The sequence below is a fragment of the Sturnira hondurensis genome, unplaced genomic scaffold, assembly GCF_014824575.4.
Source record: "Sturnira hondurensis isolate 20B ecotype Veracruz unplaced genomic scaffold, ASM1482457v3 Scaffold0004474, whole genome shotgun sequence".
Classification (NCBI taxonomy): Eukaryota; Metazoa; Chordata; class Mammalia; order Chiroptera; family Phyllostomidae; genus Sturnira; species Sturnira hondurensis.
In genome coordinates this window covers 7406753-7695110 of record NW_028077105.1, presented here as the reverse complement: position 1 = coordinate 7695110, position 288358 = coordinate 7406753, and the positions used below count along the sequence as shown (strand labels likewise).

The 288358-nt window shown below is 40.3% G+C and overlaps 2 protein-coding genes across 18 annotated transcripts; one reads left to right on the top strand and one right to left on the bottom strand.

The window, feature by feature from the left end:
• Positions 1-55856: 55856 nt before the first annotated feature.
• SMLR1 (small leucine rich protein 1) lies at positions 55857-75434 on the top strand. The gene is made up of 3 exons (XM_037045873.1): positions 55857-55913; positions 66413-66653; positions 74294-75434. The coding sequence occupies exons 1-3, from the start codon at positions 55857-55859 to the stop codon at positions 74371-74373; spliced, it is 378 nt and encodes a 125-aa protein (XP_036901768.1). The 3' UTR covers positions 74374-75434.
• A 3786-nt stretch (positions 75435-79220) lies between these two features.
• Positions 79221-281805, bottom strand: EPB41L2 (erythrocyte membrane protein band 4.1 like 2). 17 transcript variants are annotated; one of them, XM_037045741.1, is made up of 23 exons: positions 281676-281805; positions 195178-195662; positions 194027-194239; positions 165107-165211; positions 146667-146709; positions 142699-142774; positions 139206-139424; positions 133048-133135; positions 128930-129082; positions 128274-128371; positions 123178-123350; positions 118548-118714; positions 114108-114170; positions 112077-112223; positions 110707-110808; positions 107124-107291; positions 105504-105557; positions 104740-105303; positions 102804-102926; positions 100487-100585; positions 99339-99419; positions 95151-95261; positions 79221-80283 (listed from the first exon to the last, which is right to left on the bottom strand). In XM_037045741.1, the coding sequence occupies exons 2-22, from the start codon at positions 195646-195648 to the stop codon at positions 95157-95159; spliced, it is 3312 nt and encodes a 1103-aa protein (XP_036901636.1). In that variant the 5' UTR covers positions 195649-195662; positions 281676-281805; the 3' UTR covers positions 79221-80283; positions 95151-95156. The 17 variants fall into 17 exon arrangements, with proteins under 17 accessions (XP_036901636.1, XP_036901638.1, XP_036901637.1 ...); XM_037045743.1 differs by lacking the exon at positions 281676-281805 and adding an exon at positions 281321-281421; XM_037045742.1 differs by lacking the exon at positions 281676-281805 and adding an exon at positions 238197-238220.
• Positions 281806-288358: the final 6553 nt, after the last annotated feature.

Here is a 288358-nt window from a genome sequence, read left to right as displayed (position 1 = left end):
TCTCAAGAAAAAGAATACTATCTCTTAGTTCACCGTTTTTCTTGAGCTACCTGGTAATGCTGCACCCCAGAATGCAGAGCCCTCTCCGTCCCACAGTTACCTGGCACATCCTTCCACGTGTGCTCATCTTACACTCGAAATTTCTTATCAACCATCTCCAAAGACATTCATAAAAGCCATAGATTTTACTCTCCAAAGCTGTCCCTGTATAAAACTTATATACCACAAATCTAATCATCTTTTCAGAGTCTAACACCACATACTTGCAAACTGATTTGAAATCTTGATATGCAAAAAAATCTTTACAAAGATATATCAGTGGTTTATTTTTACTTGTTTCCTATAAAATGTAAGGAAACTATTCATCTTGTGTGGAGCTGCTGGTTTTTAAGTAGAAACTAAATACCTGCCTATATTTTATTTTTGTGCTGCATTAAATTCTTAGGATAGTGAAAAGGAATAAAATGTTGATAAGAAATCAGTATTTCATTCTATTCACTACTTTCATAGTGAAGGGCAACCTTATCTACACTTGAGATTACAGGTCTGACTTCTAAATTATTTATTTTCTTTCCTTTGTTTACTATAAAGAAAAAGCTGCCCTGGCTGGTGTGGCTCAGTGGATTGAGTGCGGGCCTATGAACCACACAATCATGATTTGATTTCCAGTCAGGGCACATGCCTGGGTTGCAGGCCAGTTCCCAGCAGGGGACTCACGAGAGGCAACCATACATTGATATTTCTCTCCCTCTCTCCTTCCCTTCCCCTCTAAAAGATAAATAAATTTAAAATTTTTTTTAGAATTTTTTAATTTTAATTTTAATTTTTTTATTTATATTTATCTTTAGAGGGGAAGGGAAGGAGAGAGGGAGAGAAATATCTAAATTGAAAGAAGAGCTCTCAAGAAAAAGAATACTATCTCTTAGTTCACCATTTTTCTTGAACTACCTGGTAATGCTCCACCCCAGAATGCAGAGCCCTCTCCGTTCCACAGTTACCTGGCACACCCTGCCTATATTTTATTTTGAGAGAAGATGTTTAATAATAACTAAATTTAGCTATATTTCACCTCTATAGTTTTCAATATAATGTGGTAGATTGCACTAATGGCCCAAATTCTTCATTCCTTTGTACAGCTACCCCCTTTGCCATGAGATTGAAATTCTACAATAATGTATATTTTCCAGCCCCTTGATCCCAAGTTCAGCCATGTGACTTGCCAATATACAAAGTATGCCAAAGGTCTCATTGTTTTTACTTGCTCTCTTGAGTTTCTGTCATCATTGAGAAAGGGACCGTCTAGGCTAACCTATGTTCTCAGTAGGAGGATAAAGGACGCATGAAATAGAGCTTCTCCAGGTTAGATGCTATAACCAAACCCATCTTGGAACAGAGTCATCAGCCAACACCCACAGATACATAAGCAGACCCAGCCAAGGTCAGCCAAGCCCAGTCAACTCACAAGCATGTAAGCTACAACAATACATGATTATTATAAGCCACTGTGCTTTAAGATGGTTGGCTACACAAGATAATTAAGTCATACATACATAATGTTACTTCCTCTCATATTTTCCACTTGAAAACTGAAGAGAGTCACATACACAAAGGATTTCCTGATCAACACAGAAGTAATTTTCATAATCACCCAGCATTTCTGTTGTATAATTATAAACATTGAACAATTTCTTTAAGCATTAACAATATCATATTACATTGATCAAGTCTCTGGCTTAGTTAAATACAAGAAATATTGACTGAGCCACCAACATAATTATCTGTCAGGGTCTGGGAATATTGATGAACAGTTCTGCACTATGTTCATCATTTATCAAGGGCCTGGAGATACCAAGACAAAGAGCCAGGGTGTCAGCCAAGTCCCCATCATCTCCCTTATTATATCCACATAAATTTGTGGAGAGGCTTCTAGCAAAAGCCCCAAAACTACATGCTGAGTCAACAGTTTTCTCTACTCCTAATCTACTCCCGAATCCAGATGTGATTAGTTCAGTTTCTTATATTGGAAACACTCTCCACATTTGTTTGTAAAGCACTTCCACATTTTTAAAAAAACAAGTTTTACACGGGGCTTCAAAGATTCTGATACTACTCGATATTCAAAGACTTTAGACAAATACAAAAATGAATTGAAAAGCAGGGATCCCTTAAATCCTAGAAGGAAACTCAGGGGGGAAAAATCAGTGTACTTTTATATTAAAAGTGTTCAGATTGGACTTTTTTTCAGCTAAGAATAAATTTGGACTAAGTGTCTACTTTCTTCATAATTGCTGGGAGTTTTTCCGTCCTAATTTCCCCTGAGGGCTGTGAGTTCGATATGTAACAAGGGAGGAACTGATGTTACTCCGGAGGCTGTGCAGTGATTTGAGTGAACTAATATGAAAGATAATTCTTCTAAAAAGTCTTCTCTGCTCATTTTCTGCACAGAATGTGTAAATAAGCTTTTTATACTTGGAATCCCCAGTAATTGCATCAGTGAGGCACTGTAATCTGATCACTCCTTCATCCTCCCTTGCAGAGAGGCCTTGCAAATATTTTTCTTTCTGGTAAAATGTTCTTTATCCAAATCTACCCAAATCCAAGAGTTTTCTGAAGTTTTTTATTAGTTTTTACTTATATTATTTTGTCTCCTTAAGAGAAAAGGTATGGGTGATTATTTTGAAAGGGAAATATAAATAAAATAATGATAATAAGTGGTTTATGTACTTAACGTGTTTAAACTCATTTATATAGGGGAGACAAATGGTAATGGAAGGAGACTTGACTTAAGGTGGTAAACACACAATACAATATATAGATGATGTGTTAGAGAATTATACACCTGAAACTATATAATTTTATCAACCAATGTCACCCCAATACACCTAATAATAAAAAAATGATTAAAAGGACAAACTCACTCATTTCTCATACCTTTATAACATAGGTGCTTTATTATCCTCATTTATGGAAAAGGAGAATGGTTCAGCAAGTTGCCCAAGGTCACAAAGGTCCTTTGTGGCAGAACCAGAATTTACAAGCAAGAAATTTGCCTTTAGAGTTTTTGCTTAAAAGACTAGGCTAAACCCTGCCCCTCTCTCTCTCCCCAAAAGGCTGCCTGAACCCCTCCCTACTACACACCTTTTTTTGTACTCAGATCAGCTCACTAATGCATAACAAAAACACGGGGGCAAGGCCAGGAAGAACCTTTCATGCACCAAGCACTGTGGGCTGGGCACCGGATGCGCTCTGTAAACAAGGCAGAGTATTCGCCTTCCTTGGGCTTATTGTCTAGTGGAAAAAAGCAACTCAGCAAATAAGTAGTAAAGATAAAATGTAAAGAATATGAAGTTGTCTAAGGATTAGAAAATTAGAAAAAAACCTCCCAGAGAAAGCAACACTGAAAATTAGATCTGAAAAAGGAAGAGGAAAAAGCTAAAAGCTACAGAAAACATGGTTGGCAAAGGCCAGCAATAAGAGATCCTGAACAGTGGGCATTCCTGGCATTACTGCCTTGTATGGAGAGACGGCAAAAGGACAAGAAGTGAGCTCAACGGGTCAGAACTTATATTGAAGATGACAATATTATGGAAGAGTTCAAGGGATTCACGTGGTTAATCTACATTTTTAAACATAATAGTGAGAGACACACCTGGGGCTAGTGGGCCTGTGGGCCTGTACTCACCAGGTGAGAAGAGTCCCTATCATCCGTCTCCCTCCTCACAGTCATATGAACGTGTGAAGAGTCTTCCAGCAACGCCCTCAAACTCTCAGTGACAGTTTTGCTTGCTCTTGTCCCTCACTTCTTAAAAACTTCCTGCCTTGCGGAAGGCCCCCAGGCTCCATCCCGTTTCCTTTCTCTCTTCACCCTTCATTCTACTCCCGTGGGCTTCAGGCCCTTCCCACCACCAAAACCACTCTTGTCAAAGGCAGTGGTAGTCTCAGTGCCACCAATCCAAGAGTCACTTCTCCATGGTCATCAACCAATTTTCTCAGCAAAAGCCCACACTTGGGGCAATACCCTTCTCTGCAAGCACTTCATGCTTTGGCTTCTGTGACGGCTCCAGCCGCACATTTTCACTCTGCCTCCACCAGCTTCTCCTTCGGGGCACCCTCTGCTGGCTTCCCTTCTTTGCTAGGCTCAAACTCTGATTGTTGGCATGCCCAGGACTCTGCCGGCTTCTTTTCTCATCTCATTATAGACCAGCAGCTTGAAATGTCATCTAGGTGACATCCAACTGAACATCTCCAACCCTGACATACCCCATGACATACTCATTTACACTGAGTACAGACAGGACTGCTGAACTCATGCATGACAATGGGGATAAAAAATTCCCATGAATTTTTTATTCCCACATGACAGTGGGAGTAAAAAATCTATAGTGTTGCATTGTGCCTATATCTGTAACTTCCCCAGAGAAGCCTATGTTAATTTCACAGGTCCTTCCTTGTACAGATTAACGGGGTGATAGAGACCAAGGAAAAGTCTATTGTACTAAAATAGCATTGGGAAGCTCAAAAACAGTCGCATAATGCTGGATGCTCTTTTAAACTTTAGAATTTGATCACAATGCATAGCTCTTCTTATCAGAAGATAGAAGGCAGATAAATTGACTAGTGATACTGACTTGATTTTTTTCCTATTATTTGCTCTTTGATTCTAATGAATGCTTTCCACATTCATTTCTTAATTCATCCTTTATTAAAATGAATGAGAAGGATTTCTTCTATTTTGAAATACAATAAAAACTTTAGGTTTCGTGCCCCTAATTTCTCAGAGGTCTTCTGCAACCTTAGTTTTGAGTCTAAGAACTGTGTTTAATTTACATTGCCATTAAATGTAATTTAATAGCATTTACAAATGCCTTAAAATTTACAAATGCCATTAAAGCCACAAGTGACCACCACTGGCCCTTGCCAAGCTTCCTTACTAATTTCACACTCTTCTCTACCTAGTATAAAGTTAAATGTTAGAAATTCTGGCTTTTAATAACAAATTTTGCTTTGGGATTGTGATTTTCTTCCATTCTTGCACCCACTGTGATGATCCAACAATATACCTTTTCTTATTGCCACCTTTTTTTAAAATACCACAACTTCTTTTTTAAGATTTTATTTATTTATCTTTAGAGGGGAAGGGAAGGAAGAAAGGAGAGAAATATCAATGTATGGTTGCTTCTTGTGAGTCCCCTGCTGGGAATTGGCCTGCAATTCCAGGCATGTGCCCTGACTGGGAATCGAACTGCAATCGTGTGGTTCGCAGGCCCACGCTCAATCCACTGAGCTACACCAGCCAGGGTTATTGACACCTTTTTAATAGCCATGCTATTATTACCTCCCTCCTTCATGTGGCCTTGGACTGCAGATCAACAAAAGAGGCTGGAGTTAGACAGAGACCTAATTTCTAATCTTTGCTGTGCTGCCAACCAGCTGTGTGAGCTTAGTGTACAGAATTACACATTTTTTTAAGTAAAGCAACTGAGATCCTTGGTGTTAAATGCCTTGCCCAATTAGGAAACACTAAAGGAAAAATATAAATCGAAGACATTTTCATCCTATTTCATAAACCAATCCACCGTGGCTTTTATTTGCATATTTCTTAAGAAATAAAATCTTCCTGATTCCAAAATGCAGGCAAAATCTCATTCTCCAAATTTAACAAATGAGTGAGTTCCAAACTCCTCTACTGCTGGACCTTGCAACAAAAATCTCCTCCCCTGAGATCTCTCCACTGCAACCCTGGAGTCTAGTCCGAGAGTTTAAGGGGGCTGCACACTTGCTAATGAAGAACCCTTTTTCTGCCCATAGGTCATCTTAGCTAATAAGAGTTCCTGGACAACGCATTTTGTTTGAATGCTGCTCAAGATTAAAGGTGCTGATCACTTGGGCACCTGATCAAGCAAGTGTACTTGAGTGCCATGGACACAGCTTCAACTTCTAGCACAAGTGTCCCCTGTCTCAGCATCTGTTATAGTTCCCCAGTAGAGTAGCCTCCGTTCCCTCCTGCTCTGACCTCACTTCTTCAGATTCTGAAGGAAAATTGACACTGTCTTTGAGAGACAGGCAGACATTAATAGCACATTTGGCCTAGACAGGGTAAGGCTGCCACTGAACAATTCCTCCCAGCTCCCTGTAGTCCCTTGTCCCTGCTCCTTTTCCCCTTCCAGAGCAAAGCCCTCCTTCCCCGTCTTCTGAAACCCAGTCAGGGTTATGCTGCATCTGGCTTCCCTTGGACCTTCCCACCAATTATATCAAATTGTCATTCTTTCTACACTCCCCACTGATGAAAACTCATAATTAAATTCTCTGAATCTCAGCTAGATGGTAGAAAGAAAGTAATTTAATTATATTGACCCATACCATTCATTCATTCAACTTTCACTTCTTGCATTTAAGTTGTTATTGAATGGTACAATGATACAAAGATGAGTGCAAATATCTGCAAACTAAGATATATTTATACATATCTTAATATATATAACTTTTAGATATAACTTTTAGAGTCACCCAACTGTCAAAAATTTTGTCAACCCAAATGATGTTCAGTTGGCAAAAGTTTAAACTCCGGCATGTAGAGGCAATGGAAGGAGGAACAGACCTAATGGTAAAAAAGTCAAATTTACCTGAATCCTACCCTTTAGGCTACTCTTCCTATGCCTATAAAGACTCAGGGAGAATGGAGAAAAAATGTGTTCATAAATCAATCCCTTTTCCAACAGGGATTAGAGTTTCATTAAATTCTATTCAACCCATTATGTATTTTGCTGATGTAACTCAGGGGACATCCCTAGAATCAATGATAGGGGGTAAGGGGGCCAACACAGATGGTTTAGAGGAAATGAATTCTTTGTATGGCAGGAACCGGATCATTCTCATCTCTGTGTTCCCAGCAAAGCCTGGCAGAAAGCACTGTGTAAAATTAATCACGGATCATTGTTTCTCTACTGGAATAACTAGTTAGTAAAAATCAGTTATAGAAGAGTCCTTTCTGACCTCCATACCACAGGCCACACTGGGCCCAAGTACAATGCTTTTGCTCCCAAGTGCAGTGAGGCAACTGTCATTACCGTGGGACAGGGACCTTCTGCCTTATGGTCTTTTAGGTTCTTCCTTGTGTCAGTTACCAACAGCCTCATCAAAAAGCATACAGTCCATGGCACCTGGGGCCTGGAGCAAGTTCAGCCTCTCCCCAGGTTCCTTCCCATTTATTCAGCAGCCCCCACATTAATCCGGGCTTGTCCTGTAAAAACGATTTTCACTGATGTGGAAGTTTCTTGCAGCTCAGTCATGACTGCAAACATGATACATTTTATTGTAAGTTATAGTTGAGTACAACACTCAGAACGCGTTTCACGTTTTCTCAGTCTGGTTATGTATTGATTATCCATCACTATTTTTTAATTTCAAGGTGATATTTGTTAGAGCCAACTTAGAATGTCATATCTCCTTTTTAGAGAATAATCTAAAAAGCAGCAGTAATGACATTTCAGAGGTAGAAACTGTCATAAAAGAAGTGTTTTTTAGAAGACAAAACAGAAATAAGTGTGCTGTTTAAGAACAAATGTTATGGTGATGTCTAAACGTTTGGATCAGCACTTGGCACCGTCCATCAACAAATGAACGGATCTAAAACTTCTGAACAGAGGCTAGGAAAATGCAATTGCAGTGATGCCAAATATAGTTACTCTTATATTTTTAGACAATACTGTTTTAAATTTCACTTGTGTGTATCTACATCTACTCATGAGCTGCCAGATTCCATTACAACAGCAATTAACTGAGACACAGAATTTCTGTATTACAATAAGCAAAATAAGGTATTGGCCTTTTCCTCTTATGTCTTTTATTTTATAATGACCTTTTACTTTTGAATAGAAAATGGCCTAACAAAAAGCATCCCTTTTAGTCAAAGTAAAAGGTTCGCACATTAAGTTATTTTGGTAATGCTGGAGAGGAAATGCATCCCTAAAATATAATACATATTCTGATTGCAGATTTTGAGTCTGAACTTTTGAACAGGTGGCACTGCCTGAGTGACAGACGGTCAAATTCAAGAGGAGTAGCTCCTGGGGGTGGGGTGGGTGAGGCTGGTGCAGTCTCTGACAGCTTTAAGAGTGATAGAGATACCCAAATGGTTACAACAGAGCCCAAAATCACCAGGGCCTGGCTATGTGGTTTCCAGGTCCTTTTTTCTACTTTTTTAAAAAAATATTTGTTTGTTTGTTTATTTTCCATCACCATTTACCCCCCATGCTCTCCAACCTCTCCCCCTCCCCATGATTGTCACACTGTTGTTCATGGCCATTCACTCTCTCTTTTTTTTAAGATTTTGCTCGATCCTTTCACCCCTCCACCATCCCCAGAGCTTTCCAGCTCCTTTTTCCTTTGCAGTATGTTGATAAACACAAACATTCTGAACTTCAGAACCTGCACTCTGAACTCACCATCTCAAAGAACTGGGACAGGGGGTCACGTGTCAAACCACTCGCTGCAGCGTTGAGGAAAGGAAAGATTTGCGGTGGGTTTCCTTCCAAAGTGACCTGGCTTTCTTAGGTGTGCGCTTTTGTAAAGTGGATTAAAGACCTATCAATTACAATATAATTTCAAGATTTCATAATCAAAAGAGAGACTAGAGTAAGGTTAATAACCTGTTACTTTTAGGCATAAATAAAATCTTATAAATATTTTAAAGATCCCCTTCTCCCCTCTAACCAGTATTAACTATTACAACTCAGAATAGCTCAGGAGGAAATTTTGCTTGAGACACATGGTGTACCAACTACAGAAGAGATAAGGTTGGGGAAAGCCTGTCCATGCACAAACGACAACAATCAATCAATCGGCGAAAGACTATTCAACTAAATACTTTGCTTGGTGGTGCTATAAAGCTGTTCACTACTAAATACACTTCAAAACTAGTAAGCCCTCCAGGGGATGTGCATTCCATATGGAAGATTAGAGAACCAACTTACAAGATAAATTGAGAAAACAGAAAAGCTCGGTAATGCTTATTTAGTTTCACCAGGCCTGGGTATCTCACCCAAAGAATAAAGGTTTTAGTGCCTATTCTATGGGATCATTGAGAAAATTACATCAGATGAATGTCTATAAAGCCCTAGAACAATATCTGGCACTTAAATGCAACCGTGGCTGATGTCCTGCTGCGGGTGTCCTTCATGCAGCGACTGCCCTGAGGAGAAGGGACAAGAAAGTTCTGTTTTAGACGTGACTGGATTTGACGGATAAGAAATCCAAGAAAATGGGAATAAACTCTGGTGTGTTCTAAGGTCCTTCTTGAAGAGAGAGCAGGGGGAGGAAGAGCCGAGGAGATGCTGCTCGGACTTCCTTCTAGGGCTGCCCTTGGGAGAGAGCAGGGGCCCGGGCTGAGGAGGATTAATCAGGGATTCAGGGCAGAAGGAGTTGCTTATTAAGTCTCTCTTCACAATGACATATTTCTGCTTGTTATCTCAGAAAGCGAAAGGCCTAAAAGAAGAAAAACAAGACAGATCTACTCCTAACTAGCACCTCTCAAACCCAACCCTTCCACATTTCCCTTGAGGTAAGCCCAAAACAAGCAGGTGGGGAAGCGGACTGAGCCTCTGTTCTTTCCAGTTTCTCTCCCGTCACACCCTTTTCCATCGCCCCGTTTTACCCAGGAAATCTCCCCTCTCCCCTTACTCTAATCCCCAGGTCTTTGAACTCAAAACTGGCTCATCGTTATCTCAGTCCCTGTTATCAGATGCCTCAGAAAGGGGAAAATTGGGGGTGCAGGTTTTCAATTACATGAGGGAAAAAGAACACTTTTACCTCTACCATCTTGGGTTCTTTACCCGGGGCCTTGAAAAATTAGACCGATGAAAGACAGAGCATCAGAAGAAAAGGCATATGCATTTTATCTGATGTTAATTTTTACAGGATCTGGGGGCCTACCTAGGAAAGAAGTGAAGACCCAAAGGAGCAATAGGCCTGAGTCTACATACCATTTTTAACAAAGAGCAATAATTGCGGGGGTGTGACAAGGCAAAGAAAAAGTGTTTTTAGGCTCTCAGGGCTTCAAATTATGGAAAGTTAAATGAGTATAGGGAAGACTAATGGAAGGTAAGGGCGACACTAGCGAAGTTGCTTGTGCAGACCCGCTGGTGCCAACTCCCCCGCTGCGTTGCGGCCATGACACAACCCCAGAGGAGGGGAGCCATGCAGTTCTTATTTCTCAGGAGTTGCTGGGTTTGGTCAGATTAGGATAGCTCCAGGGAAGGCTTCTTTTCGCTTCTGTTGAATCTCAAATGTTTTCAACAGAAAATAATCCTTATGCCAAAGTGGTATATTTTGGGGTTGCATATTCTGAGCCCATTCAATTACAATGACATATATATAAGACCAAACATTGAAACTTTTAAACTTAACTGCCTGGTCCAAGCTCACTCAGCTGGTACTCCATATCCCATAGGAAAAGAATAGTAAGATGGTCACAAAGGTACTATTTTTACTATGGTTATTTAATAGTCTCTGGGGACATAACTTTACAAGGAGCTTCTACCTGACATTCTACTAATAAAATCTGAACTAGAGAGTACATGTAACTACCCTGGACTGACTGTTAATGGTGCCAAGCATTTCGGCTTTGTGTGCCTATAACCACATCGGCGCATGGCGTACAGGTAAGCTGTGCTGAAATTTTAGAGAACCGGAATGTGTTGTATTTATTAATCTTACTTTATTTGTCAAAATAATAATGTAATTTCTATTTTTTTCATGATCTTAAATACACCTGTAATTCCAAAGTTATTTCTTTAAGGATATTCCTAAAACAAATAATAATGATCATTTTTGGCATCAAATATAACCTTAGGAAATTATCTCTTGTGCTTAACTTCTCACAGAAAAATGCAGAAACTATCGTTTTTTATGATACAAAAGACCACATAAATTCTCAGTAATTTGGGGTTCAAGTTCAAGTTCATTTCAAAACGAAATGCCTTTTGCTTTGTAAAATGCTTATTGTAAGTTTCCTGCCAAGGTTACTGCATGTTGATGGTTAGTCCACGTGTCTTTCTGCATTCTTTCAAACACCACCACCATTTCTCTAGTATCCTGTCACTTTAACACACTGGGTTAAATCCAAACTGCAAGTTACTATGACAACAGAGATGACTGTGGCTGCTTACACCACTATGCTCCTCTGTAAATCACACGTTGAAGGATAATTTTTCTAACAAAGCATTGTTAAAATTGCTTCAAAGTTACAGCAATTATTTTTAAATTATAAACATCAGAGTAGAGAGAAAAGCAAATTTAGTAACTCTAGACCAGGATTACAATAATGATACCTGCAGACAGATCCAGTTTTAATGGGTACTGCCAGTCACACTCCACACGCGTTGCTGCTGGTTCTGGGCAGGGCAATGCAGGCACCTCATTTAAACCAGGTTTATAGAATGGGCAAGCTGTCCACACCGCTTTTGCCTTCCATTTAAACGTATGTTCATACTGTGATTTTTAATATGCTGCCATGAAAGTGGCCTCTTCGGTAGAACTAAGATGAATGTATCTTATTTTCTACTATTAATTCAATTTCACTTATTAAAATTGTATCGTCCTTACATTGCCATGTATGCTCCCCACCAGTCTCACATACACATGTAACTGCTGGTCCCTCCTGAGACTGCCACCAGGCAGGGCTGCGGTCATCTCACAGTTCAGCACGGGCTAGAAGATCTTCTGAATCTCACACGTGTCATTGTGGAGGGGCCTCGGTCCCTCACAAGTTGTTGGCCAGTGGCCACTTCAGCTCCTCCCCAGTGGGTTTCCCCACAAGACAGCTCATACTGTGGAAGCTGGCTCCCCAAGGGCAAGTGTTCCCAAGGGAGCGGTGGGGTGGGGAGAGCGTCACGCCAAGACGGAAATCTCCGTCTTTTTATGATCTGAACTTAGAAGTAACAGTTCGTCACTTTTCCACACTCTATTCAATTAAGTTCTACCTTTTGAAAGCAGGAGTATCAAAGACTTTGTGGACATATTTTTAAAACCACACAGCAGATCTATGTAAAATGTTAACCGGTATTACTCTTCTGACATTTTTACCTAATCTACTGTGGCTAGAGAATACTTGAGGACTTTAATTTGGCTTTGTTGTTCTCTTGTATGCTCCTTTTTCTCTTTCCACCATGTAGCTGGTTGACAACTCCTTGCCTCTGGAAATGGATGTGGCTTAGACAATATAGAACTGGCCTACATGGCTTCCCAGCTTTTCCTTTGCAAAAGCCCACTCCCTCAGACAAACGAAGTATTCATAGACACTAAGAAGGGGAGAGTTACATGTGGGTACAAACAAAATATTCAGGGGGAGAGTATAAGAGGGAAAAATAAAAGAAGGGAAGGCTCTGGGAAATGATGGGACCTGCACCTGCCTCTCTGACCCACCTTGGAGGCCATGAGATGTCAGAGACAGGTATACCTCTGGTTTATCTGGAAGGTGGAATACAGATTGCCTCAGAAGATCCCCATAGCTCTGGTGAGACTGAGGAAGCTGAAAGATATGCCTGATTCAAAGGGCCAAGCAGACTGGTGCAGGGACATGCATGAAAAATGACCAAGTTCACTCCTCCATGGACTGTCACTTCTTGTCCCTGTACAGGAGCCCCCCTTATCCTTGGGGGATGCACTTCAAGACCACCAGCAGACATCTGAAAACTGTGGGTGGTAGCAAACCCTATCTACACTATGTTCTTTCCTATATATACATACCTATGATTAAGTTTAATTTATACATTAGGCACAGTAAGAGATAAACAACAAACTAGAACAATTAAAATACAGTAATATACTGTAATAAAAGTTGTGTGACAGTACTCTCTCTCAAAATACCTTTTTGTGCTATACTCCCCCTCTTCTGTGATGATGTGAAATGATGCAATGGCCACATGGTGAGATGAAGTGAGGTGAATGGTGCAGGCATTGTGACATAGTGCGAGGCTGCCGTTGACCTTCTGACCATGTGTAACAAGCTTTCTCATACTTTGTGGCCTCTCTTTGGCATATCAAAATTGCCAGCAACACTACTCTTGCACTTTGGGGCCATCATTGAGTAAAATAAGAGTTACTTGAACATAAGCACAGCAATACCACTACAGCAGCTGGATCTGATAACAAAGATGGCGGTTTCTATGTGACTGATGGGCGGGGAGTGTATATAGCGTGGATACGCTGCATAAAGAAATGATGCACATCCCCAGCAGGACAGAGCAGATTTCAGGGGATTTTGTTACACTATTCACAACAGCAAGCAATTTAAAACTTAAGAATTGTTTATTTCTGCAATTTCCCTCAATATTTTTTAACCATGGTTGATCACAAGAAACTAAGCAGCAGAAAGCAAAACCACTCAATAGGATTTAAAACACACAGCCTGGAGGATAGCCCAGGGAACTGAACGCCTACAGTCAAAAAGTAAGTTATAGAAATTTAAAAAATGCTAATTCCTGCCCTGGCTGGTGTGGCTCAGTGGATTGAGTGCTGACCTGCAAACCAAAGAGTCAACCAGTTCAATCCCCAGTCTAGGGTACAGGCCTGGGTTGCAGACCAGGTCCCTAGTAGGGGATGCTTGAGTGACAACCGCACTTGGATGTTTCTCTCCCTCTTTTTCTCTCTCCCTTCCCCTCTCTAAAAATAAATAAACAAAACCTTTAAGAAATGCTAATTCCTTCACATGTGAATTGTGACTAAGACCCAGTAGCTACGCTCCTGCAGTTCGGAGCCCTGGCCAAGTCTGGTGCCAGGAACTTCACGTGAATGGTCTCAGCTGATCTTCATTGCAACCGCCAACCAGATTCTAAGACTCAACCCAACTTCATACAGCTGGTAAGAGGCAGCACCGGGATTCAACTCTGTCCTTGATTCCAAGAACTGCACCTTAACATAAAATCAGACAGAGACTAGGCACATAATAAATGCTTATTAAATATATAGCATTCACCCATGGGGACTTCTGAAGGCCACAGGGGATGTCCAGTAAAAGTGACCTTGCCCAAACATAGAGGGAGACGAGCTCTTGCTCTAGAGCAGTGAGCACATGCGTGACAATGTGTGAGTGTCCATCAGTCTCCCCATTAGACCGATGCACTCAGGAGGGCAGCCTGGACGCTGTCTAACTAACTCTCTACCCTTGGCAACCAGCATAGTTGGAGTTAGGTGCTCAAAACAATTTGTTGCTATTACCTCTCAATATTATCACTTTATAATTCATCAAATGTCCTATTGTGCCTTTGAAGAGCAGGGGGAAAGAGGCTAAATAGTAATGTGTGTTTATGTACAGGGGTTTACTATTTCTGAGTCATTGCTCATTGACATATGAACACAAACCATAAAAACACATTGTTTTCTAGCATTTCGCCAACTGGAAATTGCTATTACCACTTTTAATTCTGATATTTGACTTCCTAGAACCCATCTTACTAGACAGGTTTTGGTAAAATAGAAATTAACCACAACCAAACTTTAGTTACACATTTTTATTGTTATGGCCTTGTTTTATTTCAAAGAGAAAAATCTCAAATCTTTCTCATACACACACATCTAATTACACACTCACACACACACACACACACACACAGCCTGCAAAGATATTTTTTTTCAATTTTCTCCGATTACAAAAGTAAATGTAAAGGTCAAAATTTTTTTAAGTTTAGAAAAGTCCGGAAAGAGGGAAACTTCCTATAGTCATCCAGAGAGAGATGCTTCTACTGTCACCGAACAGACTGGATCCCATCCACGTGTCACCATGGTGTATGACCCAGCCATCAATGCTGAAAGGAGCAGGTCTTTATTCACAACATTCCAACTTTGAGAGAGCTTAGAGCACCTCAGCTTGGAGGCGTCCTTTCCCATGAGACCCAGCACTTCCCATGCTCTCCACCAGGCTACCAGCCAAAAGCATCCTCCAAAGTTAATCGTGTTCTTATCGGGTCTTAATCCTGCAGCACAGACAGTTCTCCAGTCCCCCTGGGAGGGCCCACAGTCACCATCCTCACACAGCAGCTCTCTCCCTCAGGATCTGGGATACATGGCCATCAGCCTCCCTACAATAGTCCAGAAAAGCATGTGAGATGTTACTCTGGGTCATGGTGAAGCTCAGGAAAGGCACAGGTCTTAAAAGTCCAGGTAAAATCCAGGTGTGGCAGGACAAGATCTTGCAAGGACTTCCTTGGCAGGTCTGGAGTCAGCTGGCGCAGGCACGATCACAGCAGCCGCATCTCCTTTCTTATTAGTCCAGGCCTTGTGGCCTCCTTCCTCACTATTAACTACATAGGTGCTCGCTTCTCCTTTCTCACTGCTCTCTTTCAAACTCCATTGTCAACTCGCCTTCTCCTTCCCAAATCTTGTGACAAAGAGAAAGAGTAGGAGACAGAGCTTCATGGTTGCTACACCATCCCTCCCTCATGGCTCTCCTACTCCCCTCCAAGCCATGTGGCACACACCCCTTGCTACAGACAGCACACCTCCTCCCTCAGTACCTCAAGGCGAAGAGAGCCAGGGTTGCCACGCCTAGTCTAAATCCTGGCCAGAGCTTCCTGCGCAACCCCATTGCCAACGCCTCCCACAGTGAGCTACATCTGCTCCTTCCCCATATCCTCTGTCCTCCTCTGGCTGCCATTATTAGTCCGGGCAGGCGTAGTAGCCCAGGGACGCAGAGTGAAGCACCTCCATGCTCTCCCCTCAGGTGCAGAAAGCCCCAGGCTACACCCAGGTTAAAAAGGGTCTATCTCCCTGGTTGCACGGCCTCAACATAACTATTAAGCTAGTCAAATATCAATAGATACGCAAAATCTCTCAATCTCCATGCTCCCTTCTCCCATCTCCTAAACCAGGCTGGCAGGGGTTTTCCCCTTTGAACCCTGTTACACTGCCTTTTTCCTAAACTAGTTAAAATGATACAGTGTATACAATTCTGTATCCTAATTAGCATCACAACATATGTTTACTTCCTTCATTAAAATCTCTTCATATATAAGTTAGCAAACCAAGGAGGTTAATCAGGCTTGAAACAAACAAAATAATTTCTTGACTTACACGTATTTAGCCAGGAAACAAAATAAATGTGAATACTCTGATTTCCAGAGCATGCAGGGACATTTTTATATGCAGTCAATTGCATTTGCTTCTTTTTAACTCAATTAAGTGTTTACTAAATGCCTACTATATGAGAGGTAATAAGAAAACAGTTTGTAAGATGCTGCTCCGAACCTCGAGGAGCTGAAAATTTAGTTGAAAAGGCAAAATTTTAATGCACCAAACACCTAAATAATAACACAAAGCAATGTATAATGGGGAATCCAGAGGAGCTGGGCACATTACAGTGGCCGTGAGACTTTGGGGGTAAAGGATTTAACAAGGTTTGAGTGGAGGGCAAATGTGCGTGGCTCTCATCCCACAAATGTGTAATTACAGGCAAAACCACAAACCACCTTCGTAGGCTCTGTGTCCGCCTAGCCCCGTACTGCAGAGCGGCAGTTCCCTGGTTCCTTTACCCGACTGCAGGCGGTGGGGCAGAAGAATCAGTGCTGCCCTGCAGCAGGTGACGACTTCAGGGATGGCTGCGATAGCAGATTAGCTTTTAGTTTCTTCTCAGTTCTCTTCCCTACATTAATTGTCACAGGCAAATTACACATGCAGAGCTGGATTGTAATAAACAAACAGCAAAACCATGCCTTCGTGATTGAAAATACACAGAAAGATAAGCAGCTGCTATGGATTCCATGTATACCCATTGACTAATCCCAAGGTTTAACCACTAATTTAAACATGTGGTACATTCTGAGCTCACAATAATTTTAGATCTTTTTTTAAAACATGAAAAACGCATTTCCAATGTGTTTAAAATAGCAAAACAGTTTTTTTAAATTCAAAAATTAATGTAGAAGCTTTAAACTATGAAATGAATATTTCAGGATGAGAACTGAAAAAACCTGGCTTGAGCAGACAACTGTAACTGACCGTTAACTGTGATAGTTATTGTCACATTAAACTGAAACCACATCACATAGAAGCAGAAGCAACACACACTCATGAATTATCGTTTTGTCTTCGGCTCTCGTGAAATGTCGGAGTCAGATGTTGGGCGTAGGACACAAGAAGAGCTATCAGCAATGTTTATAATCCCTGTCTAATATGCATAAGATTTTCCTTGCTTCACATCTTTACAAAGTGTAATTTCCATGATGTTAAAAGTATTTTACACCGTGACCTTTATCATCAAGTCTCAGCCTTTGCAAATGAAAAATTATGCCATTTTGTAATGTCTGAAGCTGCAACATGAACACAATAGTAATGAATCTTGTTTCAAATCATTGAGTGAGTATCACAGATTTCCTTTACACAGTCTCGCCCCCGAAAAGACACAGCACTGGAATACCAAGATCACCCGGAGACACAGTGGCCCAAGAGCCAACTGTAACTTAGATTTCATTGATGGCATTTATCTATTTTTAACGACGTAAATGTTCAGTCTTTTTATCTTAGAAGGACTAATGAAATAGATATCTGAATGGTTAGGGAAAGTGACTCTCAGAACTTGACTAGACCATTGGTTCTGACGTGAGCAACACCACCATTAAACCCAGGGTGCTGTCCCCTAGCTTCTGTCCACACCCGGTAAGAAGTTGCAACTCCTTGATGCAACAGGACATAAAGCAGAAAAGACAAATTATTTTTTTACAGAAAATGCTATTCTTATAAAACTCGAGAGTACAGCATGGCTTTAGGGAACATATTCACCCATACCATAAAATATTTATTGTTTTATTTCTATTTACAGTTAGAATTTTATAGAGTATAAGACACTACAGAATAAACCACCTGGTGCCCAACTAGGTATAATAAAACAGGAAGAAGCAGAGAGGTGACATATTAGGACTGTTTTGTCATGCTGTGTATGTCATAAGAGAGCAAGGACAGCTTTAATTACTACTCATTTGAATTTCTGATAGATATTATGGAAAAATTTAAATCTTGTTATTTTACTTTGGCAGCTTGACAATGGGCTCATTTGCAATCCTTTGAGGGAATTGCAAATTTCCCCTGCTTTGACTTGGAGTGAGGTGGTGTTATTCATATAAGATTATGTGCTGGAATTCAGGGCTGAACACGAGTCAAAATATATTTTTAACCCATCAGAAGCCTAAGTCATGATTTTTAATATTGGGAAGAAATAGCACAGGATAAAAAATCGGTAATTTGCTTATAAAAATTCAAACATGGTCCAACACTGATATTTACAACTTTTGAAATCTAAATCTTATTACCGGAATAGTTTCATGAAACTATAAGATAAATGCTCTTATACTGACTCATTCCAAATATCTAACATTCCTTTGACTAATGTTCTGAGTGGTGTAGTTTTGTAACAAACAAAAAAACTAAGCTTTTTCAATCTTAGATTGTAAATCCACAAACACGGGAAATTTTCCTTTCTTTGCTTTACCTCCATCCAAGTTCTCAGTTCAATGCCAAGAGCGATGTGTTGCTGACGGAACTGTTTCTCAGAAGTAGGTGAGAGATGGGGCCTGCGCCAAGTTCAAGGGGAAAGAAGGGTGAAAAATTCAAAGATGTGTTTTGTGTATGCTCTGAGAACAGTGAAGCCTGTCATTCATACAAGAGATTTAAAACTTCCAAGTTGTGTTTCAGAATTTTCACAGACGCATAGCAAAAGAGCCTTGATTGAATATTTATAAAGCATGGATATTAATCTTAAGGGGAAAATATTCAAAGGAAATTATGTTTTAGATTTTTTTTCCAAAGTGCAAATTCACCTTTTCCTGGCTTTTATGCCCATGAAAGGTCCTTTGCATATCAACACCCAATTCTTTTCTCAAAAGTCCACAAAGCATAATTTCACAGGATGATAAAAGTAATTAGTAAATTTAGGACGATCATGTTCCCACCTTGAAGTTGTGGGATCCTAAGGAAGTCAGCCCATTAAACCCAAGACCAGTGGAAGAACAAGCTTGACACCTAAATACGTGTTGGAACAAGATATTCATTTTAACTTCATCACCACCCACCCTAGTTTCTAGACACATCCCAATGTGGTTAACTATCTGCATATGCTGCCAGCATTCAAGAAGAAGTATGTATTGGTTCATTACTTCTGTTCATTTCCTCTTCGGAGTCTCTGTCTCGGAGGATTTCCAGCTCACATGGGAAGGCAACGCTAAGAAAGTGCTGACCTTCCCTTCTCAATAAATAACTGAAAAGCAAGCACAGATGAAGTTTAAAATGTTTTCCTTATTCAGACATTAATATTCTCCCTCATGATTAATTTAAAATATGCAAAGTTTAAATTCAATCTGCCAGCTTGGAAATTTGTTGTAGATTTAATGTACTTTATTTTACTTTGGTGATAAAGGGGGATTTGATGTAACAGAAGTAGTTATTGTCACCTCGTTTCTTTGATATGGTAGATACTGTGCCCTTGAAAATTTAGGACTTCTGCCAAGATGGAGGCATAGGTGGAAACACTGTGCCTTCTCCCACAGCCAAGTTTGAATACAACAAAGGTTTGGAGAACAAGGACACACCCAAAGACCAGAAAATTGAATTATACGGAAGTCCGACAACTACGAACCGTTCAACAGGGGATGGTAAGAGGGGCGGAGCCAGCAGCGGAGCTGGGCCAGGCAGGACAGATCCCCTGACCTAGGCGCAGGCAGCCCGGACCCAGTCAGGGTGTGGGGCAGACTGACCACGGTCACACATTCTTGCACAGTGAGACGGACGCAAGGGGAGAACCCAGTGGTGAAGGGCTGACGGCGGTGGCACACTCGCGTGCAGTGGAACAAAACTCGTGGGCCTGGTGATCGTGGTGGCTGCGGCGCCAGTGGGGGCCGCGGCGACAGGTGGCAGATGGGACGCTATTGTTCCTCGTTGACCCCGCCCCCACATACAACGTCACAACCCAGCAACTTAGTTGCCCTGCACTAGTGAACACTTTAGGGCTCTGATCCTGCTACGGAACAGGCACGAACAGCCCAAAAGATGGCACAAGAAGAACTTAAAGTCCCAGAGCCGATAACTCTCAGGGACCGAGAAATTGCCAGCCTCTCAGAAGCACAATTCAAGACACTATTTATCAGGATGCTCACAGAACTGGTTGATTATAGTTACAAATTAGAGGAACATATGAAGGCTAAACTAATTGAAATGAAGGGAGATGTCCAGGAAACCAATAGCAATGGAAAGGAAACTGGGACTCAAATCAATAGAATGGACCAGAAGGAAGAACAAAACATCCCACCAGAAAGGAATGAAGAAATGAGAATTCAAAAAAATGAGGAGAGGCTTAGGAACCTCCAGGACATCTTTAAACGTTCCAACATCCGAATTATAGGGGTACCAGAAGGGGGAAAGAAACAGCCACGAGTGGAAAACGTATTTGAACAAATAATAAAGGAGAACTTCCCCAGTCTGGCAAAGGAAATAGACTTCCAGGAAATCCAGGAAGCTCAGAGAGTGCCAAAGAAGTTGGACCCAAGAAGGAACACACCAAGGCACATCATAATTACATTAGCCAAGACCAAAATGAAGGAGAGAATCCTAGAAGCAGCAAGGGATAAGGGGACAGTCACCTACAAAGGAGTACCCATCAGACTGTCAGCGGATTTCTCAAAAGAGACCTTACAGGCAAGAAGGGGCTGGAAAGAAGTATTCCAAGTCATGAAATCCAAAGACCTACAGCCAAGATTGCTTTATCCAGCAAAACTTTCATTTAGAATGGAAGGACAGATAAAGTGCTTCTCAGATAAGGTCAAGTTCAAGGAGTTCATCATCACCAAGCCCTTATTATATGAAATGCTAAAGGGACTTATATAAGAAAGAGATGATGAAAAATATGAACAGTGAAAGGACAGCAAACACACAGTTATTAACAACCACACCTAAAATAAAAGCAAACCAAGAGGACAGCTAGATCAGGAGTGGAACCATAGAAATGAAGAACACATGGAGGGTTAGAAACAGGGGGGTGGGAGGGGGAGAAGAGGGGAGAAAGCACAGAAAATAGCATAGATGGTAGGCAGAAAATAGATAGGGGGAGGGCGAGAATAGTGGGGGAAATATAGAATCTAAAGAACTTGAGACACGTGGTTATAAACTAAGGGGGGAGAAGGGTGGGGGAGGGGGTGTGCGGGTGGAGGGGATTGAAGGGGGGGAATAGAACAACTGTAATGGTATCATCAATAAAATGTATTTTAAAAGAAAATTTAGCCCTCCTTGTCTCTCTAACTCCTGACCCTGGCAATGTCCTTGATTGGCATCCTTTCTTCTCACTGGATGGCAGTCTCAGTGGAAGACTTCAACGCTGTGGAATACTGGAGTCAATTATTTGATATTTGTATGGACACTCATTCCTCAGCAACCCAGACCCACAAAACGATTTCCCCAATATTCAGTCACAGCTGCGAGCCAAGGGAAGCATGCGTCCTCTCTAATGAGGGTATTTCCTCTCTGATGTGGATCTGTGGTAAAAACAGAAACAGAAACCAACGCAACGGCCACTGGGCCCCTACAGGAATGCAAACACAGCACTAATAAAATTGGGTTACTATTTATTAAACCAGCCATTGCTCTACCCCCTTTGCTGGAGTGAAACACTGTAATCCACACAGCATAACAAAGAACCTATTCTTATCTCCATTCCACGTGTGAGGAGAGCAAGGGACTGAACGGTTAGGTAATCTGTTCGAGCGCAGGCAGCTAATAAGACAGCAGTAGGTTTTGCCTCTGACCCCATGCTCTGAACAGATACTGGGTACACTACTGCTGGGGGGATTTGAGAGTGGGACAATTTCAGTTGAGGGTAACAGTTAATAAGCTTATTAGTTAACGCATGTACAGAGCTGTTGTCTCAGGAAGTGAAGGTAAGGCCCACCCTGAATCCAGAAGACCATAAGCAGTCCGACCTTTGTGCTCTAGACGAGATCATAAGCAATCAAGATGGCATCCGAGTCATTGTGTTCCAGGGAGAGACGTCCTGTTGCCCAGGGCACATGAAAATCCCCCAGGACGTGGGACCCAGGACCCAGATAGAATGTCGTGGGTCAACAGATGAAAGACGGTAGGGAAATTGCCAGACGGCAGCCCTCATGGGTTAACCTCTTTCCTGAATTCCAAATCTCTTACCTACACTTTTTTTACCCCTTAAATTCCAAAAACCTTACCTACATATTCTCCTCCTTATAAAAAAGTCTGGCTTGAAAGGAACTATAACAGTCTGTTAGGGTACGTAACCTTCTGTCTTCTCAGCTCGCTGGCCATCTAAGTAGAGTGCCCATAAAGATTCAATCCCCGTCTCTGCTTATTGGATCTGGTAGTGACCAGCAGGACAAACACCAGCTTTTCTGGTTTTAGTACTTTTCTATGACTGGCCTATACAAAGATATTTTTTAAAATGTAAGTCATATATTGTTCATGTTTCCCAAGCCCCAAAGAGGACACATGCTTGGTTAAGTGATTTTTCTTGATTTCTGGGTTTGCTTGAATAAAAATTAATTTACATATATGCTTAAAACCGTAAACATTAACTTGCTCGGTTATATGATTAATGAATCACCTTAACTTGAAAAGAATCAGGTCACATGAAAAGTCAGAATGTTTGGTTGCCAGAGTCACAATGAAGGCATAAATTTGTAAGTTAAAATGAATGGCAGCAACACAGCCCTATATTTTCTTCACCAATGACTTTCTTCTTTTTTTCTGAGACAAAAAAATAAGTCAGGCGTGTTATCAGTGGGCATGTGTATGTTTAAATCAGCTCCACACACAAGTACCCTTTCCATTGGGCTCCATCAAGTGTTAGCCTCTTCATGGCCAGTCATTTACTTTGCTCTTGGTTGTCCCTTAGTGGCTCCAATTCTTAGTCCCTGCAGGGTGGGTGACAGAACCACTTTGAGATAAAGGGTACAAAGGGCTCAGGTGGCACCGACTTCTACGAAGCTTCAGTTATTATCAATGTTGTCATTTTCATTATTTAGTAATGCTTCTCTCCAGAGGAACTCTTGGCTTTGTCTGCCCCCTCTGTCTCTGTCCTTGCTTCTCCTGGTGTGTGTACCTCGCACTCCCTTTCTCTGAGGGGTTGTTCTCAGCTCCTCCAGGGGCTTGGCGAGCTGTCAGTCACAGGGCCTGTCCATGCTGGTTACAAGGATGGACCGAGCCTCATGATGATCAGAGACTTACCTGGAATCCCAGACTGAAAGTGAAGCAAAGTTCTCCTTTGACTTAGAATTAAAAGCTGTAAGAATGCAACCTCAGATCCATCTAGGATCACATTCATGGGAGACACCTGTGAAGGAGCCGGAAAAGCTTGATGCCATTCACAGGCAGCTAAGCCAAGGAAAAATACACCAGAGTCCAGCTCGCCCCTCATCCTTCCAGGCCCAGTAATCGTGAATGTCCTATCGACATGCAGTTTTCAGAAACTTGCAACTGAAAAACTCCCAAGGGACTATGTTACTCCTTTATTCACTCCTCCTCCATGCATTATTCATCAGCTGTCTACCATTTGTTAGATTTAAAAGGGAATTGGACATCCTTTTCTCAATATTTATGAGAATCTGATCAGTTATGTTTCAGAGGAAACTTACAATTCGAGGTCTGTTTGAATTTTTTTAAGGTCTTCGTCTTTAGGGGTGGTTGATGACCCTCTGAATCAGGGCTCTGAGCCTCGGCTCCACACTGAAGATAGAACACTGGGGGCCTGGCTGCCTCATCCCTCCATTCTTAAATGTCTGAGTCCACGAGTAATTCATATCATTTTTTAGAATACAGGAAGTACTGGAAAGCACAAATAAAAAAATAAAAACCATCCATAGACCAACTGTCAAGAAGTAACCTCTGTTAATACATTGGCCTGTTTCCAGTAAGACTTCATTTCATGAACAAATTCATGGGTCTGTATGTCGAAATTAATTTGACCCATCAAGATACCCTTATTCATTTTTCCCCTTCTGTCACAAGTAAATTAGAGAGCTGTTTAGGGGTGTAATAAAGATGCATCTTCTAGATAATCAGAGGAGCTGTGCCGTCTCACTAGGGGCACAAACTCTGCCTCACTGACAACTGTCCGTGGTCAATCAATTGTGTGCAGCAGGAGACCATTAGACAAGCTGCCTGCAGTTGCCACTCGAGTGGTTAATCACAAAACAGAAGACTCGTGTGAGAAACTGTCCAGCCTGGTAGACCAAAGAGGAGGCAGCAGAAATCTGGGGCATCTAAGTTTGAGGCTTAACAAGAGTTCCACCCTCTTCTTCCACATGCAAAGAACATCAATGGATCCTTGAGTTTGCTCATAAATGAATTCTATCACAAACTGATCCATTCATTCTCTCACAGAATTTAAGGTCACCCGGTCCTGTCTAGATGCTTTGGTAAACTCCACAATCTGGCTATCGGAAGTGAAATGCAATTCCATGGAAAGATTGTGGCAACGCTGGAGCATCTGATCTGGGAAACAGAAAGCCTCCGGGTTTTCTGAGGGGCAGCAGGCACCCCTGGCCACCCTTCAGAGCGGCATCCTGCGAGGCAAGCTGCAAGCCACCACCATTGCCACTGAGAAGCATGAATCCATTCCATCTCCAGATTCATGCGTCATTTTTTTTCAAGGTTGAAATTTGCAGAGACGGTACCCACCAGATCAAACTAAGTCACATGCAGCTCCTTAGTGGTGAGATGCAGGGAGGTGGAGAAACCGACTCCTTACCTTTCAAAGGAGAGAGGCATTTCCACCCAGACTGTGTACAACTGGAGACTTCACAAAATGGAGAGTGATGGGCAAGCCGGGAGGAGTAATAAATATCAAACAGTGAAAAAAAATTACAGATGTCCACTACAGTACCCATTTAGGGCCACAAATTTTTTCCTGCCTAACACAAACCAATTATCCCTAACAGAACTAAGAACATTCTCACTCTCTACCAAAAAGGAAACACCTAAATTAAGTAGTAACTGTGTACTATCTCTTACTCCAATACTTCCAGTTCATGTACACCTTTCCCCATAGCTGCAACATGTGGCCTAAGTATTAATATAACCACAAATAATTTACCCTATAAAGAAGGTGAAAGGAGAAAAAAAGCAATATTAGTTAAAATATATATCTACACTCAATAGAGTAGAAAGTCAAATACGGTTGAAATTATAGTCCTTATTTTTGCAAATAATTATAAAGCTATTGCTGATATTTAATGTTCAATGTTGGAAGCATCCCCTCATCAGTTTTGATTTTCCTTCTCCTTGGCACATTCCGTGCTCCCTTGGCTTCAGTCAGCACAGGTGGTTGGGAGTTCTTTCTTTTGCTGAGTTACCCACAATTAATGAACCTAGGAGCTGAGCCCCTGCACCTACACTATATGCACGAGGCTGCGTTGCGAGGAGCGCGGCTGAATAAGGCTCCCGATTTCACATCGGTTTGATCCATGCTCTGCCCTGTCACCATTGAGATCAAAACTCCGTTTTTCTCTGATAGCCAAGACCTCTTTTAAATCCTACAACACAGTGGGCTCTTTTTATTCTGTAGTCTTGGCACATGATGAGACTGAAATCGCCAAAGGTCATGTGGCCCCCAGTTCACAAACATCATTGCTGTGTACAAATCGGAAGGAAGCATTCCTACGCTCAGGCTAAGGCATGGGAACCAGCTAAACCCAGCAAGCAGGAATTAGAAGTAAAAAAAAAGAAAGAAAATAGAAGGCGAATAGATTATTAGGAATAACGATTCTTTAGTTTGCAGACATGTGTGGGGGCAGTGGCTGATTTGCATATACTGATGAGGCCATGCCCACTCTCAGGCTGATGACACACTTCCGGTGACTTGCTTCTCCTTCTGGTCGCTGAGTAACTCTCCAGCTGATGAAATACTGACTTCCGGTTGCACCATTGACACACCCCTCTCGCAGACTCCTGTGACCCAAATGAATGAACTAGAAAGAAGGAAGCATCACAATTAAGAAACCACACAGGACAAAAAATAAACTTTAAAAATTAAATCGTTTATTGAGCTGTAGATTTTTAGTAAGGTACCATGTGCCTTACTAAAGGGAGGTAATTATATGCTCTTTTGTCATTTTGAGTAAGCTCAGAATAATCAGTTGAGGTGAAATCATTAGTAAATTGAATCTCTGGGCTCCACTGTTTGAACTTTTCAGCCTTCAGCTCCCAGTAGATTTCAATGGTGACATGACCAGTTGAATACTGAGTAATGAAAGCTTTGACTGGAGCTGGAGAGAAGGAAGTGGACGGCTTTCCTGGAACAGTGTTTTTCGGCGGTATTTGGTGATGGGCAACGGCATCCCAATCTCCCCATGTCAGGGGTGGGAGGAAAGTGGCCATCTCTGTCGGGAATCTTTGCCCACATGGGGCCTTTTTCCACCCATACTTGCCAGGGCTGAACTCCCATATACAGCGGCACCTCTTTTGTGGGTTTATTAGTTGTGTTTTTTTGACTGGATGGCATTTTCCTGGTGAATATGGCAGCATACAGACTTGTAGCTGTATGGGTCCAGCTTTCATTCTCATGGGTCTGATGAGCTGTAGTAGCCATCATGATGCTCTGCATAATTAGACTCTTACCTAGAATAGTTTTGTCTGCTTTGTTACAGTGATTGGTCATGCCACTAGGGCCTGTCCTAGCGTAACTTTTATCATCATTAATATAGTATTCGGCTGCACCATCTGCTGACATATCAGGCTGATTGTTTTTGCTGGAGGAAAATCCCTGCATTCTTTGCCAAGGTCCTGGTTCATAATTGGTGTATTTGTCCATATTGAGTTTTAGTCAGTTTGATTACTTCAGTACTGCCAACAGATGTAGTTTTGCTAAAAAAGTAAAGATACTGATCAACTAAAGGATTAGATCGAGGGGTGATTTTCTGATTGTGGCTGAAGCAAGAGTGGAGTGGCAAGGCCTCAAAGTGATATTCAAAGCTGCGATTGTTGCCTGTGCATAGCATTTGACTTGGAAAGTATTCTAAGCAATAAAAAGCCGATCTGGGAGTGGCTATGTGTTTCCCCCATTATGGTAAAGTAATGTGCAGTACCCATTTGAGGCAGCGTAAATACACCATCTGGAAAAGGAGGCCTACAGCCATCCATTGTATTGCCAATGACATAGGGCAGTTGGCATGAGTCATCAGAAAAAATCTGAATGGTTGAAGTTATGTTGTTTGCAATCGTCTTCATGCCTGCAGCCTCTGTGACCTCCTTAACCTGTATGTTAACTTGGAAGATTTTGCCATGGCAACTTTTTTTTTTAATTTTATTTATTTATCTTTAGAGAGGAAAGGAAGGAGAGAAACATCAATGTATGGTTGCCTCTCGTGAGTCCCCTGCTGGGAACTGGCCCACAACCCAGGCATGTGCCCCGACTGGGAATCGAACCACGATAGTGTGGTTCGCAGGCCCGCGCTCAACCCACTGAGCTACACCAGCCAGGGCACCATGGCAACTTTTTGAATGGAGGCCCCAGTAGTTGAGTTGTTGCCAGTCCCTTGGACTCCAATGGCACTGGAATCTGTTGAAGTCAAGGTATGCCCATGCACGGCTGTACCCATGGCAGGTGGGCATTTCATTAGTCTCTGCTTTGATTTGTTTATAAAGATTGCTTTCACAGGAAGGAAGGACCCATGTGTGCAGATAGAACGGGTGGTGACCACGCTTCCCTTCCATTATGAATCACAATGACGGTTTCCAGAGGACGCTCCCACTCCTCTGCCTCCTTCACTTGTGGTGGCAACATCTCCAGCTTTCCCTGTTGCCATTTCTTATGTGCAGTTGACTTGTGCTTCAGGTGTGCCAGTGCTGAGGGGTGTCCGTCCAAGTAGGTCTCTGGCCTTGCCAGTTTCATCGGCAACGTTAGGGCATTTTGCCTTTGGGGGCCCCATGTCCACAAGTCCTATAGGACTCAGTGGCCACTTTTTGGCCTGGAAAATACCAGAAGCTAGTGTGTCCCCAAAGGATGTATTGTTCTTTATAGTTCTAGAAACACTTATTCTGCTTGGTTGAGAGTTAGGTAAGGGTTTTTACCTTCTTTCAAGCGTTTGTCATATGCAAAGTCGCATGCTCTGGCTGCCTCATCTGCTTTATTGACCAGGTTGCCCTTATCAAGACTGTTGAAAGGATCTAGGTACATATAGCCGGGGAGGACAAGGCCTCTTGCAGAGTCTTTAACTCCTCCTCCTGACTGAGGCACTGAAGGATTTGCTGCTATTGGTTGGCTTTAGGGGCTGGGGCTCCAGGTTTAAGATTACACCAAGTGGCTGCTGCTTTTTCATACCATTCTTCAAAGGCATCTATAAAACTGGCTATGATATAAGTTATAATTACCATTTATTATTTAAAACCACCATCATCAGGGATGTCAAATTCAGTAGGTTCCAAAGGATAACAATCATACCCTTCAAATCTATGACGTGCATACACTTATAATACTCCCATGGTTGTCTGTTAGATAACATGGCTCCCCCACTTTAGGAACACTAAATCTTTATGTCTGCAATTGTCATTGCATTCAGGAGCTTGGACAGGGCTTACCAAAGCAGGAAGCAAACAGTCCAGCGGAGCTGGGGGCATGAGAGCAATGTCTCCATCCTCAGCCTCCTCTGGAATGTTTTCGCTAACTTTCACTGGGTCATTTGCATGTTCTTCATCACTAAAGATAGCTCCATCTTTAACTGGGCTAGGGGGTGGGGCCCAGGAGTTTGGGACTCTGCATACCTATATCTGGAGGATGACACATTGGGGACTTTCCAACTCTATTTTTAGCTGAGGGAGGGCGATTCACAATGGAGTCAGGAATAATGTATTCATTTGTACCAGGGGGTACCTCCAATACAGGAGTGATAGGCATGGGACAACCATCCCCCCACTGAAAAAATTCCATAATTTCCCATTTAGATATCTTTCCAAAACCAGGCTGCAATTTTATATTAAACCTAAATAGAAACAGTCTCCCCTCAAGAAGCTGCTTGTGCTCAAAAGTGGTGCTGTTGCCATGTTCTACTAAACACATAGTGTCACTTGTTATGGTTACAGGCGTGGTTTCTGTTTGTATAGATACCTTATATTTGTGATCAGCCTGGATGGCAGACCCTCCGAATATGGCTTTCGCAAACTCCACAACTTTATTAGTCATCCTACCCTCCTCTCACCAAGTTACCATTAGGTCCACACAGTCGTTACAGGAAAGTCTGCATTAGTCCAGTTAACGCAGCCATGGAAAGGCCCAGCATAGGCAGTAGCCTGTGTAATGTTGGTCTTTCCCCATTTGTTGAACTCTTGATGTGCCCACTGCACCAAAGTGTTCACAGCCATCAGAGGACTGTATTTGCTCACTNAAACACATAGTGTCACTTGTTATGGTTACAGGCGTGGTTTCTGTTTGTATAGATACCTTATATTTGTGATCAGCCTGGATGGCAGACCCTCCGAATATGGCTTTCGCAAACTCCACAACTTTATTAGTCATCCTACCCTCCTCTCACCAAGTTACCATTAGGTTCACACAGTCGTTACAGGAAAGTCTGCATTAGTCCAGTTAACGCAGCCATGGAAAGGCCCAGCATAGGCAGTAGCCTGTGTAATGTTGGTATTTCCCCATTTGTTGAACTCTTGATGTGCCCACTGCACCAAAGTGTTCACAGCCATCAGAGGACTGTATTTGCTCGCTGCAAGCAGCTGAAACACTTTGTTTTAGGTGATGTTTCCTGTGCCCCCCCGCCCCCAACACACATACACAGCAGCTTTCTGACGACTTGGTCAGAAGCATTTCTGCTCGGCCTTCTCCAGTGCCACCTCCATCTGCCAGGATGTACTTTTCAATGATTCTGTTGAGAATTACAGGAGCCTTAAGGACAGGGACAGAGGGCTGCACAGTGAGGTCTTTGTGCCACTCCTACACGACAGCAGTCCTCCAGTCAGCATTTGAAGCCGCAGGGCTAAAGGTTGGGATGTTGGTCCAGGCCCAGTGGGCCTCAGGCTGTTTCTTCCCCAGCAGATGAAACACCAAATATGGCACATCAACAGATTTACTGAAATCACCTGGTTTAGTTTTAGTGGCAGTTAACCAGTCTGGAATTTGAGGACAGACACCTCCATAGATGTCTCTCTTGAGAGCTTATTTTATTTGCTTCAGGGGACAGCGGGAAACAGAAGACCTCCCAGCCCCAGGCTCCAACAATGAAGACCAAAGTTCTCACTGCCGTCCTCCAGCTGATACAAGGGCAGAGCTCCTTGGCCAGCCAGGCAGCCCCAGTTCCGCAGTGCCACACTGCAGGTCACACCGCCAATGCTGTCACCTGGAGATTCACTGCTTAGATGGCCCAAACCGCTTCCTCGGGCAGTGGTGTAAGGACGGTAGCATCCAGCCATTGCAGCAAGTGGTCATAAATACTTTCTAAATGTTGCCCCATGTCAGACAAATGACTGCTTTGTAGAATTGTCCACACAACTCCTCAGCCACAGCAGCTCCATATTTAAAAATGCGGCCAACCATATGATTACAGTCTTCCCTCCTGGTGAGACACCATCCATCAGTCATGCCCATACATACCCCACAGATACTTTCCCATAAAATCAACAAAGCCCTGAATTCTTATGATGGGTGAACCTTTTTATCCAAGAAGTGACTTTGTAATTTGAGCTCAAGTTCTGTTGAAATTTAAACTCATTATTTCTCTGAACAAAGCAAAGTGTAAAGCAGGTAGGGAGCTTAGAGAATAGGTGTCTTCTTTCAAGAAGACCTTTTTCCTCAGGCAAAAGAATTGAAGAGTCTTGAAGCAAGAGAACAATTTTGTCAGAGCAGGGAGGGGAGACAGTTCCTTGGGGAAATAAAAACTGCGTTTCAGCTGGGGATTCCGGTAACTCAGACATGCATCCTCTCTTGGACCTCATCCCACCGCCCAGGGGCCTACTCTGCTCTGACCAATGACTGCATTTCCATGGAAATGACACATAGTGCAAAATTTATTCCATGGATGTAATTTGGCACCGTGTAGGATCAAAATCTGCTTCGGAGTTTAAGCTGTTGCAGCCTTAGAGTTGCAAGATAATAAATTCCTTCATCATGTTTATAGAACATCCTTGAATTTCATTCCATAGCTTAAACTGAAAAATGGAGCTTTGAGTTTTGTTATTCTCAGGCTTTACACTATTCAGTCTTATCAGAAGCAGCCACCCATCAATTTTTCATTCCTTTCATGCTATTTTTGTGGTGGTAACAACGTGGTCTGCCAGAACCTTGTCCTCAGTGGATCCTCAGTCACGGATATCCATAGGCAGTCATTTCGTTCACTGCCTTATCACCGCAAGCCATGGAGTATTAGATTACCATCCCAGGAAAAAAACAGGACGTTCAATCCTTCTACACTATCTCAGACTGAGAACCAATCTTCAATTCCCTCATGTTTTCTCGAAGGTCTGTTACCTAAATCTTCACTTCCTGGAACAAATTTCTGGGTAGTTTATTAAGATACTGTGTAGATTAAAATCCTGGCTCTGCTATCTGTCAACTCTGTGAATCTGAGCAACCTCAGTGCACTTCAGTTTTCTTCCACTGGAAGGAAATCAGGACAACAGTGCCTATCCCAACGGCTGTCCTGAAGAGAGGAAGTTAATACATGGAAACACTTAGAACAGCACTTGGCACATTGAATGGGTTCAATAATTGTTAGCTCTTAGTTATGAAAATAGTAGTAATTGTTATTGCTATAATAATTGTAATCAGCCAAAATTTTAATATATGAGTGAAAGATATCAGATCTGGAGGTCACAGAAAGAAGAGAATTTTTTTGGAATATGTAATGTCACAGAATGGCTAGGAGGTAAGAAGACCAGACTTGGGAAACACAAAGGGGCCCCTGAGGTCCTGGTGGCTGGGTTGCTGTGGTCCTAACCTGGACTAGGCAGTGGGACATCTGGTCCCCCCACCGCCACCACTGCTACTGTGAAAGACAGTAACCAACCAACCAACCAACTCCATGTCCTTCTGTCAAGATCGAAGTTCCTGGAGAAAGCACGCAACTGCTAAGCCTGAACAAGCTGAAACTGAGTGGACTTGGATGCCTTTTCCAGGGTGACCAACTGTTTCAGTTTGCTTGAGACTGTAGAGTTCCCAGAATTTTGGATTTTCCATGTAAAACTAGGAGAGTCCTGGACAAGCCAGGGTGACTTGGTCAGCCAGTCTTGGAAACCTGGTCACAGCCAGAAAGGAACTTCTACTAGAGCGGCTGGTGCTTCAAATGCAGTGATGCAACGGCAGCCCCTGGTGTACAACCCCGGACTGTGCACATTTTCATGCACGGCACAAGCTCTGGAAGTTCTTGTACAATACATGGAGGAAGAGGGAGCTGACATTTGATTTGTGCCAGACAGTTTTGCTCAACTTGGCAGGTGAAGACTTTCAGTTGAATTAGAAAAATCAAGAAATTCTTGAATAACCAATGGTATAGAGAAGTTCCTGTCTCTTCAAATAATAATATTAACAACTATCTTTTGAGCATTTGGTATATGTTAATCACAATACTAGGTATTCATACGCATTACTGCAATTAATTCTCACAACAACCTTATGGGAGACTACTATAAGTATCACAATTCACAGCTGAAGAAATTGAGGTTCAGAAAACCTATGAAATTTGCTCAGATCTACACTGCCAGATGTTAAGTGATGGCCTCTGAGTCAAAGATGACTCTCTTAACGATTCACTGAAGTGTACGTCCTTATTTATAGAGTTAAACAGATGTTGACAGTTACAAAATTTGTGGCAAATATACACAAGAGGGTTTTTTTGTCTTTCATTTCTAGTAATGTTCATAATTCACTGTTTCATCATTGTTAAATGTATTTAATGAGAGAAAACACCTGCACTCTTACAGAATAATTGCTGACATCAAGAAGGTGAATTCGCTTATTGGGACTTCTTAGCTGTGGCATAAACAGTTTTTCTTCCTCAGAAATTTAATGTCAATACACACCAAAAGGATGGCAATTCAGAAGCAACCTGAGGATGGTTACAGTTACATTCTAAAATTGTTGTTGTTGTTGTTTTATTTTAGCCTTTTCATCATCTTCCTATCTTAGAAGTTTTAGATCTCCCAAGGATGGGTCCTATCCAGCTCTCAGTAATGCCCCCTCCAAATAAACAGGGCTGAGTCATACAAGAGAGGGCGAAGAAGTTGAGAACACGACAGAAAAAATAAGGCACCAGACCAAACAGCCTTAGCCAATGAACCAGGTGATCTCTGCCTAAATTCCCATGACAAGGACTGGTGTTTAAGGCAGCCACGAAGATGCAGTACTCACATCCTGTTTGCAAGAATCTGTTGTGGGGAGCACAGTGACTGACAGCCTCCAGCTGCCGCCTCTTCCAGTTGCCCAGTGCCCTGCAGGAGCACTGGCTACCCCAGGAGCACCCCAATACCAAGCATGGTTGGAGTACTAGAGCCAAGCCACTCCTGCACAATGTGGGACTTGCCCAAAGGCCCACCTTTGCCCAGGGACTCCCCATTATTAGCCTGACCCGAACAGTCTAAGAGCTGCTCAGTCAACTCTTCCTCCCAAGTCCTCCTTCCCTTTTCTTTTCACAAGTGTGAGACCCACATTGTGTCTGAAACAAAACTGTTTATTAGAAATATAATGTGAGCCATATATATAATTTCAAATTTGAAAATAGTCATATTAAACAAGTAGAAAGAAAGTTGGAATACATTCTTATGATGCGCACATACATTTAATGATATATTTATTCCCAAATATTATTTCGACATATGGTCAATATTTTCAAAATTGTTAAGAAGGGATCTTACATTCTGATATGTGAGAGGGAGGAGTTTTTTGGGTTTGGTTTTTTGTTTGTTTGCTTCCTGATACTGTTTAGAAGTCCGGGAAGCATTTTACATAACCCACCCCAACTTAGCCCCGGTGCAGATTCAGCAGTGCCGTGTGGCTGGTGGCCACCCTACTGAGCAAGAGCCCGAGGCGCTTCTTGCCTAGTCCTGCTCTTTCATATTCCCCAGACACTGTCTTCCAAAACCCTCCGCATGTCCAGCCCTAGCTGAGCATCTGCCTCTCAGAGGACGGTCCGCATAACTGTCTCTGGTCCAAACACAGTTATCAGAGGAAGATTCTTAAAGAAACATTGTCACTACATAACTCTCCTGTTCAAAATCCTTCAGAGGCCACCCTTATTTAAGTAAAAACCTCTCCACTTGGTTTCCAGTGGCCTCCACAACATCATTACCCTTTACCGAATCGGTTGTACTTGGAGCCCTCCCACGCCCACCTCCCTCTAACCCCATCAGGCTCCCCACCGTCCTTCAAACCAACCAAGCTTCTTCATGCCTTCAATGGCTTACATTGTTCCTACCTCCTTGAGTGCTGTTTGTTTCTGTTGAACTTATTTGAGACTAATTTTAAAGAATCAATACTAATATTACCTGTCTGCCTATCCATACATTTAATATTTAAAAATTATATCTGGATACCACTAGCATAGTCATTTATAAAGTAATATCTGTAATTCTCAGAAGACAAACTAAAGTAATGTTCACTTTAATATTTATTTAACTTTGGACATATTTGCTCAATAGACAATAAACACTGAGGCAAACACAAAGAAGTAGAATCTATACTTTCTGTTTTCAAAGTGTCATGGTCAATTTTATGTATCAATTGGCTGAGCCAATGGTACCCAATTGTTTGGTCAAACCTTAGTCTGGATGTTGCTATTAAGAAATTGTTTAGATGTGATTATAATTTATAATCTGTTAACTTTACATAAAGCAGCTTACCCTCCAGAATGTGACTCTCTTGCTATCAGTTTCAGGCTGTAAGAACAGTAATGGAAAGTATTCTGCTTTGAGGTTTCAGTACAGAAATTCGGCTTGCATTTCCAGCCTGTTGGTCTGCCCTCCAGATTTCAGACCCAAGGCTCCATCAACTCTCACCCGCATCTCCAGCCACCCAGTCTGCCCCACAGACTTCAGGCTTGCCAACTCCCACAGCGCTCTCCAAACCAATTCCTTAAAACAGATCTCTGTTTGTTTGTATACAACCTTTTCTGTTTCTCTGGAGAGCCTAAGCTGATACACAAGGGGTTTCCTTTCTGTTGTGAACATGGAAACTTGAAAAGTTAAATGACATTAGAAGACAGCAGTATGTTGCCAAAATAAATCATTAATTTGTAACTGTCAAGTTTATGCTACAGAAACTACATGTCCAGGTGTTTGGAAAAAAGATAAATTATAAGGAAATAGTGTTATCATGAAAGCCCAATTACTCAAGCACTTTGGTGTTTAAACTTTAAACTATCTAAAATTATAAAACAAATTTGTCAACATCCCAAACCCACCCTTTAAAAAAAGCACATCCCACATTTGGTCGGTTTTGGCTTTTTGTAAAGTATGTTTCTGCTGATATAGAATAGAAAGCATGACCTAGTTAAACTCAGGCAAAACTAATCTTGCAAGTTGATCAAAAAACTGCTTTGCAAAAATTCTCTTTCTAAAATGCCTTGGGAATACCTTAGTTGGAGTTTAAAAGATCCCAATATATATCAGAACAGAATACTGTGGCTTTTCCAACTCATTAAAGAAAAAGAACTGTGTCATTTGCTTCATTAGAGAGGCAGTTTTATTTTGACATGGCATTTTTAAAAGGCTAAATTGTTTCATTTTTCGTGTTTTACCCTACTTTTCGCCACACCCGCACCCTCTTACACAAAACAATTCTGAATTAGGCAAACTCAGCTTTCTCTCCCTTTTCACCATAGCTGACATCCATGAGGTTGTATTCCTCAATCATAATCAATTGATGGAATATACAACCCAGAAGAAAGATGAATTATAAAGCAAATATTTTTGTGTAAAAAGCTTTAATGTCTGAAAAAGAACTGTCATACAAATTATACAAAGAACTCTTAAAACTCAACAATAAGAAAACAAACAACCCAATTGAAAAATGCACAAAAAAGCTGAACTGAAACTCAACAAAGAAGATATACAGATGGCAAACGAGCACATGGAAAGATGTTCCACATCGTTTGTCATTAGGGAAATGCAAATAGAAACAGAATTAGCTACCAATACACACCCAGTACAATGGCCAAAATGCAGAACATTAATAACACCACATACTGGCAAGGATATGGAGCATGAGGAGCTCCCATTCATTGTTGCTGGGAATGCAAATCGGTATAGCCCCTTCGGAAGACCTGTTGGTAGTGTCTTGCAAAACTAACGTGTTCTTACCATTCAACCCATCAACCATCCTCTTTGGTATCTACCCAAATTAATTGAAACCATATGCCCCCGCAAAAACCTACACACAGATGTTTACAGCAGCTTTACTCACAATTGCCAAAACTTGGAAGCAACCAAGATGCCCTTCATTACGTGAATGGGAAAACGGTGGTACATCCAGACCATGGCATATTATTAAGTGATTAAAAAGAAATGAATATAAAACCATTAAAAGACAGGAAGGAAACCAATGTACAAAGTGTAGGAAACCAACCTGAAAATGCTGTATACTGTGTGATTCCATCTACATGACATCTGGAGAAGGCAAAACTATGGAGACCATACAAAGGTTAATGGTCATGAGGTGCTATTAGGGAGGGAGGGATGAACAGGCAGAGCACAGAGATTTTCAGGGTAGTGAGGCCATTCTGTATGACACTATGATGTGAATAGTGTCCTTATACATTTATAGTATGTGTCCAAGGACACTCTCGCAGAATCATCAGAATAATGTTAGACCACATATATATGGGCACCTTATGGCTCAGCAAGGTTGACACATAAAATTAACCACCACGTCTCCTTCTAACCCAGGTCTTGAGCAATCACATCCCTTTGTTTCGTTGAAGTTCCCTTCCACTCAGTGCCGTCCTGCAAGGTTTTGGAGGCGTCCGCACCTTCCTGAGAATAAGGATGACAGCATCTCTGCTGTCATGGAAACTATGCCTTTTGCCACTAAGAAAAAAATGTAATGGAGCTATAAAGGCAAATGTTTATTTGTTGAATGGCATATTTAGAATTCAAAGTTTCCACCTGATGAAACAAAAGGCTCTGTTTTAGTAGGAATTCACAGGCCAAGGCCCTTCTCCTGTATCCTGAGTTCTGAAAGCAAGTACCACTTTGTAATCAACTTTCTTTTCCACCAGAATATCCTTTAAAGAAGACTCTAGGTTTGAGGAGTAAATTGGCTGATGCAATGCAATTAAAAAATAGCAGTTTGTCTTTTGATTAGCATGACCATTTATCTTCCAAACCAGCAGGCTTTGAGACCCAGGAGTGATTTTAAAATAATTAAGAGGTGTTCATTGGTCCATAGGCTCCAAAAAGGAAAAGAGGAAATATAATCACCCAAGGTTTAGGTGCCAATGCTATTTGAAATGTTGGTTGACATGGAGCTGTATATTTGAAAGAAATGCTGGGTGTTTAGTGCCTGCCTATATAGCCTGGCCCCTGAATACCTGGTGTCTGTGAGAATTAGACTACAGCCAACTGGCCCTAAGAAAGAGGGAGCTGATGTCATTCTCTATGGAACAGCCTTAGGCAGCAGGATACATGCTCATTTGGTCATTCTGTCATTACATCTGCTTAGGCTTGTTCACAGGAGTGTCTTCTCCCTCTACTCTTGCGAGAAAGAAGCCAGTTTCCTTAATACCTGCAGGCTTTGAGAAGTATTCTCTTCAAGCTTCTCCATCATCAGCGTGCACCAAAACTTGTTTAGAATGGTGAGAAAGTATAACCTTGATTTTTGTCCTCTAGCCAGAAATCCTTTTCTTTCTTTCCCATTGAAAATCAGAAAACAAGAGGCAGTAGAGGAGGTATCAGGGCTTTACCCATATTTTCTGAGTCCCTGTCTTTATGTAAATACATTTCTCATTTAGAGAGAGAAGAATCTACTTCTAGGGCCCACTTAGCCTTTGAAAAAATCAACCAGATGGAATTTAGATATAAAATGTAAAATTATCAGCTTATTTTAAAACTACAACTATGGGAATGCATCCATTCATTCAGTAGACATTTGTTGGGCACCAATGTAGCACAAAATGTTGTAACTGGCATCTAGAAAGTGAAAGAAAACTGGATCACGAATACCAAGGAGTAGCACGTTCCAGAAAGAGGAAACAACTGGACAAAAGAATGACTGGCCTATCTTAAAAACAAGAAGAGTCAGAGTAGCCAGGAGAAGGAGAGAGAACTGAGTGGTCTACAAGATTCTCTGTCAATAATCTGGAGTTGAAGCCTAAGAGAAACTAAGACTGGGAGTCATATAAGCAAAATAATTAACTACCCAACATGCTTCATTCCTTTAGATCTGTCTTAGGACTGTTCGATCACCAGAGAGCATAGCCCCAGGATCACACTATCTCAGCTTCTCATAGGTGGCTATCACCAACTCTAGAACAAATTCTAAGACATCCTGTGTGACCGTTTTCTTAGTCCTGTCATGTCACGTGGACATAGCAATATCTCCAGAGGTGGAAATCACAAAGAAAGCAAACATATTAATTCTAGGACATCAGAAAATGGTATTAGAGGATTAAATATTATATTGTTAATTAAGTAATATCAAAAAAAGACCTTGCCTGCCCCTCCCAAAAAACCCTCAGTATATGCCCTTGTGAGCTCTGGGGTAGAAAGAAGTAGAAAATGAGAGAAAAAAAAGATCCTCTAGTGGACCAGCATCAATTCCTGCATCAGTATCAGGGCCTTAACTAAGGAAATTATGTCATTTAGGAAGCAAGAGGGGAAGAGGAAAAAGCTGGTTCACTGTCTGTTTGCCTTGGGTCAGTCTTTCCACTGTAGGTGAAGAGACCCCAGTGTTAAATAAAAGCTGTTCCTGGAGGCACGTTGCTAATGACATTAAAGCTGACTCTGGATCTCGCCCAACTCATTGAGCTAGAGAAGCTGGGAAGCTCTTTTTACATTTTCATTTGTTGCTTAGCATTTTCAAACAGTCAAGCAAATTTTAAGATGAGAAATTATTGACCCCATAATTCCACCATTTTAACGTTTTTTTATTCTTTTCTGTCTTTATTTCTAGTCTTTTTGCATATGCTCGCTTATACGTAGAATCATTGTAATAATTTTATAGGTAGAATCTTGTGCTTTGATAAAGTTTCTGGAGAGAAGGAGAAAGTTGAAGCAGGTTAGACTATTTGGATAGAATGCGATTCTGGCTTTAAAATGTTCACAACAGGATGATAACTCTGCCTTCTGCACATCTGGGCTATGAGCATATGGTTCTCACTTTTATCAGCAATGCAGACTTCATGCAGATCAAGTACTTGTCAGGGAAATGGCCTGGATCCAAAAGCTCCCCCGATATGCAGTATGACAAAGTCAAATGGACAAGCAAACTGCCTATTCTTTTAGATTTCCCAGACTCTATCATGACATTGTTAGATCAACAGAAAGTGCAATTCCAGAATGACACTATCTCAGCTTTTCAATTTCACGTTGTATTCTTTGTAGAGCGTCCATACTGGAAGATTTCATGCAAGGGGCATCCTTGTCCACATTTCACTGGGAACTACATTTACCTATGAAAAAACACTCATACTGTCAATATACTGTCAGGTTTCGTTTCAGAAAAATGTTGCTTTCTGCAGAGCCTTTTCATATGCTTCCTTTATGTAAAAATTAAACTATATAGTGAGGATGTGGTAATCCAGTGTTCCCTGCAGTATGGCTTATCTGCTTGGAGAGTCAGATTCATTTGTGACCCATTATAGCAAACATTTCACCTCAGATTATCTGTTACCATCTCTTCCTGTTCTTTTAAATAGTTTTCATTTTCATCACTAATATCCCACTGTGTTTGCTTTTACAAACCACATTAGATTCTCTATAACACATATAATATGTATCCAAAAAAGTGGTACATATTCAAAGGAGTAGTTCAGGGAATCAGGACAATTCTGTGGACCAAAGGGGCCAAGCCTTTAGTGACTTCACTATAACTTTCTGATTAGAGAAAAGAGGATATTTCTTCAGGAATAGTGCTTAAACAAATACAGTGAAGAAATTCTCTTTCTAGCAGTGAATTCATGCCTGACCACAGTAAAGGATGATTGGTCGGGGAAACAGTGGAGCATGAAGTTGGAAAGACATTAAGGTCAATCCGTAGAGTGCTTTGAACATCAAGTTCATGAGTTTAATTCCCATTCTGTAAGTAATTTTTGAACAGGAAAGAGGCTGATGAAATTGCCTCAATAATTATGACCAAGATGGCACCATCAATAAATCCATGTCCCTCTGGGGGACACATCATTTGTTGTGTGGGACGGTGAGAGCTTGCTTTACACATTAAATTTTAAGTCGCAGCAGGATGTCTTGGTGAAAATGCCCAATCAATTGTGAGATAGGCATCTGGAGCTTGATATCAATGTCAGAGAGACAGATTTGGAAATTATCTGCATAGGGGAGCACTGGAGAAGCAATGAGAGGAGATAAGTGTTCTGGGCTCTTTCTCCTTCAACAGATATTTAAAATAACCCCAGAGAGCTGTAACATCCAAAAAGAAAAAGATTACACCCTCCTGTTTTAGAGGGCATGGGGGACAACGAGGCACTTGGATGTCCTCACAATTAAGCTTCCTCTTAGTCCAACAAATAGAGTAAATTTAGTGTTAGTTGCTTCATTACTAGGATTAGAGAGATCATGAATTTTTTGTCAAGGTGATATTAAATAATGAAGCTGAGACACTGAAAACGAAGGAAATGTATGCTATCTATAGACTGAGAAAAACAAATTCTGTAGGGAAAACAAAAGAGCAGTACTGCCAACTCAGCTGGAAAAAAACGAATAGGAGGCAGTGCCTCAAGGTTGTTCGGTGACACCCTTGTATTGCAAGTATTACCCAATGTCAAGAGAAATAAGCTCACACTGTAAGAAAGCACAGCCCCTCTGTTAAATCACTAGAGAAAATAGGAGGAAAGGGGAAAATAAAGGTAATACTGATGCCTTTATAGCGAAGGTAAGACCTTTGGGATATGGGACTCAGACACATTATAAATGAGCAATGTAAGTTCAATTCAAAAATAGCCTGGCGTTAATGGTATAATGTCAGGACTGGTTAGCCTGAAATTGGCTGGGTGTAGAAAAGAATGGTGCAGAATGGGAAGTTCAATGTGACCTATGGAGAGATGAATATTAGAATGTGGGGATGAAGCTATAAAAAGTAGAACTGGAAATTCAGGGCCAAGGAGTTTGGGCTCCACCTGGAAGGTAATGGAATTTACCAGAAATTCGTAAGGAAAGAGAACAGATTCCTGCTTATGTTGGAAAAAAGGACTCCAGCACAGGAGCACGCAACTGCTAGGTGTGGGTTGGAGACTTGAAGAGTGAGGCCAGTGACAGGCTTCCGCAGTAAAGTCAAGTGCGACTGAGGGCCTGGGCTAAGGAAGCTGCTGGGGAGGATGGGTGGTGCAGGAAGAGGGATACTGACCATTGGTTTTCAGTAGAGTCGGGAACTTTAGAAAGCAATTCTGTATTAACATGCCGCCTTTTAACCACCATCCCTCTTCTTTCCTTATGCCTTTTTATAAATCAGTCTACCAGGCAATACAGCTTTCTTAGGTAAGGAGTAATAAGCAATGCCACCTCACTTAGCAAATTAAAATACAGACTCTGCAGGGTTTGTTTTAGAGCTCGGGGAAGGGTGCTAAGGCATGGACTCCTGATGCTGTCGTCCTCCATTTCTTCTTCCCTTTGAGAGTTTCTCTTTTGGTTGTCATGTTCCCCGCACATAGGTCTCAGAGGATGTGGAGAGTACCTTTAAACTCTGATTAAACCTGAACAAAGCTGTTGCCATGCTTCCTTCTAGCACGGCCAAGATTGCTCTGACAATTGAGATTCAAACAAAAAAGCTTGAGGGCGACACCAGATCTTCTAAGCTCAGCCCCTGTGGCAAGTTTCAGGTCTCACCACAAATGTATGGGAAAACTTGAGTGTTTGTGAACACATATAGAACTCCGTTAAGTTCAAATCCTGACTCTCCTAAAAAGTTGCATAACCTTAGCCAGGTCCTCAAGAGGCCCTTCTAAGTCAGTAATACCCGACTCAAAGAGGAGTGCAGATAGTTTAGACATAACATTTGAAACACAACTGACTTATATGCGTGGACATGCATATCAGTTAGTAATTTAATTTGGCTGTTAGCAAACACACACTAAGGCTTATTCTTCTTCAGAAAATAAATCCAGGGTAGGCAGTCCAAGGCAGTCACCTCCAGAAGCTTTTAGGAACCCAAAGCCTCCTATTTTCAATCCTTAAAGTCACTACATAGTCAAGATGGCTGCTGGGAAAAGTGAAGGAAGAATATCTCTCTCCCTTCTAGGGATCCTTCCAGAAGTAAGTTACATTTTTTAAAATTTTATTTATTTATCTTTAGAAAGAAAGAGAAGGAGAGAAATATCAATGTATGGTTGCTTCTGGTGCATCCCCTGCTGGGAACTGGCCCCTGCTGGCAACTGGCCTACAACCCAGGCATGTGCCCTGACCAGGAATTGAACCGAAGTCTTTTGGTTTGCAGGCCTGTGCTCAATCCACTGAGCTACACCAGCCAGGGCTGTAAGTTACATTTTTATCTCAGTAACCAGAACTTAGTCACAGGACCTTACCTAACTGTGAAGTACACTGGAAAAATCTAGTTTTTCAGTTGGGTACACTGCCCTGAGTTCTTGTACCAACAACAACAACAAAAAAGCAGGGATAGGGAGAATTGACAGCTGGTGAGTAATTAACACAGTCTGCTACAATTCTTACAAAATTTTAGTCCTCTCTCTTTCAATGTAAAAAACATTCCATATAGAATATATTACACTGTTTTTATTGATCAGTGACATAATAAATGGCCATGAAGAATATTTCTGAATCTCTTAAGATATTATTGATATTTCATCCAGAATGTTCGATGTTCCCTGGCTTCAGCAGTAAAGTTGTGCCAGGACAAAAATCCATCTGTCCTAATTCAAAGAGATTTGGTTTGTTTTTGCCTCTATTAGATGAGAGCTGTATTTTTTATTTTGTCATATTTTGCTTTGGTTTGCCATTTTGCACTCAATTTTAGCACAAACCTCCATCTACACTCCAGATATAATCATCTCTAATCATTTCTTAATTGGCTCTTTTACTTGTACTCTTATTTTAACGATTCTTACTGCATTTGCACTTCAAATTCTTTTGAAAGTTTAAAGAGGCTGAAATAAATAAATCTGAAGATTGAGTGCTTGTTCAAAATATTTCTTTGATTATTCTTCAGCTCCAGTGCTTAAGTAATTAATGGAGAAGTTGAGAAATTTAGCTTCTAAGGCACTGAATACAAAGAATTACCATTAAGCTAAAGCCAATGATGCCTTAATATATGGTAACACAGTAAAATTTTTTATTTGTTTCAAATATGGTGCTACTGAGCAGCCAACAAAATATACTGAAATCCATTCTAAGTCACATTAAAGCCTTACACAAATTTCCAAAACTAGAATTGATTGTTGCCAAATGCTTTTAAGGAACTAAATCTCATATGGCAAGAGACAGGAATTGCAACATGACTGCATTTAATAAAATGGACGTTGAGAGAGGAAAAAGATCACAAGAGAAGTGCAAAACTCTCAGGATAAAAAGCAGAATGTGGCCTGTGATGCTGTTTAGAGGACAACATTACTGAAAAGTTGACAGATAAAGATTAGTCAGTGCTTTAAAAAAAAGCAGACTTATAAAATTCATCTAGTTAGGACAAGTGAAGACATTTCATTCTTTTTCCTTTTCTTAGCTGCCCACTGTCAGAGAGAATGTATTAGGAGGTGGAAAAATTAGCTGAGGCCAAAGAATGAGTTCGGATCATCTTCAAGTGGAAAGAAAGGCAACTTTTAAAATGAACCTGCTGTCCTTTCTTTTCACCTTACATATCTAACCTGATTACCCAAGAGACACTCCAGCTCCCTGTCGTCTCGGGACCAACACTCGTGTCCTCACCGACCTCCAGCTGAGCCATTCACGTCTTCAATGTGCATGTACATCCCGGCTTTCTTGTCTTCCCTCATCGCCTTCCTTCCCCAGGATGTCTTCATGTAGCTACGTATCGACCGTCCTTTAAAGAGCGGCTAGATCTCTGCATCTCTTCTTGCTACTGCTCTCACTATAATCCTTCCCCTTAATCCTCCTGTACTCAGGCTCTGCTGTACAATATTGCACGTCCACAGACTAGTAGCTTTGGAGGTTCTTTTGCATATTTTGGCCTTAGAACTAGAGGAGAAGTCACCTGGGACAGAAAGTACATTCCATGTCGGACGACCTAACTGTGCCTGATGCAATGTTAGCACAGACAGTGGTAGATATAGACAGGACAGAATAGAACCCAATATCTGTATGCGTGCTTCCTCCCTCTTCTCTTTGCATGACATTTAATACATGCAATTACTAACTCTCTCCCAAGAACAGTCTACCACTGGTACCTGACCATCTTTTTATTTTCTTGGTGATTCTCCTCCTTGAGGAGCAAGGCAGGAGGGAAAGGAGAGAAGTGAGTGGAAGCGTTTGAATTCCAAAGACTGAATTGGTTTTGCTGGAAAGGACTTTGCCCTTGATATCTCAAAAATATCTTCTGCCTCATTCTGTTACAATCACGTGGCCATTTTATTTGGTATTTTCTAGGAAGTCTAGGGATTTATTGCATTTTATGCCCTTTCTTTCCTTCTATCACTCAATAAGTATTGATTAAGCATCTACTACCATACCTCCTAGGAATTGTCCTACATACTCGGAATACAGCATTGATTAACACAGGCAAGCCCTGATGGTGGATTGAATAGTGGCCTTTCAAAAGATTTGTCCATCTGGAACCTAATCAGGGTTCAGCAGAAGTAAGGCCTGCTTGAGTGTGGTTGGTATGGTAATAATATAAATGAAATAATTTATAGCTTTAATTTGAACATTTCACCTAAGATGTTATATGGTGTGTTTGAGTGTGATATTGTTATGTTACAGAATTACGTGCTTATGATGTTTTAATAAAAGGTTTTGTAACTAAAGGGGGGCATTATTTGTGCCAGGCCTTGTACATTCGATCTTATTTGGAAAAGGGGTCTTTGCAGAGGTAATCGGGTGCTGTTCCCCGAGATAAGACCATCCTGAACTAGGATGGGCCCTACACCCGGCGCTAAGTCTTTAGAAGAGAAGGGAAAAGAGAAACACCGACACAGGGAAGAAACACGGGGGGGAAAGTCCACACAAAGACGGAGATCAGAATGATGCACCTATGGCCCACGCAGGGACAGGATCACAGGCAGTCCCCAGAACGCGCAGGAGGCAGTCGGGACTGGCCCTGGAGCTTTCAGGGGGACCGCTTGCTGCCTGCGCCTTGACTTCCGACGCTCCTCGTAATGGATGGAGAAGCATCAAGAAAAAGGCTCTTCCCTCATGTTCCTATTGTCTCACTTCCTTCATGGTTCAAGTTTACTGTGATTCCTAACTTAATTATCACAGATATTGGCTGTTGCCTACAGAAGGTTTGTCATTTTATTTCCGCACAACGACCACGAGTAGTTCCCCCCCCACCCCCCCCACCCCCGTTTCACACACACAATCTAGGAAGACTGCGCCTCAAGGAACAGCAGGGCTTGCCAGAACTCTGACAGGAAAATGGCACTAACACATTTATTAAGGGCGAAGGAATAAAGCCTATTCATAAATCAAAGGAAGCTAATTTTAAAATGTCACCCTGGGAAGGAGGGGGAGCCAAGATGAATGGCTGTTCGGTGGACATGGGGTTGGGGTCCCCTGGGCGCCCAGCCAAAGGCCCGAGTGTTCTGGCATTGTCAGCAGGAGACGGGGAAACCGGGCTCAGGGAACACGTTTCACTTTTGAATGGGACAGCGAGATAAAAATGAAACTGAAACATTAAGGGAAAAGAGGGGAATTTCTCTTTATTCTGAAAAACGATTCAGCAGCACAACCTGGCAAGAAAACAAGGTGGCCCAGAAGGTTTTCCAACCCAGTCGGCCTTTGAAACTGTTGGTCGGTGTTTCTGAGAGATGGGGACGCCCTGCTGGCCCGAGTGGGGCCACTGGGCAAGGAGAAGCCTCTCACGAGTGCTAGCACCCACCTTGGACCAGAAACCTTTCATGCAGTTTTCGTCTTCCAAGAAAATAAAGATCTCTAGTCTCTGGAACAACATGATTGCAAGACAGCAAACTCCTGAGTCAGAGCAGGATGCACAGCAGGGGGCCTCCTGCAGGGACAGTCACCCAGGTGTCCTGCAGGGGACACTTCCTTCACACCTACAGAGCCTACGTTTCCAAACGGGCTTAACGGTCTCAGGGTAACACATTTTGCATCCAATTATAAAAAAATGAGTCCTGGGGATATCATGTACAGCGTGGTGACTGTAGTTAATAATACTGTATTGACTATTTGAAAGTTGCTAAGAGAGATCTTTAAAGTTCTCATCACAAGAAAAAAAGTTCGNTATTGTTATGTTACAGAATTACGTGCTTATGATGTTTTAATAAAAGGTTTTGTAACTAAAGGGGGGCATTATTTGTGCCAGGCCTTGTACATTCGATCTTATTTGGAAAAGGGGTCTTTGCAGAGGTAATCGGGTGCTGTTCCCCGAGATAAGACCATCCTGAACTAGGATGGGCCCTACACCCGGCGCTAAGTCTTTAGAAGAGAAGGGAAAAGAGAAACACCGACACAGGGAAGAAACACGGGGGAAAAGGCCACACAAAGACGGAGATCAGAATGATGCACCTACGGCCCACGCAGGGACAGGATCACAGGCAGTCCCCAGAACGCGCAGGAGGCAGTCGGGACTGGCCCTGGAGCTTTCAGGGGGACCACTTGCTGCCTGCGCCTTGACTTCCGACGCTCCTCGTAATGGATGGAGAAGCATCAAGAAAAAGGCTCTTCCCTCATGTTCCTATTGTCTCACTTCCTTCATGGTTCAAGTTTACTGTGATTCCTAACTTAATTATCACAGATATTGGCTGTTGCCTACAGAAGGTTTGTCATTTTATTTCCGCACAACGACCACGAGTAGTTCCCCCCCCACCCCCCCCACCCCCGTTTCACACACACAATCTAGGAAGACTGCGCCTCAAGGAACAGCAGGGCTTGCCAGAACTCTGACAGGAAAATGGCACTAACACATTTATTAAGGGTGAAGGAATAAAGCCCATTCATAAATCAAAGGAAGCTAATTTTAAAATGTCACCCTGGGAAGGAGGGGGAGCCAAGATGAATGGCTGTTCGGTGGACATGGGGTTGGGGTCCCCTGGGCGCCCAGCCAAAGGCCCGAGTGTTCTGGCATTGTCAGCAGGAGACAGGGAAACCGGGCTCAGGGAACACGTTTCACTTTTGAATGGGACAGCGAGATAAAAATGAAACTGAAACATTAAGGGAAAAGAGGGGAATTTCTCTTTATTCTGAAAAACGATTCAGCAGCACAACCTGGCAAGAAAACAAGGTGGCCCAGAAGGTTTTCCAACCCAGTCGGCCTTTGAAACTGTTGGTCGGTGTTTCTGAGAGATGGGGACGCCCTGCTGGCCCGAGTGGGGCCACTGGGCAAGGAGAAGCCTCTCACGAGTGCTAGCACCCACCTTGGACCAGAAACCTTTCATGCAGTTTTCGTCTTCCAAGAAAATAAAGATCTCTAGTCTCTGGAACAACATGATTGCAAGACAGCAAACTCCTGAGTCAGAGCAGGATGCACAGCAGGGGGCCTCCTGCAGGGACAGTCACCCAGGTGTCCTACAGGTGACACTTCCTTCACCCCTACAGAGCCTACGTTTCCAAACGGGCTTAACGGTCTCAGGGTAACACATTTTGCATCCAATTATAAAAAAATGAGTCCTGGGGATATCATGTACAGCGTGGTGACTGTAGTTAATAATACTGTATTGACTATTTGAAAGTTGCTAAGAGAGAACTTTAAAGTTCTCATCACAAGAAAAAAAGTTCGTAACTGTGTGTGGTGATAGATGTTAACTAGACTTATCCTGGTGAGCATTTTGCAAAAAAAAAAAATGTCAAATCATGCACACCTGAAGCTAATATAATGTTATAGGAGGTATGCCAATTATTTTTCAAAATGTTTTTTTAAAGAAGATACTATCTTTAAAATTTTTAAAGTAGGTCCCTATGAATGTTCCACCCTCTCGGAAAAGGGGACATTGTACTCCACTTTTATCCGATCTATTACCCTGTAACTGTGAACAATACAAAATGGACCAATTCCCATAAATACAGAGGCTTTGAAACAAAAGGTCCTGGCAGTTGTCTCAGACAATGCCATCGTTTTACTGCGGAAACGGAGATGGCTAGACATCGTACGTCTCTGTCAACTGGATGGTGTTTTTGAGAGAGGAATTTCCAAGCTTCTAAGGAAGTCAAAGGGCTAGAAACCCTGCTTAGTTTGTTTGTGCTCCTGTTAAAATTGGTTCCGTTCCCAACAGGGGCAGTCGCCACCCAGCTCCAGGAGGCTTCATTCATGCTGCAGCCCAGAGCCTGGCCCCTCCCAGAGGCGTGCGGTGCAGAGTCTGGGCAGAGGCACTCACCGGTCCTTTCCGATGTCCCTTTAGTGATCAGTCTTGGGTTAGGTAAAAGGCACGCACTGGCTTCCAGTGTAGATTTTAAAATGACGTGCTTTGGCTTTGTTCTTTCAGAAGCTCGTTACGTGCAAAGTTAGACTGAAACCAAGTCAAAAGAGCTGTTCAAAAGACACTGCCTTTGTAGGAGAGAGAAAAACTACCCTTCTAGGTTCTTGGGCTGGGGCCTTAGAAATTAAACCGACCAAAAGACACTTACAAGAGAAAAACCGTTTATTCGCACATGCAGCAAATGTACATACAGGAGAAACTCAGGAGTAACTCACAGGGGTGGTTAGAACCTGGGGATTTTGCAGTGTTGACAAAAAACTGGGAATTTGTAGAGAAGTGTCAAGACAAATCAAATGAAGTTTAGGCTTTCAGTGTCAGAGAACTGGAAAGGTAGGTGCTTGGAGGAAAACTAACGGAAGATAAGAGTTATTTTGGTAAGGTTTGTTATGTAGTCCTCTCCCTTCTTTCCTGGGCTGACAAGTGTCTAGAGATGTCTTCCCGGATTAAGAATCTAAGAGCTGTCCTCCTGTTTCTGGCATGGGACAGTAGGTCACCTTTACAAGTGCAAATCAATGTCTGGCTGTTAGGCAAATAAGAGAAAGAGATTTTTTTGAAATCTGCTGTTTCTCAATTGTTTTCAGTTCAAAATAATTTATGCCAAGTGGTATATGTGGAGTGGCATTCTCTGATCTCTTCATCATTTGCCAGCTGAACCGCTGAGAACCATGGTGAAGAGGAGATTTGTCCACAGGCAGAAACGCTCTCCTCCATTCCTTCCACGATCCCTGTTCTGACTGTCGCCCTGCGGCACTGGGTTCTACAGCATACATAGCTACTTCGCTAGCCCCCTATTCTGGCTCGCTTTTCCTTGCTTTTCCCATTTTACTAACACTAAATTGTAGTCCCCTGTAATCACCTTCTTGTTTGTGTCCCCATGACTTTGCTCATATTGTTTCCTCTGCTTCGAACGCTCTTCGCCTCATTCATTGCCTGGCCAATTTGCAGGTGTCTTTTGGGACAAAGATTAGATCTGATCTTTCAGAAAATCTTCTCAATCATCTTCTTTTCAGTCTACTGGCTATGAGAAGTGACCCTCATTGAAGTTAAAAATACTCTGCCTATTAAAATTTCTTGTTTCCTTCTATTAAATTGTAAGTTTCTTCAAACCATAGTTATAAGAGTTGGGGAGATCAGTAAATACATGATGACTTTATACCTTGCTCCTGGTATAGCTTCTCTGCCCAAGCAATTGGGAAATTATTCCTTAGATAACACTCCCCATTTGGCTACAGTCACTGACATTCCAGAATTGCAGTTGTTACTACTCAGGACATTTCCAGTAGGTTATTACATCATCTGATCATTGTTTATAGGCATTGAATTTACATATCATGACTCACTCCCTGACATCCTAAAAGCTATAGGCCTGAGACTCCGGGGCCATTCACACAATCCATTTTGGGCTGTGAAAAGCTAAATATTTAAAGTATCTGGGAATAAAGTTAGCCTTGCTTATGTGTATGGTCAGCCATTGCTTGCCTGTCTTGGGTGACTGCAATGTAATAATGACTGAATCCTAAACAACCATATCAGAGATAAATATTTGACATTTATAGTTTTTAGTTATATTTTAATATATTTTATGATTTATGCTATTATAATTTTCCTAATTTTCCCCTTTGCCTCACTGTACCCTGTAACCCCCCTTCCCTCCAGCATTGCCCCCACGTAGCTCATATCCGTGGGTCATGCATGTAAGTTCTTTGGCTACTCATTTTCTATACTGTTCTTAGCATTCCCCTGTCTATTCTGTACAGACCAATTTGTACTTTTTAATCCCTGCACCTTCTGTGTCTCCCCCTCCTGCCCCCTGACAGATAACTGTCCAAATGATCTCCATATCTATGATTCTGTTTCTGTTCTGCTTGTTTGCTTAGTTATTTTAGATTCAAGTGTTGATAGCTGTGAATTTATTGCCATTTTAATGTTCATAGTTTGATCCACTTTTTTAAAATAAGTCCCTTTGACTTTTCATATAATAATCACTTGGTGATGATGAACTTCTTTAGCGCTACCTTATCTGGGAAGTACTTTATCTGCCCTCCCATTCTAAATGATAGCTTTGCTGGATAGAGTAATCCTGGTTGTATGTTCTTGCTTTTCATCACTTTGAAAACTTCTTGCCAGTCCCTTTTAACCTGCAGAATTGCTTTTGAAAAATCACCTGACAGTCTTATGGGAACTCCTTTGTAGGTAATTGTCTACTTTTCTCTTGCTGCTTTTAAGATTCTCTCTTTATCTTTAATCTTTGGCACTTAATTACGTTGTGTCTTAGAGTGGGTCTCTTTGCATCCATCTTGTTTGGGACTCTCTGTGCTTCCTGAACTTGGTCTATTTCCTTCACCAAATTAGGAAAGTTTTCTTTCATTATTTCCTCAAATTAAGTTTTCATTTCCTTGCTCTTTCTTTTCTCTTTCTAGCATCCCCATGGTTCAAATGTTGGTATGTTTGAAGTGATCCCAAAGGCTCCTTAACCTATCCTTTGTTTTTTTGATATGTTTTCCTTCTTGCTCTTCTAATTGAATGTTTTCTTTTTCTTTCTTATGTTCCAAATAATTGATTTGATTCTCAGCTTCATCTGCTCCCATCTTAGTTCCCTGTAAAGTTTTCATTTCACCTAATGTTACCTTCACTTCTGCCTAGGTATTTTTTATGCTGTTGATGTACCCAATGAGTTCCTTGAGCATCCTAATCATCAGTGTTTTGAACTCTGCATCTGATAGATTACTTATCTCCATTTTGTTTAGTTCTTTTTCTGGAGCTTTGTTCTGTTACTTCATTTAGATCCGATTTCTTTGTTTCTCCATTTTGGCAGCCTACCTGTGTTTGTTTCTGTGTATTTGGTAGAGCCGGGTCTGTTGTGGGCCCTTAAAGGGGAAACTCTGGGGAATTCTGCAGTTTCTTCTGCTGCCTCAACCCCCATTGGGTTTCACAGCCAGGAGTTGTGAGGACTTATCTTTCTGGCACTGGAACCCTAGGCTGGGTTGTCTGGTATGGGGCTGGGGATCCCTTGCTCCCGAGGTGTCACTCCCAATTTTTATCCACCACACGTGCGGCGGGGGTGGGGGGACTGCCTGTTCCATGTCTCCACATCTCCATCCATCTCCATGCATTTCTGCATCTTTGTCCCTCCTACTCATGTGGATGAAGGTGACTTCTTGAATTCCTTGGTTTTCTGATGATTTGGGGTAATAGTTGTTTCGTAGTTTAGTTGTAATCTTTGCTGTGACTGTGTGAGAAGGCAAACCGTGTTCACCTATGCCTCCATCTTGAACAGAGTTTGACAACTAAAGTATTTAAATCATCAAGAATCAAAGTGTGACCTTTCAGTTTATGGGACAATACTCCAACCAACCAAGCCACACCAGCCAGAGAGAATTAGATGGCCTTAAAAGTCTCTTCAAGAGCATTGTGACCCTAGACATAGCTTCCAAGTTAACCATGAACACGTTATTTACATTTCTTGTTCTATTTGTAATTGTGATGGCTCCTTTCTCCTTTACAACATCCTTTCAGAAAATGCTATATGCCTGCTTACAGATGATTTTTCACTGGGAACACTTAAGGTGAGCTGTTTCCATAGAGTACCTAGAGAGTTGCAATTCTCTCATCAGTGAATTGAATTTAGACATCATGGCCTCCAAAGAGTTAATTTTCTCCAGCAGATACAGATGTATGGAAACTTTCAACAATGCAACTAGCACTTACTGACTCAAAGACTGATCCTTTCCCATTTTATATCTATTATGTCTCAAATTTGTTCCATTCAACAAGCATTTTTTTTTTCAGGAATGATGGTGTGCTAGGCATTGTGCAAGGCACCATACCCTTGGTCCACAGCCTGTATTTGGTTTGCATCATATTTGCAAAGTATAAATGTGAATTGACTTCCTGAATGTAAATAAACATCCAGATAGTCAGAGAAACTAAGATTTAAAATGCTTTTTGTCAAATGCACAATTATCATGGAGTAGCCTCAAGAGCCTAAGAGTCCAACAATCTGAGATCAATACTCAGGTCACAGTGGACCATAGGCTTTCTGCAACGTTCCCTAATCTACCAGGATCACCAGCCATGACACCTCTATTCCCTACACATTACTTGAACTGTGTACTACACAAGGTGTGTGTACCTGAAAGAATCTCAACACATAGTCCTGGCCTTCACGGATTCGTGACATTGGGGAGAATTCTTCGTCTCATCAAACCTTGGCTCTGCTGAAGGTCAGCAAGCCATGAAGGATGACAGAAGTAAGACCCACATGCTGTGGTCTGCAGAGAGAAGATGTGCAACCACTATGAAGAACACCTTGGAAGGAGACAGGAGAGGAATTGGCAAGCAAGCTTGGAATGTTGATGACTCTGCAACAACAAAAGGTCAAAATGCTTCAAATAAATATCTGCTTAGGGGATCCCCAATGCCTTTACCCCAGTCAGTCTATATTCTAGGAGTTGTGGATTTTTGCACTTGAACAGGATGTGTCCAGACCCCATAAATTATTATAGAGGAGCTGGTGCCATATTAACTTCATTCCACCTGAAACAGAAAGTGACTAATTCCTGCTACTCATTCAGGAAGAAAACATTTGTACACTCAAATTTGTAATATCGATATTTAATGCCTCATTTTAAAACAGTTAGATCAGGAAAAACTCACGTTACTTATTTAGTATACTATTGACAAAGAAAACAAGAGGGAGAGACCATATTGGGGGAGGTTAAAGAAAATTGAGAAAAAGAAAAATGTGTCAAATATTTAAGAACAGCATACCAGCAGTTTTTCCATAAAAGAGTCCAGCTCTGGCCATTACAAAGCCACACGACAGCAGTTACAGTTGTGTAGCTGTCAAATCTCATTAGTCTGGACTTCAGCAAGTAGAAGAAATAAAATCAATTTTCAGCACTGGTGTGAATAACACAGTATGTAATTTTATCTGCACTGTAACAAAGAACCTAATAAGCTGTTCTTCAGCCAGGAAGCCTTTAAGGAAGACAAGTTGTTAGTGAGGAGAATTAAATTATGCTGTTGTTTGCTGTCTTCTTATTGACAAACCATGATCATTATTCATTAGTCTCTTTCTGGTCATGGCCCCTGATACAATATTTATAAAAGCAGAGAGTTTTGCATATATGCCATACTTTTTCCTTTGAGCTGTGAAATGGTTTTGGCTTTGAAGAAGGCGTTATTGAACTCATCATATGTATGGAACTAAGATAGGTGTTACCTCAAAGGAAACACACGTTTTTCTAAAGAAATTGCATATGGAAATATAAGAAATAATTTTCAGTGTGAGGGAGAATGAGAAAAGGTGAGAAAAAATGGAAAGGAAAAAAAGAAGGGGAAAATAGAGTCTTCTGTTAAAGTTAAGATCATCAAGACGTAAACACTTTTTTCTCTTGGATTTTAATATATCAACCTTTCTAATTCACTTCACTCATGTTAATGGCTGTCTTGAAGTGCCAAATTCAACTGGAGACACATTAAGGAAAAATCAGAAGGCACTAAGTAATTAGTAGTAGCCTTACAGGTGCTGTTCCCCACCTACATTTGGGGGAGGGGAGACTTTCCCGGAGCCAGGGAGTTGAATGGGGCAGCGGCTAACATACTGAACAGTAGGGAGATTTAATTGCCAGTCCGGAATCCATTCCTAACAGCCTGTCTGATCTTTACCTTGCACTGATCCCTGTTTTCACCTTTATATAATTGAACTTCTGAGACAGCCTCGAACCAGCCTCCCCAGTTCCAATCCTTTCTCTGCTCACAGTCATCAGCGTGCTGCTGCCAGAGTTATCTCTCCATAACACGCACCTGCCTGCGCGGCTGCCGGGATTAAAACATCTGCTGCCTCCTCCGAACAGAGAAGATGAGATCCAGCTCCCTAGCAGGCCCGGCAGGCCCAGGGCTATCCAACACAACCAACCTTTCCATCCCCACCCGCCCTCGCGCCACCCTGTGTACTCATTTTCCCTGAACAGGCCACACTCCGGATGTCACATATGCCATTTCCGCCACCTGGACCCCATTTGCTCCTCTCCCACATCCCCATTGTAACATCACAGTCACCTCAAGGTCCTTTCAAGCCCTGGATTTCCTTGGGAAAGCCTTCTTCAGGCTTTCAGACTAATGTAGCTTCTTGTCTTAATACGTAGGTTTTCCTATTTCGTTCGTTCCAGCGAACGGCCCAACACATCTGGAGGGGATCACATTGAAAAAACAGGCTGTTATTCACAGGTTCCCAGAGGAGGAGACAGGTCAGGCCACACGGGCAGCACCAGGGTCAGCCTGGAAGCAGATGGAGTGAGAGGAAAGTGGGGCAAGAGCCTTTATTGTGGTTCCTGCAGGCAAAGCAAGGCAAGAAAATGTAAGCAGAGCTGGGATTGGTTAGTCTGAATAATTTCAGCAGGCTCTGGGTCCTGGGGACTCTCTCATTGTCTGGTACCTGGCCCTGGATGGATTAGGGTGGAGGAATATCTGCTTGAGTGTGAACACCCAGTAGAAGAGGTGGTGGGGTGTAGGGGCTCTGGGCCCGTTCGTTTACCCACGAAGGTGTGCTCCCTGGTGGGCAGGTGGTTTATTCTCTCCAGGACCTGGGTGCTCTGGAAAAAGCAGTCCTTCCAGAGCCAGCAAGGCCTCAGGATATCAAAGCCCCAGGATCGCAGAAAATAAAAAGACATTAACACAGTCCTCCCTACCACAGTTTGTGCAAAACCGTTGTCACATTTTGTATTTAAATTATTTGCTCCTCATGAACACAGATCTCACCTTGGAGCCCGGATGCACAAAGATCTAAATGTAAAAAAGAAAAGAGAAAAATAAAGGCAGATTGTCCCGGACCAAGAACAAGAGGTGAGCATTTTCCATAATCTCCTAACGGTGAATTTCCCAGATCATACAGTTTAAAGCGATGACTTTGCTCTTGGAGTATTTGTATTCAGGGTTCGGACAGTCAGCCGCTGGAAGGCCAATGCAGGCCCCACAGTACCTGCCAGCTTCCCAGATAAGCACTTCTCTAGCCTATAGGCCAGGCCCTCCATCGCTTGTGTGAGCTAAGCAGCACCTTATTCTATTAGTTCTTCAGTACAGATGAAAACCATCACAACAGCAGACATAATGTTCTTCCCTTACATAGTTCACTCGCCCTCCGGGATGCGTATCTGTTTGCCCACATTCAGCTTGAATAAGGACACCAAGCCAGGAGAGAAGGTGAGACAGAGACTCTTATTTTTCTGTGAAGATATTCCCCCTTTAAAAAACAAAAGGGAAAAATATACAAAAATAATTGCAGAATAGATGTATCTTAATACCGTTGATCGTCGCCGGTTAACTAAGAGCCCCAGAGAGCGGCCTGCACCTCTGATGAGGCCCCTCTGGAGGAGAGCACTGTCCAAGAAATGAGGTGTGAGGGCTCAGGCACGCAGCAGGCCACCGATGCTGGCCTTAACCAAAACTAAAGAAGGAAGGGGCAAAGGGGGGAAACGAAACAGAACCAGGCCCAGTGGGTGGAAAAACAAAGGAACACATGCGCTGATGAATGAGGTCATTCATTTCATAGCAGCATTCATTCACTGTGATTTTCAGCTAGAAAAACCGCACTCAAGCCTAAGTGAAACCCATTACTTCCATCCAGCAAAATCTATAACCGAAACATTCACTGACTCCTTTCTGCCCATTACAACACCCTCCTCTTTTTTTACTCATTGATTTCTTTCTTAGAGAGAAAGAAACACCAACTTCATTGTTTTACTTATTGACTCATTCATTGGCACAACATCCTCCTCTTGAGATCAAATGGAATCATTTAAGGATTGCTTTAAATGAGACGATGTAGGTGAAGCATCTAACATGATGAAGAGCGTTGGAGCTATTCAGTAAATGTCAGGGTTTCATTTCCTTCCCTGCACACCCTTCGAGAAGTAGCTCCAACGTAATCAAGTACGTGGTCGCTGAGTAAGCAATACACTTATCCCACCAAAATTAAATTTCATGGTTGGTGAGAAATTGCAGATCACAGAGTAATTAGTTCACAGAGGGACTCAGTGTGTGGTCCTTTCTTACCCTGGCACTTTCTGGCTTTGTCTGGGACTCTTCTCACTGACAGCTGACAGACTCTGCCTTTCTCTTTGTGGCCAGAAGCTAAGCTGGGGGCATGTTCATCCATTTGGCAAATGTGATGTTTCCTTTGTGTCTTGGCCAACCCAAACATGCCATTAACAAAAGACATCAGCCAAAGATTTTCAGCACCCTGGCTCCTGTCCCAAAGGTCCCCTCACCCCTGCCTTAATATGTGGGTTATGGAAAAGAAACATCATTTTCTATTTTTGATTTCCTTGAGCTTTTTTCCCCCACCAGAGTAACCATGCAGCTGAGATTTACGTGACTGTAGAGAAGTCCTTCTTAACTTTTTCTCTCCAACATAGTTTCATAATTAGTACTCATGTGTCTCGTACTTAGTGGAGGATATTAAGTCTTTTGACCTCCAGGAAATATGCCAAATTGTACAGAAACAAACAACTCTCCTATAAGAAAAGAGGTTATCACAGAGCCAATCTATCAGGCTGTGCAGAGGCGCTCTGTGCAGGTGGGTTTCCTGCTTCATGAGGAGAGTGGGTTTATAATCCAGCCCTTGCTCTGTTTGACAAGCAATTCTCAAAGGTGTGATTCCTAATTTGTGCAAAGGCAGCATATCTGACAAAGTGACCCTGGTCATGTCAACATTAATGTAAATACAAAGAATTGAGTAAACATATGAAGCCAGTCATTATTTAGCCAAATAGATTATGCCAGTAATAATATCGATTAATGTTTGCATTTTCTTCCATATTATCCCCTATGGAAATTCATTTCCCAGTAAATTTATTTCTTTATTTATTTGAAAAATAATGTAATCTAATAAAGATCCCTGGACTTAAAAGCTGAAATGATATAAATATCAAGATTCATCAAAATCTTGCCCTGGCTGGTGTAGCTCAGTGGATCGAGCACGGGCCTGCAAAGCAAAGGATCGCAGTTTGATTCCCAGTCAGGGCACATGCCTGGGTTGCAGGCCAGTTCCCAGCAGGGAATGCACGAAAGGCAACCATACATTGATGTTTCTCTTCCTCTCCCTTCCCCTCTAAAGATAAATAAATAAATTTATAAAAAAAATTCATCAAAATCAAACAATTTTATTTTTAAAGCATAAATGCCTAAAGGTAGACAGATACTACCAAATTCTTCTTCCTAAAGGAAAAAATCAATTATGAAAAATAATTAGAGATGTGAAATGAGTTCAAGTATCACTGTAAATAATAGAATGCAAACTCTGGGTTTATATCCCTAGCCCATTCAACTGACTCATGGAGACTCTGAAAACATACTCTAACATAATATATTTTTAATTGGACAGGAAACATCTTTGTCCACAGAACATTTTCAAGCATTAAGCTCCAAAATGATTTGCCCAAATATAGTAACTACTAAGTGCAAATACTCTACTCAGTAATAGGAAAGACAAGAAGATATTAAAGAAACAAGCCCCCCATTCCAAGGACTAAAATTTTACATTGAAACACAGTTGAAAACGCTAATAATGCTGTCATAGAGGTACACGTGTGTTGCAAGGAGAATGGGTAGGAAGGAAAAAGGATGGTTCCTAAGGTGTCAAAGAAAGTTTTTGTGACATGTGAGCTGGACCTGAAGATGAGACTAAGGAGAGTTAACTTCTTAAACTCCAATCTCTGCAGTCACAACATGCTCAGGAAACGATAGCCTTTGTGTTGCAAGCTGGGGTAAACTGGGGAGGCTGACTCCTGCTTGGGCAAGGGCTCCCACTTGGACCAGCTGTCCACAGGGATAGAGTGGTCTGTGACTCACTCAGTGTGTCTGGAGGGCGTTTTCATCATACCAGAGTACCATGGAACACATATTGGCAAGTTCTATAGAGTGTTGAGAGTGAATTGGTAATCTTAACCTCTGCAACACATTATAATCACCTGAGAGCTTTCCAAAAAATATAGATGCCATTTATTTGTTTATTTTTTAATCATTTTTTATCTTTCAGTTACAGTTGACATACAATATTATATTAGTTTTAGGTGTACACCCCAGTGATTAGACATAACTTACTAAGTAATCATACTGATAAACCTCATACCCAGTTGGCACCATACATATTAGAACATTATTGACTCTATTCCCTATGCTGTACTTTACACCTCCATGACTATTCTATTTAAGTCAGAACCTCTGGGAAAGCAGCCTGAGCATGGGTATGTTTTAGGAGCTTTCAAATAAGCCTAATGTTGAGATAGGTTAAGAACCACTAATCAAAACTCCCGTTCTCTTATCACAACAAAACTGACTGAACCACATAGCAAATTTCAGAAACTAATAATAACAACAATAATAAACTGGTATATAATTGAATACTAAATAATATCTACCTCTGTTTCTAGCCATGAAGGAGTAAAAGGGTCCTGAATTACTTTCCCACTGTAAATAACTAGAAAACTCAATAAAACATAAAACAAAACTATTTTAGTCATTGGACTATGATTCTTAAGAGTAGGGTAGAAGTTAAGGCAAGTCCTACCATTACCCAAGATTTCTGCCAGACAACCTCCAGACTGCAGGACAGAGAAGGGTAATCCAAACAGAACCTGAGAATCATGCTGAGTTTAGGATTGAGAAGCTGGAGATTGGAGAGAATCAGGCAGCTAGAATCGGCAGGGCAGAGTCCCCCAAAGAAGAAAGCAAAGTAGGGAAATGGTTCCAAAACTCTGCATAGGGCCACCTTGAGTCTAATACAAACCTGTGTATGCAAGATTGAAACCTCTAGAAACTACACAGAATAGTTTCCAAGGAAATGCAATATACAAAATTATTAAATTTCCAGGGAAAAAAAGAGCAAATCTTCATGACCTTGGGGTAGGTACAGACTTCTTCAATGAATACAAAAGTTGTGAACCATGAAAGGAAAAAGTAAGTGGGACTTTATTAACAATTTTAAACATAAGCTCCCTGAAAGGCATTATTAAGAAAATTAAAAGACAAACCACCAAATGGGAGAAATTATTTGCGATACAAATATCTGATAAAGGATGCAGAACTCTATAAGAAGCCAATCCAATTACAAAAATAGGCAAAAAAATTAAACACTTTACAAAAATAGGTACATGAATGGCCAAGGAAAAAATGCTCAACATCATTAGTCATCAGGTGCATTCATTATGCCCATTTTTTCTAAATGTTGGGTGTTCTCACATGTTGGGTTTTGCTAACCCTTATGGCAGCCATCCCCCTGACCTATTCACCTTGCCATACCTGCATACTAATAAAACCTATGTTTTTAAAACACAAGGAATTCAAACTAAATGCACAATAAAACACCACTACATACCCACTAACATGGGTAAAATTTCTAAGAGATGACAATACCAGGTGCTGGCAAGAATGCAGAACAACTGGAACGTTCCCCATGCATTGCCGCTGAGCTTGTCAAACAGTATAATCATTCCGAAAGGTTGTTTGATAGTTTTCTCAAAAGTTAAACATGCATTTACCATGAAGCCTCGACAATCCTACACCTAAGCATTTCCTCAAGAGGAATGAAAACGTAGGTACACACAAAGACTTGTACCCAAATCTACTCATAATAGATAAAAACAAGAAATCAAATGTCCATTAACTGGTGACTAGATAAACAAATTATGGCGTATTTATTCAGAGTGGATGTGGAGTGAAACACTACTCACCAACAAAGAGGAATTAGTTCCTGAAAAATGCAACAACATGAATCAGTTATGCTAAGAAAAAAGTCAGACACAAAAGCATACAAATAGTAAGATTTCATATCTATGAAACTCTAGAAAAGGTCACTTTTAATCTACATTGACAGAAAGAATACCAGAGGTTGCCCAGTGCTGGGGGTGGGAAAGTTTGGGGAAAGGTATAAAACAATGGGGGGCGGGCGGTGCTGACAGTATCCTTGAAATAAAATAAAATTTATGTCAGTCTTATTTATTATTCCTTATTGATAATGAGGCCATATATCTGATTATTCTGAAAATAGGATGAAAAGGAAACATAATTCTTGGAAGCAATTACTGAGACCAGATGGTTTTAGGAATTAAGACAATACAAATTTTATTATTTTATATGTCTGGAAACAGCTTTATCTCTGCGTACTTTGTATTATTATGTATCTATAAAAGTACTACTTTATAGCAGTTGCTGTACTTCACAATTCTTTTTTACATAGTTTAACTGTGACAGCTGACATACAGGCTCTGTTACATATCCATCCCAACTCTGAAAACAGGAGCCTTTTTCTCACCAGCTCCAACACAAAAAACGTGTGCCAGGTCAGGAATCCAGTATCTGGAAGGATGTCTGCCCTGTTCCCCACGAGGAGGGCTGGAACTCTGAGCAGCTGGACGGATGCCCATGAAAAGAATGTTCCCCTCTTTGCTTCTTGGTCGGGGCAGTGGGGAAGATAAAATAAGACTGCCAGATGGCTACAGCTCATTACTGCCTGGCAGCGTGCAGGGTGAAATGAGAGTAAATTAATCAGCATTCAGGAGGAATGAATGGCAAGGGGCGATGTGCATTGATGCTATTTTAGCACAAGTCAAATTAAACCTGCAGAACTGACAACATGCATTTATCTCCCTGTTGCCTCCAGCAGCCGTGTAAATGATCTCCTGGTTTCTTTATACAAACAGCTGTTATTTTCCTGTTACCACTTTGGCAAAAAGTTCTAGAAATGTCCTGGTAAAGAGGTTACCTCGAGTGATTAATACAGACTTGCCCATTATACTGACTTCCCTAATGAAAGAACTTAAAGTACATTTTAGCAGTGAGTCTCCAAGTCACCGCTGGTGGACAGAATGCAGCGTTCTTGCAAAGCAGTAGTCAGATCCGCCAGTTACCTGCAAACACACAGCCTTAAATGAGCGTGATGGGTTTGTTCTTGGGATGTTGTAAAAATCACAAGGGTTTTTTTTTTTTCATTTTTTGTTTGTCTTTTTTCCAGAAGGGAAATGGAAATAAAAGAGTGGTTATTTTAAAAGAGTTCTGATATATATATTTCCAAGGTCTGCCATAAGTCTGTATAATGGTGCTTCACTGAATTATCTCCCCCAAGACATGTATTTAGGAATAATACTATGTTGCAATGGAAGGCTGACTCCCACCTTAAAATAGTGAAATCCATTGATGATACCTGGTTTATCTTCCATTCCTGCTTAGTGACAGCTCATCCCTGACCCGCTGCATGGTCTGTGGTACCACATTCACAGACCATGAACGTGGCCATCTGGTGAGTGCTCTCCTGTGTATGTGTGGAGGGGTGCGGGCTCATTAAATTAAAAATGCCTCCCAGGGCCCCCAAACAGCCAGAGAGTCTGATGAGAGAGGAGGGTCAGTATCCTCCTAAAATTATGGCCAGAAGCAGGAATTGGAGAGTTTAGAAACCACAGAGTGGTCTACAAGTCACTCTGGGACTCTTCCCAGGCTCTATGCTTCTTCAAAATTTCTACTCTTACTCAGCAACAGATTCGGGTTTTGTAGGTCTGAAACTCATGCATTTAGGTGGGCAGGAGAGGCCCTCCTTCAGAGAGAAGAATACAAAATTGCAAACACTAAATTCTGAATGAAAGTGAATACTTGGATAGGCTGAGAAAAATTATTAACAAATTTAAAAGCTCACACACTAAGTCTTTCACATTCTGGAGCTTCTGTCAATCCCTCTGTTTTTAATTTTGGCCTCCCCCTGGGAAATTTCATTCTCATCGTCTCTGAATTTGTGTGTAATCAATAACTTTGAAAGCACAAAACTAATTTAAAATTAAGACATTGAAAGGGGCATAAAATGCATTTTTTAAATGCCACTATATTACACTGCACTAAACAACCACTTAGTGAAGTTTCTCTTCCTCTACTTCTACCACAGCGCCCTCTGCACCTGTCTCACCGTCCCCAAACAATGTTTGATAAAGGCAGTGGACGCAGGGTGTCACAGACTGTGCTGCGGGCACATTTCCCTGGCCTGTGGCCAGTGTCATCAGGTTCCTAGATGGATGTGTCTCAGAAGTGTGCTTTCATATTTTCATTTCACTTTCTCCTTTTCTTAGTATGCTCTAGCCATAATGGATCTCCTTACACATCTTCCGTCAAGCCAGAAAAATATTCCCATTTCAGGAATTTAGTCCTTTCTGTTCCCTCTGCCTAGAACTCTGTTCCTCTACATAAGCACACAGCCCCTCTTTCACTTCACTGAAGTCTCCTCTCAGAAAAATCGTGTGTCCTCATGGCCTGAATTGTGGCCCCCACCCCTGTCTGGAATTCATATGTTGAGTCTCTAACCCCCAATGTGACTGACTGGATTTATGATGGGACCTGTAAAACAGTAATTATAATTAAGGTTAAAAGAGGTCATAGGGTGGCACCCTAACCCCATACAGTTAGTCATATTTTTTTATTGAATGAGCACCTTATAAACCACCACTGCCACATGATTTCAGAGTCCCCATTTCTGCACTGACTGTCATACTGGTGCCAAGTGAGGCCACTTTAATTGACATGCCCTAGGGAGCCGAGTTCAGTGGGACGGTTAACGAGAGGCAGAAGAGGATGGGCTTTCCTGCTCCAAAGGCTCCCACTAGAGGAAGGCAGTGCCACACTGACGTTGTAAGCGGTGCTGCATTTCAGCAAAACGCCAACAGCCTCGTGAAGTCAACGCACTTTGTTTGAAACCTGTTAGTTTCGTTTGCCTTTTATTTCGTATACTGGCTTTGTAGCTGCGTGTGTTTTGATAGGACAGGTATCAGTCAATGGCACCTTGGCACTTTGCCACTGACGGACTGAGGACTTTCACTGTTCCGTGTCATGTCATTAGAATGAGTCACACTTCATGGCTCAGTCAGACGACTGTGGAATCCAAACCAGAGGCCCGATGGGGTGGGTAGCATTGAAACCTCCAATAGGCCACAACTATCTGAGGAAGCCTTTTGCCTGGCTGTCACTAGGAACATTCCATAGGTGGTCTAAGGCTAATACTCAAGGAATTTCACTCCCAGATATTAACATCCACAGTCACTTGTGCCTTAAATCATCATGCAAATCAATAAAGGGAGCCTTCATTATTAAGGAAATCAATAGGGGAGTTTAATTCCTAATGCAATATGTCTGTCTATTTTCATGGGTGTATATTTTCCAATGATATGAATGATAATTCCCACACATGGGAGAGAGCCAGGCGAAGAAGTTGCTGTCTTTGTGGTAGCAAATTGCACATTCTCTATGGACCCCCACCCTGAAATTCGGTAAATCAAATGTATTACCAGCGTTCTAACACTCATCTTTCTATAGTTTCTGTGCCTGCAGAGCAGAACCCCAAGCCCCCAGTTTGGATTGGGATAAGGGCCTTTATTGCTAAAAGTTCTCAAGCTCAGGAGGATGTTTTAATAAATTCTGATATTTAATCTTTTAGAAGTTCCCAGCAATGTAGCATTTTTTATAAAGAAAAACCTTAATACCAGTATCATTGGTGACATCAACTTGTCTCTGTATGATTATTCACCAAGGACTATTCATGTCATCTGAGCAGACTGCCTGTCCCCTTCCTCCCCTTCCCTCTGCCAGCCCCTTTCTCGACGCTTTATATCTTGCTCTCATGTTGAGACAACCTATTCAGGTCTCTTTTCTTTTCAGTCCATTTTCTCAAGCGCGAGTGCTCGTGAACCAGGTCAGATCATGCACTTCCACGAACAAAGTCCATTGATGGTCTTTCTTGTTCAGATAGTGGAGTCTTCAGCAGAGCATTCGCAGAGCACTCACGAGTCTACACGCCTTGAGGCTACTCCACTTCCACCTCTTGAGATACTCCCTGGCCTGAACCCCATCTCACTGAGTCACTCTCAGTTCTTCCCTGTCCCCCCAAACCACGTCCAACCCTACTGTCTGTCACACCCCAGTTTAAGGAGGGCGTCCCTCAGCACCTCATGCTCAGGCTCAGCTCACATCCTGTTTTTCTCAACTTCAGCCCAATTTCATAACTGGAATTAATTAGTCTCTACTCAGGGCTCCCATTGCATTCGTTGCTATGTCAGTCTGGGAGCTCACATTACTATCAGGTGTATGTTTGCTGGTTCCCCTCACTTACCTTTGTCTAGGCTTGCTGAATGGAATGAAACAGAAAGAAAGAACATGACAAACAGTCTGCCTCACAGCTGCCTGACATCTCCCTGGTAATGTCACCTGGTCATGGAAGTGTCGTGTGGATTGACACTTTACAAATCAGCATCCTGTTCAAGCAGAAAAAGCCCCGGAGAGGCTGCTCACTGGAGGGCACACAGGAGGGATAGCAGCACACCGCTCCGGGATTTGTGGAGTTTGAGAAGGGAAGCAAAGAAAGTACAAATGCCTCGTCTCGGTTACTTTAAATGCCATCCTCAAATTAAGATGTCTCTTTCCTGAGAGGAAGCTGTTTATTAGCTTCTGCTCAGAAATGCCAGCCAAGCATCTCTAAGACCCTCCCCATCCTTATTATTGTATAATTAAGGGACCCACTTCACAGCTGGGACTGAGACTGCACGGCCACGCAAAATCCTTCCTGAAAGGACTCGGGAGGCACTGCCAGCAGCAAGTTCGTGTTGGACTGTCTGCCACTCACCAACGCCACTGCCCAGTGGGGATAGGAGAGGGGGTTAGAACATAAGAGGCAGGAACCCAGGAGGGTAGCTGCCAATTTCCCTCCCCCCACAAATGTTACAATTTTTCCCAGAAATCCTTTCAATTCTTGCAGTTGATTTTAGCTTAATAGATAAGCATCTTTGAAAATTTTTTGCTGAAACAGTCAGTGAGAATGTAACGTACTCAACAAGTTAATAGTTTCTTACCCTTTCTTTTCCCAGCAGCTTTACAGTTACCACACAGCCCACACCGTTACCAGTTAGGGCCCGCCTTCTGCTGTAGATGGTGGGCCCCAGGAGGGTGCAAGCAGAAGTGAGCTGAGAACACAACTCCCAATGCGGGAAGCGAACCCTCGTGCATCAAGGGGAGGAGGAGGGGCCATGTTACCACCTACCCTGTCATTACCACTTGTGGCCATTGTCATGTGGCCTGTGCCTATCTCCTCTCAGAGCACAGGACCATGACTTCCTCTCCTTTCATGCCCAGCGTCTAGTCAAGAAGTTGTGTTCTAGTAGAAGTACATGTCTGTTTTATAAGTGAATACACGAGTGCACCTCTCAGAAAAGCATTCAGAGCAAGACATGCAAAGAAGAGCTCTTACATATGGAGAAAATACTGTTTTTCTTTACCTGAGATTAGTTGTATCAACGAAGTATGAAGGAAAATTCACTTTCTCTAGACAAAGAAATTTTCACTCACTGATAGGTTCACACGGCTACTAAGTCATTTTAACTCCAAAATTTAAAAAAGGCAGAAAAAATTCATCCTACTCCAAGGATTATAGGGATGCACGCATACAAAACGGTGAGGTTTGCTTGAAGTCAGGTACTTTTCACTCCAGATAAACTGAATACAAAGAAATCCAGGCCTCCTGCTGTCGTCTCCAACCTGCCAGATAAACACTCCCCAGAATGAAGTGGAAGAATCACCTTTGAATTCCTCAACACTGTGCAGCTGAGTTACAGAGTAACCTGCCAGCCATCCTCTCAGAGTCCATGGGACTGTTTAAATAGAGCAAAGTCCACTGAAAGTGCCACCGAGATGGACTGAGCAAAGGCCAGACTCCCAGAAGAAAACAGGAGCGGAGTGAGCAACCGCGTCCCCAGTGCACACCTCACTGGTCCGGACGGGCTGTGGGGCTGGCGATGAGCCCCGTGCTGCCCTCATTCCTGAGGGAGCTCCCGGGCTGGTTCCTGCTTTCCGGGGTCTTCCTGCCCGTGGCTTTGCTCCTGCTCCTTCTCATTGCCTACTTCAGGATCAAACTGATGGAGGGTAAGTAGACCACACAAGGCAGGGGTTGGATGTCCTTTCCCAGGGCACAATTTTGCAACAAGCCAACGGGAGGCCAGTGTTTTCTGGGAGGCCTGGAGCAACACATCTTTTTGATTTGTATGTTCTTAAGAAAAACTCTCTCAAGATATCATCACTGGTGAATGGGGCAAAGTTTAATCCTTTCCGGGTGTGATCACGTCCAGGCTCTTAAAGGCCTCCTGGTACAGGGGTGTAGGGTGGGGGAGTGGCCCTTAATGGCAGCCTCTCACAGTCAGACTACCAATCAGCAGTTTCAGTGTGTGATTTGCTTGTCTCTGTCTCTCAGGGAGACAGACTCACAAACACTAAAAGGTTTTTCATGTTCTGCTTTCTCTCTGTGAGAGGAGTGCGTGCCTGTGAGTATGTGCACACACTTCTTTCTCAGCCACTGAACTTCCAATGAAACATGCCACACCCGGCAGTGTCTGGCAACACGCCAAGCCCTAATAGAGATCTGATGCTTGGTGTCAACTTTCCATGAGGCTGTAGACTTAAGGCAGGAGAGGAAAAACCCAAAACCAATCAACCAAACAAACAAAAACAAACCTCAGGAAACTTAGAGCTATTTAGACATGGGCCGTTGGGTCCTAAATTGAAACTGTTTACTTGGCTGTAAAATTAAAACTAATAAAACAGGACTGTAACTTGAGAGACTGCCTGTTAATAGTGTGCCCAGCAAAAAATGGATCAATGTCATGGACATTAATAGTATCTTACTGAGATCAATAAAAACAGTAATATTTCTTAAGTTAGATGGTATCATAGTAAGGCACTAAATAAAACAAGTTTAAAAACCCTTTCTCTCCCACAAACGCTTAGCAAGTCCAAGCAATGCCTTCGTGGATAGTGTTATGTAAACAGATGTTCAGAATTCTGAATGTGGTCGCATGTGCTCTATCGAAGAGACATACGAATGAGGACATTCATTTTTATGGGATTTAGAACATACAAAATCCTAGAGGACAGAGAGTGCATTATGGAATCGTTAAGTTTTCGACCATTGTGTGCTCAAATTTCTCCCAGACTTTCATTTTTTGTGTCTCGTTTTTATGAACAGCTCTTATTGCGTGCTGCCCAGCCATGGTCCACCTTGCTCTACAGCGTTTGCGTGATAAATCGTTTTCTTTATTAAGTCCGTTTATCCTCCACTGCCCCAAGACCAGCTTGCAGGATGTTCTGCCACTCAGGCATTCATTACCACTGAGCCATGGAAAAGAGCCTCTGAAAAAAAGAAAATTAAAAACCCCCAAACTCCTAAATAACAGAGCCCCTCCAGAGTCTTCTGAGTAGGTTTAGTTCCTAGCTGCTGCAAACGTTTCCATTTTGAAGGTCTTTTAAAGCTGTTAAAACAGTCATTGTTAATCACAAGCATGCCAGGCTCCCACTGCTACTGAGCACCTGTGGAGCCGTGATAGGACACTGACATCACAGTCAGGGACTTGCATAGCTCATGTCACTCCCAAGTGTCATCTCTAGCTGCCTCTTTGGTCAGATAAAATTTTAGTACATCAAAAATGTGCTAAGCACTAAACGAGGCGAACAACAGGCCGAGAAAACCTCCCGAGTCCCAGCCTCTTACTGGCCTCTACTTATTAGTTATTGTAGGTCAGATCAGTGGGACATCTGGTATTTGGGACAAACTGCAAAAAAAAAGCATGAACTTTGGTTTTATAGCTTTATCCCTATGTAACATTTAGGGGAAATCATCTGTAGTGTGCAAAATTTAAATGGGGCTATGGGATTTTACTCTTTTAGATAATTCTGAGGTACAAGCATATCAATCACATTCCTTCAGAATGCCCTGGAAAAGTGAACTTGCCCTTGAGAGTGTGCCCAGCGTCCCAGGGGCTGATGCTGGAGAAAACGCAGGCAGGGCGCTGCTCCCAGGCTCAGGCCCAGAGTTGCCCGGTGTGCACGTCCCCGTGATCACTGCACGGTGACACCCTTTCACCTTCAACATCAACACATCCTTGCTGTGTAAGTTGTCTAGAATCAGGTCTCAAGACAAAAAGAATCACCTCCACTTTGTAGCTCAATCCAACTGGAACTGCTTCTGAAGCATGTGCGGGAAGGAAGCAGACAGCCTCACAGACCTGCTCTCTCTCCACATTTTCTTCACTCCTCCTTATTCTAAATTCTTCTAGGTGACTGAGCTTTTCTTGACTTCTACACTTGCTGAATTACGGGTCCGACCTACGCATCTTGAAGCCTCCATTTTTTGCAATATAGCATCTAACCCAGGAAGGTCAGCCTCACGTGGTGAGGGCGAAAGCTCTCTGGGTGGGACCCTTTCACCAACTTTGAGGCTGGCTCCAAATCTGCATTATACTTCTGGATAGGAAGAGTTCTCACTCCTTCGTTCATTCAACAAATATTTAAGAATCCATTGCACCATAAACCAGGGATTGTCTTAGATAGTGGGATAGATTTTTTCCTACAGGCTCAGAGAGCTGAATGAAAGAAAACAAACTCAGTTCTTGAAAACCACAAAAGGTATCTGGCGAAATCACTAGATGCTGAAGGAGAGATGCTGCAGAGCTCACGCTTCTGGCCTCATCGGATGTCTGGTCAAAGGGCTGCAAGAACCACCCGCCCTTTCTCCCTAGGACTTGTCTCAAAGTTAGAGTTGCACACTCCCACCAGAGGCAGGATCTTCTAAACAGCTAAGGCATGCCCCCCACAACAGGAGCCCCCCCCATTCTGTGGTTCTTCTCCGCTGGCTCTCACTGAAGTGGGCCTGGCCTTCCGGACACCAGGTAAGAAGTACAGGGGGTGAGTGCAGGCTTGAAAGGAGCTCACAGCCGTCTGTGCACCAGCCACTTGCTGTACTGGGGTCCCCCTTGGAAGTTTATTGCTGGGAAGAACACTGATGACTCTTAGCACTCCATCACTAGTGGCCTGCCCACGAGCCACCTGTGAAGTCTCCCGAGACAGGACTGCCCGGCTGACTGGACTTACAGTCTTCCCTGCTGTCAGTGTTCAGCCTGTTGAGACTGGTTCCCAAGCAAGGCAGGGTGGAGAGACTGGAGTCCTGGGCGCTCTCCCTTAGTTACCCGGCCAGGGGGGAGCAGTTGAGGGGCAGGCGCACTATGTTACCATCTGAGGAATTCACTATTCAAACATCCTTTGCTTATTTTCTGCCTGCTACCCCATCCCAACTGGCATCTGGGCAACCTTTTTTTTGCAGCAATTCTTGATTAAGTTTTACAGCATTAGCGAATAACCTTGGACTCAGCAGGTTTTCACTTTTTTGTAGACCTGGTCCCTTTTAATTCCAAATTCTCCTGTCTTCTTAAAGCTCTAAAAACATACAGCTTTAAAAAATATAGTTCTTTTTGTACTCACTTTCCTAAGGGAATGTAGTAATACCTTCTCTCCAGTTTGAGGACAAATGAGATCTCTTGGCCCCAAATAAAATATCACCAGTGTGTGTCTCTATTTAGCAGCTCCCATTTAAAAACTGTAAACAGATGGTCTAATGTCATATCATTAATCTTCCAACCAGGATTATGGCAAGTGTAATCATTCCTATTTTGTTCCCGTAAAGAAAAGGACATTGACAGATTAACTGTTGTGTTCACAGACCCCCAGAGTCCTGCATTCTGAAACAGAGAATTGGTCTGCCTGGCCCCAGTCCATCAGGCAGGAGAGGCATTTTACGATGTGATGGAAAGCATGTGGAGATATTGTAATTATTCAACATTAATCCCTACACTGCCAACCTTTGGAGGTAATGGTGCACGTAAATTTAATTAGTATGTACAGAACATCAATTTTCTCAAAAAGGAAGAAAGTTATCTAACATCCTGCACTATTCAATCTGTCAATGGCCTTGAGGAGTAGCTCTTGAGGTGGAGGTCTGAGTCTTGAACTTCCCATTGCCAAACCCTTCCTCGACCTTGCTGTGGGCACTCCATGTCTGGCAGGGTGGAACTTTGGAGTGCCTCACCTCCCCAAATGCCGAGATTCCTAAACCTCTATTTTCAAGTGCCACTTTTTGTCCTCAAAATACCATAATTCTGAGCAAGAACAAATTGCTCTAGAAAATAACCAACATTGCCAAAACTATTCTTATTTTTTAAAAATGTGTCTATTGAATGCCTGAAAGCTTTTGTATGGCATTAGGTCAAAATAAGGTCAGGTAAGTGACCAGGTCCTGGCCTTCTGCAGCTACCATTCTCCGACAGACAACCCAAGTATTGAAAATGTGCAGTGTGGCCAGACCTCCCTCACTGAACTTCATACATATACACACTTAGTAGTCAGCAATCACAGTATTGGAAAAAACCAGAATAATTAAGGATTGGCAGAGTGAAATGGTTAACAGCTCAGACTACGAGTCGAACCAAATGGGGTTTGCCTTCTGGATCTCTGACAGTGTCCGCTCAACCTCTTGAGGTTTGCTTCTTCATCCATAAGCTAGGAACAGCAGCAGGGTGTAGCTACAGGGTGCTGTGGGGAGATGTGAGGTGACACGTACGAGGTTCTTCACGGTGCCTGCTCTGAACAATGTTCAGCCATTATTACCCCTGCTGGTTTATCAATTCCAAGAAGGAAGTGTCTGTCATGATAATAATGTATCATTAAAATTGTCTTGCAATAATTAACCAAATTTCCCAAGGTCACTCACCTAGAAAATGGTAGTCAAGATTTGAACCCTGGCTAGCTGGCTCCTGAGCTGGCCCTCTCAGCCAATGCACCACCCTGAGAGTATTGAACATGGACTAGGGGTTCCATAGATGTCTGTTGAATGAATGAATCCTTTTTTTTTAAATTTTATTTATTTTTAGAGGGGAAGGGAAGGAGAGAGGGAGAGAAATATCAGTGTATGGTTGCCTCTGCCAGAAACACACAATGTACTGTGTGTCCCCTGCCAGGAACTGTCCTGCAACCTAGGTATGTGCCCTGACTGGGAATCGAACTGCGATCCTCTGGTTTGCAGGCCCCCGCTCAATCCACTGAGCTACACCAGGCAGGGCTTGAATGAATCCTTTTGACCCAGACCAATAAACTCACCACCAATAAGAAAGGCAACTGGGGGCGGGGATGGGGAAGGGGGAGAACTTACAGACATAGATAGCAGTGTCATAATTGTGGGGGTGTGGGGAGGGGCAAAGGTCGAAGAGCTATAGAAGGGATACATGGTGATGGAAAATACATAAATAAATAAATCCAAAAAAAAGGCAGCTAGGAGAATTTGAAACAAGGTAATAATTTTACAAAAAAGTTTTAAGAGGATTGATCAATCTCGTTCTATAACAAGAGTAATTATAATTACTGATGGTAGTGATTCTTTGCTATAATGACAAAGCCCTGGGTCAAGAAGATCACATTTTTCCCCCAAAGGGAAAAAATGGTTATTGGTAGAATTTTCCACAGTAACAAACAGGGGGTCACCTGCCTACTCTCACGTGTCTAACCTCTCTCTGTAACCACTGGAGGTGCACTGAAATAAAATCGTAGCCACATTGCAAGCTCTCTCAGGATAAATGTCCCCCCTGCTTTTCTGCCTTATGCCTAGCACAAACTGTTTACTGGGGAGAGAACTCATTGTCAATTGATGAGCTTCCGCTTGGTCTCTCCTTTTCGCTCTCCGCTCTTAGGGTTCTCTTCCTTCGATTTCAACACTCAGGTCAGCCATTTTCAGCTCTACAGTTTGCATCTAGTTCCTCATTCAAAGCACTGGTCATGTAGTTTAGCTTTTAAAATTAAAAGGAAATAAATTACTCATATTCCAACAAGTTTATATAATCTAAGCCAGGGGTGTCAGATTCATTTTCACCTGGGGCCACGTCAGCCTTGCGGTTGCCTTCAAAAGACAGAATGTAATTTAGTACTGTATAAATGTAACTACTTCTTAACAGTTAAGCAGGAGCTCGGTGCTGCCACTGGGAAGAACAAGGTGGAGGGCTGGATTTGGCCCTCGGGCCTTGTGTTTGCCATCTGTGACCTAAGCCATGGGCCATCTCAAGCAACACCTCTGGATTAGCAATACTCTATCTGGAAGGGCCATGTAACTGAGTGGTTGACGGTGTGAACCGTGGAGTCAGATTGTCTGGGATGGAATCCTGAATCCGCCAGTTTCTGTGATCCTGAGCAAACTGCTCCTCCTTGACTTCTCTCCACCTCCGTTTGTCATCTGTAAGATGTAACAACGGTGACTACGACAAAATGCCATTGCAAGAATTAACTAAGGGCCCTGGTTGGTCTAGCTCAGTGGATTTAGTGCAGGCCTGTGAACCAAACAATCATGGTTCGATTCCCGGTCAGAGCACATGCCTGGGTTACAGGCCAGTTCCCAGTGGAGGACGCAAAAGAGGCAACCATACGTTGATGTTTGTGTCCCTCTCTCCTACCCTTTCCTCTAAAGATAAATAAAATCTTTAAAAAAAAAGAATTAACTAAGGAATGCAAGGGGTTTCACATAATAACTGCTCAACAAATATTAGCTATTAGACCCTGAGGCTCACATAGCCCAGTTTGTCACCACTGATGCATGGGTACCTTCTCCAGACAAAGATGACAATTGGTGCAGGCTTCAAAAAAATCCCTGCCCTGGGGCACCTGGCATGTGCAGTGCCTGGCAGGGACAAATTGCTTGGATTTGACATGGGAGCCAAAAGGAACATGTTCAGGTTCAATTGTATAAACATGTGTTATCTTCCATGAGACTGCAAACCCCTGGTCTCTGGCTTGAATAGTTTGTGAGTTATAATTCTGAAAATAAATCTTTTAAGAATAGAAAAGCAGGTTTACTTGTGGTGGTGGTAGGGTGGTTGTTTGTTTTGATATACTAGACCTCAAGGGATGCTTACAGGGATCTCAGGAAACATCTCAGAGCTGAAGATCAAATCTGCTGCTGCCGAGAGGTAACAGTTCACGCCACAGAACAGAGAACTCAGGAAGGTGGACACAGCAAAAGCACAGGGAGGGGAATGGCTGGGACGTGGCAGGGAGACTCGTGTCAAATGCTGCAGAGGAAGAGAACCGGGGACTGGAAAGTGCCACTAGATTTAGTGTAATTAGAATATAATTGGTAAGTTTTAAAGATTTTAGTGGGAGTAGCTTTCACTGAAGTCACGTTTTAAGCAGTTAAATAGTGTGTTAATGGTAAAAATTTGAAACTGTCCGTTTTCAGTAAAAGATGCCCAAAGGTAAAGGAAGAGTAATTTGACATATCTACGGACTGCAAAGGCCCAGACACATTTGGGGTGAGGGGAGGAACAGAGGCAGAAAACCGATCTTACTCATTTCTATTTCCCTGGCTCCTGGTCCAGAGACCAGCCTAATAAATGCTTATTGAATATGAGGACCTTAATAAATTTAATCCACACTTAATCTACTACATATAAAACATACTTAGCATGTAACAACTTTTTATTACAATGGTTATTTGTCCCCTCCACCCAGCACCATTCTTTACAAAGCGTTTGTATGTCTTTGGAAATGATTGAGGAGGTCAGCAGAGTTCCTGCCGAGTGACTTGCCCAGAAGATCTGGACTTCTGTACCTTGCTGGGGCCACAAGTATAGAAATGCCAGACAGTAACCACTGTGACACTCAGCTGTTTCCAAAGTACTAACTGATGTTCTTCCTTTCAGTCAAAGAAGAACTGTCCCAGACCCCTGATCACCGACACAAGTGCAAAGCTGGCTCTTCCCTGTACCAGCGTAAGAAATGAACGTGACCCATGGGGACCGATCCTTGGCTTGAGTGCACTGAACCTCTGCTCAGAGTAATGGGCATCCACTTGGCTTGCAACAGTTCGTAAACAAGAGCCACATCAAGATGCTCGTTCTGAACCATATCTTAAAGTGGCAACTATTATCCAAGACTTCTTTGAGACTCAGCTTAAATAGCAGTTCTTCAGAGAGCCCCAAGATTGTAAGATTTTCTTGGATGTGCTCTATACATTGGACACACTGTAACTTACTTTTATAGGACTATGTCCACTCTGAAGGGCAGATTTTAAAAATAAAATCCTCAAACATCAACATCACCTAATCCTGAGGAAGCCCACATTATTTTAGAAGAAACTGGTAGAAATCAATCAGACGGCAGAAGGCGAATGGCCCGAGCCCCACGCATTTCCTGTGAGAGGGCTGACACCTCTTCCTCCTGCATTTCCGCAGCTCTTGACACTTTCGTAAGCATCATTCTGGCCCTGCCTTTGCTTCTCCCCTTCTCCCAGTAGCTTTCACCACCACATCACCAGGTCACTGAACGAGTGCCGTCTCTGGACACTGAGTATGGCGCACCCACGCATGACGCTTTCAGCATGACGTGACTTGGAAATTCTGGCAGTTCGGTATTGGCAAAAGAAGAGCAGAATAGTCATCTAACTCATGAGAGTATAATTCAAGACTTTGCCTTTAAAGCCCAAACACCAGGGAGCTATTTCTAAATGAGGAAGGAATTCAACATTTTCCTGGCAGAATCCTCTCTCAGTGAGAGCCCCAAACAGCCAACATAGAAAACTTAAATATTTAACTCAAAGTGGTAGTTAAAATAGTGATTACTATTTTCCTAGTTAACATGAACAAAAGATGCTTAACACGTTCTAAGTGTCAGTCTGCTTTTATCCCAATATTTGTATATGAGTCTAACAGGCTACTAGAATGATGAACTTTAGAAAACATAATAAATTTGTTCACCTGTAAGAATGCACCGATTTCCATCATGACATACAATCATATAAAAGATCACATGGATAATTTAAAAAAAGCAGGAGTCCACCACCAATGCTGGATATTTTCTGCTTCTTCCTCCAACCCTCAAATTCTCCATATCCAAGGTTTCTCTCTGCACTTCCTGAAAAATACAAAACGTCCCCCTCTGACTGAAGGCTCCCAGTCCTACATTTTAGTGCCTTTGCTCACAATGAAACGTGTGCCTCTGCTCGCAGACTGGGGTGATTTAGAATAGCAGTACTCGTACCATATGGAAGAACAGTATTCTTTCAGTTCTGGGAGGGATCTCTTTTTAGCCTCTGGTGGAAATCAGCTAGTGTAAAAATGTTCTTTGGAACAGAAGGTGTGAAAGGATGCATCGTATTTCCAGCTGCCAGCCAAACCCACGGTTCGGTCACTAGCATTTGTTCACCTTCTGGAGACGAGCACTGCGGAAGCCTGACTTTTGGCTTCATGGATACCATCTCGGCCTTTCCTGCTGTGGTGGAAATACACGAGATCTAAACACCCATGTTATCGGTGATAAGCATAACCAACTAACTTAAAGTAAGACCTATCTCTTTTGCTGCTGTTGAATGGAATGGGAGAAATTTCCAGTGAAATCATGAATAGGGCTGTGAATGTTTTTCTTTGTAGACAGGAACAGAAGCACGTTAGTTGCCCCATGGAGCGACCAAGTCCAAGGGTTTCACCACAATCTGCTTGCAGGCGCTGCTACTCAATTTGCCAGCGCACAGCCAAGTGGCTGCATGGCCTTCACTCTTCAGCGCCCACAGTCCAGTTAATGAACAACGGGGTCCAGCTTGGACTGCTTTGGATCGTCATCGCGGCCGCCACCTCCACCAGGCCAACAGTCTTCCTACCTTATCTTACATTACCCTTCATTTTAACCAGGGGCCAAAAATGCTCTCACAACCCTAAATGGCCTTTCATTTCCTAATCGTACTTCCCAACAGTTCCTAACCTTATTTCTAATGTGAGACTTTCAATAAAACACATTTTGTTATGTTGTCCTTTAGTCAATGAAAATTTACTGAAGAATTTTTTGAAACAGAGCTAACCGAAAGTTACAAATATCATCTTCCCATCTCTCCCATTAAGAGCGTTAGCAATTTGGAAATCTGATCCCAGGAAACTGCAAACCCACGACCTCGCCTTCACATCCTGATCTGTACAAGCAGGTAAAAAAAATGAGGAAGGGCACACATTATGTTCCCTGAAATATTATGTGTAACCCTTTAAAAAAAATAAAAATGGGCCCTGGCTGGTGTGGCTCAGTGGATTGAGTACCAGCCTGCAAAGCAAGGGGTCACTGGTTCGAATCCCAGTCAGGGCACATGCCTAGGTTGCGGGCCAGGTCCATAATAGCGGGCACAGGAGAGGCAACCCACATTGCCATTTCTCTCCCTCTCTTTCTCCCTCCCTTCCTCTCTAGAAAGATAAATAGATAAAATCCTTAAAAAGTAAAAGTAAAGACTTAGAATTAATCTAACCAGGGAACAGACTCTACTAGGGTCTAGATAGCACTGAGTAGCAATTGGAAAATCGAGAACAGATAAACACTGCTGTACGCCAAGGATGAAATTTTGAGTTCTTGAAATTTTGAGTTCTCTCACAAAACTGTGTCTCAGAAACCAGTTCAATTTTATGGTTTGTTTTCAGAACCAAATGCCCTCCCAATCCTTGCTTTCTGATTTTATAGTCCGCGTGGCACTAAGAAGAGACCTCTGAGGGTATCAGAGTTTGTACAGTGGCATGCACACAGGCAAATGAGTGATAGAAAGTAAACAAAAAAATTGTATCCAAGACACCTGAATCACCCCCAGATGGGGAATTTTAAAACACTGTCTACTTTTTATACATTGCAAATCCACATTCCAGACCCAGATGATGAGCAAAGGTTCTTAACCTTTAATTAATACATACTTTTGAAAAAAGCCAGAAATCATCTTTTACCTCTAGGAAAAATGCATATAATCATAATTTTGGAAAAGCTTAGCCCCTCGAAATCCATTCAGGAGTCTCTGGTTAGGATGTCTGCAGCCAGAGTCTCAAGAAAAGGTTTGGCTCTCACACCAGCCTCCCTAGCTGCCTCCAGCCTTGACACTGCAGGGCTCAGCAAGGTCAGTCCTCCCTAACAGGCTTCCCCAGTAACCTCCTAACAGTGCAGAATTCTGTCATGGAAAGGCCTCAGAAGAACAGCTCAGATGGTGATTCTCTCCCGTGACTTTGCCCTTGGTGGATTAACTCATGCACAATATTATTACTCAGAATGACTACCACTTTGTTGGGGGCACTTTTGGAGTGATGGTGGAAAATTCATTGCCATTTGCTGCGCTCCACACAGGATTGCCATGAGAATCATGTAAAACAACACGCACTTGTAAAACCCCATGCAGCTGAAGGGGATCATTGCGCATCACCTCCAAACTGTTGCTTTTGATGGACGATACACAGCTAGCACCTGACGTCGCGCCTCAGTGACCTTCACCTCCTTTCTCATTCTATTATTCAGGGTTTGGAAAGTCTGGTTTATAAAGATTGTAACATCCTGAGAAATATTTTGTTAGAAATGCAAAATATATCAAAGCCAACCCTGCTGCTCTAATAATAGGTGATGCTATCAACATTGTCCCCCACAGGTGTTCTGAGGTCACTGGGACCCCCGCCCTTGCTGTCTGAGCTGAATCAGGCTGAGCCCTAAGCGAACACTGCATCTCCTTGCCCACAGGCACTGCTGTGGGCACACCTCCTATCACTGCCATTGTCTTTAGAAGCATGGGAGGATATGTTCTCAAAAACTCCCACAAGATCAACCTTGGCTTTAAAAATGAATGTTATATACATAAGCTTTCTGATGAAAAATATATTTACAGAACCACACTTGGTTCTATACTATTTCTAAGTCCTGGCTTGCTGAACTAGGCTTCTTCAGAGAGGAGGAGTTTTGTAACTGTTCTAGAGAGCGAGAGAAAGATCCTTCAAAGGTGAGAGAGAAGTCAGTGGACACAGATCCCAAAGGCAGCAGTCACACGCACTGTATCTAACACCTCAGTTTAAATGACACGGGGCAGGAATTCTCCAGAACATTTTCAATGGAATGTTCCCATTGGTCATTTGCTGTGTAATGGTTTTAATGTTTAAAGGAAAAGTCAGCACTTAATCTGGTGGCGAAAGCGTCACAATGCACCATCCCGATTAGCCAGACACAGCCCTCGGCACAGCCCATTCTGCCTAACACCATAAGGCCCCCGGGAAAGCAAAGCAAAATGTGAAACAGAGAAGCAGGCTTCAGGTGATACAGCTAAGTATTTCCTAAATCCAAACAAAAAAATACAGCCCCCCCCCAAAAAAAAACAAAACAACCAAGTGAGATCATCCCTTGGAGGATTGGTAACAGCTGTGGGTGCCTATGAAGCAAAGCTGGAGGAGTCTGCCACTCCAGACACTAGATTTACGGACTTCCAGCACTGCCCCGGCTGTGTGAAATCGGTGGTGTTCACAGCAGCATCAAATTATCAAAGATCTGAATGACAGATTTTCAGAGTGCTACATCCCACAAGATAATAGGACTTCTCACTGAAAATATCACCTAAATTTATTTTTTAAACCCTTATAAAAAGAGAAATGACAAGGTTAGAGAATAAACCGACTTTATTTTATAACAGTATTACAGAAAGCAAAATATCATTTAATACAACTTGAAGCTGCTATAATCTAATCTGGCGTCATAACTATACATAGGGTCAAAAGCAAAGGACAACATGTTCAATACCGTTAATACGTCCCTATCAGGTCTCCGGTGTCAGCTTCAACTGGTCTCGCTTTAAGTGTCAGAACACCGCCACATCCCCCACCTACTCCCCCCAACCCCCGCAGTGTCCTCAAACCTGCGAGGACCGTCAAACTCTCCGACAGACACAGACCTGCCCAGTGACAAAAGGTCAGTCTTACGCGGAGACAAGGAGGTTTAATACAGAGCAAGTGTCCTACCCAAACGTTCCGACAGTGGGAAGTATTGGAATAAGGGTGTGTTACAGAAGAAAGCACTAAGGTTTAAGCTGCCTGAATATTTTAGTAGAAGGGAAGACATCGCCTTCTCTGTCCCCCTCCTGGCCCTGGAATGCTGCCGAAGAGCGAAGAGCACGCGTCTGGGAAGCGCTGGCCCTGTGGGGCGACGGGCCTCTGAGCACAGTGGGCGGTCAGCGGGCTTCCTCCTAATTCTCCAGTCTGGAGAGTCTCCGACTTTCTACCAGCAGTAAAAAGTCGCAGGACTGGAAAGTCAAAAAGGGTGCAATATAAAAAATATCCCCAGGGAATTGCTCAAACATTAGAAAATTGTCGAGATGTAAGAAATGCTTTTAATCTGTATTAATATTTTCTCGTACAGTATATTTACTGCGATCTGAAAACTGTCAATATGTACGGGAGTTCAGCGGGAACTCAGCGGGAAGAAGCTGGAAGAAGGAGAGCCACTACCTAATCAGTCACCGAGTTTCCTTTCCGCACAACAGCACCTGTTCAAGCGAACAGCACCTCGCCAGCTGGGGCTGGCTTTGTTCACTATCATTGGATCAAAAACGAGTCATAAAGAGCAGGTAGTTGTACACAAAGTAAACAGGAGAGAAAACAAAACTCTAATTTAAAAAAAAAAGAAAAGGAAAAGAACCAAGCCATATTTAGAAGTGGTTATAAAACAAAAGGATGTATTAAAATGCGAGGGAACGGTGCAGACCAGAGCTGTAATAAGGTAAGGTGTGGTGCTGGCATTTCAATTCTTCAGGCTTCTGGTCGTCGTCACCAGTCGTAGTGGAATTCGCTGGAGTAGTGGTGTGGTTTGATCTGAAATGGTCAAAACTCTTCAGGTTCACAAAGCCGAATGTGGTTTGATAAATGACTTTCTACAAGGAAAAAAGAGACAAGGCTTAATTAAATATTCCAAAGTCAGAGGCTTGAAAGAAAAATGTAAGTAACATTCATCAAATTCCAAACCAAACAACAGTTACTGACTAGTTCTGTAGAACTGAAAAAATAATGTGTTTACCGGAAGACGCACACGAGACCCAGCTCCACCCTTGAGACGGAGCACATCTTGAGGACTGACAAGCACACTAGAAACAATTCGCAAGTAAGAAGAAACCAAAACAGAGGAAATGATAAAGACAGAGATCCATTCACATAGTAAAAAAAGAGAAACCAAATAGGTTTCAAAGGTAGAGTCAAGGGAGGAAGAAAAACAAAGTCAGTGCTGACTCCCGTGAAACGAGCAGAAAGGGCACTCCAGGTGAGGAGCAGAGAACGAGGCCAGAGGCCTGGAAGCGGGGCCGAGCGTGGCATGAAGACAGGCGCACAGAGGCCTGGGCCGGGATGAATGGGAGGGGCAGGACGGCGAAGAAACAGACGTTCCTGAAGCCGAGTAACGGCATGCATGCGGAGTAACTGAAGGCAAGGTAAAATATGAAGTATATCGTTTAACATCAGAATGAGAAGTATGGTCTTGATCTGATGGATGAAGAATGAATTCAGAAAGAACGCTAAATAAAAAGACCAAAAGTCAATCTACTGCAATGATCCAGAGGAACGGGTGAGAGGCAGCGTTGACAGGTCAGAGGGCTGCGGGGTGGCAGGTTCACGTGGGGCCTGACCAGCCCGGGAGAAGAGGAGGCCGTGAGTTGTCTCTGAATGAGAAAGGGTTTAAGAAGATAACTTTCATTTTGTATTTCAGCTGGATTGGAAGTTCTGGCAAAAGGTAGGTGAGTATAGAGGATGGTAGACAGTGGTAATTAAGGTCCTTTCCAAGGCACACAGGTCCCAAATTAAGTCTTGTTTTAATGAAGAAACCTCCTCACCATTTATATTTATCACAGATATTATTATAACCTCTTGATTATTCAGGACAGACTGATTAATCAAATTCATTTTCCCCCACCCTGTTGTCTGCTCTAGGCTGTTTCATTACTCATTAGTACTTCTGCTTGATTCTCGGCAGGGGGCGAAAATCAATGGAGAAAACACAGTCCTCTATTTCTAGGTTGGTAATTATGAAAAGAAATGTGGGGGTGGTGAGGAGGGAATGGACAAAACTACCAATCAAACTGGACTTGGAAGTTATCTGTGACCTTCAGTCACACTACCTAGCGATCTATTCTTCTTCTTTACTGCCTGTTAGCTCTGTGCTCTTTGCTTAGCAAACACACATTGTTTGCGGAACACAACTGCCACTTTGTCTGGCTTAAGCTATAGAAAATGAACCTCTGATATTACGGTGCCAGGAAGCCTACAGGCTGGACGAGGTTTAGGATTCTAGTCTCCATTGCCTTGGGGCTCCTTGTCACTTTATTTCACTGAATCTGTTTTCATCCAAAATTAAAATTTCAATTTGTAAAATAAAGGTAAAATTAAACCTGTTTAAAAGTCATTAGCAGACAAGCAGGAATCTAGGAGTGTGTTGGAATTGAATGAAAGATCTTGACGTCAAAAAGCTTCAACACTGATTGAAATACATTCTGAGAAAAACACATAGTTATCCATATACAGCCCAATATCATTTACTTTCACTTATTCACAAACCACTGGGAAGTAAATAAACGCTTTCTGATAATAAGTATTAAAGTGATAATGTGTCCTTTGTATTCCAAATAAGGTTTCAGAATCAAAGAAAATTTCACTTATTGTAATTTTAATGTTAAATGCATTTTTTCCTTGTTCTCTAAAAAACAGTAAATCAAGTATAACTCTGAGTTAATGAGATATTCAGTGTTTCAGAACAGCCAGTTCCCTATTGTTCCAGATGAACAAAGAGTAACTTACCCTATGAAGTTTTTTTATTTATACATCCACCTATCTTTCTTTTTTACTGCTTTTTACACTTGGACACATATAAAAACATATTCCCTACTAGCAAGTATCTAACTTTTGAGCTGAGAAGGAGCAAAGATAAAGATGAAATAGCACTAGCCATCGTTTTTTCCCTTTCTCTTTTTTAAAAATTTTAATTGTTGTTCAAGTACGGTTTTCTGTCTTTTACTCCCACCCCAGCCCACCCCCAAGCCCTCCCCCCTCCCTCCCATTTCTACCCTCCCCCCTAGTTTTTGCCCGTGTGTCTTTTATACTTGTTCCTGTAAGCCCTTAGCACTAGCCACCTTAATTTGCGGTGTTTTGTCATGTACCTATGGGAAAAAATATCTGGCCATTCTCGACAGACTACATTTTGGGTCTAAACGATTCATCACGTATCCCAACCCCAGTGAAAATCCGGCACTCGCTCTTCATGCACGAGCCGTACAGGTTCGGGAACTCATTCTTTTTTTTAAAGCCCAAATTCCACCTCACATTCACAGAAATCTTAATATCTTCATATACATTGACAGGCATTAATTACTGGTATTAACTCAACTCGCTTCCACTTTTGACAACATCGTAACACTCACACCTGGAGTTCGGATAAGATCATAGCTATTAAGTACATGATTATACACACACTGTATGTTAAAAGTTTGGCCTAACAAAACCCTGAAGCACCATTTTCAGGCTTCAGTGTCCCAACCTTAGACTATACAATGTCAGTGAACATTTCTAACCGCTACAGCGACATTCCATAGACTGTGTCCTCCTCTGCTGGCCAGTGTGAGAATAGGTTTGACACACGTGTGAGTAAAAGGCTGTTTCATCCAATCACAGGTCTCATCCTATGTTCAAACTCTTCAAGGACACATGCCCGTTACCTGCTTTGCTTTATGGCCTTACTATGGGCCCAGAGTGTTCTCATAGTTCTCTTTCTCAGGGTGCCATAATGAGCAATGGGGAGCCAGTCAAGTTCAAGCACCGAAGCTCTGTGCCTCACCTGAAAAGCACAACCTGGGTCTTCAGAGAAAAGGGGCCCGCCCACATCGTGGTCTCAGTCATGAGTGTGCTCTACTCTAGCAATTGACTCAGTAAGTTGCAAAGGTGCCCTTTTAAGAAAGCATTTAACACAAACCATTGGAAACATTTCACTGCTTTTTAGCAGTAAAGATTCCCACAGGAGAGTCGCAGTAAAAAATGTCAGACTGTGGTTTTTACACAAAATAATTAAAACAATACAAGAAAATAGAGCATTTCTTCAGATTAACAAAGATTCAATTACTAAGGACTGCAACATAAGCAAACATTACAAAACTACAAATAAGATATTTAGGTAAGGCACAATGCAACTAATTCTTAAATAAAAACCAGGCCCATGCACTTAAATGTAAGTTCAGTTTTAAATAGTTAATGAATTTCAGGTATCTCTAATGCTAACCTTTTATTTTATTCTTTCTTGGTTTTCTTTTCTTTTTTTTTTTTAAGATTTTATTTATTTATATTAGAGGGTAGGGAAGGAGAGAGAGAGAGAGAGAGAAATATCAATGTATGGTTGCCTCTCATTTGCCCCCTGCTGGGAACCGGGAACTGGCCTGCAACCCAGGAATGTGCCCTGACTGGGAATCGAACCTCGATCATGTGGTTCATAGGCCCGCACTCAATCCACTGAGCTACACCAGCCAGGGCTCTTTCTTGGTTTTCAATCTGCATATATGGTTTCAATTTTGAAACAGAATTTCCATTGTAAAACTGTAAAAATCCCAGAACCACAAATGCAAGTATGATAAATTTCTATCTGGTCAATCCAGGAAATAGACAATTCTTACAATGGTGGTGTTACCACTAATAATTAAGACCCACAAAGTCCTCAAAGTGCAGTCAGTCATCCTTGGAAGTGGCCAAGACTGTTTCTGGCAATCATGACGCCAAAGCTACTTCATAATCATGCTAAGACATCATCCTTTTCAGGGTGTTGACACTTTCACCAGTAGCACAAGGATGGTGAGTGAACCCTTTGGCACCTTAGCTCAGGTCAAGGCACAAAACAAACTGTCTTTGCCCTCCGGGCTCTCGCAGTGAAATAGAAAGAAAGCCAGTCTCACTTAGTAAGGACGCTGTTCTTACGTCTCACCGCCCGCGGCCGTGCCTCGCCCTTCTGCGCGGTGAAGTGGGGAGCACGCATGAAACAGGGCACTGCCCACGGAGGAGCGGCGGGTGTCCAGACGACGCCCATCTGTGCAAATGTTAGAATTGTGAGTTAAAGAAGCCACTTTTCCCATAAAATACCTTTTTCCTTGAGAGAATTATTGACAAACTGTGCTGTTCAATTTGGATATTTGGCAGGCCTTTTCCTGAAAATGAAGTGAGACTGTGACTTCACGGGAAACAACAAACAGCGACTCATTGCCAATGATTAAACTCAAGTTTTCAGATAAAAATTAGAATTTTGGAAAATTATCTTTTGGCCACTGTGAGCTTCCTATAGCCCCCCCAATATTTAAAATCTCTTCTGATGAGACCAGTAGCAACCACTGATCTTTCTACCATCAATTCATCTGCCTTTTCCAAGATGTCATATAGTTGAAATCATACAGTAATGTAGCCTCTTCAGACTAAGCAAGTATGTTTAGCTTAACACATATTTTAAAAACTGATTTATAATATGGTAAATTTCAGTTTGTGACATATAATGTGGTGAATCCCAAACGACGCAATTCACATAAAAGCAGCTCAGTCGTTTGCAGGAACGTAAAGTGGTCCCCAGGCCACGAAGCTCCAGTACCGCTTATGTTGAATCTGCTCATCGCCAACCTATTGCTGTTTCCTTCTCTCACAGATATTTATGTGTGTCGGCTACATACGGAGGGGAAAATTGAACCTTGTGTGTTTCCCCTTTTTGTGCACATGACACTCACCATCTACACGACAAATAATTTGGCCAAGTGGGTTTGCCTGAACATACTAACGCCATTTTGGTACCACTCTCCCCTCCCCAGGCTCCCGTGTGGGCCCTTTGAGACCCCGACTCAGAGTTTGGTCTTTCAGGACAGGCTGGGAGCCCCGATCTCTGTCCCCTCTGAATGCCAACTACACTGGGCTTGACAACATACACACTAACACAATTTTACTTCAAAGACAAAAACTCAGTTCAAAGTTTGCTGAATAACAAGTCACTTAAGTATTTCTGCTTTGGTGAAAGCCTATTTTGAGATGCTTTCCCAAAATTTCCATTTTTTAAAAAAATGCATGTCTTTGCACAGCTGAGGTTGCCTCCTGTTCTGAGGAGGCTCCAGGAAGAGCCGTGCCCTTCCTGTTCACTCCGTGATGGCCCGAGCTCCCTCTCTGTGTGTGTTGAAACCAGTTAAAATGCCTTTCCTGTGAGAAAAGGGGGAGCTACCAGTGATTTCTTCAGGACAATTAAATGGATTTTCTTTAAAGCTATCAGGAACTTTTCTACAGAATCTTTATGCCGGACACATTCAAATCACTCTCCTTAAAGAATAACTACCATGTAGCAATTTTAGAATACCCTGTCAATTTTACCTCATTTTGAACCATGACTTTTATAAAATATGGTTTGACCCATTCACTTAGCTTTATATCATAGCTGTAACCTCAAAAACATTTTGTACATGTTAAATGTTTCTAAAATGAGTCGTGTTTCAAGTACATGGTTGGGAGTTTGTTATTTGAAAGAATCCGATCACAGATTCTTGGGCAAAACAATACTTAGCATGGATTCAAACTGACTGAGGGTCAGCTCTGGCAGTGCCAGTCACCCCCTGTGTGACCTGGGCAAGGGACAGAGCTCTCCAGGCCTCAGTGTCCTCATCGACGTCACAGATGATGGCAAGAACTAATTCAGATAATAAATGGCCAAGTTTTCAAATAATGCTGGGCACAGCATGGGCACTCACTCAAAAAATGTTAGCTAATATTCTTTTAATAGATTCCTATACATGGTTTCACTCTTGGTTTTGCTTTCAAATGAAATTCAATTTGACTCTAAAAGATAGAGATGTCCAGTTCAGTTTCTCCATGAGTAATGCCTGAGTCAATATAACGGTTTCATCTCATCTAGCATGGTTTCAATCAATCTTGCATCACTACTGATGAATACATCTCACTGAAGGACAGTGCTCTTCGCAGACTCAAACACTTTATGCAGAAGAGCTGCAGAGCTAAGTCTGAACTAAGGTGCTAACCTGGAATGTAATACCCTCTGCAACTTGCTTTTGACAAATCCTTCCAGGTCTGCTGGGAATTTAACACAAAGCTACAATGTAGGGATTGCTCTTCCTGATATCCATTCTACTGGTTTTCTACGTGGGCTTCCCTGTCTCTCCATCATTCAAACCCTCTCCAGTCATCATTCATCAGAGCGCTCCTCCCTGATCTGCCACTCAGAGACAGTTTCTCCTGTTCACTTTCATAGCCCTTTATCCAGGTTTCTCTTGAAAAGTACACTTTTTTACCCCGTATACCATCTGCATACGTGTTCTTATTCTTTTGTCTTTTTATACCAACCATAACAGTCCCTTGAACATGCAGGTCCACAAAATATATTAATGAATCCATGAATTAAAGTAATCTAATCTTCAAGGCAAGACAAAAACAGAGGCTTGGGGAGAGAAAAAAACTGAACTGCACTGTTTCTAGGAAGAAAGTACCACTGCCTGTCTTCTCCATTACTTTCATCTCCCAATTTAAGGGGAAAAACTTTTTTTTCCTGTTCTCTTTTCTTGAATAACTACATCTATGAAAAATCCCAAAAGGACTCTTACTTCTCAAGGAAAAAAAAAGTTTTTCCCTAATGTCTGAAGCATTTCTAAGAGAAGTTATTATTTGGCCCGAAAGCTACAGTCAGGTCTTCTAGGTTCACATCTTGTGGGAGCTTGCTATGAAAGCATTCCACAAACTCTTAACGCTTCTTTTAAATGAGAAATGCACTACGGTTAAGATTGTACTTAATATACTGTATTCTAAGCTTAGCCTTTATAAATCTCAGGTTCACAAGATAAGTAGAGTTGAGAAGACATTTCTCTGTACCATCAAATAAAAGTTGCATTTAAAAAACAGTAACATAATCTTCACCTTTTAGAAAACCATCTTTGAAGCATTTATAAACAGAACCTGCTAAGTTTTCACTTAAAATTTTCCTTATAGAAAGGCAGTAACAATCAAAAGAATTCCTCTCTAGACTCAACTCTCTGACATAGCAGTCTACCTCGTTTTCTTACACCTCCAAAACCCAGTGTGCTGTTTTCGTAGTTGAAGTACATCCCCGCTTGGCACAGGCACGTTTCAAACTCCCGACGCCCACACTGGGTCCTGGCTACCAACTCTGACCAGAACAGGTCTCCATTCCCACTTGCTCTAATGCTAACAACTATTTTGACACGTGAGAGTTAAATAAACGTAGGGCTAACGTGTCCTTGGAATGTAATCCTCAGGAGTTATCTTAAAAATACACACGTACAGAAACACACACACTTATTAACTAGTTGCCATAGCAAAATTCCCTCCTACGGCCACACAAAAATGTCTATGTTCAAAAAATGGCATCTGGGACGTCCAACATTAGAGAAGTTCTTGAGATAAATGAAATTATACTGGGCTCCATGTATTTTGTGATTCTCCAGTATAACTGACTATGTCAAGTTAATCTCTAGAATTCTTTCTCCCCATTAAAAAGGGTGGGGTGAGAGAAGATGCTCTACCTGTACTTCTAAATTAAATATTCTTTAAAATGTCCATACTCTTAAATATGCCCTAGACTGGGATATAATAAGGGAATAACCGGTACCTCATCCACCTGAGAGACTGGGAGGGTAACAAGTGAGCTAGGAGACCAGGTGCTAAGGACCGCAACGTAAAAAAGGTTGGTGACCGGGAGGCCCCTCCCTGTGCGAGGGCAGAAGCCCCTGCTCGGCCGGAAGTCAAGAGAAAGCAGGCTCAGTGTTGGCAGAGCTCCCGATGTTCCCCAAATGGCTGGGTATCTTCCCATCTTAGGCATTATTAATTCAAATTCTTAAAAAAACTGCTTTGGCCCTGGCTGGTGTAGCTCAGTGGATTGAGCGCGGGCCTGCAAACAAGAGGATCGAGGTTCAATTCCCAGTCAGGGCACATGCCTGGGTTGCAGGCCAGTTCCCTGCAGGCCAACTCCCAGGAGGGGATGCACAAAAGGCAACCATACATTGATATTTCTCTCCCTCTCTCCTTCCCTTCTAAAGATAAATAAGTAAATACAATCTTTTAAAAAAAACTTAAAAAAAACTGCTTTGGCTGAAAAAGAAAACTCTAGATATGACTTGCATGCATGTCTTTCATTTGTAGATTTTTGTCTTGCCCATCTTTCCCCTTATTGGTGACATTTTTAAGCATCAACATGAATAAAAAACTGGGGAAAATACGCAGCACTTGTATGGGATTAATAACCTTAAACCTGTAAGAGATAAACGATAACAAACACCTAAATAGAAAAACACACAGACACAAACTGGCAATTCAAAGATATATGGGTTGTGTAGGTGTTTCTGTGTGTATTTCAACTGCACTAGCAATGAACAAAATACAATTTAAAAATGAAGGGGAAATACTCTTTCCACATGAGATTAGGAAAGATTTTTTAAAATTATACAATCTTCAGCATGGGCAAGGGCTTGGGGGAACAGGGCTACTCAAACTGCCAGTGGGAATATGACTTTGAGAACCTTTAAGAAAGACATTTAGCAATATGTCAAAATCCTTGGTGGCACACCAGGTCTGATTGTAGACAATATTTGCCCTAGAGAAACAATGAAATTAATACACAGAATGTAAACATAACTATAATTTGTGAAAACTGAGGAATAATCTAAATAGGGGTTAAGGGACCATCATGCACCCATTCAAAATGCTGTTGAAAAATGATGGGGTAATGACAAGGAAAGGTATCTACAATGTACTGGTTTTTTCAAAAGTATTTTATTTATTTATTTTTAGAGAGAGGGGACGGGAAGGAGAAAGAGTCAGAGAGAAACACCAGTATATGGTTGCCTCTCGTGTGTCCCCTGCTGGGAACTGGCCCGCAACCCAGGCATGTGCCCTGACTGGGAATCCAACTGACGACCTTTGGTTCACATGTCCATGCTCAATCCACTGAGCTACACCAGCCAGGGCTACAATGCACTGTGAAGTGAAGAAAAAGAGCAAGCCAAACAACAGAATCTAGTCTCATGATATATAAACTGAGGTGTGAGTGTGTGTGTGTGTGTGTGTGTTCATATCTAATTGTACAGTGAAAAGGAATGATCTCTACGAGCAAGGGAATTAATTGGTCACTTTTGTTTTCTCTGGTCTTTTCCTTAAAAAAAAAAAATAAATAAAACCTCTGTTTTCTTATTACCAGGGGGAAAAAAACAAACAAAGATAGGTTGGTAATGATCTGATCTGAGGGCAAACCCCGGGGGTTAGTGAGCAGCAGGCGCTACGCCTCCACGGAAGCAGTGGCGTTGGGTCCTCTTTCGACGAGGGTAGTTCAAATACACTGCAACCCACTCACTGGCAGCAGCCGCCAGATTTATTCAAACTGAACATTCCACAGCATTCCAGAGTGAAAACTGGCTATGCTTAAAACTCACTAAATCCAAAATGGCTTTTGATTTCTATGGACAAGGAGTCCTCATTTGAGGTTTGACTGAACCAAAAACTAAGTTGTAATAAAACGCTCACTTTAGGAATACAACACACCTGCAGACCTCCTGAACTGAAAACAGTCACCAAGAGGCCATAGGCTTGTGTTCCTCTTCCGAAAACAGGGTGGTGCCCACCAGGGCCCCTGTGTAAATGAGTAGCTTACCATTAGCTAGAGCTCGGCTCGGCCAACAGGGTTTTCTCCCGTTAAGTCAGTCAGATAGCTGGTGCTAATTTCCTATTTGGCTTGTGAGTTCATCTTGAAGCTCTGAACAGCACCCTGACTTTGAAATGTTGGTTTGAACACATTATTATCTTTAAAAACTGGTGTTCATAAATGCACAGTAGCACAGAAAGCAACGCCACTAATTTAGTCAGGTATTTACTGTGGCTCGGGGACTGGGACTCGGTGTGTGTAAGAGCATCTGAGGAACGATGGATTTGCCAGGTTTTCAGTGATCACAGCACGCGTTCGGGGGCTCTGCGAAGCCCACTGAGATGCTCTCCATCTTCTGAGATGAAGGCGGGCAGAGCGGACAGAAAAGCCAAAGGCCCTGTTACTGTTTTCCAGCTTCTTGAAAGCACTCTCCATGGAAAATCCCTTTTGCCTCAACCTGTTACAGGGCTTTGTCACTACTTCTTGACTGAAGTAGCTCTGACAAAGCCCCCTCGTTGTTCCAACAATTTCAGAGGACACAGTCACTAGATTTCTTTGCTGTGTTTAGCACTCGATCACTCTTTCCTTGAAGTCATCCTCTCTCACTGTTTTCCTGACACCCTTTCTCCCTGTTTTCTTCCTACCTCTGGCTTCTCCTCTTCTGTGCCCTCTGCTTGCCAAGTCTCAACCAACACTCCGACCTGGTCTTGGGTGACACCACTGAAACCAAAGGCTTCATCAGCAGATGACACATTCAGACGACCTTCAACTCTCCGCCTCCCCATCCAAGCCTGTACTGCTCTCTCTCCCTCAACTCTCAGCTGCCTCCTGTACCTCATCATGAGAGACATTTTGCAAAGTCACATCTTTGAGATAGAGACTTTGTTTTTACTTAACTCTTAAGGCCAAAAAAATTCATGGCTGACTATATGTTACAAAAAGTTCTTACAACCTGTGTTGAAACAGACCCCTCTGTAAATTAATTCTCACCAACAGTTTACGGGTGGCAGAAGTGAGATGGAGAAGGGAAGTACCCTAGCCAGGCCCCACAACTAGAGAGTAGAGCCGAACCCCAAATCTGCTATGCTCCACTTTATGCTCCACTATCTGGTAACTTTCCAGTTACCTAAGTATTGTGTGTGCAAAAGATGGGGCCTTATAGACGCCCTTTCAGGCTTCCTCCATAACTCCTATGACAGTTGGTTTCTCCTATAAAACTGTCCTATAAAGTACAGTACCATATAGGTTTCTCCTATAAAGTACCATAGAACAAAAAGTACACTTTTAAGACATGGCAGAGGACTGACGATAACACACATGACATGAAAAATAAGGCACATATTCTGTGACTAATTACAGGTACCACTATTGATTCATTTGCTCAACCTACAAACCTGGCGTTATCTGCAGTTCTCCCCTGCTCATCTACATACTCAATTTACTAACGTGCATACCGTCATGCAGTCACCCAGTCACAAACCTTCACCTACTTACCACCTCTCAAGTACAGGAGGAATACCCTCAGCTTTTCAGGATAAAGTTTAGTCTCTTCAGCTCAGCTTACAAGACTCTATGATGGGGCCCCTGCCTCCCCTCATGTCCTCTCATGTCCCCTCACTCTCCTACAAGTGATTCTGCAATCCCAGGACACCTGATTTTGCACTGCTCCTAGAGTGTCAAGTTCATAGCACCATGTCCTGCCTGGAATGTCCCCTTGCACACCTTTCTTCAGAGCTAACTCCTACACCTTGATGCTCAAGAGAGACGCCCCATTCTGATTTAGAGACCTCGCTTTTTGTTCCCACTAAGCTCAGCTGAGAACATATAAAACTTGAAACTACCCTGGTACCACTGATCTACTGCCTATGCATGTGACCCTTCTTGATTTGAAATCTCCACAGTCAAACAGTAAAAGGTATCTAATGGGCACCCCATTTAGAGCTGTATAATGAGCAAATCAACGAACAAAGTGAGTGAGTGGCTGAGAGGCTGCTCACTGCTTTCAGATGAAAAGGAGGTGGTGTTCGCTTTTTTACCCGGCATCAATGAGTGCTTCTGGAGCCGAAGAGCTCGCAGAGACAACTGAAGCAGAGTCATGAGCTCCCCCTGCTGGGGCTCATTCTTTCCGAGGCTACACAGACCACACCACCAGCCTGCACACCTCTCCCTCCTAATCAGGACTGCCTGGAACACCATCCCAGTGGCAACAGGTCAGTGACACTTTGTGTCCATTTGAGGGCTCATAAATATGCATTTATGAGAAACTGACAAGACAGACTAGTCCATAAGGGGACAAAAAGAAAAGGTTACAAAGATTTAGTGAGGCGCTCCTCTGAAGTCTGCATTTCCTGGTTCACGGCATCTGAATTTGGCTCCTCTGCCCCATGGCTGGCCAACACCCAGCTGAGAGCGCAGACGTGGGAGGCTCGGTCCACTGCAGACTGCCCTCAGACCACCTCGCTGTCTGCTCCACCCCCACCCCCACCGCCACTCCCAACTTTCAATGCTCCATCAGGGCTTGAACTACTCCAAAGGGGGAGGTGAGGTCAGAAGGAGAGCTTTCCACATCTGAAAGGGGGAGCCAGGCCAGACACACAGCTGTTTACGCTTTTCTGACGTTCGGACTCTGTCCTGGGGCTGCTCTTTGCCTGGCCCACCTGCTGCCCCTGTGCAACCCTGGGAGGCAGCCAGAGGGCAGCTGAAACAGTAGAAACGCACTCTTCTCTGCCCGGACCAGAACCAGCAAAGGAAGTTGTTTGGAAACAGGCTGCAACTGGTGAGGGGTGGGGTAGGGGATGGGATGCTAAAATGACTTGTGACAATGAGGTAACTCCTATTCCTTAAGATTTCAGCTCAAACTTTGTTTCTCAAGTAATAGGTTAAATAATAGCTCAAGTATGTATTTTGTTTCTTCTACCAATTTTGACAACTTGCATTCTCAATGCCCAGCCCTTCTATAGCACATTTTAGCATTCAAATGTTTTTTGAATGAATGAATACATTTTTCCAAATTAATCTAGTTTGCTCACCTTATATGTGAATGTATACTTTAGCTTCCCAAATATGTTTAACAAGGTTGCTTAAAAAGATGACATCAGAGATAAGCAGACTTCAAAGGCCGTGTGTGTGTGTGTGTGTGTGTCCAATGCAAAAACGCACGTAAGATGCCAGGGATAACTGGTACAACAAAATCACTTTAAAATGTATGAACATGCTACAAACGAAGGTGGGGTGTTGGTAATATTCACAGTGGTCACTACTGATTCATAGAGTTCAGAGCAGAAATACCCAGTGTTTCTTAATTTCTCACTCATTATCTGATTCTACCCTTATAAGTCCTATGAGTTAAGTAAGAAAGGTAGATTGAACCATCCCCACTGACTTGCCCAATGTCACATAGTTTGAGATCTGGCAAGACTAAAACATCGTGATTTTTGACAGATTCAAATCTATCAAACTGGCAAAATGAAAAAGTCAGAGAGAAGGCTGTGCAACAGCTGGACCCCCCACTTCCTGTGCTGAAAAAGCACTTGGCCTTGCCACAAGGTGTGTGATGTGTGTTTTGTGACCAGCCACCCCTGTGGGGCATTTATCTATTACTGATCAATGAATGGGTCATTTTAAAAACAAGAAAGCAATCTTAATACACATGCCGGGTGATAAAATCTGCTTTTTTAAATTTGAATACATATGTCATCATGAACATTTACAATCTCATTGAGAATTCTTCAGCACAACTTTCAACAGCTGTAGTTAGTCATCACATAACAACGGCAGCAGAAGGTGCAAGCAACCCCCACTGTAGTACAGATAAAAATGCGGTACAGACGTGTATAGTTAAATCTTTGTACCCATCTCTGTGTATTTAAGTTCTCAAAAGTGGTATAAATGATAGACATGTTTAATGTAGATTTTTGCCAAATTGTGCTCCAAAAAGTATTACTACTTTATACAGCAGCACATGAATATATGTTTCCTCCTTCAACCTCCCCAACACTGGCTAAAAACAAACTTTGCCAGATTTACAAGTGAAAACTTGCGCATCAAATTCTTAATTGACGCAGGTTTACGCAACAGTGCATAAACCCATGTTTTTGTTAATGTTCACTTGGCTTCTATGTGGTTTGTTTGCTTAATCCTTGGCCCATTTTTCTACTTAAGTGTTTAAATTTTTTGATGACATATAAGCATTCTTGCTATGTTCAGGCTATTAATCCTCCCTCTGCTGGGCATATTCAATGTTGTCGTTTACCTTTTACTTTTGATTTTGTTGATTTGATTAAAGTTTTACATTTTTATATAGTCAAAGAAATCATTTCCTTCTATGGTTCATTCTCAGATATATCATTATTAATGTCTACATTACAAGGATTTAACTCATCTTTCCCTTTGTGACCCCTGCAATAAAATCCCTCATCTAAATGAAGGCAGTAGCACCTTCCTCAAAGGGTCATTGTGACCGTTAATTAGGGTAACGGTACCAGCGTGCTGTTAAGTAGTAAAGCACCCTGCAAAGTCAATTACTGGCAGCTATTAACACACGGCAGTCATTCACACCATACGCCCGTTGGTGGAGAGTTTATGACTCCATGCAGGTAATCTGAGCAGATGTACTTGGGGATACCACTGTTAAAAACTCAAATGGGGGCCCTGGCTGGTGTAGCTCAGTGGATTGAGCGAGGGCCTGCGAACCAGACAGTCGCGGTTCAATTCCCAGTCAGGGCACATGCCTGGGTTGCAGGCCGGTTCCCTGCAGGCCAACTCCCAGCAGGGGACGCACGAAAGGCAACCATACATTGATGTTTCTCTCCCTCTCTCCTTCCCCTCTAAAGATAAAGAAAGAAAAGGAAGGAAGGAAGGACAGAAGGAAGGAAGGAAGGAAGGAAGGAAGGAAGGAAGGAAGGAAGGAAGGAAGGAAGGAAGGAAGGAAGGAAAGAAAGAAACGGTATCCCCAAAAGGCATATCTAAAAAAAAAAACTCAAATGGGACTACAGGAGACAGACACTGTGACATGGAAGTCCATTCCACATCCCTCAGCAGGTTCAGAGCACGAAATAGTCACAAGAAGGCACTGGACAACAGGGGCGCTCTTACCTTAACTTAGTCTTCCCCTTCCTCCAGCTCAGTCTCTTTGTGCACCACCACTCTCGTGACCGACATGTCAGGGTGCTGCTCTCTGGCCTCCCTGATGGCCTGCGCCAGCGCCTGCCAGGGTCAGGAGAGAGCACTGTCAGTGGAGGAATAAGCTCCTTCTCAGGACGCAAAACACAAGCGTACGGATCACTTGGGATTCCACCTCGAGCTATGAGGGTTTTACTGCTTTCTTTTGAGGAAGCAGGAAGATCTGAATGGGCTCACTGTTCACTTCTGAGAATGCTTCTCACTTCCCCAAGTCCCCACTTCTCCAGTCTATTTGTAGATAATATATGGAAGATATTATCTATTTTTAAATAATAATGTGGAAGAAATAAGCTGGCTCTGAATCCCAGCTGTGCCCTCACCACGAGACTTGGGGAGAACGGATCTCCCCTGAGTATTTGCACCTATAACTCAAGCCTAATGTGTAGGTTGCACAGGTCATGTTAAGGCTTGTTTTAAGAATGGAAGGGGTGACGTACAGCAGCCAGCCCAGTGCCTGCCCTGCATACTCAAGTCACACTTGCTGCTGCCCCATTGCCTGAAACCCTAAGGGTGCATAACAAAGCCTCACTCACCCCTGCCCTCTTGGGCTCTCAAGTAACTGTTTGAGTAACATGTTCACTGAACTAAAATGTTGCAGTAAAAATATCTATAAACATCAAAGGCAAAGAACAACTAAAACTGCAGCAAAGACGCTGACACACAATGGGCAGGCTAATCTTCAGGTCAGAAAGTACAGATCCGTATTTTACAGCTGAGCACTGAAGGCACCAGTCCATGGGTCCTCCCCAAGGCCACCCTGCTGAGGGGCTGCAGGGCAGCAGCGGGACCCCGGGTGTCCTTCTGCTGCTGCTTCTCTTGTCTGGACCAGGCTGTGAACAGCCACAAGGCCTCTCCGCCTTCTATCAGAACGTGCACGGGTATGTGAGCACTGCAGAAGTGGAAAGACTGCGGAAGAGTGGGAAGATCCTGTTTTTCAGAGGGGAAAGATGTTTAACAAGGTCTTGGAAAAAGTAAAAGAAACACCACAGAACAACACTCGAAATGTAGGCTGTATCTCTAAGACACAAAAGGAACTCTCCTGGGCCAGAGAGCACCCTAACTCATAGGGAAAATTCACATCTCAAAAGAGCAGCAGTTTCCCCTGATGCTGCCACCTGCCTAAGAGGACGACAGCACTTCTTGTGCGGAACGTAGTTTCTGTCAGCTGCCAGGTTACCGAGCAAGACCCTGGGCCTCATTCCGCACACACAAAACGGCACAACTACAAACAGAAACTTTTACATCAAAAATCTTTTGCAACAGAAGCTTGGAAAACACTTGGCGGGCGCTCAGATTTGTACTAGGGGACCTGTATCACGACAAGAGAGAAGCCAGGCGAGGGAATAGCTTCCAATTTGAGGAAGAGCACAGCGTTTGCTGGGTGGGGAGAGCAGGAGGACTGGTGGGCAAGACTGGAGTGGGGAGAAGAGCAGGGCCCCTGTCTCAGAGAAGGGCAGAAAGTGCTCCGGTATATGGGCTCCAGTGGGGACCGGAGCGTGGCTCTTACATTTATGCATATGGAGGAAGGAGGGAGACTGGATGATTAACACTGCCTACCCCATGCGGGTCTGTGGAATCCAAATTGGGAAGGACAAGCTCTGACAGGAGCCAAATGTAGCTACAGGCAACTTATCAGATCCTTCTGAGTTTACATTCACTCCAAAGATCTAGCTACATGAAAGCAGTGTAACTGTTAAAGCAAAAACATAAATGATGCTCATGGGAAAGTAACACATGTGAAACATGCTTTAACTAGAAAAGCAGAGAACCCCCCAAATTGCTATAATCATCTATGAACATAGTAAAAATCAGTCTGCCATTCTGCGACATCAGTGCACAAAATTAAGTAACTTAAATGTTAACTTATGACAATAGGAGACTGTGAGGAAATATATCCTATTGCCCAACTGAGAAGTTATTTGATTAGAACTGGGTTTTGCTTTGTGCCCTTCAGCTGACAGCTGTCCGAGGAGCAAGGGCCACACCGTCCCCGCCTCCCAGGGAAGAGATGCGAGCATCGGCGCTGGCACAGGGCGAAGCAGCGCGAAGCAAGGCTCTGTGAAAGCTCGCCACTTGAATTTGCTAGCACGAAACAGACTCCATTTTTTCCTGTCTTGCTTAGATGAGGGGATTCCTTCCAAGCTCAGACTCTTTTAATTATAGGCAAGGAGCTAAAAAAAGTGTCAGTGATATTACAGACACTACCTGATCAACATCAAGTTTGGGGCAGAGAGGTGACATCCCTCCTTTAATTTTAAATAGTTCCATCATCTCATTACAGGTTTTAAAGGGCAAGTGAACTCATCATGAGCTTCTAATGATAAGTGTACCAAAAGCCACCATCAAATTTATTCTTTAAAAAAGTTTATGCCATCTTACAATTAGACGTAAGAAAGTTATGTAAAAGTTACACCTCTGTTCTTGTTATCCGGATGTCTGACTTTGGTGTTCATGTGAAGCACGATGTCACACAATGGGACGTGTGCCTTTGCGACAACAGTGAGGAATGCGCGCTACCTGTGTACTTAGATTTCATACTGTGTTTTTACCAACTGGTCTTTCAGAAGCAGTATGGCCCGAATTTGAGTTTTCAGTTAAAAACAGGCCCAAACACAAAAGACTGCACATAGAATAAAACCTGAGGGTAATCATAAGGGGGAAATTGGCATTTGAAAGCTGGGAAGGGCCTCGATTCAGAGAAGAGAGAGGGTAAAGGAAACAATGGCTGTGAGAAGACCCCAAATTTCATTTCCACCACGTCGAAGGAATGTGGACTCCTGCCTAGAACACTGTAGGACTTCAACACATGCTCGTCGAGCGAGGGTCCTACAGCAAAAAAAGCAAAAATGCCTTTGCTCTGACTTCAGGTCATAAGAACTCAAGATTGTACCAAGTGAACAGAAGCCAGAAAATCCTCCGCATGGGGAACTGGAGGCTTGGTTTTCAAGTAGGCAATTTACTTTCCAGTGATGAAAGAGGCCCGTGTACTTGTCAATCCCTAGGAATCTGTGCCCTCAGGTCAAAATACAGAGACAGGGTAACCCTTTAACTTCTAATAACCCAAGGAAATAAAAGCAGCACATACGAAGCCTAGAAGTAAAATCAAGCTTAGGGAGATTTAAAAATACAGTAATTTTTCTTGAAGGCACAGTGTTTCTATTTTGGTCATATATAGTGCATCCTTCGGAAATGAGAAATTCTGTTCTCTAAAATTCTCTTGCCCGAGTTTAATATTGGGCTCAAAGCTGGGTAAGAAACATTTGTCCCTGCCCTCCAGCTGCGGGGGTCAGCTGAACATTTCTTTCCCTTTTCTTCGAGATTTCCTTTCCTTTCTTAAAGGAAAAACAGCTTGGCCCCCTTTAAAGTTGAGTTAAAATCACTCAAGAAAATAAAACAAACACTTATCACGTGGGACAGCCATCCAAAATTAAAACTGCTCTCCAAGGCTCCAGCCGTTCCATCCATCGCCTACTTTTAAAGGTGTGCATTATGCTCGACATTAGAATGGAAGCACAACTCCTTCAAAGTTTTTTTCTGAATACAGCTGAATTTTCACTCTGAGAGAGATCGTAAACTACCTTTCCCTACACAGAGTAATAGCAATAATTAATGGTAAACAGACCAACTTTTCTAATGCTCTAAAAAGTGTTTAAGCTCCTAAAAATTGGCATAAGTCAAAGTTAGTGGCTTTCCTTATTTTTTGAAATATCATTAAACCACCATTCGCTTTTTAGTAACTGAAGACTTTCCTTAAATCAGGCCCACATGAATACCCAATGGCTAGGAATACCCAGGAATCCTCCCCAAAGGGTTTCCCACTGGCTTTCTGTGCACTTTGGGTCAAAGTATCCTATGACCCAAAGTGCACAGAAAGTCAGTGGGAAATAAGAAGCAATCAGTATTTTATGGCGATTCAGTGTTAGGGAGGCTGAAAGGACAGCTTGCGTCCAGGCTCTGAAGTGCCTTCGTGCCATGCTTAGGAAGGGGATTCAACCCGGAGGCTCTGAGAGAAGGGGCGAGATGTATTTTACGGGGCAGATGACAGGTGCAAAACTTAGAAAATAAACAGTCAACTTCAGAACCAGAACCTCAGGTCTTTACCTGGTCATGATCGATATCTGCATCTCCTGTGATCACGATGCGTTTCTCAATTCTTGTTTCAGATATTCCACCTTTTATAGTCTGAAGGTCATAAAGAAAAGAGGGCGGGAACAGTAATCACTAAAGCATGTCCACACACACTCGGAGAAGACAGAGATGGTGCACACCTAGCTCTTCTGATCATTGCAAGGCGATGCACATTGAGTGGGGAAAACTGAGGTTTTGGAAGCTTTCCTTATTTTTAAGCTCAACGGAGAATCCTGTGGTTAAAGTTGTAGCATCCGTTTAAGTATTTTTCAACTGAAAGCAACCTTAAACTAATTTATCAAGATACAGGTGACATCAAAGGAAAATAGCTGCCATTTAATCCACATGGTTCTACCACTGGGACATTCTGTTACACCTCCCTGAGTTTCTTCATTCCCAATGGGTCCATTTTTAAAAGAAGAAAGGAGAAGAAATAATGATTTGGTTTACATAAAGTTACAAGGAATTCTAACAATTTTAGTATCTTCTTTAGGCTTGGCAAACTTTGATGTTATCATTTTGTCTGCTTAATTCTTGATATGGAAAATAAGGCTGGAGTTAGAAATCTGAAGACTGTAGCAAGAGAATCACTGAGAGCACTTCTTAAAACACACCCAGGGTTTCAGCAGATCCAGAGTGGGGCCCAGTCTTCACACTCCCAGACCAGAGACCACCCCTTCGGAATCACTGGTCATCGGGTGTTAAACATTTAGACAATGACCTGGAAATACACCCCAAGTCAGCATACTAGAATCTTAAATCCTTGAGGGAAAATTTACATTATTTTAAGACAGGAATTGAAATTTTTGAATAATTGTCATTCACTTTGTACTTACTAAGCCTGTGCTTCCAGTTTTATTAAATTCTTTCTTTTCCTGTAGTTGTCTTAAATACAGTTATTCATAAGACATTTTTACCCCCTTGTACTTTACACAAAATTGCAATTTGATTTAAATCATTTGTCAATGGAGTCCGATATCTTCCATACTTAAAATGTCCACATTTTTATCCCACTGGCGCTGTCTGTGTGTAACTTGAAGTGCATATAGGAGCAATTCAGAAGAGATCCCCTTTGCAATTTTGTACCATCCTCTCTCTGAGATCCCCCTGGATTGCTTTACCTTGGTGATGTGTGTGGTGGTGGTTGTCGACATGGAGTCAGACGTGATGGTCTGGGCGGTCAGTAACGTGCCTGAGTCACCAGCAGCCCCGCCATCAACCTTTGGATAGTTGGGGAAAATACAAAGCAATGCTTAACTTCCATTATATTGTCTTAGAAGACCCCTCCCCCCTGAATATGCACCATTTAGCATCTTTGCAGCTGGCAGAAGATACTGTCTGCCTTTTCGTGTTTACAGTGGTAACTTAGTGACCAGGAGAATGGCTGGCATTTAAATGAAGTAAAAGCAAAGGTTAAACGAACATGCAGAGGCAAACCCCAGACATGGGAGGGAGAAAAGAGTGGAAGTAGGAGGTGGGACTGAAAGCTATCAGGAGGTCAAGACAAAATTTGATTCAAGCCAATTGAAGAAGCTTGAAAAAGAAGGTAGAAACCCAGGCAGGGAAGTTTCCACAGTGACAGTGACCAGAGGTTCTGGCTTTGTTGTTTACACACAGGTGGGTAAAAATAGAACGTTTTCTCAGATTACTAAGCAACGGAACCTAACTAGGGTAGGATAAACTAGCATGGTTTGCTTATCTCTAATACATTTTTCAGTAACCTTTTTTTCTGTAGTAGTTTGTGTTGTGAATATGTATACATATATATAAAGATACATATTTCAATATGTATCTTTTTATTTAGATGCAAGTATGTATGCATGTGCTGTCTCTATCCTGTGCAGTTATCTAAATAGGTTTTAACTTGTTTGCTTTGATACTAGAAAATGTAGAATTCTAGAGTTTATTGAGCAAATAAAGCTGATTAATAGTTTTACTTTACATTAAAATCATAAACTAAATGTTAGTTTATGTTAAGATTGCCAAATATATATATTTGCCTCCTGTTTCCTAACACAAGAAAATAACTAGAAGGTCCAGAGCCTTTATTATTGCAAATTAAGAGTAAATCTCTCTCAAGAGTGGTTCATGCAATGTATTTTTTTCACTTTTTAATCCTCACCCAAGAACATATATTTATTGATTTTAGAGGGGGAGGAAGAGGGAGAGAGAAAAACAGAAACATCAATGTGAAAGAGAAACACAGGTCGGTTGCCTCCTGTGTGCACTCCGACTGGGGATCGAACCCACAACCTAGGTGTGTGCCCTGCAATGTATTTCCTTAGGAGGGCATTTATCACCATAGAAGCAGACGAGTACATGCTCTCCCACCACACCATTCATCAAAAACCTGTTTGTGCTCATGTGGGATTTATGCACATTTAAGATAGCACATCTAAAATAGTCTAGAGGAATGTTTCACACAAACGCGCGTTAAATTTTTTAAAGATAGTCTATTCCTTTTTAAAATATTTTATTTATTTATTTTTTAGAGAGAGGGAAAGGGAAGGAGGAAGAGTGGGAGAGAAACATCAATGTGTGGTTGCCTCTCATGTGTCCCCTACTGGGAACTGGCCTGCAACCCAGGCATGTGCACTGAACGGGAATTGAACCGGAGACCCTTTGCTTCACAGGCCCATGCTCAATCCACTGAGCTACACCAGCCAGGTGCGTTAAATGTTTTAAAAAATATTTCAAGAGGATAATAATCTGCCATCCCTCACCATGGGCAATCTTACCAAAAACATTAAATTCCCCAGTTGAGAAAATAGTTGTACAAATTTCTAAACAGTTCCACTTTGAAATCATAAATACTTTCTTTTCTTCCATTACCCTTAAGGTTAGATATCCTAATGCTTATTTCAAATCTTTACAGAATCAATGTCTGAATACCTAAAACCAAACACACAAGTTTAATTATTTAGACACACAGTATCCCATTTACGTAAGAATAATGAGGATGTATGTCTTTTTTGAAGGAGAAGCACAAATGTGTGTGTGCACATGTGTGTATACTGGCAAGCAAGAGTGAGTTGACAGGATCTGTCTGCATGGGACGGGGATTGGGAATGCCTAAATCCTACTTATCCACATATGACATCATATCCAATAAACTCTAAGATAATCTGGTTCCCAAATGTACATCAACACTCCTGGATACATCAAGTCAGAAATGGCTTATGACAACATGAACAAGACTGGGAGTGCCTGTCCTCAGTGATCGTGTGTACGCTTCCCCCTATAATCGCTGGGTCACCAATATGAATACAGTTCTCTGTCTGAATCTAAGAAGTGTAACAAGTTACACTGCTGAAGGACAATTATGAAATGGAGATATAAAAAGCTGTATCAAAGTCAGAAACACTAGACTAGGAGAAGACAGAATGGAAAGAGAAACAAAGTTATAAAGAACTCAGTCCAAATCGAGAGCTTCCGTACCTGTGGAGACTCATACGTGATGGTTTTGGTCTCGGTTTGGACGATAGGGACTTCCTTGGTGCAGATCTCCATCCTTTGTGAGGCGTCGGAAAGCGTCACCATCTCTGTCTTCACCACGGGTGGCTGAGGTGAGAAGGAAAGGAAAATGAGCTCTAGAGGCGATGAAGTAAACGCATTAATGGAACCTTCAAGAGTAATTGGAATAAATATGTATATTCAAACACACACTCATACACAAAAGAAGAGAGTAAAAATACAAAAAAGATACCAAAGAAAAACACTTTCATTCATATATATATATGAAAATAATAAGCTAACCTGATGGCTCCATAAATTAACATATGCTTCAAATTATGATGGTCTCAAATTACCTATCAAGCCTGGTATATAGTGATAAAAAACAAAACAAAACTTTAGCTTTGGGCAACTGATGACAAAAACAGAAAGAAGCGTGTGAAGTGGTTTGCCTTGACTTTTCCTGCAGTTTAAAGAACCACGTGGTTTGTGTGAAGGCTCATGGCCTTTAATCAATACAGCATCCAGGTTAGGCTAAGTTTTGCTCTTTCTTCTTGCTCTGCGGACAAGGAGACCTTATTTTCAGAAGGATCATCTTCGAGTATAACTGTTTTCAATTACACTTGTCTAAACCTTGCAGTGTTTCCTCTGTGCTACATTAGTCAAACTGTTCTATCTAGAATTAGTCCACCAATATTGCATTACAGCTTTGAACAATTAAAAACATTAGATACGTTCACAGCCTGTTAATATTGTAGTCACCTGAGCACGGATGTTTAATACAGCGTCAGACTAATTACCACTACCAAAATACTACAGTGCTTTGAGAGAAAATTCCCAACTGTAATGTATGGTAAATGTGCAAAATAGCAGTTCAGAGTGTTGCAAGGCTCTTGCAAATGCATTCTCTGCAGAGAAGCAGGAAGTTTAAAGTAACATAATAAAAATCCATTTAACTATTTTAAGACAAAGTCACTTCAAGATTCTCCAGCTCATCAAAGGGAGCAAATATGGATACCTCCTACATTATGGTCACCGGATTTTAGAATCAAGACATATTTGGAAGTAAGCCCTCCCTCAACAAAACTTGAACTTCCAATTCAGAGACGCTGCACCTAGAGACCAAGACTTAATCTAAGGGGAGTGAGGAAAGTTCTCCTTCTTGAAGAGAAAAAATGAAAAGACTGACATCCAATGTAGATATGATCCAAACACATGATCGAGTTGTAAATAATCCAGAACTGAGGACGGGACAGAATGAGAAGAGTAAACTCCTATTAAGCACCCCTAGCTTCTGGCTGTCTAAAAGGAAAGCAAAGTGTTCAACCAAACCATATAGTCCTTGGAATATAAAAGCGGAAATCGCAGTGGCATTCAGGAAACAGTTTCTATCACTGCTGGATGCTGAGTTCAGAGCGCCATGGGAATTGGGGCCCGCTGCCGTTTCCAAAATTCTCAAGTTGAAGAGACAATGAGCCAAGCAGTCAAATCCAGTCACAGCAGCAGCAGCACATGCACTCACACCGACCGTTTCTCAACCACACACATACAACTTTCTAATTAAACCAACGAAAAAGGTATGAAGCATTGAGGAAGCAGTGCAACTCAGGATAAAAAGTTGAAAGCATCCAAAACATGCAAAGAAAAATTCAGATGTGAAATAAGAATGAAAAATGATTTGGTGCTGCAGGCAAGTTTACTGGATCAGGTGATGCAGTGCAGTAAGGAAGCTAGCAACCTTGACCCGAACTGGCAGAAAATCTACAAAGCAGTGCCTTCCCCTTCCTCCCGTGAGAGATCAAAATCAGAGTCTTGCTGAAAAAGCCGAGGGAAGAATCGGGAGGACAGGAGAAGAAAGGCAGGTGTTCTCCACCTGAGAAATAGCTCCAGAGTTTAGCTCCCGCTTGAGTCTCCCATTTACCTCTGAACAACAAATAATTTGTGGCATAACATCAATGTCAACATGAGACAACTCTCCGTTAACTTTATGCTGCTCGTCCTCTGTGTCTTCGCTCATGACTTGCTTAAGGGCGCCTTCGTGTACACTCTTCTCTGCAGATACCTTTGGGGCAACTACATTCTCCTGGGCCACTGTCTCTACTGTGCTCACACTGGCACCTGCTTGTTTGCCTGGGCTGGCCTCTGGCACTGGTTGCTCCCTCTCTACTACCTTGGCTGCTCCGCCGGCCTCTTCCTCCACCTCTTCTTCGTACTCCTCCTGCTCTTCCTGAATGGTGCCCTCGGTCACTCGGTGGTGGGGCCGGTATTCTCCCCCATCTTCCTCCTCGCTCTCGCTGCTGCTGCTGCTCTCAGAAGACAGGGAGGTGGAGTCTTTCTGCGTCAGAGGCTCCACCTTACGGCTCTCCCCAGGACCACTCCCAGGTGATATCTCTTTACCGTTCATTTCTTCTGTGATTACTCTTTCGTCTTTCCCAACCTCTGCCTGCTTCTTCTCCTCCACTACATTCAGAGTCTCATGTGAACTCTGCACAGAAAAGAAGTGGATGAGGGAAAACAAAAATACATGAATAAATAAAAAACGACGGAAATCCAAATTAACTGATGGTATGTTCATGTCATGGAGGAAAACAAAGATGATTATGATGGCTGACTGAAAGGGAAGCAGGGAGAACGTGAGGGGGTCAGAGCGTCAGGCAATGGTGTTAACATGGAAAAGGGGAGAACCTTAACAGCATCACTGGCTCCAGTGCAAGGCCCTTCTGACTCAGGAGCGCGTTTCTGTGAAACAAAAAGCAACCGAGGACACAAAATCAATAACGTTTTACCTCGACACCCACCAAAGCACACACATCTGACACTGTGAAGACAGAACAGCAAGAATCGACATCTACAAAAACCTTTGCTCAAGGTCACATAAAAGCCAATCAAGACAAATGCAAAAAGCTTACAAAAGGAAACAAAAAGGCAAAACAGTCAGCATCGTCCCAAAGAAATGAAGTGCTTTCATTATTATAGTTATACCTAGGATCTCTACTTCTACAGTTGAAAAGATAGGTAAAAAACTGAAATTATACCAAAGCTTACTGATTACTTTGAAGTATAAATTTTAAAACTTATAACACCTATTCCATAAACAATTTTGATCTTAATTTGACTATAAAGCCTGCCTAAAACCCTGATTCCTAGACGAAAATAGTATTAATAAGATGGAACCTTTGTTTTATGCTGGCTCATAAAAAAAAAAAAAAAACACTAATTGGCAAAATTATAGTTGGTCTCAGACTAACCACTAATATAAAAATATTGTTGTTCCAGGCCCTGGCTGGTGTAGCTCAGTGGATTGAGCGCAGGCCTGCGAACCAAAGGATCGCGGTTCGATTCCCAGTCAGGGCACATGCCTGGGTTGCAGGCCAGTTCCCAGCAGAGGATGCATGAGAGGCAACCATACATTGATATTTCTCTCCCTCTCCCCTTCCCTTCCCCTCTAAAGACAAATAAATAAAATCCTAAAAATAAATAAATAAATAGAAATATTGTTGTTCCAAAAAATGGCTACTGCCTGGTTAAGCTGTATAACAGATTAGTAAAAAGGGTACTGTTTCATTTGGGTATATGTCAGTGATGACCTCCAATGCTTCCTCTTAGAATTTAGCTCTTCCACTAGCATCTTTGGAAACTGGAACGAACTAACCTTGTTATTTACGATGCTCACCCCTGCCACCCCACCCCTGCAGACGTCTACTTGTTGGGAGTGAACTCACTCTAGATAAGCAGTGCACTACCTAAATGTCCATTATGATGACAGGGTAGTGGGTTCTTATTATTACTTAACTTCAAATTGTTGGATGGGTTCTGTTCAAGCTCAGGGAATTCCTTAGGTTTATTTTAAAAAATGAAAGCAACTATTGCACTGAGTATGGCAGGCATCTCAAATTTTTCCATTTTTAAATGATAAGCCAACAAAAGATGCCCAAAAGACATTAAGGTTCTAAATACTTTTAATTCTGCAGAGTGTCCTTAGCTTCTATACTTGGTAGAGGGTTTCCCTCCGCATAACAACTCCAATGCTGGGCTTAGATGCTTCTCTGAATTTAGACAGGCTTTTTTTTTTCTTTTGTGGAGGGCATGGTGTTGGGGGGGGGGGCAGAACACCTAAAAGAAGGAGAACATCCAACTTGCATGCTTTCCTTTGTTCAAATTCAGTCATTATTTCATGAATGTTTCTCCCAGGAAGAATTAATTTCACCAATGTAAGCACTTACAAGAAAGGTTTCTGAATATTTGAAAAATAAAAATCACTCTTCATGTGGCTTTTAAAAACAGGGGAAACAAAGTAAAATGCACCTCAGGCAACTGTGAGAAGGACGAGGAAGAAAGCATTTCAGAAGGAGCATGAGAGTTCACAACAGTGCCCTCTGCTGTCCAAGTGGTGGCTGAAGTGAAGGTGGCTTTCGTGCTAGCGGAAAAGCCCTTTGCACTAAACAAAATTGATGTTATCTCCTCTTCTAGGCTCTAGAGAGGTCAGAAAAGGAAGAGCAAAGGATTAACAATAAGTTGGAACAGACAGCAGTGACCTAGTGAAAGAAAGGAAAAGTTACGCAAGAAAGAATCGCAGAACAGCATAAACTGAAAGAAAGGTGAGGCTTCTGCAAGACTCTGCAGCAGGCGAATGTGGCAGTTTGCCTGAATGCCAGCTTTCCACCCGGCTTGAGAATCTTTGATAGCTCTACCTACGAAAACCAGATAAGATTCTTGATTGGTCACTAAAGCTTTAATCACAAACTGAGTGTGACCTCCCCGCCCATTGACACTGTTTTGTATATTCCTGAGGCAGCGCTTCAGTGTGAGCCTCTTCCTGCACAGAACGGCCTCTCCAGTAGGCCCCGCACTTGAAACACTCCTGCGTCACAGCTTGGGTAACCCTATCCTCCTGTCTCCAGTGCCCTTCCCACTTTTTTCATCTGTCTGACGTACACCTGATATTTTATATTTTGTGCATGCCCTCCCCCGACCATTCCAGCTTCTAGGATCTCTTCCCTTTTCCACATTACTTCGCACACAAGTGATCTGATACCAGCCCACAGGAATTCCCGCAGACATGCTAAATACGCCATGGAATGAAGAAATGGTACTTTTTTCAATGAGAGACAGGTCAAGAAAAAGGAAGGCACACTCAAGAGGTGAAAACCCAGTGACCAATGTTAAAGTCATCTGTCCCTGAAAAACCATTATGGCAAATTTAATCTTCACATTTCTGGCCCTTAAGCAATGGTCCCTAACCTGCCTGAAGGCACAACAGGATAACTGAGGACTGTGTCGGGTACCTGAAATGCCGAGAGCAAAGAGTCACTGTGAAGCGCCCACTCAGACAAGTGTGCAAAAACCCTTCCTAATAAACCCCACTGCTCTTTGGGCTTGATGACAGACGAGTGAATGAGTCAGTGAGTGAACGACATTTTGGGATGCCCCTTTTGACACAGTACACTAGGAGGAGAAAGGAAGACTGGGCACATAAGCATTTGCAATACTCATGAAGAAAAAAAAGGACTAATTCATTTTAATTATAATCTCCATACTTCCACCATCCCTAGGGGCTGAGTTAGTGGACAGGGTGTCCTTCCCAGTAAGAGACAACTAGGGAGTTTAAGTAAGTGCCATGAATTTAATTATTCCACAAAATATCTTTAAAAGTACTTTAAAACTGTAGTCTATGTAATCTCTACTAGACTCATGAGAGACTATTTTATACGAGTTTAAGTATATCATAATTCTCACAATACATAAGAGGATACACGACAGAGTAATTAGCCTATTGAAAACTAAATGATTTGGTCTCCAATTTTCTGCTCTACTCTTAAAATTGTTCATATTCAAACTGAAGCCATTTTGAACATTCAATGTATTAACTTTTAAACATGAAACTAGTACTTTTTAAAATCTATAGAACACATATTACTGAAACTTGTAAAATTTGATCAAAGTACACTCGTGCACAATTGTTTTTTTCACATTTCACTAAGGATTACAATTTAAAGATAATCAAAAACCTGCCAAATCAGCAGCAAAATGAAGATGGAGTGAAGAAATTTGTAAGACACCCGGTTACCAGTCAAAACACTGCAGCAGACTGAACTGCTCACACACCTTGAACTAATAATACTGAAAATTTGGGGGGGGGGAAGATACACTGCAAGCAATAAATCGATGTTTGTTGTGAGAATGAAGGAATGGATAATTGCAGTTACAACAGTCTATACATATTGTTGGAGAGGAGGAAAACAAGAAAAAAGCAGTAACTTCAAACACAGATAAACCACAAACTTCACAGTGGGTAAGTTCCCAGTTTAAATTTCATGTAATAATCACTTTCATGTAATGGGAACTTGCACAGCATCGTAGTTTATATTGTACCTTCCTAAACCATGACATCCAGGAAAACGGTATTTTAAACATCTTACATCTTCAACAGGATTCCAAGGTTTCCTAGTACAAAAACTACACGACACCACTTCAAATCGAACCAATCTAGCATCTGACTTGCTTCTGCAGGTTAAACTTTGGAAAGTACACACTGTTTTAAATCACGTGATATTAAAGTCCACAGGTCACAGAACTTAACTGGCTTTAGACTTCACACTAACATTTAAGCACATAAGCACGGCACTTGGCCCAGGTTTCTCCCCCTGCAGCATTCTAGAAGTATTCCACCTCAACTACACCTCCAACTCCTCCAGGACGAGACTTCACCTTCCGTTTATTTTGCCTCCTTCTCCTCCCTGCCGTACCCTATGACACTACTCTCTGCTCGTTTACAAAACCACTCTCCTGAGGGAGGAAAGCACGTTACTGACTTGCGCTCTCATTCGCATCCTGTGTGTTCCATTCCTCGTCTGGGAGCAGAGGGATCCTCTGAGCCCAGCTGAAAACGCCCCCGCGGCTCCCCATGGCTCCCGTCACCAAATGCCAACACGTCAACCTGGTCTTTAAGACCTGACAGGATCTCGGGTCTGACCTCCATGGTTTTTCCTAGGCCCTTGTCATCTGGCCTCTCGGTTCCTTAAAGTAGTTCCTGCCTTGGGCTGTTGCATTTGCCCTTCCCTGTCCAGGGAAAAATCCTCACGCTACCTCCTTCTCATGAAGGTCTCCACTTAAACACCAACTCTTCCTGACCACATCGGGAAAACAGCCTTCCCAACCACCTTCTCACAAACACTGTATTGCCTCTTTAGTACCAACTTCTTCGGTACCCCACATTCTCTAATTACTAATTCACGTGTCTACTGTCTTTCTCCCCCAACAGACTCGAGGCTCTGTAATCCCGGGAATTTAGTGGATGACCAGCTGGCTAAGCAAAACCAGGAGAAACAGAAGAATAAGAATGCAAAAGCAACAGAAAGCTAACTTCTTAGCAGTGCCAGATAGTTCACATATGCAGAAGCGCAGAGAGAGATCCAAAGGGTTGCTACGGTGCACCAAAATCTTTTTTTCTATTAAAAAATCTTAAAAATGAAAATCCAAAAGGTTTCCAAATATCATTAGTAAACTAATAACCCAAATTGCACATAATTTGTTATTTTAACACCGCCACAGTGTGCACAGCGTTGTACACACAGTGCATTTTCACATGAAACCATGGTTTACCAACTGCCAGCCACACATATCAAAATGGGGGGAGGGGCCACTTCTTAATTCAGTTGAGATGCCTGCATTTCAAATTGTGAATTTTCAAATGAAGTTCTTCTGTAGTATCTCACCTAATGATCCTCTGTTTCTATACATGGAGAGTTAACATTTGAAATGCTCAAAAAGTACTTTTTAAAAAGTTTAGATCGATTCATAAGAAAAAAAGAATATCTTATGGCTGTGAAGAGAAATAAAAGGAAAAGAGGAAAAAGCAAGAGTAGTTCCGAGGATGCGAGGTGAACACCTTGTCTGCCTCCTGGGCTTTTTCTTCAACTGTCCGTGTTGCCGCCATCTGATGCTTCTCCTTCACGGATAAAATATCCTTGAAAAGATGGTCTCCTTTTCTCTATTGTTTTAAACAATAGACATAATCAACAAATAAGACAAGTACTTCACCTCGACAGCAACACAAACATAAAACTGTGCGGTCAGCGGAACACACCGGATGAAGCGGCACACACAGGGGCCAAAATCAGACACTGCTTCTCCAGAAAACGTAACACTCTAGAGTCAACTGCTGAGACACTTCCGGAAATCTAAAAATATGAATTTAAGTTGTATCCAACTTCGTAAGACCCTACCATGGTGTTCTAAATGTTGGTATTTTCAGAAGTTGTTGTCTCTGTTCAGCAATTACTTTGTTCATCTGCCCTCGAAGAGCTACTTTTCTTTCACGGACACAAACTTAGAAATTTAAAGCGACTAACAGCTTTGCTTTTTGAGAAAAGGTTAATAAAAAAGCATGAGACTAAATTAAATGTGTACTATTTGGCAACACTCAAGCCAGTCTAGATGATGAACTTCAGGAGAAGTGAGAGCTAAGGAAAGGGGAAAAGATGAAATGGTAGGTTAACACCTTCATACACTTTTTAAACCATATTAAATAAGGCATAATCACTGTCTCCTCCAGTGTGATAAATGAACCAGTGGAAGTTCTTGGTTGATAACAGAGATGTTGAGGTCATTAGAAAAGAACAGATATAGATGGGAATAAATGGAGACACACTTTGAAAACATATTCTAAAGGCAAAACGTATATTGATGGGAAGAAGTAATTAATCATGAAAAGAAAAAGAATGTTCTGGTTGACAATGTTTTTCTACATTTCATTACCAGGAAGATCCAGTATTAAGGTGTATGATAAAACATTTTGCAAGTGTTCAACAGGGCTCATCAGTCTTCAAAGTAAAGTTTAACACATTTTCCTCATAGTAATTACCTTAAACCATTCTAAATATGGTCTACATTAATTATTTAATGGCTAAGTAAACTTTCTTATTTCAGAAGTCAGGATCTGAAAAGCTTATTAAAACCACATAATGTCAGTTTCTACATCATCTTCTATAAAAATTCAACGCCACTAATTTACATGAGTTAAATAGTTATTCTGAAACTATTTCAAAAATATTTTGAAACTCATACAATTTACTTAAGAACTAGGTCAATATGTATTACACTGTTAATAAACATTTAGTATTTTAAAAAATCGTTAGCAATTACAATTTTAAAAAACTGGGAACATTTGTAGCTTCTGGGAATCAACAACAGAGATTAGCAACCTGAGTTTTACTGACAAGCTGGATACATATAGCCAACAAAGAGCTAGTCACATACCCCTTGTGTCTGTAGGGACAGAGGTGTGATACGTCGTTTTTCCCATTCATTAGGGCGCGGCTCGGGTGTGGATTCCATAAAATTGCGCTTGAGTTCACTAATGCTAGCCTGGTGTTTCAGTATGTCCTCCTGGGCCTTATCCAGGTCCTAGCAATGTGTAACGTAATAGGCGGGAGGAGGGATCCAAAAGGAAAAAAATCCAGTAGGACAAAAATAAAATCAAAAAGTAAAACCAAAAAATAAGACAAAACAAACTTATGATTAAAAATAACATAGTAAAGCAAGAAAAATGCCAAGTCTCAAAAGCCATATTATCACCTATGAATAACCTTAGTGATTCCTCAAAATTTGAAAATAAAGCCAATGACCCATTGTTTTTGATTCACATTTTAAAGTATTCTAATGTCTTGTATGTTTAGAATTTTTTAAGGTATAACTTTTTACATTATTAGAAGGAAGTCACAGAACTAATATTCAAAATGGTTAATAACCTTGCTTTCCTATAGTTGGGTTTCAAAGGTGGCCTACGCCTTTGTTCTTGTAGATTCACCTTTCTGATTAGGGCTACTCCTAAAGTTGCCCTCTGTGAACACATTAAATCAAGTAAAAGGAGGAAGGTGAACGCAGACCCGCACTAGGCCTGACGGGAAAGCCCATCCAGTACCATCCACCCAAAAAAGGGGCTGGGGCAGGTATTGACTTTTTCAGGAAATTCCAGCGGTGGCTTCCATAGGCTGCTTGTATTGACCTCTCTATAAAATCAGGGAACCCCATACTGGTTTCCTGTACTTCCCAGGCACAAACGTGGGGCCCAGTGCTCCACTTAGCAAATGGTCCTTATACAGACAAAAACACAAGGAAAATTACCATGTTGATTTTCACTGGAGTAGGCTCTGATGGATGGTGGGATTTAAACATTGGCCCTGATAACGAGTGTTTGTGGGAATTACAGCTAATTATTGTTCCGGAAATGGTTTTAACTGAATTTTAAATATATTCTTACATTTTAAAAATCCTAAGGGCCACCTGTTGATTGTAGCTTTCATCCCACTCCCCGAGGAACAGGTCATGCATCTGATGAAATTAGATATTCCACATTCATGCACAAGCATAGTTGCTCATCTATGAGCTTCTACAGCCATTTGCAAAAACTCATGAAAATCTAAAAATCTTTGCATGGCACGGAGAAATGACTGTGGCTTGAGATCAGGCACATTTCTTGTATTTGTTCAAAGCAATGTTATATTTTACACTTTAGAGCAGTTTAGTAAGTTATGCAAAAATACATTTCCAACAATTATCAAAGCTGCCAAAAGCAACCAACATGATTAGTCAGATTACTCAGAATTGCAGTTCGCCACTAAATAGATTGCCATGTACTACCCTAAAATAAGGAGGAAAAAAAAGTTCTCGTGTGACACGGGGAATATAATTTACATGCCTAATTGGGTGGCTAGGTTTTCTTTTTTTCCCCTCCTTTCTTTCATTTATATTTTTCTTCTTAATCAAAACAATTCCATTAATGAACACACTTTCGAACAGAATACTTTAAGTGGATCACATTTCTAATTGCATTGATTTTAGTGCTACCAAAACACCGCCAAAAAAATGTTGTGGACAGAAATCAAGAGTGAGATGATTTAATGCCCAACCAACAAGTATCTGTTCTCGTCAATGTATATAAAGGACGGGATCATGTTACTTCAGATTCCATGCCCTAGAGATAGCCCATTAAGGAGAGAATAAGTTTACTTATTAGAGCTTCAAGGTTAATGGATAAAAACTTTACTCATTGGCTGAAATAAAATTTTTTCCCAGTTGTCACTTTGAGAACTTCTAGTTGACATAGTCCTACCTAAGCCATTTTAAAAGAACAAAATTGGACTGGTAACATGCACTCCCAACTTGAATTTTCCCCATGCATTTCATGCGCTGTGCTTGAAAAAAGTGGCCGGCCAGCCTGTGAGTGACCTCCCATCCACAGCAGCCTGGCAGCCATCAGGACAGTTGTTTTCTTAAATTTATACAAACCTCCAACATTAAATTGCTATGTCTGACATAAATATTATCCCCTTCTACTCTCAAGGAATTTTTCTGTGAAATTAAATCACACACAGAGGGGGAAAAAGCAAATAAACATAAGTGTATGAATCAGCAAGCACCAGAAACAACCCTGACTTGGACAGTCTAAGACATTAAAAGTAATAAAAATCTTAAGAACCTAAAGCCACAACAAGCAAAACTCACAAATAAACCCTGAAAGTGCATCACCCCCCACACAATACAAGTGGCAGGCAGCAACCACTAGGTTTGAACTTTGCAAAAAAAATATCCACCTCCTCCAGCTGTGTTTCCTCTTCTTCCATCTTCACCTGAAAAGTCATATAGCAAATGGCCAGAATGCAGAAGTATTAATGGAAACTGTAGCATTGGTGCAAAGAAGCTGTATTTGAACTTCAGTGGGGAACCAGCATTACCAACCTTATCACGGGGCCCTCAGAAGATGCAGAATCTTAAGCCACTTTGGTCTCTCTTCACCTACAATGTTGTATGGATGATAGAAACGATCCTTTGCAAAGGTGAAATGGAGAATGAAAGCTTCACTCTTTCTCAGCCCCTAGATTTTATGCACTGCTTTTGAATATATATATATATATATATTTTTTTTTTCCACTCAGGAATGAAAATAGGAGAGTGTAAAAATGGCATGATCCAATCTGTTCTCATTTGAAATGTCTAAATGAACTAATGATGAGGGCAAAGTACAATGATGTAAAATTTGGCTTTCACTTTATGTCACGGACAAATGTTCATTGTATTATTCAGTTTTTTAACATTTCTTTCCTTAGGGGAAATTGGTCTACTTTGCTACATTCATGTTAAAATGTTAGGTATTTAAAAACACTCATTGAAATACAGCCACTTTTCCTTCAAAAAATTCTTTAAACAGGAATCATTTTCCATAGTTGGACAATTCCAAGCATCTAACATCTGAAAAGGATAAATTTGTAAATTTAAAACTAGCTAAACAGTGATGACTAGACTCAAGGATAGGAATGGCAAGAAAGAAAATTCCTGATTCTGATACTAAGAGAAAACAGTTTAACCTTTACACATTAGTGGATAGCAGGAACATGGATCGTATTTTTTTCCTTTACAAAAATGATAGTGTCAAATCTGAGAGTTCAAAATGCTCTTTAAAAAAAAACCCTTTTGAGCATTTTTGAAAAATTAGCAAGAAGCCACAGTATCATTTTATCAAAAATGAGACACAGCCAACTCAATAATCTGTTAAGAATTATCTTGCAATTCTTTAGTCAACAATGAATTCTCTAAAGTGTCCACCTTTGACATGGGCAGGTAACCTTTAAGAATCATGGTTTCTCCCATAAGGCCTAAGCATACAGAACATTATCTTCACACTTTTCTTCTGATTTGCTCTAAATTTTGTGACTTACTCTTTGTATTGATAGTAACCTCAGGATACTGAAAAACACTAAGTCACCAGACCACATTTAGCAGAACAATCAAAAACATAACGCACATTAGCACTGACTGACTAGTAGTACAGCAATAGCCCTATAAAGAGGTAAAAATCGTCAAGCCAGGCATCTAATTTTAAATAAAAGAACATTTAGAGGCCCAGCCATAGGGCTATATATTTTAAATTTTCAAAAAGCCTTGTTTCATTTTTCATGTACATTTGGTAAAGAAAAAACCAACAGAATAGTATCTTCCTTACAAGTTACCTGATGGTAACTCTGTCATACAGTTACATGATTTAGAGTTTAAAAAACACCACCTGAAATTCATCTTGTCTCCAAATGCTACAATAATAGGGAGACAAGGAATTTCTGAGATCAGACCTACATGTCAGAAGTAAAAGTATAAAGATGCATCCTCATAAATTCAAGAAAAACAAGCTTGGCTTTTTAACAAAAGAAATAATAATAAGGAGTTCTAATAATATACATCAATTACAGTGATGTCTACTGCATTCTAAGTTCTTTATTTAGACCCAGCAAGGTCTATAGATATTTATAAAATAACCCTATAACTTTGCTTTCAACTTAGAATGTGTGCACCTGATCAATGGGTGTTAATGAAAGGGAAGTTGCTTACGTTTGCTTCTCATGCACTGAAATGCTATATGTGTGAACATGTACAGCTCAGAGTATATGGAGAGTAATCAGTGGTGAAGTTTATGCACATGTTTACACTCTACATCAGGAAGGGTACACGATGAAGTGTAGTTTTGTTGACTGCACAAACTGAAGATTATGTAGGAGTACCAAGAACTGCGTCCTCTTCCTCTGTTCTGTCATTCAGGTTACAGTCATAAGACACATTAAAAGAAGTGGCTTTAGCCTCCAGATAGCAGAGGCATAGAGCCAGAGGAAGGGAAAAGGTGAGGGAAAAGGGCACTGACTGAGAAGCAGAGAGAAGTAGCCCAAAGATGAGGACGAGGGACGGAAGGAATGAGGGGGAGGTGATAGGAACATAGTGCTGGAGGTCGGCGGGGAGGAAGGAGACCCAGACCTTGGGGAGGCTGGGGAAAGCAAGATACCCATCGTCATCGAGGAGTGAGGGGAAGCCGGATGGCAAGCACTTGCAGAAACTGAAGGAAAAGTACCCAAACTCATCATCCTCGTGGTCAGCCTCTTTTAGAGGCATCTCGTGCGTGGGAGGACAGTCAATCTGAGAAGGGGCTATAACAGGGTCCAAGACAGAATCAAGGCCAGCGACTTCCCAGTCTCCCTGCTCTGATGCTTCCCCTGTGGAAAGGACCTCTAAGCTGTCTAATGTGACCTGGTCGGCCTCCCCAAAGGGGTCTTCCTCCGAAATGTCTGAAAGCAAGTCCAGTTCAGGGACTGGCAACAAGTTTGGGGGAAGAAATGAAACGTGGCGGATGAATGGTGACGGTGGGCATATGAAAACAGGCTGCTCTCGGCACTATCCATGATTGAACGGGAAATTACACAACACATGCATTCAAAGGAGAGATGAAGGCGAAGGAGAGAAAGAAGAGAAGAAATGGGTAGTTAGTGAACAGTTTTACTCAGAAGTAGAGATTGTATTAATACAGTGGAGTTAGAAAATGAATCGAATGATCATTTTTAAAGAGGAAAACTTTTATCACATGAATTGTACAGGTATATATTAATTTAATTATTGTTTTCTGACTGGTTGCAAATAGAGCCAGTGAAACTCAAATAGCATCACTACTTTTAAACCAGGTTGCGGACAGACATTCAAATCATTAGCAAAAAAGGCCAACACACTCAGTCTTTTGCTGAAGATAAGCAGAATTTCCTTTGGAAGTTAAAAGAACTTTAACGAATAACTGGATGTCTGAAATTAACCAGAAGAGCTGGAGCAGAGCCTTTGAATCGCTGGGCTCTCCTGTCTCAGACACCAGCGGTCCCTCTCCTGGGCGCCTCATCAGCGTGATGGTAAAAGATTCAGACGACTTTTCAGCAATTAAAGAAAACCTCATTGGACACAATTTCCATTATTTTTAACTCCATAATTTTCGAGCACATAATTTTTAAAATATAATACTAGTCAATTCTTTAACAAAGGTGTGCAGGTGATTTGATAGCGTGAGTCCCCAGGGTCCCCACACCCTCCTCTAGGCTGAGTATTAGAGGCTGTCAAATTCCTAAGGCAGCTACCGCACCTAGCCGGTTCTTCACGAATTAATTCATGAGGTACTCTTTGGAATTTTCAAAGTTAAAATTCAAAAAATATTATAAATTTACAGAATGATTTCATTCTTTGGGGGGTTGCTCAGTGAATATATAAAAAAGATATATGAAGAACTCAAAGCCTCCTCAAATCAATCTCTAAGTGACTTGACTTGTCCGAGGTAACATGAAATAACAGTGACAAATCTGAAAACACAGGGCAGGGTACCTCTCCACTCACTACGGATGAGCACCAAGTAAGGCCAAAAGCAACCCGCCTTCTTCTCACTGTTCACAAAACAATTACCCTTTGCTTAACAATTTCTTCTTCATTTGTCATAGATTATTAATGAAAATAGTATTTTTCACAAAGAGCATCTTTGTTCATTCCAAAAAATTTAAGTCATCATAATTAAAATAATGAAACAGGTTATACTTTGAAACTTACTTGTAAAAAACAAACATAAATTTCAAAACATCATACCTTTTATCATTTAGGAATTTAAATGATTATACAAAGAGTAAAAAAGGTCAATAAATTACTTACTTGCATTAATATAATTTATGTTGAAATATTTTGCTTTGAACACCAACCAGATAAAGGTTAGAGACCCTGTCCAAACCAGCAAGAGCCTATACGTATCTGAGAACTGGAAAATTATGTCAACAGAGAACATACATTGACTGATTTTTAAATAATATTTGAGTTCTGAAGTAACGAATGGAGCAGGTGGCCTCTAGTCTAAGCACACATTTGAAGACACACACCACTAATTTACCGTACCTTTCCTTCAATGAGCTGCACGTGTGGGGCTTTGGTGGGGCTTCTGGCGTCCCTCCTGCCACCCCCATCCTGCACGGCGGCAGTGCTGACAGCTCCGGGGCCGTAGGCTGAAACCTCCCCAGCAGGAAAATCCTTCCTAAGACTTTGGTCGGCGTCACCAATTAGAGCTAGTGAAGAACCATCGTTTGGATTGCGTTAGGACGTTCACGTGGTCAAACGTTACAAAACTCACCCCCTTTACGCCGATGAACAGGCAGCGTGGAGACAATAGGAACGCTGTTCGAGCTCTGAAAATGCCAAATACCTAATAAACTCTTCTTTAAACTTTCCCCAAACTCTAAAAGGATTGTGCATTTTAACCCACCAAACCACGCCAGGCTTTCAAAGCAGGATTTTGAAGAATATACACACTGATCACGGAATTAGCCAGTAGAAGGAGCTCTAAGACCAGCCGAAGCACGAGAGTCAAAGCAGGAGTCAGAATTACAATGTGAGCATTATTTTAATTCTCTGGGGTTTCTTTGGTCTTTCCTGAGCTTATTTCTGAATCAGTTTCTGAAACAAATAATTATCTATTTATTAAAATGATTTGCTTCTATAAGTTTAAAGAATTCTCCCATAGATGAATCTTTAATCTGAATGCCATTTAAAATTGTGACAAGACAGTAAAGGTAGATTTCAGGGAAATAACTTCTATATTTATGTTTAATAGTTTTCATTTTTCTAACCTCTCTCCGGAATGCTTCAACAAGACCCATCAGTAAATCTCATACATAGACACCCTCCCACTCAGGAAACGTGGCCATCATGTGATCGCTTCATCTCTTCCACAGATGGGCAGGAGCCGAGTTGGAATTTGCGTCCTATGGCAGATCAACCCGCAATGACCTCAGATCTCAACAAGGTAAAGTGAGTAGCAGCTGGCAAAGCCTCTGTCCATCTCCAGTTTCTCCCTCAAACCACAGGAACGGCCACAGAGATCATTTCACTCGTGTGAAAGGTGTTTGACTGGTTCCATGGCCCCTGAGAAGCCCAGAAACTACAAAGGCTGCTACGCTGCAAGCTCTTGGAGCCAGGCGGGAAGGGGGTGGGGGTGCGGGGGCAGGGAGAGACTGTGTGTGATCCACCACACTGAACTGGGAGGCATCAAGCACTTCAATCCATGTTTTACAAGTAACCCGTTACTCACACCCTTTACATGCCCTGACTAAAACTTCCCTCTTCTCCAGTCTTACCTTTCCTGACCTCCCTCATATCTGCACCAGTTACTCAAGCCAGAAACCTCCAAGTCTCTTCCTTCACCCCGCAACACCAGCACAGCCAACTGAGTGTTGGGATCTACTTCTCAATGTGGTCAGTTCTTCCATCTCTACTTTAGCAATCCAGTCCTCTTAGGCCTTTCGTATTCTTTAGGTACTCATACTTTTGAAAACTCACTGAACGCTATATAATGAACTCACATCTTACATCAAGTATAACTATTTTTCAGGTTTTTTTTTAACTTTTGAGAAGATTTTCATAATTTTCTCTTGGAAAGTATATACAGTTCTGAGTAACTCTTTCAAGCACCCTTATACATACTCAGAAGTTAATGCCAAATGGGAAAAAACTGACCTAGAAATGGTTTCGGATAGAATGTCAAAATTTTAAAGAATTTCAAATTTAAAGTTACACAATGGTGTTGAGAAAATCTTGACTTTGCATACTTCTAAACACTTATTAATTTCAGTTTCCGGGATTTTTTTGCTCAATTTTTGCACTTTGAAGGAAATAATTCTTTTCAGGTCTTAAACACTTACAGAACCCTGACAAGCTTGTATGCCCCAGGCACTGAACTTACGGAGTCGAATGGCTAAAAAACCTACTATATCCCCCAACGCAAGACCATTACTCCCAACTGGACTATTCCCAGCTAGTCTGCCTGACTCCTCTCTTGTCCTTCCTAATCATTTTCAACGTTGCAAAGTTATTTTTTATAAAAAGATAACACTGTGTACATATGTGCTTGCACAAGTGTGTACATATACACACACGCAAACTTTCAGCAGTTTCCTACAGCACCTAAAATAAAAACCATATCCCTGACCATGGCCTACAAGGCCCTGCATGACCTGCCCCCAGCCTACCTCTCCCCTTCACTTACTAAGTTCCAACTACATATGCCTTCCTTCCACACTGGAACGTACCAAGCTCTCCTTAGTCGTAACATTTCAGACCTGCTCCTCCTTCTGCCTGCAATGTTTTATCGCCTGCTATACTCATGGCTGCCTCCTTCTCGTCTTTCAGATCTCAGCTGAAATGGTTCTTGCTCAGACAGGTCTGGGCTGCCAGATGACCCAGTCTAACTAGTGTCCCTGCTTATTGCATCTTCCACTGTCATGAAATCACTGCTTCCCCTGCTCTCAAATGCACCTCGGTTATCTAAAGGACTGATCTGCCTCCTTTTTGGTCTGATTTTGCAATATCAGAATCTCACTCTTCCAAAACAGCTATTTTAGATTTACTTTTATTTTGATATTTGATTTTAGACATCATATTGATTTTTACGTTCTATGTAATCACTAGAAGATTTAATTTGTTAAACCTTAAAGTGAGGACTATTTATACATATATCTACAGTAACCTAGCCTAACTAAACTAAACATGAAAAATAAAATAGAACACACATCCACAACAACAAAAAATGGTATATTAATGTGGAGTGGTGGCAAAAAATAAAGCTCAGTACCAGGCTGTAGCCCAGCTTTGCTTCAAGGAGGGAAAAAAAGGAGAATATAAGCCCTAACCAAATAGTTCACTAGCTGTCTGGTCCCACATTGGCATGAAAAGCCTTCTATTTTCCTCTATAACACAATAATCCTTTTGATGACTTGCCCATCTGATGAATTACAGTGTCCAAAACACAAAAGGAAAAATAATGGATTACTGTGCCATGTTTGTTGCTTTTACTTGTAAAAATCATTGTTTTCAGATACAAACCTATTATAACCCTCTGCACTGTCTGCCCGTTTAAGATGGTGGGTTTCCTTGAGCATAGCTGATGTGCCTCAGAGAAATTGCAGCGGTTTACTTTTCGTTATAAACGCTAGAATCCGCAATATAAATTATAAAGTCTCATAGATTAAAGCAAAGGCTGAAACAGACAGTGTTCCAGAAGGAGGAATGATTTCTCCCAGGGCACTAAACAACACTGACTGCTTTTATTTGGCACCTACATAGATTCTTTTTAACGAGAGGCAGAGCTTGTGAAATATTTACATAAGTGGGCACATTTTCCACATTTACTTGAAAAATGTTCAGTCGCCAAATCAGCTAAAAGTTACACTGACAGCTATCTTACATTAATATTTCACTTAATTTAAATGACAACGTTGGAAGTGTGGACACTCATCTGAATAAGTTTACGATCGTCTTGGACATTTTGGGGGGGGGGGTATAAAACTACACCAAAGATTCTCCAGAAGCAGGATTTATTAGCTGTGTATCAAAATGCCCACCAACAAATCCTGAGACACATCCCCACATGAGTATGCCTGGATATAAAGGTATCTCTTTTCCAAGTTCATTCCAGGAAAATAGATCAAGGCCCAGGGGTGTGGGCCTTCACTAATGAGAGAACATTTTTATCTATCAGCATATCCAGTCTGTTTTAGCTAATTATTTAAAATACAAGTTGTTTAAATTCATATTTAAAAAAGATATCAGTAATAACAAACCACCAAAACAGGTTTTTGCTGATAATACTAGTAGAATAGAATTTTCAAATTTTATATTATTGTTTTTGTATATGTTTTGAGATTAATTAACAAAAATGTTGTTAAACTAATTCTTCTGGTAGAAAGTCATCCCCACCAATTATCTTCTTTTGGGTAGAAAAAAATTAATTCCTTCATAAAGTATTCTAATATAAAATTAACCTTAGTTCTAGAAAACCTGCTACTAAATGAAAATTAGGGCAATAAGATACTGCTTCCATGAAAGGAAGCAACATCAATTTATTTCCATGTATAACTTACATAAAACTACAAATATGTAGCTAATTAGAATTCCAATAGGAAAAATATATAAATTTATATATATCTCCCCTTGGCTGAAGGAACAAACTAATATATTTCCTTTCTTTTTGTTAAAACACTGTGTTTAAACTAATCCTTTGAAGCTATGAATGGTTTCTCATATGTTGGAACGCCTTTGTAAGTTTCTGTCAGTGTCTCCAAACTCATAAAAATTTGAATGTTTTAAGTTCCTTTGAATAAAAGCTCAGATGTTACCACAACAAAAACCCTTGGAATTACACTTTTGTCCAAAAAAATTAAGCCACATAAAATACATCATAATTAAGTCAGACCAATAAAAACATGTTTATTCAACATCTTATCAGTGAGAACTTAGTTAATATTTCTGTCTACCAGTAATACCCCCCCCAAAAAAGAAACCTTAAGTTTCAGAATGACAACTTCCAAACACTACCAAATTTTCTTGTGAAAATAAGAACTAGAACTTTATGTACTCAGAAAAATGGCTATCCCTCTAGGGTATTTCTGGGGGCCTTATCAACCAAATGGACATTTTCCGATCCCCCTGAATTAGAAAGATTAATAAAATCCAAAGCTATCATAAATGTGTTTACCTCCATCTAGAATCTTGGAGACCCGCTTACTAGATGTGCGCTCAAAGTGTGGCGCTGGCCTGTCAATGAGGGTGCTTGCCTGGCGCGTCTGGGCTTGGGTGCGGCCGCTGTAGCGGAATTTGGACCCCAAGGTCAGGAACTTGGCCTTTGGTGGCTGCTCTGGAGACACAAGCCTACAGTGGGGAGAAAAAGGAACAAAATTAGAATTTACAGATTCTTTATTCATTTTCAAACTATCTGATTTTATTAAGCATGAGTATTCAATCTAAAAAAAAAAGGATGACTAAACTAATGAAAAAGAACATTACTTAATACATGAGACCTTGATGATAGTGATAAATAAATCCATATTCATGAATATATGAATAATATGTTTTCCTCAACCTGAGCAACAGTGCAGCTGTTCTCAGTATTAAAGGTTATTTATTTGTATTAGCTTAAATTGTTTAGATAAGCACATATGTCTGAATTCTTGCTCCTAGCTGAAGTGCCAAGTGGCAATCCATTACCATTAGTAATTCTTAATATTTACGTCTACTTCTCCTGGGAAAGAACATCTAACTCAGGAAGGTATTCCATCAAGCGATGCTTTCCCATGAAAAGCGCAACACGCGGTGGATCTGCAGAGATGACTAACACCCTCTCTTGCTAGTTCTGCCGGTTAAACCTACGTTCATAATGAATAAAGTTCAACTTAATGTCAAATACTTCCATGTATGCAAAGACATGTTTTTAGTAAATAAGCAATCTTATCTGGAATACAATGGAAATTTCCTCACTTTCATCGTTGGACCAAGAGTTGGCAAAACATCTTTTTTTTTTTAGTTTTTTTTTAAAGATTTTATTTATTTATCTTTAGAGGGGAAGAGAAGGAGAGAGGGAGAGAAATATCAGTGTATGGTTGCCTCTCGTGGGTCCCCTGCTGGGAACCGGTCCGCAACCCAGGCATGTGCCCTGACTGGGAATCGAACCATGATCATCTGGTTCGCAGGCCCGTGCTCAATCCACTGAGCTACACCAGCCAGGGCACAAAACATCTTAACAACAACAGCAACAGAAATCTCAGAGCTCTTGTAGTTTATGAAACAAGAAGGCTTTAGATGACAATTCCATCTAAACGTCGGAAAACGCTACCAAAATCTTTCCTATCATTTTCCAAATAAAAGTGATTTCTTTAAGAATTCGTTACCATTTCAAGTATTTCTAGACCTTCTGCCCAACTTTTTAAAATCTTATGCTGCTTAATAAGCAATGAAAAAAGACTAGGCAAGGTAAAGCTACATGTAATAATACAAGAGGTGATCCTCCATTTACTAAGGATCTCAGGAGTATTAACTGCCTGCAAAAAAAAAGTGTTAAAATTAAACTAATGAAAGAAGAACTAAAACACTCTGGCTCTCTTGGCTTTAATCTATTCCTGTAGGGTGGGAGAAGTGTTTCTTAAAACCTGCCATTTTTGGCCAATAGAATTTGAAAATATATTATGTCAGAATGCAAAAGAGCATTAATTTAATGCTCATTAACCAGAGCATTTTAATTTTATTTCAAATTGAGATAAAATACTCTCTTGCCTGACTGGCACTGGGACCACATACACAAAATATTAGCTTACAGATTAATTTTCTGATGACAAAAAGAAATCCTTAAGTAATTAATTTCAATTAAATAGAAAACACACATCAAAACAAAAATAAAGGATGACTTGACCACAGACATTTATTACAGCTAAAAAAAGTTTAGCTGTAATTTAAGCTGTGATTTAAGTCAATGGTAATATAAATAAATTTTCTAAGAAAATGTAGATAAATCAACAAAATATTTTAATACTATCACTTCAAGATCACGTGATTTTCTCTTGGTATTATTTTCATTTTCCACATCAGACACTATCTTCATATGAATAACATCAAAACCACTACAAGGCATCTATCATTTCACTTTTGCAAATTTAAAAGCTATGATAAGGGACTAATCATCAGTGTTAAAAGCCTCAAGCAAGATAATTGAGTAATGATGTGTAACAAAGAAATTCAACTTTTACATATTTTACCACTTAAGAAGTATATGAGCATTTTAATTTTATAAAAATTCTGTAATTACAAATGTTATTAATGTTCATCTATGAAAAGTGAACATTTTAAGAAAACCCGCATATTAATTACTAAATCAATCATACATTTAACGAGTGCCACGGGTTTCCAGGAAAGCTCTCCACAAAGTGGCTGATGACACTGATTGACTCGGGATCGCTCTGGATTTACAATGCCAGGTTTAAATGGTAGTTTGCTGTCAAGCTAGATAACCTCATGTGAATCTTGTTTACCCACCATCACGAACCTCCCCTCCCCTCCAAAAAGCACTGAGTAAATACCAGGAAGCACATTAGCTGCAATTTCAGTCGGGAAGTCAAGCACAGCAGATACACTCTGGGAGCCCCACGGCCTGGGTCTGAATCCCATCAGCACTTGTTAACCATCTCAAGGACGAAGGGCATATTCCTCACCCTCCCTGCTCCTCAGTTGCTCCACATGGAAAGGGAAGATACTGCACCTGCCCTCTGAGATGTGTCATGAGGATTGACAAAATCATCGTGTACAGCACTTAGGACGGTGATGGACTCTATTAAAAGCCCAGGCAAGCTTTAATAGCAGCTTTGTTATGTTCCTGTTCCACCAATGTTAGTCTAGCTAAGTGGCTGTCAATCAATTCAAAGATCTGCTTAGAGCTTCAATCTGAAAACTATTTTATTTTTCTAATCTTTTGCACCTTTTGATAAACTAAAACAGAACAAAATTCACTGACTTTTGTCAAAGCATTCTGCAGGCAAATTATGATTGGCCCTTTCTGTGTTACATACATGTTTGATACCATTTGTGAGCAAAGTTATACAAGATTTTAAGATACAAAAATGTTTTTATTAATAATTATCTTAGGAGTTTATAGGAGGAAACTGATATAAAATGATGGCAGGACCTAAGACTCTGCAGAGCTCCCAGACATCTCAGAAATGCCTAGAAGAATACAAGAGGGAGGACAGTGCAGGGGTGAAGAGTGTGGGCTTTAGAAGCCGAACACCAGGTCTCCGCCTCTGCTTGGTGCCGGCCTCCGGGCTCTGCAGCGGGCACCGGGCTTTGAGAGGCAGCTACCACATGGGGGTGAGGAGTAAACGAGAGGGGGCTATGCAAAGCAATTAGTTCTCTGTCTGACAACAGTACATGCTTAATAATTGGTAGCGCTTGTCATTTCTAAAATGATTATTGCTTTTACCACTTCTCGGCCTTTTGGCTGAGATCAAGTGTCAAATGGTTATTGCTTTTATTATTGCTATTGAACAGGGAAGCTGGCTGTCTGTGCTTCCTGGACCTGTGTTGTTTCACTCATAAATGTTACCTCCTAGCTGTATGCGAGGCAGGCTTGTGTCATCTTAGGAGAAAGTTTCCATGGCTACCAAGAGAAACTGCAAACGTTTCAAAGGTTTATATGATCGGGGTAATCAAGCCAGATGGATTCAGGTACACTTTATCAGCTGCACTTTTCCTCTGAAATGAGTATATCGGGGCAGGCTTGGAAACAGATAAAAGCACACAGTGGCACCCAACTAAGAACGATGAGAATAATGATGCTAGTGATGATGACAAACGGTATTATATACCAGAGGTTCTAAGATTGTTTCACATGTGTTATCTCGTTTGCTTTTTAAACCAACCCAGTAAAGTAGATTCAATTGTTATTACCATCACATGAAGGATGAAAGTGAGACTCGGAAGAGAGAAGTAACTTACCCACAGTCATACACCTGCTATGTGGAGAAACAGGGTGAGACCCTAACAGTCCAGAGCAAAAGCCTTAAAGGTGAAAGGTCTAGATACACTGCCATACATAGCACAGTGATAGGAAGCTGAGGAAGGAGATAATGAAGGCCAGCAAAGTGCTCTTTGCCAAGAATAGTAATGTAAGAAATATGCCTTTGAACAAAAACACGAAAAGAGACAGGAAATAGTGTAATGAAAGCTAGAAGGTTTAAGGAGATCTTCTCTTCTTATGGTTTTCAAGGGAGCAAGATATACACATGTTTATTGTCCAAAGAGGAAGTCAAAGGCACCCACTAGAAAGAAAGTAGGAAATTCACAAAGCACAGTCCTATGTGAGACATGAAATGAGGGCAAAGGTAGAGGACCGACTACTTTTTCCTTGAGACAGGAGAAAGAAAAAATGAATGGAGAGAGGAGACTGATGCTTAATTACAATCAGAAAGAGGAGAAGGTGCATGGAACCAACAGTGCTCCCAACCCCCAGCTTCAGTCAGAGTATCACACAGTGGAGGGCATCTGAGCAGAGAGGCAGGGATACTGAGGGGCTTGGGACAGCCGTGAATATTTGGAATGTGAAAGAAAGCCAAAGGATCGATTACCTTGTAGCACTAAGGACCTGGCTGATATAACTGATCTGTCTGGAATAGCACGAACCCACAGAGTTGTGATTTTCTCTGATACAGAATGTGTGTGCATGCGTAAAAAAAAGAACGGGCGTGTGTATCAGGACAGCTGTGCTATTTAAGGTGGCCTTTGGCAGCACAGGTACAGAAAGGGAGAGGTCAGGACACAGGACAAATCTAGGACCAGCTGACTGGCGAGTGGATGTGCAAAAAGGGCAGGGTCCTGAGGAGGCCAGAACACTCCTGATAAAGTAGCAGAGGGGCAGACCAAAGGGGTCGGGCTGCTTTAGGAACGAAGCTAAGCAGGAGGGCGGCGATAAGAACTGCTGACTGAGACCTTAGACGAGTGACGGGGAAAGAAGAACAGCAGCCAGGTTAGGGCAGTGTGGTGGTGGAGGAGGGAAAGGCGGCGGCAGTCAGAAAGTGGAGGTCTGGGCCCCTGCAGAGGCAGAGAGTTTGGAGTGATGACAAGCCATGGCCCAGGCAACAGAAATGGGCATGAGGGTGGGCTTTGCAGGGAGGGAGGTCTGACACTGAGGCAAGCGGAGCGCCGAAACAGAGGGTGCTGCTGCGTCTGTTGCGCTCTCAACGGCCACCTCCCAGTATGGAGAAGGCACCAAGGGCTATTGTAACTAATTGTAAGCTGCGTTCTGTCGGTTACCTGTAAAAAGTATGATGCTCCACGCACACTTTCCATAGCCTCTTTGCAGCCCGGTGGTTCGGCAGTTTGAATCCAATGGTGCTCTCAAACTGTTCCAGCTAGAATAAATCCATAAAGTAAATCAGCATATTTCCTCACGAGTTATTAGAAGCTACTAAACAACATGAATTCTGGTTTTCTCTAAAAAGTAATTCTTCTTGAAAAAAATGAGTATATCTAATGTAATTATACAACATGAAGAGTTCATGGACTTCAACACTAGTTTCTATGAAAAGTACGTATACAATCACTGACATAGAGCAACTATCCTTCAGTGTCCACTAAAACTTACTTTAAGACCTTCCTGTTGATCTCTACCACACAGTTGATTCAAAAATAAACACGACACAAAACAAAACAAAAAAGCCCCCAAATTGTGCAGGTACTTACTACTTTTCCTGTTCTGTGAAAGTGTGGCTGTTGCTTGTTTTTTCGCAATAAGAATATACGTATATGCTGGTTTATCACTGAGAACCCTGACCTTTTTTCACCACGAAGCAATACAGAATAGTTCATTTTCTCAAATCCAGTGGAAAAGAATTCAGTTAGCTCATAGCCATCAAGGAGAACACTACCAAAACCTGATCAGAGAGGCCGATGGCTTGTAACATGCTTACCTCTGCTGGCCTAACTTTAATGTAGAAGTTACTGCGCTTATAGGAAATTTTCAAGATTTTTGGCCAAGCAAAACGATTGATTCTCAGTCTGTCTTTGTAAATGAGGAGCCCATTAGCACACACGCCCAGCTTGATGTCCACGCCTTCTGAGTCCTGCCAAGCATAAGCCATTTGACCAGAGTTAGAGTTGTGAAGGGTATACGATGCAAAGCTCATTTGCCCCTCAAACCATGACCAGGGATACCAATTTAACAGGTTTGTACTTAAAGTTCAGTGACAGTACACAAGCTAATAAAAAACACAGAACACATTGTAAATCTAGTCATCTGCAGGGATCAGATTTGTTTGCCAAAGATGACAAAACATGACAACAGGATACAACATTCTTCTAAACACATAATTCATGTTCTCAGCCTCAGCTCTAACAGCTAATGGGGAAGAAAGGAAACACAACACAATTTAGGTATCCTGAAGAGAGAGATAAAATCTGTTTTCCAAGAGGCTATTCCAGCCCTCGAGGATAGTTTGTTGGCCTAAAGGATGTTCAGCCTTTTACGTTAGGCAAATTTATATCAGATGGAGTATTCCAACTAACAGCTAAAGTTATGCCTATATTCTGCAAAACACCAATCCCTTACAGGAAATTCTCTTCTAGGCTGATAATGTTAAAATCTCTGGATTCTTTCAAGCAGTTCTTCGCTAACTCAGATTGCTGACATCCAGTTCCCACATAGCATTCCTTTGGCTGGTGTAATTCAAAGACCCGCAAGCTCTTCTTGAACTTATTAATGTTGTTTTCCTTCTCCAGCATTTTAATTTGGAATAGATGACAACTTAGAATAATCACGAACCTGAAAGATTTTAACCTATCCAATATGTTTACAGACAAAAGTAAAAAAACTGGCTCCTCACATTTTTTAAGTAGTGTTGAAAATATAATATACACAATATTCAAAAATACACAAACCATTGTTTATCTTTAAGGAACTGAAACTCATTCAAAATATATAAAATTGAAGAATATTATTAGAGACACTAACATTTTCAGAAATCATTAACAGAACAAATTATCAAAAAAACATACCAAAACAAACACTACGTTTAGTCTATGTCTGAATTCAATAAAAGCACAACATTTCGACTGTCTTGTTATTGAGAACAATTTAACACAATTTGTATTAGTTTTTAAAAAATAAAAGCACAGTGCTAGGTAACTGATGCCAAATGCTTTAGGTGCTTATATGTGAGCAATTCATATGTATAAATAAAATTCTATTAGGTAATCTGAGGAGGTTTGAAACTCTAATCGATAAGGTACTTTATTCACCAGTTTCCTGGCAGCCACGATTCTCTCTAGGAACAGAGTAAAAGGCGGGGGTGAATCAGGCACAGGTGCCCAAGAACTTGGCACCAAACACAAATGGCGTGTTTGCCAAAAACATCACTGGCCACGGCCACAGGAAGCTGGCTGGAAGATTTCCCAAGACAGCATGTTCTCACCACAAGTCAGGAGGCAACCCTCACTTGAAACACTGAACAAAGCCATCTCTAGTCTGGAGCAATCTTTAGATAGGACACTGAAGCTGTTTTATCTAACTTAAAAAGAAACAAATCTGGATCCAAGTAAATCAGTTGATTCTCAGTTGTTCCACACATTGTTTTAAAATTATCAGCATTTGTATGACTAGAAATTACAGATAAAGGATAAGAACTGAAAGGGAAAAAAACATGCCTTAGTTCTCCATATTTGACTTCTGACATTCAACAACAAAGTCAGGAAACAAACTACCAAAAGGAGAGCATCTTTTCTGCCTTGCTCACTGTCTCAGGAAGCTGCCCCACATGGGTATCTACAGGAGCCCATGCCCACGGATGACCGAAGGGTTCAGCCTATGGGAAGTTCTCAAATAAGATCAGAGAGAGGAAAGAGAGAAAGCTGGGTGGGGGGTCGAGGTGTTTAATACCCAGATTCCCCCCCTGCATGGTTGCCGTCTGGCTGGCTGGGTCCTTGACAATGACAGCTCCTCTCAAGACATCCCTCTGCACAGTTTGGAACCACTCTGTGCCCACGCCCTTCGGATGCAGAGGGGGCTGCCGTCATCCTGCCTCAGAAGTATCACTACTTCTGTGGTTTCCCTGTGCCTTTGTCAAGAGACCTTTTATTCAACACCCTCCAATTTGGCCTAATGTGTGGGTCACTAAGAACTCTTCTGATAATAAAATATTAATTAAAAAATTAAATATAATTGAGACAAAGAAAATGTATCAAGGCACAAAAAACTACATAAATTTTTTAATTGCTATAGATATTCTTTCAAATGAGCTACAAATATCTCACTTATCAAATAGCCGAGTCCATCAAATGATAGAAGAAATAAATGAATAAACATTACTTTGAATTTTTGACCACAGAGGAATAACTTTAATTATATTTATAATAGAACTGGCAACTTTTTTACTTTTCTAAGACTCAATTACAAAATCAATAATCTTGAAACCTTCCAGTATTGCCACTAAAGAGTGGGTTTCTAACTAGGGACCAACAAAGGGGCAGATGCAGGGTTTGCGTGTGGCAGGTGCCATCGGTTTGGAGGGGGGGATGTGCTCCACACCTGCCCTCTCCTCCCCCTTTACCCGTTTCTCAGCCGGCCCGGCCACCACCACCGCCACCACACAGAGAAAGGCTCGGCAAGGCACTCAAGGGTTTGGAGACGTTTTACCTCCAAGTGATGCAGCATAAGACATCGGGCAGATGGGACACAGCTTTACACTATGTGGCTTGAGGCAAGTCACTTGCTGCACTCTGTTGCATGTAGTTTCATAAAATAAAAACATTCAAATCTTAAATAAGATGGTATATGTGAAAATACTTTTAAAAATTAAAGGGACACAGCACTTGCCAGTTAAAAGATGCTGCTGCCAGAGACCATTTGCTAACATGGAAAGTGTTTATAAAAGCAAGTTTAAAAAAAAAAAACCTCACAAAATGTGGCATAATCCCATTTTTTAAAATGTGTGAAGATTCAACTGCTCAAAAGATTGTTTTTTAAAACAAGAAAATGCATCAAAATATTAGCAGTGATTGTTTCACATGGTTGAAAGTGGCTGTTCTTTTCTTCTGTTTGCCTCTATTTTCTATGATGAACGTGTATCACTTTTGTGGTGATGAAAAATATTTAAAGATTAAAGGAAACTGCTGAAGAAGAAGAGAGCACTTTGCAAATATGAAGCACTACGAACACAAAAGCAAGCAGTATGAATCCAAGGCCTGGGGAGGAAGGACATCTTCGGGTGGGGGGCTTTCCCGGAGACTTCACAGACCATCGAATCTGGCTCCTACGCTACATCCAGGGACTGGCAGGGGCTCTTCCGAGCAGACTAGCGCACGTTCCCTTGGCACGTCAGGATGACTATGGGCGTGTCCTTCAGAACCAAACCCACCTTACCTTTTGCCCTCCCTGACTCTCCCCACTAAGTGATCATCCAAACGAGGATCATGAAGAAGGTGATGTTTGTTACTAGCATCCTCCCAACCCAATCACCTATCTTCTTTTGGTTCAGTCTCTTCCCACCTCTCCAACTAGACCGAAGGTGCTGCGTCACCTGGAGCCTGGGCCAGCCTACTTTATCATGTAAGAGGAATAAAACAGACCAATAGGAAGAAACACAAATGGAGATCTCCACCTGAGAGCTTTCTGGACAGTGGTCGATGACCGTGCTGCTTTCTCCTGTCCTTGTGGCTAAGGTCGGCTCTCTGTTCCCAAGACAGAGGCAGGAGAGGGAGTTGGAACAGAGGCAGCATTAGGCATAGCAAAAGCCGGGACACAGAACAAACCAAGATGAAGGATCAAGAAGGCTCACTTAGTGAGTCTTAGGGTAAGTACATATAAAGGGTATTTATTAAAAATATTGGGGAAAGGAGAAAAAAGTAGGGGGCAGGATAATTGGACCCTCCCACAACCATAAATCCAACTAACCACAAAGAAATATCACAGAGGCCCTCGGATGATGGTGAGAAGCTTTGGTGAAAGGTAGCCAGGCTATTCTGCCACCGGAGCCCTCTCCAAACGTCAGTCAGGAAACTGGAAAGAGGCCACCTCCCCATTACATTGCCTTACCTTGGCATGGTGTAGGTCCACACCATACATGGAAAGTCTCTTTGCATTTTCTAAGAACTGAGAATCAGCTTGTGCTGGAGATAAGCCCCTAAGAATTAAAAGAAACAATGTTATCTTGCTGGTGGAGGCAAAGAAAATGTGTGCAAGATGGGAAAAAGGGGTGTATGAGCTTCGAGAGTTTGGGTGAAGGGAGTAAGTAACATAGACAAACTTGCAGACAAGTAAGAAAAAGGTAAGAAGGTTCAACTCTCAATCTCGTCTTAAGATCCTCTAATACCAACCTGTTTATAACAAGCAGATGCACATCCACCCTACCCTTTTTATCTCAAAAAGTCGCTTTCAATTTTTAAAATTATTCTTGTTCAATTACAGTTGTCTGCGCTTACTCCCCACTACTCCCCTGACACCCCAGACCCCATCTCCTTTCTCCCTTGCTTCTATCCTCCCCCTTGGTTTTGTCCATGTGTCCTTTATAGTTGTTTTTGAAAACCCTTCCCCCTTTTCCTCCATTATCCTCTCCCACCTCCCATCTGGTTACTGTCAGTTTGTTCTTTTTTCAATGTCTCTGGTTACATTTTGCTTCGTTTGTTTTGTTGATTAGGTTCCACTTACACCTGAAATCATATGTTATTTGTCTTTCATTACCTGGATTATTTCACCTAGCATAATGCTCTTCAGTTCCATCCACACTGTCAAGAAGGGTAGGAGCTCCTTCTTTCCTTCTGCTACGTAGTATTCCATTGTGTAAACTTATTCCACTGTGTAAACATACCATAGTTTTTTGATCCATTCACTTACTGATGGGCACTTAGGTTGCTTCCAGCACTTGGCTAGTGTAAACTGTGCTGCTATGAACACTGGGGTGAATAGGTTCTTCTGGATTGATTCTTCAGGGTTCTTAGTATATAATCCTAGCAATGGTATTGCTGGGTCAAAAGGCAGTTCCATATATAGCTTTCTGAGGAAATTCTATACTGTTTTCCACAGTGGCTGCACCAGTCTGCATTCCCACCAAATGTGTACTAGGTTCCCCTTTTCTCCACAGCCTCTCCAACATTTGTTGTTTGTTGATTAGTTTATAATGGTTGTTCTGACTGGTGTGAAGTGGTGTCTCATTGTTGTTTTAATTTGCATCTGATGGCTAGTGATGCTGAGCATTTTTCCATATATCTCTGGACCCTCTGTATGTCCTCCTTGGAGAAGTGTCTGTTCAGGTCCTTTGCCCATTTTTTTTAAATGGGCAAAGGACCTGAACAGACACTACTCAATTTTTTTCCAGTGGGGAAAAAAGCCCTAGCAATAATGGGTACAACATAACTCTAACAACGACAAAAAATAATAAAATGAAAAAAAATTTAAGGTTTTATCTTTCTGAAAGAAACAAATTCTTAGTGCCTAATTTTATTTCACTCAGACTGATCATAATAAAGATCATTTGCATTTGATTTTTACATCCGTGGCAAAGGATACATATCACATTCCATCCATACTGCAATTATTTCCTTTCCCATCTATATTCCCAACTAAACAAATTTTAAGCTCCTATAAAGCAGGACCATGTCCCATGAATCAAGGCACATATTGTCCAAGGCACTTCAGAATCTGATATTTCAAATTCAAATTATAGTATATATCTCTTGACATGTATAAAAATACAAAAGTAGTCGACTCTAAATAAAAACATTTAAATACGTCATTTATCAAATTAAAAATACTTAAATACTTAAAGTCAAATACTGTATTTGTTTTTTATTTTTTACTTATCTTACTGAATTAATTGGGGTGACTTTGGTTAATAAAATTACATAGGTTTCACGTTTACAATTCTATAATACATAATTTGTATATGGTACCATGTGTTTGCCACCCCAAGTTAAGTTTCCTTCCATCACCATTTATACCCCACACCCTCTCTTACCTCCCACCCCCACTTTTCCTCTGTTAATCATCATACTATTGTTTGTGCCTATGAGTTCTATTTCATTTTGATTTTTGCTTAATCCATTCACCTTTTTCACCCAGCTCCCCAATCCTCCCCCTTTCTAACAGCTGTCAGCCTATTTTCTGTCTATGAGTCTGTTTCTATTTTGTGTTAGTTCGGTTTGTTCATTACTCCACATATGAGTGAAATCATATGGTATTTGTCTTTCTGTGACTGCCTTACTTCACACTTAGCAAAATACTCTCCAGGTCGATCCATGCCATTGCAAAAGGTCAAATTTCCTTCTTTTTTATGGCTGAATAGTATTTCATTGCATAAATGTAGCACAGCTTTTTCAACACTCATCTACTGATGAACACTTGGACTGCTTCCACATCTTGGCAATTGTAAATAATGCTACAATGAACACAGGCTGGACATATCCTTTTGAATTAGTGTTTCAGGTTTCATTGAAACCTAGAAGTGGTTTCAATGAAACCACTTCTATATTCCTAGAAGTGGAATAACTGGGTCATAAGGCAGTTAACTTTTAATTTTTTTAAATAAACTTTTTAAAAATTTTATTTATTTATCTTTAGAGGAGAAGGGAAGGAGAGAGGGAGAGAAATATCAATGTACGGTTGCCTCTCATGCGTCCCCTACTAGGAACTGGATTGCAACCCAGGCATGTGCCCTGACTGGGAATCGAACCGTGATCCTTTAGTTTGTTGGCCCTTGCTCAATCCACTGAGCTACACCAGCCAGGGCTACTTTTAACTTTTTGAAGTAACTCCATACAGTTTTTCACAGTTGCTGTACCAATCTACATTCCCATCAACAAATAGTACATGAGGGTTGCCCTTTCTCCACATCCTCAATACCTGTTTGTGGATTTTTTGAGGATAGCCACTCTTACAGGTGTGAGATGATATCTCATTGTGGTTTTAATTTGCATCTCTCTAATGATTAGTGATCTGGAGCATCTTTTCATACATATATTATCCACCTGTGTGTCCTCTTTGGAGAAGTGTTCATTCAGTTCCTTTGCTCATTTTATAATTGGATTATTTTTTAGGTGTTGAGTTTTATAAGTTCTTTACAATTTTTAGATATTAACTCTTTACCAAATGCATCATTGGTGAATATGTTGTCCCATTCAATGGACTGTCTTTTCCTTTTGTTGATGGTTTTCTTTGCTCTGTAAAAACTTTTTAGCTCATGTAGTCCCACCTATTTGTTTTTTTAACCCCCTGCCCAAGGAGATATATCAGAAGGAATATGGCTATGAGACATTGCTGAGATTTTATTGCCTACTTTTCTTATACGATTTTTATGGTTTTGGACCTAATATTTACATTTTTAATCCATTTTGAGTTTATTCTTATGTGTGCTGTAAGAAGGTGGTCTATTTTTTTGTTTGCACATATCTGTTCAATTTTCCCAACATCATTTACTGAATATACTACCTTTACCCCACTATGTTTTTGCCTCCTTTGTCAAATATTAACTGACCATAAAGGCATGGGCTTAATTCTGGGCTCTCTATTCTGTTCCATTGATCTAAATGTGTTTATAAGCTAGTACCATGGTGTTTTGCTTCCTATGGCCTCGTAGTATAGTTTGATAACAGGTAGCGTGACATCTCCAATTTTGTTCCTCTGTCTCAAGATAGCTGTGGCTATTCAGCATCTTTTGTGGTTCCATATAAATTTTTGGAATATTTGTTCTAGTTCTGTGAAATGTGCCATTGGTATCTTGATATGAATTGTATTGAATCTATAGATTGCTTTGGGTAGTATGGACATTTTAATGATTTAATTCTTCCCATCCATGAACACAGTATATGCTTCTACTTATTGGTATCGTCTTCAATATCTTTCTTCATTGCCATAATTTTCCGAGTACAGGTCTTTTACATCTTTGGTAAAATTTATGTCTAGGTTGTTTTTTTTCCCTGAAGCAATTGTGAATGAGACTGCTTTCTTAGTTTCCCTTTCTGATAGTTTATTATTGATGTATAAAAAAGCAACAGATACATGGATATTTATGTCGTATCCTGCTACTTTACTGAATTCAGTTATCAGTTCTAGTAGTTCTTTGGTGGAATCTACCAAGTTCTCTACATGTAGTATCATCTCATCTGCAAATACTGAGTTTTCCTTCTTCCTTTCCAATTTGGATGCCTTTTATCTCTTCTTGTCTGATGGCTGTGGCTAGTGCTTCCAGTACTATATTGAGTAAGAGTGGTGAAAGTGGACATCCCTGTCTTGTTCCGAATCTTAAGGGAAATGCTTGTAGTTTTCACCCATTGAGTATGATGTTGACAGTGGGTTTGTCATATTCGGCCTTTACTACATTGAGGTATATACCCTCTATTCCTCTACCACATTGCTAAGAGTTTTTATCATAAATGGGTTCTGGATTTTATCAAATGTGTCTTCTGCATCTATGGATATAATCATATAGTTTTTATCATTTTGCTTATGTGGTGTATCACATTTATTGATTTTAAGATATTGTACCAGACTTGCATCCCAAGAATTAAGTCCCACTTGATCACAGTGTGTGGCCTTTTTAAAGTACTGCTGAATTGCTTTGCTATTATTTCATTGAGGATTTTAGCATTTATCTTCATTAGGGAAATTGGCCTATAACTTTCTTTCTAGTGTCTTTATCTGGTTTTGGAATTAGAATAATGCCTTGTAAAATGAGCTTGGGAGTCTTCTCTCCTCTTGAAATTTCTGGATAGTTTGAGAATGACAGGGGTTAGTTCCTCTTTGAATGTTTGATAAAATTTACCTGTGAAGCAATCTGGTCCAGGGATTTTTTTGTTTTTCAGGAGTTTTTTGATTACTGCTTTAATTTCACTAGTTGTAATCTGTATATTCAGATTCTCTGATTCTTCCTGATTCAGTTTTGGAAGATTATATGTTTTTCAGAATTTACACATTTTGTCCAGACTGTCCAATATGTTGGCATATAATTGTTCCTAATATTTTATTACAATCCTTTGTACTTTTTTGTGTCAGCTGTTACTTCTCTGCTTTCATTTCTGATTTTATTTATTTGGGTCTTCTCTCCTTTTTTCTTGATGAGCCTCATTAAAAGTCTGTCACTCTTATTTATTAGCCTTTCAAAGAATCACCTCCTCATTTTATTAATCTTTTGTGTTATTTTTTAAGACTATATTTCATTTATTTCTGCTCTGGTCTTTATTACTTCCTTCCTTCTAATCACTTCGGGCTTGATTTGTTGTTCCTTTTCAAGTTCCTTTAAGTGTAAAGTTAAATTGTTTATTTGAGCTTTTTCTTGTTTCTTGAAATAGGCCTATAATACTATGACTATCCCTCTTAGGACTGCCTTCCTTCTCTCCCATAGATTTTGGGTTGTTGTATAACCATTTTCATTTGTTTCAACACAGCTTTCAATTTCTTCCTTTATATCATTGTTAACCCACTCTTGTTTGGTAACATATTATTTAGCCTCCACGTCTTTGTGTGTTTCATACCATTGTGGTCAGAGGAGACTGCACTTTTTTTAAAGAAACATAAATGAATGTGATTTGTCTAAAAATTTCTAATCTCTAAAGTTCCTATCAAATCATTTTCATCAAAATTTTTTAGAACTTTAATTCTGCATTAGGAACAAACTATAATTTTGTAGCTAGAGTTTTTAAAACTTATGCTGAAAAAAGCATTTTGTTTTCACACAGATATAAAAATTCTCAAAGTGTAAGATGGTATATACATAATTAAGTAATCCCCAGCTATACCAAAGGTCATCTTCTGTGAACAGAGAAACCCCCCATATATTTCAGCTATTTTTCCTACATCCATCACCTTCCACATTTCTAATTTAAATCCTAATGCCTCATCATCTCCCTGGTTTTCTTATTAAAGATGGTAATAAAAACAAGTATGTGGTTATTTTTGTTTTGTTTTGTTTTATGTGTATGTGGATCAGGGATAGGACTGGGCATAGAAAGAAGATGTTAGAAAAGTAAATTTTTCCAATAAACAAAAACATTGAGCCTCGTGAGCAGTTATTCGTATTACAGCCATGAAGACCCTGACAGAGTATCTCAAGGGCTATAGAGGGTCTTGGTTAGTACTATGTGAAGCTCCTAAAGGAAAACTGGATAATCCCATTAACTATGCTCTCATGTTTAGCAACTTTTATAAGAAACGCTACTTCAACCCATTATGGCCATTCTTTCTCCAGCAAACAAGTCACAGACCTGTGGGTTTTATGTAGCTCTACCACCTTCTCTTCCAGCTCCTTGGTCTGGGAGGGGGCAAACTGGAAGTCACTGAGGTCATGACTGGCATGCTCTTCTGGGTCATAGTCTCCAAGTTCAGCCTGCAGTGTGTAAGATCCCAGGAGGGCATGAGTCACAAAAGAGCAGGGCAGACGGCCAGAGGCAATGTCCTGTCGGAGCTGAAGGCACAGGAAGTATCTGAGAAACAGGACAAAAGGGTAGGTAGGGAAGAACAATTAGTTAAGATTGCAACGCTCATAATCCCTGAGCTCTAATATTTGTTTTGAAAGCAAATAAGCAATATAGGCAATGTTCACATCTCTAACAAAAAACGTTTTCTCTAGCAAGGAGCCCACCTTGCCCCTTGGACACCCGACCTTGTAGCTTACATACAGAAACTGATTCTAATGATTGAAGCAATGGAATGGAAATTCTGAACTCCTATTGCAGTAATAGCTTATCAGGACTATGACTATTACAACAGATCATTTTGTGACTGAAGGTAAAAACTCCAATTAGACTCTCCCCTTGGATTTAAAACTAATCAAAATTAGCATGACCTTCAAAGCTGTAAAGATTAACAAAATTTTAAAAATAGCTGCCACTCTTAAGCACTAGCAAGAAAAGCTGAAGTAACCTTACCCTTTACTTGCTCTACCTTTTCATACTAATTTTTTATTTTCCTGAGATGCTTTTAACAGCAATTATAAGTTAGTCTCTACTCTGAAGCCCTTATGTGGCCATTTACCCGATCTGATGAGGCAGCTAGTTCAGTTTATAGTAGAAAAAGTTTGGGCTTCAGAGTGGAGCAAAACTGACGCTACGTAACTTTGAACGAGTTAATCTGTTTGTGGAAAGCTAACGTGTCACCTGTAAAATGGGAGACAAACTCCATCTCCCTTCAAAGCTGAGGGTAAAAAAATTAGATAATACAGATAAAACACATGGCCTGTACCTAGGAATCGATATTTGGTAGCCATAATCACAATAATGCTATGGTCATTATTAGTTATAATAATTATTACTCAATGTCCCAGGTAGCTTACTACAGTTATCAAAGATTTTTTTTTTACTAAATGACATGCAGAAACATGTTATTTACATCCCACACAAATTTTTTTTTTGCCCCCTCACGAACTCCTTTTAGTGACATTTTAAAACCTGATTGTTACTCTCAAATTTAAAACCAACTGCTAAGGCTACCAACAACCACTGCAAACTAAATGGCAATGCCCTTCTTTTGAAAGATTTGTTAGTGACTGCCATTCCTACTGGAAGCTAGTGACCACTTTCCTGTGAATACTTCTGCCTAGCATGGATTTGGGGGCCCTGTCCTCCTCTTGCCCTCTATCTAACACATTCAAACAGGTGTGCTGCCTCTGGCCCAGGCCTCACTGTTGTGGAGTCAGAGAACATGACCCAACACCTGCTATCAGCCATCACACAGTTCAGTAAACCTGGATTACCGCACAAATCTGTCTGAGAGGGCAGGGCTCGCCACCACAGTCCCAAAGTTGGCAAAGCACTTGCCACAGGGCGAGTACTCAATAATTTTCCGAGAATGAAAGTTCTCTCTACCACTATAGTCTTAGTGCTTTTATGCATTGCAGAAGCTCTCTTTCTAAGGAGGATTATGTATTCATTGACTCCAGGAATATCCCTGTAATTATTTTAGAAAACTAAATTTTAAACAATGATTCAGGTTATCCTCAAATTCTCTAAGACTAATCAAGAATAGTGCTAGTTCTCCATATTTTAAGACCTCACCACAAAGATTCCAACTATTACTAAAATCTTGTTGCTCCCTTTTATATTATTGTCTCTACTTTTCCCACTGGTCCTGTCCTCTGTTTTCAAAGATTAGATCGAAGTCCAAAGATCTCGAACAAAAACTGCAACAACTCCCTGATTTTCCTAACTCGGCAAATTTACACTGCAGGCAAGAGCATTCTTTAAGCGTTATTGTCAACAGTGTTCTTGCTCTCCTCAAAAGCCTAAGTCACCTTCTAAATGTTCACTCAGGTCATGGTGAAAATTTCAATCATGACAGGCAGGCTACTAGGTTCCAGGTACAGAAAGGTGGTGGGTCTCGGGCTGCACTCTGCTAAGGCTGTTAGTTAGCTCACTAGGCTCTATCATTCCACCCACTACACACAGGGAGACTGTTAAAGCCCCCATTTCAAAGGAAAAGCAAAGCATTCCCTGGGGTTATAAGTTGCAATCACCGAAGGACTATCATCCCCAGACAAAGCACGGCAAGGAGTGTATGTACTGAGAAGATGCTGAGTCACAAAGCCCCAGTTACCTGCACTGTTTCAAGGTACTTCTGCAGCAGGGCTCTTAGCTTACACCCAAAAACCTGCCAAGTTTAAGCTCCAAGCAGCTACTGTGCAGTTACAAAAGCTACTATTTATTATTTACTCGCTGAGGCTAATTTGCAGTACATATCCCTATTCAGGGGAAAAAAGAAAAAAAAGAAAAACCTGCCCTGGAAAAAAATCTCCATCATTCCTATTTCACGTGGGTATCATTCAATCATAAGCACCCATGGAACTTGATATCATACAACAATACTAGCCTGGCAGAAAGCATCAAGGCACAGTAACCATCAGAATCAAAAGCAGAGGCTTCTAGTAAAACTCCCTAATTTCTAAAAGCATATATACATATATATACACACATACAGATCAGTTTTCTTTGCCCATATAAATAGCCTTTTAAAAAGTATGCAAATCACTCTACTGACCTACTCTTACCAAAGCTAAGAAGTCCTATCACTGGGACCCAGTTTAATAAGGCTATGATATGAAGGCACTAATAGATACAGAATGTTCCTTGGTTACCAAACGTTGTTTCTCTCAGAATCTCTCAGGAAATGCTCTCTTGCTCCTAAACTGAATTTTTTATTTGAAATTCAAGCATATGCTTGTATATGCCAGACAATCTCAGAAAAGATGAAATGAAATGAAATGAAATAATGAAATGAAATGGAGAAAGCCTACCTTACTATTTGTTTGGATGGGGGGGCAACAAAAATATTACAGTTCAATTGACTTTTAAATAGGTTCATTCTTTTACCCTTGTAACATGATGTAACATACATCATCTTATAACATGAGACTAGTGAACAGGCACACCTGGGTTGTATAATAAAAACCACCTGAGCAATAAAATCTGAAATATTAAATATCAATGATTTTTGAAAGTACAACATAGGAAACAAAGTTGCCAGCAACTGGTTTAAAAAATACTCCATTACTCAAATATAAATGGATAAATTAAAGAAAAGCAAATAAAAATTTTGAAACCGGCAACATTTCAAACTTTCTTGTAACTCCCAAAGACACTTCTAAAACTCAACTTAAGAAAAAATGTTTTCATTTGAGTAGTGAAACTGCCACTGTTATCCCAGGGCCCAGAAATAAATGAGAGCTATAAGTAAAGGTTTATTTCTGATGCGATTATAAAGTACCTGGTGATATCTTCAGTCAACTGAGAAGGATCAGGAGGATAAAACTTCACATTAAAAGTGAACAGCCAGGGAAGATCTGTAATTTTTAAATATCATGGTTATTTATCCAACCAACAGAAAGACCATTAATTTTGGTAAAACTTACAGATCCACATTCAAACACTATATACTAGTCCCTGTATAAATCAGGTTGGAGAACTTTATTTTCTAATTTAAAGAGAGTATCATTACAAAATAAAAATAAAAAGTCAATTACATAAATAACACACCATTAAAGAATAATAGGATCACATTTTTTATAAATGGTCACTGGTACTTCAACAAATGTTTTGTAGGTGATCTATTACACAAATATTTTAATATAACCTCCATGCAATAGTTCTGAGATAAGAGTTGTTTTAACCACAGAATGTCTATATGCTAAGTATTCTCCACCCTTTTAATAAAAGCATTTTAGAATTTCTACATTATTAGGGGAAGAAAGGTAATGATCGAGTGATCACTACAGCTATTCAGGAAAGTATCAATGGGTTACTTGAAGGGAGTTTTAAGAGAAATACTAAGGAAAGGAGAGAGAGGCAAATGTCATAATACTTTAAGACAATAAAATTATTTTCCAGGTTTTCTAAAATGCACTCATATGGCACATATACTTTGTTGTACTGTGTCAAAAAGAATAACTATATTGAACAACCATGTCATAAATGACATTAAAAGTTAAACATGTATATACATTAACATTTAACATTCTACATACCAGGCTTTGAATGGCTTTAAAAACAAACAAAAACGCACACAATTCTGGACAGAGAGAAGGTATTATTTTCCTAACGGCATCCAAACAATTCCAATTCCCTGAACTTAGAGTTGTGCTCAAAGTCTATAGAATTTCCCAATTAAAACAAAAAAGTGTGCGTGTTTTCATTTCATACATATCTGAAGGCCTCACAATTGCTCCAATTTATAAACCTGAAGAACAATGTTTTGAACCTCAGTCCCTGTTCAATGTGTCACTTTGTCCTCGTCTCACCTTCAGCACGTGAACTTTTACTCAAAGCCAACGAACAGTCAGCGAATGGCTACTGTGAATACACGAGCACTTTTGCTGGATTTGGGTTCAAAACATCATTATTCTACTAATAAAGCCAATTATTTTGAATTTAAAAGACATTTTGCTTTACACATTTAAAACTTCGTAAAGGGATACAGGATTTTCCCGAATATGGGGAGACAAGCTGTTTCTTGGCCTGTACCTCCTGCTGGCTGAGATGCAAATGCACTTCTTACACCACTAACACGTAATTACCAAAGGTCATCACAGGACTGCCAGTTTTTAATGGATCCTTATTTATTTGTTTTCTAGCACAGGCTTACCTGAATGTGGACTACATGGATAACTTTCTAATGGAACACGTATTTAAGGTTATATTTCCAATTCTAGCATTAATAAAATGCACCAAAAGTGCTCGACTTTTAATTTAATTTCACATTATTGTTATCATTTTTACCTAGCTATATATAAAATCCATCTATCTATGGATTATTTATATATTAACCACAGACAAACCTTAGATGGAGCGTCTTATTTGTATACATTTGAAATCTAAATATTTGAAGGTGCATTTTACACAGGAACCAATAGGTTGTTGGTTGTCAAAGTAACTAAAAAAAAAGATTAACTTTTACCTTTGCTAGTTGCCAATTAACTGAATAACAATAAATCAAAGCAGAGGCTAACACAAGACAAATGGTTCTTTCGTCCATTCTAACACCAGCAGAAAGGAAGGTAAAATTCAACAGCAAAACTTTATTTCCTCAGCCTACTTTCATGATTGGGACAGTACAGGGCTCCATTTAGAGAAGAGCCCCAGGAGTCTGAAAAAGTCAAATCCTATTTGTTACTATTACGCTTCTTGCCAAACCACAAGGGTAAAAGTCCTGAAATAATTCTAAAAAACTTCACAAATAATCAAAACATAAGACCGTGACTCATAATCAGTAAGAGTCTTGCCTTCCAAAAGTCAGAAAAATCTGCATGACTCTGAAATGCGTGGCACTCAAAACTAATCAACCAAAAGCCAAAACAAAACCATAGGAAACAACTCAATGGAACATCAATCATGTTTCAGAGGTTATCCTGTTCTCTCCTGTTGAGGTCACGTGTCAGGTCTGGATTCAGAGAAGGTAAAAGAAACATGCATCTGTGCCTTTCTGAATTCACGCACTTTGTTAAAATGTAGTAACTGTAGAAGGGACAGAGGAAAAGGCTCCAAAACTTTCTGGTGCAGTTTCTTCCACAATGTCAGCATGATGTACCTGTGGTTATTTCACTTCTTTCTTCTCCCCTTGTCCATCATGAAACAAACATACACAGATGAAACACCAAGATAGTAAGTGAAGGGGGACTGGGAGGGTGTGAGGAATGGAGGGAGGGAATGCCGCAAAGCCAGGAATAACAGTTGAAAGACAGGGTGACCAGCCATTCCAGATTGCCTGGAAGGGTGACAGTGTCAGCAGTGAGAGTTCCATATCCCAAGAACCCCTCAGTTTTCAGGCCTGGTTAAACCAGAAAGACCATTCTAATCAAAGATTTAAATAAAAGAAAGGTGAGTCTATAAGGAGAGGAAGGGAAATAATATAGATCGATACATAGATATCTCTATATATGCTGAGAATAAAAAAGAAGAGCAGAAGATACAGATACCTATATAAATGCTGAGATTAAAAAAGAATAGAAAAAAACAAGAAATGACAGAGAAACTATGGAAAGGATTAATAATTTGACCAAGAAAGGAAAAGCAATGAAAAAAACAAATGTGGAGAACCTGAAGTGGGACAGAAGGGAAAGTATAGGTTTGCTCCAGTGTTGTGATGCTCGCACGGTGAGGAGGAAATGAAACCAAGAGTGCAAAGGGCACTCTGCTGCTGGCACCCAGGGACATGGTTTCACCCTGGACAAGCTTGTGGCCCACAGGCCAGGAGGGCTGGCAAGAATTCGTTGTCCTGGAAATTCTAGCTGTCAGCAGCTTACTAACTGATCTGCTTCAGCCATTCACAGACCCGGCAGTCAGTTCAGTATCCAGGCCCCTGGGGGAGATGTGCCCTGTGGTGAGAATGTTTCCCAGCACAGATATCACGAGGTCACCACCGGGCAAGTCAACCTGCAGAGGCAGAACCTACAGAGGGAACTGACACGCCAGTTGCGGGACACTCGAAGTCACTTTGGGAGTCTACAGTGAGATCGCGCAGGGAAACGGGAGAAAGGGCCAGGCAGGACTAAGGACAAAGCCAGCCTCAGAGAGCGCGTTACGCAGCCTTGAACTGTGAGACAAAGGTGCAGAGAATGTAATGATCTCACACCAAAATCACTTTGAAGTAGATTATAATTTAAATTTAAAAGAGAAAACCTTAACAATAGAGGGGAAATATATTTGTAAATAAAGTCCAGAGTAGGAAAAAAAGGCGGCCATGACCTCAGAGGACTGTAGAGTGTTTTGCACATTTTCTCCCCTATAGTCCTCACTCCAGTTCATCTAGAAACACTGAATCCATAAAACTCTGGGACCAGAGATATGCTTAGTAAACAAACTAATTAAGTGCTTCCGAGATGAAGCAGACGAAGTACTATTAATACAGTAAAGTTTACATAAAAAGTAAAAGTTACAGAAGAGCAACTTCCCGTTCTTTCTTTCAGGGAAAAAGGTCAGACACACTTTGAGGTGGTAGACCTTGTGAGAAAATGCTGAGGACTGTGAGTCTAGAACCCCTGGACCTCATGCACAAAATAAAGTCATGATTCCAGAACAATGTCATTAGTATCCCTCACTTCCTAGAAGACATAAGTGCAAAGTAGAGCTGAGCATTCCGTCACTATCTTATTATTCTACTCTACGTTCCTATGCATTTTATTGAAGATAGATGTGAAGATTAGCTTAATAACTTCAAAGTATGATTATTTAAATACTTACTTCGCAGTTGTCTCTTTATTTGTTTTGCAGGATCTAGCCAGTTCTGCAGAGGAGAAAAAAAAAAGAGGTTAATTGACCCATAAGAAATATCTCAGAGCCCAAAACGGAACACTTTACAGTTCATATTTTTATTTAAATGTAAATGTATTTTAACAAAGTCCTATTAGAAGTAGCCTCCATCTATCAGCATTCCACGGGGCTAAGTATTGGTTTGCTTTTGAATGTGCTGTAAATAAAATATCACAATACTTTTAAGGTGAGTCTCTTGGGCCTTATTTTATGGGATATAAAATCAAACATCTATCAAAATGATGAGACACAATGTATCTACATACAGTCTTTTTATTTTACCTTTCAATTGCAGTTTCCACTCCATATTTCTTTGCATTCATTTCAGTACCGTGTGCAGTACAGTGACTAGACATACATCAGCCTTTATTCTAGAGAACCGCCGGGAAACAGCCCCTGCAGACACTGAAACGGGAGCTCAACGACGGGCTCCAACTCATCAAGGGCAAAATGTGAACTGGAAACCGTTACAAGTACGTGCACCCCAGTCAAACACAATCATCTCAACTCCTAAAGCCACACCCTCCTCTCCCTTAAACGTTCTTTCCCCTTATTCTGTGCAACGCTACGGAGAAGTACTGTCAGATTGGAGCAGCGATTTTCCTTTCTGGTCTTCATGTAACATCCTGTTTAAACTTCACTCCAACTTGGAAATCACAGTCATAAAGAACTCGGTTTCACTTTCTGCTCCGTCTCCCCTTTGAAAAAAATAACATAAAAAAAATTCTACGAAACTACTAGAATATCCTAAAGCGAAAAGACCAAACTTGAACTACTAAGTTCAAGTCATCTAAGGACATTAAATATGTGTCTTTTAAAGCTATAGGCAAAAGACCTCACTAAAAATTTTTTATATATTTTTTACTTTTCATCTTTTTTAAAAAAAAGATGACTTCTCCTGCCTTATTCACAAGCCATTATTAAAGTCTACTTTAATTTATCTTCATTAACACAGGAGAACAAGTACATCTTTGAGATACAATAAACTGATTCAGATAACTGGTTTTATAATAATTAAGTTTCATTCATTTTATAAGCATCCCAAATAATATATATTATAACATCTGTATTTAAACAATTTTATTTGGATATATAAAGCAAACAATTAAGATGTTCATTATGTAGAAGATAATAGCTTACTCTCTCAACAAGATATTGGACTAGTAGTACAACAGAACATGAACTTCCACTATTAAAAAAGTACACCAGGGTGTTTTGAAAGCAAAGCTGCACAGACCCCTGTGGGTTTTACTACACCTGTCAGCCAGTGTTCATGCTGCTCTAACAGTGGTTATATGCAAACCCCTCGATCAAAAACTACCAGAGCTTGGTCTAGTTTCACACCACTAATGTCCCCGCCACATGGCCCAGTGATGTGAAGGGCCAGTGGAACCTTCTGTACATGGTACCTCCAGTACAATGGTAAGGAAGTGCTGCAACTCTCCCCGTAGGAAAGGGCCTGGCGTTCAGCTTCCTGGCCTTGCAGCTGCTGTCCCACACAACAGCTGGCTCACAGATGGCCAGCTCTGATGAGTGGACGCAAATGAGAAAAACATATCCTTCAGTCTCTAGTCAGACGGAGGAAAGGCTGGGTGAGAGGTGGAGGATCAAATGTGTTGTGGCATTTCACCCAAGGAAGTAACAACCACAGCAAGAAAAAATTAATCAGGGCCACCTGGTGCCAAACTGAAAAAAAAAAAAGAAAAGAAAAAAAAAACCCTCCTGTTAACATGGAGAAAAAAGAGAGTGGAGGGAAACCTACCTACCAGTTAAAGGTCTAGCCAAAAAACAAATAAACAAACTCTCTTTTCAAGGAGGGAAATGACAGAAGCAACATCATCTTCTGGGACCCCTGCCCCAGGAATAACCAGTGTCCACACCATTCAGTACCTTCCCTTCTCACCTGAAGCCCCAAGCCCTTGTGTGAGTTACCTGATCATTCTGCACAGTACGGAGAGGGAGTCCAGGGAGCTCTCAGACTCAAGACTACGAGTGACAAGTTTCTGTGCGTCAGCCAGCCAAATTCAGACTCTGTGTCATTCTCAGGCCACTTTCTACAACATTGCCAGCCACAGCATTAAAAGACTGAAGTGGCTCTTTTTTCTTTATTTTAGATCCCCACCCAGACACTGAGTAGGCAGAGTTTACCTGACACGATCCAACAGCAGCAGCAGCAGTGACTCCCTCCACGCTCTGCCCTTCACTGAGCACACTCACTTCCACACTGCGAGCTCCATTCCCACCACTGGGTGAGATCTTCTCCCTCCCAACACAACTCAGCAAGGGCAAGGATGGGCCAGACTCCGTGTGTCCTCCACAGTGCTGGGCAGTTTTAGGCAACCAGTAGGTACTAAACACTTGTTGACTAGTGTCTGCCCATTGCTTGCCTCCTACCTCCTGATGTTGTCTGTGTCGTCTAAAAAGACCACAGACTCCATTATTCTATTAATTTATTTTTAAGAATAAATGAATTTTTAATAATAAATAATAAATTAATTTTTAATAATAAACTTTTTATTCATTATTTTTGTTTAAATAATGAACTCCAATGAGTACTTAGATCATGAGTGAGATTTAATTTTATGGCCAAGGAACAAAACTCATGAGTGAGAAAACAAGAAGGACTTAATATGACTTTTAAAAGACATAGAAGCCTATTATCTGCATTATCAATCACAAATAAATTAATAGACATAAAACTCTTTAACAACTAAAAAATAAACTTCTTAGTTTTGACATTTGAGGAGCGCTGGATAAACCAAGAAGCAGACATAAAAGGATGAAAAAATGTGAACGACATAAATGTACACACGCGTTATGATAGATTATGGTACGTCATTACCATTTTGTAAAGATTTGGCCGCCACATTTATAGACTTCGGAATCAGAAATACATGAAGTCAAATTCTGGCTTTCTACCAACTCTTGTGTGAACCTGGGTGCAGTCCTTGGCTTCTTTAAGCTTTGATATCCTCAAGTATAAGATGAGATGATAACATCTAAGTCATAGGGTAGTTCTTTCAATCAATCATTCACTCAGTGCTTCTTGAAGAGTAAGCACTTCACCTGACGTCTTTAACAGATGGGTTTTCGGCTTATCATCCTTTGGTGTGTGTGTATAAGTACACGTATGTATACTAACAAAGGGAGATACATATATATCTCCCTTCATCACATTTTATATTTCCAAAGGTGATATGTTACATATATTAAAGAAGTTAGTATTTATATAAATGTTTCTACCCACAAAAAGTTAGTCAGACTCTGAGTTCACAAAATACAATCACTATATCCATGGGCCAGATAAAATAAAAATAAGACCCCTTTTCCTCAGAGAAAACTGTCTGATAATACTAGCCCTTTCCACAAAGCTGCTCTGCTGTAGTGAAGACTCTTCCTGGAAATGAGGACAATGCAAAAACAGCGCAATCCCTTCTCATGAAAAGAATTACCAGTATGACAAGTCCAAGTGTTTTTATGCCCATGTTCAAGTATTATCTAGGTAAGCTTTTCATGAGAGTAAAATGCATTTATATTTTTTGCATTTATATTTTCTTGATGATGATGAGCCACCTGGGAAATCTGTTAAACAGAGAGCTTCACCCGTCACCCACCTGAAACATGCAGAAACATTCTCTGGGTCAGGGACCCAAGAATGTCTAAGTGACGGCTCCTTGCAACTCATGATCAGGCAAGACGAGAATTTTCTCGGTGTTTCCCCAACTTTAAGATACACTCAAAACTAAGGAGAGCTAAATCCTTGCTGGATTTCAGTAGAATTTATTTTGGATTACTGGAAGTAAAAGTCAAGTATTTTGCCAGCTACTTTAGAGCAGAGACTTTCATCCACTCAATTTGGTATCCTTCTCCTCACTTTCCCCTTCCTCTCCCCACACCCTTCCCAAAGTATGAACTCAGTGAATATTTACCTTCTGAATGAATAGCAGGTAAAATAAGAAATGAATAAAAGTTACCAGGAATCTTGTCACAGGCTTCCAACAAAATAAAGTGAAATGAAAATGTGGTCCTAGAATGTCAGTGTTATTAAATCACCTTAAAGCATGAAATCCTGAGTTTATGAATCATGCTGGGGGGGCGGGGGGGGTAACCTTACACCGTTACTTTCACTAACCTCTAATTGAAATGCAGCATTACCACCAATTACAAATGCACAAGAAGAAAGCCTGGGTAGTATCAGCAGCACCGTTAGCTTTGTCACTCACAAAAATCAAGAATACTTCCGTTATCATATTACAGAATTGCAGATCTTGACATATCATTTATGCTAATCAATATTTTAGGTTTTTATATTTTATTTATTTATTTATCTTTAGATGGGAAGGAGAGAGGGAGAGAAACATCAATGTGTGGTTCCCTTTTGTGTGTCCCCTGCTGGTAGTTAGCCTGCAAGGAACCAGCCTGCAACCCAGGCATGTGCCCTGACTGGGAATCGAACCGCGACTGTCTGGTTCGCAGGCCCGTGCTCAATCCACTGAGCTATGCCAGCCAGGGCTCAATATTTTAAAATCACAGTAGGAATTATCATATTTTTGCTGTGTATAGTGCTCACATTTTGCCCAAATTTTTGAGGGAAAAATAAAGATGTACATTATACATGAGTAGTGCCAGAAACAAACACAACTAGTGCTTGTCATCTGTTCTTGTGTTTTATAATTATTTGTTACATAAAGTTTCTTGTACCATATGTGCAAAAAAGATGCTAAAGTTCCTTTATAATACAAAAGACAAGCATCTAAATATAAATAAATAAGTAAATGAATTTTAAAACTAAAAGGTTTTTTTCCCCGAAGGTTTGGCAAAATATATGAGTGCCATTGTACATGGGAGTATTATACATGGCAAAATATGGGCGATTAGATACTAATGATGACTTTATCCCAAATTCTTTAATATTTTGAGAATGTTGTTTGCCTTTGGCTTCCTTTGTAGGCCCGTGTACTTTATCATTATACCTTCAAACCACTTCTGAGAAGCAGCCCCTAGAATTCAGCAGACTGCTGAAGCGCATGCGCGCGCGCACACACACACACACACACACACACAGGTTTTAAAAAACCCTATCTTCCAAGCTTTCAGAAATTTTTTTACTAAGCAGGAAGCAAAGAGCTGTACAACTGTTATTTACACTGAAGTCCTTCTGACAGTTCAACCTTCTTAATCTCGTTCTTCATCTATTACAAATCTGAGGGTAAAACAGTCTTGGTTACCAAGTCTTCTGGCATTTCCCCAGAACATTTTCAATGATGGTTCTCAGAAAAGGTGCAAATTAAAAATGATTCTCAATTATTCTCTAATAACAGAATCATCTAGAAAAATATAAGAGCTTGCTTATGAATCATTATATTTATATTCTTAGGATGCCAGTGTTTAAAAAAAAACCTCAGGGATTTATGGTCCAAATTTCTATGCAGAATGAAATAGGAACAGCTCAACTCCCACCTAAGTGGCTATGATAGTATAACACATGTGGAACCGTGAGCTACTTTGGGCTATTAGGGCTCCCTACTCCCTTGGCTTTAGTGAAATTCTAAAACCTTATAACTCTCTCTGCCACCTCAAAAGAATATTTTATCCCACAGATCAGTGCTTCTCAAACTGTAAAGTTTTACAATCAGGGGTGTCCAACCCACAGCCTGCAGGGCCGTATGCGGCTCAGGATGGCTATGAATGTGGCCCAACAGAAAATCCTAAATTTAGTCAAAACTTTTTTTTTACTTATCAGTTTTCATTAGTGTTTGTGTATTTGATGTGTGGCCCAAGACAACTCTTCTTCTTCCAGCGTGGCCCAGAGATGCCAGAAGGTTGGCCAACACTTTCCATGAACAGATTATGACTGAGTAAGCCTAGGGCAAGGACCTCAGTCCTTCATTTCCAGCAAGCTTCTACGTGGTGCCTCTGCCCTCGGGCCCTGGACTACCCCTTGAGTAGTATAGTCCTAGACTTCTTTTTATGTAGAAATTCCTGTCTTTTTTCCTGAAAGTTAAATGTAGAGAGACATTTTTCAAGTCCTTTATCTACCTCCTCAGGTAGATGCCCAGCTTTTGCTGGCGCAATATTCTAATTGTTGACAGCTCGCTGCAGAAAGCTCTAGCACGTCCGTGCGTCCCTGTTCCCATATCTAAGCACTTCCTTGAACTCCTCCCTACCAGCATCCCATCAGCAGTGTGAGTGGCAGCTGCCTGTTGAGGGCCACTCACCATACCAGGCCTAGATAACACTTCCAAGAAACCTTCTATCTGTCTTGCCTAATCCCCCTTCAGGTTGCACGCTCAGGCCCATTTGGGAGTTTTACAAAATGCTGAGCCCTGCGTCCTCGCTCGCCTTTGGTGGTTGTCAATTTGGTGAGGTGAGACCAATTAAATTCAACGCAGCCCACACTGTATTACCAAATGTTAGAAGTATACGAGTAATTTTGTCTAAAATCTCATTTTCCCTTGATTATTTATAGCACTAAAGCAGATTCCCATTAGTATAAGTTTGCCTAAATTAGGTCTAATAGAGCATTACATAATGCTGGTGGTAAGCAGAAAAGTTACAGGCTTTCTATGTAACAGTGAATCATACATATGCACCTGGAGAAAGTGATTCAACTCCTGTCTGTGGCATTATAAGGTATAAATGGATTGAATATAGAATTTTATTATAGAATAGTTTATATATGACAAAAAGGGTTAATATTTGAGTTTTTATTTACAGTTTCTGGGGGGAATGGCCTGACTTTAATCAATTTTCATGAAGTTAGCTGTGGATATCAACTACACTTCTAATAAGCTCCTCTTTCATACTGCTTAAAGAAAAATGATATTATAATCTGGGGGCCAGATGCCACACTGTAACATCAAAAATTCAAGACAATGTTTTTCCCCTTTAAAGAAGGTCCGAAATTCTTAATGACGGTTCTATGTGGGCATGAATGCAAGACTATCATGGACTTGGAATTTCATATACAAAATAACAAAAGTGCCTGATTCTACATATATTTAATATTTTTCATGATAAAGTTTACACAAGAGTTCTCAACAGACGTGAAAAAGTTTGCACACAAATAATGACAGGTTTTCATACTCAGAGTGAATTGAGAGGTTTTCAGCTCAAGGTCCCAAACATGATGGGCACAACACAACACTATACTAAAGTCAAAAGAAAGTTTAGATTTTTCTCTCCATGGAAAATCTCCATACAATAACCATGGCCTTCCCCTCACCTTTATGTATAAAAGGGTGACATGATAAGTGACTGAAACTTCTATAAATACAGATAATGTTCAGTATGCAAAAGACAGCAGCTTACATTTCTGTGTCCTGTTCTACTCTATTGTTGAAACTGCATGTGTGTCAAACGGAACAGAAATGATTAAGCTGAGCTGGTACAATAGTAATAATTTTCTGTGGAAAAAATAGGACACGATACAAATCTATATTTGAAAAATAAGAGTTCTTTTGCCTAGATGCCTTAAGGACTAACTTTTGCCTGCACAAGAATTTTTTAAATTATATAAAAGTTATAAAAACAAATAGGTTATATATGAATAATTAAATATATTGCCAGTTACAGTGGAGCATTCATTTCTCTAAAAAGTGAGTATTTCAAAAAGGAAACCCCACTGTTTATTCTCCCAATGCTCTATAGTTAAAACCTACATAACAAAATGTATGCTACATTCTGGGAAGGTAGAAAAGATGAATCACACCTTGAGGAAAAAATAAAGCCAAGCTGTGCCAAGAAACTCATCTCCATTGGGATCAAGCTTTACCTACTGCCTTGCTCAGGATGAGGGTAGCTCCTGGAAGTGGGATTCAGTCAAGTCCTTATAAATTCGTGTATGGGTGACCACTTCAGGCTGTGATTGGGGTAGGAGATATGTATATAGATCAAGAAATGAAGGTAAAGAACTATGTGCAGCATTTGAGTCCGACCCTCTTGGGTGTGCAACTTTTGTCAATTGTGCTAAAAACTGTTTTGTGCTTCGTCATAGCTTGTTGTTGCATACAATGTGCCCCCTTATGTGGATCTGCAATTAAACATATTCCTAAGCCCTCATGAGACGGTCTAATGCAAAGATTCATGCCCCACAACCAAATGAGTACTTCCATATGAAACTGATCTCATAGAAATAAGACAGTTTAAACTAACAGTAGAGAAATGATGGAGGAGTCAAATGTTGGAAAACTTTTAGTTTGGGGTAATAGTTAATAAGTTTAGTAATCGATGTATGTAAAAAAGCTATTGTTACAGGAGCTGAAGGTATGACCCACCCTGACTCCAGGAGACCATAAGCAGTCCCACCTTTGTGCCTCAGTAGGACTGCGGTATCTGAGCCCCTGTGCTCCAGGGTGAGACGCCCACCCCCCAGGACGGCGTCTTTCATCTTCCACAGATGAAAGAACGCTGCAGCATTTTTTCTGATTAACTTTTTCCCTGAATTCCAAACCCCTTACCTACCGTTTTCTTCTTCTTATAAAAAGGTCAGTTTAAAATGGAATTTGAGACAGTTTGTTAAGGTACAAACCCACCACCTTTTCAGATCACTGACCATCTGAATAAAACACCCATAAAGATTTTTAAAAAACAACCACAAAGCATATGCCTACATGTGCAAGCATTTTCACCTGGCTTTTTATAAGAGAAACTACAAAGTAAACAAGGAATTACAAGATCCATATTCAGCACTAGCATTTTTTTGTTAATGAGAGTCCTACGGGGAACCCCTCCAAACTTACCCTGACCTTAACATTCCCTGCCTTAGAGACCCTACCCTCTCCTTGGCTTCAGCCGCCCGTCTTCATGACTAACACTTGGTCTTCTGATCACACAGAGTTCTCCATTTCATTAGACTTCATCCTCCATTCTCAGATGCAATTATCTCCTCTCCTTCTAAGTTTTCTACCCGTTTTTTCCCACTGTACCTGTTCTTTAACTTTGAACTTTCTTCCTTTGGCCCTAGCCTTTTCTCCCAGCCTGTCAGCCATGGCAGCTTCAACTACGTTGCTTCCTGTGATCACTATCTCGTCAGCATCTCCTGTTTCCTGAATCTTTTGTCCTACTGTAACCACCGTGAACTAGCCAACTGGGGACCCTCTTTCATACTCCATTTCCCCACTATCATACCCAGGCTGCAGATGGCAATTAGAGGAAAACAAACAGCAATATAGTCTTCGGCCATCAGAACTGCATGATCTCCAGTTCTTACCCTAAGTTTCCCAGAGGTTTTAGGCTGCGCTTTGGTTAACTCGCATTTGTTTACAATTGCACCGCTCCTTATCTTCTTGCCGACCCTGGGTATGAGGTCACCCTCTTACTCAAGGCTTATCCTCTTCTTCCATCATCCTTACTCTCCTCTTCAAACTCACCCTTGTTTAGGCTTGCCCAGAGCCAAAGTCAAAAGTTATTTCCATCCAAGCAAACGTGTCAACTGAACAACCCGTGGTAAATATTCCGCACTGTTATATATAATAGCCATCAATTTAAATTTGTACAAGTACATAAAATTTAACTTCACTTCCTCAGTCACACTTGCCACACTGATCAATAGCCATATGTGACTAGCAGCCCCCACGCCAGACAGAGCACGTCTAGAACACGCCATCATCGTGACAAGTCCACTGGACAGCACCAGCCTACGTCTGCTAGTACCACTCTCCCATCGGTCCTTCTCTTTGTGGCCAGGCTTCCTTAAATAACAGCATACACCCACTCGTAAATGCTTCATTGTTAACCTACCTCAGCCCTCATTACACTCTGATTTTCACACTGAATATTGTCCAACCAACAGAGGACAGCTCACAAACATTGCCAGCTCCGAGAAATGAAAAGTAGATTTTCCATCTCTGCCCCCTAGCCCCGAAGTGCTGCTCCTCCTCCGAGTTCCCTGCGCGAGTCTCCAAGGAGCTCTCCAGCTACCTGAGGGAGAAACTCGGGGCTTATCCTCAACCCCTCGCTCACCCTCATACCTCAGAGGTGATCAGTCACAAAGTCCTGCAGAATTGGCCTACTCAGTATCTGTGTCTCTTCATCTTCACTCCCAATGTCACTGTCCTAGTTCCCATTGCCTCTGGACTAAGACGCCCGACCTTCCTGCCTCCAGCCTCAGTCCCCTCTACTCTCCCTCCACGCCATGAACAGGTCACTCTTTCTGAGATGCAAATCTGACCATGTCATTTCCTATTTTAAACCCTTTGCATTAGGACAAAAATCTAGACTCCTTAGTATAAGATATAAGGCCTTCCCCCAAATGGCCTTTGCCTAGCTCTCTCTCGCCACCATTACTCCCCACAAAGCCCCCAGATTAACCCATGATGTGCTAAAACACTGCGCTCACTGAGAAAGCACAGCTGCAGAAGGACAGGCCCCCAGTTCCTCTTTCCAGCCTGCCCGGCCCTCACAGGTCCTTCCTATACAGAGAGACTGTGGCTCTCCCACATTCTCCTGTCAAACAACTTGGAATCTCTCGCGCACACCACGACGGTTCACACTGGGACCACTACCTTCCTTCTGTGCAGGTTGTCCCTCCCTGCCCAGACCCAGAGTACTGATCACAATCTTCAATTTCTATAATAGAATGTTAATATTAAAGTGCTAATACTTCTAAAATGCACAGATCTGCCTTTACAGAACAACAAAAATACTCATGCCACAGGCCTTTATCAGGCAGTAACGCTTAAATGTGTCTCCTAAGTAGTGAGTAACAAATGTCTAGTTGGTGGTGAGGACGCGGTGTGTTCTATCATTGGACTGAGTTGGATTACTGAAGCCTATGCACTTGAACAATATTAGCCACACTGCTATGGTCTGGAGGTTTGTGTCCTCCTAAAATTCCTCTGTTTAAATTCTAATGCACGATGTGATGTAGCAGGAGATGAAATGTCTGGGAGAGGATCAGGTCGTGAGGACAAAGCCCTCATGATTGGGATTAGCACGCTTACAAACGTGGTGCCAGAAAACTCCTCGTCCCCCTCCACCATGTGAGGACACAGCAAGACGGCACTGTGTATGAACCCGGCGCAGGCCCCACCAGCTGCTGAATCTGCCAGCACCGTGATCCTAGACTTCCAGCCCCCAAGAGTGAGAAATAAACTTCTGTTGTTCATCCACCACCTGGTCTCTGGTACTTTGTTAAAGCAGCCCATACAGACTAAAACACATACCAAAAAGTTAAGACATCTGAGAAATAAGACATTTCCCACATGGGATCATGGCTCTAACATCCATCAATACCCATACGTAAACAGTGATGGCACTATTAGTCAACTGGGGGGGGGGGGATCACGGCATGAGCAGTGAGCACAATGACAAGGTGCATACATGTGAGTATGTGAGTGAATGTGGGGGTGGAGGATGACTCCTAGTTGGAAATTCAGCTCCCCAGTGGCTCTGACAGGAAGGAAGACGTCCCTTTCAAGAAGCACTGGTACGGACTCTCACAATATCACCATCAATAAGTCAGGCCATCCCTTACATCTATTGACACCATTATGGAAACACTGACTGGAAAATTTATACTGGGAACACAGCCCATAACATCCTTTGGCATCCCATATATGAAGACTTGCAGGATGAATTCCAGAATTTGATAAGATAAAAAATTCCTCTAAGGCAAATGTTACTCTTCTACTTTTCAAGTTATGATAGCTATAAAATACATACATTTTTACCTTTTGATAGAAAGTTTAGAATAGTTGAGTTTTCTATTTTTCTTCTTCCTGGTTTAACTGGCTTTTAATCTCCAACAATTATTACTTAGGTGAGTCTGGGCAAATTACTGAACTTCTCCACGGCTCCACTTCCTGCATCTGTGAAGTGTGGCTGATACTGTCTACCACCCTTTAAGGTTGTTCTGAGAACTGTATGAGACAACAGGGGTCAAGCGCTTACAGCAGGGCCTGCTGCACTGCAAGATTCCCAGAACAATTGGCTATCAATACTCATGTCTATTTCGTCTTGGAATATGCAAAAGACACCTCAGATTCTTTTAAAAAGTAAGTTATAAATAAGTATGCCTGACTTAAAGCCTCAATATAAATGTCAGGAAATTTTTTTAAAAAGACCACTGTGCTCCGTACGGCTGAGATGGGTCCCACCTGGAGTATTTACATTGTGCTGGCTTCCATTCTTTAAGGTATATCTAAAATTAAATTTATTGATTTACCTGTTCTTCCAAAAGCCATCTGACCTAACACTTAACATGCCTGAAACTTCATTCATGATATACACCGCCATCTCCAGGTTGGGTCCTGCCCCTTCTCTCTGAATGGCACCTCCATCCACCCAGAAACCCAGGCCTACTTCTTGGGGTTTGTCAGCACTCACACCCAACCAATCATGGATTGCTTCACCCTCCTTCATAAATCTCTCTTAAATCATCTGCTTATCCACTTTCACTACCACAACCTCAAATTTGAGGCCACCCGCATGCTTTGGGTGAGCAGTCCTGCTCAACTTCCCTCTCATCCCAGTCCCTCTAACAGCCAACTGACCTTCAGAACGGTTTCAGCCCATCAGTGACTTACCATTATTCTTAGAAAAAAGGAAGTCTCCGAAGCCTAACTATACAGTCTAGATGGCCCTGCATGATCTGACCCCCATCAATGCCTGGCCTCTTCCCCCAGCCTCACCGCACCATCTCCTCACTAACCACACCAGACCTCTTTCCAACTGTCAGGGCCCTGTAGATGTGCTTCCCATGCCCCCTCACCCTGCCGAAGCCAACTACACTTTAGGTCTCTGCTTAAGCAGCATTCTCTCCAGTGAAGTCTTCTCCATCAGTACCCTGAATCTTTCCTGTGGAACAGTAATTAAAATTTAGTAACTGTGTAATTCAGTTCTTCACTCTGTCTTCTTCATTAGAACATTAATGAAGGCAGGGTCTATGTCCAAATTCCTTACCGCTAGATGCATACTGATATACTGGTTTGCACACAAGTAGTTATTTTCTAAATTATGGCAAAAAACACGAAATTTAACAACTTAACCATTTTTCTTATTGTACATCAGCAGAGCTAGCTCTATTCATGTTGCTGTGAAACAGAGTCTAGAACTTTCTCATCTTGCAAAGCCAAAACTCTATACACCCACTGAACCCCAACTCTCCATTTCCCCTCTCTCAGTCCCCGGACACCACGACTCCACTTTCCGTCTCCATGAGTTTGACTGCAATTCCTCACAGACGTGGAATCACACAGCACTTGGCTTTTTGTGACTGGCTTATTTCACTGGATGTAATGTCATCTAGGCTCATCCATGTTATAACGTGACTGCCTTCTTTTTTAAGGCTCAGTAATATTCCATTAACCGCATTTTGTTTATGCAATTCATCTAACAATGAACATGGGTGTGCAACTATCTCCTCCAGAATCCTGCTTTCAGTTTTTTTGAATATATATGCTACATGTAGGATTGCTAATTCATGTGGTAATTCTATTTATGATTTTTTGAGTAACCCTACACTGTTTTCCATAATGGCCTCACCATTACACTTTTACCATCCGTGCACAAGGGTTCCAGTTTCCCTACATCCTCATCAATACTTGCTATTTTTTTTATACTTGCCATCCTCATAGATGTGAGATGATGGCACACGGGTAGAATTTAATATTTTTAATCTCTAGAGATCCTGAGGCTACATAGATTAAAAGGTATGGTCTCTACCCTCTAGAAGTTCCTAGAGGAACGGAGAGAAAGAGTGACACACATAGAAAGTTTGTGCTAAATATCTAAGTGACAGAAGAAGGGAACTGTCAACTCTCCTTAAGGAGGAGGCAGGAGGGGCAGTGTGAAGCGGTCAAGGAAACCTCAGAATGGGATACTGGAGTTGGACCTTAAGGAAAAGTAGGCATTCAGATATAAAAATGCGAAGTACATTTCAAATATAAAGAGTAATATGCTCAAGTATATATTGTATGTACCAGTAAGAATCCTTTTAGGAAGGAAACTGGGATGGATTAAATATAGACTGTATGTGAGAGAATATAGAGAAATGAAGCTTAAAAAAAAAAAAGACTGAAGTCACATGACCCAGAGCCCACTGAACTGAACTAAGAGGGTTAGCAACAGTGTGAAGAATAATCACAGAGACCGGGGACTAAGCAGTTAGCACAGTTAGGAGACACATAAAACAGTGAAAGCAAGAGATGACAGGGGCCTAAACCAAAGCAAAAACTATGAACAAAGTGAACCAGGAGAAGCAAGTTAGCAGGTAGAAACCATGACCAATTTGCTTTTAGGCAACTGAATGTAGTGTCCAGTAGTCAGGTAAGTATTGTATGTAAGTCTGAGAGTCAGGTGAAAGATGAATTAGATGCATATATTGGGAGTCATCAAAATAAATAGCAGTGTGTTCTGTCTAAACACCACCCCTCCTTAGGTAAATCCAGTGCTCCAAACATAGTGGGTTTCTCACCGTAGCTCATCCTATTTCTACTAACAGAACAGGTTACTCTACAGATTTTACAACACACTGCATGGTCTCTCTTTTTCACAAACACTAAATGTTGCTGTGACTCCACTAATATGTAATCTCAAAAAAGTGGATAATGATAGCCCAATTCCCACCACTCTCTCTTTCATAGCCTTGGGGGCCGTTATACGGAAAACACTATTAAGACCACCTTATAATTTAAAGTCTAAAAGGAGCTCCTAATTTATTTAGTCAAATGTCTAATAAGTCTAATACGTTATTACTTCTGAGAAAAGCACTCTAAATAGAGTTCTAATAAAAATACCCACATACTATTCAACAGGCAGGCAAACAATTGAATTGTCTTTAAATGTGAATTAAATACAAATTAGCTATCAAGGACATAAAACTAAGCAAGTTGAGAAAATTTAATTCACATGTAATTATCACTCTTATACCCTGTATTTTATTACCAGGACACATAAAAACAAACAATGATGGCATCTGGATAAATAAAACTTACAGCCTATATTTATCTACTACCTGTTCTGTTCTGTTGACTGTGATGTGAATGTTAGATATTAGAAAAGAACGCCATTTACTGTGACCAAGTGTCCTGGGCATCCTCAGGTGGAATGATCACAGTGAGTCTGTCCACAGCCACAATCTAACAGACTCAAAAGGGCTTCGCTTTAGGGTGCAATCCTGGACCACACCCTTACTTTTCTACACTGACTAGCTTCACCAGACTTAAGTCCTAAGACTCAGACAGTGACACAGAAGAGGAAAAGTCCTTTCTAAATAATGAGGGAAGTGTCAGAGGCTGAATGTCTATACTTCACCCCATCCCCACACCCCCAATTCATACAGTAAAACCTAACCCCAGATGTGGAAGTACTTGGAGGTGGGGATTTTGGGGATGATTAGGTCATGAAGACAGAACCCTCATGAATAGGATTATACAAAGGAGGCTTCAAAGAACATCCCGTCCCACCCAATGAGAAGGCACTGTGTGAACCAGGAAGTGGGCCCTCACCAGACAACAAATTGGCAGGCACCTTGATCTTGAACTTCCCAGTGTCATGAACTATGAGAAATACAAGTCTATTCTTTATAAGTCATCAGAGACTTTGTCAGAAAAGCCTGAACTGACTAAGACAGAAGTCTATAGAGTAAGCCTGGTTAATTGTCAGAACTGGTTCATTTTCTCTCTTTAATTTAACTATGTAATTGAAAAGCCCTGAAGTTCCCTGGGATTATCATTAATCGTTATAGAACACTCATGCTCCTGCTTAGTGTCATGGAAAATTCCTGCAGCAGAAGCCATCTCAAACATTCCTGATTGTCAGGCAGACCTCCAAGGGGTCCTGGCTGGTCAAACAGAACCACTTGAGTCAGGCTGGGCCCCGTCTCCTTTTTTGCCCCCCAATCTCCCAACAAAAGGGAACACTCACCCCATACAGGCACTAAGATCTGTTCAGCAAAGCAAACATTCTCTCTCAAACCTACAGACAAGTACACATGGGTCCTCTTGACATTCCTTCCATTAAGCTTCCTTTCCTGCTTTTCAGGAATGATTAATTCTTAGTATATAGGTAAATTCAAGAGCTAAAAATTCAACATAAATATGTTTGTGGACTTCCAGTTAACATGGCAGTGTAGGCAGACATGGCTCACTTCTTCACACAACCCCATCAAAATTACAACTATATTACAACTAATATTCAATAGCCATCACTCAGAACTGTCAGAAATTGAGTTGAATGGAAGTCTGGCAACTATAGAATTAAAGAAACCACATCCATCCAGACTGGTAGAAGGGGCGCAGACATGGAAGGGTAGTGAATGAAAATTTGGGAGGGATATCTCAAAAAAGCAACAGATGGCTTCAGTGAGCCCAGGCCCAGCACCAGTAGCAGCCAGCCTAGATTCACAGCTTGGATTCACCTGGGAATCTCTAAACTCAAGTAGCAGTCATCTCAGATTGCTTTATAGGTCGGATAGGGTGACCCTGGGCAAAAACACAGGTAGGGGCTGACCTTGGCCTGCACCACCTGAGAAATCTCAGGGCCAGTGCAACCAGTGGACAGCTACAGACCACATCAGAGCACCACCACCCTGCTCCTACACAGCTGATCCTCTACAGAGGTTAGAGGCTGGTGGTCAGTGGGAACAGTCAGTCCTTGAAGCTGACTGGCCTAGGTAAATCCCTCCCACTTATCTGCCAACAGCAAGCGAGACTTAACTACAAGAGGAGGGCATACTCAACACACATCTTGAGTACCCAGCTTGAGTGGCAGGGTGGCTGTACCACTAACCCCTACAGGACACCTACTACATTAGGCCACACCAACCAACACATGGAGTCAAAGTAGCTCTTCCTAACACATAGAAACAGACACAGGAAGGCTGCCGAAACAAAGAAATATGGCCCAAATGAAAGAACAGATGAAAACTCCAGAAAAAGCTGAATGAATGGAAATGAGTGATCTGTCAGGCGCAGAGTTCAAAACACTGGTTATAAGGATGCTCAAGAAACTTGGTGAAGGCTTCAGCAGCATAAAAACACCCCAGTTAGAAACAAAGGATACACTGATTGAAATAAAAAATAATTTACTGGGAAACTATAGTTGAGTAGATGAAGCTGAGAATCGAAGCAATGATTTGGAACATAAGGAAGCAAAAAACAACCAATCAGAACAACAACAAGAAAAAATGAATTTAAAAAAAATGAGGAGAGTACAAGCACCCTCTGGGACAACTTCAGGCATTCCAACATTCACATCAGAGGGGTGCCAGAGGGAGAACAGAAAGAGCAAGAAAGTCCAAATCTATTTGAAAAAATAATGAAAGAAAACTTCCCTGATTTGGCGAAGGAAATAGACATGCAAGTCTAGGAAGCACAGAGTCCAAAACAAAGTGGATGCAAAGAGGCCCGCTCCAAGTTTAAAGATAAAGAGAGAATCTGAAAAGCAGCAAGAGAAAAGAGGTTACCTACAGGGGAGTTTCCATGAGACTTCCAGCTGATTTCTCTGAAGAAACTATGAGGGGGTTGGCAAGAAATATTCAAAATCATGAAGAGCAGGGACCTACGGCCAAAAATTGCTCTACCCAGCAAAGCTATCATATAGAATCGAAGGGCAAATAAAGAACTTGGCGGGCAAGAAAAAAACTAAAGGAGTCCATCATCACCAAACTATTATTATATGAAATGTTAAAGGGACTTATTTAAGAAAAAGATCAAAACGATAAACGATAAAATGGCAAAATACCTATCTATCAACAACTGAATCGAAAAAACAAGCTAAGCAAACAAGAACAGAGACAGAATAATCAACATGGAGAGCATTTTGATGGTTCCCAGATGGGAGGAGGGTGTGGGGGGAGTGAGTGAAGAGGTCAGGGCATTAAGAAGTACAAATAGGTAGTTACAGAATAGCCATGGGATGTGAAGTGCAATATAGGAAATGGAGTAGCCAAAGAGCTTACACACACAATCCATGGACAATAGTGGGGGGATTGCCTGAGAGAGTCGGGGTGCTGAGTAGAGGGGGACAAAGGAGAAAAAAATCAAGACAACTGTAACAGCATAATCAATAAAATATATTTTAAAAAAGAAATGAAAGAAGAGAATAAACAATAAAAATTAGGGATAATGGGGTAAAAAACAACAATGAAACAATAATTTTTGAATCAGTTCTTTCAGTCTCTAATAACTAAGAAGGGATAAAATTCCATTACGTCTGCTTATAATGTAACTGAAAAAGCAGATACACAGAATGGCAAAAGTATAGGTGATTCTCCCTACACATGTTCAGTACTTACCAAATTTCTCACGGAACATAAAACATGTCACAATAAAAACAGAAAAACTGTTTATTTTAAAGGTGAATTGTGCAGTAAAGAAAAATACACTATTTTTCTAAAACAATATAAATAAACTTGAAACTCTACTTACTTTCTGCTCAGGGCTTTCCTGAAATGAAAGTCCGAAGTAGTCTTTCTCCAGGAGGTTGAGATGTTCACAGACTCTGTCAAACAACGCTTGTCCCTTAGCACATTTCTGAAAGAAAAGAAGTAATATCTTTACTCATCAAGCTCTAGAGATTCCATGAGTACTATCAATAAAGGGGACCTTATAACACTTAGTTTAAAATAATACATGTTTTCTAATCTTGTATAACTATACAAAGCTAAATGCATAATCTGATGCTCCATGGTTTACGCTGTTCTATATAAATGTACAAGGATTAAAAGTAAAATGCTAAGAGTTCATTTATTTTTAAAACATACAAAAATATGTCCAAATGACTGTGTCAATTCCTCAACGCACCTCATGTCATATCTGTGTACAAAGGATACTGCCCCCCAAAACTCATTTAGCCTTATTCCCCAACGCAGCCTGAAACAACTGGTCCCATCAGCACTTAGGTTTGATTGCTATTCTGTGATCTTTGTAAAAGAATTTTTTTCAATACAAGCTACCCTTTTTTTGAAGAATGATATAGCATTCACTCTTAAGAACAAAGTTTAAAAATATAACGTAATGGAACTGGGACAATAAATCAGCTGCCCCTAGGACTTAACACATTTTTGCCTTAGTTTGTGTTGTTTTTTTTTTTAATTTAAGAAGCTGCTATCAACATAGATAGACACAGAAGAAAAGCCCACTGTGTAATCAATGGCAAAACATAAAGTGGTAACTCATTTCCAACTAAGATGCACGCCCCTGGGAACGGCCAACTGCAAAGTCAGGTCACGTGCTCCCCCACCCTGGCAGTGATGTAAGCAACCACTGGACCAAGTGGAAAGTGAACAAGCCATCAGACCTGTCCATCCTCAGGGTGAAGGTCCTCACGCTATCCAAATGTGTACTTGTTAGTTCATGCAGCATGTGAAAATTCAAGTTTCCTACATATGTATCTTTAAATATGCAGTAAGATACAAAAAACATTTTATTAATAACTTCAAATAAATGCAACTGTGATAAGGGGTTTCAAAAAATAGCTTTCACAGAAACTCAATTCAAGGGCTTGTTTCTCTCCTCTAACCTTTTATTCCTCTTCTTTGTGGGAGCAGAGGTAAGATACTCATGCCTGAAACATTTGCAAAGGAGAACCTGGAACTATTATTATACTAATAATATTAGACCTTTTATACTAATAGTTCTTCAAAAAATAAATTCAAATAGTAAAGAGGAATAAAGCTACACAGACCACATTTCAACATAACAAGCAATGTGCTATTCATATCACTACATATCCAGAGAATTAAATGACTAAGTATATTTAACACGTGTTTTATGTCCATGTAGTTAAAGTACATACAAATATAGTATAATAAATAAGAATATGGGATCTGAAGCCCCAGCTGGTGTAGCTCAATGGATTGAGCGCAGGCCTGCGAACCACGCAATCGTGGTTTGATTCCCAGTCAGGGCACATGCCTGGGTTGCAGGCCAATTCCTGGCAGGGGATTCATAAAAGGCAACCATATACTGATATCTCTCTCCCTCTCTCCTTCCCTTCCCCTCTAAAGATAAATAAATTTAAAAATCTTTAAAAAAAAAAGGATATGGGATCTGGATTCCAAACACCGAACTTCTGAGTGCATGCTATTAGTTACAAGCTACATGTCCAGGGACACTCAATTTGCCCACCTGTGAAAGGCGGACAATCAAATACCCCAGACAGGGCGTGGTGAGCACTAAATGAGTTGTAATATATACAGAGAGCCCAGACCACTGTATCTAATCAATACTGGTGCCTGTTGTTTACAAGCTGGAGAGTTTAGAAGATGAAAAATGACTAATTTCATTTATGTGAAATTTTGCTTTAAGCTCTAAAAATAAGCTTCTGAATTTTATTATCTGATCTGCATGCAATTAATAATCTACATATTTAAAACTAAATTTGGAGGTATTTTAAAATACTTTTATGAGAAGAGGGTGGTTCAAATCATCACAGTTATTTCCCGAATGTGCAGTACAGCTCATTGTCTCTTCTGTATAGGAGCCTGGAGTAGATATGAGGGGATTTGGCTGCAAATAACAGTAAAGAATATTTTAAAGGTAATCAATAATGTAAGATAGAACTTGCTTTCTCTCACATTAATGTCACTGTACACTCCTGAATCTCCAGTGAGTAAAAGCCTGCCTAGCATAACAGGAACTAGAAAAAAAATACCTGTGTGTAACATACTTAATTTAAATGAGGTGACATTTCAAGTGCTGAGGTTCATCGTGAGTGACTGTAGCTATACTTTCAGTGCCTGCTTCGTAATTAGAAACTTGCCTTATCTGAGATAACAGAGGGGGCACACTTTTATAGCTCCTACCACATTTACCTACTTAGATTATCATCCACCATGCATTTATTATGAGGTATAAGTGAATCACAGAGGACACTTTATCTACTATAAAGAATCATCTTCTTAGTTAGAAAGATACAAAAAAGTCAATGGAAGCTTATATAAGGAGTTGACCTTTAATCAGATAATAGTTCTCAAACACAGTACTTCTATGAAACTTCTGACTATAAAGACAACTACTTTCAAGCTAACTACTGAAACTGAACAGCTGTAGACGTTGTGAAGAAACGTGAGAGTCAAAAGAAGATTCGTACCGCTTCATTTGGTTATAATGCTATTTGAAATTAGAGAGAAAAAGATATTCAAGACAACTGTTGTCTATAAATATACACCTCAGTTCAAAGGGAAAACACAGTCCAACACTGGAGTCAAGTCAATTTTTGTGAATAAATCATAATTTCTCACTGGTTCCCATTTCAAAAATAGAAACGTGCTCTCTTGGACAGAGTTCCCCTAAGATTAAAAGGAAAGCGTCCACAAAGCTCCCCCACGATGCGGCGTTGGGAGCACAGGCGGCAGAGCGGGGCACCTGCCCGAGCTGCCATCAGAACCAGCCCCTCCCTCACTCGACCTTCTGTAAGCACTTCACTGTTTATAGGCGACTGTGACCATGGAAAACCACTTAGTCGCCCTAAAGTAAAGTGTAAAGTGAGATCACAGCTTTTTAAACAGCTCACTGTGAGGGTCAGATGAACCCAGTAAGATAGTACATGTCCAAGTGCCAAACCTTAATCAGAGCTGAATTCCATTCCCAACTGCTCTCTCACTAGCCTACATCTAAAACACTGCCAGCATGTCTTCTAGATGCTCAGATTGCTTCTCTACTATTCTCTCCTTCTCTCTCCAGGAAAGAGATATTTTAAATGCTTGATAAGATCTTAACTGCACATACAAATCATTTAAGCTTCCATTCAGCATCTCCACCTTCAATGAACTCAAAACCTGGCTGGAAAGGCAAAAACTACAATACTGTGAGACACGTGCTGAAAGATTCGTGTACCAAGTGCTACAGGAACACCAAGAATGAAATGAGTACGTGAGAAAAATCAGAGCTTCACCAAGACTGTGACATCTGAAATGAATCTTGAAGAAGGAAATGATTTTTTTAAAGACAGAGAAACAGAATATTCAAAAGAAGTTAATTTTTACTTTGGATGTTTACTCTGACAGAGCCCATTTGGATGGGTTTTACTCTGACAGAGCCCATTAGTATTCCAATGATACTGAAGGATACAACAGATGAAAAAGTAACCCATCCACAAGGGACTGGCCATGCAATATGATAGAGAGACATGCTGCCGTACTCTCCGATGGTCATGAGGCTCGCCAGTCTAACAGGCTCGATACACACTGATCCAACATCTAACCTGGATTGGTTCTATAAGATAATGGGGAAACAATACATAAGATAGACATGGTCTCAGGAACTTTACATCCAACTGGCCAAGACAAAAAATAAAAAAGCATTCCCCCATCATCCCCCAAAGAGTCCTATTAATCTACCACTCTGGATGTAATCAGGTAACTTATCCAGTCATTCAAAGACAAATGAGCAATGGCTCATGAGATAGCCTGATACAAGAACTCTAACCAAAGACAATGTCTTGCTCTGAGGACAAGATTAGCAGATACAATCACATCTTCCTAAATGGAGTTTAAATACAAGACAGATAAAAACACGGACTTACGTATAGACACGAACACATACAAAGTCATAGAGCAGAGTAGTACAGACACAGGAAAAGACAATGAGAAGGCAGGAAGCAAAACCCAAGGGTATCAAGGGAGCAGACTTGTGTTCGCCGAAATATGTTCCACTGCTCTCACGAGATGCTCCACATATATATCCACACCCCCGAAAGGGGAGTACAGCGGGACAAGAAAAATTCTGGTTACTGTACATAACTACTAAGCATCAAAAGATAAATACCCTGATAAGTTCTATGATGAAACAAAAAAACTTGTGTCCTGTCCTTTAACCTAATGCTTCTCAAAATTTGGCTTAAAAGAAAACCCACTATCTTTTAAAAATGAGACATAGTCACTTAACTGAACTGAGCTTTTCTCAAGACTGAGACTGGTTTAATGAGATACAGAGCAATCTACCAATCCAACTTCTGGAATGTGAAACTTTCAGGGAAGTTTCAGAGGGAACTGAGGGGGTGCAGAACAGGTCTCCCCAAAATGTGCCTCTGTGGTAGACTCAACTTCAGCTGCAGGCTCAGGAGAAACTTCACCCTTAACTGCCAAGAAGAATTTGAATTCGAGACCTTTCCCCCCCCCAAAATCATCAGTGATAACCTTTTTGACCCACTTATACAGCAGGGCCAAATTTTATTTGCTAAACACCTGCTCTTCTAATCTTCCTGCAGTGGCCCCTTAAAAGCCCCCAAGACACATCACCTCATCCACCGCTCAAATGCCTTATATATGTCAGTCCCCCTTTCTGCCCCTGGACCTGTCCGGTAGGTGGGGTCTCTGGCTTGATCACACACACAGCACTCCCATACATAAGTATGTTCTGAATTTGGTTATTTTCTCTTGCTAAAAATACAAAATAAAATGAAAACATCAAGTTTAAAATGAAGTAAAATAAAATACTTACTAACTTATTCCACCGCAGAATTACTGTTCAACAGAACATAGCTCAAGAAAGGAGGTAGAGAATTATGAGGATCTGGCCCTCATGCAGATTTGAAGACTGGCATTAACATTATCTTTTTGATTCAAAAATACCAAAAGAGAGAATTCACTTTACACTGGATTGGATGTGTCCAGCTGTCTGGCAGAAGCAAAAGCACTTCCACAGATGAACTCTCAACATAATCAAAAATCAAACACAAGGAAACCAGTTATCATTGAGAGTTAGACACAGTACCAGAATCAGACCTTCAGAGACTGTAGATGATGGAATTATCATGGACAGGACACAAAATAATTATGCCTTTTATATTTAAAAAAATAAAATAAATTTAAAATATCAAGGGAAAAGTATCAAAAAGCAGATTCTGAAAAGAATCAAGTGGAACATCTAGAAATAAAAACTATAATAATTAAATTATAAACCAAGAAAACCAGTGAACTACTGGCTGTTATAGCTCAGTGGATTGAGCATGGGCCTGTGAAGCAAAGGGTCACCAGTTCAATTTCCCAGTCAGGGCACATGCCTGGGTTGCAGGCCAGGTCCCCAGTGGGGGATGCGCAAGAGGCAACCACACACTGATGTTTCTCTCCCTCTCTCTCTCCCTCCCTTCCCCTCTCTCTAAATATAAATAAATAAAATCTTTTTTTAAAAAAGGAAACCAGTGAAATGAAAGATGGATGTGAAAAAACTACCCAGAATGCACAAAAACATAGATGAAAAATATTAAAGATTTTTCAGATATGGAAGTCAAAATTAAGAAGGTTTATATATGTCTCATAAGAATTCTAGATGAAGACAACAGAAAAAGGAAGAGGGAATATGTAAAGTCATAATGGTTGATAAATGCTAAATCTCTCAAATTAAGGAAACTGAATAATTCTCTAGCCAGATAAAATAAAATCTATTAATCTACAATCACTTTGTTCCATTGATTATTTATGCTCATTAACATTCAAAAGGTTTTGACATGCATAATTTAAAAAGAATGAAAGAGCTTTGCTTCTAAAAACAATTTGGTATAGAAACCAGAAGGAAATATTAGAAAACAATTAGCATTCAAAAAAGTATGCAAGAAATTACTGCTTTTTTACCAGAGAAGGAGAAAAGTCCTTTAGAGAGACACTATCCCAATAAAACTGTAAAAGAATGACTGGAAATAAAAAAAGGATTACAAAAATATTAAAAATTTTATTGAAAGAATAAAAATCCATTGATATTCCAAAAGCCTTCATGATGATGTAAAAAAAATAGTCTTGAGATCAACAAGAGAGGAAGAAAATAAGACAGTAGAAGATGACTTACTACTTTTAGCCTCAATTAAACATAAAAATGCATATGGAAAAAATTTGAGACTAAGGTTTTTTTTAAAAAAATCGTTATACTATTAGTCATAGTGACACATGACTAAGGCCACTGCAAATTACCGAGGGTGTCCCCCAGGTGTTGTCTCACCTGATGCTCACAGTGACAAACGAGAGGGCAGCAATCAGGTATGACCACTATTCCCATCACCTCTGCTGCTTGAAGGCGGAGGGATATAAGTAACCAGTGGACTGGCTGGTCTTCCTGAGCCAGCTCCTCTAAGCAAGGTCAGAAGAGAGTAAAAGGATTTACTCCCAAAAACCAGCTACTGAGGGAAGTACACATTAAGCAAGCCCAAAGAAGTAGACAATTTTCTCTTTAACAAATTCCCTCAAAAATAAATGAATGAATGAATGAATCCATCAAGGCAAGAGGGAATATAACAGAAAATTCTCTTCAATAACAGAGATGTTATTTTTTTTAAAGCCCTAGAATTGATCTGCTTTTGGAAACTAATTGAAAAGGGCAAACAAAATAGCATATTTCTTCTTATTTCATAAAAAAATTGTATCAGATTATCAGGGGACACATATTAAATGTCCCAAGTTATTACTTTTTATAAGCACCAATCTGCGATCAAACTTGCTTACCTATGCTTTGACAGGAATACAACCCACTGGCTCACAACTTCTTTTTCCCCTTCACACTGCTCACAACACACTCTGTAAATAATAATTCTCACCATGTGGAAGAGAGGAACCAAGGCATAGTTCATAATAAAATCCAAGAACACTAGCCCTACCCTTTAACAGCTGTGTGGCCTTAGACAAGTTATTAAACTTTGCCATGCCTCAGTTCCCTCTCCTTAAAATAAATATATCCACCTTATAATGGTGATAAGAGAATTAAGTAAAGTGTATTTTGTTTTATTTTTTAAAGATTTTATTTATTTTTAGAGAGAGGAGAAGGGAGGGAGAAAGAGAGGGTGAAAAACATCAATGTATGGTTGCCTCTTGCATGCCCCCTATTGGGGACCTGGCCCACAACCCAGGAACGTGCCCTGACTTGGAATCGAACTGGTAACCCTTTGGTTTTCAGGTTGGCACTCAATCGACTGAGCCACACCAGCCAGGGTTAAATAAACATTTTAAAGCATTTAAAATGTTTGACACATTACATGAATTCATTAAAAGGCACCTGAAATCACAGGACCTCTCTGAGCTGTTCTAAAAATAATAATTGATTTTAAATATAATTAAAGAATCTTCACAGTTATGTCACCCAACCTCATTTCACAAATGAGGATAATAAGGTTACAGAGTTTAGATGATCTAACTTTTCAGTCTGATTTCCTGGGTTTCTTTTAAAGAAATGAATTCTTATTTTTTCCTATTATTATTTTGATTTTTTTACAAACAACGTAAATTGTATTGCATGAAAGTACTACAAATATATTTTCATTAACTAAGCAAAACATACATATATTTTGCATCAAAGGTACCAATGCATATAGCTGTTCACTAATGTTATAGCAATTTGGGGGGTACTGACCCAGATAAAAAAAAACTACTGGATTTGCCAAGAAATACTCTAAATTTCCATTTTACATTGATTTGCAACTGCTAAAACCCTATCTCTAAACGAATCTCTAAATACTCCTTCCAGGTGAAGCTTATTCCATTCTCCAAATACCCATCTTTCCTGCAATTTACTTCACATCTATGGTACTTTTATACTATACTCCTTTTGAGATTTATTACTTCTGGAGACTGAGTTCCTTAAGCAAAAGTAAGTTTCCTCTGGCAGCACTTAACTGAATAACTAGCTCACCAGTAGGCCAAGATATCTGTTGGGTGGAATGGCTCGGTGCCACGAAGCCAGCCAGAAAGTTGGCAAAGTCAAGGCCCTAATTCAGGCCTTGAGGCTCGCAGCCTTAGGCAATCTGCTGGATCTAGCTCATGGGCTACCAACCCATAGATATTCAGGGAACTAAACCAAATACACTGTCAAATAGGTTCTCGGGGAAGAACAGCCACAGACCCACATTTTATTTTCACAACTTCACATTGCACTTAAACCCTTCCTTAGTAATATAGAGGACTTCCAAATATTTCTTGGGAACTAGGGGACTGACAAGAGGAGACAAGCAGGCCAGGTCCCACCTTTATGAAAAAGGGGAGTGTGGGGGTTCTCAGTCTCTATACTTTCCTTCAGCAAGTCCTCCATTTCACCGTTAATTTCCTCTTGCAACCTGAAGCTGCCTTGGCTTTGTATCCCTTCTTAGGCAGAATCTGTATAGAGTACAAACTGCATAGATCTCTATTCTGGTAATAGAGCACCAAGTAATTAAACAATTAAAACCACAGAACTGTTAGTAAAACTCTCCAAGTACACCTCAAAGAGAAATTTGACTTTCTGTATCTTAAATACCAATAAGCTTTACAATCCGTTTTTCCCATCTGTCTCTTCCTAACCCCACTTACACCACTGATCAGCAATATAAAATCAATAGTTTAAAAACCAAATAAACAAAAAAGTCCTTCAATCTACTTTTCAGGTATCAGATTATTTTTCCTTTAAAAGATTGCATAATACATTAGAGAGCTATCCAAAGGAGAGAGAAAAAACAAGACAATTTAGATGGGCTTAAAGTATAGTATTCAAAGACTGAAAGACTAGCTTTTGGGAACTGAAAAAAAAATAATAAGGCAAAGCAATCTACTGCAGACCCAGCTGAAGAAAGGCAGGCTGGAATCTGAGACGCTGAGCAAAGTCCCCCGTGCCTGCGCTGTTATTTGTGGCATTCATTATTGAGTCCAAAACATGACATTTCTGGAGGCCTCTCAACTTGAAGGAATTTGTGCAACTGCTTACCCGGCAGATTGCAGTCAGCGCCACACACCACTGGCGCTTTATAAAGCACCATCACTGTCTCCGTGTAGGTTCCTCCACACTGCAGTTATTGTGCACCCAGGAGACAGGGCTGGGAAGCACACAATGCGATCCATACATCGCAGCCCTTGAACTATGTATTTTGCGCAAGTTCTAAACGACACTATGCAAATTATAAAAGGCCAATGAAAGAAAGGTATGTACAGAGCAAACACAACAACTGATGCATTGTCATGGAGGGTGGAGGAAATCAAAGAAAACTATACAGAGGGGAAAAGAGTGTCCAAATAGTCTAAGGCCATTGTTTACCAGACCATTCTTTTCCTACCAATCTGCATGAGCCCTCAATACACCTGTGCCCCAAAGTTCATTCAAACCCCAACACAAAAAAAGAAACCGCATCCCATGATTTAGAGTGCATGTACTAAAAATTTAATTCCATAAATAAATAAATCACTTATAGTAAAGGAAGATTTTAAGTAAAAGTTTCCTGATTATTAATATGAATTACGTTGGAAAATTATTTCAAATACTCCAAAAAAGATATGTATATATTATAAATATAAACATGTAAATATAGCATAAAATAAATGTGTGTGTATGCACACAAATGCATGTACATGTATACACAAATGTCTTTTTTTTAAGCAGTTGAAAAAATTTTCAAATTTATTTCTCATTAGCAATCGGGCAAATTGTATATGCATATACCCACTGATGAGAGAGACAGACTAACATGTATTATCAAAGCTAAGTAAGCCTGTAAGTTTGTTATAAATCACTACAAAGAATCAAAAAGAGAAATTTCTCTTAGGTAGTATTCCTTCAAGACCGGGCTATATATAAAAGGGAAATGGTGAAAAGAAAAAACGTCTCACAGCTCATCATACAATCTCTACTTCTTCTCCATTCCATGGGATTCAGAGGATTATGACAGAACATTGGGGAAATTTCGCAGTGTTGTTGACATAAACGACATAAAACAGTATTCAACATAGTTGTAAATGCTTGAAATAAAAACAAAAAGGCTGTTGCTAAGGCAAAAACAAACACAAGGCCAGAACAGACTGCACACAACACCCTCTAGTAACTGTACCCCACGATAATTTTAAAGGAAATCCTAATGTAGCTAGAAGCTTGTAGGCTCACCTTTAAGAAACTCATATACATACCTCAGTTATCTCAAGGACACAGGTATTGCCATTCTTTCACATTGTTAAGTGAGACCCTATTTCGTGAGCACAGCGCTTCCTAGTCTAAACAGACTATTCAAAGAGAATGTTTTTCCACCCTAGTTTTCTGGGCTTTGAAACGTTTTAGAATTCTTAACCAAGTACACAATTTCTCTCATAGGCAACCAGTTAAGTTGTGATCACAAACAAGACCGAGGAAGATGTTTCATCTTTATGCTTCGTGGAAAATGGCAAAAATGGCAACAGAAATCTGCCACCAGTATCATTGACAAACAAACAAGCAAAATACACTGTCAACCGCAAATTTAAGTCTACTAGCCTGGTCTCTCACCCACCCCACCCCACCCCAAGGAAATAAATGCTAATTTTTAGTTTTAAAAATTAAAGATAAAAGATAAAACATTGAACTTATAATCTTTCATGCATAATCACACCCTACATTCCTAATGTGGCTGCCACTCTTTTTTTCTGAAACCCTGAGGTTTTCATCTGTTTTCAGGACTCAGGAATTAGCTAGCTGAACAGAGGGGCACCCTCTGGAAGGAATTCTGTCTGCACTCTGCAGAACAGGCCTGCAGAAGGCTTTTCCAAAAATCAGTTCCCACTCTTCTAAGATGCTGACTCCAGGGCAATCCCCAAACCAAGCCCTGGAAGGGGGCTGCAGAAAACCTCACCAAACCCCTAGGGTGATGGGTGTTGAAACTGGCCAAGCAAACCACATTTGTTGGTGATATGTGAATATCTGCACACAAGTCTTACACAAGGAATTATACTTATTTTTTGACTTTAACTAAATGATAAGGAAGAATAAACACCCCTAGTTCGAATACATGCTAGATGTTCAGCTGTTTATAAAGTGCAGTCCCTGAAATGTCTGCCTTTGGTAATAAAAGTTTAATGAAATGGTATTGTAGCGTATGTGGAAGGGCCATCTAATCTTCATTTGCTCTAACCAAATAGCCTGCAGTTTCTCATGTGTAAAATCCAACTGTACTTTTATTTCTAGAGTTTATTTTACTGGTAAAGTAAATAAATTCATTTTGACATTCTTCTGTTTTTAACTCAACTAATTATGACCAATGCCTCTTTAACACAAGCCTAAGTGCTTTGAAACTAGAAATTGGTTTATTCGAAATTTCAGTAGAAAATACATGGTTTTTAAATCTTGTGGATTTTTTCCTTACTTGTAAAAGTACTAACTTTTTTAGTCTAAGCAAGTTCTTTAAATTATAAGGCCATTGTGAATATCAGAAGGGATGCCCCTCACCAAAAATAAAACCCATAAATATCTTCTGAAGGGTGGGATCCTTGCACTACAGGCTTCTTCCACTAGACCCATCTGTATCAGTGCACCAGCTGGTGGTGTTGTGAGAGGCTGCGTTCAGCTTCAGTGAATTTTTTTTGAAGACTCTGTCAAGGCATTTGCCCATTTCATGATGGGTGATTTACGAGTGCACCGTGCTGAGTGTTCAGAGTCTCTGACCGAAAATGGAATGACCCCCATGCCCCACCCTCCCTATTCATTCCATCACACCCCAGTGACTTTTTGTTTTATTTCCCCAGATGAAAAAAGTCCTGCCAATGTGGAAGGGGTGAAACAAAAAACAGCAGAAGCACTAAAAGGCATCTAAATCAACAAGTTCAAAAATTGTTTTGAGCAATGGAAGAAATGTTTCAATAGGTGTATTGCATCAAATGGAAAGTACTTTGAAGGTGGCTGAAATTTAAACATGTAAGAATATATTCACAATTTTTTATAAATAAATTCCAGGGTTTGGGGGGCCCCCTCATATATATATATATATATATATATATATATATATATATATATATATATATGGTATGTGTTTACATTACGGGCCTTCTAAGCCAATAAGGTATTGATAAAATATAAGAATATTGGGGATCCAATATATTTATCTAAGGCATAGCACTTAAGTATTTTCATCAGAAATTGAAGGAAAATTCAAGATCCTTAGAAAATCACAGCCAGGGTTTTAAAATATAATAATAATTACAGCTGATACTTACCAACCTCTTACTGTATGCAGGGAATTACTTAAAGCAAATCATAACCAGACTAATTCAGCCACTAATTAGAGTCAGGAAACAGCTGTCAAGTGAGTGCGTGAACCCAGACGGACACTTCGTCAGGCTTCCCGCAGTCCTAATGCTGGGCATCTCCACTACACTCACCTTCCTACCACTGAGGGGAAATCCCCAGCAGCCCTGCCTGCACCCAACGCGGAGCTGATTGAAGAATGCACCGTGAGTCTGGGAGCAGGTGCTCCGCCAGGGCGTGCCTCAGCGTCCGCACGTTCCTCAGCTCTGGGTTGCATAGATGCTTGAGCTTGGCACAGACCCACTACACGGGAATCTTCAAAGGTGGCACCTGTGCATCTGTATGTTTTAAGTTTTGTACTGGACTTTTTTTCTTAGAGTATTTTAGGTTCACAGAAAAACTGAACAGACGTTACAGAGATTTCCCTATGTACTCTCTACCCCACACATAGCCTCCCCCATCATCAACATCCCCCACAGAGAGGCGCCTTTGTCAAAGCGGATGGAACTACACTGATACATCATAATCACCTGAAATCCACAGTTAATAGTAGGGCTCACTCTGGGTGTTGTATATTCTGTGGGTCTGGACAAACATGCAATGACATTATCTATCCATCATTACAGTACCATACAGAGCAGTTTCACTGCCCTAAAAATCTTCTGTGCTCCCATATTTTTAAAAAGCTTAACCAAGGATTCTGCCCTGGAGGCAAAGCTGACACCAAGGTAAGCAAACAGACCTCCTCTCCAGAGTTAGGACTATCTGCCTTCACACACCCAAGTCCATCAGCCCAGTTTTCATCTGGCTAGGCAACCTCCCTTTCAGACCTTGCAGGTCTTGCTGGATAATACATCAGTTGCTCAAGTTTTCACTTAGAATCCTTTTTTAAAAATGACTGGTTCATAGAGCCTGGCAATATAAAATGTATCTGGCAAATCTTTAATAACAACTACATTTGACACTAGGTTTGAAAAAAGAAATCACCAGATACAAAAACACAAGCCGGGCTCAATAAAACTATTCTCACTTCTACTGACCAGGAGCATTTAAAGTACTTTTTACAACTGACCAAAGTGGAAGTCAAGTTGTAACAGAGAATAATCTTAATCACTTAAATATTTACTTTATGATAATTATAAAACAGAGGGAAACAAGATCCAATACAAAGAGAGAGAGAGAGATCTTGAGAAGGTTTCTTAGCAACACTAATTTCCTTCTCCCTCACCACCTGAATTTCTGGTTCTTGAATTCAATGACAAGCAACTTATGGGCAGTCTGAGAATAAAATACAGTTCATTTTGGGATAGCTCAAGTTTTTTACACACACTGATCTGAGGCAACAGTGTTTCCATTGAGCTTGACACATTCCCCATAAAAGTTTTCCATTCTTGGTACACAACTAACAAACTAAAGTGAACCAAGAGAAGGTGACAATGAGGTTTGTGTTCATATTGGCCAGGGGCGGGGGGGGGGGGGGTACTTTTTAAGGCTTTGCTTAACCTAAAACACACATACCATCAATTATTTCAACTAGATAAGGAGAAAAACTGTCAAGCACCAGGGAGGAACATGGGGACTCAGAAGCATAAAAGTCTGGAAGTGTTAGGTGAGCGTGGCCCTGAGGAGTATCTCCCCGAAAGGCCGCCTTGCCAGTCAGGGGTCCACCTGACCCAAACATGCCACAAATCCAGCCCTCTAGCCCCCTCACAAACTGCCTTAATTTTTTTCATTTCCCTTGGTGTCATCGGTGAAATTCTACCATTTATGATTCTTTAGAAAGAACAGATTTCTTTCAAAATGCAAATCTCTATTAGAAGGCAGTATAGGTAACTCATTCACACACTGAAGTCATCCATTCAAACTGCTGACCCGCTCATTACTTAGCTAAGAGAAGCAGGCAGGAAGCATAGAATTTTTTTGTGTTATACTACTGCAAAATAGTAGTAGTAGTGGTAGTAGTATAACAGTACTACAAATAGTAGTACATACAAAAAGTAATAGTATCATTGTAGAATTGAAACACAAAAGTCTATGGGGCAAAAGCAACAAGAAATAGAAAAAAAAAACATGAAAAGCACAGATTTAAAATTTGGGGCCCGAGTTAGGAAAGCGGGGTGGAAGTTCTCTGTGTGTCCACCTGCTCAAAAATCAAGCATCCAGAACTCAACTCAAAAACATAATGTACAGACTTGAACAAACTGAACTAGAAATCAAACTGTTATTTAGGTGCACTGTTTCTATAGAAAAATGTATTTTCCAAACAAATCATTTGCTGACACAGGACATGCACAGATAACCGTTGATAAACTGGAAATTTCCTCTGCGGTGCCTCTCTGTACTATTCATGTATCCAGATGGCCAACTCGAAGCCCTCCTATATCAATCCTGCCCTAAAATGCAAAGTGACATGTGATATTTATTTGAAATTCAGAATCTTTTCCAACAGAAACAATATTTTTACATGGCAAAGAGTTTCAACTGAATCATTCTTCTTTCCAGCTTCAACTTCTATCCCAAGCTTGTTAGGTCAATAATACATACAACTACAAATACTAAAGTTATAGAAGGTTTCCAATAGAACTTGGAGGTGTTGTGTTGGCCAGGAGGTCCACTGGCCTCCATCAGTATTGTGAGGTTACTGTGAAAAATTAAAATATTATCAAGTTTCTTTTGACATATATTATGATCTACATCCAGATTTCAAAGCAATAAAAAGCTCAAATGAAATCCATTTTAAATTTGAGAACTATGGGACCAAGGTGATACTTCAATTTTGACACCCACCTTCCCTCCATCAATTGCTGTGACGTCAAATGATGAAAGACATAGAAGAAACAGTCCATCATTTAAAACACTTCACAGAAATATTAACACCAGATACATCCCCAAATCACCACATCCAGAACAGGTCCTCACTGTTGGAAAGTAAGACTGAAACCCAGCCGCGAACACGGGAGTGCAGCCTCCCTCTTCTGTGCTATAAGGGCTCCGACCACAGGCCTGCGGAGACTGACTATTCCTTAACAGCATCACCAGTGCTTGTCCAGAAATGTTTCATCAGTGAAGCCACACGTTATGTAATAGAGAATGACTCAAACCAAGTGGATAAAAATGGAATCATACCTATTATTTGTTCCCCCAAAAAAGCCCTGTAGGTGAAATACCATTTCCATCCTTTCATTTGCTATGACTCACTTTTATTCTGCATAATTAAACACACATGCAAAATAAAATGGTTATCTAGACACCTGCAGGAAACAATGAAGAAAACTAGAAACGGTGAACAACATCCTAACAGACAACAGTAAAGCTTTCACAACGCATTAAGTCTTTTTATAACAAGACATCCAAAAGGCTTTATGGCAACTTCGATATTTGCTGCATCATACTGGTCCATTTCACTTTCTCCTGGTGATAAATCATGCTCATTGTTCAAATTTTTATGGGAAAGTGGCCTTCCCATTAAAAACAGATTAAAATAAACACATTTTGCTCTGCTCCCTAAGGAAGCTCTTCTAAAATGATGTAGCATGTATGCAAATGGACAGACTAATATTTTTCTCCTGCTACAAGGGAAAGGAGAAAGAATGCAATTGGCATGAGCACAGTTTGGAAAGCAGGCTGAAAAGGACAGATTTACTTCATGCTTTTATATTTTACGTTTTCTTTGCAACCTCGCCTATGGATGGAAGCCCACCTTTCTGTAAAGTTGAGAAGGTAAGAACCTTCTCAACTTCTTGATTCGCTTAATCCCCACAACATACTGGCTTTTCAAGATAAAAGGATTCCCAGTTCAGTCCAAGCCAAGAAAAGCTGGGGTCAAATGTTGCGATACTGGCCAAGCAAAAAGTGACTTCTCCCAGCAAAAGTTTACCGTGCATTTTAGCATATTATCCTTGACATGGAAGGAAGCAGACATTAAAATCTTTTCTTATTAACTCCAAATTCTTGCTTGGATATTACTATTTAGCCATTTTCAATGAAAAATGTAACAGGCTGGGTGTTGCTGAGTTCTCCTAAATACACCACTCTTCAGAGTCCAGGAGTTCTTTCCTCCTCAATGAAGATGTTTACCAACCAGAGTAACGTGGCATTTCTACACTCTTGGATTATTTATCAAAAACATAAACATACTTGTCAATTACATTCATATTCTTGTTGCACATATAAGTTGACCTCTGAAAGAAAAATTTATAAGCGACTTAGAGAACAAATATTTCATACTTTTAATCTTTCAGCAAAGGTAGGAACCAAATCAATATTTAAGGATAAAATTATATCCGAACACACAAGATATATTTAAATAAATAATATTTTGAAAGCACATTTGTAAAATACTATACAAATATGACCTCCTTAACCTCCTATTTTTCTTAAAAATTATATATTAGCACCAAAAGAGTTTGGCAGCCATGTCATTAAAATAGTTCTCAAGAAATCAAGGCTCCAACATTTTTTTTTGTACAACTTTTTCTATTATTCACTTTGATTAGAAACAGTTGGTATAAATCTGTTAAAAAGTATAATCTCCTTAAAAATCCATGAAAAGTATAATCTCTTTTAAAAGACAGAGAGGTGACTAATAAATAAAGACACTAGTAGTAAACATCTAGCCAGAAAAACCTATCCAATTTTAACTCTTTTAAAAAATTACTTCCGTTAAAACTTACTTCAAAAACCATAAGCAGAAAACTTCTGTAGGCTAGCACATTCTCTGTAAACTATTTGCCCAGAATGAATTTTGACATTTGATTCATACAGGCTTTCTGTGCTATAGAAAAATAGCTTAGTAGAGCATTCCTATTTGATTATCTTTCAATTGTTGCTGGCAAAAATATGGAAAGAGATCAATGAATATGAAAAATATCGTAAGACTCAGATTAAATTTTGTCTCCATGTGAATGAATAGATGATGCACAAAATCAGGCCCCCCCTCAAAGCAGGTAAGAGGGCATATGGTCCAAATGAAACACAGTTACGAGATGCAATTCGGTGAACTGGTGGAATGCAGCTTTCGTCTTGAGATGCCTCTCTAAAATATGAGCTTTAAAAACCTCAGTGACCTCCCTAAATCCTAACTTTTCTTTTTTCTAATCATAACTTTTCTAACAGAGTTAATATTTGTCTTGGTTGCAGAACATAATTACACAAAAATAAAAACAGCATTCTGACAGATCACATATCCATACTTTAGTCATTTAGCCACCTTGGTGAAATTTTTTGAGAAATCTAGTGCTTTGTATAAATCATATGTTATTATGTTACACCACATTCAATCCCTTTAAGATCCAAATGCTAGGCCCTGGCTGGCATAGCTCAGTGGATTGAGCGTGGGCCTGCGAACCAGACGATCGCGGTTCGATTCCCAGTCAGGGCACATGGATGGGTTGCAGGCTGGTTCCTTGCAGGCTAACTACCAGCAGGGGATGCACAAAAGGCAACCATACATTGATGTTTCTCTCCCTCTCTCCTTCCCCTCTAAAGATAAATAAATAAATAAAATCTTTAAAAAAAAAAAAGATCCAAATGCTAGCATATTGTATTACAGTGCTGTAAATAGGAATGCTAATTCTGTCCACGTTTCTGGGTCACAGGGTAGGCACCCTGCTGTGGAAGAGATGAGCAGAATAGCCGCAGCTTTTATGAAATAAACAACACTCACAGGTAGAGGCAAGATTCCCAAATCCTGTGCCCATCGAGCCCTACGCACATCTCCACAGGAATCTTAAGGGCGAGGTGGGGAATAAAAAGATGGGATCAAGGTAGAGAGTGTCCAGCAACATTTCCTAACACTTGAGCAATAAAAACTGTAGCATCTTTAATTAGCTCAGGCCAAGAGAGGACAACAGAAAGGAAGAGAGACTGGAAATAAAGTAGTAATAGAAACAAACAGATTCTGAGCAGAACAAATTTAACCAAAGATTTCTTATGGGTTTTGTTGAATGAGATTATTATTTCTTCATTTTTATGAACTCTGACAAAGATTTAAAATTTTTTAATTATTATATAGAGTGAGAAAAAAGTGCCTGAACAGATTTTGAAATGCGAATTTATTCTGAAAATAACCTTTCCCTCTCCCATTTTTTCCAGTCTTACTCAACCTTCAAATAATTTTCATTCTAAGAGAAAAAATAATTCGAAGACCCAGTGCCTACTGTACTACCACCCTCAGACTACAGTGAGAAGTTCTTCAGCGGTAAGTTGTCAAGCAGTTAGCTTGCCTGGCAGCATGTGTAACTAGGGCCAGAAAGAGATGGATGTTGCCTTCAAAATTACATCAGGGTGGTTACTCATAGTGACAAGTCACTTTCAAGTGTCAAGTGCAATACTTTCGACATACTATTGAAGCAAGGGCAAAAAAAGGCAAGTCCCTGAGTTTGAAACCAAAAGTGGGGAGGATGGAAAAGAGGAAGCATGCGGTTGAATTCTTGAGAGCTGAGAAATAAAACCACATCGTTCTTTAGTTTGATCAAGAGAAGAGGAGACACTAGAGCAAAAGAGGCAGGAAATAAAGTATGTTTTATATTCTTCTCACCAAGCCCAGCCTACACTCAGAGCAAGTAATCGGGCCAGAGAGCCCACATTTAAGTGAAAGAACTCAGGCTTCTGGGAGTCCGCACTTGCCCCCAAGCTCTGCATTCCTTTGGAGCCAAGACCATATCTTACCCACTTCTTCATCACTATCATCCCTAGCAGTTTCATATAGTCTTTTATAAAAATTTACTAAATTATTTCAGACATGGCTGGCCTCTTTGCACAACCACCACAAAAGTATAACTAAAATATAGAACGACAATCGCTCAGAACAGACAGAAATCAAGTTGAATGGAAGTCTGACAGCTACAGAATTAAAGAAACCACATCCATCCAGACTGGTAGGAGGGGCACAGCCGCAGAACGAGCTGGTCCCATATCTGAGTACAGAGGGTCAAAATTTAGAAGGAATATCTAGGGGGCCAAGAATCCCAGCCCCATACCTGGGCCCCCACCCCAGGAAGTGCCAGGAAGATAAGTCCTCACAACTTCTGGCTGCAAAAACCAGCGAGGATTGAGTAGGTGGAAGACTTCTGGAGCCCCGAGCAGTACCTCTTACTCTTAAAGAACCCACACATGAATTCACCCACTCAGACTCATTCCCTCTGGACTGTGGTGCAGGGGAGGTGCCTTAAGGGGCACCAGTGGCATGCAGGGCAAAGCTGAGGTGTCTGCCTTCAAGGTGAGCAGAGGGCATTGTCCCTTTTCTGGCCCTCTGCCAACAGAGCTGGCAGACTGGTGCCATATCTAAGATACTATCAACCTGGCTAACTGTGTTTGACCTGCCTTGGGAATCCCCAGAGACTCTGCCCCACCCAACTTACAGGCCCACACAAGCTACTTTTCCATATGAATGGCTGCTCTTGGCTCATGCTTCACAAGTTCCTAAATCCTCTCATTCCAGCAGCAGCTGGCCTCAGTGATCCCCAGGCCCAGAACCAGCAGTCTAGATGCGCAGCACCTTGGCACCTGGGAATCTCTAAGCCCAATATAGTAGCAGCCATCTCAGATTGCTTTATAACTTGAGCAAGGCAGGCCCAGGCAATACACAGGTTGGGGTTGACCTTGGTCTGTACTACCCAGGAAAATCCCTGGGGCCAGCACACCCGGTTGACAGCCACAGACCACATGAGAGCACTGCCACGCTGCCCTGCACAGCAGACCCTCCTCGGAGAGTGGTGGTTGGTGGTAAGCAGTCACAGTCAATCCTTGCAGCTGACTGGCCAGGGCAAATCCTTCCCACTGATCTCCCAACAGCAACCAAGGCGCAACTCTAAGAGGAGGGTGTACTCAACAGACACAAAGGGCACACCTCGAGTACCCAGCTTGGGTGATAGGGGAGGCTGTGCCACTGCACCCTACAGGACACCTACTACATTAGGCCACACTACTAAGACACAGAGTCAAAGCAGTTCTACCTAATACACAGAAACAAACACAGGGAGGCTGCCAAAATGAAGAGACAAAGAAACATGGCCCAAATGAAAGAACAGATCAAAGCTCCAGAAAAAGAGCTGAATGAAATGGAGATGAGGATCTCTCACATGCAGAGCTCAAAACACTGGTTATAAGGATGTTCAAAGGAGCTTAGTGAAAATGTCAGCATAAAAAAGATCTAGTCAGAAATAAAGAATATACTAATTGAAATTTACAGGGAAACAACAGTAGACTGGACGAAGCTGAGAATCAAGTCAAAGATTTGGAACATAAGACACCAAAAACAACCAATTAGAACAAGAACAAAGGAGAATCTGAAAACATGAGGACAGTGTAAGCAGCCTGTGGGACAGCTTTAAGCAAGCCAACATACATTTCACAGCATGGGATGCCAGAAGGAAAAGAAAAAGAGCAAGAAATTGGAAATCTATTGGAAAAAATAATGAAAGAAAACTCCCCTAATTTGGTGGAGGAAATCTCAAGTGCAGGAAGCACAGAGAGTCCCCAAACGAGATGGATGCTGAGGCCCACCCCAAGACACATCATAATTAAAATGCCAAAGGTTAAAGATAAAGAGATGGGAGGAGGGTGTGGAAGAATGGGTGATAAGTGAGGGGATCACAAAGTACAAGTAGGTTGTTACAGAACAGCCATGGAAATGTACAGTACAGTGCAGGAAGGGAGTAGCCAAAGAACTTACACATATGACCCATGGACATGAACATGAACATGAACAATATCGGAGGGGGGGGGGACTGCCTGAGGGAGTGGGGGATGCTGGGTAGAGGGAAGCTAAGGGGAAAAGTAAGGACAACTTAATAGTATAATCAATAAAATATAACTTAAAAAAATAAATACTTTTATTTATTTAAGCCCTTGAAATCTTTCTACAAAAAATTAGCCTGCTATTCCAAGGACAGGGTGAGGCAAAAGTAGGTTTACAGTTGTTCATATGAAAAATATACGGTAATAAATAACACGAGGATAAACTTTTAGAAAATAATAATACAAGGATAAACTGTTTCTCATACTAACAACTGTAAACCCACTTTTGCCCCAGCCTGTATTTAAAAAAGCAGGGCAGTAATAAGCAGAAGGAGCAATGGGAGAGAGGAAGTGGGGGAGGGGGTGGATCATATACACATATATACGTCCACTCAAATCTTTCTTTTCTAATTAGAGAGGACTAAGAGAAAACGTAGGAATCTTAAGTAAGCAAATGTGATCATTTAGCTTAGATAAGAAGGGTGGATATTTCACACGTGCAAGGGAAAGCAGAGAGAAATAAATCAACAGTTACTCCCCAGGAACAGTGCTATAGGCAAAGTCAGCACCCTAAGGCAAGAGAGAAGAAAGCTCTTTTTTACAAGGAACTAACAATCTAGGTGAAGAAACAACACATTCAGGAAGAGAACCAAACAATACGGGAGTTTAGCAGGTGTTCAATACAAAAGATTCAGGCCCTGGCTGGTGTAGCTCAGTGGATTGAGCGCGGGCCTGCGGACCAGAGGATCGCGGTTCGATTCCCAGTCAGGGCACATGCCTGGGTTGTAGTCCAGTTCCCTGCAGGCCAACTCCCAGCAGGGGATGCACAAAAGGCAACCATACATTGATGTTTCTCTCCCTCTCTCCTTCCCCTCTAAAGATAAATAAATAAATAAAATCTTAAAAAAAAAAAAAAAGATTCTTTTCACAAGGCTGTGCATGATTGGTCACCAAATTAATGGAGCAAACCAGTTCAGAGGAAGAAAAAAACATTCTGAAAGCTGGAGTTAGTTAGACATTAAAAGACAGGAAGCAACATGTACATGGGGAAATATTTAAAAATGTAGAGATGGTCTAATCAGAAACTTGAAGGATGGACAGACAACTCAGAGCGTGCCCAATTAGGAAGACCAATGTGACTGGCAGTGGGGGACTCGGAAAACCCAGGAGTAAAAGATGGAAGACAGTTTGCAGTCATACCTAAATGGGGTCCTGAGCACCAGCTAAAGAGTGACTTGAGGAAGCCCCACTCTAGTCCTGTGAACCCCAGTGGTTTCCAAGCTGGACCAGAGTATTTGAGTACTCTCATGGCATGATAGTCTTTTCCCATTTCATAAATAAAAATTAAATCACTGGAGAGAATGATCACCTTAAATCCTTTTAGAAGGATTTTTTAAGCTAAAAGGATAGATGGACAGTTAGCCAGAGACATCCTTATGGACCTCTGTCATTGGAATTTTAAACTGCACATAACACGTGCCAAAAAATCGTTCCTGCTTCCTAAACCATATTTAAATCTAACACTTGTTTGTAGGAGGTTTGAGTGCCACAACTTCCAGATGCCCCACAAACACAAAGAGAGTGAAAGCTATTTAATTAGTAAACCTAGTGGTGGTCATACTAGAGGTCTGAAAGAATAGCCTTAGAGGGTGAACGTGGACATAAACAATCAAGTAAATAAACAAAGCACAGTGGAAAGTGCTAATATAAAGCTGGATTTCAGTAGTCTACACAAAAAAGGGCAAGAAGACCACGACACATTCTCCTTTCTGACAAACTATTACCAGAACACTGACGAGAGAGCATGCATTCTGATAGCCTTATTCACAGCACTGAGAAAAATGGTGCTGACATTCCTGTGTGGGCAGAAACAATGCCCTCCGTTCTCAGGCAAAATCAACACGTGGGAACGGCTTTCAGATGCCAGAGGAAAATGTGAGCAACTCTAACGCAGAGTGCACATTTGTGCATGCTTCCAAGGTCTTGCAGGAACTTTTACGTTTATTTTCAGACTTAAAAAAAAAAAACAAAAACCATACATCAGCCATAGTAAAACTAGCTCAATGCTAGAAACAGAGGAAGCAAGTATTTTCATTCTTACTTTGCAACCTGAGAATGGAAGAAGAAAGAGAAGTGACTTTCCCAAGATATCCAAAGAGTACAAAGAAAAGGAAATATAGATGTCCTGACTTTAGATCGAGGGTTTCAATGAAACCTCACTGTCTTTTTCCTTGGAGGGGAGAACCCCACTGTTTTAACTCACCGAGTGTGCAAATGACTTCAGCAATATTACAAGAGTCCTATAGCTAAGTCTCTGCAACAAGCATGCAGAATCCAAAAGACTCCTTAAAATTCTGAACAATTAAACTCTGGTACCATAGGACCTCGTCAATACCATTAAATGTCTCAATGAGATAAAAACAGACATGTCAAAGAACCGAAACTATCAAGTTTCTTCATTAAAAATACAACAATCCTCCAAGACTCTTTTCCAAAAAAAGTCGAGATCTTAGTTTATTATCAATAGATGATAAATTCACATAAAGTATAAATGTAATTTGCACTAACTACAGTGAAAAATGTTTCATACAAAAATTTGGAACAGATGCACAAAGACAAACTAGGCCTCGCATCAAAATTAATGCATGGTTTAGCAATAAGCAGACTGTTATGTAAGCCAAAAATAATATTAAAATCAAGCCATTTCTGTATTTTCCTACTTATAACTATACTCATTCTCTAAAAATGCACTGTTATCCAATACTTATGCTCATAAATACTGTGTGTGAAGCAATTTTATCCACTTAATATTAACATATACTGTCTTTCCCCCAAAGAATGTAAACTTCAAAGAGAATAATTGGTTTTTGAAATGATGCTGCCTTGGCTCCCTAAGCAGCCCTTTTCATTTACTTTCCAAGGTCAGAAAACGAAAAGGCTCAGATGGCCCACAGGAGAAAGAACATAGAAAAAGCCATTAAAAGCAGAGCGTGGGAAGGAAGAAGGGATACAGACAGAGACACAGCGATGCATCCAGGTGTGGACCTACCTCTGTTAAGGGAGTAATCTGAGAAGCAGAGATGATGTTAGGGTACCAAACAAAAACATATCTGAGAATCATGTTTCTTGATTTTGAGAAAAATTAAATTAACACAGTAACACTTACAGTAAACAGTTTAAAAGGGATTCTCTCCTTGATCAAAGGTACTGACAGGTAACACAACAGGAAATGGCCTAACTCCATCAATGCTTTAACCACCCTGATAAAATCCTATCTATAAAGACCACTGACACATCTTGACCAATGCAGTGAATAAAAAGTTCCCCGTAATTTACTGTAGCCACATAGCTATCTACCATGTTCTAAAATCTAAATAGCCTCTAATCCCTGCTAGTACCTGTACACGATGACTGGGCAATCTCTGGTCCACTTCTCCCCAGCTCCCTCGGGCTCTAAGATCAGCTTCCGTCTTCCCACCCTAGCATCTGAACATCATCCTAGAACAGCATCCTACTCTAAAGAAGTTCCCTATGAATCAGCCTAATCCAACTCCTCAGACCTCCTGCACAGGCCACGCTCCCCTCTACTGTTGTAGGGGCCTCTAGGAAGAGGATTAGACCCTCTTCAGGAGGCATGCTATAATCCAAAAGTCTAACTGGAAATGAGACAAATGTACATACACAAAGAAAAAACAAACAATAACTATAGACATGGAAAAGCCATGATAGGCAGAATCTTTAATGACAGTAAACCAATGGAATCAAATTCAATCTCTCAAACCAAATAAAGAAAAAGTATTTATTTCCACATTGCATTTATCTTCCTTGAGTGTGTGCAAGTTCATTAATAGCTATAGTTTCTCACAACATACTTCCCCAAATTGTCCTCGGACACCAATTTCCGGTACAGAGATACAGAAGTACAGATAAGCAGCATCAGCATATCGGCCGATCTGTCTAGGGGCAGCACGGAAACTGGGAAACAAACCACGTGACGGCTGTCTTTGGGCGCTGCTCCTAAAGAGGTAATACCAGCAAGTCGGATGAGTAGCAGACCCACACTACTGATACTAAGCAAGCAATCAGAGACTCTAAATGGGAAGAACTGGTTAAAAGAGATATTAATGAAAACAGGGAATACAACTTATAACGTCTGCATTGTAATGACACTTCGTGTGCCACAGATGAATTATGCCTGGTGGTGAAGCATAAAGTCACTGCCTGGAATTCCAGGGAACCGCTGGCCCGTGGAACCTGCCGCGCGCTCCCATCACAACAGTCTACTCAAAGTCCATTTTGCTTTGTACTTGACAGAAAAAGGGTTTATGCAACACATTTCAAATGTATCTACTGTCTCAGAAATTCATTCACAAATGGAATATTAAGTAAACATTTATTAGCTGAAAAGATAATCTGTCTGTAAATCTATACAGTCATTAAAGACTCCTATGTTCTCCCAACCAATTTAAGTTGCAGTGAATTAAAGGAACACACTGTCGCTTTTAAGTTCAGCTACTTGTTCAACTCTGCTTCAAGTCACGCAGTGACTTCATTTCCTTTGTGAGGTAGAATCAAAGAACAACTAGTCACACAGATAAGAAATAGCTTCATTTTGTACCTTTCCAAAATAAGACCAGACATTCAACAAAGGAGTGCTAAATACGGCAGGGAAAGAAGGAGGCAGGCATAATGATTAATATAGACTTCATTAAGTCAAGTATGTAAAACACTTAAGGGTCATTTCTAAAAAACTAAAAATAAAAAATAAAAAGGAAATAAATTCAAGTAAATAGAAAAATACGACAACTCAAACTTACACGATACTATATAGCTACATATATTAGTAATCATGTGAAATAAATGGCCTAAATTGACCAGTGAGAAGACAAAATCTTCAAATGGTATTAAAAAGCATAACTGCTCAAAGACATAAGTATACAATGTTTAAAAGCAAAGGAAAAGAAAACAGGAAGAGTCAAAGAATAAAAAATCTAGACCAGCAATTTTCAACCAGTGTACAGGAAGAATTTTTAAAACATGCGATACCTGACTATTTAGTCAGGGGCACTGACCTCTTTTCCCCTCGACAGTCAAATTAAAAACTGACAACAGCCAACACATCAATCATTATCTGGCGGGAATGACTCCAAATTATACTTACTTTTTGTCAGATCAGCCAAAAATATATATATTTTTAGCATGCCACAGAAGTTTATTAATTAGTTTATGTGTGCCATGAGACAAAAAAGGTTAAAAACTGCTGGTCCAGAGAAATCCTAACCAAAATAAAGCTAGTATAGTAATGTTACTATCAAATAAAACTAATTTGAGGCTCTACGTGATGATAAAACAGGTGAGGATCCAAGAGTATGTAAGCCTGCACATGTATGCATCTCATGATCCAGCCTCAAATTTTATAAGCGTAAACTTGCAGAAATACAAAAAGAAATTCTCAAGTCAACCATTACAGGGAAAGATTTTAACATGCCTACATGCAGTTACACAAGTACTGGAAATAGAGACATTACCCACGTAATCAGTAAGTCTGACCAAGAGGACAACACCAGAAACCTGCACTAACAGTGAAAGGATAACATGCTTTTCCAATATCGAAAGAACTACTATGAAAATTGACTATATATTAGGCTGCAAATTAAGTTTTAAGAAATGCAAAAGAATCTCTTACTTAGACTATATTCTATCTCCCCACAACGTAATGAAACAGGAAATCTGAACTAAAAAAAAATGCCCTCTTTACCTGAGACATGCACACATATATGCATCCATAAACACATCTACACTCTGGAAATTTTTAAAAACATACTTACAAAAACTTCAGTGGTCAGCCCTTACTGGAGAGTGGACTGAGTATTGGTCTGCGAACCAAAGAGTCGCAGGTTCAATTCCCAGTCTAGGGCACATGCCTGAGTTGTGGGCCAGGTCCCCAGCAAGGAGTGCGCTAGAGGTGACCACACATTGATGTTTCCCTCCCTCTCTTTCTCTCTCTCTTCCTCTAAAAATAAATGAATAAAATCTTTAAAAAAAAAAGATAGTGTGCCTCAACAGGGAAACGGATACACTGGTTTAGTATTTCAAAGGAATACTACACAGCAGTTGAAAAGAATAAAGCAGAGCATAAAGTACATCATAAAAAGACACACGGGGAACAAGACAGGAGAGATGGGAATGAGACTATAGCAAGCAATGTCGTTAATGTTTTATTCCTGGTGAATGTGAAAGTGTCTCTTCTTTTATTTCTATATTTTGTACTTTTAAATATATCGTCATTATTTTTAAAGAGAACAAAAATAGATTTAAACCATAAAGCACATTTTTCATTCTTGAGCACATTTTTCATTCTAAAGCACATTTTTTCATTAGTGATTATAAAGAACTTCAGAGATGACAGGGGTCTTCTAGATCATCTGATTAATCCTATATCCTATAGACCGTTTCTAGGCCTCACTTTGGCCGAGGGAGGTTGAATAAATGACTGAAGGTCACATAACACGTTATCAGGTTGGTTCTCAAAACCTAGACCCCTAACTTCTAGGACGGGTATGAAAAAATGAGAGGCATGTGGTCATGTGCAGTGTAACTGAATTCAGTTCAGGCCCCTACTCCATTGTTTTCCTTACTGTTCGCCACTTCAACAGCTGAGACATAGGAGGGCCATTCTCTATTCCTCTCTTGCTGAGCTTTAAGTATTATTAATCCTCTTTTGCCACTCCTTTTCTTGAAACAACTGAAACAACTGAAATACCAGAACAATTATCACTGAGTAAAAAGAAGTTCTAGATACCTAATACAAAGATAAAGGCAAGGACAATGAATCATTTATCTCAGCAGTTCATGACCTCCACAGTAGAACTGCAGCTGGAATCCAGGCTCAAGCACTAGCTAGCTATGAAACTTTGGGCAAATTACTTAGCCTCTATAAACCTTTCTATAAGCTTGCATTCCCCATTGTAACATTGGCGACATCCGCAATACCTACTTCGTATAGATTCTTATAAATATTGCATGAGATAATCCATTCAGAGCTCTTCAGTTCTCCAGTAAATGTCAGCTCTTAGTATATGTCATATATATAATGTGAGTTAGCTATGAAAAGCAACAAACTCTTCTGATTATCATAAAATTTTAAGCTGCTAGATACTTTTAAAAATTACATTGGCATCAATCAGCATCAGTGCTAATGAATTATATGCTCTGAAAATTATGAGAGTTTAAATGAAAACTAAATAAATGAACTAGATGCTAAATCATTATCTGTCTTGGGATAAAAACACTTGAGATTAAAGTGCTGAAATTTCATGACTCTGAAGCATCAACCTGAGGAATATCATTCCTCCTCAATTATCTTATAGCCAGAGGTAATATTCAAACTATTTTACTGCCCATTCAGAACAGACACCGGACAATATACAGGACCAGTACAGACTGGCAGAGAACATCAGACCTGCTTATCACCTTTAAGGGTCAGGAACGACAGTTTGTAATGAAAATGATGACCCTCTTCTACATTTGCTAGTTTTTTTTTAATGCAAAATTGTGACCCACTAATTCAGAAGAAGACAAAAAATGAATTTGTTGTGTCACGCCATGAATGAGAGCAGACTGTGCTTCTGTTTGTATTCACACACCAAGAGAGCTGTTATCAGCTCCCCAACTCACCTCCAGGTCACAGCTGTACTCGGTGCCATCTAGGAGGGTCACTTTACACTGGACAGTTTTGGCCTTCTTGGTGGCTTTCTGAGCAGCCTTCTCAGGTTTTAGCTCATTGGTCTGCACTTCCTTTGTCTCCCTTTTTGCTGCTTCTTCTGATTTGTCTTCCTGTATTTCCTTTTCCTTTTCCTCCTCTCTCTCCTTCCTTACCTCTTCAGCAGGCTGTTGATGAAAAAGTGAAGTTTATACCTTAGTTGGCCATTCTGCAGGAAACAACACATTAAAAGGGAAATCCTAGCAAGAACTGTGATTGTTGCAAACACTGTAAGCCTAAGACTTTTAAAAGACCTCAAATGCTTGCTAGAAAGAATATTTCCCCACATCTTCCTTCCTCCAATCCATTGCCAATTTTTTCACTGTTCCCTACTTGGTAATTTGAGCATTAAATGAGTAAATGAAACTACACCCTGGCAACAGCAATTTAAATATCATTTCAAATAATAAAATTTACAATTATAATCTCAAGACTATGGTAAAACCCAGGTTTCATTGGGTAAACAAAATGCACACACATACAATCCTATTTCTTCCTACTCAGTGAACACTTAAATCAAATCAAGGAGACATAAAAGTACATATCATATAAAAGGAGAGATGATAGGATTCTGAGAGTATCTGTTTAACCTTAAAAGAAACAGACAAGCTGTCCTGATTGGTACGGCTCAATTGGTTGGAGCTTCATCCCACAAAGTGAAAGGCCACCGGTTCAACTCCAGGTCTGGGCGCATGCCTAGGCTGCGGGCTCAGTCCTCAGATGAGGCATGTACCAGAGGCAAGCAAGTGATGTTTCTCTCCCTCTTTCTCCCTCCCTTCCCCTCTTTCTAAAAAATAATGAATAAAATCCTTTAACAGAAAGAGAAATTTTTTACAGTGTACATACATAGATTTTTTTTTTGCTTTGTTTTATTTCAGAAATTTTTAAAAGAAATAACAGGAAAAGGCTGTGGTAAACCACTCCAAGACCCACATTCAAGACATAGTAAGCCAAAACAAGATCTTAATGCAAGAAGTCCATAAACAACTCAAAGCAAACGAGCTCTTTTGTTGCGTGGGGAATAGCACCAAGCTTCCATTTCCAGCCACGTACTTCACAAACATACCTGTGTCTCAGGACCGCTCACTGAAGGTGTCTCTTCCTTGACATCAAGTTTAATGACCTGTTGTTTTCTCTGAGCTATATCTTCGACATCACCCTTGGCCTGCCTTTCTTCTTCAGGAAGAGACTCCTCTTTCTCTAAAACCTGTTCTTCCACAACAGCTTGGGTAGGCTCTTTCTTATCTCCTCCATCTTTGGCCACTACTAAGTTATAGGACTTTTGTTTCTTAAGCCACGGGGGTATGAACCGAGAAATGCCCCTACTCTCTGATGGATCCTTCTGCCTCTTCTGGCGGTGGGGACTACTTTGGCTTTTAGCTGAAGGAGATGATTTGGAATCTTTTTCCTCCTCTGGATCAGATGACTGATTCTGCTGATTTTCTGCTACTTCTTTAGATTTATCCTTGGTTGCATCCGCTCCTAGCTGGTCAGATTCCTTCTTCACGTCAGATGTGGAGCCTACTTCAGTAGTCATGGTCACGGCTTATGCTGTAAACAAAACAAAATCACAGAGGTATTTTACAACCTTTCCCAGTTCAGAGGCCAGACACAGGGTCCAAAAGGATGGGATGGGGAATGGCAGAGAGATAGATCATGGGAAAGAAGGTTCACAAGCACAAGAGAAGAATGGAGACTGCTACTCTAACTTTCAGAATTCTCCATCAGAATCAAAGAACCCAAACTAGCATCACAATGGAATTCATTCTGATTCTATACAGACAGAACTTAAAACTCATCAAGCACTGTAGAGTGATTACTTATATTGTTTCATCCAGCTATAAACAATAATTCACCCCAAAATCCAATTTTTAAGAAAAATTACTTTCCTCTATTACTTGGTATCTATCCCTCACTCTACAATACGAAGTGTCATTGATAATGCCAGAAAGTACTGACACAACTTTTGCTGCAATTTCACAGAGTAAAACTAAAATGTTAGGTATTGTAAAAATTAATGTTAAATATTGGGTGCTTAATAGTCAGAAAATTATATCTGTGATGTACATGTTCTTCTTTGTTCCCATATTAAATCCATAATTCATCATCATTATCCCAATGCAAAAGACAGTCTTCCGGGAAAGGTACTCAAACTATGACCAAAACTCCAAAACCCCACACACCCAACCACAAACACAGTTTCCTTTGTGTTTGTTGTGCTTACAAGAAAACATCTAAGGACCCCTAATCTGAACCAAATGAAGACATTATGCGGGTGAAAAAACATGCATCTAATAACTGATTCCATCACAAGTAATGAAAACAAAATTGAAATTAAATCTGAATATAACTGGTTGTCTACATTTCACACAGGCAAAGAGGGACTCAGAAAGCACAGAAGCACAACGGACATGAAAAACAACAGGCAGGAATGACAGAGACAGTGTTCTTTCCTCTCTTACCAACGAGTGATTAAAGTGCTCAGAGGCCTGGCACCCTGGCCAATGGGGAACTCTCCGGCTATCTTCAAAAGTGGTACAAACTCAAACAGTTCAAATAATAAAATAGACTCTTTAAAGCTTTACTGAAATATCATTCACAGACCATAAAATTCACCCCTTTTCAATTATCCAGTTAATGGTTTTGAGTATATTCATAAGGTTGTACAACCATTACTGCTATTGAATTCCAGAACATCTTCATCATCCTGAAAAGAAGGCCTGTATCCTCTAACAGTTCTCTCCAGTGTTCTCCCTCCCGCAGCCCCCAGCAACCACTAATCTGCTTCAGTCTGAGCTGATTTGCCTATCGTACATATTTCAAGTAAATGAAATCACGTGCATACAACACGGTATTTTCACTTAGCATGTTTTCATTAGTCCTCTGCATTGTAGCATGGGCCAGCAGTATACGTGTTTCTTAAAATAAATATTATTCCCCATCTTTTGACAAACATATATCTGGTAAGAGTCTAGTAACCAGCATATATATAGAACCCTACATCTCAACAACCACAATAGAAAACAAATAAAGGATTTCTTCAAAAGACACATACAAATGGCCATAAGCACTTGAAACTGTGTTCAACACCATCAGATGTTTGGGAAACACAAATCGAAACCCCACGGGGTACTGCCACTCCACCCGCACTCATCTGCTGTAATCAAAATGACAGACGGTAACCCACGTTGGTGAGGATGTGAAAAATTTGGAACTCTGAACATTGCTGGCAAACTGTAAAACAGCATAGCCATTTTGGAAGATTATTTAGCAGTTCCTCAAAAAGTTTAACAAAGTTACCCTATGACTCAGCAATTTCACTCCTAGGTGTATGCCCCAGAGAAATAAAAACATATTCACACAACAAGTTGAAATGTGTGATCACAAGAGCATTAATCATAAGAGTCAGAAATGGGAACCCAAATGCCCAGCAGCTGCTATATGAATAAACAAACTGTTGTGAGTCCATATGACAGAAGGTTAGGCCATGACAAGGAATGAAGTGTGGATCCACGCTGCCGCACGCAACCTTGAAAACATTGAGGTGAGTGAAGAAGTCAGCTACAAAAGGCCACACCCTGCATAATCCATTGGGGAGAAATTTCCAGAGTAGGCAACCCACAGACACAAAGCAGATAGTGGCTGCAAAGGCCTGGAAGGAGGCGAGAGCAGAGACAACTGCTGATGGTACAGGGTTTCTTTGGGGGTAATAAACATAGTTCGTAATTAGACAGAGGTGATAGTTGTACAACCTTGTCAACAGACTCTAAATCATTGAATTGCAACTTTAAAAAATAATTTTAAAAATGTTACTTTTAACATGCAAGCATAAAAACATTCAGCCAATCAGCCTATATTTATTTAATGAGCCCCTACAATGCCAAGTACTGGGTAAAAGAATAAAGACAGCCTTTGAGGACCTGAGGGAGGAAAGAGTACAGATAAATCAAGAGCATGCTGCTTAAAAAGCACAGGACAGACACTGAACCCAGATTAGGAAGAGAGTGTCACCAGGCAAGCCTTCCTACAGAAGCTGACATCGTGTTGCTTTAAATTGATGTCCTTGTTATTCAGGCAAAGGAATCAGGATAGGAGGCATATGCCAGGCATAGGGAAGTATGGAAACACGAGAATGTCCTTCCCATAGAAAGCCCCAAGTACTAAACCATAATACATTGTACAAGTTAAGTAGGAGCATGTAAGGAGGTACAGGAAGGAAGGAGGAAGGTGAATTAGTAACAATGTCGTTGTAGTAGTAGTAAGCAGAAGGCAGAATCTTAAAATTTTGTGTTGATTTAAAGGCAATGAGAAGTCATACAAGCAATGTAAGTAAAGGAGTACTGTGAATCAGATTCACATTTCAGATAGCCCAACCTGGCTGGAAAGTAAAGGAAGAAAGAAAAGGCTGGTGTAGAAAGACATGCAGAAAGCTGCCGCAATAATCCAGGCATGAGAAGACAAGGATCTGTCTTTGTTATGGCAGAAGCAGTGAGACAGAGAGTGAAAAAACGAATCTAATGGTAAAGAGGTACATGGGACATGATGCGGTGTCCACACTGAATATAGCATGTCCGAAAGAGGAAAGGGTAGGAAAAAAGTCCCAGGTCATCAGAGACTGGGGTGAGGTTAGAACCATCCATGGAAATGGAAAACACAAGGAAAAGACGGTCTGGCTGAGACGATCAAACTCGGTTTTGAATTCACTGCCATTAGATGTTCGTGAAGGTGTCTAATTGGCCACTTGACACACGGGCCTTGAAGGGAGGTCAGATGCACACTAAATACAAAACTGATAGCTACTGTATCGTTGATGGCCAAAGGCATACATGACACTGATATCGCTGTAAGAAAAAGTATAGTTTGAGTTTAGAGGGTCCTGAAAGGAACTCTTATCACCACCAATGTTTAATAGTCAGGCAGAGGAAAAGGCATGAGGATCAGAAGAGATAGTGAGAGAGGCAGATCAGGGGAAAGTAATGTCCTTGAGGGCTATAATACAAATAAGCAATACTCTAGGTAACTATAATATTAACATGTCTAATCTCATTCTTAGGCACTTTTTAAATTATATTCTATCCATGTTTCAAAATTTGCACAGATCAACTTGATATCTCTGTAATGCATGAATGTATGCATATGTTTATCGTAACATCACTCTGGCCAGTATGGCTCGGCTGGTTGGAGTATTCTCCTATAAACTGAAAAATCATGGGTTCAATTCCTAGTCAGGGCACATACTACATTACAAATTTGGTCCCCAGTTGGGGCACATTCAAGAGGCAACTGACTGATTTTTTCTCTCCCACATCAGTGTGTGTGTGTGTGTGTGTGTGTGTGTATCTCCCCCCCTTCCCCTCTCCACCCCCACTCCTTGGGTGAAGATAAAGAAAAAGTTCACCCATTTCTTTCACCCCTCTCAACCCCTGCCACCAGCAAGGACCTCTATGAGCTTGGTTTTTGCTTTTGGTGGGAAGATTCCACAAAGTATGAGAGATCACATGGTATTTGTTTTTCTCTATCTCATTTAATTTCACTTAACATAATGCCCTAAAGATTATTTCATGTTGTTCTAAATACAGGATTTCATTTTTTAATAAATATTCATATATATCATATTTTTAATCCATTCAACAATCTATGGATAGATATTTCAGCTACTTTCATATCTTGGCTATTGTAAATGATGCTATACTGAACGTTGGGTGGATATCTTTTTAAGTTAGTGTTTTCATTTTCTAAGAATAAATACCCAGAAGTGGAAATGCGGAATCATATGATAGGTCTATTTTTAATCTTTTGAGGAATCACAGCTCCATTTTTCATTAGCAGCTCCACCACTGTTAGGCATTTAAAATTCAAAATCATGTCATCCAATAAGACCTTTACATGAGTACTTAAACTGGCTCCACTGCAGAGACAACCTTTATTTTTCTTCTTTAAAGTACCATTTTCCACGTGCCACTTAATCACGAAATGACCAAGGTTAAGTATTAGCATATACTCTCAACTGCTTTGTGAGAGTTGAATGAATGACCTGGTAAAAACTAAAACAAAAACGTCTCAGCTGTCGGAGCCAACCAAGGCTGTGAAAATTTGCCTGGAGACCCATCAGCTGAATTGGTCACAATATTTTAGAAGCAATGAAATATGAGACTATTATATTAAAAGCATTAATGTTTGTATCTCAATCATAAGTGGTTTCATTCACTGCTCTGTGTCAGACCATAGTACACATAACTTCTGCTCCTCAAGACACCCTACTAGGCAAGATTCCTCCCACGGCTGCAGGTGATAAGCCGAGGGGCAGAAGCTGGCTTGCCCAAGGTCACTAGATGGAGACCACAGAGCCGAATACATCCGTTCTTACTTGTATTTCATAGGTCACAGCTCCTCCACTGTCTCTGAACAATCGAATCAACTACCGCCTTGGCTTAAGTCAAACAAGATTCACGCCAGCCTGTAAATATGACCACAGAACAACACGAATACTGTATTATTATTATTGTACAGCCAGCTCTGTCCCATCACAGAGAAAATGATTTTGAAGGTTATTACTTGACCATGAGATAAAAACCGAGCTAACGGAGGGAGACCAAAGACAGGGCGCCTACGCAGAGACAAGGCCACGGAGCCTCGGAGCAGCCCTCCTCCATCACCGCCGCGTTTCAAATGCCTCAGTGTCGAGGACTCCAGTGAGCACACAACAGAGTACAGACACTGGACTGTAAAGTTGTACACCTGAAATTTATGTTACTCGCCAATGTCACCTCAGTAAACATAATAATAAAAAGTGGGACGAGCCTTGGAGACAGTCGGAAAAACAAGAGAAATGGCTAATTAGATCATAGATACTAAACAATAAAGATGGGTATAATTATATGTAAATAAGTGCATTCTTAAAATAGTTTCAAGAAATCAACAAAGCTCAAACCTAAACACTACCTTCTTTGTTGATAAAATGGCTTCTTGAACAAATTACCACCGTCAAGAAAACATGTATTAAAGCGCATCCACTCACCATAATTATCATGTTTGTAACTCTCTGAGTTTCAAAGATGGATAAGCCTTTAAACTCCATCATCCACTGAAATGGAAATTCCTGCCGTGGAAGGCCAATCCCTCCCCCTAAAATGAAAGCCCCAGAGGGCTGGCATCTTTCTCTTCTTTACGGCAGTGTTCCCAGCATCGGGACTGGCCCATCACAGGCACCAGATAAATACTTACTGAATGAATGCTGTGAAATCATCTGCTCTGACACCCTCAACTTTATCGTACCAACGAGGAAACTGAGGCTCAGAAAGACTAGGAGATTTGCCTGAGACCACAGCACTGGACGGGCGAGGATGAAACCAGAGGTCTGGTTTCCCAAGCTCTAGCAATGCTCATTCCACTAAGCTTTAATTACAAATACCTAAAATCCCTCATTAGTAAGTTATATAACTCACTAAGTAAAGACCTTTCTACTTATCATCAACCAAAAAGAACACTGCCATGAACAGCCAGCCCATTAGAGAAGCACGTGTTTTCAACACAATTACCACATTGGCATGCTCCATCTGGATTGATAAAAAGTGTTCATTATTGTAACAGCTCCATGAGAAAAAGCATGCACCATTTAACATGCAACCAAGCAGAAAATCATCATCAACAGAGGATCGGCAATGGTCAGGTAAGGAGCTGTGTTATGTGAAGCAATTCTTTTTCTAATGCTTAAAAATAAGGTAAACTCTAAGCACTGTCTAGCCTAACCTTCCTACCCTGTCACATCATGCTCCTGAAAACACTGGCCCTTCATCAGAGCACCACAGCAAATAAAACAAAGCAAACGGTCACACGAGTCTACACACTCACACAAATAACTCCAAGCAAGGGAGTTCACGCTCATTATTGGGTCCAGATGTTTCCTGAAAGCCTTGGGAGAACCAGGGCCGACTCTGAGCCCTCCCTGTTAACAAAGTCCCTGCAAAGGGATCAGGGGACAGTGGGTGCTGCCACCAGCTGCCCGGCTCCTGTCCTCTGCTGAGATCATTTGCTTCAGTTCATCTCTCCGAATGGCCTGTAGTCCAAGAGAAGGTCTTTTAATACCTCACCACCTTCCCTTAAAGCATTACATGTGGGAAACAAAAAAAACAAAAAACAAATACAGCAACCAAAATATAGGAACGATTCAGCAGCCACCTGACTCTCCTTGGAACATAGTGAGAGTGATGCTCCTCAAATACTGCAGTACCTTGGCACCCGTGGTTAATTCATTCCGACAAGTGGCAAGAAAGTGACAATTGACGAAGCATATTCTCTGTGGGGTGGCGTCGTGACTCATCCAAGTTCTAGCAAGTGTGACACGTAGCAAGCAAGCACCAAGTGCTGAAACACATTTTCTCACCAAAATGAGAAGAGTACCAGGTTTGACGAGTTCTGAAGAAGTCAAATTTATATGACCGACTACCAAGGTCTGGCTGTACATCCCTCACATAAAAGAAGGGGCGGAGGGACAGGGAGGAGGAGGAAAGAAGAAAAAGGAGTATCTGCAGAGGGAGAAGGAATAACAAAGACAGGGTGACTTAGAGCAGAATGCAAGAAATGCATTCTCCCTAGTACGTTTCTTTATCCTAAGTGTCAGAAGGTCTAGAAAATACTATATCGTATATTCAAATAAATACAAATAAATTCCAAAGAGACTATCTGTTGGTTTATATTATCTATATGAGGAAGATAAACAAGAGGTTTGAAAAAAAATCCAATGCTGCCCACCCTAGTTAACCTTTATAACATTTTATCACTTTTTTAAGAGATAAAAGGACCAATAAGAGACAAGAAATGTATCTATAAAGATACAAGCTAGCATCTGGTTTACATTTAAACCCACACATACAAAAGATATGAACTGTAGCCCTTTGCTAGTTCAAGTCCAAGCAGGATCAGGTTACATTCAGAGCATGTATTTCCTCCACCCTTTCTCCTTTTTAATAGAACCCAAATTTTTGTTCAGCTTTTTCCTCTTCTACATGCATGTCAATGGAGGCTGGTCTAGGGTAATCATGGTAGTCCCGCTCCCCATGCTAAGAAGCCATGCAGAAAGTCTGTTGGTAGGTTTCTGGGAAAAGATCCCTCCCTCTTAAAAGAGCCACAAGGAAGAGAAGGCCCCTCTTTCACCTCTGAGGATTATTTACATGACTCCTAGAAATGCTGCTGCCGCCCTGAAAAACCCTCCAGAGGAGAAAGCCTGCAGAAAGGAGGCACGCAGTGGAGGGGCCCTGGCAGGAGAGCCACAGAGATGAGGACCAGAGCCCCGAGCACATGCCACACGCGGCCAGGTCCTGCGTCTGAACTTCTCATTACATGAGATGACATGCTCCCCTGTGGGTCAGACATTGAGCCCGGGGTTTCAGTCACTTGCAGTCACTACTAGGCTCTGCTCATTACATTCTGAGGCAAGCACTGGAAAAGAAGCCCTAAGAAATGGGTAGTACACACAGAATCATCTCGGATCAATTATCACTCCTCATACCTAAGAGCCACGGTTGTCAAAATGTTCCATTATTTCCAGATGTTCAACTTTTAAAAACCTATTATCTGAGTCACTATTAGTGACATAAACCATTAATTCTTTATTCTAACAATGTACATAAGAAACACAAAAAAATCTTAAGAGGTCATCAAAGTGTAAGATTCCCTGCATAAACTGGAGGTAGGGAATGAAAATCAAGGCACAGTTTTCAATAATGTCCAATTCCACTAGTGCTAACAATCTCGTTTGTTAAAGCAAGTCCCTGCTACTCCATTTCAGAATTAGGTCAAGAAAGGCATCTGTGCACATATTTCCCTACAGATGCAAAAAGAAAGGAGGGGCGGGCACAGAAGACTAACAACAGTGATTACGGGGAAATGGTGGATGGCCCTGGGTAGATGAGGTCCAGAGGGGGGAGAAGACATTTTCTCTGGGAAGTTTGTACAAACTGAAGCACTTAAATATTTCATTAGAAAAAAATACTTATGCATTAAGATAGTTAATGCATTGAGTGAACCCAGCTTGGTTCGTCTGCTTCCTTGGAGAGAACCCCAAACCCACAGCTGCCGTGAACTCTGTCACACATGCTTCACAAGCCCTTCCCTTTCCCTATACATGCTCCCCTCAACACCTAAGCTTTGAGAGCCGCTGGACATCTTCTTGTAAGTATATCAACTTTCCATTTAACAGCAACAAAACAAAAACAACAACAAAAAAAGCACATACAGTTCCCGAGAAACCTAGCTAATGTTTTATCCTTTTTATACTGTGGAAATAAAATGAAAAGGTAGCTTTTGTTAACAATAATACTGATGCATATGCAGCCAGGCCAAAAAGATTATTCCTATTTTCTGCTGGATAAGTGGGAGGAGGGCACTTAGAAATAGATTGAGATTTTTAAAAGGAGAATCAACCACAATGGAAGATACTTATTCATGGTTTCTAAGCTGCTCATACATAAAAATTCCAAATCTGTCAGCAGCTTCTTCCTCTTTTGTATAGGCAAAAGCAGGAACAAAATGGGCCTGATAAGCACAAGGACGTGGTGTTTCCTGTCCACACCTTCTCCCTGCCCCGCATCTGTTCCTATGCTCCGATGAGGGGAGAGGAATTTTGTGCAAATGAGTAACTACATGTTCCTAGAGCATGCCGTATTTATGCATCCCGTGGCTTCTCGATAAATTTGTGACGTTCCTAGTATTCTGGGAACATTTATTTGGACCACCACCATATAATGTTCTAAACAAAAGAAAAATGCATTGTGCGTTTCTTCCAGTGACATCATGACCAGATTCAAAGAGCAAAGCCAACACCAACAATCTCTCCTAATCATAACACATATGAAGGCATGCACTTTCTCTGAGCTCATCCCACAACTGCCTTCTGCACAGGGTCCTCACCCAGACCATCGTAAAATACACTTGGTATCCAGCGGTAGTCTACAGCCAGTCTAATGCTATTCCTGTGTGAATCATACTTGAAATTCTTTAGCTAAAAAACAACAGTGGTTCAGGAGGCTTTTCCCAAAGAGGCTAATGGCAAATCCACCAAGGTTAACTGCACACGATAAATGCACAGGCTGCAGACGCTGCATTTTAATAAGTCATAAGACAAAAGCCTGTCAAAGTCAATCAACTCCCCACACGATGACAAGGCCACCAAGCTGGAGCCTACACTGATCTCACACTTCCAAATCCTCTTCTCTGTAAGCTCTGGAACACTGCGGTCGACAGGCATAAAGATCTAAATCTCGTCGAAAATACAATTCACTCAGTAAAGTTTAGTCGTTAGATCTTCTGCCATTTTAAATACTTACAGCATTTCCAAAGAGTAGAATGAGACTATAAATTCAATGATTCTTCTAGCTTAGGTAAGCAAACCCAAATGTTGAATCAGCCAGAAGGAAGGTAGACTCTTAGCTTAGGAACCATCCAAGCCTGGGGTGATCAAAGCAACTGTCCCCAGGTGGGAAAAGCGGTTAACTAACGGTTAACTACAATGAATTACAGACATGCTATTTGGAAACGCTTAAAACCTTTTTTTTTTTTTAATTTCTACTCTGAGCATTAGTTTAGCTTGAAACTTCTTGACTTAGTAAGAGCTTCAAATAATTACTTTCTAGGTGGTGCTGGCTAGATCAAGTTTTTATTTCAACTAAATATATTTCTTTGGAGATAAGATTCCCAAAATTCAAACATTTGTAAATGTGGTTTGGTTGAGGATCCTGCTGGAGAACACGCCAAGCACTCAACCTTCTTAAGTTCCACACCAAAATATTCAAGCAAACGACATGTCGAAGTTTAAAATCTTTTCTTTCTGACTTTCTTTATTAAACTATATGTCATCAATACATCATATAATGTGTATGATGCATGACTGGCTGTACAAATCATCAACATCATCTTTACAATAATTTATGTCCACACCCAAGGTGTCAATCATTTAAATGGACAATTCTTTCTTGAGCCTAGAAATAGAAAACCTCAACTTCCCACGTTCACCCCCATCCCCCCCGACCTAGTAATTACTTGGCAGTCTGAGGGCACTCCCTGCAGTGTCAACACGAAGAAGGAACGTGCCAAGGTCATCCCCCTCCAATCACAGCAGTACTGTTTTCCATTTCGTTAGAAAGTAGCACACAAGCAAGGTTGGATAAAGAAAAAAAGAAAAAAAAAAAACCATGTTGCCAGACTGGTCGATTCCATCAAGAGAAATCTGGAAGGCAATTTTGCCTAAATCTGGGTATCAGCATCTGGGCAACATGGTGAATTTTCACATTTGTTCAATGTGACAACAGATTAAATATTCAGTAAAACAACTTGTTGAGGCCTGTCCTTATTCAACTAATATCACACTTAGACTGTAACAACGCCAAAACGATACATAATTTTTATAACGTAAGGCCACTAATTTGCAGATGCTAAAATATGTGAATTCAAATCTCTTGCTAGCCACAGTACTTCTTTTGATCAATCAGGTTAGCATGAAAATGAAGGACTTTAGAGATTAAATTCAAATCTGTCCTCCTTTACCCTGTTAAAAAAAACACCACTGAACACTATTAACTTACATACTCCTCGATGTAATTTAGGATAATTAACTTTCACATGGTGTATTATACTACTGAATAAATCAACAGCAGGGTGAGTATATAAAATAAGGCAAGTAGTTTCATTATTCTCATAGAGCAAACCAGAGAAGGCAGTTATGTTAAAGATAACCTGACAAAATTCAATTATTTTCCTAGAAAAATGCAAATAAGTGGTTTAAACTAAACTCTTGACCACACACATACAAATATTCTTTCATAGGGCTTACTTCAAATATAACTGAACATACTCCCCTTTCAAACAGCGTCCTTACCCAGATTCCGTCTACTCTCTACATGAGCATTTTCCAAGTTTGCAGTCCCCTGATTAATGACACTCCCAAAGGTGGGCTTCCTTCAAAAGCAAAACATTCAAGCATATACTATGAAACCCAACTGCTGCAACAGAAATTGCCTAAAAATCTCCCCCTTGAAAAATACATACGTACCTTTTAAGTACATCAAGCCTGTTGTCTGCAGTTCCCTGTCATTAGAGAGCTGTGGAAAGCTGGTGGAAATCTAGTCTGCAAAAGGTAATGAGCAAGCCCAGCGCCACCCAGGCCGGACCCTGCTGGAGAAGGGCATGCTCAGTAGGAAAGCTCAGCGTGGTTCCAAGTTACTTCATTCCTCAGCTAGAGAATGCACATGGGTCAAAGAAAAAGTCATGTCCTGCTGCCTGCTCTGCCCACCAAATGAAGAAAGCGCACATAAAGAATAGTTTTAATGACACAACTGTAATTCTGTGGTAATTTTTGTAATTCTATTATTGCTGAGGATTTTTTGCTTTTGTGAGTATGATTTTTACTTGCTTTCTGTTGCCTCTCCTGAACTACATCTTTATTTTTGTCATTTTATTCCACCCAACAAATAGACACCAGAAGTACATGTATACAATATATGGTCTAATCATCTTTATTTATTAAGTACTATACACTGATGTATACATTTCCAGATATGGAAAAACCCTGTAAACACATGGTTCATTTTCCAATATATAAAAATGAAATGTCAATTTTGATTCACTTGTAAAATAATTTGCTTATTCATTTTGCATTGTATTTAAAAATGAAGGCTCATTTTAATGTAGATTTATAGGCTCCATCACATAGTTACAAAGCTGATAAAACCCTGTTTTATTATTCCGTCAACCCTCCATTGAGAAATGATGGGTATTAATGTAATCATACATCTGCATATGAATATAAGTATATCTGGAAGCAATGTAAATAAATGTAAAGTCACTAAAGGAAAACACATTAATTTTAAGATTCAGCTCAGAGAAATCCGTACAGCAACTAACTAATCTTCCTCAACTCTATGATTTACTTTCCCACAGTTTAAATTCCAGTTGTTGTCCCCCTGCCAGCCCCCAGTGTAGATATATTAACCAATCAGGACCAAGACAGTCAAGACAGTCAGACTCTGGATCCAGGCACGCATTTTCACAACTTCAAACTCCTACCACAGTGCTCTCCTACCAAGTAGTTCTGACATTAACTGGTGAGTATTTTATGTTCACATTCACCTACAGCAAAGTCTTCCGCTAAAACACATGAAAAAACATAGGTCTTTTTTAATCACCTTAGATATTTAAATGATACCTGTGCCAGCTGGTACAGAAAGGGTAAGGTTTGCTTTATGAGAACTTACTGAAAATACATTTCAGTAGCAACTGGCTCTGAAGAGGTTAATCTCTATCAACATGAACAAATACAAAAGTTTAAAAAAAGAAGTCATTCTATATACGGGAAGTAAATAAACTTCCCTATCTACCTCCAAGATTTCCCTGGTTCACAATAGGGCAGTTTGGTAAGTTTAGTAGATTTAATTTTATTTGATTCAAAGTATCATCTTCTAGTTTAAGTCCTTCTTACTTTTTAAATGTTAAGTGTATTTTTAAATAAATACTCCAGTACATGGCAGATTTATTTCAATATACTTTTTGGAAAAATATTGACTACCAGTCACTTTCTGAAATGGGTTGCTCTGTGGAATCCAGAAGCCCCAGAACCACTGCTACGGCACTGGATTACCGACATTGACACTAGCTCTAAACCCAGCTCAGATACCTCTCATCAGCTCTGGGTGCCCTGCCCTCTTAACGCCCCTGCTCTAGGACTGAATTGTGTCTCTGCGAAGTTCCTATGTTGAAGCACTACGTACCTCACCTCAATGTGATGGTGTTTGGAGATGGAACCATTGTGAAATTAGATTTAAATGCGATCACAAGGGCATAAGGGTGGAGGCCATCATGGTAGAATTAGTGCCCTTATAAAAGAGACACTAGAGAGCCTACTCATTCTTTCACCCTCCCCTTGCTCTCCCACATCACCACGGGAGGTCAAGGAGAGAAGGTGGCCATCCACAAGCCAGGAAGGGAACGCTCACCCAAAACTGGCCATGCTAGTAGCAACCTTCACCTTGGACTTCCAGCCTCCAGAACTATGAGAAAATAAATCTGTTGTTTAAGCTACCCAGTGTATGGTATCTTGTTATAGCAGTCGAAGCTGAATGCTACTGCTCATGCTCCGCAGCTGGCTGCAATATAAAGATTCTGCTTATGAGACATCTCCATCTCATTATCCAAGCAAACATTAAGGGAACTAAGATAGACAGTCTTGTGGCACTGTGATATGGAAACAAACCAAACCATTAATACCNACAAGCCAGGAAGGGAACGCTCACCCAAAACTGGCCATGCTAGTAGCAACCTTCACCTTGGACTTCCAGCCTCCAGAACTATGAGAAAATATATCTGTTGTTTAAGCTACCCAGTGTATGGTATCTTGTTATAGCAGTCGAAGCTGAATGCTACTGCTCACGCTCCGCAGCTGGCTGCAATATAAAGATCCTGCTTATGAGACATCTCCATCTCATTATCCAAACAAACATTAAGGGAACTAAGATAGACAGTCTTGTGGCACTGTGATATGGAAACAAACCAAACCATTAATACCATTTAACCATGAATAGTTAAAAAGAGAACCCTGAGAATTTAAATGAGTTTCGGAACTCATATACCCAATAAGTGGTAGAGCCAGAATGTACACACCAAATTGGTCTTCAAAGCCAATGCTAGTGGCATTGGTGTTATGGTGGTAAGCAAACCTGCCTTCCAAAACCAAAGGCACTTTTCCACCAATGCTGCATTATCTCTATTTTAAAGTCCTTGTTTCCCAGATGAGTCAGCTGAACCTACAGAAGTGCAACAACTTATATAAGATCACTCGGCGGGTTACTGGCAAAGAACTACACCAACCAGGTCCAGTGTCATTGAAATTATTCATTCCCAGTAAGAGTTTAAATGTATTAAAGTGTGCAAAATACCTTAGTTAAAACAGCTGCATGTCCTAATATAAAAAACTGTCAATATGAATTTATTTCTATTACATCTCTCTTAGAAAGATCCCAAATAGCTATGTTTTGACACTGTCTCATTACTCCACAAAAAAGGGAAATTTGAGGTTTATCTCAAAACACCATTTTTAAAATATTAAAAGGAGTTGGGTGGGATTAAGGTAGAAACATTTTTCCTAGTTTTGTTTATGTCAGGTTTGTGTATATGTAGAATGTTACCTTAAACTTGGCATCATGTCTTCACTTTCTAAAACTATCCCACCTCCTGGCTTTCTGGGGACAAAGAACGGAATTGAATAAGATACAAAGGGCCCAATAATCTGATGGGATACTCATAGTTACAAAACCAAATTCTGTGCAGAAGTTAAAGCTCCTGGTGTTGCAGAAAGACAACGAGGAAGACAGCTGCTTTCAGTCTTCCCATCTTTGTTCTCGCAGCTCCATCTGAGAAGCAATTATCTCTCTGTCAAGTGAGAAAAAAAGCTCACATAATTTTCTAATGTTACCCTGAAATAACCTAGAAAGTACTCAAAACAAACCTCTGGTTTTTGATTCTACTAATTTTACAGGAATCCAATCTTCCCATCTACCAGTCATCAGGCAAGACTATACTTCCTGAACAAACATGGAGACGAGTTTTAAGACTCTTTCAATTGGGGCAAATTCAACTGGTCTGTAAAATTTTCTAGCAGCCTACATTTCATGGGAGCATTGCTATCGATGTCAGCAAAAAGAAAAAAAAAAACTGCACGAGTTCTACAGCTTCTACGTGTAAACTCTCTTCTGACCACACACTACCACAGTTTAGCTCCTCTCGGGCTCTAAATCCAGAATAATTTGCACAACTGCTCATGAGTCATTCGCCAAATTTCTTCCCTAAGACGTCTTTAAAAAGGTAACATTAGAAAGTACTATCAATTTGTGAAACTCTAGGAAAGAAACACGCTGTATGGTCCCAGATTTTTACCGGGGTTCGGAAAGAGAGTAGGTACAGGTGGGGCGGGGGGAGGGGAGAGGATAAAGAAGTAAGTGGTGGCTGGGAATCTATAGTCAAAAAGCTAATGTTTCGAAACTATCTAAAAAAGTGTTAGGCAAAGCTAATCCTTTTTTTTAACTAATTAAGTCAAAAGTATCACTATTAGAATTACACATTCAGACCACTACAGTAATTCAGCGTTTGCTTGGAGATGTATTATTTTCATTCCCCATGTCTAGAAAACATTTGCTAAGTTCCTCTTTTGCACCAGACACTGGTCTACCACTCAGAGGTTCTTCCTCAAACCAGCCCTCAGGGAATTCACAGTCTAGCAGGGAAGACAGATATAAAAACAAATAATTATACCACATCTGATGAAGGGCTATAGCAGAAGTACAGGAAGGGCAAGGCAAAGTGGACTACTCCCTTGGGGCAGGGGGTGGGTCAAGGAAAGCATCACGGCCTCACAATGTTTAGGCTCATTCATCTCTCATTTTAAATGTACAAATGCTACTGCTGATGTGGAATTGACACCCCCTTGCCATACATAGAGGTTGAAGATATAAAAGCACCAATCACAAAGCCCATTAGACACAAAGCGGAAACAAAGATCTTGTGAGCATCTAGCAACACCCTATATGTGGCTGAGCAAAATGGGGTTTTTGTAGAATAAATAAATTTAGAGCCAAAGGGATCTCAGCATTCATGTATCTCTAGTCCTTGCCTTTCACAGATGGAGAACCTGAGGCCAGAAGTTAGGTTCTTGTTCAGGTTACCCAGTAAGTCAGTTGTAGACGGAGGCCAGATGTCAGATTCTGACTAATAATTGCATTGCCTTTCCCTGTGCAGACTGCCCTACCGGGATGAGAAGAAAAGGGGCGAGACACTGTTAAGGGGAGAGCAGGGAATAGAGAGGCCCTTTATGGCTGTCCAAGGGCCAGAAGAAACGAGCCCTGAGACGAGGCATCCAAAAATATCCCCATACCCTCCCACTCCTTAAAAAAAATGATGTTTCCAACAATAAAGAAGCTATTGTCAAGAAATTATCTACTCTTCCCAATCAGAAAGAATATTAAATTCTTACTCAGTCTGGATATATCCCCTGGTTGCCATTAGCTAAGTCTGTAAAACAAAGGTATCAGTAGACAGTCTGCCTATACGACTGCAAGGTCATGAAGAACACAGGAGAATCACCACCACAGCTACAAGTGGGTGCAAAATGCTAATGAACCTTAGTTACTATTATACATAGAATTTTAATGGTCACAAAAATTCATCTATGCTTTCCCCTAGAAATGGTTGCCTGTATCATTGTGTTTAACTTTATTTTTAAAAACTAAGCATTAACGTATAGTAATCTCCTACCAATTCCATTTTATCTATTTTCCCTTCAAGTTGTAGAAGAAAAACTGTTTCCAAACCCTAATCCACCCTCCATAATTTCCATTTTTTCTTCCTTTCCCTTAAAAGGGCTCCCACTATCCAAGAGGCCCTACTAAAACCACATAAACAGCAAACATGTCAATACAAGGTTCTTATTTTAAAAAAGTGTTTTATATGGTTGAACATGACTTCTACCAGGGCAAGCCAAGGCGTATGGAGGAAATAGCACACAGTTACCCATCATGCCCCGGGAAGGGACAACCCCATCTGGGGCCCTCTCCCCACTTTGCCTGCATCACTGCCTTCCTTCAGCCTGATAGAGGTCTCCAGTGCTTTGTGCACTTGTTTAGGAACCCGGAATACTTCCAGCCCTTCATAATTTAAAACTGTGCTTCACTCTTTTTCTCTTGTAGCATCATCTTTAAAACCTAACTCTAAAATTATGCAAGAAAACCCTAGCACAAGTGTTAATATATATGTTCTCAAGCCACAGACCCTACTCACCAAATCAATAAACACAGAATATCCAGCCATTACTAACTTTCCCCATGAAATCTTGATTTTAATTCTGTACTTTTGGGTTTTGTGACAATTCATTCCCCAGTGAGAAATCGTTCTCTGCTTACTGATAGCTGCTCAGGATACAGAGCTGTGTAAAACTTGGCTCCCACAGTGCAAAGCAGAGGACTTAAATAACTACACTAGGAAAAGACTAAGAGTTAGGCTACATGCATGGACAATTCAATAGTAAGTGACTTAATGAGAGAAGAATGTTTCCCAATGACATCTGAGCTCACCTTGAAGAATACGAAGGAGTTTACTGGGCCAAATGTAAATGGGTGTAAGCACCATGGGAACAGTAAGTGAAGGGCACAGAATCACAAAAGATAAATGCATTGTAGAGAATGGTAACATTCTGCCTGGAACACAGGGTGGGGTGTAGAGGGGAGGGAAAGGGAGGCAGCCAGATAATGAGTGAGCAGTACGTCAAGCTCAGGGGTTTTAACTCTATCCTGTAGGCAATGGAAAACAATATGAATTTTGCGTTTCTGGAGGATTACTTTGGCAGTTGTGTGAGAACAAGTGACACAATGAAAGGAAACTGGTTAAGAGGCCCCAGTGATCCAGGAAACGGCATCTAAACTAAGACAGAGGCAACAAAGATGCAAAGGAAGAGATGGAGTCAATAAATATTTAGTAAGTCAAATAGACAGGATTTGATGATAAATTGGATTGTGGAAGTAATGGGGGACAAATGTCCCCGGTTCCTGGCAGTCAAAGATCAGATAGTGGTGCCATTCACCCGGACATGGATTTCCAAAAAGAGTAGGAAAGAGGGTAAAAGAAGCACAAGCTTCTACTTTTAAGACATTTAAACTGACATGACTGTGTGACACCCAGATGGGAAATCAGGATGGTTAGAGATACGTGTCTGAACAGTCTGGGTTTCTATGCTAAGGTTTGGAACTACTTTGTCAATAAGTGTTATTTGAACCTGTGGAAGTAGATGATGCCCCAGGCAAACAGAGTAAGAAAAATGCTCATAATAAATCCCCAGATGGGGAGCAAAGAACCTATAAAGGAGGCTGGGAAAGTTCAGCTAAAGAGAACACACAGCAAACCAAGATAAGAGTCAAGCTGGGAGGAGTGGACCACAATGAAGGCAAGGGAACATAGCTGCAGGCACTAATAAGGTTTTAAAAGTGTCACAAAAAGACTGCTGACAACCTCAAAGGGCAGCTTCAACAGATGGGAACAGAAAAAGCCAACTGCTTACTAAAAAGTATTGGAAATAAGAGTAAATCAGTCTTAAGTTTAGCGATGGAGAAAAGGCTAGAGAACAAGGAAGGGATATCTATGAGGTTGTGGGAAGATATTTAAGTGTGGCTGATGTTTTGGTTGGTGCTGGTTAACAGATTCAGTTAACCAGGCTTTTGGTGGGAGAGACAAAGAGGGGAGAGTTTGAAGACACAAAGGAGGAAAAAGAAAAATGGACAGAAGGTAGTTCAGGGAAAGGGGGGAAAAAGGATCAAAAACGGTAAGAGAAGGGCTTAATCTGGGACAGCAAGAGGAACATCTCCACCTCAGAGACCAAAGGCAAGAGGAAGGAGTTTAAGGAAGCTAGAAAGAGGAGCACATCTGAGGTCCCCGTTCTCCATCCCACACGGCGTTTATAACCTGGGAGCACTTAAAGCGGGGGGGGGGGGGGGGGGNGGGGGGGGACGGGGACAGGGAGGAAAGTAAACATTGTGGAGAAAATATGGTCAATCCCCTAGGATATATTCAGTGACAATTCCCTTATCATTTGTGACAGCATGATTCAAAACAGGTTAAATTGAGTAACTTTCAACATGAGAAGTGATTGGTGTTTTAAACTTTTTAAACTTTGGGATTCCCTGTATAACCTGTCTTCTGCTGCGTCAACTTCATCTGTAAATCAGTATCTATTAAATTACCTGAAGAATAGAATGAAATTAATGCTCTCTTCATATCAATACAGGGGCAGAAGTCAAAAAAATAATTTACTGAAATTGCAAGGTTTGAAGAGGGGTGACTTGTTTTAATCATGGTGTGTGCCAAGAACTTGGCTAAACGTACTTCACGAGACACAGTAACTATAACTGCAAATTCTATTCCCAAACTGTGAAGCCTGTGTCCCAACAAAATGCCAGTTTAAAAGACAAGACAGTGAAGACCAGCATCACCACCAGAACCCCATAAGAATATGTGAAAGCTTATAAAACAAAACTCCTTTGACAGAGTTGAATCCTTTCCAGGGTGGGCCTTTAAGACACTCTGACAGTACACACAAATACTCTCTCTGGAACAGGACCAAAAACGCACAGCTGCGAGACATCTTCCACTGAAGTTGTAACTGACTCAATAGCTGTTCTTCCTTTGAGCAGGAGAGTCTCTAAAAGCCAGAAGCAGAGCTATTATCCCCTAGAAACTGCTTAGTGGAACCACTTTCTCCTGATTCAAATTGTAGCTTTATTAAAAAGCTAAAATGGACAGCATGGCTGGTATAACTTCATAATAAACTTGTAAAAGAAAACATAAATAAAACTTGAAGAAAGTACCTATACATGGTTTTCATTAAGAAAAATTCCCAACTGAACCCAAACTATCGTGAAACACAAAAGAGATACACATTTTTTAAATCACAAACCATCACCATCACAAACAAGAAATTTGGATTTGCCCTAGCAGAATTTTTTTTTCCAATCCTCTAAGGAGTAAAACTGACCAAAAATATTTAGGTGATAAATATCAGTAAATATTCTCAATATTGATGTATTTTGAACTTATGATAACTGAATATGTATAATACTTGGGAATAAAAAGTTAGACATTTTTAAACCAATTATGAGTAACTCCAACATAAGAAAAACAATTCAAAAACTCCAACATAACAAAATCAGTGCTTTATTTGTGATGCTTTCTCTGCTGTAGTTTTGAGTATGTTTCTATAGCAACAACAACAAATACTCATACAAATACTTTTGTAGCAAAGATGAAAACCAATAACAACTTTTCTAGTTCATTTCTATGATGGCTAACATCAAAAAATTCATCCTTCCTAAACTTCACTCCAGAAAATGCAAAACCTAAGGTTTAACTATATAACAGATTCAGTTTACCACAGATGTCATATATTCTCAAATTCTTCAGAAGGGAAGTTAATGACAAAGAAAGTATAATTACTTCTTTGATTAAAAATCATTCTGAACAACAAAAAAAGACAATAGAGGGAAAGAAAATAATTGCTAGCAAATGACTTACTTGGAAAATTATCTAAATCCTAGAGGAAAAGAACACTGAAAACTTTGTGTCAAAATGTAAAGAATTCAATACTTTAAAGCCAAAAGATAAGCAAATTTCTCTGCATAAGTTTCAGACATGTTTTCAAAATCTCTTTTGTTGGTGCTTACTCTCTTGAAGCAAACAAAATATTGTATTTTACTAACAGAAATAGGCCTGCCTATTCTGTGGGCAAGTTCTCTGTTGAATGCTTTACAAACACCCTTCTTTATGCCTCAAAACATCTCTGCACAGCAAGTTCATTCTATATGTGAATAAAATGAGGCTCAGAGAAATAAAATAACTTCCTTTCATAAGCATCAAATGCATAATAGCAGAGTAGTTAATTGTCAGTCCTGAAGCTACACAAACCTGCATCTGGATTTTGCCTTAACTCCACAACACCAATGAGGAAGATAACTGAGATCTGAATCCAATTCTACTCTATTTGAAATACATTCCTGACATTACACCATGATGCTCACATAACCTCCCAGTAACACTTCACCGAACACCAAAAGGCAGCCTTTACCCACCAGTCTCGCCTACCTACACTTCACATTTGCACATGGATGGTGTGCATTATGACTTAACTGTTTCTACTCCAACACAATAAATTTTTTTCAAAACTACTTTTTAGAAATACATAAGGAAGACTATGAAACACAACTGAAAGTTCTGAATCAGTCTTTCAAACATATACGTGTACATCAACAGATACCTGGAGTTTATGCTAATTGCTGGATACACCTGACCACGCCTTTCTTCATAGCACGTTCTTAGTGCTTAGTTAAGAACCATTTGGGGAGACCAGAGAAGTGCAAAATGAAAAGTAAACCCTATAAACTCGTGAGTTAACTGTACATGCATTTTTAAAAAGTTCTTGCCTGTGGGTACTACATATACCAGATTTCCCAGAACAGTTCTGATTTCAAATACTCTGTCCCACTGTCTCCTTATGGAAACCCATACATTCCAACTCACATATAACGTTTTTTTAATGAAATAACAATCATCAGATTAGGGACTTGGGAGTTGAAGATACCAAGCTAGAAAAATTAATCGAAGAAACTTGAAAAGACTGCCAAGAAATGGCTGATTGCTGTTGGGAGGAAAGAGAGAAGGGAAGTTCAAGAAACACGGAAGAATCCTTGGGCGGGGCCAAGCAGTAAGATGCACAAGATGTTCTGGAGATCTTGGGGAGTAGGAAGTGGTGGGTGGGGCAGTGGGTTGACCACAATCATTGGATTAGTGGCATACAAAGATAAGTTACAGTTAATGCTGACATACCATAGCTGGAAAAATTGTTGAGGACTTTGAAGGCCAGGATGACTTTGGGTCAAAGAAGATAGGTGAGCTCACCAAAAGGCTTATTGTTTTGTTTTGGTAACAGCTTACTAAGAAAGTACTATACGAGTCACCCACTTAGTGTACAATTCAAGGTTTTTAATACAGTCAGTTGTGCAACCACAAACAATTACAATATATATTCATCAAGCCCCCCTCCCAAAAAACCCTAAACATTCTAACTCATTCTATGACAACCTGATACTAAGGCCAAACAAAGAATTTAGAATAAAGAAAATACAGACCAGTATCACTAATAGAGAGGCAAAAGTCCTCAACAAAATACTGGCAAACCAAATCCAGCAAGATTATTAAAATCTTACACTATGACCAAATGGAATTTATTCCAGGAATACAAGGATGATTCAATATAAAAAATTCAAAACCAACATAATAAATCATACGAATGGAAGAGAAAAAAATACATGACCATCTCAAAGGACAGAAAAAGCACTTAACAAAACCCAACCACCCTTTCATGATAAAAATACTCACCTAGGAATAGAAGGGAGCTTACTCAACATAGTCACTTCTCTGGAAATAAGGTCACTTTTTTGGAAAGGGCATCTACAAAAACCCACGGCTAACATCATAAATTAAAGGTAAAACACTAAAAGTTTTCCTCTTAAGATCCGGAACAGGACAGGATATCCTCTCTTAACTTCTATTCAACACTGTACTTAAAAGTTCAAGCCAGGACAATCAGGCAAAAAGTAAGTAAATAAAAAGCATCCAAGAATAAGGGAGGGAACAAAGAAGTAAATGATCTCTGTTTGCAGATGACATTATCATATATGTAAAACAACAACCACAACAAAAACAACCCTTAAACATCCAGAAAAAAAAGCTAATAAAGGGAATTGAGCAAACTTTCAGGAGACAAGATCAATATAAAAACTTGCATTTTATAAGTGATCAATTGCATTTTTATAAGTAAGTAATAAACAATTCAAAGAATAATTCCATTTAGCATCGAAAAGAATAAAATACATAAAAGTAAATTTAACCAAGAAACCACACTTGTACACTGAAAACTACAACACACCGCCGCCGTTCACACAAATTGAAGAAGACCTAAATAAATCTATATGCATGGATTCAAAAGCTTAGTATTGTTAAATGGCAATAATTCCCAAATTATTTGAAAGATTCAATGCAATCTCTATCAAAATTCCAACTGCCTTTTTTGTAGAAATGAATAGGCTAACCCTAAAATTCATACGGAATTGCAAGAGACCTCAGTCAAACTAACCCTGAAATCAAAAAACAAAGTGGAAGGATTCACACTTCCTTGTTGCAAAACTTACTACAAAGTTAGGGTAATCAAAACAGTGTGGCACTGGCATAAGAATAATAAACAAACCTGTAAATCTATAGACATTTTATCTTAATAAAGGAGCCAAGTCCATTCAATGGGGGAAAGAATAGTCTTTTCTTTCTTTTCTTTTTCAATTATAGTTGACCTCCAGTATAATTTTATATTGGTTTCAGGGGTTCAGTTATTTAATGGTTAAATAACTATAGAAGTTAAGAAATGATGCCCCCAACAACTGTGGTACCCACCAATTGTCACCATACATAGCTATCACAGCAGTATTGGCTATATTCCCTATGCTGTACTCTACATTCCCATGACTGCTTTGTAACTATTAATATGTACTTCTTAATCCCTTCATCTTTTTCACCAAGCCCCCCAACACCCCTCCCATCTGACAACCCTGTTTGTTCTCTGTATCTACTGAGCTGTTTCTGTTTTGTTGGTTCATTTACTTTTCTCTTTAGATTCCACATATAAGTGAAATCACATGTTATTTGTCTTTCTCTCTCTGAGATATTTCACTTCGCATAACACCCTCTAGGTCCATCCATGCTGTTCATCCATGTTGTTACAAATGGTAAAATTTCACCCTTTTTATGGCCAAGTAATATTCCACTGTATATATGTACCACAAAAGAATAGTCTGTTCAACAATGGTGCTGGGACAAGCAAATATGCACATGTAAAAGAGTGAATCCGAACTACCTGACACAAATTTTAACTCAAATGGATCAAAGACCTAAAATGTAGGAGCTAAAACAATGAAGCTCTTTAAAGAAAGAGGTGTAGACCTTCATGGCTGGATTTCACAACCAATTCTTAAATATGACACCTAAAACAAAAGCAACAAAAAAAAATAGATGAATTGGACTTCATCAAAATTTTAAATATTTGTGAGCCGAAGGACACTATCAAGAAAATGAAAAGACAATCCACAGAAAGGGAGAAAGTTTGTAAACCAACTTTTCAACAAAGGTTTCTAGTATGCAGAATATAAAAAGCACTTACAACTAAAGAACAAAATGGGAAACAACCCAACTTTAAAAAATGGGCAAATAACTTGAATAAACATTTCTCCAAAGAAGATATACAAATGTCCAATCATCACAGAAAAGGACACACAGGCTCATTAGTCATTATCATTATGATCACAATTAATTATAGTGTGTTTCATACTTGAAATTTGCTAAGAGAGTAAGATCTTAAGCATTACCAAAAGAAAACAAAGGTTAAATATGTGAGGTGATAGATGTGTTAGCCACTGATGTGGGAATCATTTCCCAATGCATGCATATATCAAATCATCATGCTATACTCTAAGTACATTACAGTTCTGCCAATTATATCTCAGTAAAGCTGGGGAACAAAATTAGGCTCATGTGGAGGCAGCAGTAATGACAACAAATAAGGGACTCATATTATATAAATCTCAGAGAAAATATCCCATAGAGGTTGACGTCTAAGTAGACAGCAGATGAAGAGACATAACTAAAAATAATGCCAAGGTTGCAAACCCAGAAGACTAGGAGAATTTGCAAGATTTTAGAACTTTTAAGCATACATGCCAGTTTAAAGTGATGATGTGCCATCTTTCGAGAGGATTATAGAAATCAAAGCCTGAGGTGATAACTTGGAAGTTACCCCAGAAGTTAAAGAGAATGTCCCTAATTCTAGCATTTGCTACTATTGTAGTTATAATTCATCTTTCATCTTATTTCCAAAAAAGTGACTATTCTGAGAGTTTTAGTAATAAAATAATAAAGAATATTTATCTTAAAGGCCAGAATTTCCTTTAAAAAAAAAAGACTATTTGCCTGGCATGGCACCAAAGGTGATAGAACTAGATAAACATTTGCATAACAAGAATAGAGTTCAATGTACTGTAAAAGCTAAACATGGTAGAGGGAATCTACCTACTCAAGCAGGTACAGAGTAACCTACATGTGTTTAATGAGAAAAATGTTCAGAAGAATGTCTCACTATCAGGCCAATAATCCACCAAAGCAACACTCACTGGCTACCAACCAGCTCAGCAGGACAAGCTAAGGGCTAAGAATGAAGGACAGGAAGCCCAACATCAGGTCATTCACTCATCATTCATTTACTCATCAAATAATTATGGAGAGCCCATTCAGTGCCAGACAACTGTGAACACAGTTGTAGTAACTGCCTCTGTGGAGCCAAAAACCTGATGAGGGAGAAAGGCAAGTGAAGAAGAGTCAACGGGGAAGGAGGGATTTATTTAGAGAGCACACAGTAGGTGATCTAACAGAGAACAGGGGGCCCAGAGGAAGGAAGAACCATAGGAGGAAGGCAACTCTGAGGAAGTTACTTTTAAATTGAGGCCGGAGAGTAGATATTCCTGGCAATGTGTACAAAAGTCTACAAGTGAGAGAAAACCTGACAGGTAAGCAGGGAAACCTGACTAGTGAGGTAAAATCCAGAACAGTGAGCATCTCATAAGATAAAAGTTACTTTAAAAACTTGGGGCCTCTTTTGGAAAGCAATTCGGTACCGTGAACAGATTTTAATCACAAAATTAAAAAACTAAAACTACTACTTTGAGACCTGGCCAGGTAGCTCAGTTGGTTAGAGCATCATCTAAATACACCAAGGTTGTGGGTTGGATTTCAGGCACAGCACAATTCTCTCTGCGAAATAAAAAAAGGAGGAATAACAAATAAATCAACAGTGGAGATAAAATGGAATCACAGAAAAACAGCCAATCCAGAGAAATGCAGGAAAAGAAAAAAAAGAAACAACATATGAGCCAAATAAAAACCAAATAGCAAGATGGTACCCAATCACACTGATAATTACATCAAGTGTAGAAATGTACCTATTAAAAGACAGAGATTATCAGGTTGAGTAAAAAAAAATCAAGACCCAATTCTCTGTTGTGTATAAGAAATCTACTTTGACTATAAGGAATGGGCTCAAAACTGGTAGGAAGTAACAAATTATGATGTAAATAATAAACTGTGACAGCAAAGGAATAGCCCTAGACAGCAGAAATGGGATATTTGTTTAGTGCAAGAGGAATGAGGCAAAGTCTAGAAAAAGAACTCACTGCAAATAACCGTGGTCGAAATACACTTAGGGTATACAATTAAACAGCCCGAGGGTGCTTACAACCTAATCGTACAAGTAAATTTTAGTTACTAAACTGTACACTGTTCACTTAAAGACTACAATTTAGAAACACCAGTGGCTTTGAACCTAAAATACATCAATTTTATGGCTGCAGTATTCCTGTCATACCCCTTTCCACTCCCCCTTCTACCAGGTTAGTAACATGCAGCTCCATGGCTGTGTGCTCTTCTGCACCAAACAGGAACCAAACAGGAGGGTGGTCACACGAGGGGCGGGAAGCTTCAATCTGCAGGTTACAGCAGGTTTGCATTTGCAGGGTCTATACAGTTTATAAAGCCTTTACCTCTCCCAGCTGCATTCATATTTAACAAATTTAAGCTAAGAGACTTTCAAAGTATCTAATTTGTCTCATCTAATAAAAAGATCTTACTGAATATCCATTATTTTCTTTTACTTGCCTTCATAAATCTAATGCTATAATATGTTTGTTCCCTGACTCCCAAAATGCCTATATTCTTTAAAATAGCAATCCCCAATGTTATTTGAACTTTACCACATAAATACTTCTACAGTTTTTTATGGTTTGAAATTATGGGCTCAATGAACATTTTCAGGAATTCTGCTAATTACTAGGGAAGGTGGGAACAATATAAAGGTCCATGTGAGCTTAACATATTACCTTTGTTTTATTCCTCTTTAGAAAGGGTATTTTAGTCTCTGCAAAAGAAAAGCATAAAAATTATTTTCAAGCTTTTATTTTCAGAAGACTGTGAAAAGTTCACATCCATGGTTATAATTTGTTTCTCTTGGATCTAAATATACACCCACCCATTGGCTTCAGAAAAGTGCTTGGACATAAACCCCAGGACAGTGATACTTCCTGGAAATTTCAATTAAAATAAAAAGTATCCTTTCCACGTAGAAACAGCCAGTAGCAACTAATGCAAATATTCTTTTGAAGTAATACCAGTTTGTATCCATTCTTACACAAAAGACTCATTCATTCAACAAATATTTCTGAAGCAACTAGTAAGGTGATTTACAAAAGGATTCCCCTCCTCACACACTTGATACACAGTAAGATTCCATCAAATATTAAGCAAAATTACTAATTAAGAAAAATTTACTTATCAGCTTCGCAGGGTGATTCCAAGTCCCCAGAATGCCTCTCTTCGCATTAACTAGCTATGTCTCCAGGCAAACCATCAGATTCCTAAAGGGACTGCAAGACTGCAAGTCTTTAGACACAACCTAATATAGTACCTGGAACATAGTAGGTAGTTAAGAGGAATATATGATGACCAGTAAATAACTGGACCATATTCACTAATTAGTATTAGCTACAAACAAAATCCCAGTAACACACACAGAAATAGTACAGGCAACAGAGCTCTCGAGCCTTTCCTCTCTCCATGCAGGCTCACTTTGTTGTCCTTCCTCGGCACGGATTTCTACTGCTAAAGTGACCGGTTTTTGAATTCTTAGCATCAGTTTGTCTTATTGTGAACTCAGCAGCAGCCCAGTCTTCTTACTCCCATTTGAATTCCCAGCCTAGCACACAGTAAGACTTTGTACAAACTTATCTAATAAAGAGTAACAAATACGCAAAACAGCTTTACTTCAGTCAGTATTCCCAAACTTCGCATTATTAATCTAAAGTAAACACAATGTACTTAATTGGCAACAAGGTTTACTATTACAATTCAGTTAAATAAATATTTGATCCAAATGACCTTTATAATAAATACTGCCAAAAGAGGAGAATTCATAAGACCAGAATTTACTACATGGAGAAATACGAGAGCATTGTCAGAGTTGGAAATGTCACCTAGAAATTATAAATAAAAGAAATAAAAAACAAGGCTCCTTTAACTGACACTAAAAATTGCAAGAATAGCTATCCAGGTAAATTAGGTAATTCTCCAGAAAATCTGTCATGTCATATTTCTAAAGCACATGTATTTGTAATGATCTCTTCCTTTGAAAACAAACAAACAAAAATAATCATTTTTAAAAGGCTCCCAGTGGAGCCTGGGATGAAGACCTGCAGAGCTTCTTCTCCAACCCCTAGTATCTCCTCTCATTACTCCCAATAAATGCCAAGGTAACCACATTGGAACATCTAAACTCAACAAATGCTGAATGAACCGACAAAATACAACAGTTGTAACAAAATAAGGACATTTGTTTTTGCCATCTTATTACCTATAGATCAAAAGTAAATATTCTTCCTGTCGGACCCTGGTGTAAGGAGGGCAGGGTCCAAGATATTATTTTCCTTCTGGAAGAGTATCCCAGGCATCCACGAAGCCCCTCGGAAGGGTTTCCTCCCACTTAAACCCCCAATATATGGGAATATCCATGTAAAGAGTTTATTTCTGCCAAGGAGTTTACTAACAGGATATGTCCTATACCATTTGTATATTTATCTTTCAACGAAACAGAGGGAATGGCATGGCACAGGGCTTGCTGTCATTATATAAAACAGTCTGGCTGGTGGCTGGACATATGCAAACACTGTAATCCCTGTGTGCCTCTGCCCCAGATGACAGACAGTAGTCAAGCCACAGTGGAATCAGCTCTCATTGGAAATTAGTGAGCCAGTTATCCAGGACCAGCCAGAGCTTATGTGATAAGATCTTTACTTGTCTCAAAGGCTTCTTAACAGTTCTAGAACAGACCTGTTATGTTTTTATGATCCTGGAAAACATCCAAAATGATTAGCCTACCCCTTTCTGACACATGTATCTGTAGGCAATAAATATATACACTTTCAACTAATTGAGAACTTTTGAGTCCATCTACCGAATGAATGCCCTATGGATTCACATTTCCAAAGCCAGCCACTACTATCTTAAGAATTTATGGAGACACATTCGCCACAGTGTGCCAAGGAAGAATAAGCAATTTTAAAAGGACAAAGCCATTGTTTTAACCCCTGAGTACAGAACTGACGGATAAAAGATTGGAAAAGCTCAGCCAAAATGGTAACAGTGGCTGTTCCTGAGCGTGGGCAACAGGAAGTTCTGCATTATCTGTGTTACTCTATGTTACCAGCTTTTCTTCACTGAACATGTGATCGCTGTAGTTAAGATGAAAATTTAAATAAAGTCTATTAAAGCAAAAACTATAAAGGCTTCTCCCTTTATTTCTATATTCCTGCTTAGCAGTTTTAAACGCAACACAAAACAGAATGACTACGTCCCAGCAAAGCTATAATAAACTGGGACCACGCCAGGTGGTATAGATTCACCAAAAACACAGAGGACATTCACACTGCTCCTCTTTCTGAGCCTGGCGCTATAGGCCAGACATCATTGGACTCCAACAGCACATGTTTTCAGACACTGTTACATCAGAGGCCTTTTTTTTTAAAGTTAGATTTTAACTGGATTTTGAAAAATGAGAGGAATTTCCTGGATTCTATCAGAGCAATTTCCCAACAGATTTCTGCCTCCACTTCTCCTCTTAATACAAGGATTAAAGCCACTTAGCAAATTAGAGTCTATACTCGCCACTTAAAATGCTATTAAGAACATGTAAATTAGGAGATCTTTAAAAGGCAATACACATCAACAAAACGCTTAGAGGTCTTGCTCAGAAGAATTTGCTTTAACAGTTTCCTACGAGGTCAGTCAAAAAATATCAAACATCCGCGGGCATCTCAGTGCAGGAGGGATCGACTTTCAGACCACACAGAGCTACAGAGAGAGACGGAGGGCACCCATCTCCATTCTATCAAGAAAGAGCCTTTTTTTGTTTTGTTATCATATGACAAGTAGCACTGTCAGGTTTTCACTACGACTTCATTAAAATACCAAGCCACACACACTCACAATTTAACACAGCACAAGGGGGACAGGGACATATTTTTCAGAGCTGCAAAATGGCATCTGCAGAATGTCTCAAAGGAATGACAAAGGCACTGCTTTTGCCCTAACAAAGAGAACAATGTTTCCACTAAGACACTACAGGACTATTGCATTTCAATGGGGGCAGAGGGAAAGAGCAGTAAAAATTAACACAAAACAGAACTCGGGGTGTAGAATGACAGTCTGTGGGGGGAAATTAAAGGAACTATTGAGGACACAAGTTTCACTCATTATAGTACATAAAATTAAAAGAGAGCTTCATGTTTTAAAAATTGGATAATTTCAAATATCAAACTTGAAAAGAAAAATTATAATTAAAACATTCCAAAATTACTTATCAATTGACTCAACTAAGTTGTTTTAGATTCATAGACAATGCGCTTCTATAGTCCAGGTTGTTTAAAACAGCTTATAAACAACCTATGCCAGCACTATGCTGAGCAATCTACACATATCATTTCATTTCACTTCTCATGACAATTTTATATGAGCAATGAACGATCAACGCTTCCATTTTACAGGTAAGGCAACTGAGGCTCACAGGTATCAAATGACTGTATCAGGCAGATCTACCTTCCAACTCATTCAACAACTAGCTGAGAGACTGCCTTTCTTCCCAACACGCTTTTACTCTGAATTTCAAGACTGTCATTGTCAAACAATGTTCACAAGAATTAGACAAACTATTGTAAAAAATACGGCAAAAATTTTCCTAAAATAATACATTGAAATGGAAATAGAAGCTTAATAAATTAGGGATGGAGGGGAAATTGGGACATACCCACTCTTAATTAACCAAATAACATTTTCAAAACACTGTTAAGACAAAGCTTTAAAATCTCTCTCAGAAAAAGAGGGAAGAATGTGAAGAATCAGAGCTAATTACAAAATAAGTATCGGAACACACTGGATGGAGCAAGATCAAAACCGGGACCTTAAGCTAATTATTCCCTACCTTTTATCTGAAATGTTATGTACTTAGCTATCTTCAGTGGATAGTACCCTAAAAAACAATTTGATGACTTTCTGTATTGTGAGAAAAGAACTTCAGTTAAAATTACGAACAGGAGATTCTGATCAAAGTAAAATGAGTAAATAAGCTACCAATGGATAAATTTTTCTCGTAACTATTTGTTTCACATCAATTGTTAGTCCTACTTTGAACAGACACCCAACTGATCTGAACTCCAGTTCCACTCACATCATTCACCTGTTTGGAAAACCTCAGCAACTGGAGAAGGAAAACCTAATTTTTCCCAGATACACGTTCTGGCCACTCTTGGCCCTCTGCTACCCTTCCCTCCTCCAGATGGCCACGGCACTCCCTAGGTCTCGGTCAGAGCTCAGTGCATTTTTTTTTTCACTACAGGCCCCACTCAACAAGTCTCTTATGCATCCCTGTATCCTCAACAGCAAAAAACACACCCATGCAAACCAAGTTATTCTTAGTGTATTTGGGTAGAAAGAAATGAGGGTACAGGAACACACCTTTAAGAAAAGAAACTCAATGCACCTATTTTTTCAAACAATTATAATCTCACTTTTTATTATCCAAGATTATCACTTTAACGATTCAATAAAGTAAGCCTAACATTAAATTGAATAGCCCTCTAATGGAACAAATATTATTTTTGGCACCTTTATAACAAGAAATCTCATGTCGTCTTTTAAGATTCACAGTAGAAAACGGTGAGGGGTGTGGGATATATGTACTCTCTTCAGCATCCATGATTGGTTTTCATGGGTTAAGACTCACCGAAAGAATCATTATCTTTAAAAAAGCATGAAATTCTAAGAAACGTGACAAGAAAACAGAAACGGCTCTGGAACAATTCCTACATTTATACATTTTGTAGTCCACCTGAATTATCATTCCAGATCTGAGAAGAACCTGAAAAAATAATTTAGCCCATCCTTCTTATTACAGATACTAGAGACTAGGAAATTTTGAACTGAGCTAAGTGACTGAGGAATCATTTTTTTAAATGTCTGCCAGGTATTTATTTGCATTAACATATTAAATCAACCCAGGTGATGAGTTCATGTTTCTAAATGAATTTGCCCATTTTTCCAAGCATACTTCCCTCTTGTTATCTTCTGTTCCCAATGCACCTCACTCTGCTGAGCTTCTGATTCCCTAACGGTGCAAAACAGTATGCAAATGCAGAATAGTGGCTGGTTTTCTTTTTCAAACTCGAGGCATTATCATAAGCTCTTCTTCACGCATGTATCACACACAGCAGGAAGCAGAGACAAGGAAAAGTGAAGAAGCGCCTGTCCAAGAAAGCAGCGGCTGTGGCTATCAGAACCGGCAAGACAACAAATCCACTATTCTACTTTTCTGGAGCATCAAATATAATTCTGTAACACTTACATGGAAGTTTCGGGATTATTTATGTAAATACAACATGAGTTTGTCTTCCAGGAAACCTGGCCAACACAAATACCAAAAACCCAAATCTGGACCACGAAAGCTCTGCGGCTGGTTGCTCAGCTGCCCTCACCTCTACTTTCTTCTGCTGTGTCACAGCACCCAGACAGAATTCACTGATGTTCACTTTGTTCTGCAGTGAAATTGTAAATAAGATAAAAACCTCTATCTTCATGCAGTCAAAACAGAGCATCCAAAGAAAAACACCAACTCACATTTACTGGGAACGAATTCACTGAGTAAGCACAGATCTCCTCAGAATTCACTCCTGCGGTCTAGGTTTGCAATCACTGCTGCCACGGAAAAAAATCCAAGGACGCCTGGATTAGGATAAACGCCTTAAGTAGCAGTGCTGACACAATTCAGTTCCTAACTCTTGTGTCAGAGGTGGCCCGGCCCTGGATCAGGAAGTAATGCAACGGACACTAGAACCGAACAGTAAAAATAAGTATCTCTAAGAAGTAGAGTTCCTTTTCCAATTGTAGAAGTAACTCCCAAATTAATTTACTCTTTTCACCGAACCAAACAGAAACGGGGAAAATGATTCTAATCGGCTCAGAGAATATGCAGATCCATTATTAGTTAAATACAATGAATTTGAAAAAGACTTAAGATAAATGAGATCATACTCTAGCAACACAAGAAACTTTAGGCAAACACGTCGTGCCTCTGCATTTCTTTTTTAAGAGAAAAGAACATGTGTGTGTGCCCACATACAGAGACCACACAAGTGTACGTGGTCCATGAAGGGGGTGCGTGCAGCTGCTTGCCCGTGAAGCTGCTGGAATGGGTCCCCTTTTGCATCGTGTCTTCTGTATCCTGACACTTTTCCACAGTGAACAAGCTGGGAGAGAGAGGCTTCCAAGACCCACTCGAAGGCAAGAAGCTTACAGAAAGACAGAGGGAAAAATCTAACAATTGATCAAAAAGGAGATTCTTCATATTATACTGAACAAACGTCCTGGTACAACACTAGAGAACAAATTACGTACAGCAGTGTAAGAAACAGAGCACTGCCAGAAAAAGCAAAAAAGGTTTTTTTCTTAATTCTGTTTCTTCCCACTTCAGTCACTCAAGCTATTTCCGTCATATTTCTCCAACACTTAAGCTGTCATCTCTAGTGGAGTTCCCCCACCCACTCCAATGATTTGAAAAACTTCTGGAAAAGAACCAGAAGCATAATCAGCTTTGCCAAATGACATTCAGATTTGGTCCCCACCCTAGTATTTGGCTACTATCCTCATTTCTTGATCCGTTTTCATCCCTTCCCCTTTTCCTTCTTCTCCTACCCACAAATACATACAAGAAATTATTTCCTTTCTTTTCTGCTCCTTACTCTTCATATTTGCAACACCAAGTTTCTTCATTCTCACGTCGCCTTCAATTCTTCCTCAAGATGCAGAAAGCCAAGAAATGCACAAAACTGTACATCTTCCTGATGCATAATTCAATATACTGAAGATTTCTTGTGGGAGGGTTTTTCCAAGAAAAACAGAAACTGAGGATTCCCCATCATCTGTTTTCCTAGTATCCCTCCCATCTCACCGAAGTCAAACAGAGGTGAGGCTGAGACTCCGTGTGCCAGGACATTGTTTGCACCCACAACAACTGCCTCAAAAGGGACGTGTAACTACCACCGACCAAAACAAAATATGTGCAAACCATGCTAGACTTCCTTTTTCTGCAGAGATGCTCCCGCAATCAGTGGTGCCAGCACCACTACCAACTCAGAGAGTGGGGAAGAGGCGACGTCCCCTTATTTGCCCTAAACACTCTCAGGCCTTCTTTAACAAGTCACAGTACTGACACTGAGAACCTACCAAGTGCTCCATTAGTCCTATGGAGACGAGCAAAGTGGAAGGGAAGAGTCAGAAAGGAAGGCAGAGGGATGACAACATTCTTTCCTTGAGATGCCGATACTGCCTGTTAACACACAACCCCACAGAGAGTGAACATTCATAAAACATTCAAATGTCAGGACAACAGTAGAAGAAATGCCATCAGACTGTATGAGTAATTGCCAAGTAATTACACAGACATGAATTACTACAGGAATGCAGCAAAATATGGAAAATATAGTCCAGAGTGGAAGAAAGTTGGCATATGAGATAATTAACAGTGTGGCAAAACCACTAAAAAGTGTTCAGCAATTTATCGGTTCAAACATGGTGGGAAGAGGGAAACTTCAAATATGCTTATGCCAAATGTAAAACACACATTTTAACCTCCATTCCGTTCAGGCTTATATCAAATAACCCTGAAATAGCAGCAATCCAGCCATATCATAATGGTTTTCGAACTTCTCCAAATCACTTGGGGCAAATTAATTTAACTATACAAATGTGTTTGGGTAGTCTCAATGTATTACCTTTTTTTATACTCAAAGTTACAGTTAGATGGATTTACCTCTTCTGAGGCAATAAGCTCTAATTTACCCTTGTGAAGTACCTTACTTCACAAATATTCCCCAGTGAATAAAGTAATACAGACTGAATGGTATGGTTAAAAGTATACTGAATAAGTGAAGCCAGTTCTAACTCCAGCTCTGACAGTTAATAACTTTGAGAAAGTCACTTCCTTCACTAAATTTTCTTATCCACTAAATAAAGTGTAGATTAATTATCTCTTAACATGCCTCAAAATCCTAAAATTCTACCTTTTTAAAAAGTTACTTAATATCGTAAACTCTACACAGATTGAATGAAAATAAGACATCAAAAGCAAACATACTGTGAAGTGTATACAAGTTTACTGAATTATTTATTCTATAAGATATAAATGGAGGGTCCAAGCATTAAAAACAACAAAATATTAAGTAATTATGTCTGAATGTGAGAATAAGGCTGGTTTTTATTATGTTTTCTCTCTATTCCAAATTTTATTCAACAAACATATAAATTTACCATTAAAAGGATCCTATCCCTAGAAACCAAGTTTGACATCTGGAAATCAGAGCTCACCAGCTTCTGCAAAACATGCTGGAAATCAGAGTACACTTAGAAACACTGTAGTCCAGTCTTTGGGGGCAAAACAGAGGGGAGAAAACCCCTCAACTTTGTTTTTCCAAGGCTACTTTTCTCATCTTGTCTCTATCCCTTCCTCCGGCCCCCACCCTCTCCACAAAAATCTCTTGGGAGTGAATGAACGCAAGTAACCTAAAACCGGAATTTCTGGGACTGTGTGGTTTTCAAAAAGCACTGTATTTTCATCTCCCTACCTCTGCACACACACCCAGAATTGGATTTCATACTTATTTTCGCAACAAAGCCTCAGAGGAGTGCTTAGAAGTCCTCTAAAAAGAAAAGGGGGGGAAGCAAATGCTTTTTGGGGGGGTGGGGGGAAGATCTGGCACCTGTGGAGATGATGTCATTACCAGCCATGGCTCTCAACTGTCTCTGGCATGCAGCCGTGGCCAGAATCCCTGAGCCCACCCAATGCTATTTAACACAAAATACAGTCTTTCTGGCCCTAGAAAACCTCAGTCACACTTGACTGGACTCTACTTAGGAAGCCCTGTATTCCCAACTTTTCAGCTTTAAACATTGTTGCAGAGCACAGCATCAAAGAGTGTCCTCGGAAGGCCACACTTTGGTGGCTCCCACCTTTGTTTACATCTGGCAGATCTGAGGGGGACTAACTCTGTACACCCGTCTATAGACAGTCTCCTACTCATGATAGGCCCGATTTTGAGTCACTGGCTTAAAAAAAAACAAACNAGAAAACCTCAGTCACACTTGACTGGACTCTACTTAGGAAGCCCTGTATTCCCAACTTTTCAGCTTTAAACATTGTTGCAGAGCACAGCATCAAAGAGTGTCCTCGGAAGGCCACACTTTGGTGGCTCCCACCTTTGTTTACATCTGGCAGATCTGAGGGGGACTAACTCTGTACACCCGTCTATAGACAGTCTCCTACTCATGATAGGCCCAATTTTGAGTCACTGGCTTAAAAAAAAAAAAAAAAAACGAAAAAAAGATAAATAAAGTGAAGACCTGGGTGAGGTAGGGGCAGGCACACTAGGGGAATGAATGAGATAAGGATGACAAAGTAAGGTTGGGGGGAGAGCCTCAATCCTCATTCTGTAAAATGAGGCTAAGAGAACAGAATGCCTGGCTATCTGAATAGATAAAATAATGTCGACAGAATGACAGCTTCTGGCAAAGTAAGCACTAAGGAAAGGTTACCTGTGATTCTTTTTCCCCACACAAGCCATCATTAAAGGCAATGTTGACTCCCCAAGCATACTACGAAGGTCTAATTATACTAATTAACTATTATGCATTATACTAATTAACCTATAATGTACCTCAAAGTAAGTGAAAATTTAACTGCCAATCTTAACACTCCTAAGGATGACACACAGTAAGGAATTTCAACTGAAACCCATCTGCTCCCCAGCCGACTGAATGGGAGATGACCCTTTCCGTCACCCTCCACTCAGACTAGCCCAGTGAAGAATCCCTCCCACCACCACTCCTCCACAAGGGCCCCCCAAAGAGACGAGGTACAGGTGCAAACTCTGGGAGACAGGGGATGAAGGGCTACAAGAACTTCTTAACTCCTCGCCCCACAATGCCCTGGTCACCCTTCCCTTCCTTTTTAAGAGCCATTGAATGTAGGCTCCTACTTCTCACCGCCAACATAGGGCCAACGTGGTTCAGTGTGAAAGGAAACCAGACTCCCAAGATGTTACTATGCGTAACAACAGGAAGGGGGCCCAGGAAAGTCCAGACCCAATGTTTGTTTTTACTTCCAAAGGCAAGGCCAAAATCACACTCAGATGCTATTTTTTGTTTGTTTCTAACAAATCATCAAGGCAGCAAAACAAGAAAGAAGCTAGAAGTAATATCATCTCACAGTTCCCAAAACTGGGATAATCTACTTAATCGTTTACAGAACTTTGCTACCCTCACGACCCTCTAAAATTTAATTTTCCATTTTCTATCACTAATTATGTATTTCGTGGTTGACCTGTAACTAAGTCGCAAACAGCTCTCTTCCTATGACCCAAAGCACTTACCCAAAGTCCCTTCTCCTCTGTGCCCAGCAGAATCACACGATCTTAGCCCTGGCCCAGACTCTGGCATTATTTCAATCCATTTCTCTCAGTCTCACAGTGAAGCTGCAGGGACCCAGTGCTGAGCCAGAAGCTCAACCAATATCAGGGCCTACGGGCCATACTTTTCTTCACCATTCCACAATGTTTAACATCTTCCTAGGGAAGTGGCAGCTGAATTCCAAACCTTTACGTGTTTAATGCATCCTAAATAAAATTAGTTTTATTACCCATACGCTTACCCCTTTCCATAAGGGACAGAGCAGAGAAGTATGTATAAGTGAGACAGTGTGTGTGTGTGTGTGTGTGTGTGTGAGAGAGAGAGAGAGAGAGAGAGAGAGAGAAAGAGAGAGACGGGGGGGGGGGGGGGGGGGGGGGGAGGGGCAGGGAACATTAGTTTGTTCCTACTTAAAAAGAAAATCTCAATGAGCCTGTCTTCCTCACCATCTCAGTCACCCATTCCCAGGGTCATACCCCATGCAATGGCTTTCAAATTTTTCCCACTGTAACCCAAAATAAAATATTTACATCCCCTTCCGGTTCACAAATACACAGTAAACACACCCAGTTTTAATGGAAACCAAAGTTTTCAAAAGTGTGATCCACTATGATCAGAAAGAAAGCCCAAGCTCAGTCAATTTATGCTAAATCCAGCCCCAACCACGAGCCTCTGGTCAGTGAGCCTTCTCTGTCTCTCGGAAAAAAAGCATCTCTCCCCCCCACCACTCAGCTCTTTCTTTCCCCTCCCAAAGAGGAAGCTTTGCACTGTGGCAGCACGGCAGCCAAAGAGGTTCATCTGAAGCATAATTGTTAGTAATTGAAAACTTTCACCCAAGGATAAAAATTCTTTTAATTCACATAAAAATGCCGTATATGCTGGATAAGGCTCAATGCTCATGCTATCTATCCTACTGCATTCTCTAAATGCCAGTCATGGCCTCCCAAAATGACTTCTTGAAAACTCCCCCCCTAGACCTATAAGCCTACCATTGTCTCAACTCCATGCATCCCAATCTCTATCTTCTACCTTTCCAGCTCAATACCTCCTGAAATCCAACTGCAGCAATTCTTTGACCCTGAGCACCCCTACCCCCTTCCCACCGCCTTCTTCATTACCCTCCTTCAGCACCTTGGATTCCACGGGGACCACCACACCCTGAACTCTCAGTCCTGCTCTCCTCCAGAACCTCTCGCGCCCTGTGGTTCTAGCTAATTCTGGCCTTACTTCACACTTGCAGCCAAACAAAAATAACTATGATAACTTTTCTCAGTTGAAATCCCCCTAGTCTTTGAGAACTCTTAGCAATCTTCTGAAATCCTACGGCAGTACCCTAGTAAATCCACATGCCACTTGCCTGGTCATAGATTTCACACCTGAACATAAAGCAAAAAACAAAATCACAGGCAAAAGCTACAACACTGGAAACTGGATCTTCCTACGGTCTGAGCCACAATCTACATGCAGCTGTCCTCTACTAAGGAAAGCCTGATATAATTGAACACAGTCAATGTATAAACAAACAAAAGTTATTAGCCTTTTGTTAAAAAACAAAGCTGTCCAGTACAAAGCTGATTTCCAGTATTGGTAAGTTTAAGGGCACTTAACCATTAAATAATAAAAAAGTTGATTTACTCTCAAAAAAGTGTTTTTATTTTCTTTGATGAAAATATTTGGTCATAGTCTATCTTTAATTTTCTTACCAAAGTAGCCCACCTGCAACTCTGCCGTTCCTCCATAATCACTATCAGGCACCAGCAGTTTATTGTCCAGACACAATTTGTTCAACCACGCAAACACCTGCGCAGTCAGGCGTGTTCAACCTGCGAGAGACAAGTCCAATGGCATGGCCAGTGATAAGCACTGGTGCCCTGTTAGTGAGCCTCTTTCTGAGAGAAAGCTTTTTCCATAATTATTTCTACTTTGAATCAAATGGTCTAATAAATGCTTTCATGCAGTTCAACAGGCAAACAGAACACACGCATTACAGATTTGCTATTTATTCTAACTCAGGCCACTAATGGTGACACTGACGCATGTAAGAGAATGAACCCCACAGTAAAATGGAGCTGTGTGTCCTGAAGTTCGGGGACCAGCTGAAGGGAAGGCTAAGGAAGCATAGCTGCCCAATCCCAGAGTTCGATGTGCCACAGAATGCTGCCCTGGGAAAAACCACTGCAGGTCTTCACGGTGCATGTCTATCACTTTAACCTTTGGTTCTTCCTGGAGGAGGGAACACACACAACTAGCTCAGTTGAGAAATCTACATCGAAATCACATATGCCAGCAAATACACGAATTACATTCCAGAACATGCAAAGGCTAGGAGCCCTTCAGTGTAAGGAGATAATTTAGGTTGGAAGTAGAAGGCATGAACACCACTTAGACCTGTACATACGGCCCAGGCCACAGTTAGCCTACCAGCATGTCACCCAGACTACCAACATTTAAAAACAAAAAAGGCACAGCCCAAACCACACCCATATGGTCATGCTCACGTAATTCCTACCTTCACTTACATTCTGTCCACAGCACCTGACTGTCAAAGACAGTCCACTGACTGTCAAAGACCCTACACCTGTCCTCTGTTACTTAGTTTTAAGATTGCTAAGGTGCTTGCTTCTCCTTTCCCTCCACCATCCATTCACTCAATAGTTAGGGATGGTCTCTATGTACCCAGCACTGCACCATATGAAACAGCCTAGTAAGAGACAGAGAGACGAAACCGATGATAATGATACATTCTGGGAAATATCTACAGAAAGCAATCTGGAAAGAAAAAAAAAAGCATAACAGAAAATGGAGTTAGGTAAAATTGGAGCCATATCTGAAGGATGAGGAACAAAGAAACAAGGTGAAGAATCCCAAGTACAAAGGCATCCAAATAGCACTAATAGTTGCTCCTTCCAACTTTTTGCATTTAATCAAAATCACAAAGGTCAGGCCCAAGAACTCAAGATAAAACACAAGTGTCAATTTCCCTAACGGGTAGTTATTTGTCAGATAGTGGACATAGAGATTTTAGATGCTGGACCTAGAGATTTCTTATTTTAAAGATTATCTAAAAATTCCACGTATTCATTGAATTAGTTTTGTTTATAAAACTATTTAATTAACCCTTGACTCTACAGATACGCATGAACTTACATGTTACTCACGACTGCATTCTCTGGTACTCACTGTAATCACGAAAGGCACGCTGGGACTTTTCATCCCAGGCAAAACTTTGGTGAACATCCCTCTCATTCCTTTGCTTCTCCTCCACCCCAAGCCAAGGTAGGTCACGTAACATTCTGAATAGGCAATTATTTGTGACTAAGATAATGTGATCTCTTCTAAGTGCAATAAGGGGTGGAAGGGAGGAAGCCACTGAAAAACAAAATCCAGTATAAAGCCAACTTGAATGATCTGGCTTGGGGTGGGGTGAACAGATGAACAGCCTCTTCCTCCACCTCTAGAAGAGAACAAAAACTTGCCTAGTTACCACTGAGTTATGGTATTTTGCTGTGAAAACAGAAATGTCATAAGACAGAAACAGTTTTTCATTCATTGGATTTGGTCATTGCCCTATGTTAGCCAAATCAGGGTTTTCCAAGCCCTGTGTTATTGACATTTTAGCCAGCTAACTGTTTGCTAAGGATCCATCCTGTGCATTATGAAATGTTGAGCAGCATACCGGGTCTCACTAGATGCCAGTGGGGTGCCCTCAAGACATGGCAATCAAAAATGTCACCAATATTGCCAAACATTCTTTAGGGGGACAAAAGTCACCTACCCAGCCCTACCCCAGTTGAGAATGACTATGATAGATTATAAGCATCAGGCTACTTACTAAATAAACAAACAAAAAAAGACATTGATAAACAGAGCAAAATATTAAGAAAAAGGTTATGTCTTAACCAGCTGTCTGTCATCTGTATGTTAATGAAAAGCTAATATAGACATCTCCAACCAAAGAGAAAGATCAAATTAAGGCCAAAAAAAGTAAAAGTCCAATGCATTTAAATAACAACATGCTTGTGTATGTCTGCTGGTAAGTGCCAGCTCAGACGACCAGAGCAAATGATTAGATACACAGCAGGGCAGGTGTGGTGGAGGCAGCAACTGGAAACAGAGCTTAGTGTAAACATTAAAACTACATCAAACCAAATCTATCTTCATTCTATACATCCCAGCCCGTTCTACCTAAAGAAAATTTTAACGGATTTTATTTTACTAATGAAAATTTGAAATACTAACTATTTTAAAATAATTAGGAACATACAGACAAAACTCCAAAGCCTGGCTCTGACCATTACATAGTCAGGATATTTAACCACTCTCTAAGCTGTCTCCTTCACCCAAGGAAAGTGAAAAACATAACCAATAACAAGGACATCAGCATGGTGCCTGGCACACTCTAAGTACTGTTAAGTGGCAATTACCAGTAGTTACTTTTATTTATATATATATATATATATATATATATATATATTTTACAAACATACATCTAATGCAAAGCCCAACTGGACTAAGAGAGAAGCACATTTCTAAAAAGTTAACTAGGGAAAAAAAACAATCCTGTAAAAATGCTCACCTTAGATGCCAGATTTACCTACACTTTTTTTAACACAGGAGAAAAATGGATTACCATCCAAGTTCACGGTTACTATAAAAACCAAAATATAAATGCTGGCCTTTTAAAAACATAACACATTATGCACCATTTGTGCTAATTCCAAACACACGTATTTCCTAGGTTTTTATCCAAATTAATCAAAACATCATTTTAAGCAGTTGAGTTTAAAAATGCACCACTTAAATTTCCCATAAATCCTAACAATCAAACAGGAAAGAAGAGCATTTTCTCACACATACCCAGAGGCAGTCTGTAGCTGCTGTTTTGCCTCACAGAACTTGTTTTCTAGCCACAAGCTACTACAAATTGTTCAGACCCTTTGGCAGCAACATAGGAAACTGCCCTTTTCACCCTTTCTCCCACAAAAATGTAGTCAATTTCTAGGCAGGCCCATCTCTCAAGGCTACTTGCTCTATGGAGCCAAATGCACACGATTTTTCATTTAGTCATAAGAAGGGCCCCAAATATTTGGCTTTTTTTTTTGTAAAGAAAACTGAAAGCAAGTCACCAAAGACCTGTGGGCAAAGATCTCTATTAAATCAGCTCATAAATGTGCTACACCACACTTTCCGCCAACACTGGAAATTTATAGGGTATTTGGCATCCCAGCTGTTTCTGTTTTATCCAAATCGTCCAGGATGCAATAGGCAACATGTGAAGCTATTTCCTGAGGTTTCATTGTCCTTGACTTCCCACTGTTCTCAACTTGCCTTGTTTCAAGTAAGCAGTTAAAATTGGTACATATGCCTTTTGCTTAAAAAATAAACAACCTCAAATCTTCCCTTCCCTCTAAACCTGAGGTTTTCCTACAATCTAAAAGATTACATAAAAGTATTTGGGCAAGGACAGTCACCAGGATGAAGCTGAAGTTCCCTCTCAGGCCTTCTTTCAGTTTTCCATTCAGGCATACAAAATCAGTCTACAATTTTCTCCCTCAATAATTTAAGCAAGGGTAAAGGGAGGGGGTAGTAACTTACAGCTGTAACATATTTAATTTCAAAAAACCCCAACATTGTTTTTCAAATGCAAAATTTTAAAAAGAGACTCTCTAAATATCATTTGGCTTAAAATGTCACAGATGGTAATTTATTTTTAAAAAAATTTAAAAACCGAAATGGCAAAAAGCCATCTGCAGTTACTCACAAAATGTAGCTGGACGCTACCCCGCCCTGAGAGACTCAAACCCCCAAATTCAATCTGGTGAACCAAGCTCACAATTCAGATTGAAAATCAGCCCAGTGTTTTCTGGGGATCATTTTCTGTCTCCCAAAACGACTTGCAACCTCAAACAAGTTCCAATAATGACGCAAAGGCAACTTTTCTGAAAGAGCAAAATAGCAGAAATTGGCCCAAAACCACAACAGACAAAAATGATAAGCAACAGAACCTCCACTCAACTATACACAGCATTACTTTGATTTAATAAAATATCATCATAAGAGCCATTTTCAGAGTCCAATATTAACGTTAATTTTAAATATGCCTAAATTAGAAATTCAAAGGAAAATTCTTATGTGTCTAGTAAGACCTAGCTTGCCTGTGTCTAATACAAACAACACACCTTTTATTTAGGAAATCTTTTCAATTTAAATAGATACACTGCACATGGAGCAAGCACTGATTGTAAACATGCTTACCATTCACCGCTTCCTTTAACTGAGAATAAACTGTACCATCTTTCATCTCCATAAACAAAACAATATCAAAGAGATTACATATTATTGCTTATCAGCATCTTCAAAGTACACTCTAACTGACGGAGATTTATTCACTCCGTGGGTCTGAGGGTGTGCTATTCAACACCAGCACGAAACGGCCTGTATGACAATCAGCAAAGACACAACAAAAGCATTTCCTGAGTTGACTGTCCACATCTCACACAGCTTACTTTGGAGTAAGTAAACAACAACAGAACAGCTCCCCAAGGCTATCCGGAGGTCTACCATGAGAAGTCAATGCACTGAAGTTTACTGTTCAAGTACTTGGTTTTTCTGGTCCATGTTAGAAAAGTTCAGCCTAGGAAAGTTTGCTTCAGATTAGAGCTAAATGGACAATTAAGAAATTTCGTCACTACTGTTCATTTTCAAATTTCCCACACCATTACAAAACCCACCTTAAAATATAATTGGACATTTTCTAAACAGCAAAAGAAATGAAAAATGTAGACTCAGTCACCAATTTTTCAGTTTTCATCCCACCTCCAGCCTACATTCAATTAGGACTTACTGCCCAGCTACAACATTTAAAGAGCAAAATTTAAAGAACAGTGAGAGGGATAAAGATGCGCAAGACAGATTTCTGTCTTGGTAACAGATCTCTTATTGGTAATAAATAGCCTATTTATTACCAAATAGGTTATGTCTGCACCTGTATTTACACAAAATAAGTTGAGGATGCTTTGTTTGCTTGTGTGTGTATGTGTTTTTTTAAGTATCTATGTGATTTACTTTATACATGACAGGAGCACTAAAGGCTCTTCATGTGTCTAGACGAAAAACTACACATTTCGATTCAATAAAACCAGCAGTTTCTTGAAGATAAGTTCCAGCTATGAATTGTCCACATTTGTGTCCTGGAGAAGGTGAAAAGGGCAGTTCTCTGTGCTGCTGCCAACGGGCTGAACAATTCACAGTAGTTTGTGTGAGGACACTCCGCTACGAAGAGAACTGTTAACTTCTAAGCTGGCGTGGCATACTTGTGGGAAATAATCTGATTTTTCTATTACACTTATTCCAGTAAAATACTTCCCTGGAATTTTATAATCATGTTTTTAAGTAATTGTGCTAGTGAAAAGAATATCTGAAAATAATGTTTACCAGGTTAACTGAAAACCAATTTCAGCACATCTAACTTTTGAGCATTAAAATCCTTTCTATTCTTCTCCAACCACAATTAATATAGTACTAATTTTGTTCAGGTATTCACTTCTGGAACATTCTGCCTGAGTTCATCCTGCAAACATTTACTAAACACAACACACACACACACACCATCAGGCAATTTGTTCACTGTGGAGAATACCAAAATGCACCAAAAAAGCTCACAGCCCTTAAGAAACCAATCTAGTAAAAGAAAAAAGGAGAAAGGCAGAATTCTCAGGCTGGGGGTTGGGATGGAATAGTGTGTAGAGAAACTCTGTTTGTTTTTCATAAATTCACTGGATGATTCTTGCGCACACTAAGGTTTATGAATGAAAGCTTAATACTTAAAATCTGTATTCACCCCTCCCCAAAAAGGCAATAAATCAATGTCATTATTTACTGAGAAAAGAAAATCACAACCACTCTGACTGTGTTTAAAGTATTGCCATTCTGCTGCATAAATAAAGTATACCTAGACATCAAACTGAGTATGGAAAAATATCTAAAACTATTATAAAAAAGACTAAACAAGAAATCAGAAAGGCAAGTCCAATTACTGCCACTTAATCTGAATAACAATAAAATCCTGCTCTCCTTTACCTCAAAAAATAATTAGATTGTTACAATATATATATGAACATGTTTTGCAAAGTGTTTAATAATTTGTCATATGCCCTTGGTCAATGAACAAAAGGGGCAATGAATTAACATTGACTCGTTTTTAAAAATCAATTTTTATACTTCCAGAAAAAATCACATATGAGCAGAAAATATTTGCCAAGGTTTGTACATCTCAGTGGCTGCAGGAAGTGACATTTTTGTGTAGTTTCAATATTACTTTTATATTTTATGTAAATATAACCACACTCATAGTCTGTTGTGTTTTTCAAGTTTTGCTCATATATGTAGCTCTATGTAGTTCATACATGTAGGTCATTCTTTTTAATTCCTACATGGCAAAATGAAAATTCTTGATAGTGCCTATCTCACAAATTGAATGTGGGGTTTAAATGACTCAAAACATCAGCTGGCCCCGGCCTACGTGGCCCAGTTGTCTGGAGGAACATCCCATAACCAAAAGGTTGCAGGTTTGATTCCTGGTCAGAGTGCATACCTAGGTTGCATGTTCAGTCCACAGTCCAAGTTCATTCAGTCCCTGACCCAGGTGTGTATGGAAGGCAACCAATTGGTGCTTCTCCCTCACATTGATGTTTCTCCCTCTCCCTTCCTCTGCCCCTTTCTTTCTCTCTAAAAAGCAATGGTAAAATGTCCTCAGGTGAGGATAAAAAACACTCTAGTCATATTACAGTATGTGGTACATGGTAACCTGTGTTAGCTGCCATTATAATAGTGTCCATTCCTAGGGGGTATTCCCCATCAATTATTAATAATGTCATTGTATAAGCCCTCTAGAAAATGAATTCTGTAATACTAACCTCTGTTGGATATCAAAGATATTAAGTAATCGAGTATGTCACTGGGTAAAATTCTTGTGACATCAGCATACTAGAATCAACTCTAGAATAGGATTTTCATGAAGACAGGAATCTTTGTCTATCTTGGAAATTACTCAATTCCTATTACACTGGTTGGCACCAATACGCATTTGTTGAATGAATGAATAAAAAGGTACTCATCTCTAACAATCTAAAAGCAAATGAAGATTATGTTATATCCTGGAAAGTTATGTTGGATAAAAGTTTCATAAAGTAAAAGAATGCCAAAAGCAATCCTTCCATATTAATAAATGATATACTTCTATTTTAATATGTGTGTGTGATTACTAAGCAATAAATCAAACACTTACAAGATTTTATTTCATCCACTACTTTAAAAGTTTACATAGCATGACGACCTAAAAATCATCTGAAGGATATAATCAGCTTTACTATGTTATTTCTTTTCCTGTTGTCCTTCATCATCCCTCCAAAATTAGCTCCATCTAATCTTTAGTGAGCCAAAGATTTCAATGAATAAATACAAACTTCCCTTTCCTGAAAAGAACTCTGTGTCTACAGCACTATTTAACTTTCCTTTCATATCAAATAAACATTTTTTTTAAAACAAATAGTGGAGAAACTTGCCAATGTATAAGCGGCAGTCAGCCATTGTTTTTTCACTCATTCGGGATCCATTTATTGCACATTCCCTATGACTCGGGAGCGGGGCTAGACTCTGAGAAAAAAGAAGGAAGGTAAAACATGGCCCATGTCCTCAAAGCACTTCCACTCGTGATTAGGGGCAGACGTAAAGACAAAGTTCTGAAGTGATGTGGAGGGTCTCCAGCACAGGCAGAGGCACAGGAGAAACCAGCTGCTGCAGGGGCGAGGGCAGCACATGAAACCCCATCAGGATGGCCACCCTTTCAACCGCATTTAGAAGGTCAGCACTAGATTGACAGGTCAGGAAAAGGAAAAACAGGCAGAGGGAGTAACAGCTACAAAAGCCCAAGCCCTGGAGCAGTATGAGTACCCTGTAATTTGGTATCACTAAAGCATAGGGTTTATGGTTGAAATTATGGGGAGATGAGGGTACGGAGCTGCCAGGAAGGAGGGCCGCTCACCAAAATGGATCTTACATTCAGGCCAAGGAAGAGGCTTAGGCACTAGTAAACGGCCTCTGCTGAAGAGGGTCCCATAACCAGGTACTTGTGTCCTAGAATGGCATGTGACAGACGGTGAATAAGCAGGACCACGAGTCAAAGAGCTCATGTCAGCTAGAGGGCTATTCACTGGCACACGACCTTTAACAATCAGGTTACCAGACTACACCGAGGTCTCTGAGGGCATGGACCACACATTATTCAAATTTATTTCCCAAAGGTCTACTGCCACAATTCCTTTATCTAACAGATGGCAGAGGCCTACGATGCACTACAAATTTTATAAATAAGCACTGGGTACTCATGAGTCTTATACTGTCCCATCCCAACTACTCTCAGGGCCTCGTGGAGAAAGTGATATTTAAAGGTAATACCTGAGGATGAGAAAATGCCAGCTGTAGGATTGTGTCTTTATTCTCTGCTCGTATCCTCATTTGATGTTTGGCAATATTTAACACACTTTGATTTAGATTCAAAGCCATCCTGCTCTGAGTTCTCCCGTGTCTTGGCCCATTCCCTTTACGTCCCTCCTTTCCTACGGTATCATCCCGGAACTCGGTCCAGCCCCCTCCCTCCTCCACTGGAGGCTTCACCCTATTCTGCTTATTTCAAGTTTGTTTTGTTTTTTTCTAAGTCATATGCCTTTTTAATCACTTTCATATAAACTATCTGCCTGAGAGGCAATAAAGTATAGTGATTAAGAGTTTAAGTTCAGTAGTCGAACACCCAACCCCACCCTTGGTAACTATGTGACCTTGGCTGCCCTCTAAGCCTGTTTCCCCTCCCATATAACAGGGGTCAAGGCATACAATTCCTGACTTATTTTCAAGATTAAATGAGGTACTGCATAGAAAAATACTTAGCATAATACCACAATGTTAGCTATTTTGTTACTAACCATTAAACAAATGTCCTAAGGAACTTCAGGCATAAATTATTACCTTTTCAAAACAGACTTGTTCAAGATCACACAGCTATTACTTTTAATGGAGTCCACTCGAATGTACATTCTGACTGAATCAATCACCAAAATCACGGTATGTACCCACTAACCCACATGCATTTCCACTTGCATGATCGATTTGGCTTCATCAAAAGCTTTCAATTCTAAGTTGCCTCTAACTCCATCTTTTCTTCCACCCACATGCACCATAACTAGCACCTGTCACCTGTTCTTTGCCAAGGTCAAAGTCGGCAAAGTAATCCCTTTGTCTTCATCACCACAGCAATCCCTCTACTGGGAGCTCTGTAAGGTATGGAAATACTATACAAAAAGCAAGACAAGGTCAGAGCTGGAACATCACTGTGAACAGAAGCTAAGCTCCTGAGCTGGCCTCCTGGCTTACTTCCCTTCCAGCAGTCTTGGACTATTTTAACTGCATGTAGTTCATAAGGGCAAAAGGAAACCCTTAATAACAGAAAAAAATCAGTATAAATTGGATCAAATCAGTTATACAAAATCACCTAAAAGATATCAAACAGCCCCCACATCATTAAAACTCAAGGTACTATGACTGAAATTATTTAAATGATTTAAGAAAAGTTTTTCAATCTTAAGAGTGATCAGCAATGAGTAGACAGATTTTCAGAGGGATAGAGTTTAGGGTCGGCCTGAGTCCCTTCTGGCAAGAATAGCCTTATTGTGAGGATGGATGAGGACCGGGACTGAATCCACTTTGTTGATCCTGTGTAAACAAGTCAGAGCACCTAGAGCAGGAATGGGCAGATAGCAGATACAAAAATAGCACTGAATTACTACTCATAAGCCTCCCCTTATCAGTTCGGATTCTACACTCACAACTCACCACCTGACAGTGTGCCAGCCATGTGGTCAACACGTAGAACACACACTAGACAGGATGATGTATGCGTTTATTCCTTTTGCCACTATATTTCCCACTAAGTTGACATTCTAATAAAGAGGTTAATTATTTATTTATTTGTAGGAGCTGGGGTTTTAGTGTGTTTTTTTTTTCCTTGCTTGATGGGGAGGAGGAACGGCATGACTCAGTTTTCCCAAGCTCCACTGTTAACAAGATACTGACCAACAAGATCAAATTTGTGTCTCTAAGGCAGAGGCTCAAACTCGGGACTAAAGTCAACCAGCTGAGCAACATTAATGTCATGCCGTGAGAGAAGCCAGTGTCTGTCCTGTGGTACAGCACCAATTCGGACCTTTAACACCAAACATCCCATACATCTCCAACAAGTCCCAGTCACCTTTTCAAAATGTTATTTCATCTTGCCAGAGCTCAGCAGCTCCAACTGACCCCTATCATCTTTCAGATCAAATTTTACCTCCTCTAGTCTGTGAGGCAGGTCCTCACTACCCAGTCCTCCAGCCCCAGCACCGGCCCTCTGCATTCATCCCAGTCTTGGCCCAGAATGTATCATTTCACCACCGTTCTTCTGTTCTCCACACCCCCTTTTCCGATCTAATTCAGCAATTGTTCCCAAACTTCCTCCATTACTGTAAATTCTTATAGGTGCCTCAATACTACGTACTGCTGGTGTTAAAAGTCCTCTGTCATTGTCTTAGCTATTTAACTCATTGTCTAACACTATATAAGCTCAAGTACAAAACTTCTTGTATCCCTCACTTTTATATCCCTCTTTCCCAGTACATACTATGTATGGGACCAGACAAAATACATGGGAAAAATGCATGTTTCTGTAATGAATGAAAGGTACTTGATGATAACCAAATACTAAAGTTAAGTTTCCAGTGTATATTAGGGTTGGATTTTGAATTTTTTCTTCTTTCTGCAAGCAAGAACCATTAGGTATAACTCATTCCTTTAAATCAGAAATATACTTAGTCATAACAGTGAGGCCTACAGTTTAGACTCTCATCTTAGTATCACATCCAAGTATGTAATAACACAACAAAGCTGACAATAAGGCAACTAAGCTTCCTCTCCACAGAGCCAGACCTCAACATGACTGTTACAGCTCCCCCTGGAACAAAGACGATTGGGTCTCAGTGGGCTGTTGCCTAGGAAGTCAAACAATTATTGCCCATTACCTCACAGACCTGCAGAGACCCAAACGTTCACCAAGATACAAGGCCAATGGTTAAAGCAGGCAATGATTAAAAGTGATTCCATGAGCCAAACGTCATAGCGATAGGCCTGGCAACACTGTAAAAAGTTTACACGGACATTAGATCAGCAAAAATGAAATACTTGTGTTATTTAAGTTCTTACCCCAATGTTTACCTCAAGATAATGCCTCACTAAAGAACAGTAGCTTTTTCATGTTTCTTTAATGAAGGACAGACCTTTAACCCTTATTCAGTGTTACCCTACAGTGATTAACCCTTTCTGTACCACATCAGAAAACACATAAAGCATTGTGATTTTTCATAATTGTTCACAAAAAGCCCTGTGTATGTGCAATTTCCTAGGTAAACAGGTGTTCGAATGCAGCATTGCCTTAAGATAGTCTCCAAATTGGGAAAACTTCAACTTACTGAGGAAAAAAATCAACAAAAATGTACTGAGTTCCGAAGCTAGTAACAGACAAATTTAACAATGAACGTGAGTTTAATTTCCCTTCCTAAAATTTAAAAGACTTGTCTAAAAAGTATTTATTCATGTTTGTAAGAGTTTCAAACTATTCCAAGGTCTCAACTTTCTGCTGATTCTCAGTTTTAAATCGTTTATTCAAAACTGCCAGGAATTGAAACATTTCCAAGAAAGTCAAAGTGAAAATTCTGCATCATAACTTCTACCATTAGTGCCTAAGCAAAACCTTAAACACCCACAACGTAGTAGTATACTTATTTGCTGGCTGCCAAGATAACTGCAAAAGATCTGAAAAGAAAAAAAGTAAACAGAAGGCCAGAGTTCCAACATGTTTTAGTAAATTAGATATCTGAGTTTAAAAGTCAGCAGTTACAATTTATGAAGCTGGCTTGTCCTTTATCAATGCTATGAACAATGAGATAGATGGTATCAAGTCAACAACTCACATTATGAATCACTCCAGAGCACCATCAGGATTTCTGACACCTTCTAAAAATTAATACCTGTTTTAAAAGACTATTTCCAGAGAAGACAAAGCGATTATTAGTCCCCTTAGAAAAGTACAAGCCAAACAAGTCCTTCATGATAAAAGCACAAAGCCATTTTCCATCTTGTGTACAGAATTCATTCCCCACCTCGCCCCCCGAGAGACTACCTGGTCATGTGTTATTTCATCCACCAGATTACATTATTCCTCAGTGTGAAAATTCTGTTCTCCTGGGAAAAAAGCAAGTACACACTAGCCATGCAAGCTGACTCTGACTGGTTTATTGTTTTAAAAGGGAAAACGTTCACTATAAGTGTTTGATGGAATCATTAAATTTTATCCAGTACTTTGAACACTATGATACTATATTGTTTTAAGTACATGTCCTTCACTAAAGTGGCCCTCAGACAACAGAACATTTTATGTCTCCTTAATCAGAAGAGAAGTTCATGCAGTCGTTAAAACATACATCACATCACCTAAATCATATACTAAATTACACCAATTTCATGGAAAGTTCTCTAGGGTACCTTGCCTACTTTAGATAAATACATAGTTATATATATTTTCTCTTCATTATTGTTCTCTAATCATACTTGAGTAATCAGGTGACTGAAATGTTGTAAGTAATAATTACTTAAAGCAATGTTTCTCCCTCTGAAATAATGTGAACTTGTCATGTCTTTATTCCTTGTTCCCCTACTTCTCCAGCTTTAAAAGTCTGGCTGCAATCCTGAGTGGCCAAATTAACGAGGGGGGCCCTTACAGACAGCCCTACTCAGCTGGCAAGGGCTGCGAAGGGAAAAAGCATCTACTCTGGAGGTGGCTCAGTTTTCTCTGGGAGCTTTGGTGGTTGGTTGCTTCCATCAAAGAGCAAATATTTCGACTGTCCCACCTGCCAATCAGTATAGCTCAATACTGATAATACAAGAGAGAATACTAAAGAGAAAAAGAAAATCTTCAACATTCCATATTTACATGGGTATTTTCCTCCCTAGTTTCCCTGTCCTGTCCAAAATTCTGGTACGGAAAGACAGGACTTTTATTTCCTTATGACCTACTGCCTCCTTTAGTGGGCTATGCTTGGGAAAAGCATCAAGTGACTGCCGAGGCCTTCTCCGTTTGCTTAGGTGTGAAAAGCTTAACAGTTTAGTGTTTATTCCACAAAAATCTGAAAATATGATCCTACTCCCCATTTGAGTATTTGTGAAAAAGTATTTTGAGTAAATTCCACTAGTCAGACCTGAAGAATCACTTGGATAAACAGTACATCATTCACTGTCCTTCCAAAAGCCGAATTTACATTCTACAATTCCATTGTATGGGAATAAATTTTTAAAACATGCAGAAAGGATCAGAGCTATCACAGCTCTATTTGTAAATTACCAAGTTAATTCCAGAAATTAAAAGTACATTTTCACCCATGAAATCCTGAATATGATTCACATGTCAAAGAATGACTTAGCTTTTATACATTTACTTTGGAATCTTTGAGAAGCCTGTCAAATTACACAGCAACTGCTTGCATAAACATTCCATGGACATTTAACTACCACCAAACTGCTGAAAGTTGATCTTTAATAGCCCACAGATGTTGGTGCCACACTACCTGAAAGTCTGAACCAAGATTTGATTGTTCTGAGCCTTTTATCCGACACTGAAATCCTCAGGGGAGGATTTATTTGCTTTCTCCATGCAGCCCTCCCCATACCCAGATGAGAACAGTGCGTGCACTGCAGCCATCCACAAACACTTGTACACACACAGCCAGCCTCCCTCTCTCTCCCTGTCCCTCTCTCTCTCCCTCTCTCCCTCCCTCCCTCTCTCTTTCTCTCTCTCTCTCACACACACACACACACACACACACATGACTACTAACTACAGGGCCTGACTGCTTCCTTAACAAATCGGCATCTCACAGCATGGCTGGGCTCAGCCTCCTTCCCTGCTGCCTAAACCTCCCGCTCTCCCCACTGCCTTTGTACCCTTGGTTGTGCCAACACTGCATCAGCAGGCTCCTGCTGAAAGTATTTCTCCATTAACTAAATAGCCAGCATTTCTCTCAAGCACTTACTTCAGTATTAAATAATTGTGTTAATCTGAATCATATATATAATGATTTCACCAGATTCATCTCATAAAATACACTTGTAATCATATATAATTACTTGTAGACAGCAACAGCTGCTAAAAAATTAAATGACATCTTCTGCCTAGAGGTACCAAAGGCTCTAACTGATTCACAAGTTTACAGAAAACGGTAGGGAATACTAAGATGTAGCGTAGTGCTAAACACATACTAGGGCACCTCTTAAAAACTGTTGGTTTAAATACTCATGTTAAAGAACAAATGTAACCTAAATGCCTGTTTAGATCAATGGGCAGAAAAGTAAGCAAACAGGGAAGAATGAGAAAAATATAGAAATATAAAACAAGGCGTAATAGAGAAAGCGACACACATAATTGCAATGGACCAAAAAAAAAAAAAAAAAAAAAAAAACCCACAAAGAAGGATCCAGGACGGCAGCAGAGTAGGTAGAAGCTATACTAACCTCCTCCCAGGACCGAACTGGAATCACAACTAGTTTGGAGAAAAATTGCCCTGAATAACCAACTAAAGACTAACGAGAGAGAGGCCTGTGCCACAGCCTTTGCAGGTCTACCTAGCATATAGAAAGAAATACAAAGAAGCGGCCAAAATGAGAAGATAGAAAAAACAGTCCCCAAATAAAAGAACAAAGAAAATTCTCTAGAAGAGCTAAAATTAAATGGATGCAAGCAATTTATCAGACACAAAGTTCAAAGTAATCATTATGAGGGTGTTAAACAACATGAAAGAAGACAAAGAAATCATCAAAAGGACCAGACGGAAATACAGAATATAACAGCTAAAATAATAATACACTGGAAGGAATAAACATTAGGTTAGATGAAGCAGAGGATCAAATTAGTGATTTGGAAGACAGCGCAGAAAAAACACGCAATCAGAGCAGCAAAAAAAAATATAAAAATGAATTTTAAAAACTGAGGATGGTTTAAGAGACCTTTGGGACAACATGAAACATAATGACATCCACATCATAAAGATACCAGAGGGAGAAAAGCAAAGGATCAAGAACCTACTCAAAGAAATGCCAAAAACTTCCCTAACCTGGTGAAGGAAAAAAACACACAAGTCCAAGAAGCACAGAGAGTCCCAATCAAGATGTACCCAAAAAAGCCAACACCAAGACACATAGTAATTACTACACAAAGCTCCACGAGAAGGAGAGAATCTTAAAAGCCTCAAAACAAAAGCAGTTCGTTACCTACAAGGGAGTTCCCATAAGACCGTCATCTGATGTTTTAACAGAAATGTTAAAGACCAGAGATGACTAGCATGAAATACTCAAAGTGATGAAAAGCAAGGACCTAGGACGAAGACTACTTTACCCAGCAAGGCTACCATTTAAAAATGAGGGAGAAATAAAGAGCTTCCTAGACAAAAAAAAAAAAAAAAAAGGTAAATGAGTTTGTTACCACCAATCCAGTACTACAACAAATGTTAAAGGGCTTGCTTGAAAAGGATGAGGAGAAAGAAGAATAAATAAAAGATGATGACAACAGGAGAAAATAGTTAAGAAAAGAAAATGGTAACAAATATGTTAACTATCAATAACCACTTTAAATGTAAATGGCTTAAATGTCCCAATCATAAGACAGAGTAGCTGAATGGAGAAGAAAACAAGACTCATAATATACACTGTCTTCAAGACACACACCTGAGAACAAAATATACTCACAGACCAAAAGTAAAAGGATGATGGAAAAAAGACATTTTATGCAAATGGAAAGAGAAAAGAACAAGGGTTGCAATACTTATATACAATAAAATAGGGTTTAAAAACAAGAGACAGGCTATAACAAGAGACAAAGAAGGACACCACGTCATGATAAAGGGAATAATTCAACAAGAGGATATAACCCAAGTAAACATTTAAGCACCCAACATAGGAGCACCTAATATGCAAAGCATATCTTGATAGACATAAAGGGAGAGACTCACAGAAATACAATCATAGTAGGGAATTTTAACACCCCATTGACTTCAATGAATAGATCTTCCAGACAGTAAATCAACAAGGAGACAGCGGCCTTAGATGACACACTAGGTCAAATGGATTTAATTGATATCTTCAGAGCATTTCAACCCAAGCAGCAGAATGTACATTCTTTTCAACTGCAAATGCAACGTTTTCAAAGGTAGAGCACATGTTAGTACACAAAACAAGTCTCAATAAATTCAAGAAAACTGAAATCACATCAGTTATCATCACTGACCATAATACTATGAAACTAGAAATCAATCACAAGAAAAAAACTTAAAAATACACAAAAACATGAAAGCTAAATTTTCTTAAATAATAAATGGGTTAAGATCAAGGAAGAAATCAAAAAGATACCTTGAAACAAACAAAAATGAAAAAGCAACCACCCGAAATCTGTGGGACACACAGGGAAAGCAGTCTTAAGAAGGAAATTCATAGCATCATGGGCCAATCTCAAAAAATGAGGAAAAGCTCAAATAATCTAATCTTACACTAAAAGGAACAACAAATAAAGCCCAAAGTGAGGAGAAGAAAGGAAATAATAAAGAGCAGGGCAGAAAAAACAAAATAGAGTCAAAAATACAAAAGATCACTGAAACCAAGAGCTGGTTCTTTGAAAAAATAAACAAGATTCACAAACCTTTAACCAGACTCATCAAGAAAAAGAGATGACCCAAGTAAATAAAATGTCACCAATCATCAAAGAAATAGAGATTAAAACCACAATGAGATACCACCCCACACCTGTCGGAATGGCCGCCATAGACAAATCAACACACAAGTGCAGGCAAGGATGTAGAAAAGGGGGAACCTTCTGCGCTGTCGGTGGGAATGCAGACTGGCGCAGCCCCTGTGGAGAGCAGTATGGAGTTACCTCGAAAAATTAAAACTGGAACTGCCCCACATGCCAGCTATTCCACATCTGGGAATTTATCCAAAGAATCCCAAACCAATAATTCCAAATATATGCACCCCTATGTTCATTGCAGCATTCCTTCCAATAGGTAAGATTTGGAAGCAGCCCACATGTCCACCAACAGATGAGTGGATAAAACAACTATGGTACATTTACACAACGGAATACTACTCGGCCATAAAAAAAAAGTCTGCCCTTTGCAATAGCATAGATGAACCTAGAGAACATTATGCTAAATGAAATAAGCCAGTCAGAAAGAGACAAATACCATATGATTTCACTAATGTGGAATAATGAGCAAACTGAACTAACAAGCAAAATAGAGAAAGACTCACAGATAGATAGCAGGCCGACAGCACTGGGGTGGGGGGTGTTGGGGTGGAGGGGTTGAGCAAAAAAAGAGAACTTGTGGACATGAACAATAATGTGGCATTATGGGGGGGCATGTGGGTGGAGGTGGAAGAGGGTATAATGGGGTAAATGGTAAAGGAAAAAATACAATAAAAGATAAGCTATTGTTTAAAACCCACAGAAAAGGCTGACTTGGTACCCAATATAATCAAACCCTAAAACCTAAAAATCAAACCCTTGGTACCCTAAAAATAATCAAACACAGAGGTAGTAAATTCAATAGGTTTTTTACATTAAACCGTGAAGGAAATACATGCTGAAATCTAAGTAGAATTATCCAATTTAATTAACCAAGAGGATAATATAATCCAACTCATTAAAAGTAAGAAATAAAATAAAAATGAAGCTCAGAGTGACTTTCCCAGACCATACAACTGGGTTAATGATAAAATAAGAACTAGAACAACTCAGGTCTCAAACTAGTGCTCTTTCTACACTCAGTTTAGTTTGAATATTTTACTCATCCTCCCTCGGAGAATATAAATAGCATTCACTTTAAATGAGGTTATTCAAATGTCCTGAAACTTATACCTCAAAAAATCACACTACAAGTCTCAAATCCACCTCCTTCTACTGGAAAGGCCTCATTCTAACACCCCTGATCACTAAGAACTAAGTTGGCACAGTACCTTACGGGGATTAGTACAAAGGACAAAGAAGGCTAAACTCAAACCCTAATAAAACGGAAAATCAGTATGTCTGAACAGCTTAAGGGTTCTGCTGCACTAACAAGCAGAAGGGACACAAAGATTCTTCTTTGTGTCCCTTACACCTGACCACTGACTACAAAAGAACAATCATTCACCCAACCCACATCCACAATCAAAATTGATTTTGTACCGCTCAAGCATCCCACCAGTTCAGAAGCTCTCTGTTAAGAAGACAGTTCAAAATCCTATTTCGAGAAAAGTGCCCAAGACTTACTTCTTTTGGTTAAAAAGATCAGTCTCATATGGAAAGGTATTTGCTAATACTCTGGTTCACAGATTCAGGACAACTTGAAGAAAGTAACACCCATCACAACAATGAACAAAGCCAGAGACCATGTGCAACTAAGGTTCCCTTGCAAACTTTCACAGGTAAACAGATATATAATATCTCGTAACAGACACTAAAGAAGGAAAGTTAAACATGGAACTCTCCTGCCTGCATCACTCTATGGTAACATCAACCAACCCCACACTTTTGTTACCTTCCTAGATTTAGTGCCTAAATTTGAGACAAGCTTAACATGCCACCTTCTGCTTCCTTTCCCAATGCACACCAATACTGGGACCTTCAAAATGGGGTCATTGAGTTCCCACCTGTCCTACTGAAATCTACAATTATTTACTGAGCTCTTCTGTGAGAGACGCTGTAGGAGACACAAAGACATGTGTGACCTGTTCACTATTATCAAGAGCCTTATAATCCAGTAGAAAGCAAAAGAAGTTCACAATGAAAAGACTACAAAGCCCAGATGAGCTTGGCTCTGGGAGCAGCCCCAACCGACTTCAAAGTTAAGTCTCGACCTTTTCATACGTTACCTCTCTATACCTGTTTCCTTGTTTCTGTAACAGGGATGACAATACCTGCACCATGTGGACTGAATGTGAGGTGAAAATGAAATAAGCAATGTGCTTATCAGCACAGGGACTGTTGCAAAGGAAGCACTCAAAGGCCAGCAACACCACTGCTCATCAACAGAAGCACGGACGTGGTCACAGCACAATAAAGCACACCGAAGTCTCGAGGCTAGAACTGAGGTACTCAGAGACGGTCTGAGGGACACGCTAGAATTTGCGCTGCATCTTAAAAGAAAAAGATCTTTAGGAAAAGTGAACATAGAACCTGGGTCTGAGGCTAATTTGCTTTGTTGCCTGGACGGTGGGAAATTATATAACTTTCCAGGGTCTCAGTTTCTTCTCTCAATTTATAAATTCATCTATACATTTAAAAGGCTGAATTAAATGATTGCTAAAATCTTCTGGAGCTAACATTCTGTGATTTGGTATAGGAATCAGGCAGGCAAAGTGAGAGAAGGAAGGAATTCTAGGTGCAGTTGATGGAATGTGGTAAGAAAATTCAGAAATACCTATGTCTACACAAAAGGACACAGAAGAATCCTCTGGCACAGGATCCAAATCGGGGAACACAGGAGAAAAAATGCTATTTTGGACTCTGCTTACAGCAGAAGCAAGCTACAAGAGGTAGAAGAGTCACATAATAAAAGAACGGAATCATAAGAGCAGGAGAACATTACAAAATAACAATAGCATAGAGGGCAGAACATATTATATTGGGAAATGGGGATTAAGAGGGCAAAAACCAACCAGGAGACTGGACGGATGGAATTCAATGACTCTAAGGTGTTCAGCTGCGAGACAACAGCCATGGAGAAGACTTACAAATCCCTAAATTCCTGACCCAAGTTCTTTAGATTAATTAGAAGTATTAGTTTTAAAAGAGTCCCCTAAAGTCTCTAGGTTCCCTCACAAAATAAAACTTTTATTTCTTCCAACTCTCTACAGTTTCATGATTCTAAGATTCTGATATAAGTGATCCGGATAGGGGCCAAGCCTTTTTTTTTAAAGGTCCCCAGATGATTTTAATGTACAGGCGAGATTGAGAACCACCATCTAAAAAAGCGGGGGAAAGACACAACAATTAGTGATTAACTGATAGAAGGACATCTCTGAGTAGGCCAAAAGTGATGAGGATAGGATTCTATAGTGCAACGGCCAGGGGCTTTCTTATCCACAGACAGGAGAAAGGCCACCTTCTCCACTCAGGGGCAGGAAAGAGGTTAAGGACAGGTCAAGTCACTGTTGGACAGGAAAGCAGTTGTCCGCTGATTACCTCCATCATCTCCACGCAAGAATGTTCCAAATTCCAACCACAAGTCGATTCACATTACTACTAGCACCTCAAAAATGTCTGCACAATAAAAAGATTATCAAAGTCAGTTAATATACTAGGTTATTCCAGAGTGAGCAAAATATGTTAAGTTACAACCCTGTTAGACTTTTCTCCTGTTTACTGGGGTTCATCCCCAGGCATCTATTATATATAGTCCTTTGTACATTGGTTACTGAGAATACACAGAGAATGCAGGGCCGCTGCCCTGAAAAAATTTATATTGTAAGAAAAACTTGCCATTTTAGGATCTTAAAACCCAACCTGGTAAATGCCACTAAATTCCTTGAGAGACACAGAAAACAGAGACATTACCTCTACTTATGGAAGTCAGAACTCCATGGAGAAGCTGACGTATGAGCTGCGGCATGGATAGTATGACTCCCTCTGCACAAGGCAGGTTTGAAAGAACTGGTTCTTAAGCACATAAATGCTTATCATTTTTTTAAAAACTGAAAAAAAGATCAACTATTATCATAATTTCCTTTTTTCAGAAATGTTATTCATCTTTATACTTTAAAAGGCTAAAATATTTAAGGGTCATATTTATGGATATAATCTTAAATAATTCCCAGAAGACATTTCAGAAAAGAGTAATGCCTTTATCAAACGTTATATTCTTTTTTTTTTTAAATACTTTATTTATTTATTTATCTTTAGAGGGGAAGGAGAGAGGAAGAGAAACATCACTGTATGGTTGCCTTTCGTGCATCCCCTGCTGGGAGTTGGCCTGCAGGGAACCGGCCTGCAACCCAGGCATGTGCCCTGACTGGGAATTGAACTGCGATCCTCTGGTTTGCAGACCTGTGCTCAATCCACTGAGCTACACCAGCCAGGGCCTCAAACGTTATATTCTTTACACATTATTTCTTATGGGGAAAAAAATATATATATACATACACAATGATATACAAAAACAGAACCAATAAAATAGTATGGCAGGATATAGCCACAACATAAATATATATATATTTTTTATATATATATATTTTAATATATATATATATATATATATATATAGATTCAGAAGCAGGGAGTATACAAAGAGGACAGATCTTCACTGTGGTTTTTCTTTAATTTCTAATTTATCTGACCTCCATTTGTTTTTATTTAGGTAAATTTATCTCATATATTCCCCATTAAGATGCTTCAAATTCTCTGTTACAATAATAAAGAAAACACCTCTCTAAATACTTATACTGGAGCTATAGGAAAGACACCAAGCCTCTACGGTCTTATATGGACAATCCAGTACAGATTTCAATTGCACAAATTCACAATTCATTAATGTCACAAATGGGAAAGAAATGAATCACATCCTTCCAGTTGCTGTCACCATTCGGAAAATTCACAGAATGAACTTTATTCACTAGATATGACAAGATTCATACACAGTTTCTACAGTTAAAGCAATTTCACATGTTTTTAAAGTGACAACTTTTATTTAAAAAGGTACTGGTCTTCCTATAGTTATAAAAATAATCTTATATGGTTATATTTAAAACCAACCATGTCTAACACCAAAAAGGAATTCTCTAACTAAAATACAGTATAATCTTTTATTTACTCCCAAACTTAGCTTGGTAATGAATAAATAGAGAATTCCATAATACTTCTTTCTGTTCTTGGAGAAGAAATGGTTTTTAAGGCACTACATTTGCTTTTATTAGTAGAGTATGCAGCTGTATTATTTGTACTTCTGCCCACCATTCAGTAACAGTTCAAAGAATTAAAAACTAGCCATTCAAATTTAACACTTAACAAAAGAGTCATGACAGAGATTATGGAGGGCATAATGATAAAACTGAGTCACATTTATTTTGGAAAAAAATACCTATTAAACTGAAAATAACCACTATTGCTTATGGGATGACCATTATCCACACTAAACTCTACAAGAGAAAAAAAAGGCAATTTATAAAACTAACATGATCTTTAAAATGACAGAGAATGACTTCCCGGAAGTTTGGAAACATTACTTAAGTATTATGATGTATAAAACAGGTCTTCACAAATTCAGTTACACATTTAAACTCTTGATGAAACCTCATCTGTTTACTCAGATCGGAGAAAAAAGGCTGCCTGCAGGAAACAAGGCAGCAGCTTATCGATCCAGCATTACAAGGTCGACCTTCTCCATGGGAAATGTTTAGCCACGTTATGTTGAAATACAAAGCAAAGGTTAGGATGCAAATACCTCATTCCCTCTGAAAACAGACTCCATAACTGTGTAATATATTGAAACCCCTGCATTCCCAACTTCACAGACCTTTTAATGCATGGCCCAGGAAGTTGTCTATCATAACAGGAAGAAAGTTCTGAAGGATGTTCTTGAAGACAAAATCTGACAACATTTAAACTCTTGAAATATTTTCTCCCAATAAAACTGTATGGTAAAACAATTTTCTAGATGGTGATAAATCACAGAACATAAAACAACAAGAGGCCTTAGGGATCAGCTAACCTCACTGTTTTTCCATATGTTGATAAAGTAGGGCCTTCCTATCAAGGTTTTACTCTGCTCTATGGCACTTGTCTATAATGCAGATGCTTTCTGTGCTATGGCTGATAGAGACTTGACCCTATTCTCCCAGGAAAATTTTATTTCTCTTACATAAACATGGCCCTTGCTTTCAAAGCCTGATAGGGTCACGTCAAGAGGACTCAGGAGTCAACCGGAAGTGGCTCCCACTGGCCAAAGTTGGGACAATTTGAGTATCTAAAAGAATGACTGTGTTTGATTGAAATACACTCAACTTATAAAAATCAACAAGCCAATAATGATACTCGGAAAAAGAGACCAACAAAAATTTGAGATACCTATTATACTAATGGCTTATTCTGAAATTTGGTAAAGCAAAAAAAATTAGCTTTTATCCTCCATTTCAAATTAAAAAACTGTATTTCATGGTGATCACATAGCCTACGCTGTTAAAGGAAAGCGATTTTGCATAGAAAATTCCAAGCATATAAAGTTGAATAAATGCTAAAACATAAAAATCCCATTTTAGGGTACAAGGTTTCAGTTGGTCAAAAGGAAATCAGTCTGACAAGTGTCAGTGTACCTAACACAACTAAACTGTGTATTTAAAAATGGTTAAGATGGTAATTTCATGTTATGTCCATTTCAGCAAAATATTTTTAAAATCTCATTTAATCACATTATGCAACTCTTCCAATAAGATTAGCTGATACAGGTAAGGACAACCAACAAATACTAACATATTGGGTGAAAGATAAATAAGGAACTAGATATTTGTATGGTAACATCTCACTCCTCCCAGATTCTATGTTAGTCTCAAAGGGAAAAACATAATTTTACAATGGGGAGGTCAGTCATCAGTCTAATCCATCTTACCTCCACTAATAGTGAGGAAACTACATCTGTGGGTCCTGAAATGATGAAACGTCTTATTTAAAATGTACATTCTGAATCTGGTCAAGGCTTTAGGTATAAATTCTACTTTACATTAAACACAGAATACAGAAGACTAAGCTAAAAACCACCACATGGAAACAATTGACAAAGCCAGACGAAAGATTCAACTACGGAGGCATCTTCTGGTATCTCTACAACAGGTCACTGCCATGAATAGACAGTAAAAAGAGAAAGGAAGTGACATAACCATAACCAAAACCAAAGGTAGTATGTGCTCCTTGACAAGATCCTAGTTCGCTCAGCTACAAGGTATGTCATGGGGACAACTGGAGAAATTTTAATATAGACTGGATATTAGATAATATTAGAGAATTATTGTCAATTTATTATTATATGCAAATATAGTATTCTGGGAAAATGTCCACAATTTTTACAAATAATAATAGAGAAATAGGGGTGAAAGATCATGAATTCCATCATTTAAGCTATTTCAGAGAAAAAAATATGTACTGTAAAAGGTTAGTGCAATGAAAAAAGCTTCTAGATAATGACCACCAATGGCTGCTAAAACCACTAGACGAAAAAGCTTGGATCAAGCTAGCTGACAACATCTGAACATTCATTCCAAAAACAGAGCCAACCATACATGTTTTCTTGAACAGATACAATAAGAAAGAAACACCAACTATAAAGAATTCTCCAAACCACCACCACCAAAATCAGCCTTGAATCTGATTAGGCCTCAGATCTACCCCCCAATTTACAGGCAATTCAGACCACCACCACAGGGACACAATCGAAAAAATCCAAAATGCGGTAAATACTAAAGAAAGCAAAGTTTCTTCAACAAATAAACTGAAAGAAAAAGAGGTGAAAGAAACTACGTAAGATATTTAAGAGACATAGCAATCAAATAAAATGTGGACCTCACTTGAATCCTAACTTGAGCAAATCACCTACAAAAACATTTATGAAACAAAGGGGAACATATAAACACTCACTGAGTCTTTGCTATTAAGGAAATACTAAATTTTTTAGATGTGACAATGGAATTGTGATTTGGTTTTGTTTTTTTAAATGCTTACTCATCACAGACATATAAAAAAGTATTTATGGATGAAGTGATATAATGTCTGGGATTTGCTTTAAAATAATCCATCCTAGAACAGGGTGGGAAGACAGGGTTTAGGGGTTTAGGGGCCCACAGATGATGCAAAGTTGACCATACGTTGGTAGTTAGCTACAACATGGGTGCATAAAAACTCACTGTTCTATCCCATCTCTTTGTGTTTGCTTCCATTATAAAAAGTTAGAGAAAAAAAAAGATGAAGGCAGGCAATGAAGCCTAATTACATCATCTTCACCTAACCACAGAATCTTCTTTATATAGTGAACACCAACCAAAATAAAATATTATAAAATCTAGCAAAAGATTTACAAACACTGACAAACAAACAAACAAACAAAAAAAGATGTAAAGCCTTGAACTCAAGTTTCATAACCAACGAAAAAAGAGAAGATTCTGCTCAATAGCAGCGTGAGTCCATACCCAATTTTTAAAATGTATATAGTAAATATGACGGGGGGAAACTCAGTGGTGGGAATATGGACATTCATTATACTGACTTTACTATTTATTTGTACATTTTAAATTTTCCATAATAAAAGGTAGGAATAAAAAGATTACAAATATTCTTTGGCTCACTGTAGAACACATTTATTTGATTTCCTGCACACACTGATTAGTTGCTTTCTGACTTGCCATCGTCCCACTTTTATCCTTTCCCCTCCAACTGCCAAGGAAGGAGAAAAAAACTCAATCTCTAAATGTACCTGCTTACTGGGTGGGAAATGAGCTAGCAAAACTGAACCGCTTCAACACTGGTTTAAAAAATCAAGACTGATTTTACTGTAAAATGTCACACTTTAACAAAAAAACTGACTTGCGGTCTATAGAAATTACTATGGCATCTGCTTTCTTCCTTTCTTTTTTGGAAAAGAAGCTGGCCGAGAAATTCTTATGTAATTTGTATTTGGATGTGGTGTTTGCAGAGGATTATTATCTTTCCCAATTTCTAAGTGGTTCCATCTGTTTTTATGGTGAATTTGGCTTAGGATAACTTCAGAAAATGAAGAACTAAGAAACCCAATCACCTTCGGTATACTTTTTGAGCGGTTTTAAGGAAAAACAGAACCAACAAAATATTCACAGCACAAAAATACTTTAAAAATTGAACCAGGAGCTGATTTTAAAAGCCTCTGAAGTAACTGCCAATTTACAGGCCAGTGTGGCAAGTTAAACTATACCACGGGGATGAAATCAGAAAAATGAAAATAGTGGGAATGATACAGGAGGAGCAACCCAGTTCCTTCAAAATAATTAGTTACAGGGAAATACAGAGTGGGGCAAAGGTGGGTTTACAGTCGTGAGTTCGTGAACACACAGTTACTCTTGTAATATTATTTATTATTGTTACTTATTAGTATTCAACTGTAAACCTTTTGCCCATCCCTGTATAAAAGAAGAGAACCTACAGATTTCAGAGAATCACTAATCACAATGTGTAGACCTAATCTAAATCCTAACCAAACAAAAATACATGAAAGAAAGACAATTGGAAATTTGAACACAATAAATATTAATATATTAAGGATTTACCAGTAACTTTCTTAGGTGTAATAGCGGTATCATTTCTTTAAGATATCAAAATATACGTAGATGAAATTATGCCTGAGATTTGCTTCAAAGTAATACTGTTGGGGTGAAGTGAATAGGCATATGGATAAAATAAGACTAGCCATGAGTTGACAAGTGTTTCAGCTTGGTGATTGAAATGCATGGATACTTTTTTTATATATTTAAAACTTCCCAAATAAAACTTTTTGTGAAAAAATACATTAATTTATAAAATAAAAACAAAATTTTAAAATAAACTTAAAATTCGCATTCACTAAAGAACTGAGACATACTTGACTTAGCAAGTAGAATAGAGGTAAATAAATTCAGAATTCACATTTTTCACTTAAATAACTTTACTCACCTTAAAATTCCAGCAAGTCACAAAATGAAAAATCATAAAATCCTGAGAGACTCGTGGGTCACCCCAAAAGTTCCACCCCCGCCCCAGCCCCACTCCCCAGTGATCCTCCCACTTCCCGGCAGGTGGTTACCAGTCTCTGGCCCGAGTCCTTCAAACCCTGGGAAACAGACTCCCACCCAAGGCAGTCCCTTCCCTTCTCTGCCTGCTCTAACTGTTAAAAAGTTCTTCTCATACCACGTAGGAAACTTCCCTTCTCCAAATCTTAATTTGATCCAGAGAAAAAGGGCTTTCCAAACACAGATCACTGTCCATTGGTGAGTTGTGAAATTGTTAGGTGAACTGACGACTGGCACTTATTATTTTATTATTATTATTATTATTACTAAATAGGAAAGAAAATTGTGGGGCACACTGCATATGATATGGCTAAGAACTAATTAATCAAACTTGTTTCTGATATTCACATATGCACACATAGATACACACAGATTTCCACATTGAATAAAGTTTCAAGATATAATATCTTCTGCAGTGGTTTTATCAAAAGAAGAGAAGGTTAAAGCCAGTGGTCAAAAACAGTTCTCAGTAAGTTGCCCCCTCCAACAAGTCTCACCCTTTCTGTTACTCCCCAGGAGTTCCCCTTGTGCTGCAGTTCCTCCCGACCTCAACATGTCAGGCACCCTTTTCAGGTGCAGGGTGTGTGTCTAAGCTTCCACTCATCTCTATTGAACAAATATGCTTAGTGCACGCTATGTGCCCCTTAAAATGCAGTTTCTAAAAACAAACAAAATAGTCCAGGTCAAAGCAGAATAATCAATCACAGCCCACATTCTGCACAAAATGTTTCACACGTTCATGTAAAAACTTTGAGATGCTAGTAGCAATTCTTCTAAGTCATAAAAGGATGCAGAACACAGGAGAAAGGCAGACTTGAGAGAGATTGCGTTAACAGACAATAATGGCAGGTGAAGCCTTGGGAGATACAAAATTAGTCAAGGCTAAAAACCAAAGGCTAAGGACAGAACCCTGGGGAGGAGGAAAGACCGAAAGGAAGATGGGAGAAGAAGAAGTATGCAAAGAACAGTAGAACAAAGAGCTCTAAATATGTACAGAGTTTCAAAGACAACATGGTTGGTCAAAAATAATACCTGAAAGAATGTGCTCAATAATTTGGTAACAGGACCCTCTATTACCTGAAAAAGGGCAAGTGTGGTGGAGTCACGAGACCAGAAGTCGATGTGTCTTGTACTTCAGAATAAAAAGACCTCTACTGCTTTTTAATAAAACTTCGCATTGAAGAGAAGGCCAAGACTGCACTGTTTTAGAACTCTTTCAATGAGCTTTATTTCCATTTTTTTAAACTTTTATTCCAACAAATTTCATCTTGTTTTTTCAACCAATTTTATGTCTAACAATCTATATATGGCTTATTAGATTTCTTTATAAACTTCCATTAATCTGTAAATTTGATCAGCAGTCCATGTCTTCATCATAAGAATCACAGGCAAAAATATTTTGGATAAGAGAAGACCAAGTTTAAATTTCAGTACAAACACCATCATAGATTTCCCTCCACAAAAGTTTTTTTCCCTGAAGTCGCTATAAAGATACCATGAAAGCTTTATCAAGTATTTTGCCAAAATCCTCTGCATGTTTTTCCTCCAAGGAAGGACACTTTAAATGACTTTTTCCACATAGACAAATAAATGAGATACAAACAACATGTTACATGGATTAGAGCTTGTTTCTGGGCATGTGAATCATTCAAAAGAGACACAAGAAGCAACACAACTTACCCAATTGTCACACTTAGTAATTGCTGAACTGGGACTGGAACTTGGGGCTAAAACAATTTTTTTCTGTCCTCTACTCATTTCGGGGGAAAAAGTGGGGAAGGGAACAATATCAGGTGCCTGACTGGGTAAAATTGCACCCCTGTAGACTCAGGACAAACTCCCACAAGTCTGTACTTCACTGAGTGTACCAATGATGGCCAAAGTTTCAACAATACATCTGGCACTTCAAGATACTGAATCGAAGATTCAGTGAAAAATTTAGATTGTTCACCGTTGCTTAGAACCTTGGACCAGCAACTCCTTGGTGACCTGTCAACATTCCAAATGGCTGAACAACCCATTTTAAAAAACAGTTGGGGGCGAAGGAACAGAGACATCAGCAGTTATCACCTTACTTTCTACATGCTTCCCACTTTCCCGCCTTTGTTTTCATCATTAAAACCAGTAAAGGGACATGAGTAGCATCTCATTAACTGCTTTCAAGTTTCTAAATGAAAACTACCCCAACAGTGATAAAACTGTACCCTAATATAATAGTGTAGTATTGGTTCTGGTTCAAAATACGTACCTGGGGAGGGGAATGCAAGTAGGAATGTGGTGTGAAGAAAGAATTTTTAGGGATAATATAGAACAGCAGTTAATGATTATAGACTCTGGAGCCAGAACACCTGGGTTCAATGCCCCCTCCCCTCCTGCCATTAATTAGCTGAATGACCTTGCAAGTTACTGAACCTTTCTTATCAGATCAACCTATAATAACAGTACTCACCACACAGGGTTACTGTGAGAATAAATTAGTAAGTATCATAAAAGTACGTACAGAACAGATTCTGACACATATTAAGTACTGAATAAAGGTTACCTATTATCACTATTTTCTAATTCAATGTGTAATATCCTTACCAAAAAAGTGTACACTATATTTTAATGAAAGTACAGATGAAAATATAAAATAAACTATCTCAAACATAAAAGTCCTGCCCATATTCATTAGCAAAAGCACTTCAACTATTAAGCTTCATCTAAAATACCCACGTTTACACAGTTCTAAACTAATGTATGATAAGGGTTTGAGGCATATACCTTCCCTTCTATACTGCTAGACAGACCATACACATGGCAGGTTGATGTGATTTTATAACAGCTGTGTAGTTACATTAAAATCCAGTCAGCTGAAAAAATAAAAGTTTCACTTGGTCCAGTTTCAACAGATTGCCACTAAACCATACTTAGCAAAAGAAGAATTAAAGAAGAAGAATTAAAGAAGAAGAAAGGGGGTGGAGGGGAAAAGGGGCCAGACACAGGAAGAGAGATGTAAGGAGCCAGGAAGAAAAGAAAAAAATAAAAATATGAAAACATTAAAATCTAGTGTAAACTAGGCATGCGCCATGGGGGAAAAATCATAAAACATCAATATTAAAACAGAATTTGAAGATCAGTTCAGATCTGGTTTAGAAATGGTTAGGTATTTTTTAGCATTGACTAAAGCACTTCCTATGTCCACAAATAGTACATTTAGGTGAAACTGTTTTCATCAGTCAAAACAATATGCACACATTTGATTGCAAAAAAAAGGGAAAAAAAGGAGAACTGAATATGTCATATGAGCTTTCTTATAGAGACTAGAAAGTACATGTCAAAAAGAGGGAAGGGAAATATCTTACTTATATACAAATAAAATTACATAATGTCTAGAATTTGTTTCAAATTAATGGGGGTGGGGAATTATCAGGGAGTGGAAGGGAAATACAGATGAAGTAAGACTGGCCATGTGCTGGTAACTGTCAAAGCTGGGTGAAGGTACATGGAGGTTATTACATCACTATTTTCTCTACTTCTGAATGTACTTTAAGTTTTCTATAATTCAAATTTTAAAAAGAAAAACACTCTTCTGTAACTGACAATGGAAAATATTTTCTCCAAAATATCACTTCAAAAGATAATCAGACAGTGAAAACGTGTCTTTTAAAAAATCTAGCCCTGGCTGGTGCGGCTCAGTGGATTGAGTGCTGGCCTGCAAACCAAAGGGCTGCCAGTTCAATTCCCAGTCAGGGCACATGCCTGGGTTGGGGGCCAGGTCCCCAGTAGGAGGCACATGAGAAGCAACCACACATTGATGTTTTTCCTGCTCTTTCTCCTTCCCTTCCCCTCTCTCTAAAAATAAATAAATAAAATCTTTGTGAAAAAACATAAAAAAAAAATAAAATAAAAATAAAAAACCTAGTAACAACAGAGGAAAAGCCACATTATCCTTCACCACTATCACGTGTTGCTGCAGACAGCAGGTAACTTGGAGATCACAGGTCTACAGAATGCTCTGGAATCCACCCTCAAATCTTTGGATCTAAGCTCGCAGCACTGAGGATGAAAGTGAACTGGCCTCAATTAGGGAAAAGTCGAGGCACATCTGCACCACACATGCTGACCGCAGGTTCGGCTCTGCGCTGCAGAGGTTCGGAGTATCTCCAACATACCTTTATTTTTCTGTTTGCGGGTGGGAGGAATACAGGGGAAAGACAAACGAATGTACTCACATTCCCATCTGTGCCTGATTTAAAACAGACAATCTTGGCATTAGGAAATTAAGATGCAGGCTTTACTGATGTTGATTTTAATGGCCAAGATCCAAAAACAGTTCTGGTTACAAACTAATGGATAAACTCTTGATTCCTCTGTGAGTGGACAGACCCAACTCATTACTTGCGACTTTAACCTTTCTCATGTACAATTTTTAATCATTTTTTGGAAAAAGTTTTTCCTTTTCTCCTTAGGAGAAGTAGATTAAATTTTTCATGGAAGATGTTCATTTAACAGCTTTTGTCTTTTTTTAGCCAGTCGAGGCAATTAAACAGAGTGTACTGGGGAAAAGTAAAAGATTATCATAATAAAAATGGGCTCCAAAAATAAACCTTGAATATGCACCACTGTCTAGCATATGACCATGGCTACATTTGCTTTTCAAATACTCATGAGGACATTTGCCACCATTTTCCAGTAATCCCATAGGTCATACTCTTCCTTGATTTTTCAACAGTATTTCAAAATGTTGACACATTTATTAAACTATTTTTAAAGACCTAGCTCTGCCTACCTTCTGGCCTCACGACACAATTACATGAAAGCTATAGGCAGCCCTCTAGCTACAAAACTTGGCAGGCTTCCTGAATTCTCCAAGAAAATTTTAATTGACTATTCCATTAACAGCGAGAGAAAACGATGAAGAGAGAACAACTCTAGACACAAGGAGAACTTGGCTGTGCCTGAAACTCCGTCACTAAATTGCCAAATGAGTTTGGGCAAGTTTAACCTCTTCCTGACTCATCTTTCTTATCTGTCAGACCTATGGCATGAAACTGTTTTAAAAAGCAAGTGAGAATGTGTTCTTATAATTGATTTTGAAAAAAGAAAAAATTTTACAAACTGAAATTGAATTTTAAAAAGGAAAATGCTTACAAGTCTAGCCACACTCACAATATAGTTTCATGCTGTGACCTCCTAGGAGAAAGAAATGCACAAAGCACCTTGATTAAGAAAATTATATTTTGAAACTACCCAAAGTTTCTCAAGCTTCAGTTACTCACAAATCCATTTTATAATCTTTGCCAAATTCAAATGGCCACCATATTTATTTATCATTTAATACTGATTTTTAAATCAAGTCACTTAAAAAATGCCTACTTTAGCCTTATGCTAATATCAATTAAATCATAGCTTTGCAGTATTTGTACATATTTCTGATGCATACTGGCACGTATATCTAACCACTATGAGGAAGATTCATCTGTGTGCCACCTCAAATGATTTTAACACACTATCTCTCTTTACAGAATTACTGTCCCAATCTATTGCCTACAACACCTTCAACATTAATGAATGAAGTATTTGAATTTATAAAGCACTAAAACCCACTGGATAATTTAACCAACACTAACCACATGCATGCATGAGCCTTCAGATCTTCCCGGAACTTCCTCAAACCTCACAGCCACTACCTTATTCAGAACCTCCATTTCTGTCTCACATTCCCCAAACCCCATACATAAAAATCCCTAACGTGTGAATCTTCACATTAGGGCAGTTCCCACTCCCTATTTATACCCTAGCGATGAAATTTTTCACCCTAAAGTATTTAATAGAACCCACCTGTCTTTCCAGTTTCCTCTATATTCAATACTCAAAAAATATCTAATTTTATGTTGCCAAACTATATGTCATCCAAAGATAAACTAAGACATGCAGTAAATTCTAAAATAAGGTGGTTATGTCTGACACACATTCACCGAGTTTGGTTTTGTTCTTTACATTTAAATCTAGTTCAAGCACATATTATATGACTTATAAGTGTCTCTACTGAACTAATTCATAAAATATTACAGTAAAAAATACGACAGCTTTGCTGATCTCTTCCTATAGAGCACCTTCCCATTTATCCATTCCCATGCACTCCAGACATGAACGAAATCGCCTGACTTTTCTCTCTGTGTGTACATATATATAACTAACGTTCAACTCAGCATCTGATGTGAAAAAAAGGGACCATTTTATTCAAGTGGCAGTCCTTACCAAATTGTGAGTATCAGAGTATCTTGGGGTTTTTTTAAATCAATTTAAAACCCTAAAATCAGTGGATTAAACATGAGTCAATTTCTGTTTCTTCCCAAAAATCACACTAAAAAAGACACTAAGGAAATTTTTTAAAAAGGTACAAATCCACACACACACATACAAAAGGGAGGGGACAGGCCAGCAGATGAGATATATCAGCAGAATTTTAGAAGATGGAAAACAGATGTACAGAGTAACTGACTTAGCAGATCAGAGGAAGCCAAGCCCTGAATTCCTGTGTCGGTGGGGGCCTACCAGAAGCAGGACCACTGAGAGCCGAGGTGACATAGAGCTGAAAACAGGAGACGAGTTATGAGTAAATACGAGGAACATTTAAAACTCTCACGCCCTCCATCCCTTCCTCTGTCTCTCCCTCTCCTGAATCCTTTGCAGCCAGAAACGAGGAGGTTCACTCTCCAGAGAAGCAGAGGGAAGAAAGGCTGTGGGATCAGGGAACCCAGAACCAGAGAGCAGATGTGAGGCCTGTTGTGAGACAACAGGGAGGTCCAATTACTCAACGGACACATATTTATGGAGTACTTATTCTGTGCCCAGGCAGTGTTCTAGGTACTGGAAATACTAAGGCAAACAAAATAGAAAAAAATATTTGCCTTCATGCGGTTTATATTCCAGTAAGGGGGCAGTCAATAAACGAAAAGCAAAGATGATACATAAAAGATACTATAGCAAAAAGAAAGGACAAGGAAGAGAGTTATGCTGGAGTAGGGGTGGGAGTGGGATGCACAGCAGTTTCAAACAAACGGTCATGGGAAGAAAACATCTGAAGGAGTTAAGGGAGCCAGCCCAGCCCTGCACGTATGAGAGGGTAGAGCATTGCAGACAGACAGAGAGCATGTGCCAAGGGGCCTCAAGTAGGGCTGGACTAGAGATACTCCATACATGAAAAAAGCAAAGGGCATTATCAAAGAGAAAACTCAGTGCGCAAGAAGCAGCTTAGAAAATAGGAAAATAAAAAAAAATTCAGTAGAGGTTAGGAAACATTGAGGAAATTTCCAAAAAAGCAGAACAAAAAGACAAAGAGATGGTATGAGAGGAAAAAAACAGTAAAATTGGAGTCACTCTAGTAAATTCGACATCCAAATAATAGGAGTTCCAGAAAGAATAGAGAACATGGAGGGAGAAATTATCATAGAGGCAAATTTCTGAGACAAGTTTCCAAAATGGCAGGGCCCAGGGAATGAGTGCCTGCCTAGCACAAAGAATGAAAAAATTCCCATACCAGTAGACACACCATCATGAAATTTCAAAACACCATGTTCAGAAGAAAATCCTAAAAACCTCTGAAGAGAACAAACACAGAAACAAATCAGATTGCATCACTCTTTTCAATAGCAACACTGGCATGCCAGAATGCAATGGTGTCTTCCAAATCTGGAGGGAAGGTAATCACTACCTTAGATTCTATACCCAGCCAAACTATAAAAGGATTCAAACTGACAGTTTGAATTCAAAGGGGCATTTTGAGAGTGGAAAAGTTGTTTTTAGACATACAAGAAATTCACCTTGTTTGCACTTTCTTGGAAACTACTGGAAGACGTGCGCAGGCAAAGTAAAAGTTAAGACAGGGACATGGAGCCCAGGAACCTGGGAGGCCAGGAAGAGCACAGCACATCAGTTCTAGAAATAAACCAGTCCAGGAGGCTAGCGGGTCCCAAGGGATGTCTCCAGGAAAAAAGGAAATGGTTGTCAATATAGTTTTCAATACAGTTTAGGGCTAAATTAAGGATAAACAGGGGAAATGCAATTAACCTCAGAACAGAACAGAAAGTTAGAAAAAAACTGCATGCAAACAGAGCACTTTACACAACTTAGCTATTCCACGTATGGAATAGCTTGTAGACCTACTTGTGGACCTTTGTAGAGTGAGGGAGTGAGCCTGTGTATGGGTAGAGGGAGTTAAGAAAGGAGGCTGATTCCAACCAAGGTAGAAAGCTAATAGCTATTATTATCTAAAAGGGATAAAAAGAACAGGGAAAATCCTGTTATTCAGATAAAACACACCAGATAATAAAACCAAAAGTGGTTGCTATAGGGGAATAGAAATCTGTTATGAAGGGAGTTAGCACAGGGATCTGCTGCTTTTCCTTACAGTCCTTAAAGTAATACTGTATTACCTATATTATAAGCACCTAGGGAACACTGTTTGCACTGTAAATAAAATAGCAAAAACCACTTTTATGAAAAAAATGGGGGGTCACTTTTTATGTTGACGTAGTTTATGCCCTGGTATATTTTTTCTTATGTTAAAATATCAGACCAAAAACACTACACTAAGGGGGGGGGGGGCGGAAATAAAAGGTATTCCCAATCCCGGCATGATTACAAAATCACACAATAAAAAGTAGTACTCCGTCAGCTTCATAATCATAACTTTTCAAAAGAAAACTAGGAGGCGAAAAAATGAGTTAGGAAAGCAAGCTTGTCTTTTTAAACATAAGATGCTACAGATATGAACAAATTCCTAAAAACTGGAAGTGCTACACCAGGGGTGTCAAACTCATTTTCACCGGGGCCACATCGGGCTCACGGTTGCCTTCAAAGGGCCAAAATAATTTTAGGACTGTGTAAATGTAACGACTCCTTAACTGTTAAGGTGTTGAAATTACATTCTGCCCTTTGAAGGCAACTGTGAGGCTGATGTTGCCCCCAGTGAAAATGACTTTGACAACCATGTTCTACACAGTAATAATAGCATTAAGTAATTAAAAGCAATCAATACCTGCCCCCCTTAGCAAAAGAAGCACAAGTTTTAGCAGTACACAAGGTGGGTACCCTTAAGCAAATTATTGAATGTTTAAGCCTCAATTTTTTTCATCTACAACATGACCTGCATCCCAACCCCAAGATGCTGCTGCAAGGATTGGGGATATTAACATGTGTAAAGCACCAGCTACAGTCCTTGCCTTATGGTCTATGCTCCATGATAGTTATTTCTCTTCCTTTTTTTATATGCTCATTAATTATCAGTGCTTCTGGCCTTATTTTTCTTCCTTTTTTATATGCTCATTAATTATCAGTGCTTCTGGCCTTATTGGTTACTTAAAATGGAACCTAGAACAAAGCCAACCCACTAGCATAAAATGTATTTGTGCTAGTTAAGGACAGGGTAAGCAGATGACAAAGCAGCTGATGCGAGAGCACCTGAAGCCAGATGGGGACTGGAGTCAAAAAAGCAAGAAGTATCAAATAGAAGCCTACACCTATGGAATAACCTTACAAAAGGAATAATAATAGTATTATTAATAATAACAAAAAAAGAAACTGAAGGAAGACCTAGTCTCTAGATGCACCCACCAATTTAACCCTACAGAAGTCACAGCTGATCTGAGATACAAACTCTTTTCTTAAAGAAAAGACAGAAAGCAGAGGAACAAGTTTATTACACTACAGGAACAAATTTTACAGATTTTAAAGAAATCTGTAAAATTCAGACTGTGGGAAACCTATCTAGGACAACCAATTAAGTTTCTCCAACAAATAAACTGCAAGAAAAAAATAGGAAGGAGAAATTATAGTTTATTGGTCTTTAAAAGTATATCAACCAAGTGTAATGTGTGGCTCCTAACTGGACCTTAATTCGAATTAATTTTTTCAAAAACTGATATTGAAATAAAGAGAACAGATTGGTAGTTAACAGAGGCAAGGGGTCAGAGGTGGACAAAATGAATCTAAAGGTACAAACTTCCGCCCTGGCTGGTGTGGTTCAGTGGATTGAGCACCAGCCTACGAACCAAAGGGTGGCAAGTTCCATTCCCAGTCAGGGCACATGCCTGGTACATGCCTGGTACATGCCTGGTACATGCCTGGTTGCAGGTCGGGTCCCCACTATGGGGCCTGCAAGAGACAACCGCACATTGATGTTTCCCTCTCTCCCTCCCTTTCCCTCTGTCTAAAACTAAAATAAATTATAAAAATCTAAAATAAGTCGGTCCAAAGGTTGTTGGTTATTGCCAAGCTTATTAAAAATCTAAAATAAATAAATAAATGAATAAATATAAATAAAGGTACAAATTTCCAGTTATAAAATAAGTCCTAGGGTTATAATATACAGCATGATAACCATAATCAATAACACTGTACTGATTATTTGAAAGCTGCTAAGAGAATAGATCTTAAAGTTCTCATCACAAGAAAAACAATTATAATTGCATAGTAACTAGCAATGAATGTTAACTAACTTATGGTGATCACTACAATGTATACAACAAATTTCAAATCATTGTGCTGCACACCTGAAACTAATATAACGTTATACTTCAATTATATCTAATTTTTTAAAAAATGATATATGACATAACTGGACATTTGAATGCCCACAATTAAACATTTGATGATATTAAGGAATTTTTAGGGTAATTATAGTATTCCAGTTATGTTTGCAACAAAGTTCTTCTAGAAATATATACTACATTAAATGATGAAATGGGGAAAAAGGCTTTAAAAAACCAAGTAACATACAAATAAGGTACAACTATAGGCTGCTGGAGTGTAACACTGGGCTTCAAAGAACAAGCTACGGTATGTGCTTATGAACAACACATCACGAAGTCTAGGAGAAAATTAGAAAGGACCTACTGTGTGCCCTTCTGATTAATGGGCTCCTCAGACTACGAGTGACCATGACCTAAAAGTCAGTCTTCAGGAAAGGAGGAGTGGGAAATGACTGTTGGCCCCCAAAACAGAAGAACCCCACTGCCAGAAACCCCTACTTGAAGGTCATACAGATCTGGGCTTTTTTTCACCTTTCGATTGATAGTTATTTTTTTAAGGTGCAAATTCAATAGCCTGAAGGAGACAGAGATCCAGTGAAAATGTCTCCAGGTAGGACACAAGAAAATGGGGAAAACCTCATTAAAGTACGGAGAGGATGACGTGCAATGCGGGGCGGGAACTGCTAAGGTCTAGCAGTTGGCTGCTGCAGGGGCCGGGAGGGGCCCAGTGTTTCCCAAGTGGCCAGGCCCAAGATCCCCCCGTTTTCCCAGAGAAGCCTAAAATACAGATACTTCTGTGACACTTCCGGATGTCTCAATGTGGCCAACTCATTTAGAGTCAAAACGCTGTATCAAAGGAAAGTGGCGTCTGCAAGTCTATTTCACGCAGAAAAATATGTACTGGGTTTTCAACAGTCACACTTCAATGTCACTTGCAGAGATTTAAACACTACCAGTAAAAATTCCATTCACAGCTTTCTTTTAGCAAGCTTACTAAGTTATAGAGAGGAAGTTATGGTATAGTATGTGCATACACGTTTTACACTCACGAGTATGTTACCTCTGGCAACATAACAAAAAGACTACACTCTTCCTGTATGGAGGACAGACTGTTCCATGATGTGACCACTGAGGGACCAGCCAGCTAGATCCTGGCCAAAACAGAGAATGCTTCCTGTAAATCCCCTCAGAAACTGTCTGGTTCACCCCTCCCTGACAGCCCACTGCATGCCTGTTCCTGCAGCAAGCCACTGCCCGGCCCCAGGCACGCATGTAAGGCGTCTTCCCCTTTTCTGGGGCAGCTCATGCCATAGAACCCCATCCATCCTGCCCTGCCCCACAGAATTCCTTAGCACCCGCCACATAGCAGAGGATATGTCCATCCCCTCGTCCTGCCACAGCCCAAGACGCGCCTTGTATATAAATTCCCTTAATAAACATTTGATGTAATGTTGAAGTTGTCAGCCTCTTTCTTTGGTCTCTCAGCCCTGGGAAATTTTACGAACACCCTGTGTTGTGGAAACTAGATCCAAAGAGTTTGAATACTACCAAAAGTAGAGTTAGGCCAAAGTTTCCTAAAAGTTCAAAAATTCTAGAAAGACTGTACTAACACTTGTTAAAAAGTGGTTTTACCTTGTGATGACCATAGGAAATTACTGTTTCATATTAAAAAACTGTACTGCCACACAGATAATTATTCCTGACCACTGCAAAAAAAAATTGTTAACCACATATTCACAATCAACCCACTAAATCTTTTCTCAAACCAACAATTTTCACAGATATCAGGCACCATGAAGGGCATTTTATAAGCACTAGCTCATTCAATCCTCATATAACTCTATGAGGTAGCAATGGTCAACCCCATACTAAAGAAAACTACGGCTTTGAAAAATAATTTACCCAAGATTACTGACATAGTGCCAGTCTAACCAGCACCAACTAGGATAGACCGACCCCTTCTAATCAAGATTTCCACCAAAGAAATTTGTGAGAAAATAAAAGTCCATTTGTTGAATTCACTAAATTCATAGGTAAGAATGTCAGAGGTCAAGATGCCATCAGAATTCAGTTTAACCTTGACAAATGGGGTGGGCGGGCAGGGGTGGGGGAAGACAACTGAATGGAAGTAAGCACTAAGAGGGCAGGGGCAAGGATCTGTGATGAAAATACAATATGGTAACTCTGAGAAAAAGAAAAAAAATCCATCTGAAGATTTTGATTTGCTAATCTCAAAAATAAGAACTGAACTAGATCAGCAGTTTCCAGTCTTTTCTGTTTCCCAAAACCCGTTCAAAAACTGCTCCCCAAAACCAACCTGTCTCTCTATCCATCTTACTCTTTCTCTCTCTCCATCTCTGACACACAGACAGAGACACCAATCTACTTACAGTCTCAGACAGGGCGTGAACCCTAACATACCCTGGGCAACACTTTCTGCACTAACCCCACTTCCCACCTCAGGCTGAGTCTGAACTAAATGACCCCCATACACCCTTTTGTCCTCTAGATGAGTAGATGTAAGGTTAAAAACAAGTAGCCTGTTTGGACAAAAAAAAAGAACCTAACAATTATGGCAGAGATTTTCATTTAGTATCTTCAGGCATGTGTACCTATACATGAGATTAAACTCGGCACTCTGGTTATCCTGGTGAGGAGTCCAGCTCTGAAGCTCTTCAGGAGGTCTAAAAACCTGAATTCAGGGCTTGGAAAAGATGATTAGAGAGGTGGGTCATCAGATCTATATGAGAAAATTTTAAAACCACAATTACCTTGGAAAAGGCAATTAGAGGGCAACATAAGCCTTTTAAGTATTTGAAAATTCGTTCACGGAAGCTGATAGCGAGGCAAAGCAAGAGGAAACTGAATTTTCAATTATGGCATAAAAGATTTAGTTTCCACACAATGAACTTCTCTACCTGACCTAGACAATAAAGTTTTACTGAAAAACGGTGACAAAATCACTTTGGATCCCTTTTGATGCCCGCTGGTCCTTAAACTGAAAAGAACTAAAAGCATCCCCATGACACTAAATATAGTTACATACGTAAAACGTCATCTTGGTTACCAAAAGAAAAACCTCCCTTACAAAACTTCTCAGAGGAAATAAAAAGATAATTCTCATTCCTCAAATTTTTTCCATATTACTGTAAAGATTGTTTGGGAGGTGATCTATACACATCTAGACCTTTATGACTCTAATATACCAAAGTGAAAAAAATCCCAAAGTGCAGAGAAGTAGCTGTGAAATAAAAATGTATTTCCATGTTAAAAGTAACTGATATGAAATAAGCCCAATTTCAATCTTTGGGGGAAAAAAACCCAGAAGCAATGTGAATGCAGTCATAGGCCACATGAAGCCTAGCTTATACTAAGAGGAACGAGACACCACTTTAAAAATGAAAATTTTGAGACCACCACTGAAATTCTCATTAAAAATAAATCCCATCCCAAACACTAGGTATTTAGGGAAGTAATAGACAGATTATCCACCCTTCTAGACAGGAAAAACATGCATCTAAGAAACACAGGCAGATCTGGAGCCAACCTCAAAACAAGGGGAAACAACATCCAGTGGGGAGAAAAGCAAACCCCCTAAACAAAATATTACCTACACCATAGACATTTCTATGTGTAACAGTACCAGGTTCTACCAAGTCAACTCCCACTTTCAAAGAATCTTCACTAAAAGCACCTCCAACATATTACATAAAGGTTCAACCAATCGATTCATCAAATTTGTTAACTGTAAACAATGTTACAGTGCTTCACATAACACATATACTGTCATACCTGAGTACTCATCAGGTTCAGATTCGTCAAATCCTATACTCGTTGCATTTTGATGGGATAAAAACGTTTCAGCACTCAGCACTTGCTCAGGACTGGTCACACTTGCTAGAACTCGTATGTGTCACAAAACACAACCCGCAAAAGAAAATGATTCATCATTCAGTACTCCCCAGTTTGGGCACTCGTGTCACAAGTTCCAGGACAAATTAACTACGAGTACTGAGGTACCACTGTCTATCTTTATTAAAGTGTGTATATGTCTGTGTATTTTGTATGAGAGAGCCAAAAAGTTTGTTTGTTTTCCGTAAGATGGCTCTAGTTGTGATCAGTTGTCTTTCACTTCATTCAAAACAATTTTGTTAGATTGTATTGTGACAGCTGTCACATCAGCGTGCATTTTAAAAAACATCAAAATTGGTGAATTTTTGTGTAGCCATTTTAATATTGAAGATGGGAGAAAAGAAGCAACATTTTTGGCATATTATGTTTTATTATCACAAGAAAGGTAAAAACATTAACTGAGAGTCAAAAAAAGATCTGTGCAGTGTATGCAGAAGACACTATGGCTGATTGAATGCATCACAAGTGGTTTTCCCCTTGGCTAGTGTCACTCAGTGGATTGAGTGCCAGTCTGCAAACCAAAGGGTCACAGGTTCCATTCCCAGTCTATGTCACATGCCTGGGTTGCAAGCCACATCCCCAGTAGGGAGCACTTGAAAGGCAACCACACATTGATATTTCTCTTCCTCTCTTTCCCTCCCTTCCCCTCTCTCCAAAATAAATAAAATCTTAAAAAAAAAAAACTGTTTGTAGAATTTCATGCTGGAGATTTCTCACTGGATGCTCCACGGTCAAGTAGGCCAGTTGAAGTTGACAGTGATCAAATCAAGACATTAATTGAGAACAATCAAGGTGATAACACACAAGGTGTCAACTCAAAATATCCAAATCAATTAAGTTATTAGTGAAAATGAAAAATGTATCTTTTACTCAGTGGATTGAGTGCGGGCCTGAGAACCACATGATCGCAGTTCGATTCCCAGTCAGGGCACATGCCTGGGTTGCAGGCCAGTTCCCAGCAGGGGACACATGAGAGGCAACCATACATTGATATTCTCTCCCTCTCTCCTTCCCTTCCCCTCTAAAGATAAATAAATAAAATCTAAAAAAAGAAAAAAAATGTATCTTTTATTTTACAGAAAAAAACTAAATGGACTTTTTGACTAACCCAATATATTCCTGCTCTCAAAATATTCCTGCTCACATACAAAATACACATACACTTTATAGGGGGAAAAAAACTTTAAAAGATTGGTTATCACTATCTATGACTATTGGTTATCACTATGACTATCAGCAGTCATTTCTAGCTGATATTCGAGATCATTTTTTTCTTTGCTTTTAGGTTTACCTGTACCATCTAAATAACTATATTATTTATATTTGGAGGCCATTCCCCTATAGTTAATCACACCAGACATTGATTCCATTTTAGATTTTAATCTGGGGTACTGCCCAGTCAGAGGAATTATAGAAATCTAACGAATATCAAGTCACTGGTTTGTGCCAAAACTGCAATCCCAGAGGATGCTCCATCTGGAATCTGTGGAGCAATCACCTACAAATCTTCTACTAACTCTGGCCTTTCAAAGACACTGGAAATGTCTAAGAGTTGAGGGGAAGGGGCAATGACTGACAATGGATTGGCTGACTCGTAAAGGTCCAGCCCTAGCCCTGAGATCCCAAGATTCTATAAAAGGGCAGTAAATTAAGGTTTGGCTAGTATTTGCTGACTACTGGAGCCAGCATAAACATTTTCTCAAGGCTTTTAAATCTGTAAGGGTACCCAATGGTTAAGTACAGTAATTCTGAACCTAAAAAAGCAAACAAGGCCCCGTAGAAGGTTTCTAAATAAAAGGGGGAGGAGGTAGGCACATTTCCTTTATTTTCTGCAGGTAAACAACACAGTTATTAGAAATGTAAGATTTGACTTTCGGCACTATTGATTCCCACAAACTACTTTACTGCTTTATAAAAATACTAGCAACTCATACTTTTCAAAAAGTCCACACACAGCTTTTAAACAGATTACTTCAGTACAAAAAGAAAGAAAAAGGTTCATACTTCCCTGTGGAAACAGAAACAAAGTCAAATCTTCAAAAATATTTAGCATTCTGTTACATAAAATATAAACCCCACATTCCTAAATAAAATGGCAAAGACAGAACCTCTGTAATTCTCTACCTCAGTAATGTGAGAGTGGTGATTCAGAGCGAAACCTGATGTTAAACTTAACTGTACAATATTACTAATTACAGAGTAATTTTACCAATAAATATTTTGGTGGAGGACTGCTTTGTCATCTTCGCAAGTATTTTTAGTTGAAAGCAAGTGGTTGGGTAGTACACGTGGACATGGTTATGATTTTTAACAATCTATTTTTAAAATCTGGTGGCTGGATTAGGTTTCTAAACTCAATTCTTTAGAACTGGTAATTTGGAAAGGGTAAACCACAAGAACGTTACTTTAAGAAGCAAAGGACCTAGCAAGTTCACCAACTCAGATCAGCACAAAGCTAACCTGGAAACCTCCAAGTACTCACAAATCTAAAGTTGGGTACAGATAATCACTCTACATAACAACTGTTCTAACTCTCCAAACACAGTAAGAGCTATCTGAATTTACTTGTCTTATATATTTGCATTGTTATTTTCTGGTGGCCCTATCTTCTGATTTGTCTCCTAAATCTGAAAACTTGCTTCCTTCTCCTGGAATTAAATTTCAGACTTTAATATACATATCCTGTTATATACATATGCATATATTATATACAATGCAGTCTAATACAAACTTAATTGAAAATATTTCATAGCACTTTAGGTTTTTTTTAAGTTAAATTTTACTGAAGTGAAATTCTAACTTTATTAAATGATGATTTTTTATCACTTTTAATCATTTTAAGCAACCCCTATTCAATTTAGATATCACAAATTTGAGGCTGGGGGCTCAACTCAGTCACATATTTTCTCTGAAAGGTCTTTGCACATAGTGCTCTAACTACTTCAACTAGACGTAAAGGATTCAAGAACTGTTATGACTAGGTCTTTCTTAAAAAGGGATGTTTTAAAAAGGAAAAAAACTGTCCCTTCCCGTCACTCTAAATGAGCAGCCTCTTGTTCTCAGCAGTCCTCAGGCACACAAGACCACTACTGACTTCAGTGGGAATTCTGACCGAGAAGTGAGGAAGACAGGATTAAATTAGCCCTAAATCCATGCCATTGTTCCGAGCCATCTCCACTTGTACAGTTCTCCAACAACCTCCAAACAGTAGATATTTTGAAGTTTGATGATAGTTCTTAAATTAAGTTATAGGAGTGATCACTCAAGCTGACAGGTGACACAGTCAAGCTTTTAAAAAAGTTGTATCAGCCAGATGAATGTACTAGGTTCACCCTTATCACAATTCAAGATTGCACTGCAACGCAGCCCCATCAACAGCAACCCAGTTTTTTCCCACAGCAGTGAGCCTGCACACGGAAACCGAGTGGAATTAAGTGCTTGCTATTCGTTTCCCAGTAAAACCAGTTGAAAGACTGAGAATTTCAAATCCCAGCTCTGGCGGCCAACAAATTGACTCGGTTTCCCTCAAGTGTTAAACCCAAGGGGAAATGTAACAGGACGCCCACTAAAATCCTAATTCTCAATACAGTAGTAGAGAGATATAGAAATAATGGATTCCAATGAAATAACGAAAATAAGGGGAAAATAAAGAGGGAACGAAGAAAAGGGAAGAATAAAGAACCATGGGCCTGGCACACACATAAATTTCAGATGCAAGAAGTTCAAGAAACTGAGGAAAAGATGTGATTCAGAAAAGGAAAGATACATCCACAGCTCTTCTAGGTTCCCTACCTTCCCACCCACCCACTCAAGGCTCTTAAAAACAAGGGCAGCGATTGTGGTGATGGAGAATTCAATTTAAGGCGTCCTCGGTCAGTAGGGAGACTCCACACACAGATCCCTCCCCAAAATAATAGAGTCTAGGCCAAAGCTCTTTTAACCTCATAAAAGAAAAAAGAGGGGGGAAAAAGCCTGACCTCAGAAGAGGTTAGCGATCTTGGGAAGCATAATCATCGACGTCCGTCCGCAGACATCTCTCCCTGCTGTTGGGACAGCATCGCACGCAGACTGGGGATGGGGTCCAGGACGCCAATCCCAACTCTGCCCGCTCCGTTCTGTTTTCTTCCTCGTCCTTCCCCTGCAGCTCACCTAAAAATGCTTCGAACCCACTGCCTCCAGCCCCGGAGGAGGAAAAATTGCCATCCGTGATAAGACGGCCAGGCTGTCAGAATTGTAAGGATCCGCGCGCAAAACGTGCGTCCTTCTCTGCATCCGCGTGGGCTGATGGGGGTCTGCCCCGCAGGGCGCGTGGGGCAGCGCGTAGCACTCCCCCGGGCACCCCGCAGTGCCCACGCAGGGCCAGGGAGGAGCGGCGTCCTAGCCCGCGTTTCCTCTCCCCAAATCATCCTACTGAAGGCCGCCGCTGCCGCTGCTGCGTCCCGGTAACCCAGGCGCACATCGCCAGACGCCGAAGGCGGGCGGCTGCTCTTCGCTTCGACCCGATCTTTCACCGCGGCCCGCACCCAGATCCAGCCGCTTCTCGGGTCGAGACGCGAGACCTGAGCCCACGGCACCCGGGCGGAGCCCGCACAGTCCTCAACAAGCCCCTACCTCTCCCAGCTACGACGAGACTTGGCCCCAGCTCCCAGGAAGGGGGCAGAGGGATCCACAGCAGAGCGGAGAAGCGAGGACCCGGCCCGGAGCTACAAGACCTAGACTCTGGAAAGGGAATGGGGTCCGGTAGAGAGGGGGAGGAGAAGAGAGAGAGAACTGCAGAATATCCCAAAGCTGGCCGCCCTCCCCCCCGGTGGGACTGTCCCGCCACCGCTTCCTGCCTGGGATCAGCTTCCCAGCTGCAGCCAGAGGAAAAATCTGAGCCGCCTCTGCAGCTCCGCCGGGATTAATCAGTGGGCCCGGGTTCCACCGCCTCAGGCCCGCCATTCCGCAGCCCCGCATGCTTCCTTACCCGTTCACCGCACCCCAAAAGCTCTCTCGCCGCGGGGACCAGTCCCGCTTCAGCCCCAGCTTCCCCGCAGTCGCGCCCGCCTCCGCCCTCTGCTAGGTTTCAAATTGAAATTCCCTGACTGGGGCCGTCAGAGGACTCTCCACGCCGGCCCCGCCCCCTCGAAGCGGAAGCCCCTCCCGCGCCCCCGCCGGACGCGCCCCCGGCACGAAAGCTCCCCGGGCCTCGCCACGCCCCCCCGCGCCAAGACCACGCCCCCGAGACAGCGCCGGCCTCCTTTCCCGCGGGATTCCCTGAGATCCGTAGCCTGGTACTCTAGGCTACAAGGACAGCTGACCCTCAAAGGTGCCCGGGATAACGACTGCTAATGTGTGTAGGCAAGGCGTTCTTACTTGCGAAACCCAACCTCAAATACCCTTTTATCAACTTTTAAAACTTGTTTCTCCAAAATAAATTAACTGACTAAGCCTTTTTGAACACCTACTCAATGGCAAATGAGGCTAGGCCCTGGAGACAAGGAAATAAGGAAAACTGAGTACCTCTCAGTCTAGAGTGGATGTGCTGTCACAGAGAGAGCATTGAAGAGGAACAATTTATTCTTCCTGTGGGAGGAACAGGAGGACTGGGGAAACCCCAGGAAGGAGGCGCTTTTACCATGAGCCCAAAGTGTGAGTAGGATTTCTCCAGGCCTAGGAGCCTGGGTTGCAAAGCAGAACATGACTGAGAAAGAGGCTGGAGACTTAGGTTAAAGCTAATTGTGGAAAGCCACACACACACACAAATACCTCCCAGTTCTTTCCTTTTGTGTAATTACATGCTCTCCGTCAGACTTTACTTTTCTGAACGTTGGCACCTCAAACAGGATGTGCAGGTCATGGCCTCCAGCATCTGTACCTCTTGTCCTTTACCTCCTCCCACTTCTACTGAGGTCTTTAGTGACTCCACCTCAGGCAGAGTAAAGTCTTTTCTAAAATTAACAATGCCAACTGAAAGCTCAGTTACAATGCCTTCCATGTGTACGATGCTTTTCAGTTAACAAAGCACATTCACATATTTTATCATTTGATCTTCGTAATAACTTTTGAGAAAGGCAGGGCAAATATTATCTTCATTACATCAAAGAGAAAATTCAGAGTCAGAAAGACATTATTTTCTAAGGTTCTGCTGGTGAGTAATAAAAATAATAATTCCTACTATTTATTGCATGCTCTATGTGCTAGGTGTTGTTCTAAGTCCTTCACCTGTGTTAACTTACGTAATCTCCCATATGCCAAGTACCCAAGTTAAATTTAAGACTGATGAAAGGCCCTGGCTGGTGTAGCTCAGTGGATTGAGCACGGGCCTGCAAACCAAAAGATCACAGTTTGATTCCCCGTCAGGGCACATGCCTGGGTTGCAGGCCACTTCCCAGCAGGAGCCAGTTCCCAGCAGGGGATGCACGAGAAGCAACCATACGTTGATATTTCTCTCCCTCTCTCCTTCCCTTCCCTTCTAAAAATAAATAAATAAATAAATAAATAAATAAAAAGACTGATACAGAAAGAACCTGATGAAGTAGCAGTTCTGATAAAGAAGACCTGGGAATTTTACCAAACAATGCTATTAGGAATTTTGAGGCAGATTTATAATGAAACTTACAAAAACCTAAGCTTTAGGATCCTTCATTTTCACAGGTTTTGAAACTACATATTTATGAAAAAAATTATTAAAGAGAGTCCCTAAGTTTGTATAAGCTTATGGTCCATAAAACCTTGATCTATTCTTGGTGGAAACTCTTTAAAATGCTACTGCAAAATAATAACATAAATGTAGGAATAGATAAAATATGAAATATGCCTATATCATAAGAAATATTCCTGCTATATTCTCTTTGGAGCATGTGAATCACTTCTGTATGCCACCTTTTAAGAGAAATGTTGAAAAGCTAAATTATATCCATAGATGGGTGACTTTGATAATGTAGGAAAAAGCAAGATTTAGCCTAAAGAGATAATTAAAAGTGATGGAAAGGTTGTCATCAAATGTCTAAAGTCTGTCATGTGGAAGAATTAGACTCTGTATTTTTGGGCACAGTCTTACATGGCCCCAATACTTCAGTGGAATGGAGCAGATTTGATGAGAACTTGGCAAGAGCTAATGGTAGAAAAATCAAGTCACAGGAGCTATAAGGAAGTAAAGAAAGCATAAAACATGGTACCGAACATATATAGGCAAACAACAGGTGGTAGTCCAGGCCAGCAAGGAGGTCTTAACAGAGAGAGAAGAGGGGTTTGGACAGACAAGAAAGACAAAGTTCTGAACAGGTGATATAAAGTGATGTGAGCAAGCTGAAACACTGGCATCATGGGACAGAACTACCAGGCTGTGGTTCAAGGCCAGAACATTAATCCTCAGGAAAAGAGACTGATAAAAGCAAGGCTGGGTCTTCCCACTAGACAGAGTGGAGTAACAGGTAAGGGACTGACACAGAGTGCAAAACGGGAGCCTAGATTCCAGCCATATCCTGGAGTCACCATATCCAAATTTAGGATTGCAGCCTCAATCCTGAACACCACCTACAAGAAAAGCCAGTCTGGCGATTTGGACTAGAAATTTACCCAGCACCTCTTTTAATACCCTTCCTTACCAACTCACTCACACAGCAACTCCTGAAAAATCTGGATCTCACTATACTGGTGATTCCTTCTTCAATCTTTGTGCCTTCTGAGTGTCAAGCCCAACCATATGGCAATATTGAAGTAGCTCTGGATTGAGAACCTGCCCTTACTTTACATGATCCATAAGCAGGAATATCTCACAATGCGCTCTCATGTTCTATCAGACTAAGGCAATCTCAAGCTTTACCGGAAGTGTATGCATTCCTAGTTCCACTGCCATAGGAAGAGAAGACACCACACAAACACCAACAGCAGTCAAACTATCACTTAGCCAATCCTTGAAGTTGTTTCAATCACATTGATACATGACCCCAAAACTTGATGACAATTATTTTATTGATGACAATTATTTCATGATTCTTTGGGGTAGGCATTGAAGCATGGCTCGTCTCTGCTCTGTGTGGTGTCAACTGAGAGGCACAACTGTGGATGATGGATCCAAGATAGCCTCACTCACATGTCTGGCAGTCAGTGCTTCCTGTCCACAGGGAAGTCTAATTTCTCCTCCAAATGAACTCTGATCTTCCAGGGCCTCTCTCTCACCATGTGGCCTCTTAGCAGAATAGCCCAGACTTTTTTACATGATACCTGACTTCTGAGAGGAAATAAACAAAAACTGCAAGGCTTATAAGGCCTCACCCCAGAAGTCACAGCATCACTTATGCACAATCCTGTTGGTCAAGGCAAGTCACAGAGCCAACTCCGGCTCAAGGAGAGGGAATCACAGACTTTAGCACCTGGTGGGAAGAGCAGGATGTGTGTGCAGAGGTGGAAGGCATTGTTGGCCGCCATCTGGGTAAACATTTTGCCACCCGAGCCATGTTTTTCTAGTTCACTATTAGAGTCGGCCCTGAAGCAGCTCTTTTTTTTGTTCCATCTGCAGTAAAATTTTTCACAGGTTTATTTTTTCCTTAGAAGCCTCCTCTTTTCTATCTATGTCACACTGAGTGACAATAATCGCCTTTTGTTTTTTTTTTCATTTAATCTTTATTGTGTTATTCCCATCACCATTTAGTCCCCTTATACCACCCAATCCCCAGCAATCACCACACTGTTGTCCATGTCCATGAGTCCTTTTTCCTTTTTGTTCAATCCATTCACCCCCAACCTTCCCTGCCACTAACTGTCATCTGCCCTCCATCTATGAGTCTGTCCCCACATTCCTTGTTAGTTCAGTTTGTTCATTAGATTCCACATATGAATGAAATCATGTGATATTCGTCTTTCTCTGACTGGCTTATTTCACTTAGCAAAATTTTCCTGAAGTCCATCCATACTATAAAGGGTAAAAATGTGTTCTATTGTATGGCCAAGAAGTATTCCATTGTGTAAATGCCCCATAGTTTTTTTTATGTATTCATCTACTGATGGACACGGGCTCCTTCCATGTCTTTGCAATTGTAAATAATGCTGCAATGAATGTAGGGGTGCTTATGTTCTTTAAATTAGTGCTTTGGGTTCCTTCGGGTATATTCTCAGAAAAGGGATTGCTGGGCCAAAAGGCAGATCCAGTTTTAATTTTGTGCAGTGTCTCCATACTGCTTTCCACAGTGGCTGCACCAGTCGGCATTCCTTTTCAAAGGCTATTCCCAGCTATGGCTAATAACAGGTATAAGCATCTCAAGGCTGCCAAGCCGAGGTATCCCCTCAATTGAAGCTGGAGTCGTGCCACACACATAGCTGTGCATCTGGCTCAGTGACAGATGAAGAAGCCTGGACATGCTGATTCCCGTAAGCTGGGGCAGGATCTCCACAAATGCCGTCTGTGGGATCTCATGGCCAATGACTCCCTAAAACTGAAAGCGGAAATAAGAGTGGGCCTCCCCAAAAGCTACATTTGGAAAGAGTGAAACAAAAATATATTATTTCTGTTTAACAACCTGAGTGTCATTGTGTGCCATGCCTCTTGACAAGCTCTGGATTATTAAAAAATGACTAATACATTGCCCTGGCTGTGGTGGAGTTCACGGTCTGGGAGACAATAAAATTAGTTGAAGGGAATCAGGAATTCTGGTTTCTGTCTGTTTGTGCCCTATATTGCTCTTACTACCTAGGACAGACAGCAGTTCCTGCCATTTAGGTAGAGTATACAATGAAATACAAGGATAAAACAAAGTCTTTTGATATGAATACGTAAGCATCAGTGGGTACCATTTTGTACCTGTTCATTTCAAGCAATAATACAGAGCAAGTTTATAAAAGTTTATATTTGACTTTGATTCTCATTGACAAGTAAAGGATTTTAGGGCCTTCCACGTGTGCCTGATCCTCAGCAAGAAACGCTTTAGAGAGGCCAGAAGGAAAGGCTCATTCATTGACTTAAACCTAGAGTCCGAGGAAAAGAGCAGTCCGTGGAAAGAACCTAACATAACCCCAAACTTTAATGAAAATGGATTGGCATGTGACCCCCCCCCCCCCCCCCCAGTCCCCCAGGCCTGTGGTCAGCAGGCCTGCAGTTGCAAACCTCTTTCCCAAACAGTGACTGGAGAGGACTTGTCAGGTGAAAGAGAAACACTGCTACTTCCAGTGCCCACTTAATTAGAAGTGGGAACTGGGGGGTCAGAATGGCCCTGAAGCAACAGCATTGCACTTTACAGGACAGGCAGAACTACTGCACTCACCAGAGAAAACTTCGGATGTGGCACAATAGTGAGGGCCCCTGCCTGTGGGGCCGAACTTCTAAGCAGCCTCGGCAAAAAAGTAGTCACTAAAAACCCATCAACAACAATAGTAACAGCAGAAGAGACTGTTGAATAAAAGCGCTAAGGGAAAAATTAGGAGACCAAGTCCCTAAACTATGTGGGTTTTGCTTGAGATATTTACATAGCTCAGACTTCACTGGCTAGTTTGTAAAATAGCCCCTTGAAATAGTGGAGACAGTGGGACTGGAACTGGACTACTGCATTTTCTAAGCAAATGAATTCCTCCATTTACAAAGCAGACCATCTTAAGGTGTGGTCTTCAGTTTATTTAAAACAGATGGGTGGTGGGAGGTTAGTATTAGCAAAGCACCATTTTTTCAGTTTGGTTTTATGTGGTTCCCAAAGGCACACAAATGTGTTCTACTTACTGGGACACAATTAGAAAGATAGGGAGGGGTGTTCAGGTTTTGTGTATGCCACTGCTTCCTGTGCCCCCTTCCTCTCCAGAGGAATATCTCCTGGAAAGAACAATCACTGAGAAGAAACACACAACCACAAAATAACAGCAGAGGCCTACTCGACTAATTATATGCTTTATGAAGGCAAGGACTTGGCCTACTTCTTCTACCACTGTATTTTACTTTCAAGCACAGTGGCTCATGCAGGCCTTCTTCAGCAAATATTTGTTGAAGAAATGAAAGTTAGCCCTAATTGAAAATGAATGAAGTAACTTCTATTTCCCACATTTTAACAGATCTAGTTTTCAGAGAAAAATTCTTAGAACATACACCTAAGAATGATGGATACAATAAGTAAAAATCAGTTTTTAAATGCATGGCTGAGCCTGATAGAAAAGGTAAAAGAATAGCAAGAGGCCAAAATCTATGAGAATGAGCCCATTCAACAAGCTAAGCAAACACTGGCACAGGCGTCTACAGACAATGAGGAACTTGTGCTGTGCGTCAGAGCACCCCCAGGCAGTGAAATGGGAGGTGATATTTAGCCCACACTTAGCAGCTCCCCAAGGCCTGTGTTCTGGTACAGGCCCGAGTCCATCTAGAGGAAGCAGTGCCTTTTCAAATTCACCCACCCTTATAGGGTGCCCTGTGTACTCCGTGCCCTTGCAGGAGCACCTAGCTAGCTTTGGCCTGGCATCATCCTGTATGTCCTCAGTCGTTTTAGGGCTTTGTCTTGAACAGACCACACTATTAGAAGGGCTTTGTCTTGAACTGACCACATTATTGTTACAAGAGAGTTGGATTTGAGAAGCAATACCCTTGGTGAGTCAATTAGGGGGAAAAAAAAAGTCTTCTCCACAGAAAGACTTTGCATTAATTCTGGAAGGAGGAGAAGAGGAGAAAACATCTCCTTGAGAATTCCTAATGCC

What these genes read in the sequence shown, in the direction of transcription:
- SMLR1 (XM_037045873.1), top strand. Translation starts at nt 55,857, where the DNA reads ATGCGTATCTGTTTGCCCACATTCAGCTTGAATAAGGACACCAAGCCA. An exon ending in ACACCAAGCCAGGAGAGAAG is followed by an intron (nt 55,914 to 66,412) that starts GTGAGACAGAGA and finishes GTCCACTGAAAG; the next exon opens with TGCCACCGAGATGGACTGAG. An exon ending in CAGGATCAAACTGATGGAGG is followed by an intron (nt 66,654 to 74,293) that starts GTAAGTAGACCA and finishes TCTTCCTTTCAG; the next exon opens with TCAAAGAAGAACTGTCCCAG.
- EPB41L2 (XM_037045741.1), bottom strand. Translation starts at nt 195,648, where the DNA reads ATGACTACTGAAGTAGGCTCCACATCTGACGTGAAGAAGGAATCTGAC. An exon ending in AGGAAAGCCCTGAGCAGAAA is followed by an intron (nt 146,710 to 165,106) that starts GTAAGTAGAGTT and finishes TCTCCTCTGCAG; the next exon opens with AACTGGCTAGATCCTGCAAA. An exon ending in AAGCCCAGGAGGCAGACAAG is followed by an intron (nt 107,292 to 110,706) that starts GTGTTCACCTCG and finishes TGACCTCTCTAG; the next exon opens with AGCCTAGAAGAGGAGATAAC.